We start from the raw sequence: 245,819 nt of genomic DNA on the forward strand, positions 1-245,819 counted from the left end.
AGGGAGGAAACCTCGCTGAAATAAACTCCTAGATTTTTAGCTTCCCTGTGCCATATTAATTCTAATAGGGATGCTTGATCTACATCATTTCCTTATAGTTTAGTTTAAGTTTTCGTGGGTTGATTGATTATGATTGATTATGTATTGATGAATTGATGATTGATGAATAGTGGATCATCTATCGCTATTATAATATTATTATTTCGTTCACATATTACTAATACAGTAATGTCTTGCGTGCTAAACGTGAAAAAAAAGCGGTTATGCCAAAAAAAATAGAAATATCGAAGATACCGTGATAGTCATTGATGAAAACTAGATAAGTTTGGAGCTATCTTACTGAAACTGGAGATAGCATCGGTAGAATATTTTGTACAGAAAGGGTGAGTTCTCGTCATAACATAGCTAATAGGAATATGTATCGAAGCAGACGACCAAAATTAAGGCTGAAGGTAAGTGGATTATTAAAATATCTTTTTTTAGTATTATTCGTTTCGAAAATTTATTTCTTACTTAACGGTAGTCCCAAGTATATAATGTACAGCATGGATGGTTCGACATCACGGACAAAGAAATGAACTAAAAAAATAATAAGGAGAATAAAAAGAAAGAAAAAACTTTAAAAAGCACATTAGGCGATGATTTAGAAACTGACTTTAAATTTCAAGTCTTTAAAACGGAACTATTATAACATTTCGACTGAAGTGTATGAACAGAAATTTAAAATAAGGTCCCAAAATCCTAAGTCTGTTTCTTTAGCTTGAAATCAGTATTTCAAAAACATTTTTTTGTCCTCTTTATTTTCTAAATTTCATTAGTATCTCTTTAGTATGTTTGGAGATTTAACGACTAGAAAACTGCAAATTTTTATAAAGTAATGTCAGGTAGTAAAACGAATCTATTGTTTTATGAGCATTATTTGGACAATCTGTCTCTCTCTCTCTCTCTCTCTCTCTCTCTCTCTCTCTCTCTGTCTCATCCCTTAAGCTATTAAGTAATCTTATCATCGAATGTTGGGTCAAAGTGTAGCTTGTATATGATCTAATGAAATCTGAAAATCTGAAATCAAGAATAAACTTAAATCTGTTTCTAAAGTATAATTCTCGATTTCTGAAAATTTCATTTTTCTCGTCTGCTAACCAAAGATGGCGAAGTTCAGTATTATGTGACAGAGCGCTAAATTTTTCAATTAAAGTAACATAATCATGTGAAGCAGTGCTATTTGTTCTTGATCCCCCAGTAACACAATGTTTGACGTGCCTACTGCTGCATATCTGAATAATTCCCGAATATTTGTTTTATTTGTCTTCCCTTCCACAGTGTTCATGAAAATTAGGTAAACCTCCACAAGTATTTCGAATTGCATTTCCACCAAAACTGTTTTTGACATTATGACCTGTATTTCACACTGATTCCTCATCTCAGTATAGTTAATGGACAGGTTTCAGGAAACTGAAGTCACCTGAAACCATTACATCACCATGTCTGTATCTAACCAAGAAAATTACTGCAGTCATTGTCAGAATGAGCGATAAATTGGAAGTATTTCGTTAACTTAGCCTGGTATGAAATTTTTAAACTGAGTAAATAATTATTACTGAATTATTTCTTGTGCTTAATAATCAACAATAACGAGAATGAGAGGCATTCGTAATGGGAGACAAATTTGTCGCAAGTTAATAAAATGACGACTACTTCACCACTTAAAATATAACTATAGTTCGGTTATCTCTGACAGCATTCCAAATGGGGAAAGAAAATTTTTTTTCATTAAATATCACAACAGAGATTGATATTAACTTGCCTACTCTTTCTCCCCTTTCAAAATAAAACATACCTAAAACTACACCCACTGTACACGTATAAAAACTCCTCTGGGTTATATTGCGTAAAAATGAAGTTTGGAAATGTGCTGAAATTTATTGTGTTATCTAGGTTTTGATTTAAACAGGACCATTTTAGCAGCCAGACTAAGCGAAACTAAGTCTGCGCGGTTAGCCTAGTGGCTATGCGCTTCGCAACCATATGCCTGGGGAAGGAGTGTCCTAGGTTCGATTCCCGTCAGTGACGTGAGGAGCTGAAGGATCTTCCTCAGCCATAGCTAAGTTAGCCAGTCTTGGTCGTGGACAGCAGGGTTTTTTTCCCCAGTTTATTATGGGATTTTTCATCCCGCAATGCAGGCAAACTGACCTTGAGAACTCAACACTACAGGCCATAGGATACACCGGGGCATAAGGCTGACCACCTTATCCTGTAAACGGAGTGAGGTCCGATGATCAATGGACCCTCGACACCGTAAGGTAAAAGAGGGTATAAGGAAGATGATGATGATGATGACTAAGCGAAACAATTTGAAATTCTACAAATCTTTGTTAAAAGTGACAATAAATTGACTATCTACAGTTCAAAAGCCGACATATAAGGAAAAGATCCGAGACGTTCATAAAAAAGTGATTTTGGCAAATTGCATTCTTGATATCTATTTTCAATGTCACTTTATATCTTTGATATAGTCAAATAGGGTTTTTAATCTCTAAACTGAGCTTTTAATCCCGCATCTAAAAACCCGACCATAGAATTCACACTATTACAGAAAATAATACGAATTTTAGTTTAGAACATCAAGATCGCGCAATTTTCGGGCGTATTCTTCCTTTTTAAGAGCCTTAGAGAGGAAGATCTCAGGCAACCAGGTAAACCAGCCGGTAGAAGATACGTAGTTTACAGGCAAAATAATACTTATAGGCATACGGATAAATGAATCAAAGCTTTTTTTCTTCTGAAAAAGCTTTGATTCATTTGACCGGTCAGTAGTGGAATTTAGAAGGATAGCAGCTGGTTGCTTACCGATCTTCAAAAAGTTAGCGCTAAAGAACTTCCGCTTAATCTCTTTAAGGAATTAAGGCGTTATAGCATTTATTTATTTATTTATATTTTAATTTTAATCCTACTTTTAAGAGGAATATTTTATTAACAAACCTATTCGAAATGAGAGCAATAAATCCGCTCTCGTTAGAAAGAGTTCGTGATATTTGGTAATTGTGAACTCAAAAATTGTCAGCTCCCCCTCTTAACGTTTTCACTCGGAACGGGTGGCAAAATTAGATTCACCAATGCAAAAATGTTAAATAAATTATCTACAGGAACAAATTATTGTATGTTCAATGATTGAAAGAATAATTGATGTCACTATGCAAGAATCTACCTTTTTATGATTTTGTGAATTAATTTCCATACTTAATGTGGCTTATATATCATAGACTAACTTTGTGTGTGTGTTTGTGTGTGTGCGTGCTCGCGCGTCAAATTTCGTCATAAAGTTGGTCTTGTATAAACTGAAATGAAGCGAGTGCACAAATTTTGTTTTGTGCACTCGCATACAAATTTTGAACATACAAAAATTATTGTATGTTCAATGATTAAAAGAATAATTGGTGTCACTATGCAGGAATCTACCTTTTTATGATTTTGTGAATTCATTTCCATATTTAATGTGGCTTTAAGCTATGGCTTTAAAAATATAAAAAGTGTTTTTTTTATGTTGGTAACCATTTTTTGTTTCACATACGAGTCACATTCAACGTCCTGTGATGACCAAGGTAACGTGACTTCATAAAAACCTAAGCATTACTGTGATAGGGGAGGGGGGGTATTAATCACGTTTTTGAATTTCATCTGTAGTCTGCTATGTTTGTGAATTTTAAAATAATTCAGGAATCCTGGGAATATAAAAATGATCTGCGCTTAAGTTTTGTAGATCTGCAAAAAAGCATATAAAAAATATGCCAAGTGAAAAGATGTTCAAAAAACTACAATTACGTAGTGTAACCGGACATTATATCGAGTAATACGTAGTCTATATTTCAGTTGTAAGTCAGCAGTTAGAATTGAATCTGGTGCTGGAAGATGGTTTAATATAAAATCAAGTCTAATACAAGAGAAGGTTGAGTCACTATCTCCACATTTATTCATCACCAGTATGGATGGCATTCAACTTGATATCGAAATCGAGATATCAAAATTATCTCTTCACTTTATTCAGACGATACTATATTGCTAAAGAAATCCAGTAAAGTCGTCAGAATTCTTTAATAAACCAAATAATTGCTGCAACAGATTGGCATGAAAATCATTAAAATTCTGCATTGGCTTAAAACAAGAAACATAAAAGAGTAGGAAAAGCTCCTTCCCCCCCCCTTCAACATTTGAAATTTTAGATGATTGGTGGGTATGCAGCCGTTAGCTGTCACAGATGGTGAACTCAAGCCTCTCAAAGATTTCATACGCGTCAGGGAAGACAGAACGGCAGACCACTGATGCCACTCACGGTTCTAACATGCATGAATTATTGTCTGAACTAGTTTGAGTTCTGCGTTCGATTTATCAATTTAAGTGGTTAGAAACCAACATTTCCACAACGACAAAAATTCGTATGTGCCAAAGGTCGACAACTCGGGAACGGACTTTAAAAAAAAAAAAAAAAGTCTAGATACAGTTCTTTTAGTCGGCGATGAGGATGGTGGGGGGGGGGAGAGAAAGAGAGAGAACGTCCTTTGGCGACAAAAAGGTCAAAGTTGACACACATCAAAACATCCTCACGCATCCCATGCCTTCTGATAGTTGTTTAACGAATGGAAAATAGTTTCGTTGACTGTAAATCACACTTCAAGGAATACTTTTTCCAAAGGCATTCATTTGAAACTTCAGGTGTGATGTGCACATTTGTTTCACCACTGATGCTGCTGATTTGGTTGATAAAGCGCACGGGGAAATTTATAAATAATATTACGTGAATCGATCAGTCAATTCTGATGATTATGCATTTGAGGAAAATACTCAGTGATAATGTTAAGTCCATTTTAATGCATGTCAGTTCTCAGATCTAGTTTTGAAGCAGAACGATGCTGTTTATTATGTTTATTGTTACATTCATTGTATTAATTAAAAAGTTAAAAACAAATCTAAATAAAAAATCTGCGTGATTTAGTTTTCATAAATAATTTCTTCCATATTGAATAAACTTTGGATTCAATGCGTTCATAAAATATGTATAAAATTATGTACGTCAGCGATACATTTTGGGTTGAGAATCGCTGGTATTAGCGTTAGCGTGTCTATATACCCAACATAATAACTCAATAAAAATCAAATATTTGCACGATTTTTTACTCTTTGTAGCTATTTGAAATAAACGAATTCTGTTGATCATGTATAAAACAGTTTTAAGCAGCTGCCTTAAAATCGTGTTATTTGCTGAATGCAAGAACCAGAAAAAAATCACGATGTCACGTAATGTATGTAAATATTCTCATATTTCAAGTGTCAAGTATCGCCAACCCTCCTCACGCATAACACGACACTATTATTATTTTCCTCCTACAGACGCAGTATTTTAGAGTCTGGCATGGAATTGATTTCTGGTTGAGAAATGCTCTTCTAGTTTGGTTGGAATTAGGGCCGAAGCACCTGACGCTATGAAGCTTAGTATTAAATTAAATTAATTTAAATTAAATTAAACTAGAGATTAAGCCTTGTTTAATATTTTCCTTCTTTTACTAAGCATGTCTTGAATTGATACAACCATTCAATTTTCATTTGACCTTTGCGCTGAAATATTTTCATGTATCCACGTGTGGGGGGGGGAGCAGTAGACGTCACATCAGGTTGCTCTTGCACAGTCACTTCGCGTATATAATGACGTGCAATTATGGTAAGAATCACTACCAGTACCTGTGTCGACTTTTATTGCAGTCTCTTGTGGAGACACCGAGAACTAACTCAATGCATGCCATTGAATTAGCTTTCACTTACATAATACATGCAATTATACACGTCCCAACCCCAAGAAGCTGTGCATTATTCGATACCAGATCAACGTTATAAGAAGTCAGAAACTTTATATTGTACAAGTGACCCAATCGTGAAAACGTATTTCACATCAACGTTTTGTTTTCTCATGCTTGGATAAAATAAGAATCAAGGTGGAAAAAAAAATAAAAAATAATAATAAAAAAAATAATAAATATATATATATTTTTTTCATCTCGCAGCAACCAGATGAAAAATTGAAATATATATTATTTTTGACTTTTAATTAATTTTTACATAGTCAGGAGACCTCCACATCCCTGCTCTGGAGACCATAGATGATGCTTTTTTCAAGCATCATCAGGTCTGCAATAAGCGGGACAGTGGTCTCAGACCAGATAATGAAATTCCTCCTAAAGACGTTCAAAGTATAGTTTACTTTCTTCCCAGCAAGAAAACCTACTACGTCAGTAAATTATGTTGACTGTGTGTGTTATTTTGGCCAGTATATCTGCGAGATGAAAATTTGAAATTTCTGAAAGCGAAAACCTCTGCAACCCTCTATAAGAGGTCGTCTAATTCATCTTCACTCGAAAAGTCTATAAAGATTCCTTGATTCCTAAACTGGATTCAGACTAGTCTTTCCACTCGGAAGGAAGAGTGAATAGCTGTTCAGTGACATACTTGTGATGGTCACAAATCGCGCGGTGCAATACGAGTGATGCTAATACACCTACTATCCTAATACACCTACTATACGAAGACCGAGACTGTCATCGTTAATAATCTGCATCAAATGCTTGCAAAGTATCACAATACAGTGGGTCTAATTGGGTCTTAATAAAGAATAAATGGCAATTTATGTCCATAAATCCTTAAATAAACTACAAATCAATCTCTAAATTAGGTCAGTTAGGATGCTAGGGAATTTATTCAACTCATAATCTTTTCATCTAAAAACACACTAATTAGTAATCATGATTTTTTAAAAATTTCCTACTGTAATACACTCATGAACTGAACTGATGAAACGTGAAGTGAAATATCTGTAGTGTAATCAGTCTTAATTAAATAATTTTTCAACTGGGTCTACGTTAAGTGTGATCTTAGTATATTGATCAACGTACACTAAGTACTTTTAATTGTGAGTGTTTATCACACGTGTCATTAATTGTTCTTGGAAATTAATCTCAGGGCGTACCGATGTTAGCAAAGCGGAGGGAAAAAAAGCAAATCGAAATATTTTTATCTTTTGACCGAATTATTTGGGTCATTTTTTTCAGATATTTTAATGGTCTTTGTTGCTCAACTCTCTCTCTCTCTCACACACACACACACACACACACACACACACACACACACACACACACACACACACACACACACACACACACACACACACACACACACACACACACACACACACACACACACACACTTTAAATCGAAATGATTGAATAAAGCAAAAAGTACAGTATCGTTTTTAAATGCTGTTTTGATCCTTTACACGTTCTACAAAATTCGTTTTCTAAAGTCATTCCTAAAAGTAAAAGCCTGCTTATTTAGATTGTTATACATGAGGATTATCAAAAAGATGCACTGAGTTTGCTGCTTCCCTTGAACTAGCAAGGGAATGTTTAGAACAGTTTTTTTTTGAGCAAAAACATTGGTCATTGTCACCCATTGTTGCCAACTCTGACAATCCTATGCTACAAGTTCCTTTATCCAATTTGCCTTGCTAGGGTCTGTGCCCTATTTGTCGCAAACGTTTTATAAACAGATGAAGTGGCAGTGACGATGACGGTCGTGATAGTAGCGAAAGCAGTAATCGTTGTTGTTTAACCATGGCCTAAAAGCACAGAATCGCTCCACATGTATAATGACTCTTATTTTGATAACAGAAAAATAATTTTTTGATATAATCTCTAAAGACACTCGTTTCCGTTATGTTAATGCTCTTGAAGACATATTTCTTCTGTTTATCTATAGACATCATTAGCTTACTTTGAGATGTATTTGTAATTAAATAAATAACCGATTGTACTCGTATTTCTCTCAATATCTTTGACCTGGTGGTGCTTATCATCTGATAAATCACTAATGCATGTTGTTAATTAGGTATTCTTTTTCTACAGTATAGTATACTAAACTGTAGTAGAGATATGGGAATGCAAGAAATATAAGTTTTTCTATTCCTTGATACTTAACACATATCTGAATGGATAAATCTGTAGCAAAATGGATACTCCGTCTTTGAGCGAGACTTTGCACAGAACGGGTTTTATGGATACTGAGAATGCAGAATACTGTTTGTTGACAATCGATCCGTTTGTTTTCTTTAATATCATATTTTGCCCCTGTGACGTGCTCTTCCTGTTCGGATTTCACATTATCATTACTGTACTTTCAGCACAAATAATTATATACACAAGTGGTTCAGTGACATCAGGTAAGTTCATGTTGCCTGATTTGCATCTATTGATTTTATGGTAAATATAATAGCATAGTATTTCAGTACGTTTAGATTACACTGACGGATTAATGATTCGAGATGGAGAATTAAGTAATGGAGATGATTGGGTATGGGGAGTGGAGTGGAGTGGAGTGCCCTCCAATGATGAATCCTTGGACTCCTTTGAAGTGTCGAGTAATAATAAAATAATGATGAAGTGTTAGAATTCTCCTTTTAGTCTATATTTTCACACTAGCCTTTTGCAGTTGTTACTAAAGTATAGTTAATATGTTCATTAGTTCATTGAACAACTATGAAGTGATGAACACAGAAATAACATTCTTGCACTGTCGCATATCATTTATCGCAGTAATTGCTTTTCACTTCGTAACATACGATTTCAAAGCTCTTCACTTATTCCATATAGTTCAATCAGTATAACATGTACAATTTAAAACCAAAATGTTAAAGATCCTAAATTCATCAAAAGGCATCTCGACAAATCAGCGATGATATATCCTTTCAGATAGTTTTTTTTTTTTTTTTTAAATCTAACTTTGCCGCTAAGTGCTCCTAAAAATTGTGCGGTTCGTAGTTATGCTGATGAAATACGCAGTGTCCTCATGCTTATCCTCGCACTCTTGGCTCTAAAACTAATTGCTGATGGGTAGTTAATAGACCTGAGCAAAAATATGCAACTGACAGGCGCCCACTAATACCCAGTGGCCGACTAATCGTGATCTACATTTAGACTTTTTTATAGCTTATTAGATTGCTTTCCAGTTCATTAGACAGTAGCGAAATAGCCTTCTTGTAAGTAGCATCATTCATTATCTTAAAGTGTATGTTGAATTTAGATACTAAAAGTTGGCGAAACTTTTAAATAGAATTAAATTGACTCGACTGATTTTAGTAACGATCCCAAAATTCATGATGTCCGTGCAACAGACATGCTGCAATGGGTGCGATGCACACGCTATTATATATGGTTACAAACGGACTGACAATTTGATTCTCTCAAACACGTTTTAACAAGAACCTAAAACCAGCCACGCTGAATATGGAACGTATCTCGTAAAACAAACGTTTATGTCAGTTATGCCTGTTGGACGAGTGGTTAATGTCCCCGCTCTCTGACCACAAGTTGACATCCCACCATGGGCTTCAATGTTTGTGATTGTCCTTAGATTAATTGTTAGAGCAGGTTTCTTTCAGGAAAATATTTAAAAATGGTTTTGTTTCACACTTCAAATGCTTGAGGGAGGTTTTAGTAGCTTGGAAATGATATTTAGTAGGAATTTCTTCTAATTCTCAGGGATGTGAATTAAATTTTTATTTATCTTTTAATTTTTTTCTCTTTTAACAAAAATTAAATTTTTGTTATTGTTTTGAAAATCCTCTATAGGTAGTTATTTTCTTGTGATGTTTTCTGTAGCTCAGAAAACATCACAAGATATGAAGGGCTGCTTTATGATCCTTTTGGAGACAGTTTAGAAGAAAATAATGCAGGATTGCGTTTTGAGAACAAGGACGTTAATAACTGGAAAAAAAGTTTAGAGTTTCCAGATTTAGAAGTAGATATTCTAGATTTTTTGGCAATTTATACCGTGCAAAGTTTGTTAAATGAGAGAGAAAAATGCAGTTTGTTGTCATCCCCAAAACTGTGGATCGAATTGGATTCGTAGTGAACTAGAGAGGGTCGATGATATACCGAACGCTTGAGTCAAGTTTCGTTCTCTTTTATTCAACATATATAACTGAAAAAATTAAATATATAAATACAAACGACTTTTTAATTGCATAATTAAATACGACAAAGACTGTATTCTTCTGTTTCATTACTGGGTTTATATAACCTTGAAAAAAAAGTTTAAAGAAAAAAGTGAAAATCCAACAATTAGGCTTGCAATGTAATGTTTTCCTCAACAAACTACGGTAGTATTATATTGAACATATTGCTTTTTCCTCATCATAATGTTAATCTTACGTTATATTGTCATCCGGATATAACTTAGCCGATATAACATCCAGAGTTATATTGGCTAAGTATCTCCAAATAACACAGAAATGATTTCGGGATATCGATTTTGAACTCTCATAGCAATATGACCTTTTAAATAAATTTTACTACAATAAATACACAAACAGGAGTTAGTCGATAAGAGTCAGCGATTTTAATGTTTGTGAGTGCATATACCTAATGCACACCCTTGCAGGCGCTCTGGATTCGTAATAGGAGTAGATAGTGTTATAACGTCCTCCATGACGTTATTAAAATAGCAAAGTTCTTTTGATAGCTCCCTAGTTTCATATTCGTAGTTAAAAGTCGATATACTTATATTTCCTCTTCCAATATCTTTTCTCATATAGTTATTTTTCGTTCTTGTTTGTGCCTTTTAAAGCCTTTCAACATTGACTGTTACATCATTCATAGTATTATTCCAAAAAAAAAAAAAAATGAGTACTAGAAAATAAAAATGATCTGGTCCTATTAGTAAATTCATGCGAGAATAAGGAGTTAATAGTTATCAGTATATCAAAGATGAACCTGCCTTCTTGATTCTATTTTAAGCATTCGGAACATAAAGATCTTTTTTATGCGTTAAATCATTTACGGATAAAAATCAGTTTCATATGTATATTGCCAATTTTCCTCCTATCTCTGACTAAAGTTTCCTATACTGATTTGGGTTAATTATTTCGAAACTATGTGAAAATTGCTACAAGGATTGCAGGCGATTTCAAAATCCTATCCTTACTATATGAGAGTTTCAAAGAAGATCTATCACCTGCAACATTTGAAAATTTTGGGGGGTGATGATAGGTAGCACCAAGACAATTTTTTTCCCAGATAACAAATCCATTTGCAATTATTTTTAAAGGATAATTTTGGGGACACGGAAGTGTTCAATATTATTTGGAATAGGAAAAGTTAAAAGACTTACATTTCCTTTCAGTTCTGTCTTCTCTGTAAATTTACAGATGAAAAGTTACATCCAGAGTTATATCGGCACAAGGAAGAGATACTTCTAGTAAAACATGGTGTGTCAGTCCAATCCCTTTTCTCATTAATGTAATCGTAGGATCGCGTGGTGAGAGGTAATAATAACTGAAGCAGCTATATATATATATTTGTATGTGTGTTGCTCTTGTGCACCTGGCAGCCATGTACAGCGAAAGATTACACGTCAACAAAGTGCTGAGCTCACAGAGTTAAAAGCTGAAGAGCAGCAAGCCGGACTATAAAGGATGAGTTAGCTGGTCTTACGTACAACTGGTTGGGATGCTGTACATGCGTCTAAGAAAACTTCACTAATAGTGAATTCACGCTTCCTCAGCTCTGCCTTCTTAAATGCATTCACTACTGTTGTGAATCAATTCATTCAGCTTCTTTAAACTCTTTACAGCATCGGTCTCCCCACCGACAGAATTGTTTGTGTACATAACACTACATTTTTTTATTTTAAACAAAATTTTAAACAAAAGTTGCTTGTTTATACACTGCTACTCCAGCTTCTGAGAACGTTTGGTGGTCATTATTGAATATCACTCTTTATAAGTAAATTCACAATGATATGCAAACTTTAGCATATACCACGCCGATATATTAGAAATTCTCCATTCATAACCTTTTTATTCATGCACGTGTATTTCCAAAGGCATCGGCATATATGTGCTACTAATAATATAAAATGACAACCACATATTTGAAATCTACTTAAATCCAGTCTGTAAACTATTCATTTTTACTAATATTTGTCAGTCATCTCGTTAATCTTCATTATATCATCTAGGATCCTTTACTGCTGATGGGTTAATTGCTTTTTGATATTCAGCTTGTGTGTTTGCCTCTCAGCTAAACCTGCATTAGTCATGCTTCTAAAACTCTGGTGTCCAAAAGCTAAAGACTAACTACATTTTTACCTGTATGTGAAAAAATTTTCATGACTACAGCCAAATGTGGACAAAAAGTTTCTGCTAGCATACTAATAAATTATATTACACAAAAAATGTGTTGTAAATTTCTTATAAATTAAGTTGCAATACGTTTTTGGCAAAAGTTACACATTTCCTAAGGACGTAGTTAACGACTTAATATACAGTGCATACAGAAAACTATTCGCAGAGACATTTGAGTATGGAATATGTCTACCCCAAAGTGCGATGCATCTCTCACAACGTCGTACCATGCTTAGCACCAAGAGATTCAGGAGTTCTTGAGGCATACTGGCCCACTCCCTCCTTCAGAACAAGGACAAGGCATTGTTTGTTTTCTGGAGGGGAATTTCGCGATGGTAAGCAGTACCACTTTCACACCAGATCAAGAGTCGTCTAGAATCGGAGGAAAGACTAAAACGACTCTCATTTGTAAAGAGTTTATTAGCCCATTGGTGTCTTGTCCAATTTTTATGGATAAAATACCACTGAAAACTTGCTCTACGATGCGGATAAGGGGCGCGGTCTGTGAGCCTTCGAGAGTATAGGCCTACTTTTCGGAGACGTCTTGTCACAGTTTGTTGAGATATCCGCGTACCTGTGCTTGAATGTAGCCGACTTGCATGCTGACCTGCTGGATGCGTCGATTACGTTTTACGGTTATAACTAAAAATCTCTCTTTGTTCATGCTCTGTGACAGAGCGAGGGCGACCTCTTAGCAAACGTCTGGAACACATTCCATTGCTTTGAAACGCTGCCCAGAGACTGAATACAACGCTATATAAGATTCCAACTCCCAGGCAATATGTAATTTGCTGTCTTCTTCAAACTTTCCAATAATCCCCCCCCCCCCCGTGAAATCATCCAGATGATGTCTTTGAGACATTACAAGACATCCAAGTTTGCAACTTTATTCCTTCGCGAGAAGAGCTTCCTTCAAACCCAATTCGCTTAGCACAGCCTTTTGCTTTTTATCCCGTTGAAGTGCTATCACGTGATCCCTTATCGCGCGATTCGAAAATGTGAATGTGTATCCGTTTTCTACTCAAAATCGTTTATTATACAAATTGCCACAAGCTGACTCGTGTGAATTTGCGGTTGTAATCTTCAGAAATAGTGTTCGCCCTTAAGTTATGGGCACCAGTGTGTTGTGTGTGCGTCATTTTCAGAATCTCCCTCTTGTGTTATATTTTAGAATATGATACTGCATTCTTTTACAGATAATTGATTCTCTTAATAACAAAATTAGAGAACCGATGAATAACACAAATGAAGGCCTGAACTAGCCTTCACAGTACTACTGTATAATAGTACGCAACATTTCATAGATTATCATAAAAATGCACTTTAATGAAGTTATTCGTTAATAAGTTCAAAAGTTCTCTTATTTGCTTGTCAGAGTTTGCAACATAACTGGTATGGGTTTTCATACATTTACGGATCAGCGCAGACGTTTAATTTCGAAATATCCTCCTATAGTGCTCTAATCATGTCCTTGATATCCAACCACTAGTATGTTATCTATCGAAAAACATATTCATAATTTCTTTGTTTGATTAAAGGTCGTTTTAACATGTACTGAAAGGCAGTTGTAGGTGACAAATGATATTGGTTAATCGCGGAATGAATATCAAGTACATGAGGAAGGTTATTATAATGTCAAAACTCCCTCTCTCAAGCAGAATAAAATATTGTGTTTATCAGCCACAGGAAACATAGGTGTGTGTGTGTGTGTGTGTGTGTGTGAGAGAGAGAGAGAGAGAGAGAGAGAGACATCTATTTTCTCCTATATACAGGAGGAAATAGGTGTCATAGTGTGGATAAGATCTCTCTCTCTCACACACATACACACACAAATAAAGAATTGCGTAATTTATTAAAAAGAATCTCAGTCCACACACAAAAGGTTGTATAGTTTATATAGTAAATTTAAATATATATATATATATATATATGACAGAATGATCATTGACTCGGTTAACATACATAACATACATAGTTTTATTAAGAATTAAATGACTAGAACCGAGATTTAAGTAAAAAGGTTTTAATATAAACACACTACTAGTTTCGGTCTGTAACAGCCTTCTTCAGGTAACATTATAAAAGAAAAAACACTAAACATTGAGGGTTAAAAGACTATGAACAACATAGACAGTCTTTATACATAATTAGCATGAAAATGTTGTAGTTGTATTTGAAGCTGTTCTTTCGTTTGTTGCATTGTTGGGAGAGTGCGTGCTTGCTGCATCACGTGAACGCCAGTACATGATTATAGCTGAATGACTATCTGGGAGGTTGTAGCTCAAGTTATTATTCAGATGAACAGGATTGAAGATGATTTCTCTAGATTCCACGATTTTTCTCTCTAGTTCATCATTGCAACGGAAGATGTTAGTAGATTTTCCCCAGCAGACTTTGTGACTTTGGTTTTCATCATTAGGATTAGCCGAGGAAAGGATATGACTTGATAATGCACTGGCTCATTGTCTCTTGTAAGTAATGTCCCTCATGTGTTCTTCCATACGCAATTCGACAGATTTGTCTGTCTGCCCAAAATAAGGAATATCACAATCACACAATATTTTATATACACCAGGGTATTTGAGTTGATGATGACAAGGTTTTGGGTGGCTTATTAAGAAACGGATCTTTTGAAGTGGAGTGAACAAGGTTCTGATATTGTATTTTCTTAGAACTTTTGCTAATTTATGTGAAACAGTACTTATGTAAGGAATAGATATATTTGAATCTATTTGTTTCTTCTGAGTGATGTCTAGGAGGATTAAGAAGGAATTTGTCAAATTTCAGTTTTTCTTTCGAAGTTAACGGATATTCCAAGAAAATCATTGACAAATCCCTTCTTAATCCTCCTAGACATCACTCAGACGAAACAAATAGATTCAAATATATCTATTCCTTACATAAGTACTGTTTCACATAAATTAGCAAAAGTTCTAAGAAAATACAATATCAGAACCTTGTTCACTCCACTTCCAAAGATCCGTTCCTTAATTAGCCACCCAAAACCTTGTCATCGTCAACTCAAATACCCTGGTGTATATAAAATATTATGTGATTGCGATATTCCTTATTTTGGGAAGACAGACAAATCTGTTGAATTGCGTATGGAAGAACACATGAGGGACATTACTTACAAGAGACAGTGAGCCAGTGCATTATCAAGTCATATCCTTTCCTCGGCTAATCCTAATGATGAAAACCAAAGTCACAAAGTCTGCTGGGGAAAATCTACTAACATCTTCCGTTGCAATGATGAACTAGAGAGAAAAATCGTGGAATCTAGAGAAATCATTTTCAATCCTGTTCATCTAAATAATAACTTGAGCTACAACCTCCCAGATAGTCATTCAGCTATAATCATGTACTGGCGTTCATGTCATGCAGCAAGCACGCACTCTCCCAACAATGCAACAAACGAAAGAACAGCTTCAAATACAACTACAACGTTTTCATGCTAATTATGTATAAAGACTGTCTATGTTGTTCATAGTCTTTTAACCCTCAATGTTTAGTGTTTTTTTCTTTTATAATGTCACCTGAAGAAGGCTGTTACAGGCCGAAACTAGTAGTGTGTTTATATTAAAACCTTTTTACTTAAATCTCGGTTCTAGTCATTTAATTCTTCATTAAAAAAAAAATATATATATATATATATATATATATATATATATATATATATATATATACATACATACATATAATACATACATATATATAATATTCATCAAAGCTTGATTTGCTTCCTCAGTCTTAAGAAAAGGCTGGTTATATTCCACTAATTCGAGCCCTACCCAATGGCCTATGAGTTGTGAAAATACTTTCTGAAAATGAAAGCTGTGCCGAACAAAGCGGCCTTTTGCAGCTGCCCAATTTTTAATCCATCTAACTCGAGTGCTTCTAGATGTTTTTTTCAATGTTTTAGGGATGGCACCTAAAGCACCTATTATTATGGGAACAACTTTCGTTTTCTTTTGCCAGATTCGTTCAACTTCGATTTGCAAATCGCGATATTTTGTAATTTTTTTCATTTTCTTTGTTGTCAATCCGACTATCTCCTGGTACTGATATTTCGATAAACGTACCACCCTTGTTTTCACTTTTTTCAACCACTGTAATATCGGGTGTATTACATTCCAAGCTTTTGTCAGTCTGGAGTTTGAAATCCCAGAGTATTTTAGCTTTTTTATTCTCAACCACTTTCAGGTGAACTTTATGCTCCCAATAGTCTTTAGATACTTCAAACCCATACTTTTTACATAAATGCCAGTGGATTATCTTAGCTACGTTATCATGCCTTTTACGGTACTCAATTTGTGAGATTTTGCTGCATCCAGTTATAATGTGGCCTAGCGTTTCTTCCTTTTCTTTGCACAATCTACATTTACTGTCTTCTTGAATTTTTTTTTTATTTTTGCATTCATAACGTTGGTTTTAATGGCCTGTTCTTGTGCTGCAAAAATTACCGATTCTGTTTCTTTCTTTAATGCTCCATTTCTCATATACTGTGAAGGTATTTTCCATGCAATGCCTTATTTTTCCATCTTTCGGTTCTCACTTTTACTTGGTTGGTTTTGTATTCCAATTTTGTCTCCATGGGTTTAAACAAAACCCTCTTTCCTTACCTCAATTAGAAATTTTTCTGTTGTTTGCTGCAGATAATCATTTAAATTTCGTTTATCTTCTTCGATAATTTGCTTCACTTGTAATAATCCTCTACCTCCTTTTTTGCGTGATAGATATAGCCTATCGATGTCACTGCGAGGATTGAGGGCATGGTGCATTGTCATTAATTTTCGAGTTTTTCGATCTAAATCTTCCATCTCTAGCTGGGTCCATTCAACAATTCCTGCTGAATATCTCAGAACAGGTATAGCCGGTATTAATTGCTTTTATCAAATTTCCAGCATTAAGCATTGACTTAAGGAGTTTTCTTAATCGTCTTATGTATTCTGCTCTAGTTCTTTCTTTGATCTTATTGTGCAGAATTCGTGATGCTTCTAAAATTTCCAAATATTTGTAGCTGTCTTCAAATTTTATTGCTTTGATTATTTCACCATTGAGCAGCTCGATTTCGTTCAGATCTTCAAACTTTCCTCTTGTTATTCCAGCAATTGCACATTTGTCTAAGCCAAAATCCATTGATATATCTTGACTGAATATGTGCACAGTGTTTAGCAACGATCCGAGTTCATTTTCTGATTTTGCATACAACTTCAGATCGTCCATGTATAAAAGGTGAGATATCTTTGCATTCTTTTGCGCAGTTTGATAACCATGAGCAGTTTTATTTAAAATTCTAGCTAAGGGGATCAATGACAATATAAACAATAGAGGAGATATTGAAAGATGCTCCTTTTTATGTATACCTCTCCAATTTCTTCTCTATTTATAACCAACGTTGTTTTCCAGTTTTTCATGCTGGATTGCAAACATTTTTGTACGTTTTTGCTAATACCAAATAGTTCTGTGCATTTTAAAATCCAACTATGAGGCACCGAATCAAACGCTTTTTTATAATCTATCCAAGCCATATGAAGGTTGGTTTTTCTACGTTTGAAATTTTTAAGAATCATTTTATCAATCAGCAATTGGTTTTTTGTGCCTCTTGAATTTTTGCTGTTACCTTTTTGTTCAATTGAGAGAAGAGAATTTGCTTTAAGATAGCTGTATATTTTATCAACTAGTATGCCCGTGAGTAGCTTAAAAGTTGTTGGCAGGCACGTTATTGGTCGGAAGTTTTCTGGGTTTGGACCTTTTTCTTTATCCTTTATGATCAAAAACGTTTTCCCTGCTGTGAGCCACTCTTCTTTGCATTTTCCTTATAAAACATCATAAAATTGGTTAGCAAGTCTTTCATGTAAGCCTGTTAGATATTTCAACCAGTAGCAATGTAATTCATCCTTCCTGGGTGTTGACCAATTTTTTATTTTTTTAGCTTGCTTTTGAACCATTTCAGTTGTTATTTTCAGTTGGTCCATTTTTTGTTCTTTAGATTTGTTCGTAATTTGTTCAATCCCATATATATATATATATATATATATATATGTGTGTGTGTGTGTGTGTGTGTGTGTGTGTGTTAAAGATACCAAGCTATTTTAAACCTGGTTTTACTCCATTTCCCAAGTAAGCAAACAGACAAACAAGTCAAGTTGGCGCCTGCACGTATTGCAAGTCTAGCTGACCCGCAAAGTAGTGCAAGTCAAGGCAACTCATGGTAAAGGTAGAATAAGCTCTGATCACTATTCTTAATATTTACCCTTAATGCAAAGCCCATCTCCTTGAGGAGATGTATGATGCTATGTATTAAAGGCAAGGAGCCACTACCCAGACCGGTTTCGACCTTTATTGAGGTCTCATCAGTGGGAGCCAGGCTTAGGAATATCAAGATTTAAGTAATACAGTGCCTACCTTTACCACGAGTTGCCTTGACTTGCACTACTTTGCGGGTCAGCTAGACTTGCAATACGTGCAAGCGCCAACCTGACTTGTTTGTCTGTTTGCTTACTTGAGAAATGGAGTAAAACCAGGTTTAAAATAGCTTGGCATCTTTAACATATATTATACCCAAGGTATATGTACACCTTGGGTCTAATATATGTTAAAGTATATGCTCAGTAGAAGTGGCGTTTGCACTCTATAGCGCTTGACCGCGAAAGGCGTTCGAATCTAGTCGCCGACTAAAAGCTAGATAGAGCTAAAAAACGGCCTCGCCTACTCTTTATACGGGAACAAAAAAGGTTCCCGTATAGGGAGTAGGCAATGTGGCCAGTACAAATAATACTTCTGTACTGTTTTTAAAATTACGACTAGTGTCGTCATTGTTACAGGAGAATTTTAATATCTAAGCAACATAAAAATATATAATGAGGTAGAATCACAAACAATAAATGATTAGCATAGTGTTGACTAATATGGATTTTTTTGGTCATTCACAACAGTTGTGTGCATGTCCCTATTATTGTGAATACTTGAGTGCTTCCATATACCTAGTAGGTGGATCATAGTTTAAAAACATTCAGAGAGATGACCAATGGGATTCATTGAATGGACAAGATGCGTTCATGTTTTTCTCGGTCATGTCTTAACAGCGACATAAGATTTCCTATGCATTCTAAAGAATTTGATGTTCTTTATGTTGGGGGGGGGGGGCTTCATGTGGATTGGCTAAGGCCAAAGCATGTGTTAATAGTACTATGTCCTCGAGTGTCTAGTGTTCCATGCTTCTGATATCTTCTTCAATGCATGGATTAATAAAATTTTCCACCTGCTGTAATGTCATGTCTTGTATTCATACCATACGTGATAAAACCTTAGTGTACCTCATACTAAAGACAAGTAGAAAAATTCTATTGCTCAAAGCATCGAAGAACATGTTAGATGCTACAGAACTATTAACATTTGTCATCCTCAGCCAATATTATCCTCGGGAATGCACCAGAACTCTTACACCCCCCGTCACGACGAGATTAAGAGAAAAATATAAGGACTACGAAATGATGATGAAAAATCATCATCATGTTCATTGAGTACCCAGCGCATCTTAAAAAATGCATTTCTGGTCGCTGGAGAAATGTCAGTTATCCCATTCTTATTCTACTCGCTACTGATGCACTGCAGGTTTGCAACCTTTTGCGGAAAGGGTTCTCATAATATGAAATATGAAACTTTACAAACCCTGACAAATTATTATTTATTTCATTCTTTCTCACGGAATAACAAAAACGTATTTAAAATCCGCCTTCCTTAATTCACAGTATTAAGTACGACCATTGGCCAACATTGTACAAATGTTCTGAATGGGAAGAACCTCCTTAGTGCATAAAGTGATGAAAGGGTTTCTTTACAAAAACTTTGGTTTTTACTCCAAAATACATAAACACAGAAGAATTCACACTAGTATCAGACTAGGTATCAGACTAGGTATACCCTCTTGATAGTCATCTTTCTACTCCAGCGTATCCTTAAGCAACAATAACAACTTAATTGTAGTTTCAACTGCCTTTTCCATGTCCATATTGCCTGCAATATCATAAGGGCGACTACTTTAATTATATGTATTACATTTTTTTTTTGTTTATTGCTTTCATTAAACTCAAATGGGAACCCTATAAATTTAAAGGATCTTTTATACATCATAAACTAATTGTAATATCCCAAACTAAAACTAGAGATAGGGAATGAACTTTCGTTCAATTTATGTAGAATGTTAAATTCCGTAAAACTGTGAATTATTTCAATGTGGAATTTGTTTTTCTAAAAATAGAATTCTTTAGTTACAGGGTCCGGATGCAGATATGAATATTGATGAAAACTCTGAATTGCAGATAAAAGAAACACCGAGTCGTCGTCTTTCTGTAGAGCGTAAATACGAATCTCCAAATCGAACTTCTCCACAATGTTCTCGAGATTCTTCAGAGACACAAACCGAGGAAGACGATAACATAACACTAAGTGCGCAAGATGATAATCACAGTTCTCCCAAAAGTATAGACCACGATAAAAGAAACACTATATTTTACATTGGTGATCCTAATAATTCACTCACTATCGGCCACTCCTCTTGTATTTCTACACCTCCAGAAAGTCCTCGAAGATTAGCGGGTGGATGGAGGCGTCAGCTTAGCAAAATTTCTCTTCCTGGAATTAATCCTTCAGCCGATGACATTTCCAATGCCAATATCTCGGCTATCGGAACTGAAATAAGTACTTATGAAAACCGCATAACTCGGAGGTAAAGTTAAGGTTTTTATTGTTTCTGACTGAAATTTTCATAAAAATAATTATTTATTTTTATGAAAATAAACCCAGTTTTAATTATTTTTATTACATTAGTTTTGTGGTCGAAAATAACATACTTGTCAATTATTCATTTTCTTTCTAAATGCATTTTTCAGAACGATTATTGTTTTCTGAATATTGTTTTCATTAGTGGTGTAGCTAGAGCTTTTGCTGCTCGGGACGGTCCCTGAGTTTGCCGCCCCTCTCAATACATTTATACCAAAAATACTACAAAAAGTCAAAACGACGTATAGGGAAATAAATTAAAACACTATTTTGGAAGTAAAACTTAAATTTCAACATTCTAAAATGTTATTTTTCTTGCTTTTCCGTTAGCAAAATCGTCGATGATATTGTCGAAGTCTATTTCATCACTCAGTTACTGTTCTATAGACAGTATGGCAAGATTTCTTAAACACAAAGTACCCCCCCCCCTCCCTCTGGGAGAACCTCCCCTTCCGCCTTCCCCTAGCTACGCCACTGGTTTTCATTCGCTTGGTTCGCCAAACTTCAGAGTGGCTGGCTCCCACAACCATATCCTCATGTGACAGGAATTACTTCAAAGTGTATTTGATGAAAAAACAGAAGATAGCTGAAAAGCTATCGAGAAAACATTTTATATAGAAATTGAAGAAAAAAATATACATATTTAATGTGAAAATATAAAAATATAAGGTTAATGCATGTTATCTTAGACGGAGTCAAGAATAATTGAAACAAGTTTGCTATTTCATATTCATATTTTATATTCATGGCACTTTAATCTAAAAGCAGAGTAGACAAAGTACTACTTATATGCTGAATCTCTGTCATTTCCAGAACTATAACCGTATATGCACAGAGCTTAAAAAGAAAAATCTGTTCGGCTTCAAGGAAAAGTGATCTTCAATCATGAAGCTATTTATATATATGTACTGTAATTAACAGCATTTTCTTCGGATTCAATAAACCAATGCCAGCCTGGTTGGCAAAGTGGTTAGCGTATCTACTCTCCAGCCAAAATGCTGCAGGTTCGAATCTCGCCGTGGGCATGGATGTTTGTGATTGTCTGTGATTGTCTGTGAAAATACTAGTAGTGGTGTTGGTCGGCGGTAGATGGCGTTTGTGCAGATGATGAAGGTAGTTGCGATTGGTGGAGACGGAGAGTTATAGAGCAGGTGCCAATAAAAAATAATAATAATAAGAGTATATATAACTTTTTATATCACACACACACACACACACACACACACACACACACACACACACACACACACACACACACACACACACACAGTAGCTTTCAATAATCATAGCACCTTAATGCTATGATTATTGAAAGTATGTGACAGCTTGGTGTAAAAAAAAAGGAAATTAAAATATCATCCGACATCTGGTGGTTGTAGCCTTTTCTGGTAGTACTTATAAGGAAGGATGTTCCAGAGAGTAAAGGAGTGGTGAAATGACAAAAATGATTCAGCATATAGGAAGTATGTCCTTGATATAGTCAAAACGAATTTTCAGTATTTTCGATACACCTTCATTTGGTGCATCAGATACATCAGTCCAAGAAAGGATACGCAGGATTCTCTGCCTGTTATCAATGGTAAGAGGTAGTCAATTACGATATTTTTGAGAGAAAAACATAGAACTATGTTTTGGATGCATTGAAGGAGACTGCAGTATTCTTACGTAGTCTCCTTCATTAAAGAATAATATGAAAGCCAATGTTTCAGACATTAATTGTAGAAGCTCTTCAGCCTTAGAATGTCTGAAAACTGAACTATATAGTTTGTCAAATAAACAGGGAAAATGGAGTACCACCATCAACAACACTGATGCTGATATTTTCCCAATAACTGTCTTTTTCACACTTTGTAGAAAACTAAGGCACGATATTGGGCTGGAATATTCATAGAGTGGGGAATGAAAGCCTTCATTTCAATAAGGGCAGTTTCTGTAACCAGTCAGGTGTTTTTAGCCGGTATAAATTGAAGGAATATGATGTCAAGTCAGTGAAACGGTGGTGCGTGAAATGGTTGCAAGAAGGGAACTGACGGAGCTTGAAAGAAGCGTTGTGATAGGATGCCATGCTGCAGGCCTATATGTTCAGCATATTGTTGACAAATTGGGTCACCCCAGGTCAACAATCTGATATGGAAGCGCAGGGAGACAACTGCAAATGTTACCCACAGTGGACGACCTACAACATTCACTGAACGTGACTGTAGGGTGCTAAGAAGGATAACATGTAAAATCTGACATTTATCGGCGGACGTTGAATGTGGAGTTACAGTATCAACTGGAACAAGAATCTTCACGAAACATTCAGAACCGAGACTAACAACATGGATTTCCTTGGTGGGATGGCAAGATGGAAACCCCACATTACTCGAACCAACATGCAGCGTTATCCTCAGTATATGTACAATGGGACATGGGAGATTGGAAAACTGTCTTATGGAGCAACGAATCACGCTATACCGTCTACCGACAAGATAGACGGGCGTGGGTGTAGTGGATACCCGTTGAACGTCTCTTACCAGAGTGCTTAACCCCAACTATGAAATTCGGAGGTTGAGGTGTGGTGGTATGGTCTTATTTTTCATAGTTTGGCCTCGGACCTCTGGTGGTGGTACCACGAACGTTGAACTCCGAGAGGTATGTGAACATTCTAGACAATGCAATGTTTCCTAGTTTGTGACTAAATTTAACACACGTGAACCACAGTAGTAGCATTTTTATTACGTAAATATTTCGTCCTAGGCATCTTAGGGCATCATCAGTACAGTATGACAATACTAGGAATCACAAAAGAAAGGGCGCGTACGTACAAAGGAATCCAAATTGCGTGCAGTGGCACGTTGCGGCCTGAACTTAAATTAAATTAAATTGAATTCTTCTTCTTCTTTCACTATGCCTTATCCCATGTTAAACGGGGTCGGCGCACCGATCTTCAACCTTCCTCTTCCAAGTTCTCCGGTCCAGGGCGTCCTTCGGACTCCATCCTTTCTCCCTAAGATCCTCTGTCACCTTATCCCTCCACCTGAGCTTGTGCCTGCCTCTTTTCCTCCTTCCCTACAACTCCATATACTCCACTCGTTTACCAACATACTCCTCACCCCTCCTCTCTACATGTCCGAACCACCTCAGCCTACTTTCTTGTATCTTCTTGCCAATTGGTCCCACCTTAACCGTCCCTCTGATGTAGTCATTCCTTATCCTGTCCTTCTTAGTCACACCACTCATCCATCTCAACATCCGCATCTCCGCTACCTCCATCTTCCTCTCCTGTGCCTTGGTTATAGGCCACGTCTCTGCACCATGGAGCATCGCCAGCCTCACCACCATCTTATACAGCTTTCCTTTCCTCTTACAACTCACTCTCTTGTCGCATAGGACCCCGCTCATCTTCTTCCAATTCATCCAACCGCATGTTCCGCATGTTATTCGGCGCTGTATTTCCTCATCCAAGTCACCATTCCTCTCGACAACCGACCCAAGGTACTTGAATTTCTTCCCTGAAATTAGCCTTTCACTCTGGAGTCGTATGGCCATATCCTCGTCATGCCCCGTTGACATATATTCAGTCTTCGCCCGGTTAATTCTCATGCCTCTCTCCTCCAATGCCTTTCTCCACTCTTCCAGGGTATTTTCAAGCTTCTCTCGGGATGATTCGCATAGAACAATGTCGTCGGCAAACAGCATGCTCCATGGTGCCTCCTTGACATCCTTCACTAGTACATCCATGACCAGGTCAAAGAAGTAGGGACTCAGAGCTGACCCTCGGTGTAGCCCTACGACAATGGGGAACCCTTCTGTCATGCCGACACTAGACCTGACCTGAGTTTCTGTTTCCTCATACATCTCCTTCACCAACCTCACGTACTTCTCCGACACCTCCCTTCTTCCTCATACACCTCCATACCTTCTGCCTTACCACTCTGTCGTATGCCTTTTCCAGGTCTATAAACACCATGTGCAGATCCACTTGAATCTCTCTATATTTCTCCATCAATCGCCTTAGCGCAAATATCGCATCTGTTGTCCCTCTTCCTGGCATAAATCCAAACTGCTCCTCACCAATTTTCGTTTCCTGCCGTATCCTTCCTCCAATTACTCTTTCCCATATCTTCAATGTGTGTGATATCAGCTTGATCCCTCTATAGTTGCCACAGTCTTGAACATCTCCTCTTCCTTTGTAGATTGGGATGAGAATACTTTTCCTCCATTCCTCTGGTATCTTTTCCGGGCTATTTTCCTCATCAAATCCCATAACATATCCACGTCCTCACTGCCCAAATTTTTCCACACTTCCCCAGGTATCTGGTCTGCCCCCACAGCCTTTCCACTCTTCATTTTTCTTAGTACCCAATCCACTTCCTCTCTACTTATGTCTTGCACCGGTCTCTCGTTTGCCTCTCCATCCTCACACCTCCCTCTCGGATTCTCCTCATTTAGTAGTTTACGGAAATATTCTTTCCATCTTCCTCTGATTTTGTCCTCCTCTTGTAATACTACTCCTGAGGCATCCTTTATCTGCTTGACTGATGTTATGTCTTTCGAGGCCTTATCTCTGGCTTTCGCTATTCTCAACAACTGAGCTTCACCACCGTTTCTCTCCAGTTCTTCATAAACCTCATCAACTGCCCTCGCTTTCGCCCTTACCACAGCTCTCTTTGCATTTTTCTTCGCTAATCTATATGCCTCCTTGTCGGCTCTAGTTCCAGTCATGTCCCATTTTTTCTTTGCCTCTTTCTTTTCCTTGATCTCCAACTGCACCTCCTCATTCCACCACCATGCCTCCTTATCCTCAGGCGGTCCCTTTCCTGATGTTATACCAAGCACCTCTTCTCCAATTTTTCTAATATTCCGACTATTAACGTCCCACCATTCTTCCGCATCCTCTAGTAACTTCATTTCTTTCAATACCTTTTCTTTAAACTAATTCCTTGAGACTTCCTCTTCCAATTTCCACCACTTTATTCTCCTGTGTATCCACCACTTCCATCTATTCTTCTTTTCCCCTTTTATATCACAGTCTACCACAACCAACCTGTGCTGTGCCTCTACACTTTCTCCATTAATCACTTTACAGTTTTTCACCTCCTTCAGATGTTTCCTACGGCACATAATATAGCCAATCTGACTCATTCTATCCCCGCTCTTATAGGTTATCAGATGTCCAACTCTCTACTTGAACCACGTGTTAGCTATAGCCAGATTGAAGGCCACAGCATATTCTATGATTCTTTTACCTTCTTCATTTCTTTCACAACTACTCCAACCCACATATACCCTTTCTTCACCGCTTCGTCGCCTTCCTACATGCCCATTCAGATCTGCTCCGACGACCACTCTCTCACCATCAGGGATTCCCATTACTACTTGGTCAAGTTCTCTCCAGAATGTCTCTTTCTCCTCATCATCACAACCTACCTGTGGGGCGTAGCCACACACTATAGTAGGCACACTTCCTCCCATCTCAAGCTTAACGCTCATAATCCGATCATTCTTCGGCACACCTTGCAGACTCCACTCTTCAGCTCCTTATCGATGATAATTCCAACTCCGTTTCTTCCCTTCTCATTCACACCGCTATAAAACAGTTTATATCCCTCCGCCAGCTCCTTTGCTTTATTGCTTTCCACCTTGTCTCCTGCACACACAAGATCTTCAGCTTCCTTCTTCTCATCATGTCCACTATCTCCCTACTCTTCTCATTCATCGTACCCACATTCAGCGACCCGATTCTTACTTTACACACACTCTCTTTCTGTTGGACTCGATTCTTTAGCCGAGTCCGTCCTTGGTTCAGTAGCCTAGCCCACTTCTCACAGTCCTCGGGCGACAGAACTGCGCGTCGCTTACGGGGAGACGCCCTACCCGTGGTCCTTTCTCTGTTATCCAACATTTCATCATTGGCTTTGGCATGGTTTTTTTATGGCTGGATGCCCTTCCTGACGCCAACCCTCCCCAGTTATCCGGGCTTGAGATCGCACTGAGAAGACTAATTTGCCCTCCCCAGTGGCTGAGTTTAAATTAAATTAAATTAAAATTAGTTACAGGTAAGTTATTATTTTACACAATTTTGTATGACAATTTCCCATACGTTAGCGATGGGAAGAATATCATTGCGGTTTAGATTTGGTCTGTCGAGTAGGGCTTTAGCACTTTCTTTATATAAACGTTCATATTTATATGAAGATCTGTGTAGAAGTTTTACCTTTTTCCAATGGATCTTTTGGTTTGGGTTTTCAACTCCGTGTTGAGCGAGGCCTGATTTATGCGGTTTGAAGAGGCGGATATGGTCTTGATGTTCCGAAAACTGATCTGCATGTCTGTCCAAAATAAGATAGTTTACAGGAGCATGGAACCTCGTATACACCAGGTAGTAGCATAGGTGAAAGTTTGTCTTTAGGTGAGGGTAACAAGTTTTGGATCTGGTTGATGGGTTTGTAGGTGGCAACAAGATTGTATTTCTTCATAATTTTCGAGAGCCGTTCGGAGATGCCTTTGATATAAGGTATGGGAATCCTATGGGGTTGTTCTTGTCTAGGTTGAAGTGCGGAGAAATTGCTGATGATTTTTTGAGTTGTTTTGAGATTGTAACCATTTAGAGTGGCTGTGTTTTTGATTATTTCCAATTCTTGTTTTAGAGAATACTGGGAAGAGCATGATCTGTGTGCTCTGGTTACCAATGATTTAGTGATGCTAAATTTTGGGAAATTTTGGGAACTTAACATAAAGTATGGGAAATTGTCATACAAAATTTTGTAAAATAATAACTTAACTGTAATTAATTTTAATTTAATTTAAGTAATTTAATTCAATTTAATTTAATTTAAGTTCAGGCCGCAACCCGCCACTGCACGCAATTTGGATTCCTTTGTACGTACGCGCCCTTTCTTTTGTGATTCCTAGTATTGTCATACTGTACTGATGATGTCCTAAGATACCTAGGACGAAATATTTACGTAATAAAAAAGCTACTACTGTGGTTCACGTGTGTTAAATTTAGTCATGAATTCTCCACAGATTTCTCTATATAATCATTTCCTAGTTTGTGGCGTTTCTATGGAACTGGCCGTTGTCTCTTTCAAGATGATGCACCCTGTCATATACTGCTGCTGTGGTAACTGTGTGGTTTGTGGACATGAAGGCCAACACACTTGACTGTCCTCCACATAGCCCTGATGATCACAACCCTATTGTACATCTGTGGGATGAACTGGAGCATCGGGTGAAGTCAATGGACGTCCTCCCCACAACAGTTCAGGACCTCATGACATGCCTACAGGAAGAATGGTCTAAAATTCCCATTGATCGCTATCGTACATTTCTGGAAAGTATGCCCAGTAGGAGTCAATGCAGAGAAAGGCAGTCCTACATATTAAGGTGGATGACATGGCCGAGATGGACGACACAATATGGTGTCCATTGACTGCTTTCCAAGCAGTGTATATGGTTGTGCTTAAGGTGTTTTGTAAAGAACTGGCATCATTTTATCCCTCATTTTTTGATAAATTCTTGATCCAGTAGATGGTGCTATACCTTAAGCAGGATCAAAACACTTTGTATTGCGGATAATCACTCACAAGGCTGAATTCGAGTGGGTTCTCTACAGGCCCGATTTAAGCCCAGATTTCGAATTACGGGGTTATTTAAAGAATTATGTATTTGTTAACAAATCTGCAAACATATTATCGCTAAATTAAACGATCGGAAAAGAGATCAGATCAGTTCCAAAGGCTATGTGCTAAGGTGCAATGTAAAACTTTACGGACTCAAAAATTCTTAAAACTAAATGATGGGAGAGGGGGAGATTATCATGGACATTGGAACAGCTCCGGCAGTAGAAAGTAACGGGTGGTATTATTTCTAAAACAAAACTGATTTATCTATATTATATGAAATTTAATTCAATTTGAATATACAAAATTCAATTTGAATTTTTTATGTTTTAGACCTATTTTCTTGGGATGTATAAAAAATTTAATCTGGTATTTCAAATGAAAATAGTTATTAGAAGACTCATAAACTAATATGATGAATGACACTCGGGATAATACAAAATGTTTAGTTTAACAAGTTCATTGTAAGCTCTCTCTCACTCTCTCTGTGTGTGGTGATCTAAGGGTATACTCGATTCCTTGATTCTAATTTTGCGTACCATAAAACATATTATACTTTTGGTTGAACTGGCGCCATCTTGACAACTACTAATCACAATGGATGGGCACCCATTTTGTGCTCAAAACTCTGAGTAGGTCAACTATCTTAAGTTAGGTGTAAAACATTTGCATTTAAAATACTACAATATTTTATTTGTGTATCACATTTGGCATTTTTCGTTTACAAGCCTGTTTTTAAAATCCATTTTATTTGCGGACAAGTATTTCTACATCAGGAAGTAAGTTCATTATCATATTCACATATATAGATTATTTACAAATATACAATTGAAGTATTACTATTACATTTTTGTTCACTATAAATATTCATTACAAAATTTTAAGTGAATATCTTATTTAAATATGTATAAATAATAATAATAATAATAACAATGTATTTATATTTATATTTTCGCATTATATATTTACAATGATTCATTAATTGTATTAAGATAGAAAGGTTTTTCATATTAACGATATTGGATGTGGAATAATTTTATATAAATATCCGCATAATTCTTTTCTGCATTTTGTTATTTACATTCAATCTGCAGTTCATTTTAATTCACAAATTATATTTACAGTTTTTTTTTTCTTATGAGTAGAGAATGCTGAATGGATTCCTTTCACTTTTTAACATTGTTATTTTAATCAATAATATTTTTTTATTGTTCTTTCAAATATTTACATATGTACAATGATAATCTATTCAGCATATTATTTTACAAGGTTCAGCACTTTGTGTTACATATAATGAGATTGCAATAGTTATGATGATAACATAGGTTTTTTTTTTGCTATTTTTTTTAAAATAACAATCACCGTAATAATTTACAATTATATTGTTCAGAGTTACATAAGTTATATAATATTACATGTTGTAGTTTACTATTTTTTTTTTTTCAAAGTTTGAATAGGTGTGATTATACAACAGTATTTACACATATGCAATCAAAATATTATATTTTCTAATTCTCACAAACATACAGTGTAAACTCATTATTTACATTTCTTTAATTACATTACAACATTTGTTACATTTACTACATACATTACATACATTTGATTACATATGATACAAAATTACTTACATTTGTTTACATATGATACTTACATTACATACATTGGTTTATATGTGATATGTACATTACATATGATACATACTTTTTTTTATTTATTTTTATTTATTTTATTTTATTATTATTTTTTTTTTTTTTATCTTGGATGAGAAGTAATTTCTCATGTTAAAAACGTTTAATTTTCTTGACCAAAAAGCTCTGGAAATACTTTTATTGGGATTATATTGATCAAGTGTATATAATAACAACTAAGTTAAACCAACTAGTTTCACCAACTAAGTCTGTTGGCATCTTCAGGGTACATAACTGATGTACAGCACTAAAAAGTAAAAAACTGTTACAAACTATAATCAACCGATTCCAATTATATTAAACAAAGAACAGAGTGCGTACAATACATTCATAGAGCGTGGAGGATATCACTTGTTGTTATTTAGGAACGTTCTATAGTTGGCACTATAATTCAGTTCTGGCGAGTTGAAGGGTCTGATAAGGGTCTTCCAGATCACGGGAAAGATTAGTCCTTGGTTCCTGTTAAGGTTTTGTATACAGCGGGCAACTGTTGTGGTCTCCTTAAAAATTCGTGAGCTGAAGTCTTCCTCCATGTAAGGAATTGTGCTTCTATCCCACTCTATGTTATGGTTCGTTCTTGAGAAATGAAAAGCTAACCCCGATTTTTCTTCTCTGTTATTACCGACGTCACTTACGTGTTCTTTTTGCCTAATTTCAAGGCTCCTTGAAGTTTGGCCGATGTAATTCAAGCCGCACGAGCATGGTATGTTATAAACTCCAGCATATTTGGAGAAAGGATGGCTATCTTTTGGAGATCTTAAGAATTGTCTAATCGTTTCTGTGGGTTTAAAGGCCACTCTTATTTTATGTGGTCAAAGGAGTCTAGCAATCTTATTGGAAACTGTCCCTAAGTATGGAATGACGATGGTAGAAATATAACGTACATCATATTTTTTCTTTGTCGGGGTTCAGAGAAAAGTATCTTGTGGACGAGTCTTCGAGGAAATCCATTCATGGTAAGGTTGGTGGATATCAGGGATAGTTCTTCCTGGAGGTCTTGTTTATCTGTTGTAAGGAGAGAGGCACGGTTCTTCAACATGTGTACAATACTAAGTTTCTGAGAAACGTGGTGTTCTAGAGTGAATTTAATTGTGTGGTGTAGAGAGTTGATTTTGTTAAGAAAGTCGAACAGGTCATTTTTTGTGTGGTTCCAAACGATAAAGATATCATCCACGTATCTCCACCATACTGTGGGTTTAGGGTCTGTTTGAGTTAAGATTTTACTTTCAAAATCCTCCATAAAGAGATCAGCACAAGATGGAGAGAGGAGGCTACCCATTGCAAGGCCAGTCAATTGTTGATATATGGTTTTATTCCATAAGAAAAAGTTTGATGTTAAACAATGACGGAACAGAGAAGTAATGTCTTGTGGGAGCAAACTTCCTAAAATGTTGATGACTTCCTCCACAGGGATGTTAGTGATTAGAGATGTAACATCCAGGCTGGCGAGTAAATCCGTATTGGAGATAGAGATGTTGTTCAGTTTCTCAACGAAATGTTGCGAATTTCGTATATGTGTCTGAATTATGGATGTGAGGTTTGAGGAGGCCTGCCAGTGTTTGGATAACAGATAAGTTGGCGAATTGATTTCATCCACAATCGGACGTAGTAGTATTCCATTTTTGTGAACCTTAGGAGCGCCATATAGTCTTGGTGTTAGTGGATGCATGGATTTCAATCTTCGTTTTAAGTCTACAGACCAGTTCTCCAAATGACGTATTAAATCGTTGGTATCATTGTGGTTCTTTAGTGTTGGGTCTGTGACTAGGACACGGTAGGTTGATGTATCCGACAATAAGCTTTTAATCTTATCTTCGTAATCACTGGTGTTTAAAATCACTGTTGAATTTCCCTTATCTGCCTTCAATATGATAATGTCTTTCTTTTTCTTCAAGCTATGCAATGTTCTTTTTTCCAGAGTAGTGATGTTTTTGTTAGGAGTTCTGGAAGATGAGAGGATGATAATGCTTTTTAATCTAATATCATTAGCTATGGGTTCCGGTAACGACGAGACTGCCTTTTCTATATTACAAATGATATCCACTTTAGGGACATGATCAGGGGTTAATCAACTCTCTACACCACACAATTAAATTCACTCTAGAACTTGAAGAAGATAACCAATTATCATTTCTGGACACTTTAATTAAGAAGCTTCCGAATGGTGGTATCAACCTCTCAGTTTACCGCAAACCTACCAATACAGGACAGTATTTACATTTCACTTCCTCACACCACATTTCTCAGAAACTTAGTATTGTACACATGTTGAAGAACCGTGCCTCTCCTTACAACAGATCAACAAGACCTCCAGGAAGAACTATCCCTGATATCCACCAACCTTACCATGAATGGATTTCCCTCGAAGACTCGTCCACAAGATACTTTTCTCTGAACCCCGACAAAGAAAAAATATGATGTACGTTATATTTCTACCATCGTCATTCCATACTTAGGGACAGTTTCCAATAAGATTGCTAGACTCCTTAGACCACATAAAATAAGAGTGGCCTTTAAACCCACAGAAACGATTAGACAATTCTTAAGATCTCCAAAAGATAGCCATCCTTTCTCCAAATATGCTGGAGTTTATAACATACCATGCTCGTGCGGCTTGAATTACATCGGCCAAACTTCAAGGAGCCTTGAAATTAGGCAAAAAGAACACATAGGTGACGTCAATAATAACAGAGAAGAAAAATCGGGGTTAGCTTTTCATTTCTCAAGAACGAACCATAACATAGAGTGGGATAGAAGCACAATTCCTTACATGGAGGAAGACTTCCGCTCCCGAATTTTAAGGAGGCCACAACAGTTGCCCGCTGTATACAAAACCTTAACAGGAACCAAGGACTAATCTTTCCCGTGATCTGGAAGACCCTTATCAGATCCTTCAACTCGCCAGAACTGAATTATAGTGCCAACTATAGAACGTTCCTAAATAACAACAAGTGATATCCTCCACGCTCTATGAATGTATTGTACGCACTCTGTTCTTTGTTTAATATAATTGGAATCGGTTGATTATAGTTTGTAACAGTTTTTTACTTTTTAGTGCTGTACATCAGTTATGTACCCTGAAGATGCCAACAGACTTAGTTCGTGAAACTAGTTGGTATAACTTAGTTGTTATTATATACACTTGATCAATATAATCCCAATAAAAGTATTTCCAAGTAATTTCTCAGCTTTCATCCTCGAAGCTTATATGTAAGCTTATCTGAGGATGATACCAGTTGGTTGTTATTTATTGGTTTGTTTGCTGTGTTGGGAAGCAACGAAATCTATGATTGAGAAATTCGCGCGTGCGCACACGCACGCTCGCACACACATAATATATATATATATATATATATATATATATATATATATATATATATATATATCTTCATTATTTATACACCGTAGTGACCGTTTTGTTACATAATTTGCAGTCTTTGATTATGAGGATTACGTGTGGATGAGTGAGGCAGCTTAATCCCACCTACTTCGAAGCTATAATAATAATAATAATAATAATAATAATAATAATAATAATAATAATAATAATAATAATAATAATAATAATAATAATAATAATAATAATAATAATAATAAATGACTACAATACGGATACATTAAAAAAGAAACAGAAGGATTTATTCTAGCAGCTCAAGAACAGGCATTACAAACTAATGCAATCAAAGCAAAAATTTTGAACATCGATAATAACAGCAAATGCAGATTATGCGATCAGAAAGATGAGACTATAGAACATTTAATAGCCTCATCTAACATCTGCAGCAAAATAGCTCAAACTGACTATAAATACCGCCATGATCAAGTGGCCAAAATAATTCATTGGCATGTATGCAAAAAATATGGCTTTCCTACTTCTGATAACTGGTGGCAGCATAAAATAGAGACTGTATTGGAAAACGAAACAGTAAAAATTCTCTGGGACTGTCGAATACAAACTGATCGGCATTTGGAACACAATAGACCTGACATCGCAATTATCGAACATCGACAGGATGTTCGATAATTGGATTATCGATATTGCAGTACCCAGTGATAACAACATTAACGACAAAGAACTGGAAAAAAATACTAAATATCGAGATCGGGTAATCGAAGTTTGCCGGCTGTGGCTTAAACACACCGAAGTCATCCCAGTAGTTATCGGTGCGACTTCAAAGAAGCTATCCAACTATTTACAGCAATTAAACATCAATGAAGTGAACCCATATGACCTATAAAAAACAGCATTACTTGGAACAGTCCATATTTTACGACGCTACTTGACGGGCTATTCTTAGATTCTTGGGTAGAATCAGAATTGTTCTGTATCACCAGTCAAATTTTTGTTTATATGATATCTTGTATTGACTGTGTATCAATTATGTTAATAAAATAATAATAATAATAATAATAATAATAATAATAATAATAATAATAATAATAAATAGATCATTTTATTCAGATTTAAGGCAAAGCATACAAAATGAAATGAATTAAATGAATAAAATGAATTAAATATGATAAATTTTTCATAAAATTAATATTTGCTGATTTGATGAGAAAATAAACCAGTTACGTTTTTAATTTTTGTAACTGAATTAATAAAGACTTTAGAAATATCATCATTTTCTGATGTGCTAAACCCTGAGAGGGATGTACTACTACAACTTAAGATTACCTTATTACTAGCTTCCTATCAACAATTTTCTTCCTAACTAATCTGTTATTTGCAAGTTCCTAATATTGTTAGTATTTTCCTGGTCGTTTAAGATACTGCATAAATCCGCCTAAATCTTGGTATATTCACTGTCATTGCATCCTTCACTTGGTTTGCTGACCTTTCCTCTCCTATTCCATGTAAGCAAACACATTCCCTTAGATTAGCTCTTCTCACACATTCTCGAATGCTAATAATTACAAATTCCTTTTTTATATTCGCATTTTTAATGATTCTGCACGGATGATGCCGCGTGTGACTTCATAACCTAATTTTCTTTATAATTCTCAAATCTGTAATTCTCTAGGCTTTGACTAATGTTTTATTCCTGGCACAGATCTCAGAGTGGACCTGTTTTCCAACTATCCATAATTAATTTGTATATAAATTAAAAATGATCTATCTGAATAACTTAAGTATTGATATTCTGTAAGTTCATCATTGATAATCCAGATTTATTCATGTTTCTGTCTGTCTTCATAATTATGATCTTTTATTGTGATTTTCACACTAAATTGCGAGAAATCTTACTTATCCAATTTCATTAAATATGTCTTAAGAGCTGTAGCGGAGCTATTTAGGAGCGTAACATCATTTTCACAAAGTAAAGAACTGATATAATTACAATTAGAAGTTACTAACGTCTTGAGTTCGTGCTTCTCATTTTGTAATTAATTCTAAATTGGCAAAGCTAAAAAGGATGTTGAGAAACTTTTATTAGAGGAGTCACTCAAAGTGGGTTTTAAGCTTTGCTGAATTCAGAATCAGCAAAGAAATAATTTAGTTTCTCCAATTTTAATAACAGATTTAATCTTCATTTCTCCACAGTGCAATCCATACAGATGGCAAATAACAGCGTCAATAGTATTCCAGAGTTTATATCAAACTGTTTCCTAATATTTTCCAATTCTAACTACTGATTCACAACTAATGTATTACTTATATTGTATATCGCTCTGTATAATGTGCTCTACATAAGTGTAACATTTTGAATAGCTTTTCTCTTGGCACTTTATTAGGCCATTTCTAGATATATTTCCATGATTACTGGATTAATTTTTAAATAAAATATGATCCTGTAAACTCTTTATACCTGAACCAAGCTTATTCTTCTGAAAGTTTATCTTTCGCACATTTTGTTAATTTTGTTAAGTCTCTGCTCAAGTATGTCGGCGTAAATCTTACCTGAAACATCAAGTATAGAAATTTTTTCTGCTATTCCATTTTATTTTTATTTATTAATAAATGGATGCTATGAGTATTCTACTCCAAATGAGCAAATGCTGATATGGCAGCCTATTGTACTACCTCACTAAGAAATGGATTATATCTAAACCGATCTCCCAATTTTGTATTGACTAAAGCTGCACTTATTTAGTATTCATAACTCGTCTATACAGCTTGCCCTTCTACTTTTGTCAGTGATTTTCTGTTTAAGATAATGGGAGCCGTGACCTTCTTTTGCTGACTATAAGGTTATTTATAAAAGTGCCTACTCATTTCAGAAACTTAGCGATGTGCAAGCAAACAGGATTTCAAGAATAACTGCCACTTTCTTCAAGTAAAAAGCATCCTTTCTCTACTGATTTTTGATATCATTCAGATAGCAAAAATGGCATTGCATCAGTCAAACGACTTCCATTCTTGGAGAAATAACTTCAATTTTCTACCAGCATAAACATATGGTCAGTTTATCTTGCTCCAAACGTTACTTAGCGCAAGAACTATTTATTTTTTGCACATTATAGAATATTTCACTCACGTTTTTAAGGAGAAAATAATATGTTTAAAACTAATTTTAAAATACAATACTCTATTCAACATAAGATGAATCAGACTGAACTGCAATCCCTTCTGTCTTTCATTTTTTACTGACTGATTCCGCTCACTGAATCAGAAGGCAGTATTTTTCCCCCTCTGGATTGGCTTCTCCATATAAGTTCATGCATCGTTCAACTACATTTGCATGTAGTTGAACGATGTCATTTTAACTCTGTCATTTTCCTCAAATCTTGCGAGAAATCGAGCCATCATTCAGCCAACATCTATTTTCCGTCGACCTTCAAAGTGATCTTATATACCACATCTCTTCATTCATCCTTCCTTCTTCTCTATTATAGAACAAACTGCCACTATTAGTATTTCCCAGAAACATCAAAGTGCAGTTGCTTAAAAGAAATGTCAACATCTTTATCTTCTCAATTTAATTCTTAACTCTTGTTACTGGTGGTATATATTTACAATCATTCGAGCATCGGAGTAACCAGAGAGACTCTCTGCTCGTCATTCGCAACAGTTCATGATATACGGATTTTCTTTTTCATAGATCTTCACTAATGCTAAAATCTCTAGTATTATTCTTTTATTATGCTAATCGCAGTTACGAAAGATGAAACTATAGATGGACTTTCATCGATCGGATATGACCGATGAAACCCCATCCATACTTTCGCAAGTGACTGCTTCTGGAGCAACAATACGCACTAGCGCCATGAACTGATTTTGCTGTCTTTCGGTTAGATTATAGATATTTACCTCATTGTAACTAAATACAGTCCTTTATACTTTTTAGCAAAACAAAAACAAGCAAAAAAAATCCTTTTTCAACTATGTTTGCCTTCGATTATATTGAGATAATAAAATTATATTTTTTCTTAGATTAATATTAACACCCAGTGTTTTCTGGTATAAATACATTGAGGACTTAACTAGTGTAATCATGAGGAGGGACGCCTTTGTAATGCAGTTAGAAGAAAGATTGTGACATTTGACTGGAAAGACTTCAAATTCTATACAATGCAAGATATTTTCAACTGAAGGCTTGTCCATATGATAGGAGTGCATATTGCCATTTATTTCTTTCCTAATGGTTCTCCTTTAGAAAATGTTAGTGATTACTCGCCTGCAGGAAAGAAATTGGCCAGAGAACATAAGAAAATGATATTCTTGCGTCATAGTTGTAGTTGCTTTGGCGACTAAATAACTAACTAAACAACAAATCAGAAAGTTCAGCATAAATTACGTTCTGGACATTACTTTTTAGTTTAACAACTACAGTGAATAAATTCCACCCCCTCTTTCCATGTTTGAAACAGTTTCGTTCAGCATTAAAATCAAATTAACTGAAAAAAAAAGTGACGTCTATTGTGAAAGAAAAAAATCCAGAAGTCTACGAAGGTAATCAGAATCTGGTATAGCCAAGGCCATTTGTCCGGTCTACCACCTGGATTCCTTGACCTCAAAACCCATTTTGTTCTTAGATATTCAACAAGATTTAAATCAGTGATTTCTTCACTTTCCCTAAAACCTTTAAAACACGAAAAACTAGCAACCATCCAGCTTCAAAAATAAATCCATTTCAAACTTGCTAAACAAGTTTTTCATTATTATTCATTCTTTTCATATATACACCTAACCTTGGCAAGATGTAACTACACTTTACACTTCTTTAAATCAAGTGTGAACAACTGTTTTTTCCACATGCTAAATTTTCTTGTTCGTTTGCCTCCTCCTCTCAATAAAATTAATGTGAGGAAAATTTATCAGCACAGGATTATTTTTCTAAGAGTTACATACAAATATAAAGTTTCGAAAAAAGTCTCAAAATTTTCCTTTACACTTTTCATGTGTTCTTTCGTGTGTTCTCAAAATATTGTCGATATATTAAAAATATCGAACGAAAAGCAAATTAAATTAATCACGTGACATAAAAAAATCCATGCTATTCTAAGTTACAATAATCCATGCACGGAAGTTATGTTTCTGAATGTGTAATTTTTTTTAATTTCCTGTATTCAACATTCAGAAGAACTTTTGCTGAAATAGGAAGCTGTATATATGGCATTTTTCTTGTCGTGCTAGGGTTGGTGGTGTACACTGGAAATGAGAGTCAGAGTGAGGAATTTATACGCGAGGTAAGTATTTTTACAACCTATGCTTATAAACGGCATTCTCTATAAAAGTCACATAATGAGGAGATTTTGATTTCTATTACTTATCTAATAATGAATGCTTCTTCAATTAATGAACATTCTGCCAGATTTAGCACAGTAACTACTAGAGTATAGTGTTATATTTTTAATGATGAACGATATAGGTACACATTCTTAAAAAAAATCTGAATATGTACGCGTTTTCTTTACAGACGGAAGAGGTAATGTTTCTAAACATTTTAACACATGCAAAAGTTTATTATATATCAATTTGATTTGATATATAATAAACTAAGTAAAATAAGTAACTAAGGCCTTAGAACCTGTTACATTTTAATCCTATCTTATCTCATCACATAATAACATGATGAGATTAATCTCAAAATAAGGTAAGCTTAGTCATTCTGTTAATAATATTGCTTCTATCACTACAAATTTTAATTTTAATCAAATTTTTTGCTTAAATTATTCTAGATGTTATGTGTCGTGTATACCCTTTCCAAAATTAACTGACCAAATTAATTTTTGTTAGCTTAGTAATTATCACCTCAGCGGTTTAAGAAACATATTAACAGATTTCTTCTGTCGTATATTATTCAATTATCCATAGACCACATGTTTTATATATACAGCAAACTTCGCATAGTCCGGCTTCGATCAGTCCGGATTCACTATAGTCCGGTTTTAAATCCTAAAAAATTAGTACACAAATATTCTTTTTTTATATACATAAATGTTCGGTTTTTTCCCTTTATACGGTCAAGTCTCTTTTTGTGCGGTTTATTTTTATGCGGTTTTAACGTTATGCGATACGATATTTAAATTTTTTCAGGGGTTCCCCCATTGTATATGTATGTACCTAGACTCTGCGAGAATGTAAACGCGGCATTATGTTCAACGTCTTAATGTGTAAGCTATATATAGTACGAGTATGCAGTGGACATTTGTGAACTTTAATGTTGAATTAACTTCTGTGTCTATCAGTTTTCGATGGGCAAATCTATAGTAAAGTTGATTTGTGATAATTAAATTTTAATCCCATTTAAAAAAAAACTACATAATGAATGCAAAAAGAAAACGTGAAAGTGTTTCTGTCACCAAGAAACGTAAATAGCTCACTTTAGAACAAAAGGTCGATATAATCAAGCTTCATGAAGAAGGTGCATCCTTTGTTAAAATAGGCTGTGAAAAAGGAATGGACGAGTCATCAGTTCGAAAACTTATCAAAAAAAAAAAAAAAAAATCAATACAAATCGCAAGATATGGCTACGGCTTCTTATTTATCAAAAATAGTGACTAAAACCAGAAGCACTCGAATGGTAAATATGGATACAGCTATTATCCATATGGATCGAAGATTTAATTCAAAAACGAGTTCAGCTTAGTCAAATGGACATTCAAGCCAAAGCATTAAGTCTTTACAATGACTTGAGGATTATTGATAATACAGAAAACGAAGGTGAGGGAACAGTGAATTTTACGGCAAGTCGTGGGTGGTTTTTTCGTTTTAAGCAACGAACTGGTATTCACAATGTTCGTATTGTTGGCGAATCTACCAGTGCAGATGAAGAGGCTGCTTTAAGATATCTGAAGGAATTGAGTGAAATCATACAAAAAGGTGGCTACAAAGATGAACAAATATTTAACGTTGATGAAACAAGATTATTCTGGAAAAAGTTGCCGTCACGCACTTTTATAGCAGCCAATGAAAAGTCCTGCCCTGGATATAAAATTTCAAAAGACTGTCTCACACTGTTATTAGGTGGAAATGCAGCAGGGGATTTCAAATTAAAACCGATGCTTTTGTACCCTGCAGAAAATCCTAGAACTCTTAAAAATGGATCAAAAAAATAATTTCCCAGTGTTGTGGCGTTCAAATAAGAAAGCATGGGTCACAAGAGTTTTATTTGAAGATTGGTTCAACAACTTTTTTTGCCCTACAACAGAACGTCATTGCAGAGAAAAAGGATTAGATTTTAAGATTTTATTGATCTTAGTTAATGCCCCCGGTCATCCGCTGGTCTTTGTGATTTAAATGAAAATGTACAAATAACTTTTCTTCCACCAAATACGACGTCGGTGATCCAACCAATGGATCACGGTGTCATTGCGGCATTTAAAGCCTATTATTTGCGCCGCACTTTTTCGCAAGCCATAAAAGCTACAACAGGAGAAAAAGCGCGTACTTTAACGGAATTTTGGAAGAGCTACAACATCAGAAACGTTATCGAAAATATAGGCGAAGCATAGCATGAATTAACGGCAAGCAATATGAGAATAGCATGGAAACATATCATACCACATTGCACAAATGATTTCATTGATTTTGAAACTCATTTTGCTGAAGTCACTAATAACATAGTGGAAATTGGACAGCAACTTGCTTTCAAATAGTTATATTCCGTCAACGTAATTGAGTGCATTGAATCGAACACTAATGAACTGGATAATGAAACACTTATTAACATGGATGAACAACGAGCTTACGAAGAGCGGGGGGACAACTTAAGACAACGACGACTGTGTTGAAATGCCTGCACGAGAATTAAACAGCTGAATAACTATCAAAAATTAGTGGAACGGTTGAAACCTTGTCAGATCATATTATGGAAGTTGATCCCAATATTGAACATAGCCTTACAATTCGCCGAACGATAAACAATGCAATTCGTTGCTACAAAGAAATGTATGAAGAGAAAAAACCAAAGAAGAAAAATGTGCAGACATCGATATTACAATTTTTAGAGAATAAAAAATGAATTACGAAAAACATGTATCTTTTTTGTTTATTTATTTTTGATGAAGACATTTGAGTTTATTATTCTCGTTTTATTTATTGAAAAACAGGGAAAATATTTTTTTTTTTGTATGTATTTAGTTCCTCGATTAGTCCGGTTTCAAACAGTCCGAGACATCGGTGGGATCGATTACCCGGACTATGCGAGGTATTCCTGTATATATATATTCTAAGGAGAATCGCTTATATGACTATATAGCAGAATGTTAAATTTAAAAATTAACTAATTTATTTTTTAAGGCACTACTAGTTTCGTCTTTCTAGAAGACTTCATCGGTTGCGTTATACATAGAACACACACACACACACACACGCACACACACACACACACACACACACACACACACACACACACACACACACACACACACACACACACACACACACACACACACACACACACACACACACACAAAAAAAAAAACATTACTCAGATATATCGCTAAAGATTTAAATTATTAACAGATTGCTCAAATTAGAATGGATTCGCGAACCAGCTGCGTTGTTGTTGTTCTCGTGCACAAGGACATCGTCTCGAGACCACCATCGCTGTACAGCAGAGGAGTAACAATCAGAAAGGTTGTGGCTGCAGTTGACATTAATGTAAACAGGATTTAGTGCAATATATGCTGATTCCGAGATTTTTCTTTCAATTTCATAGCATTTATAAACAATTTCCGATCTATCCCAGTTTACTGAGTCTATTGTGGACTGATTATGATTGGGATCAGAAGAATTAAGCACATGACTTTGGAATAAAAAAAAAATTGCACTAAATTTCACATTAATGTCAACCTCAGCCACAACCTTTCGGATTGTTAGTCCTCTACTGTTCAGCTATGGTGGTCTCGAGACCAAGTCCTTGTGCACGAGAACAACAATGCAGCCAATCCATCCGTTAATATTTTAAATCTTTAGTGATGTATACCTAAGTAATGTTTTTTGTGTATCTCTTTTTTCTTCTATGTACTACGCATTCGATGAAGTCTTCTAGAAAAACAAAACTAGTAGTGCCTTTAAAAATAAATTAGTTATATTTTAATAATTCTATATAGTCATATAAGTGATTCTTCTTGAAACATGCACAATAGCCGTGAAATTTCGTTATCGATGATGCCCTTCGGTTGGAATGACCTTGGGTTGAATTCCGTCTAGAAAGTAAAGAACTTTTATGAAAACTGAAGGCGAGTTATCCAGCCACAGGTAGGAGGGTTTTACTTCCCGGAAACTTAAATTTTCATCCCTCAAAAGAGACAGCCCGGCCATAAGAACATAAACAGTTAACACACATAATATTCTGGCCTCATCGACTGAGTTGCTTCGCCTGTAAATCCAAAAAATCGAACAGCACACCAAAAGAATGATCGTAAGCTTTGGTGTGAATCATGTTAGAGTCGAAGACATTTATAAGAGCTCTTCAGCTGGTCACCTGGCAAGTCTGAGAAAGAAATGGATTTTCTACCAGAAACTCAAGATTTTATTCCCATATTTTTGTGGGAATAAAATCTTGTGATAACAACAGACAAACTCCACCTACGAGATATTGCTAACGAGGAGCACATTAATGCGGTGGGAAGACTAAGAACTAGATAATTTGGAAACTGCACTAGAAATAGACAAGGAACTTTTTTCAAGAACCTTCATGCATAAACAGGGCGGTGGTCTTACCCTAGCTGATGAAAATATTTTACCGTCTAAAGACATTCCCAAACATCCCACTAAGTGGGAAATCGAAGACAGTTGGAGAGCGCTAATACTTAAGATCAAACTCAAAAAGAGAAATTTCCTAGTTAATGACATTGTAATCCAGGAAAACCAGACGATACTCTTCAGGAGATTAAACACAAAACACCGCTTACTCTATTAGTTCTCTGCAGCGGCAAAGTATCCGGAAGGAGTTCAATCAAGTAGCCACGAAGTACTTCGAAGCACATAATATGAAACTGCCGCTAAATTACAATGAGTACCATTTTCAAACAAATAAAGCTAGAAATTTTTCAATCAGTTTAAAGATAGTCACATATCTTTCGTATGTGACCTTTAACCCTTCCCAGCGTGTATATTACACTTGTTATTATTCACTCTATACTCTATTACTCTATTAGTTCTGTGCAGTGGCAAAGTGTCTGGAAACAGTTCAGTCAAGTAGCAAGGGGCGACTTCGAAGTTAATTACAGTTGAGAGGTTCACCCATTTTGTGCATATTAAAGTACGATCAAACACTATTGATCTTACTTTATCCAAGTAAGATCAATAGTGTTTAAGTAAATCTGCTTGAAAAAGGTGTGGTTTTTGTAATATTGTGTTACATTTTCTATATATATATTCTCTCTCTCTCTCTCTCTCTCTCTCTCTCTCTCTCTCTCTCTCTCTCTCTCTCTCTCTCTCTCTATATATATATATATATATATATATATATATATATATATATAATTTCTAAAATTTAGAATTTCGATATATAGAAAATTATTCTATATCTTAAAATTAAATTTTAAAATTATCAGAACTGAAAATGAAATGGCATGTTTCAGGTATTCAGCGTTGTTATAGCAGCTGTTGGAATGATGTGGTTATTATTCTTCCATATTGATTTGTACCGTTATAAGCAAGCTGTCATGAAAGAAATTAAAACTCAAGATGATCTTCTTCAGGAAGCTTGCGATCGTTTTAGCAATAACACGGAGATTATTTTCAGCCTTCTTCCGGAAGCATCGGCCTCAGCTCCATACCGTTTCTTGCAAGGAAGGCATAGTGGTAGTTTTTATCTCAAGATAGGCATGGGAGGTAAGATATAATTAAGTAACTTGATAAACCTGAGAATTATTAGTAGTAGTAGTAGTCGTAGTACAGCACCTTCAGGGAGTCCAAGGACTCATCGAGGAGCGGCTTTTTAGTCATTCATACCTAAATACTTATCATATCTCTCTTTGAATACAAAAGATTCATTCGCATCTAACGGTAGCCCATTCCACACAATAGAAGAGCCTGGGTTTCACATATTTCCAGACCATACCGTTAGCTTTCAGGGATGACCCTGCTTTATACTTAACGAGGGGGAGTACTAACTTGTTTGTTTCTATGATGTCTCCTCTTTTCCGTCTATTCCTCAAGGTATTCCCTCAATCTGTCTTGATGTGCCCAATTCCACAAGCTAGTCATTATCTTCGTTACCCGCATCTAAATCTTTTCATCAGCCTCCCCATCTTCTTGGAACCCAGTGGACCAAATATGCGCACTATCACTATTAAAATGGGAATTACTTCCATAAGAAAGAAAGTTAAGTGTTTTCTTCAACACTGCGGCTATCTGAAGAAATGCCTTAACCATCTTAACAATGTGTCCCCTAAAATTTTATCTGTCAACTAAAATTCCCAAGGCTCATTAGAATATCTTTTAAGCCTGTTTGCACTATATAGAATTTTCTTCATTCTCCAAGAGATTAAATTCCTCTTGAACAATGCCCTGAGTTGTACAGATTTGTACTTGCTGTCACGCTTACATTGGACAGACTGGAAGAAGTATTAAAATCTGTAAGAAATAATACCTAGGAGTCGTCGCATATAAAAGAAATGACAAAAGTGGCCAAACTACACACGTTTTCTGAATATATCAGAATATCATGAAATGAATTACTCATCAACTTCGATACCTTACCTAGAAGACAACCTCTTTAAAGAATTATGTGTGTGTGTGTGTGTGTGTGTGTGTGTGTGTGTGTGTGTGTGTGTGTGTGTGTGTGTGTGTGTGTGTGTGTGTGTGTGTGTGTGTGTGTGTGTGTGTGTGTGCGTGTGTGTGTGCGTGCGCGCGCGTGTGCGTGCGTGTGATTATAGATTGATTTACTTGGTTTGAGTACATGTTATTAGTATTTAATGACTCTAGAACAGCGAGAATTAAAAAATAAAAACAGATTTTATTTGCACGACTAGTTTCGTTTTCACAGACTTCTTCAGGTGCAAAAAACATAGAAATAACCAGCAAGATAACCATAAAGGAACTGGTTCTGAACAGTACAAAAAAAAAGCGTTAGCAAAAAACTGTTAAGGTTCAAGCCTTGATGAATTTAAAAAAGAACTCTCTTTAACTGTATTATTGGGCATACGCGTGCGTTTAAAATCTCTGGCATGCCAATATTGGATAGCAGAGCAGTGACAATCTGACAAGTTGCAGCTAAGGTTACTGTTGATATGTACAGGGTTAAGGATTATTTCTTTTGATTCTATTATTTTCCTTTCTATTTCGTCGTAAGAACGATGAATATTATTTGACTTTTCCCAGAGAACTGGATGTGTGAGCCCTTCTTCGTTAGAAGTTGCGGAAAACAAAACATGTCTATTGCAGGCCTAGACTTCTGTGGCTAATTGGTTCAAAAGATATATTCCGGTGATTACACCACATTTTTTATTATTCAGTTATACAAAATACTGAAATAATAGTTCCCGACAAGTTTCGTAAATCGTAGGATTTACATCTTCAGGGGGTAAATAGTAAAACTTAAAGTTTAAACAAGAGAAATTAATAACTACAAATCATAACCGTCTGGCTATTCATAAACTCAAACAACAGAATACAGATATAAAATGTTACTGAAGTTGAACAATACTGGACGACGTCACGTGTTCTTGTTCTCGTTCATACAGTCCGAGCTCAGATTGAGGTAGATTTTTTATTAGAGCTGACCACACTTGATGGAGAATTAAACCTTGATTTTTATTGCATTGCATTGGGTTTTTCAGCATATTAGCAGCTTCATTATCTGTATTCTGTTGTTTGAGTTTATGAATAGCCAGACGGTTATGATTTGTAGTTATTAATTTCTCTTGTTTAAGTTTTACTATTTACCCCCTGAAGATGTAAATCCTACGATTTACGAAACTTGTCGGGAACTATTATTTCAGTATTTTGTATAACTGAATAATAAAAAATGTGGTGTAATCACCGGAATATATCTTTTAAAACATGTCTAGATAAAGCACTGGACGTGTCCTCTTGTAATTTATGTCTGTGTGATGTTCCTCGATGCGAAGTTCAATTGATTCTAAGAAAATATAACATACGGACTTTCTTCGCGACACTACCAAAGCTACGTTCTCTTTTAAGTCGGCCGAAGACTAGACGTAACAATCTCAAATATCCCGTCGTCTACCAGATTTTCTGCAATTGTGGTAAACCATACTTTGACCGGACGGAAAAATCAATTGAATTTCGTATCGAGGAACATCAAGGAGACATAAATTACAAGAAGACACGAGCCAGTGCCTTATTTAGCCATGTTTAGTTTTCTGCAAATTCCAACGAAGAAGGGCTCACACATCCAGTTCTCTGGGAAAAGTCAAATAACACTCATCGTTCTTACGACGAAATAGAATGTAAAATAATATTATTTTCCATATAATAGAATTTTCTATTATATGGAAATCATATATCCATAATAATAGAATTATCAAAAGAAATAATCCTCAACCCTGTACAAATCAATAGTAACCTTAGTTACAACTTGGACTGTCACTGTTCTGCTATTCAATATTGGCGTGCTCGAGATCTTAAACGCACGCGTATACCTAATAATACAGTTAGAGAGAGTTCTTTTTTAAACTCATCAAGACTTGAACCTTAACAGTTTTTTGCTAACGCTTTTTTTTTTTGTACTGTTCAGAACCAGTTCCTTTATGGTTATCTTGCTAGTTATGTCTATGATTTGTGCACCTGAAGAAGTCTGTGAAAGACAAAGCTAGTCGTGCGAATAAAATCTGCTTTTATTTTTTAATTCTCGTACTCTAGTCATTAAATACTAAATAACATATAATATGTGTGTGTGTGTGTGTGTGTGTGTGTGTGTGTGTGTGTGTGTGTGTGTGTGTGTGTGTGTGTGTGTGTGTGTGTGTGTGTGTGTGTGTGTGTGTGTGTGTAAGAAAATACATAATATATAAGAAAATATATAAGTACAATTAAAAAAAAAAAAAAAAAAAAACAGTACTGAACTTCAATACCCCTCCCCCCTTCGGGGAATGCGCTATGATATGCCGTTCGACTGCATGCACATTCATAGAAAAGTACGTGTAGTGTCTACGTCACTACATTTAGTTGTAGCAATGGTGTTGACGTTGGAAGAAAAGACGTTTATTGTTGAGCATTATTTTCGTTCATGCGGAATTGGTTGAGCAAATGGTCCAAGCCCTACGACATGTTTGTGAGAACTTTGTTCCTTATTTCCGTAAGCGTGCCCCAAGCAATACTGTCATCATTGCCTTAATCTAGAAGTTCCGATGTATCGGGAGTATTCTGCTGCAATGTAAAGGGCATTCACCATTCACCAACGTCAACACCATTGCTACAACTAAATGTAGTGACGTAGACACTACACGTACTTTTCTATGAATGTGCATGCAGTCGAACGGCATATCATAGCGCATTCCCCGAAGGGGGGAGGGGTATTGAAGTTCAGTACTGTTTTTTTTTTTTTTTTTTTTAATTGTACTTATATATTTTCTTATATATTATGTATTTTCTTACACACACACACACACACATTCTGCTGCAATGTAAAGTGTGTGTGTGTGTGTGTGTGTGTGTGTGTGTGTGTGTGTGTGTGTGTGTGTGTGTGTGTGTGTGTGTGTGTGTGTGTGTGTGTAAGAAAATACATAATATATAAGAAAATATATAAGTACAATTTTTTCGTACAATTTGCGAAAAGCGTTTGAGAAATACTGAACTTGGTAAATAAAAATACAGTTATCAGAAAACGTAAATACTAAAGACATCTTTTATAGATTCCCGAAAACTCAACTTAAAATGCACATTTTAATTTTCAGCATTTTGCTTCGGCAATGTTATATACGAAGGTCTCCATCTGGGGAAGCATATTCTGAACATCACTGATTCGAATACTGAACAAACTTGTTCCGGTACGCCAGATGTGATTTTGCATTCATTTCTTCCCCTCTACGCCTTCTATGAGCTCTTCATTACCTTCAAGTATTCGAATGTAAGTATGCTTTATTCCTATATCCTATACTCACTTTGAATAACCTATTAATATGGAATGATATCCGAAGATCATTTGATTATAGTCTTCTGAAAGCATTGTAAAAATAATGTACGGTATGGCGCGCAAAAAAAAAAAAAAAAAAAAAAAAACAGTACTGAACTTCAATACCCCTCTCCCCTTCGGGGAATGCGCTATGATATGCCGTTCGACTGCATGCACATTCATAGAAAAGTACGTGTAGTGTCTACGTCACTACATTTAGTTGTAGCAATGGTGTTGACGTTGGAAGAAAAGACGTTTATTGTTGAGCATTATTTTCGTTCATGCGGAATTGGTTGAGCAAATGGTCCAAGCCCTACGACATGTTTGTGAGAACTTTGTTCCTTATTTCCGTAAGCGTGCCCCAAGCAATACTGTCATCATTGCCTTAATCTAGAAGTTCTGATGTATCGGGAGTATTCTGCTGCAATGTAAAGGGCATTCGGGGAGACCACGAACTGTTAACACAAATGAGAATCATGGACATGTGCTGGAGCAAGTGTTACAGTCTCCGAAACGCAGTCAACGCCGAACAGTGGTAAAACTTCGGATACCGAGGCGGTCACTAAAGATAATCCTTAAAGAGCTGTGTGTCTTTTTTGTACGTCATTCAGGTTAAATGAAGTGTTGAGAAGCTCCCTATTGCAACAGTATTATTGTTAATATTGTTGTAGATTACTCTGTCTGTCATCAGACAAAAAAAAGGCAGATTTTTTGTCTGATGACAATGAGTGCTATCCATTTCTAAAATAAAAGCATTAATATTTCTATATTTCTTTTGACGCTTTTGTTCATGGTGGATTTTTTTTTTTCCAAACCTTTTTCTGATGATCCAACATCATAGTACTAACACTAGTAATATGATGTCACTACAGGCTGGAAATAACGGAAATGGCGGTATATTTGATTTTTTTTTTCTTTTATATACTTGTTGCTTGTTGCTACATCTAGGTAAATCAGAAACGAAAAAGTTTCTCTACATACGCACAATCTCCACTTCACTTCATGATGGTCATGAAATTCCAGCAGCCTAGTCTAATCCATAGTATGATACCAACACTTTGATATATATATATATATATATATATATATCCTCTATGATGTGAAAAACTTTTATAAAGGTATTTTCAACTGGAAATGAGTTATCTACTCTCATAGGAGATAGCAGGGTTTCTTCCTAGCAATTTCGGTTTTTCATCATCAAAATAGGCAAACCACCAGCAGAATATATACAGTTAACAAACTTATATGATACATTTTTCCTGAGAGCTTTGGTTGCTTCATCCGTAATCTCAGCAGCCCAGTCTAATCCATAAGGTGAAACGAAACGCATCCATCATGGAAAAATATCGGCAGAAAACATACAGAAGAGCGAAAACACTGAAGGTCTGTAAACGAGGTAATTTTGTAACAATATTTACGTTGGTATTCAGTCTGATTGCTCTCGATGAGAGCAATCAGACTGAATTGTACATAAGATAGCTTCTAGACTTGGATTGTACGACTTGGATTGTACATAAGACAGCTTCTAGACTGCTTTAAAGCATAGAACCAATATTCTGTTGCAGGGCAATAATGACTTATATAGAGTAAGTAATTACTCAAGAGAGGGAGAGAGAAGCACTGTCTGGATCGTAGGTGGAATTAGTGAAGAATTCCTGAAGTAGCTGCAAATGCCATATATATTCTAATTTTCATGTTGAGAAACTCTTATAAAGATTCTTACTGCCCCAGGAGGGAATTGAACCCAGTTTTTTTTCTAAATAAAGGGCATTGTGGTTACTATATATATATATACCCAATGATGTATTCTCATATAACCTAACCTAACCCATAGGATTTATAGCTTATATATGAGAATTGATACTTCATTATCTTATTTTTTGTAGGTTTTTTTCAATTAGATGAACTATTTTGAGCATTTTGATTTCCTTTCTTTAAATATTAGTTCTCTCCAGTCCAACGTTCCTGATATTACAGTCATCTGACTCGGAGAATTTGATGCTCTCAATTTCAGATGGTTTTTCCTTTTGCAACTGTACGAAGAATGCGGCTAAAAATGCCTTGTCATCTGCTATCACCAACGATCCATATGCTTATCAAAATAATTGGATTTATTCTTTACGAATAATTTTTCTGAGTATACCGAATGTCGTTTGTTATCCCGGAAATTCGGATCACACTGTTATTAATTCTTCTCTTATAAGCATTCATTCTTCTCATACAGCGACACTGCCACTTTCATTCACGTGTTGTCTGGCATTATGTGTGCCAAGGATTTGTTCTTCTCAATTACTTAGTTCATTTCCTTGATTGGATTATTGTTTTCTTTCTTCTAATCCAAATATTTGCATCGTTTAAATCATTCTTATAGGATTAGAAACATTCGTTTCCCATTGAATTGTATATTCTCGCCTCCAATCGAATCCCTGATTCTCTAAGAAATATACGAAAGTAATTTACCAGAAGAATCAGTTATATCGTAATTAGCGACATATTTGATTCGAAATCTCTGCCTTCCGTTTCTGTTTATACTAAAGCTCGATATACACTCACAGGACAAAGCATTATCACCACCCAGAGTCTTTCTGGCCAACTAGAGTGCACAGTTGGCCAGAAACTGACCTGTGGTGGTGGTGCCGGTAAGGTAATCCTGGTATGGGGGATTGTTCTCGTGGACGTGACTAGGTCCACTCATCCTCAGTGAACACACCACAACCAGTACTCTTACTGGGGGATGTTTTGAATTAGATATTGTCCTACATAGTAACAATATGACAAGTGGATCTGGACTCTTCTAGCAAGAAAACGCCCCAAATCACAAGGCTCTCATTATTCAAGCACTGTTCGAAGATATATATATCCAAATATTCGGTGTGTTCTCCTAGTTGCTTAATTCTTGTAATTGGATCCCATCGAACATTCGTGAAATTAGGTGGAACGCAGTATCTGCCATCCGACTCCAGTGTCTGACATTGTCACTGACCTCCTGGACGTAATACTGTCTAGTTGGTTAGGAATACCACAGGACAACTTCTTTGGTCTAGTGGAGTCAGTGAAGTCAAAAGTTATCCGGCCTAAGGAGGGCTAACACGCTATTAGTTAGCACGGCCGTTCCTTGGGTTTGCGCCGCCTGGATGCAAAATTTTTGTGCCCCCCTTCCATTAAAAATTAAATGATCCCGAAGTACAATAACACGTTACGAATCATTTTATTATACTGCAAATTAAGAGGAATGTATATTAAAATAAAGAAAAAATGCAAATAGTAAAACAAACTTGTTCGATTATATCGCCCCTAAATTGTGCCACCCGGGTTCATTGCACCCCGGTACGGAACGGGCCTGCTAGTTAGGTTATCGTAATATTTTGGCTCATGATTGGATTTACTATTGCTTTCCCCAAAAGCAATAGTTTTGGGGAAAGACAAACCTTTCCAAAACCTTCCAGATTCACTTCACAAATAGCATGGTGTTCCAACCTCAACGATGTTCCTTTCCATCTTCAATCTACAAAACTAATTACACTCTTGAACTTGTTGAGTCTCGAAGATGGCATTTATGCATATACTTGAACTGATCCACTATGTTTGAGAGCTTTCACCTCGCAATCTCCTCGTTCTGATATTCTTAGAATGAAAGTCTCCCTGCATCTTCTATCAAATTTATCTGCTATTAATGATACCATTTTGAAGTTTCGATTTAATTTCAATAAAAGTTAATTTTCTACAGTCTAGCAATTCTAATAGTAACGCCCTCTCTCTTGGAGATTTTTAATGTTCTTATCTCCGACTGGTTTTCGTTTACCAACAGCACTGATCTAGAGTAGAAATGCTAAAGTATAGTGTCAAACATGCCTTCCAATTAACTCTAACTACTTTCCAACCTCTTGATCTCTTTCTCGGTATACCATGGATGCAGTTTATCGTGTAGGTAATTCAGACCACAATCTAAATTGTAACGATTGTTTAGCGAAGCTATCATAACAAGACAGACCAGTTAATCAATAATAATTATAACAATAAATAAATTTTATAACGACTTTTTTTTTCCCAAAGCGGAACTTTTTTGGTCCTAATACCTTTTGAAAATCGATAGGCAGCCAGTTTCTAACCTTAGCTGTCAATAATAGCTGAGCCGATGGATACCAATATTCTGGAAGGCATCTGGCGAGAAAATAATAGTCAACTGCTTCTTTCTTCTGATAATTTAGAAATATGGCCAAATTATAAATATGTTTATAATTATATTATGTATTCTAAGTCAGCATTTTTTCAATGATTTTATTTATTTATTTTTTGTTGTTGTATTTAGGATGATAAATGATGCTAAATACCACATATAATTTTATTTTGTTTGGGCTATAATTAGTTTTTATTCAACTAGGTAATCATCAATCGATATAAAGGATTAGCACGATTTGGCCTAATGCATATCATAGCTACTTGTCTCTGTTTTTGGTTCAGTACCATTGTAGAGGAAGCTGTAGAAGATTATGAGCATCATTCGAACTCCTCTGACCATTTCTTAGAAATGAGTAAGCAGTAATTTCCATTTTTTAATATATAAGAAAGTCGCGCATATCTATACAGTCCAGTCAAAATATTATGACCACAGTCGTAATAATTCGCAAACCTGATGCCAAAACTGTCTCTAGGCGGCATGGCATGAACTCCTATCTAAAATATTGTCGGCTTCATTGACACTGACATCCTTCACCAGGTACCCAACATTCATGCCTTTTTCAAAGTCAATCACATTTCTTGCCTATGTCGATCAGGAATTTCGAATGGACAGTGTGTCGCACATTTCAAATATCGTGTATCATGCTATTCACCGAGATACAGGTGCAACCTAACGAGAACTACCTCGTTAGGTTGCACTTGTATTCACCATTCTAATGGTGAATTGTGAAGTAACGGGAAGAGACATGATATTTTGAATGGACTGTGTGTAATAGTGGAATTGCTATGGCTTTATTTAGCTAAAATTATCTCTCGGCAAATTCAATTGCTCCGAACCATCTCGTTCAGTATATTAATTTATACAAAGTCGCATGAGTCCATTTCCCTAGGACAGAACTCGTCTATAAGAATACATATAATTCACATGGGAATTTTTGGAGAGAATAATAGTGTCGTTATTTTCATACACTAAAAAGTTCACTTACTCATAGCTCTGAAAGGACAACAAAAATGTAGACAGAAAAGTTGTTTCAAATTGTTTGTTTCCTATCTGAAGTGGCTGGAATTTTTCTAAATTTATAGTGATGAAATCTTTTATCTTTTACCATTGATATATCTAAAAGAGTAGCCCAGCATTACTCATTTAGTTCATAATGCATGAACTAAAATTCCTTTGTTCGTTTCAATGAATTAATTTTTCACTAATTACAAAAAAAAAAAGAAAAAAAAAGGGGATTGCCGTTTTGCCCCTCTGTAATTACCTATTGATACACTCTTACCTGAATGAAATGAAAATCATCCACCACCTACGAACCTAAGGCTTATACGTGGGAGAATGAAGAACTATCCACTTAGGCCAATCATATGCAGTACTGTAAACAAAATTTGTAAAAATAAATAAAAATAAATAAATAAAATAAATAACCCAGGTGCTGTTGAAAACTCCAGGGAAGGGGATAACTAGTCTCCATCCATAGTCGTCACGGATAGCTTGTCCACGGGTATCAATGCTTTCCGCTATGGCAAACAATGGTCAATTCCGAATATGACTGACAATGGTCGATTTCCTTGGGTTGGGGGACTGAAATAACCAGACTTTTCGGGAGGAAAACCTTACTTGTACGTGCGAAAGATCAACTAAACTCGGGAAACTGTTGAAAATAAAGACCCATCAAAAGTTCCTCTAGCTAGTGACTAGAATCGAAATTGTCTTTCTTACTGTCTAGTGCTGTAGAGGCAAGCGACATTTCTATGGGCTTTGCTGGCACCAATTTATTTATTTATTTTTAATCAATCCACACATAAGAGGTATCAAAACTTATACGCACTGATCGACCTATTGTTTGTGCAGGCGGCAGCCAAGCAGTTAAAAGAGGAAAAAATACCTTGTGATACCCCATCATTTGAAAAGACCAGTGGAAGCAACTTCATTGATTTGACAATAGCAAACGACGCTATTTTATCCCAGGTTTCTGAATGGAGATGCAAGGAAAACTGTTTTGATCATTTTGTTTTACGTTTTGATGCAGTGGTTGAGACAGTTGTTGGCATCCTCCCGCGATGAGTCTTCGGACTCCTTGGAGGTGTCAGGAATAATAATAATAATAATAATAATCATCGCATATTAAGTCTCATCATCAGTAACAAAAATTTAAACGGAATAAACAAAGCAAATCCACATTAACATCAAGTACTTCCCCAAAAAACCAATCTAGATATTTGTAAAAGCATTAAAAAGAGAATTTGCATGCCTGATCTCAGAGCATCACTTTAATGGGATCAGTGAACAACAGTTAAGCTTACAGAAGAACCTGGGCATCAGCACAAGCTGATATCGACTTCCTTGCTTCTGCACTTTCATCAGGTCTAAAAAAATCCATCGATCAAATACTCAGAACAACGAAGAAGCTAAAACATCGATGGAAAAAAATCCGTACCTTGATGAACTAACAGTCCTAAGAAAACGTGTAAATGCACCCAGACGGCTATATCAATAAACATACAGTAGCCAAGCGAAATAGTGCTATCAGTCCAAAATTACAAACGCAAAAACTGAATCATGGGAAAAAAATCTGTATTTTCAACCGTATCGAATCCTTGGAACTTTATACATAAATTAGCAGTAAGCAAGAATAAAGCAACACTTACATTATCAACCATTAAGAAAACAGGCAGCTCCTACACTAAAAACTTAGCAGAAACTGCAGCTATTATGATAAACAAGTTTATTCCTGATGAGAACGAATCAACAGATGAAGCCCGCAAAACTTTGACAAAGAATGAAAACAGACATAGACACTCCTAATATCGATTTATTTACACTAATGAAATCTAGTCAATATTAAGATCAATGGATCGAAGAAAAACTCCTGGAGAGGACGGAATAACCAGCGATATACTACTAAGAGCGTTTGTCGAATTCCCCGAATTCATAACAATTTACAACGAATGTCTAAAAAGAGGGCGATTTTCTTTATTATGCACTCTCTAAAATTATACCCATAATCAAACCAGGAAAATAGACATCAGACGAAATTAGCAAATACAGGCCAATCAGTCTCATAAATGTTGCTGGTAAGGTACTAGAAAAACATCTGATAAACCGAATAATGCAAACTAATATTTCTAGTTAACTATTGACTTATTCTATTATTCCTATTAACGATTCTAACTATTAATAGTTAGAACAGTTACTAAAGTGGATAAACTATTTAAGAATAGTTAGGGAGAAAGGGCACAATATTTAAGAATATTTATTCTTTTAACCCTTCACTATTTTCCTGTTCTGCGCACTTAGACATCTACCCAGGTATGCTACATTTTTTTATGTGAACTATTTATTTATTTAGCGTATGGCATAATAAAGACATGACATCAGAATATATAAATACATATTTGTGCAGACAATAAAAATTAAATAAGTAATGCACATATTTAAATATCAGGCAAAAAAAAAAAAGTCTAAAATTTTAAGTCTAGTTCAGATAGCCAATCAAGAGCTGAAGGATCTGCCTCAAAAAAGTCTCTCAGGTCACCAGGGTTCTTATGCTGCAGTTCTACACAATGTGCCGGATGGTTTGATTTATGGTCCCCACAGTCGCATTGGGGTGTTGGTGATCTTCCCCACTTGTATAATCTGTCTGCACAGATACCATGTCCTGTGCGTATCCTATTTAGGCTTTTCCATAGGCGACGTGGAAACTCAATCCCTTTCGGATTTCGGTTGGGAAGGATATACATGTTTAAGTCTGGTGGCGATTTTTCTTTCCAAGTTTCTAGCCATTTTGAATTAACATTGAAATTGCTATTGACTAGTTCTTCATCCAGTATTAGTGGAGACCGTCGGGATTTAAGGCGATTCGTGTTTATATATGGGAGGTCTCCATGTGTCAGCCACAGGGGATTGCTGTTTATTTTTTTGTATTCGTTTACTAGAGCATTTTGTCTGCGTAAGTTCGGTGGTGCAATATTGCTCAAAGTTGGAAGCCAGCAGAGGGAGGTCGATTTGACACAACCTGTTATTGTCCTCCTCGCTGCATTTATTTGTGTGTCGATTTTCTTGATATGAGGACTGTTTAGCCATACTGATGAACAATATTCTGCCGCAGAGTAGACTAAGGCCAACGTGGAGTAACGTAGTGTAATAGCAGAATAACCTCATCTAGAACCACACAGTTTTTGTATGATGTTATTACGGGTTCTGATCTTTAAAGAGAGATTCTCCAGATGTCTTTTGAAAAATAGTGTTCTGTCCAGGGTAACACCCAGATATGTAGGGAAATCTTGGTGCTGCAGCATTGTGTTTTTAAAGCTGACCTGAAGTTTCCTATTTACCAATTTGGTGTGTAGGTGAAAAGGTCTTATTGAGATTTGGTGTTAGTCTCCATTTATGAAAGTATTCCCCAATAGTTCTAAGGTCATTTGTGAGCATATCTTCTGTTACTTCAATGTTCTTGTGTTGGATGGCGAGGGCTATGTCATCAGCATAAGCAATTTTTTTGACCTAGTTGTCGGTAGATCAGATGTATAGAAGCGAATAAAATTGGTGCTAATACTGAGCCCTGTGGGAGCCCATTGTACAACTTTCTCAGTTTGCTCATTTTGTTTCCCAGTACCACATGGAAGAACCTGTCAGAAAGCATGACAGGTTCTTCCATCAATAAGTTCTTATGATGGATTGGCAAGGTATGACTTGTATCAGCTTGTATAGCATCCCCTCTTTCCATACCGTGTCGTATGCAGTAAGGTCAACAAACACACAACAGAAGTTTTCAAACATCTCTGGAAGCCTGCTTCGATATGGGTAGTAAGGCTTAGTACTTCGTCCGTACAACTACGTTGAGTCCTAAAGTCTGCTTGCTCAACAGGGATAACTTCAGATATTTTTGGCCCAATTCTGTTAAGGAGGAGTCTCTCGAAGCTTATAACAGCAACTGAGGAGCGCAATTGGGCGATAGCTCTCTACTTGATTTTGAGGCTTGTTGGGTTTTAATATGGCTATTACTTTGGTTCTCTTAAAGGCTGTTGAAAGGTTTCCTGTCCTTAAAATGTGAGAAAAGAATCTTGATAGCCATTGACGAGCATTTTTTCCACAGTTTACCAAGAATTCAGGGTGAACACCATCAAAGCCTGGTGCTTTGCCAGTTTTCATCTCCTTCAAGGCCTCAGTTATTTCGTCTGTGGTAAATTCTCTTGAAAATTGGAGCCTAACTTCTTTAATAGGCTCCATGCTTTTCTACTTGATTTTTTAAAGTCTAAGTTCTCTGTAGTTTTTATCCATTTTTCTCTGCGCTCATTATCAAGCTTCTGGAGTAATTCGTCAGTTATATCACAGTCACCAGATTCTAAGTAGACTTGGTATAGCTCTTCACAGTCTTTATTCCAGCCAGGTATGTATTCCTTTCGGAAACCCCTTGGAATATACTTCTTCGCTGTTGATATGACTGCTCCAATAAATCTGTTGTAGTTTTCACTCACAGGAGGTATCCATCTTACTATTTTATCCGGTTCTTGTGAAAAATCTTGGTCGTGGAATAGACCGTATTATTGGTATTTGTATTCCTACTTCTACCAATACTGGACGATGTTGGCTGTGTGGAAAATCTTCAAGGACTTGTCTTGTTGTGTTTATCGGTCGATTTTGCAAATTTTGGGTAACAAAGCAGAGGTCTGGGTTGTATTCTCTCTTCCATGCTGCATCCTTAAAGGTTCCTTTGTCCTTTGCATCAAATATTAAGCTAAGATTGTTTTGCTCAACCCAGTTTGTTAATGCTTCACCATTTTCATCATTATTATTGTAATTCCACATGGTGTGATGACCGTTAAAATCTCCTATGTAAATAGTACGATGTGGAAACATGGGAATTACTTCAAGTGGCCATTCTACCAGGGGAGGCTTATAGATGTTAATCACTGTGAGATCTTCAATTTTGGCTATGATAGTGTGTATATTCTGAGTAATATTTTCTGATATTAAGTGGGCATTCTCTATATTATTGCGTACATAATTTTCACAGTCATGAGCTTGGTAATGTGTAGCTCCTAGTATATCGTACCCTGCAATTATTCCTCTAGATTTCAATTGTTGTTCATTATATGTGTGCGTCTCTTGAATGACAGCTATGTCTATATCATTTTCTCGAAGGATTTTTGAGATATTGACTTTTAGCAATGTTGAGTTGGCAAATCAGGAAATTAGCGCCTAGTTTTCTTTTCTTGTAGTCCTGAAAAGGACCGTTTGATGATTGTATAGTTTGTAATTTCATGTGTCTATAGCCAGGAGATCGTTAAGATAGGTCTGGCTGCCAGTAATCGCTCTAGCTCATTTAGCATTACCCAGGGTGCACCACGTAGAGGCGAGCTAGGAATTCACCCCTTTACGTGAACTAATTCAGAAGGCGACGTGTTTCAATTATTGAATACACGTGTATTATGAAAATCCCTGCACTTTTCCTGCATAATAAAGACATCTTGTACACTTCTATCGTTTTCAGAGCTAGTGTTTAAGATCATAAGCGCGCTTTTGAGTAATTACATTAAAGAAAACGGTAATAAAATTACGTATGATCTATCATTATTATGTAAATCAGCATAAGTTAAATTGCCATCTGCGGGTGCAATACTAGTTTTTATCTTTTCCTCCAATACTAGTATTGTATGACACTAAGAAATTTTATATTTTATATTTAAATTATATTAATTAAAATTTAAAATTATATTAATTATATTATATATATGTTACGGTTCAAGTGATTAATCCAATTATTATTAATAATTACCGGTTAAAGTGAATAATTCCTAGAGGAGTCTGGTAAATGTAATAAAAACATGTTTATAGGTTTTATATATAGGTTTTCATTGTCAGTAGAAATTATAACAGCTTAGGTTAGATTAGGTTAGTTTATAATGAAAAATGTAAGGAAAGTACTTCTTTTGCACTCAATGAAATCAGAAATCATTATAAACTAACCTAACCTAAACTAACGTAACCTAACCTTTATCGGTTGAAAATCATTATAACCTAAACTAACCTAACCTTTATTGGTTAGGCTAGTTTATAATGAAAAAAGTAAGGAAAGTACTTCTTTTGCACTCAATGAAATCAGAAACCATTATAAACTAACCTAATATAACTTAACCTAACCTTTCTTGAATCTTCATCAGTGAGTAGCTACTCACTGATGAAGATTCAAAAACGGCTGAAACCGGTCTGGGTAGTGACCTCCCACCATAATGTAATAACAGCATACATTTCCTAGGAAATGTGTTTTTACATTATGGAAAATACCAATAGCGATGCGAACTTTACCCACCTTTGCAACGAGTTGCCCGAGATTGTACTACATACTAGGACTACTTGCATTAGCTCACGCTAGTAATCGCCGATACTTTTATAGTTTACTATATTCGGCATGAAACTCTGATTCCATTCTTTGAGTTTCTTATTCGCATGAAACTCTGATTCCATTCTTTGAGTTTCTTATTCGGTTTTAAAAAAACAATGTGGGTAGGTTAGTTTAAATTAGGTTAGTTTATAATGATTTCTGATTTCATTGAGTGCAAAAGAAGTACTTTCCTTACTTTTTTCATTATAAACTAACCTAACCTAAGCTGTTATAATTCCTATTGAGAATGAAAACCTATATACAAAACCTATAAACATGTTTTTATTATATTCACCATTACATTTTATTACATTAAAGGAATTATTCACTTTAACTGGTTAAAGTGATTAATTCTAATTATTCACTTTAACCGGTAATTATTAATAATAACCGGATTTATCACTTTAACCGTAACATATACATTATATTAATTAAAATTTTATACCTAAATTTAAAATTTAAAATTTTATATTTAGTCTTCTTTACTGAGAAAAAAATATAGATAGATAGATAGATGCATGCTCCCAAAGTGAAATACGTAATTAATTACTTCTCTTGTGAACCGTTCAAAAATAAACTGTAAATAGAAATATGTTGATTACAACCGACTAGATAGCGTACCCTCTCCCACCAATGAGCTGTGGATTCGAAACTCGCAATGGGCATGAATGTTTGTAATTATTTTTAAGTGAAAGATGAATTTCATCGTCTGAAAATATTAATATTGGAAGAAAAGATAAAGACTAGTATTGCAGCCGCAGATGGCAATTTAGTCCGCTCGGTTAGCCTAGTGACTTTGCGCTTCGCAACCATATGCCTAGGGAAGAAGTGTACTAGGTTCGATTCCCGTTGGTGACGTGAGGAGTTGAAGGATCTTCCTCAGCCATAGCCAAGTTAGCCGGTCTTGGGCGTGGACAGCAGGGTTTTTCCGCTAGTTTATCTGGGGTTTTTCATCCAGCAAGCAGGCAGGCAAACCGGCCTCGTGAACACACAGGGATACAGTCAAGAATACTTACAGGCATAAGGGTGACCATCCTATTCTCGTACTTCGGTTACGAAATCCAAGCATGCTTGGAAGATTGTGGACCTTAAAGGCCTGTTAAAGCCTTTGGGATAGATAGATGGCAATTTAGCTTATGCTGATTTACACCATTATGATATCATTTAAGTAATTAAATGATATAATGGTGTAAATTTTATTTTCTTTAATATAATTACTCAAATTAACAAATTGACTTTCAGATTTAATAAGAACAGCAAAAACAATTCATCAAAGACTAAAATGGAAAATTACTCATAGAATCCGAGGATATATTAATGGAATGGAAGAATTATCTTGAAAAGTTCTATAATGACGACGAACAACTTGAAGTCAATATTAGCATAGAAAATCAAAATGAAGATAATCTAGCACCCCCAATAATGCGAGAAGAATTTGATAAAGCACTATCCGAAATGAGTAAGGGAAAAAGTGCAGGTGTAGACAATATTCCTGTAGAACTAGTACAGAACTATCATAGCCCAAATTTATGATAGAGGAAAAATACCAAAGGAGTTTATGAAATCAACTATAATACTAATACCAAAAAAGAATAATGCTAATAAATGCAGCCAGTTTAGAACAATAGCTTTAATCCCACATGTTGGCAAAATTCTACTAAAAAAATATTCAAAATAGGATTTATTCAAAAATAGATTGTCTACTGGATGAAGACCAATTTGGATTCAGAAAGAATAAAGAAACAAAAGAGGCAATACTTTGTTTAAGAACAATAATAGAGAGAAGATTAGACCTTAGTAAAAATACTTACATTTGCTTCCTTTATTTAAAGAAAGCGTTTGATAAAGTAAACCAGCAAATACTTCTAAATTGTCTAACTAATATCGGCATAGACTTGAGGGATAAGAAAATAAATTATCAAATTTACAAAATGGACAGATTAAAATCAATGATAAGGAGAAAAGAATAAATATAAGGAGTGGAGTAAGACAAGGATGTATACTTTCACCACTTTTATTTAATTTATACATTCAAAATGCCATTCAGGAAACTAAAGATAAAATAGTGTCATAAAGGTAAATGGTGAGCAAGTCAGTGTATGAGATTTGCTGATGACATAGTTCTTATAGCAGAAAACAGAAGAACGTTAAAAACAATACTAGAATTACTAAATAATAACCTCGAAAAATATAAAAATGAAAATCAACAAGATAAGACTAAAATTCTTTGTTACAGGCAAAATTCCTATCAATTTAGAGCATATAGATATCAGCGGGAAACAAATAAAACAAGTAAAAAACTTTAAATATTTAGGAAGCCTAATAACAGAAGATAGCAGAACAAGAGAAGACATAAGATTAAGAAAAAGCAATGCAAAAGTTCAATTCTCTAAGATGAAAAGCATTTTAACAGGAAACCTCAACCTACAATTGAAAAAATAATAGTAATAAAGACATTGATATGGAGCATTGTACAGTATGAATGTGAAACTTGGATTCTAGGCAGAGAAGACGTATGAAGAATTGAAGCTTTTGAAATGTGGCACTGGCGCCGCATGAACAAAATAAAATGGACAGGACAAAAAATTAAACGAACAAGTCCTGAGGGAGAGAGAGAAGCGAAACAAGAACTCTAATTAAATCGATCAAAATTAGAAGGGATAGGTGATATGGGCATATACTTCGTCATCAGTACCGTCGACAGAGTGTGGCTCAGAGGCGGTCTGCCTCACGGCGCGGCATAATAAGGGCGCTCGTTCAGCCATATTGCAGTAGGCACCGTCGCTATGCTAACAATTCTTGTTAGCATAGCAAGTACGGAAAGAAGATGTTCCAAGCTTGAAATGATTAAAAATTATTTGCCAGCAGAAATGACCCAAGAAAGATTGGTTGGCTCGCATCTATATCGATAGAGGCCGACATAACTTATAATTTAAATTTAGAAGAGCTTATAAACAGTTTTATTGTGCGATATCCCCGTAGAGCAAACATTTAATTAATATAATTATGTAATCATTTTGCATTAAATTATGTTTCTCTTGTAATAAAAACAAAATAGCATTTGGAGATTTTCTTATATTTTGTCCTATAATCCATCAGGGGCGATATCCACTCGGCCAACCAAGCCAGCCGGCCTGGCTGGCCGAGTGGTTAGCGTATCCGCTCTCCAGCTAAGAGGATGCGGGTTCGAATCCCACCGTGGGCATGGATGTTTGTGATTGTGGAAATACTAGTGACGGTGGGTGGTAGATGGCGTTAGTGTTGTCGTTGTTAGATGTATTTGGTGGAGACGGAGTTGTAGAATATGTACCCTCCCTCGATGAGTCTTTGGACTCCCTGGAGGTGTCAAATAATGATAATGATATTTAATTGTTTGCCTCAAAAGGCGCGATCTAATCTGGCGACAGCCTTATTCGTCATGATGGACTTATGAAAAAAATAACTGAAGGCAAAATAGAGGGGGAAAGAAGAAGAGGCAGACCAAAGAAAACTTTGTTGACGAAGTCAAAGAAAGCACGGGTTTGAGAAGTTACTAAGAGATAAAGAAGAAAGCCAATGACAGAGTGGAATGGAGGAAATTGCTGCTGAGTTTCCAGTCCCAAGACTAATGAAATTGATGATGAATTACTCAAAAGTGCACCTCTGATCTTAAACTAGCTCTGTTAACGATAACAGTGTACAACATATCTTCATATGCAGGAAAAGTGGAGTCATTTTCAAAATACACATGTATTCAATAACTGAAGCACATCATCTTCTGAAAGATAAAATGTATGTGTGCGTGCGTGCGTGCTTGCATCACATCTGGATCGATGTCTAAGTGCGCAGAAAAATAGTGAACAGTTCTCAGAATAAATATTCTTAAATATGCTGCCCTTTCTTCCCAAACCACCTTATTCCCGTTTTGTAAATATTAATATTCTATCAACAGAACCTGTAGTATCTAAATAAGAAAGAATATTTATAACTTTTTAAGACGACACAGAAATTAGGAAACTCGCCGATCAATAAAATATTACTTTCACTGTATAAAAATAAAAATATTATGAAAATTTAATTAAAATCTAAATAAATAATACACAAATACATTAAAAAACTATACTGTATTTTGTGAAATTCATTTTGCACTGCATTTACTTTTCACATATCGGTGTCAATCAATGCAATATAATTTCAATTTTCTAGTGAGTAACGTTTTCAGCGAATTTTTTTCGCGATGAATTTTTCCACGATGAATTGTCCGTGAACCACTCAAGTGACCTATTAAGCAGCAATCAGTATGTATTTAGACCCCAGTCAAGCACAGCAGACACAGTTATGAAGGGTTTCACAGAAAACAGTCTACAGCCAAAAAAAAAAAAAAAAGACGTACTATATACTGATCTCACTCAATGTACAAGGAGCCTTCAATGCTGCATGGTGGCCTGCCATAATTAATCAATTAAGAGATTTCAAATGTACAAAAAACCTACTCTACCGTAGAAAAAATTATTTTACAGACAGAAGAACATTAAAAACCACAGCTGTAACGAAAGTAGCAAAACGAGGTTGTCCGCAAGGTTCCTGCTGTGGACCAAGTTTCCTGAACATTCAGTATGACTCCCTGTTAAGACTTCCTTTCACTACTGAAACAAAAGTCATAGCTTTCGCCGATGATAATGATTCGGGGACGCGACGACGTACAGTTAGAAGTAATAATCAACGAAGACATCTTTAAAATTGCAGAGTGGGCACGAGAGAAGAAAGTTACCTTCAATAGCACCAAGTCTAAAGTACCCCACATCTTACGTAAAAAATCAAAGCAACCTGTAACGGCCTTTCTAAACTGAGAAGTTCTCGAGATAGCCAGTGAGCTAAAATACCTAGGAGTAATAATAGACGAAAGATTTTTCTTCAATAAGAACATCTCATGTTGCCGAAAAAAAGCTTACAAATAGTAAACCTTCTAGTTAAGTTGGCAAGAATAAAGTGGGAATTAGGCCAACAAGCGCTAAAAACAATATATACCGGAACTCTACTGCCATCGATATATTATGCGTCACCTGCCTGGAAACATTCACTAAAATCAAAGAAAAACTGACAAATGCTAAAGCGAGCTAAACGCCTTATAGCCATACGAATAATTAAAGGATACAGGACAATATCTTTCGAGGCAGTTAGCGTTATTGCTGGTCTAACACCGATCTCTCTGAAAATGCAAGAATTCTCTCTTATATATGAAGTCACTGCCGGAAGATTAACTGAAATTCCAATATTGATCCATTTGCTACGAACGTCCGCTTCACTACAGTAGGTGGTGAAGTGGACGTTCACCTCAGCCAGTAAAGAAAACATATATTAAGGAGAAGGAAAGCTCTGAAAGTGATGATTTCCATATATACACTGACGGAAACAAAACCGAAGGGAACGTCGGTTTTCTTTGATTGCATACAACAGACAGTCCATTATACGAGTACAAGAACTTTGCTTTAGACTGCATTCCCTCTGTTTCCAACAACCAAGCAGAACAACTTGCTATAGTTCATTCACTTACGTACCTACTAGAATTAGAAATCAACACAGCTCATCAAAAGACAGCAACAATTTGTAGTGACAGTAGAATCACTATAGATGGCATTAAAAAACCAAAACAATCATATAAAGCGGATTTTTTCCGTTTGGTGTCGCACTGATTAGATCGTCGGCTTGTCGAGAGCTCCTGAAAAGATTAGTAGTATTTTGTGTTAACATTAGATATTTTACTAGAATTTTAAGTAGTGTTGTTTGCTTTTTGTATCTTGGTGTGTCTGGCCAATTTTTGTGTGTTTTCTGTTATTTTAATTATTATTTTTAAGATAAGATAGCGTACATATGGCACCGATAAAGAAAAAAATGGCGGCCAGGTCGCCATGTTTATTTAAGAGTTTTGATGTAAACGAATTTATGCAATGTGCTGTCTGTGAGATGTATGCTTTGCGAAGAGCGGTGGGAGTCTGGTTAGAGGGTGATAGTGGAGTTAATATGTGCAGAAAGTGTAAAGAGAATGAGGATCTCAAGCGTGTTTCGTGTGGCGAGAGTGATATCGTTAACGATAGACAGAATGTAGAAAATGGCGGTGTGCTAGAGAATTGCGTGGTAGTGCCAGATAGGTGTGAGAGCGTCGTTGAAAGTGTAAGTGAAGATAGAAATACAGAACGAATGGATGATCTGATCGATAATGAAAATGATGAGATAAATGCGAGTAGTGAAATTGCCCGTTTGAACGGTGCGATACACAGAGCTAAAAGGCAACTGGAGCGTGTGGAAAAATGTGTGTTGAACGTACCGACAAATAATCGGATAAAGTCTGTGAGGGCAAATAATAGAATGTTCGTAAACGTCAATAAATGAAGGAGCGAGTGCTGTATGGGGATTCGCTATTAAGAGGTGTGATAGTCGAGAGTTTAAAGAAGTCGTACCAGCCGGGTGCTAACATAAAGGACGTCAGCGAATCTATTCGAGTGCAAAAACAGAGGGTGAAAGAGATGATAATCGTGGCAGGAACAAATGATTTGAAAGAGGACAAAATGGAAATGATAGAGGATGTGAGGGAATTACTTGAGGTAGCAAAAGAGAAGAGTGAGAGAGTTAGGATGGTGAGTATCTTACCGCGGTATGATAGCAAAGTGTTTAGAAGGAGGGCCATAATTGCCTATGACTTTATGCGTGGGTTATGCATGGAGAGTGGTGTGGAATTTGTGAATGTGTGGAATGAGTTCGATGGGCGAAAGGACCTATATAAGATGGATGGGTTACATTTGAATGGAGTTGGTGTACGGAGGCTTGAAAAAGTGTTGATGAATGATGTGGAAGTGGATGTACAGACTCAGGGAAACTAGATTTATTAAGGGGGGGAGTAGATATGCAGACTTTAGGGAGGCAGTTGAGTGTATGAATGAGTATATTATGCCCGAGCGAGTACGAAGGACAACAAATCAGAATTGGATAGTTAGTATAAGGTATCAAAGTAGGGATGGGACAAATGGGCTTCTGCAATTCATGTACACTAATGCCAGGAGTATTAGGAACAAGAAGGAAGAATTTTTGGCCTTGGTTGGCACTTCCAGGCCACAGGTTGTTGGTATTAGTGAAACGTGGCTGACAGAAGATGATAAAGCTAGTGGGATTGAATGCGACGGGTATAGCGTGTTCAGGAGTGACAGGGTGAATAAAAAGGGCGGAGGAGTGTTATTGATGATAGCTGATGAGCTGCAGCCAAGGAGTATAGAAGTTGAACTGCAGGATAGAGAAAAGAGCACATTTGAGGCTGTTTGGTGTGAGATAGAATCTAGCAGAACAAAATATACAATTGAGTGCTGCTATAGACCAGGTGATGGAATAGATGGTGGGGATAGTATGCATAGGCAAATAGAAGAAATGAGTGGAAGGAGGGTAATTATTATGGGTGATTTCAATTATGGTAACATTGACTGGAAAGAGGAGAGGGCACATGGGAGGAAGGAATTGGATTTTATATGGTTATTAAGGGACAACTATCTGCGGCAACATGTAGTGGAAAATACCAGAGGGCAGAGAGTGCTGGACCTAGTAATTGCAACTGAGAATGTGGCTGTAACGAACATGACCATGTTGCCAGCAATTAGTGAGAGTAACCATACGGTCATGACTTGGGAGATGACTAAAGGAGTGGAATTTACAATTAAGACAGGGTACATGTGGAATTACCGGGCTGGTAAGTATGACAAGCTTAGGTGTGTGCTTGGCTCAGTGCCATGGCATGTAAAACTGCAAGAGCTGGATGTTGATAGTGCATGGGAGGTGGTTAAGAACTGTTTGCAGGAGGCAATGGTTGACTGTATACCAAGAGTCCGAATAATAAATCAAGTAGGGGTTAAATGGATGAATAACACTACTAAGCTTGAGCTGCAAAAAAAGAAACAATTGTGGAGGGAATTTAAGGAGAAAGGTGACCATCAGGCGCAGGAACAGTATAAAGCTCAGGCCAGGATGGTAACAAGGGTGGTAAGAAAAGCAAAAGCGGATTACGAAAGAAAATTGGTCATGCAGGCTAAAGAGAATCCCAAACAGTTTTTTCAATATGTTGCAAGTAAAAGGAAAAATGCTCATGGTAGAATGATCTTAAAAAATGCTGAGGGTAGGGAGGTAACCGAATCAGTCGATGTTGTGGAATTACTGTGCGAGCACTTTGCAAGAGTATATCATCCAGGTGGTGACATTGGAGGAATGGAAGAACCAACAGCTTATACTGGAATTGTGATGAATGAAGTAGAGGTAACTAGTCTATTACAGAACCTCAATGCCAATACATCTGTGGGATTGGATGGTATACCAGCTCGTGTCGTACGTGAAGCAGCTAAAGAATTGTCAGTGCCCTTGACCATTTTGTTTAATTTGAGCCTCGGGTCTGGGTCAGTCCCAAGGGAAAGGAAAATAGTTCCGCTGCATAAAGGTGGTTCCAAGGCTGCTGTTGAAAATTACCGGCCAATCAGCATAACAGGAATCATTATCAAGGTATTAGAGAAAATAGTCAAGAGGAAAATACAAGATTGGATAGAAGAAAATGGGATACTGTATCGGGGACAGCATGGTTTTGTGAAGGGTAGGTCATGCCTCAGTAACTTGCTCACGTATTATAACACAGTGACGGCTGAACTGGATAAGGATAATGGGTTTATGGTGATTCTACTGGACCTTGCTAAGGCCTTTGACAGGATACCACATGGAATTCTTATCAGTAAATTGCAGCATATGGGGATGGATATAGGGTTGGTGAGATGGATAGGAGGGTAGTTGACGGAGAGATATCAGAGAGTGGTTTATTCAGGAGTAGAGTCCACAAGACGACCTGTGACAAGTGGTGTGCCATAAGGATCTGTTCTAGGACCACTGCTGTTTAATTTGTTCATTAATGATATAGGAAAGGATCTGAGAGGAACAGTTCATTTGTTTGCGGATGATGCGAAGTTGGGTAGGGCAATAGTGAATGCAGTTGACGTCAAAATTTTGCAGGATGATTTGGATAGATTGGAGGTCTGGGCTAAGGAGAATGGATGTCAATTTAATGTGGCAAAATGTAAGGTTATGCATTTTTGGGTGAAAAGATTGGCGGCAGTCTACTGCATTGGTGGAACTGTGCTCCAGAAAATTGATGAGGCACGAGATTTAGGAGTGATGGTGGATAAGGAATTGAAATTTAGGGGACACATTGCAAAAGTGGCCAAATCAGCTCATCAAATCACTTGGTTGCTGAAGAATACGTTGACAAGCAGAGACAAGCAGGTTATTGTTCCTCTGTATCGAGCCTTGATAAGACCCCATCTCGACTACTGTGCCCAGATTTGGTCACCTAGGTTTCTTCTTGATGGGGAGGAGGTGGAGAGGATCCAGAGGCGAGTGACCAAGATGATAGCAGGTCTGTGGAATGAACCTTATGAGAACAGGTTGAGGATTTGTGGGTTGCAAAAATTGGTTGATAGGCGGAGGAGAGGAGATATGATCGAGACATTCAAATTACTGAAGGGTTTCTATAAAATTAATTCAGAAGATATTTTGGATAACAGGGCTGGTTGTGGGAGGACTAGGGGACATCCATGGAAACTGGGCAAAAGTGTGGTTAGTAAAGGTGTTAGAGCTGGGTTCTTTACTTTTAGAGTAGTGAATGAGTGGAATGCGCTCCCTGAGTCTGTGGTGGATGCTGTGACAGTGAATGAGTTTAAGGCGAGGTATGATAGATACTGTATGAATGTCGAATAGTTGTGATGAATATGATTTGGGGCCTCCCTCGATGAGTCTAATGACTCCATGGAGTTGCCCGTAATAATAGTAATAGTAATAGTAATATAATGTTAACAGAACAGACAAGAAAAATCTGATTTGGATTCTTACTCTAGAGGGAAATCTAGAGTAAGAATCCAATTCTGCTGGGTGAGGCGCATACTTGGGTAGCAGGAAACGAGAGAGCGTATCAGTTGGCTAAAGAAGCGGCTAGAAACGAACGGTTAGAAAGAAGTTACCAAAAGTACTCGAAATCTGCTATAAAAACACTTGCAGAAGAGAAAAGCCTAGACTTGTGGGAAGAGGAATGGAAGACATAAAAAAAAACGGATAACAACAAAAGAATTCTTGCCAAAGTCAGAAGCAGGCTCCGGATGAAAAAAATACGCCATGTCTCCAGGTTAAACCTGGAGAGATGGCGTGTCTACTAACTGGACATGGAAAATTAAGACTACATACACAGATTCCATATCCTGGAATTATCATCATGCAGTTGTTGCCTGCACTTTCAACAGACTGTCGATCACATACTCTACGATTATCAGCTACTGGATTCCAACCGGATGCCCCTAATACAACACCTCATCACTTCTGGAGAGGAGTGGCCCGTGTTAAAACAGAAACTTATGCAAAAGTATTACTCAGAATTAATTAATTTTGCCAATAAGACAAACTTCCAGTCGTTGTTTTGTAACATAAATTACTGATATTGTGTGAATTATATAGTGTAAATATATGTAAGTAAATAAATATAAATATGGATGTAAATGTTGGAATATGTACATATAAATGTAAAAATATAAATGTAGATATGAATATTGATAAAAAAATATAAATATGAATATTAATCAGTACTTGGAAGCTATATAATATATGCATTGTATGCAATGGAGCATGTAAGAATAAATTACCTCCTGGTAGGGTTACTATTAGGAGGAAAACGCAAAACACCCACACGAGCGCGAGTAAATCCCCCCCCCCATTTTTGGACTTTATTCTTGGTAACAACATAGAACTGATAATTTAACTGAGGTTATAAGATATCACATGAAGTACATGCACCGAGCAAAGTACACCTGTATCTTTTAAAGTATGTAGCTCGAATAACAATCTGGAACATTTCGCTCAATTTTGATACAGCATTCTTGTATTGCATAACTCAAGTTTAAAAAAAAAGTAATAATAATAAGTTCGCTACAGCTGTTATTATCATGTGATCCCCATGTTACAGATTAATTTAGCAGGAAAAACGAACGAACGAACAAAATATTTCTTCTTCTTTATGCACTCCCTCTGCTGCTATTGTTTGCAACAACCTATTTGCAAGTTAACTAAAATGTACCGTCTACAGATATTTTGAATCCAATGTTAAGAAGTTTCTTCTTCTTACACTTCATCTGATAAACAACCCCTGGTTTGAAATCATCATAAAAATGGAGCTCTTAAGATATCACAAATGTATCATAGAAAGAATATTCCTTAAATATGTTTAACATATAGATTTACAAATAAATTAGCTCAGAATACATAAAAGTCTCTAAGAAAGAAAAGAGCAAAATTACTGAATGACTTCTCTAAGCATAATTAAATACAAGGCCTTCATCCTACTCCTGTAGTTGTCGAATGAGATCACAGATTCAATGAAACTATATTTAATAAGGCTGCAATATTTTCAAATCTCGAAATTCAGGCTCACGGTGAAACCGGGATATAAAAATTGCATTGGCCTTTTTAGTGTAGCAGCAGCAGTCGGATTTTAAGTGCATCGTTATATTTTAAATTTAGAAAACTGATTTTAATTAAAAATAAATCAAACTTGAGCTGAGGATTCGAAATATATTTTATCATATATAAAATAATTCACAAAGCAATTCGCAAATTAATTTCAGGTAACAAAACGTTTTTCTTTGACCATTACTGTAACTGATATTGTACCTGTGGAATGATACGGTGTGTATCAGTCATATTGCACAGCTACATTCATGACAGCGATACTACGTTTATGTGAAGGTAGAGAATGGTTAGTCAAGGGTACTGAATATTCAAAACTTATTAACACTACCACAGAGGATGCAATAATTTTTAAATGAATCATTGAATTACATGAGAGAGGAGGAGGTTCTACCTTACAAACTGGAACGTTCCGTTCACAGCAATAGAGGGTGCCATAAAAGAACCCAGAACCAAAATAAATAAATAAATAAAATAATCAAATTAAATAAACAAATATGACAAAAACCAAGAATGTGAGGGTGATGCATATAACTGAGAAGATATTCTTCGTGTTCATTATGTTTTCCACAAGGTGGAGCACTCAATGTTTAGCACTGCTACTCAGTCCTTTAATCCTTCGCCACAAGCTGCGACTTAAAACTACAAATTAGAGATATTTGCTGAATTTGCTTACTGTGTTGGATGACGATGAAAAAGCCACTTTCTCCTAAAATAAAAGAACTGTGAAACAACGTTTTTTTTTTTTTTTTTTCCCTCGCACAAAGAGAATCGATATCTTGATATCATTAACGAAACTTCTTTGCAGATGTTATTTCGCTGTAAACTACTCTTATGGAAAATGTTAAACGTTGACCTGTAATTAAATTGAAGGTATGTACTAGATAGATTCGCGAATGGTATAAGAGCAAAATAAGGTAGTTATAACAATAATAATAATACCCTTATGTGAAGGATTCTATTCGGACAGAAGCATGGTTGACACATAAATTACACACAAAAACGGTGCAAATCATTTTTGACATGGCCTCCAAGGGTATAGAGTTTATGTGTTTGTCCCTTCGTGGGACTAAAGATTAGAAGCAATCACCGTGAAAACGATAACTTCCTTTCCTTTAACACAACTATTGCTCATGTGAGGAACGACCATTGGTTGCAAATTGCTTGCCAGGTCCAGTGCTTCTATACTGGTTTAAAGAGGTAGTAAATCACTGAGTACAACAGTTGAACTGTGCAGCATGTAATCTAGAGCAGTGCTTCCCAAACTCCAGGATGTCAGGGCGCCCTTTGCAAAAATTAAAATATTTCACGACCCCCTCGGAAAAAATCGTAATAGAGATATATTATTATAATATTTATTGTATTTATATTCAATACAAAACATACACAGCGAATATTGCAAAAATCAAATGCATGTATTATTTTTTGCCTCTTACCGTTTGGTTCTGAAGACGATCCGGGCTGTTCTGGTAAAATATGAAATACTGTCCTTTTTTTTTTTTTTTGAGTCTGTTTCTGCTTCTTCTGATTGTTCGCGGGATTTTTTTTAATTTTTTATCAGCCACTTATCCATCTCAGGGTTAAATTTTTTAATGTAGAATAGATCAAATAATATCACCACTTACCGATACTGGTACACCACAGACTGATAACATGAAATTAGTGAATATTACCTGAATAAGGGAATCCCCGAACCAGGAATATTTTTATTTTTTGTGATTTTTCTCCCTTTAGGGTAATTAAGCCTAACACGAAACAGACAGCAAAGGCAGGTTATTAAAACGTGCATATGATTGGTGCTGTATTAACAAAAGATCGCGCAACCGAAAGATAACAGCATAGCTGACAATTGAGTTGAAATGCTAACTCTCTCAAACCGAATTCCATATGTGAAACTGCCATAACATTCATTATGTATATATATTACTTAGTTTTAACACTTTTACGAATTTTAACACGTTTACAATTTTAACACGTTCCGTTGAATTTTATTGCTGCCTTGGGAAATCGAACTCACACACATTTAATTAATAACGATAGTTTTTAGTTAGATACTGTGTTTGCCGATGCAACATATGGTTTTGTTTCAGTCTATATATACAGCATAGTTTCTGTATGAGGGGGACATGTGATTCATTAATGAGTGTGTTTTTTTATCCCAGTTGTCTCTAATTGCACTATTTGTTGAGAAATATATTACACAGACTGCTCATACCTTATTCACTGGCATAATAAAAGTACTTGTTTTTATTGCCTCTGCAGTATAGTGGCTGTTAGGGAGGGGTGTTGTTTACCACTGCAAGCGAGTTACTATCTCCCCACATGAACTTGTTTAAGCTTTTTTCATTTGTGAAGTATATGCGAAACTTCTATTGGTAACAGAAAACTAGCTCGGATGACAGTGATAATATAAAACGAGTTTTGATATGTATATAAAGTCAATATCAATAGTGCCTGATTACGAACGCGTGATGAAAGGGACAGGAAGATTTGGAGCTTCCTTGTAGAGCATTCGAAGTAAATACAATTAACCACTGCTTTGAAATGAAACATATGAATAAGCAATATTTACTAATATTCATTAAGCGCCGAAATACGCAGAAAGCAAAGTTTGTGAACCAACACCAATGTGTGGATTTTTCCATTAAAATATAAAAAATAACAAAATAGAAATAATAAATAATAAAAGTTAAATACGTTTCTTTTAAAATAAAAAAATCTACTTAGTCTTAAAACATTTTAAATTTCTTTTCATTATTTCACGGGCCCCCTCAACAAAACCTACGGCCCCCAGTTTGGGAAGCGCTGATCTAGAGCCCCGCTCCTTCCCCAAACTTGTAAAAGTGTAACACGTGCGCGCATGTGTCGTAACTAACTAAACAACTAAGGCAATGTCTGGGGGGCGGGGATTTGGAACGCGATAAAAATCTGCAAAAATTGTATCTCAACGATAAAACTTTTTTTTTAAATATTTTCCCTATTTTCTTGAATTTAGGGGACATATACCCTAACAACGGTTCCGTGTGTGTGTGTGTGTGTCTTTGTGCGTACATATTACTTCAATGTACATAGCATAGTATTACAAACGCATTACATAGACTTTCTCCGTACATTTCTATCAATCTGGGATGAGTGTCTTTCAGTGCAGTGTCCTGTCTTGTCAAGTGTTATCTCTACCCAGGAGGTTGATTATTATTATGGATCTCTACCTAAGATCCCTAATGTGCTGTGGAAAGATAAGATGAGATGAGATGAGGCCCTAAACTCTTGGTTATTATCATATGTCTGTAAATAGGTGAGTTCACTGAGCCGGTTTGCCTGTTTTGATAAATGAAAAACCCGATTTTCGGGAAACCCTCCACCCCTGTATGAGACCGGTTAATTCACCATTTGATTAAAAATACCAGATAAAAGTTCCTCTTTTCACAGACTGGATTCGAATCCAGGTATTTTTTCAGCTCTGCCATCGTGCGATGATTGATGCGGCAGTATGACGCCCATATGATGTCTCTCATGGTCATATGGGAAACAGATGGCGCAAATGTTCTCTTGGACTATCGACACTTCTCCAGAACTGTTTTCACTTGGGATGTGCTATTATCTTATCGTTTTCAAAGATTATTGTGCATTAATTTATTTATAAAACAATCACACTGCCTGATGAGACACTTGAAAATGTTCGCAAAAATTAGTGGGTAAAACTTTATTTAAATATAATTTCCAGATACAACGATCTACACATTTTAATTATGTTTAAAGAAAACAAAACAAAACAATCAGCATCATATTTTTTTTCACTCTTTCAGCAAAAAAGTAAGCTGAAATATATTTCCTGAACCAAAAGATAAATCGTTGCTTTTACGAAAAAATCATCGCTCCGCCCCCCCACTAAATCAAAAATATTTCATAATTCAGTTTTACTTGCTCATATAAATGAAATTTTTTTCCTAACAGGTTTTTTCTTATTTGTTTTATTTTCAGAAATAGGGACTATTCAGATTATTCGTGAACGAAATGCTTCTAGTCACCTGAATTGCCTTGGCAACTCCATTTTATCCACCCGCTCAATGACGGCGATTCCTTACCTTTATCCTTTTGCTATCGAATATAACATATTACTAGCTGGAGTATGGTTTATCGTATGGCAAAATATTGGATCAGAGCATACACGGGCTAATCCCCATCATTTCCGGCATCGGCTCATGCAGCAGGATGGAATTGGTGAGATTACGTATCAGAGCAACCTTGTCATTAGTGCAGATTGCCATGCTTCTAACAAGGGTCTGTTTGCAGGGCTCTTTCTTCTGTTATGTACTGTAATTACGGTCATTGTTTTCTTTGTTACTATGACAACCAATGGTTATCAACAAAGAGCGGTCGAGATCCATACGTTTCAAGATGGTCTGCTAATCATCATATCTCTTGTGTCAGTGATTGTAGCTTACCGTCAGATCTCTAAATTAAACTTCAATTTGAATCCCATAACTTTTCTGGATGATGTACTCTTATTCGTCCCTCTTCCCTTCTATTTTGTTAATGGTATCCTTTCTAGTATCGCAGAATTTGAGATAGGCAGTTACAAGAGGCTTGCGGTTCATGTGCTAGGTACCATACAAGTAGTGATTCAGACTCCATTTATAATCGATGGCTTAAGAAGATGCAGCGAATCGCATCGACTTCGCTTCAAAAAACCAGGTAGAGAAATCGTCACGTTTCTAATTATATGTAACCTAGCTCTTTGGATAATCAATACCTTTGAGCTAAAGAGTGTAGAACATTTTCATGCCCAGCGTCATCACTATGGGGAACTGTTTTGGATGTTTCTTGGACACTCGACCTTACCGCTAATGCTTTTCTATAAATTTCACTCATCTGTTTGCTTAGCAGATATGTGGAAGTCTGCATATGAAAAAGGAGAGTGATCAATGTAACAAATCTCATAATAAAAACTAGCGTTGTTCAAAGATTTAATTATTATTATTTTTTTTTTCATTTTTCACGATGCACATCCCGCAGTGACACAATCACGTTAATAATTATTATTTTATATATGACTTTAGTGAACATGGTGATTTCCAATTCCGAAACATTCTTCATTATTCGGACTATGTTATGAAAAATAAGTTACAATTGCTTTGTGTACCCGAGTAATTATTACTTATTTTCATAGCATGTGACAATTTCATAGCGCATGATCAAACTGGAAGAACAGCAAGATGTAATGTAAGGGAAACATTCAGAATGACTAGCGTTTTGTAAAACACTGGAACTTACTTTCGTAAAATAAACAGTATGGATTAATACAAAAACAAAAGGCTTTGGTAACTTTCACAATCTTAGTTTACTGTTTATTAGATCAATATAAATAATTTTATCAATTTTTAAAAATCGGTTTATATTCACTCCACATTCAGAGACCCTTGACATAATATCAATTAAATTTAATAAAGAAATTCAAAGCTATAGGAATTGTGGGCAAGGATCTTAGCATGCACCCTACTTATACCTGATTATAAGAAATAAAAAAAAAAGTTCAGCATCGTTGATGAAATAAATTTAGCTTGGAATGATGGATGCGAACGAGCGTGCGTCCGTATGTGTGTGCGTGTGTGCCTACAGTTTCACATTGAGCGATGAAATTCATCTGCCATCTAAAGTTATTTAAAAAACAAGCATCCGTGTCTATGATGGATTCTAACCCTTATCATAATGATTAAAGAATGAATACGCGAACTCGGCCAACCAGAATGGCGAGATATACACGTAAGAATGTGTGCATGAATACATTGCTAAAATGAGTATTGGGACAGCACAGTATTTCAGAAAAACCTAAATTCTACACACGCTTACCCATATGGTATATAGGCTTTCCACCGATTCTTTATTTTCCATATTTCTGGCATGCTCTGCCAGTTTGTGATAATATGATTCAGTAATGTTCGTAATGCACTGATCCTGGCCAGCATATGATGATGGAATGCTGATCTGAGATCAGGATCTGCATACTCCTCTAAATGCATAAGTATGTCGCCAAACTTTCCTTTCTTAGTAGACAAACAGCACTACACCAACTATCGAACAACAACTCAGGTGGAGCTTATGTAGGAGATTTCATAGTAAACTCTTCCTTGTATATCGCAGTACAAGAACTCTAGTCAAATTAATGAAGAACAGAAGCCAATTGTTGTTTCCCCCTGGATTGAAGAATACAGTGTTATCTTTCTTATACAGCCAACAGCGACTCAAAGCTGAAGTGGGAAAAAAGCAAACCAAAGGATATCAAGAAAGATATCCTTTGATATTTTATTTTTTCTTCTATATATTTTATAGCGTTCAATATTATTTAAAAAATAATAACAGAAAACGTCATTTTATTCTATATCTGAGATAGGCGGGAGAGTTCCTTTACCTCTAACTGATGTCACCAATAGATGAGTTATGGCTACCCTTATTTTGAACTCTGGGCAGAGTACGGTTGACTAACTTAGGAACCAGCTGAAAAAGAAAAAAAGAGGGGGATATGGGGGGCTTAAAATTTATTACTAAAGGAAGTAGATGACGGACGGTATTTCAGACCTAACTTTTCGAAAATACAAGGCTAGTAAATCCCATTTTCAGCGGTCCCTGGTATTAAACGGTCAATGACTACCAATGATTTCACAGGCATCAGCGAAGAGAGTACGATAGACAAAATAACTAGATTTATTTCATCATCTTGGAAAAAAAGTAAAAGTGTGACTGATGTATATTTTTTTTTATTGTTAATTACCGCCATTTCCTATGGCAATGTTTCTGGTTTCCTAACAGAGGAACATTAATAAAAGGACGCCAGAGGATTTATTTATGTATTTTTCGACCTGGGTTAAAAATCTCTTGATTTGAAGAAGCTTTATAAGGGCGTTTCAACTGAAGATGAATTAGTTGGACTTAAATGGAAGTAGCTTGACCTAGAAACTAGGGCTTTCATCCCGTAAAACGCACATATGAAATTTTTTCAGATCTTGAAGAACACAAAATAGCTGCCATGGCGCAATTGGAAGAACAACGGAACATTGCGCCCTTCGATTGGAAAAGAAGACTTGGGTTCGATTCTCGTCGTGACGAGAGGAAGCCTTATATGGGATTTTTCAGTTGAAGGTGGGTTATCTGATCACATACGGTGGTAGCAGGGTTTGTTTTTCCCAGAAACTCGGGTTTTTCATCCCGCGTAGAGACAAATCGGCCTTCAAAACACACGCAATTTACAGACAAAAAATATTGTTGTTGGTGATAATGGGCAATAAATGGCGTCGATGGTAATAGTGTCGTGGTCGGAAAATTAAGTAGTGGTGGAGAGGATGAGATGAATTTAGCGAAGCAGTGTAGTGTGCCCTCCCTAGCTGAGTCCTTGGACTCCCTTGGGGGTGTCAATGTAAAGTAATAATAGTAATAATACACGCAATTTTTAGACATAACAGACAAGCAGATAGAATTAATCGCCTGTCATAAGTAGTAATCAAGTTTCTAGAAGTCAAGTCACTTGGTCGTTAAAGTCCATTAAGCCTAACACGAAAATGAAGATTTGATGGGAATATCTTTAAATGTTTTCTAGTAATTCTAACCAAATCAAATCAAACTAAGAATAAATAAATAAATAACTTATCAAAGTAGCTCGGTAAGTAAATGAGGTAAATGGATGGTTACTATTCGATGCGCTTAACTCCCTAATGCTTTCCTCTCCCCCCCCCCTTTTTTTTATACATTCATCCATAGGAAAAACTTTTTAAATAACTACTTTTGGACTTATCTGAGCTATTGTTGCTTTAAATTCAAATACATTTAGGTCCATCGAAGTTTTTGTTACAACAGTGTTATGAATAATATCAGTCTGTGCGTTGGTTGGAATGCTACAGCGCCAAGCATGTGTTTGCCTTTTCATGGACACTATAGCTCTTTGCTGCTGACTGTTGTTTGCAATGGATTAGCCGCTAAGGCAGTTGAGTATTTCTATAATAAAACTCAAATTATTTACTATAACAATGAACCGACCGATGTCCTTCTTCCTCAAGGCACAGAGCATTTCTGAAATTAGAGTTCAGTTCATAGGAACGCTACTAAACTATTAAATACCAGTCTTAACCGTGCAAGCATAAGTCCTAACAAAGCGCTCTCCTTATCAGAGGTAACTCTGCATTTCTTCGTATATCTCACATCAATATATTATTTATCTACAACTTTCCTTCTATTTCAAATCATCTAAGTCAGTAAATGATTGTTGTAATAATAGTAATAATTTACGATACTTACAGACCCTTAAATTCTCTAACCTATCGAGAATGGCTTTTATAACTGCACTTAGTCTTTTGCCTAAATATAAATAAATAAATATATATATATATGTGTGTGTGTGTGTGTGTGTGTGTGTGTGTGTGTGTGTGTGTGTGTGTGTGTGTGTGTGTGTGTGTGTGTGTGTGTGTGTGTGTGTGTGTGTGTGTGTGTGTTCTTTTGGTCGGTTTAGCTGCTTGTGGGTTAAAAAATCGATTTCCTGGCAGGAAAAACCCAGAGAAAGATCATTATGAGAATAAAGAATATTCCTATTGCTAGACTACTGCATCTTCAAAATTACCCTAAAGCTCCAGAACATCAGATATCAATTCTCTAAGCGTAAACTCACTCAATTTCAGTCGTCTGAAAAAAATAAAAAATAAAAAATAACTTGCTATCATTATTCGCTTATCATTCCCCTCTCTGAACTCATTCATTGACAAACCACTCATGACCACCTCTGACATGGCAACCAATTCTGTTCATTCACCCCCTTTCTAAACAAAAAAATCGAATCCTTTTGTCTGGTTAACCGCACTCCTACACAACTTACAGGGACAACCCTTTGTTCTTACTAGTTCTCTCACTCATTGAAAATTTTTTCACCATCTACATCATAAAACTCTTTTAGCATGTCATATGTATCTTTCTATTTTATCCTCTGGTTTTCGCCTATCAACTAAACTTTCTGAGCCAAAAACCTTGAACTATTCTCATGGAAAGAACTCCACAGACTATTCTCACCATGTTCGTCACGTTCCACTGAATTCTCGATCCAGTAATCTTCAGCCTCTACGAAACTCTCGAAAGTAAATCTATGCATGCATAGCAGCCTAGATACAGCGTATCATAGCATTAGAAAGGAATAATAAGAACAACCTCCTGTCCGTTGCCACCTATTTTTCGCATTCCGCTCCATTAATATATATTACACAAATCGGAATTGTTCTTCCCAGATTACATAATGTATGTTTCCACATTAAACTGTTTATCCTTTGATAAACAGTTAAAAACAGAAACTATCGATTAATTTAAATCATCCTGCAGGATCTCGAAATTATTAACTATCACCCTCTCCCAGTTCTGCATCATCAGCAAACAATTGGATATTCCCGTCAAATTATTTCCAATATTTTAAAGAATAAATTAAATAACAACAGCCTAAGTACAAAGCCCTGATATGTATCCTCATTTATGTTTGTTTTATTCAAAAACCAATCAAAAATATGAGCCTCCTTTAGTTGAAAGATGAGCCACTCATCTTTCAACTAAAGATGAGTTAGCTGGTCTCATACGGGTTTTTCGTCCCATCCCCCCAGAACAGGCAAACCGGCCCGGTGAACACACGCATCTACAGACATAGGACACACCGGGAGGCATAAGGCCAACCACCTTATCCTCGAGGCGGTCGCGGTTTCGAATCGTAATAGACCATGCCCAATACGAATGTAACTGGCCACTAGGGCCCAATATACGTATAAGGAGGAGGAGGCTACAAATATATTTGCATTTGAAACATTAAAGCATTCTCAAAAGCGAGGAAGTATCTCTCTTTGTAGCATATGGAAATCAAGGAAGTTTGCATGACAGTTATTTGTGGTATCCTGTCCAATATCTTTGCAAAGTCCATCATTAACATGGTGTTCCTTTCAAACCGACTGCACTTTATATTATAAAATTGACTATATACTAAGGCAAAATCCAGACTTCACAATGCGCTCCCAAGTTTCCCATAGTGTCTCAATTTTCTGTTCAACCATTCCTGACTTTTATCCATAAATCTTTTGTAACACTTTTGTAACACCTTTTTCTCCAAAAGCAATACTTTCTAAATTTTGATAATTTTAAACGTTTCAAATTTATTTATTTATTTATTTATTCATATCGAGTTTCCTCCCTTTTCTTTCCCGTCCCTATTGAGGCGAGTTTATCCCCCCCCCATAGGAGGTTAAGTATTTATGGCTGTAGATCTGTGTGTTCACGGTGCCGGTTTGCCTGCTTGTGGGATGAAAAACCACAGATAAACTGGGGGAAAAAACCCTGCTATCCACGCCCAAGACTGGCTAACTTGGCTATGGCTGAGGGAGATCCTTAAGCTCCTAATAAAATAAAACAAAGTATATTTATGCACTGTCCAAATTCTTCTCCTTCTTCTTCTTCTTCTTCTTATTATTATTATTATTATTATTAAACCTCCAGGAAGTCAGGGACTCATCGAGGGAGGCCACATACTACACGCACCAACTATCATACTTATTCTTGAACTCATTCACACCGCTTGTCACAGCATCCAATGGCAATCCATTCCAATCACGCACCACCACCCTATGAGAGAAAAAAATCTAGCTCCCTTCCCTTCTTAGCGGCATTTATTCTCAGCTTCCACGGATGCCGTCGTGTCCTTTCTCCACTCTCCATAAATTGAAAAATTCCATCAAATGAAATCCTGTATGACCCTTTGAGAAGTTTGTCAGTCTCGATCATATAACCCCCCCTCTCTCTCTCTCTCTCTCTCTTCTGTTTGCTAGTGTATGCAGTCTACAAATTCTCAATCTGTGTTCATAATCAGTGTTTCCACAATCCTGATATTATTTTAACACTCTCCTTTGCACTGTCTCCAATATATCAGAATCACAACAGAAACCAGGAGACCAGACCTGCGGACAATAGTCCAAATGAGGTCTTATGAAGACCTTGTAAAGAGGCAAAATGACATCCTTATCTTTACATGAACGTCCATTTCAGCATTCCAACTATCTTTTGAGTTGCATTTGCAATCTTTGCTACATGCCTCCTGTACTTCAACTTCCTATCTACTAACACTCCAAGTTCCCTAGCCCCATCAGTTTCTTCTACTATCTCTTCTAGTTTCTTCAACAGCCATTTCCTTTGTATATAAATGATATAGGCAATAAATGAACGGTGATATTCCGTTGTTTGCTGATGATGAAAGTTGTGTAAGATGATTGTGATTGTGATTCTACGTATATCTTCCCCACTGCTGGGTAAAAGATTCACTCATTGCGAGAGGGTTAGGTCTTCCATAGTGATCTACTCAATCTTGGAAGAATGTATATATAGTTGTGAGAAACTATCCTAAGGTGAAAGATAATCACAAGCATCTGTGCCTACGGCTAGATTCGAACCCTTTTGGCTGAGAGCGGATGTATGAAAAATGAAGTAAATATTATTAAGGTACTGCTTAGATCTGTTAAAAGATCGTTTGAGATTTCATTGTGCTCAGTTGCCAGAACAAATCTTTATAGGTTAGATTTTTAATAGTGGCCAATGGCAGACGAGGGAAATTTCTTTGGCTCTCGTATACCATTTGTTAGTTAGGCCATTATGCAAATATCATTTTTCGATACCAAACAGAAGCCAAAGACCAACCATGCATCCCTCCACTCCCCCCCCCCCCCCAGGAAACTTGGATTTAACACAGAGTCTCAAAAACGGAAACTCATACTACTCCAGATATGGAAGTTGTCTGCCGTGCACTCTCATACCTGAAAAAGCCTTGGTTCATATTGATAACTTGAGTACACTGATAATGAAGGCTTGAAGGATGGAAACTGACTTTCACCTGTATTGAAAAATAAATAAATAAATAAAAGAGGTTAGTTAGGTCTTAATGTGCTCTGCCTACTCCCTTTGAAAAATAAAAGGCGTTAGAAGATTTATTTGTTTAATTATTTATTTATTTATTATGGAGCCCTAAATATCATGCCAACTTTCGCCCAGTAACTATTATACTTTGCTTTGAACTCATTCAGAGTCATGGCAGCCACAACAGACTTAGAAATCCTAATTCACTCATTCACCATTCTTCAAGTAAAAAATCTAGTCCTGACTCCCCTGTTCAGTGGCACACCCAGGGGGGGGGGGGACGAGTTGAACGGTTAAAAATATTTTTAATACAATGAATTTGCATTAAAAATATTTTTATCCGTTCAACTAAAATTCGTTAAATTTTATTCATTCAATAAAATTCATTAAATAAAATTCATTAGCTGATTATAAAAATTTATTTAAAGAATAAAATCCAGTTTTCTTTTCTTTTTACAAAACTCTTGAATTATTTCAGTCGTGGTTACATTAATCTCTCTCTGTGTGTATATATAAAGCAAAGCCAGTCCGTTCAATCGTGATTGTGTCTTGGTAGATCTTAAATAGGCTTTTAAAAGGCGTAAATTAGAAAATGACCTTTCACTGACGCATGTTGTTACTGGAAGCGTTGCAAATATTTTTAATAAGTTATAGATGTTAGGATATATCATTTTGTCACACTTTGAAACTGCATCAACGGCATTTTTGGATGGAGCTATTGCAAACGGTTTTTCAAATTTCTTATACCATAACTTGAATTCGGATTTCAAAATTGCTGGATTTGTATAAGGCAAATCACCGGCATAAAATTCACACAATTGACGAAAATCTTCCATTGCACTTGCTGTTGGAGCATCTTTTCCATTTGGTAGAAGAGAAAAAAAATATATTTCAAAATGATGCGCTGCCGAGTGAAACGTTCATGAAGTTGAGTCAATATTTGGTCAATAAACGGAATGAAATAGTTCTACTGAAATACTCTTCTACAGAATCGGCTGGAACATTGGACAATGTTGGTTTTGATGAAGTCCTTGGCTTTTTAATGTCAATATTAAAATTATTGGCTTTTATACATGCTTCATCGTAAATATCTTTAAATGAAGAATCTGGTGTTTCACAACGGTATTTAATTGAGCAACAACATCATCAACAAAATTTAGGGCAATTAAGAGGTCACTGTCAGATTTTTGCTTTATTTTAGACGATGGTAAGGTGCACGCAAATATTTTTTGCAAGCTAAATAAAGATATTATAAATCTTAAAAGATATTAATATTATAATATTATAAACATCAAGGACGTCCTGTCTTTTAGGGGTATTGAAGAAATTGTGTACCTTTTCAATTATGCCAATGCAATTTCTTATTTGTCACAGATATAACATTTCCAAGTTCCAAATTCAAACTATGTCATGCACAATGAACATATAAAGCTTGTCGATATTATTATTACATAACACCTCCATGTAGTCCAAAGACATATCGAGGAAGGGCACCTACTCTACAATTCTCCGTCTTCGCCAACCACAACTACAATCATCATCATCATCATCTACACTAACGCTGTCTACCGCTGACCACTACCACTAGTATTTTTAGAGACAATCAAAAACAGCCATGCACATGGCGGGATTCGAACTCGCAGCCTTTTGGCTGTAGAGTCGGCCAACCAGGCCGGATATATAGATAAAAAATTAAATTTTGTGGATAAAAATTAAAACTTTGTTTTAATTTAACTTAAATATAAAGAGCTAATAAGCTTCATTTCGGCAACAAAAACATTATTTAAATTAAGGGGATATTAAATCCCACATTGTTTTAAAACCGAATAAGAAACTCAAAGATTGGAATCAGAGAGTTTCTTGCCGAATATAGTATAGTAAACTATAAAGTATCTGCGATCACTAAGCGTCCGCTAAATGCAAGTGACCCTAGCACGTAGTGCAATACCGGAAATCTCGCAGCAAAGTCGGTAAAGTTCTGATCACTATTCTTAGGTATTTTCCATAATGTAAAAACACATTTCCTAGGAAATGTATGCTGTTATTACATTATGGTGTGGAGGTCACTACCCAGACCGGTTTCAGCCTTTTTTGAGGCTTCATCAGTGAGTAGCTAGACCAAGTTAACACCAAAGTGTATAGCGAAAAGAACTTATACTCTGCTATACGAGTTTCCAAACAGGTGCAACCATTAAGTTACTTAAATATAAAGAGCTAATAAGCTTCATTTCGGCAACAAAAACATTATTTAAATTAAGGGGATATTAAATCCCACATTGTTTTAAAACCGAATAAGAAACTCAAAGATTGGAATCAGAGAGTTTCTTGCCGAATATAGTATAGTAAACTATAAAGTATCGGCGATCACTAAGCGTCCGCTAAATGCAACTTTGTTTTAATTTTTATTAAACAAATAAATAAAATGATATAATAATGTTACTATTTACTTTTAATGAGATGGATGAGCTTCTCGACCTTGCAGAGTTGCTGGATATCTGGCTCAATATTGGTCAACTTCAGCCGAAGATCGGCACACACGCTAAGACGAATTCTGTATTTTGTTTTTATTTGAAGGAGCGATGAAAATCGTTTCTCGTAAAGACAGGTTGTAGGAAACTGCATGACGATTTTCGACTTTAATAATTTAAGAAATTAATAAGTTTCGCATATACCTCGCAAATGAAAAAAAGCTGAAACACGTTCAGAGCAGGACGATAGTAACTTGCTCCCGCAGTAAACGACACTCCCTCCCCCAATAACCACTATATTACAAAGGCAAGAAAAACAAGTACTTTTATTATGCCAGTGAATAAGGTATAAGCAGTCTGTGTAATATATTTCTCAACAAATAGTGCAATTAGAGACAACTGGGATGAAAACGACACTAATTAATAAATTACATGTCCCCTCATACAGAAACTATGCTGTATATATAGACTCAAGCAAAATCATATGTTGCACCGGCAAACACAGTATCTAACTAAAAACTATTGTCATTAATTAGATCGTGTGAGTTTGCTCGGCAGCAATAAAATTCAACCGAAACTGTTAAAATTCGTAAACGTGTTAAAACTAAGATCAAGTAATTTTATAAGCTTGGTTATTTTACTCCTAATCCCAAGTAAGCAAACAGTTAAGTTTGCGCCTGAATGTAGTTCAAGTCTAAAGGTGGTGCAACACTAGGGCAACTCATTGTAAAGGTGGATAAAGCTCTGATCTCTATTCTTAGTATTTTCCCATAATGTAAAGCACATCTCACTAAAAGATGTATACTGCAATACATTATGGGTGAGGTCGCTACCCAGACCGGTTTCAACCTTTTTTGAGGTCTCCTCAGTGAGCAGCTAGACCTTAAATACCAAGGTTTTAGTAATACAGATATATTTTAGTATTATATTAGATATATTATATATTTTAGTAATACCTAATATACAGTATCCCCAAGTTAAAAAATTAATTACATCTATATCTCCTCCAGAGATTCTTATTAAAAATAAAAACACCTTGCAGCAACTTCTATAGGTAAAGTTGATAAGGCTCTGTATTACTAAAACCTTGGTATTTAGGGTCTAGCTCCTCACTGAGGAGACCTCAAAAAAGGTTGAAACCGGTCTGGGTAGTGACCCCACCCATAATGTATTGCAGTATACATCTTTTAGTGAGATGTGCTTTACATTATGGGAAAATACTAAGAATAGTGATCAGAGCTTTACCCACCTTTACAATGAGTTGCCCTGGTGTTGTACCATCTTTAGTCTTGAACTATGTTTCAGGCGCAAACTTAATTGTTTGCATACTTGGGATTAGGAGTTAAATAACCAAGCTTATAAAATTACTTGGTAACCCTAATATACAGTATCCCCAAGTTAAAAAATTAATTACATATATGTGTGTGTGAATGAATGATCATTAACTCGGTTAACATACATATTTTTTAAAAGAATTGAATGACTAGAACCAAGATTTAAGTAAAATGGTTTTAATATTAAAATACTACTAGTTTCGGCTTGTAACAGCCTTCATCAGGTGACATTATAAAGGAAAGAAAAAAGAAAAAACACTAAAACACTGAAGCTTAAATAAACTAAGAACATCATAGAGAGTCTCTATACATAATTAACATTAAAACGTTGTGGTTGTGTTTAAAGCTGTTCTTTCGTTTGTGGTATTGTTGGGAAAGTACGTGCTAGTAGCATCTTATGAACGCCAGTACATGATTACAGCTGAATGACTATCTGGGAGGTGGTTACTCAAGTTATTATTTAGCTGAACAGGATTGAAGATGATATCCCTAGATTCTACGATTTTTCTCTCTAGTTCATCATTGCAACGGAAGATGTTAGTAGATTTTTCCCAGCAGACTTTGTAACTTTGGCTTTCATCATTAGGATTGGCCGAGAAAAGGATACGACTTGATAATGCATATATATATATATATATATATAATTATTGGAATTCGGTTGAAGAGAGTTAGCATTTCAACTCAATTGTCAGCTTGCTTTTCGCGCGATTTCCGAAAAATATATAAATACTGGAGTTAACTCACAACACATTTTGTCTAAGTATTACTTAGCACTTCTGAAGATATATTGAGCCTTGGTTGAAGGAAGAAAACCTTCAACAATAAAAATCAATAAACAACAAGCAATTGGTTGAAATGTGGTCATGTGGATAACACATGTTCACTTCAAATCTGATAAAACAGCAAAGGAAGGTGGAAGCAATAAAACCATATTGTTTTTCATTTCACTCCTCTTTTATTACTCATCATTCTGCCGCAACAAATTAAAATAGTGGCAGAATGTTCATGGAATGAACATTTTTTCGCTATTTTTTATTTTTAATTTTGTTTTTTAAGTATTCATTTTATTTTAATAATTTTTACTTACTTATTCAATTTTATTTGTTTTGTTTGGATAATTAAAATATATAGATTTATTTGGTTAATTTAAGCCTGTGGACCACCTGTGGTCTGCGGACCGTAGGTTGAGAAACATGCTGTAGGGTCCTCTCACCTCATGTGACCCCTAATTGATAAGCATTTTTGAAATAGAAGACATGACACAACATAAATAAAAAATGAATTTTAAATAGGAAAAGTATTTTGGAAAATTTTCTAGTGTTTTTTAACTTTTTCTTTTTTGGGGGGGGGGGAACATGGCCCCTTGGCCTCCCTCCTTAGGTGTGCCCTGTCCCTGTTATCTACCTCTTGCTCACTTCCCGAGGATAGCTCCTAGTTCTTCCACAAACAAATTTGTTCTGAAAATTTTCCTCTGTATTAATCACGTAAAAACCCTTCAGTAATTTGGATGTCTCAATCATATCACTCATTTTTCGCCTGTGAACCAATTTCTGGAATACATAAAGTTTTAACCTGTCATAAGATTCATTTCATAGACCTGATACCATAATGGTCACTCGCCTCTGTATCCTCTCAGGTGTTTCTCATCCCCAAGAAACCCAGATCTATACACAGTGGTCAAGATAGAGATCTAACCAATGCTCTATAAAGAGGTATAATAAGTGCTTATCACAGGGTATTCTACAGTCACTATGTAATCCGGTGAGTTACTTTTTCACCCAAAAATGCATAACCTTTGCACGACGTCGTATTCGGTGGCCATAATGGTAAGTGAGTTCAGTCATTTTTGTGTTATTGAAAATCGATAACAATTTTTCAGCAGTTTTAACTTTGGAAAGATTCGTTCACCAGTAGCTTCGTGATCATGAGACACCTATAAATTCTCAACGTTGTCATAACATTTGAGAATGTTGATTGCACCATATATTCAACGCAATGCTGACACTGTTTCATCACCTTTGAAATCTTCTAACTGTAATATGAAATACTTGAAATGAACCATTTCATCTGCAAACTCCAACTCAATGTCCTCAAGATAATTCTCTCTAAATCTTTGGTCAACTTCTTTAATTTTGGCATCTGTCTTCGATGGGAACTCAACGAGGAACCCAAAAAGAGAATGGACTTTGTTCATTCTCTATTTTGGTTCCTCGTAAAGTTATCGTTTCTTTGAATTGATTCATTTTTTCTATCTTTTAGAAACAATTCAAGAAAGCTTGATTGTAATTTTCTTTCTAGATAATAAATATTATTTTGATTCGTTGCCGCGGGGCCCCTAAACGACGTGTGGGCCCATAGGCCAGTGTCTACTCTGCATATTTGGTAATACAGCACTGCATAAACTCCTGCCTCTTGTTCGGAATGCTCCTGGCATTAGTATACGTAAAATGCAAAATCCCACTGCCATCCTCATGCTTTATACTAACTATCCATTCTGGTCTGTTACCTGATACTAACTTAGGCATTTTATTCGCATTCTTACACTCAACTGTTTTGGTGATATCTGTGTAGCCTCTCAATAGATTTCTCATAGTTTCCTTGATTCTGCCCATTCACTTTCACTTCATTCAACAATGTTTTTGCCAGACTTAACACCAAATCCATTGTGATGCAAATAATACTTCTTGTATAAGTCTTTTCGTCCATCAAACTCACTCTACACATCCACAAATTACACATCATTCTTCCTATATGACCTACCCATCGACTCCTTTGTTTATGACCCTCCTTCTGAGCTCAACTCTGTCATACCATAGCAGCACACCCACTATCTTAACTCTCTCATTGTTTTCATCTGTTACTTTCAGTAACGGTTTCATGTCCCTCATACCATACTTTTCTCCTTTCAAATCATTCGTTACAATCAAAATAGTCAGTACTTTTACTTTGCCATTTTGTGCTTAAATAGCCTCATTTCTCAAATAGCTAATTTGGTTAAGTTTTGCACCCGGGATGCAAATTTTGTCACTCTCTTGCCAATTACACCTCTTATGAGAGAATAACTGTACAAAATTCTCTCTCTCTCTCTCTGTCTCTCTCTCTAATTTTCCTGCTCTCTAAGACAAGCATTCCTTTCTTTTTTTTCCCTCACATTTCTCTCTTTCTGTTATCAGCTGATCCACTCTCCAGACGTTCCTGCATGCGCACCCGCTTCGTTCTATCACTCCGTAACGTTAATTCTCGTTAACTCTCTCATTACAGCCAACTCTCGATTCTTTACATCCGTCTAACTACCATTCTTTCGATCATTACTTTTGCTCTCTCTCCCCCCCCCCCTCTCTCTCTCTTTCAATCGTGTCACTTTCGATCTAACCTTCAATGCTGTCTTCCGTTACACCATCGCACACATTTTCACGCATATTCTCTGTTCCGTCCACTGCTTCAATCTCGTAACCTGCCCCGCAGTTCTGACCATTGCTTTCATAGCATTTTCGGCACCCCCCCCCTCTCACCACTATCACTTTCAAAGCCAAGTCCACTCGTTCTTGGTAATGCGTACATCTCGCATACATTGCACTGAGGTGAGTCTCTCTGGTTTAATTCTTTAAATTCTGGTATGGTTTTCTCTCCTAGAAACTCGGGTTTTTCATCCCGGGTACAGAGAAATCAGCCTTCAGAACACACGCAATTTACAGACAAAGAAAAAAAAAAACTGTTGTTGGTGATGATGGGGAATAGATAGCGATGATGGTAGTAGTGTCATAGTTGGAGAATTAAGTAATAGTGGAGAGGATAAGATTTATTTAGAGAAGTGGAGTAGTAGCAATCTCACGATGAGTCCTTGGACTCCCTGGAGGTGTCAAGTAATAATAATAATAATAATAATAATAATAATAATAATAATAATAATAATAATAATAATAATAAACAATGATGCCTTGAACTCCATTGTTCTGCTTCGCATTTGTGCCATGTGCTGATTCCCTATACGGGAACAACATAGGCGTTAGCGGATTGATGTCTAAACTAAAGAACTTAGCTTTCAGAGCTCTCCAAAATTTATTTATTTATAAATAGTAATATACATTAGGTTTCGACAGCCTTCTTTCCAAGGAAATAAACCACTTATATTTTTCAGCTTCCAGCTGGCATTTTTTATTTATTCACAAATTATTATTATTATTTTATTTTATTAATTTTTTTTCTTGATTTTGCTTCCCGTACGAATTCCTCTTGAATTCCACCAGATGGCAAAGTTTTGTTTTGGTTACAGCTAGTGACGTTCGGCAATCATGTGCTTGCCGGCTTTTTAGCGGATTTTGTGATGTTCGTTTTTCGTACATTTGCTGAATGTGAGCGGTGGGATCAAAAGGCAAATTTTTTTTTTTATAGTAACATATGTTTTATTTCATGCTTTTTCTAGTTTGAAACTCGTCTACGAAATTTTAAAGACTAGTAAGTGTTAATATTCAAGTGACTTTTGGATATTGTTCAATTATATCACGCTTTTAAGGGAAAGAGGGATTTTCTAAAACTTGACTTTTGATGTCGGAAACATGTCGAAACATTTTGGAAAACTGAGAAATCTGGCATGTTAACTGTCGAATGCTAAGGGAATCCATTTATTGAATTACCTTACGATTTTTTATGTCGTTTTCTCGGTTATGGCTATTGTGACAGAAGTAAGTTAGGAAATTGCTGAATTAGGAAATGGTTAAAAAAAAAAAAAGAAAGAAAGAAAGAAAGAAAAAACTTAAGGACGCTCTTTTAATTGATGTCATTAGTTGAAAAAATGGAATGTTATTGAAGAGCAAAATTTAAGGCTGGATGGTAAATGTTGAAGAGGAGCCGGTTTTTATCGCTCGTGATTGACGTCAGCATGGGAGCGATGGTGGAACTCGTAGTGTTCCGTGAACTTATATATTTATTGAACAGTACCGTGTTTTTTGTTATGCAAATGCTTACTGCAATGCATTCCCGCTTAAACAAACCAGCATCGTTAATGAAATGTTATTTACATTTCATTAAAATGATCAAATTTTACAAATTATGAGCTATAGCAGACATGGAATTTTTATTGAGATTAGAATACTTTTGAGGTTTCCTGCAGGATTCTCTAACCAACATCCGAACTACAAATGGCTTGTGCTCAAAGTTTATTTTCTGTAGTGAATCCTTGGTGACAGTTTGCAAATAGAATGTGTAACCAAGCCTGATTTTTCCTTTCATAAGGAATCAGGAGTAGGCCATGCGTTTTCAGCAATTCTCCTGTTTTATCCACATGAATGAAATGCTCAGGACCGCCGGGTGCATATCAGGCGCCATTGTGCAAACTTGAAAAAAACGCCCCCCCCCCCTGAAAGTCCATGAAAGTAATTAAAAAAGGAAACATTTTTATAATTATAATATATATTTATTACAGTACATTGGTAATCACACATGAAAAAGTAAAGTATACAATTATATGTATAACAAAATAATTTTGGATCATATATACATAAGAAATACATAACTTTATAAATACAGTCGCAGCATGATTGACATCATGTACCTTAAAATCACAAAATTTGTACCCTTCATACTTAAAATTCTTAATTAATTCACCCAAGTTTAAACTATCCATAATATCATTTTCCATAGATATTATAGAAAAATCTGTTAAACGTTCTTGGATTGTGGTTGATCCTAAATAATTTTAATTATTTTGAGTTCGAGAAACTTCTTCCCCCTGAAGCCACAGATACTGACAGTGTTAGATAAATTCTTAAGCCGACTGAAATGGTCAGAAACATATCAGGTAAATTGTTCTCGTATATGAAGTTCAACAAATTATGAAGAGCCTCCTTAGTTCAGTTGGCATAGACGAAGCCCTTTGGTCTGAAAGACCTGGGTTCGATTCCCATCCATGACATGAGGAACTTTTATCTGGTCTCTTTGATGACATGAGGAACTTTTATCTGGTCTCTTTCGACTAAAGGTGATTTAGGCGGCCTCATACGGAGGTAGAGGATTTTTTCACCCAGAAACTCTGGTTTTTTGTCCCTTAGAACAGGCAGACAGATCTACAGTCAAAAATACCTACTTAAAATCTCTCATTGGGAGGGCTCAGCCGGGCTCAGCCTAGGGAAGACGTATGAGGAAAAGTGGGGGAATCCCACATGACAACAACAAATTGTGAGGGAATATATCTTTTTTTATGAAACATTGTAAAGTTTTGAGTTGCTCGAAAAGGACATTGCAATCAATATCACATCCATTTGGATTTAAAGCACAGCTTGATTATTCAGTTTTGTCTGAAGAAGAATCTGAATTTTCTTCACCTTCATCTTCTAATGTCCTAGAGCAGCTATATCAGCTTCTACTTCTTTTAAAGTCACAGCACTACTACCATCTTCCGTTTCTTCCTTATCTTTGGTCCGTTCTGTTTCTTTTGATGTTACCGCAGCACTGACAACAAATTCAATATCAGTAGACAAAATCTTTTGTTACTTTTCTAAATATGTCTGCAAGAATTTATCTAAGGAACCAGCCAGTTCTTGTTCGATTTGCAATTTCTTTACTCTTCTTTTCCTGTATTGGGCTTCGGACAAAGTTTTTTTTTTTTTCTTATATTTTTTTTTGTGATGTCTACAATTCAATATTTAAAATTTAAATATAATAATTAATTTTTAAGAATTTTCATGATGGGTTGGGTTATATATAAATAAATTAATTAACAAACTGATTAACATTATTTGAAATCAATGTTAAACACATTAATTTCTCAAGCATTATGCTACAACCTTTTACAGTATAATAAATATCACTTACCCTTAGGATTATATTTGCAGGCTTCGCTTGAAAAGCAGTCAGTTCAAATATACGTAAGATCACACAAGATACAACAATACAATGAAATACTAGATGTGTGCAATCACAGCTATACTATGTATAATTGAACACAGGCCAGATACATCATACGGACATTGTATATATAATTCTGGGATTCCTTAAATGTTGCCATAAAAATAAATTTTATTATACATATAATCAATCAGAATGCTGCCCTTGTGCTGTGAACATCCTGCACACCCACACACACAGCAGCCCTGGAAGTGCTGGAGGAATAAGGCAAATTATTGTAATAACAACAGTTTTCATTTTAGGGATTCTTGGGAGGTATTGAAAAGGTTAGTTGTATTTGCTTATTATTAAGAATGCAAGACTTGGATACATGTGAATGGGGCATCTCTGTGGAAGGCATCATGCATGCATTAAAGACAGTTTTGTGTCAGTAATCTGGTTATGCTTTATAGTAAAGTAACAGCAGTATTTGACAGAAGAGATGTATATTCAGTTAAATGTACTGAACAAGAAATTGCATTATTGATTTTTTTTTTCTTTATTAAAATACCCAAAGTAACTTCAGCTAGGTTACTAGTATTTAGAAACAGATGACTTCATATCATGCTTCATTGTCCATTTTTTATGGTAATTCTATCCACAAATTTAACTGTACTACATATAGTACTTCAATACCTTGGATGTAAAGACCTATAGAATTATACTGTTTAGGAAATGCATATGAAGGAAGACTTTAAAGCACAACATGAGGATTGAATGAATTTCAAAAATTCATTCATTCCTCATTTTTCAAATTCATTCATTCATTCATTCCTCAATTTCAAATTTGAAAAAATTCAAAAAATTTTTCTTTGTGTTTGAAGTTGAACTATAATGGGGTTTGAATAGCTGCTGCATGCATTTTAATAGATTTTGAAGAGTGGGATTATTAATTTTAATTGTGGTAGACATTGTCTGTGAAAATATTTGTAGAAAATGCAAACAGCAAAACAGTATCCGTGTGAAAGTGAGTGAGGTGAATTAGTGAGAGATGGACCACATTATTCGTGTGTAGAAGCCTAAGTGCTGTGAGGACATCATATTGGAGGCCTAATGGATTGTATACAGCACTCAGAAAGGATTAAAACAGAATTTAATACTTCCTATATATTTTATCTCAGTAAATGAGACATCTTCAGAGATTACAAAAAAAACTAATGTAACATCAAAAACAAATAATTAGTGTCACCCACGTGGTTGGGCTTAGTATTGTGTTTTGATGTTACATTAGTTTTTTTGTAATCCCTGAAGATGTCTCATTTACTGAGATGAATTATATAGGAAGTATTAAATTCTGTTTTAATCCTTTCTGAGTGCTGTATACAATCCATTAAGCCTCCAATGAGGGGTCACATTATTGTTATTAGCTGAGACCTCCAGGAAGTCAAGAACTCATTGAAGGAGGCTATAAATCCCCCAAACTAACTGTCATAGCTTCCCTTAAATTCATTTATACTAGATGCACTCTACCCCTAAAGGCAAACTATTCAACTTATTGCTCTGTGAAAGAAAAACCTAGCTCTTACCCCTTTCTTGGCTGTGAACAAACTTAACTTCCATGGATGTCCCCGTGTTCTCTCCCCACCTTCCATGTAACAAAATATTTCATCAGCTGCTATCATATAATACCCATTAAAAAGTTTTATCATATCGCTCCCTCTTTCTCCTGTTAACCAGAGTCTATAATCCCCATACTCGCAATCTGTCCTCATAATTTAAATTTCATAATCCGGATGTAATCTTTGTAACTCTTCTTTGCACTCTTTCCACAGCTTCTTTATCCCCTTAGAATCCAGGAGAAATCTGCACAAAATAATCCAGGTACACCTGTTTCTTTATAAAGCCTTATAAAGAGACAAAATGACTTCCTTATCCTTACATGTCAAGGTTCGTTTCAACATCACAATTATCCTCTGAGTTGTATTTGCAACTTTTGCTATATGACCTTTGAACTTCAAATTCCTATCCACCAATATGCTAAGATCTCTAGCCTTCTCAGTTTCTTGTAGCATAACCCTGCTGATATAATATGCCGCTGGAAATGCCACTTACCAACATTAAACTGATTAGCCATTTTCGTTTGCCCAAATTTCCAGCCTATTCAAATAATTTTGTAAGTGCTGAATATCAGTAGAATCACTGATTGCCACCAGCAAACAATTGCACATTTGATGTTAGACCCTGCCTGATGTCATTCATGTATAGATTTAACAATAGTGGCCCAAGGACCCTGAGGTACGTCACTGGTCATCTTAAATTTGGCAGATTCACACCCATTGTATACCACTTTCTGATATCTGTCTGTCAACCATCTCCCTGATTCAATTGAAGAGTTTATATTCCAATCCCTCTTCAGTTTCTCCAGTTTATGCAACAGCCTTTCATGCAGTATCCTATTAAATGCCTTAGAAAAATCCAACATTATCATAGTGTATCTATTCCTTTTATCCAACTTGACTGTAACATTGTTATAAAATATGAGCAAATTGCTAAAACATAACCTTCCTTTAGTAAACCTATGCTGCTCCTTGCAGAGTATGGCTTGTTTATCTACCCATTTCTGTATTCGACTTCTTACCAGCTTTTCTAAAATCTTCACTTCCACACCAGAGATACTGATAGGTTAGTAGGTAGATACATCAGTTTTTGCACCACCTTTGTACAATGGAACTTATACATTTCTTCCATTCCTGAGCTGAGACTCAAGTTGTACAAACATGTGAAAGGCCTAGTCAGTTTGGCTGAACATTCCTTTAACAAATGGGTTGATATGGAAATGTTGATGGTAGTGACTATAAAATGTATAATCAAATTAGCCAAGCAAATAAGAAAAGAGTGATCATTATGGGCGATATAATTATGGCAATATAGAGTGAAATGATGAGATAGCAACTGGAAATAAAGAAATTGAGTTTTTGAGGGATAACTACCTCAGGCAGTATGTAACAAAGGGCACATGAGGATTGAGGGTCTTGGATTTGATCATCTCATCAGAGGATGTAATTATAAATGAAGTGTCAAATCGCCTGCCAATTGGTGAGAGTGACCATGAGGTGGTTACCTGGGTGGTTGCCAGCAGTGTGAAGACCTCTGTAAGAAAAGGGTATATGTGGAACTACAAGGGGTGTGATTATGAAAAGTTCAGTAGACAGCTTGCAGATATAGCATGGAATGAGGAGTTAGCTGGAAAAGAGATCAATGCAGCTTGGGGGATTTTCAAAGACTATAGTAGATGCAATGTCTAAATGTATTCTAAGGATGAGAAGGTTAAATAATATGGCTGTCAACAGAAGATGTGGTCACTGGAATTGAATGTGATGGGTACAGTATTTTCAGGGAGGATAGAGAAGATAGAACAGGAGGAGGAGTACTGTTGATGATAGCTGATGTGTTGCAGCCAAAGAAAGTAGTATATCATGATGATAGACATGTGAATGAGAGTTCATTTGAGGCAGTCTGGTGCGAAATAGTGACCAACGCAATCAAATATACAGTTGGATGCTGCTATAGGCCAGGGAGTACAGGGGGAGATATTGAATTCATGCATCAGCAACTTAGTGCAATGAGTGAAGGCTTAGTGATTATTATGGGGGATTTTAATTATGGTGATATCAATTGGAAGGAGGAAATATCACGTAGCAAAAAGGAAATGGAGTTCATACATCTGCTACGAGATAATTACTTGAAACAGCACGTAACTGAAGGGACACGTGGTGTGAGAGTGTTGGACCTGGTTATTGGTTCAGAGGTTATGTGCATAAGTAAGGTGACCTCGTTACCTCCAGTTGGTGAAAGCGATCATGTGGTATTGACTTGGAAGGTTGCAAAATCTGTGGATTTTTCTATTAAGAAGGGGTATGTACGAAACTACAGGTTAGGCAATTATAACAAGCTTCGGAGTGAGCTTGCAGCCATCCCATGGCAGAACATATTGCAAGGGAAAGATGTTAGCAGTGCTTGGGATAAAATCAGTGGGTATCTGAGGAAAGCAATATCAGATTGTGTCCCCATGGTCAGGAGGTCAAACAAGGCAGGCATTAGATGGATGAGCAGTAGTATCAAGCTTGAACTACAAAAAAAGAAAATGTTATGGAGAATTTACAAGGAGAAGGGCGATCAGGATACCCATGAGCAGTACAAGGCTCAAGCTAGGAAGGTTACCAGCATAGTAAGAAAAGCTAAATCAGATTATGAGAAGACCTTAGCCAAAGAGATCAAGGGTAATCCCAAAGAGTTCTTCCGCTATGTGGCAAGTAAGAGGAAGAATGACTTCGGAAGGATAACCTTAGTGGGTGCTGATGGTATTGAGGTGACAAAATCAGATGTAATAGTCGAGTTACTGAGTGATCACTTCTCAAAAGTCTATCACCCAAGTGAGGATATCTCTATACCTATAGCAATACCTAATGTGAGAATTGAAGCTAAAGAATCAGAGGTATTAAATATATTGCGAAACTTAAATGCAAACACTGCGGTAGGCTTAGATGGACTATCAGCTCGGGTGTTGCGTGAATGTGCAAATGAATTGTCAACCCCTCTTACCTGGATATTTAATTTAAGTTTGAACTCTGGTATGGTCCCTAGGGAGTGGAAGTTAGGCAAAGTGGTTCCTTTGCATAAGGGTGGCTCTAAAACTGCAGTATTGAATTACAGACCAATCACCATCTCAGGAGTAGTGGTAAAAGTATTGGAAAAGTTGGTTAAAGACAAAATTCAAGAATGGGTGGATCAGGATATGATACTCTATAGAGGCCAACATGGTTTTGTTAAAGGTAGATCCTGCCTTAGCAATCTATTAACTATCCATAATAGAATAACATCAGAGTTGGACAAAGGAACTGGCTACACAGTGGTACTTCTGGATTTTGCTAAGGCTTTTGACAGGATACCCCATAGAACACTGTTACGCAAATTGGAGCAGATGGGAATGGATATTAAATTGGTGATATGGATAGGAGAATGGCTCAGGGAGAGATACCATAAGGTGGTGTATGGAGGAGCCGAGTCCAGAATGAGGCAGGTGACCAGTGGTGTGCCTCAGGGCTCTGTGCTTGGGCCAATGTTGTTTAATTTGTATATAAATGATATAGGAAACGGCTTAAAGGGAGATATTCAGTTGTTTGCTGATGATGCAAAGTTGTGTAGTGCAATAAAAAATCAAGCTGATGTTGAAAGTTTGCAGGAGGATTTAAATAAGCTGGTAAAATGGGCAAAAGAAAATGGATGTCAGTTCAATGTGGAAAAGTGTAAAGTCTTGCATTTTGGGATTAAAAGATTACCAGCTGTGTACTACATAGATGGAAAGGTACTCCAAGAGATTGATGAGGCTAGGGACTTAGGGGTATTGGTAGATAAGGAGATGAAGTTCAGAGGACACATTGCTAAGGTGTCCAAGATTGCACATAGGATTACTTGGTTGTTGAGGAACACACTGACATCCAGAGATAAAGAGGTTATTATTCCCCTTTATAAAGCATTGATACTTCCACATTTGGATTACTGTGCTCAGGTCTGGTCACCTGGATTCCTTGGAGATGAGGAGGCTGTGGAGAGGGTTCAGAGAAGAGTGACCAAGTTGGTGAGTGATATAAAAAATGCTCCCTACATTGATAGATTGAGAGCTTGTGGATTGCAGAGATTGGCTGATAGGCGAAGAAGAGGGGATATGATAGAAACATTCAAATTACTAAAAGGTTTTTATAGGATTGATGCAGGGGAAATGTTTCAGCTGTGTGATAGTGATGGAAGAACAAGAGGTCATCTCTGGAAATTAAAGAAGAGTGTGGTTAACAAAGGTGTCAGAACAAGGTTTTTTGCCTGGAGGGTGGTGAATGAGTGGAATTCATTGCCTGACTTTGTTGTGAGCTCTTCATCTGTAAATGAATTCAAGAAGAGATATGACAGATATTGTTTTGCTAGTTTGGGTCTCCCGCGATGAGTCTACTGACTCCATGGAGATACCCGTAATAATAATAATAATAATAATTAAATAAGGGAGGTATGAAATGGATGAATAAAGAGATTAAGCATGCAAAAAAAAAAAAAAATAAGGGCATTGTGGAGGCAGCATAATAAAAGTGGAAGTAACCAATTTCATGAGGTCTACAAAGACCAGGCAAGGCAGGTGACTTGGTTGGTGAGGGTAGCTAAAGAGAGGTATGAACAGCAGTTAACTAATGAAACCAAAAAAGAATCCTAAGGAGTTTTTTCGATATGTAGCCAGCAAAAGAAAGAATGATTATGGAAGGATGAAATTGATTGGAGAAAATGGTATAAAGACAGGTGTTGCAGAAAGTGTGGTGGAGATACTTAATGAGCAGTTCGTAAAGATCTTTCAATTTTGTGAATGTGACTTCCTGAAGAGATTGAGAGCAGTTGATGATGGGGAAGAGAGAGACTGACTGTAAGTGAGCAAGAGGTGTATGGAGAGTTGAGCAAACCAGATGTAAATAAGGCTGTGGGACTTGATAATATATCACCACGTATTCTGAAAGAATGTGCCAGGGAGTTGACTCCAGCCTTGACATACGAGTCTTGCACTGGGTCAAGTTCCTAAGGACGGCAAGGTTATGTCACTTCATAAAGGAGGTGATAGAACTCAAGCATCAAACTATAGGCCTATCTGTATGTCAGGTGTTGTAGTTAAGTTGTTAGAGAAGCTTGTGAGAACTAAGATTCAGAATTGGATTGACAACAATAGTATTATCTTTCATGGACATCATGGATTTACTAAAGGGAGGTCATGTTTTAGTAATTTACTTATTACAATAAGGTGACTGCTTCCATGGACAGAGGAGAAGGATACACAGTGATATACTTAGATTTTGCAAAGCCTTTAATAGATTACTGCATGATAAGTTGATAGTCAAACTAGAGTAGATGGGGTTGGATATTAGATTGGTACATTGGATTGGAGACTGGCTATCTGATAGGTATCAACAAGTTGGGAGCGATATCCAGGAAAAGGAAAGTTACTAGTGGTGTACTTCAGGGATTTGTTTTAGTGCCATTGCTGTTTAACTTGTATATTAATGATATTGATGAAGATTTGGATGGAAATATTCAGTTGTTTGCAGATGATGCAAAGTTGGGATGAACCATGAAGAGTAGAGAAGATGTTGCGGCCTTACAAGAAGACTTGAATAAATTGAGTTATTGGACACAGGAATGGGGATGTGAGTTCAATGTTGCAAAATGTAAGGTTTTAAAATTTGTAAACAAATATGGGATGCAGAATTTGTGCTTGGTGAGGATATATTGTCGGAGGTGGAGGAAATGAGAGATCTGGGGTGATAGTGGATAAGGATCTGAAATTTAGGGGGCACATGGCCGAAATTGTGAAGACAACACAAAGGCTTCTGGGAATGATGCAGAGGACACTGACTTGTAGACGTAGGGAGATTCTTGTTCCATTGTATAGGGCTTTGATTAGGCCACACATGCCATATTGTGCCCAGATTTGGTCACCTGGTTTTCAGAAGGATGAAGAGATGTTGGATAGGGTCCAGAGGTGACTGACTAAGGTAGTTTCTAACCTCTGGAATGTTGAGTATGAGGAAAGATATAGAAGATGCAACTTGCAGAGTCTGATGGACAGGAGGAAGAGAGGAGATATGATAGAGACCTACAAGTTATTAAGGGGTTGTTATAGGATCAATGTTGGAGAGGTTCTACAGAAAATAAGTGGGAGATCAGGGGAGAACCAGAGGTCATCTCTGGAAACTGTATAAAGAGGGTGTGAGTAGGGAAGTGAGAAACAGGTTTTTTTCATGCAGAGTTGTGAATGATTGGAATGCCTTGTCTGAGAGTGTGGTATCTGCAGAGAATTTGAGTGTGTTTAAAGCACGGTATGATGAGCTGTGTGTATGGACCTCCTAGATGAGTCTTTGACTCCATGGGGTCTTGGGTAATAATAATATTCTGTCTGTCCCTATACACAAATTATTATTATTATTATTATTATTATTTATTTATTATTATTATTATTCAGGCCTCCAAGGAGTCAAAAGACTCATCGAGGGAGGTCCTTTCTAAGACATAAAGTCTGTCAAGACTCATCGAGGGGAGGTCCCCCCCCTGAGAAACACAAAGTTTATCATACCACTCTTTAAACTCACTGACCGTTCTCGCTCCCACCACTCCATCAGGCAATGCATTCCACGGCTCAACCACCCTCCACACAAAGAAACCACTCCTTACCCTCTTGCTCACAGTTTCCTTTCGTAACTTCCAGGGATGGCCTCTTGTCATCACTCCTTCCCGCTGATCAACCAAGAGAAAGAACTCCCCAGTGTCAACTCTGTAACCACCTCTCAACAGTTTAAAAGTCTCAATCATATCACCTCTCCTTCTTCTATCCACCAAACTCTGCAGTCCACATTCTCTCAGCCGATCCTCATAACTATCCTTGTACAGTCCTGAAACCATCTTTGTCATCCGTCTTTGTATCCTTTCCACAGTTAATTTATCCCCTTCAAATCCTGGGGACCAAATCTGAGAACAATAGTCCAAGTGTGGTCTGATCAGAGACTTATACAACGGAATGATAACCCTCTTATCTCTGCAGGTCAGTCTCCTTCTCATATTAGCAGCAATCCTCTGTGTTACCTTCACCACCTTTGCAATATGTCCCCTAAACTTCAGGTTTCTATCAATCATCAACCCCAGATCTCTTGTCTCCCCTACTTCTTCCAGTATAACTCCTCCCATAGAGTATGCAGCATCCCATCGATGTTTCCCAAACCTCAAGACCTTACATTTTGCTGCATTAAACTGACACCCCCATTCATTTGCCCATCTATCTAGCTTATTTAAATCCTCTTGCAGGGCTACCACATCTGCACTATTACTAATAATCCTTCCCAGCTTCGCATCATCCGCAAACAACTGAATATCCCCCTGCAATCCACTGGCTATGTCATTGATATAAAGGTTAAACAATATAGGTCCTCGTACTGAGCCCTGTGGGACCCCACTTGTAACCCTCTGCCTCCTGGAAACTGCTCCACCATACACAACTCTCTGATACCTATCAGACAGCCAATCCTGAATCCAGTTGACCAATCTGACATCCAGACCCATGTGCTGCAACTTAAATATCAGCTTATCATGTGGCACCCTGTCAAATGCCTTCGCCTAGTCTAAGAAAATTGCAGTATATGCCTTTCCCTCATCTAATGCTCTTGTAACTTTATTATAAAAGGCTAGCATATTGCTAAAACAAGAGCGTCCTTTCACAAATCCATGTTGATTCTCACAGATAACATTACCGTCATCTGCCCAATGCTGTACACAGTCCCTCACTACTTTCTCCAAGATCTTAACAACTACTGATGACACACAGACTGGCCTATAATTAGACACTTCCAGTCTGTTACCACCCTTATGCAATGGCACTATCTTACCTTCCTTCCATTCCCTGGGCACCTTTGCCAAAGCCAGACTTTCATTGAAAAGCCACGTTAAAGGTATTGTCAATTCCCTAGCACATTCTCTCAAAACTCGTGGCGAAATACCATCCAGTCCCACAGCTTTAATGACATCCAGAGTACTCAGTATCTGAAACACACTCTCCTCCTGTACCTCCAGACCTCGTACCAGTCCTATCCCTCTAGCATTAAAACTGACTCCTCTGGGATGAAATACTCCAATAAAGTGTTCATTGAACAATTCCACTATGTCCTCTGCATCAGTCACTCTATTCCCATTTTTATCCCACAATATCATTCTTCCACAGTCATTTCTCCTCCTACTGGCCACATAGCTAAAAAATTCCCTAGGATTTTCTTTGGATCTTAGGGCCAATCTCCTCTCATATTCCAGTTTCGCTTTCCTTACCACACGAGTCACTCTTCTGGCCTGTGTCTTATATTCCTCATGCATCTCTTCACCTGTCTCCTTATATCTCTTCCATAGCCTCTTTTTCGCATGCAAAATTCCTATACGTGTTATGCAACAGCTCTTCAACCTTATTTTCACGAACCTCTAACTCTTGATCCAATGTAGCAGTAGCACTGTGCACCATGTAACATACACCTGTTTGATATATCTTAGCAAAGCGAGCACTCATTAATTGAACAATCTCATTAGCCTATAACACTCAAGTACCATCTGCATTCAATAAAGTTATTCTTTCACATTCTTTTTTTTTTTTTTTTTGCTTGCGGCATAACGATAAAATTCTTTTGGATTACCATTAGCTTGCATGATCAATTTCTTTTCATACTCCAGTTTAGCTTTCCACACAACACACATTACTTTTCTGGCCTGAGCTTTATATATTTCATAACTTCTCTCACTCTTATTCTCACGATATTCTTTTCACATCATCTTCTTGTGGATCTCTTGCTTAATAAGGTTGCACATCCATTTTACTCTCAACCTATTTATTCTTCAAACACTAGATACATTCAGATACCACCTCATTTAAGCACTTTTTCAAACATTCCCATGCATTGCTGACATTTTTTTCATTTAGTATCTGATACCATGGGACCAAAGATAGTATTTTCCTGAGTTGATCATAATTTCCAGCTTTGTAGTTCAGCATGTAACCTTTTCTAATTGGAGCATCACGATGACTGTCACCAACAGGTGGTAAAATAGCCATATTTTTGAGAGAGACCCCCTGCCCCTTCTGATGTTATGAGCAAATTCAACACTCTTTCACTTTGAGTTTCTTCTTCCACATGCTGCTTGAGAAAGTTGTCTTGTAACAATTCAAAAAATTCCTCTTCTTTCTTATCGTGAGATTTCTCTTCTACCCAATCAGTGTTTAGAAAATTAAAGTCACTCGTAATGATCATTCATTTGGTACCCATAAGGCTGAATTGCCGATGCATTTCTTTGTCCCCTAAAACTGAGTCACCAGGTCTGTAGCAACACCCCACCATATATATTTCATTCTGTTAGCCTCCATGTCACACCAGATAGACTCAAACTCACTGCTACATGGGACATTGTTACCATCATTGTTTTCTTGCGTTTCTACCCTAACTGGACTGACTTAAGTTATCTGATATCATTAATATTAGTACTCCTCCTCTCCTATCTCTTCTGTCATTCCTAAAAATATACCCATTACACTCAATCCCAGTTACCATATCTGATTCTGATAGGTTTCACTAATGTCAACAATCTTAGGCAACATCATTTTCAATAAAGCAATGAACTCATCCCCTTTGTTTCTAATGCTCCTGGCATTTGTGTATAGTAATAAATTACCATCTAGCCTATTCTTATAATTAGATATGCAGTCTATTTGCAATCTATTTTAATCATCCTAATTACTGTTTTCTCTACTCAAATATATAATAGTAACCACTTAATCTATACAGGAAGCCCTTAAGGATTCCCAATTGTGAGAACTGTATTTGGTGATTGGACAGATTTGTAATTTGTATAGAATTAATAGTCATTAAGAGAAAGTAATGCCATGAGTAATAGTAATTTTTTGGATGCTGAAGTGATCTTTGCAATGTTTGTGCCAAGAAAGATTTGAAGTTAGATTAGTCCCAAAGAAGATTAATCCTATCTTGTCTTGAGATTTGGGTGTTGTCTGTAGTAAGACTGAAAAAAAAAAAAGAACAATTAGATATTGCACCTTTTGATTAAAGACTTAAGTTCGATTCTTATTTTGATAAAAGGCATCTTTATATAGGCTTTTCAACTGAAGATGAGTTAGCCATTCTCATATGGAGGTAGCAAGATTTTTTTTCTCCTGGAAATTTGAATTTTTATCCTGCATACAAGCAAATTGGCCAACAGTACAAAACAAATTTACAGACCAAAAAATACTATTGGTGGTGGACAATAGATGGTGTTGTGTATTGATGGTGGTATTATCGTAGTGTGTAGTTAGAGGATTAAGTAGAGGAGGAAGCGAGTTGTTGTGGAGTAGTGTGCCCTCCTGCAATGAATCCAAGGACTCCTTGGAGGTATCATGTAATAATAATGATTTATTTTATTTCATTGATTTTTTTTGGCAAGACATAAAACAGAATTGAGTTTAACTAGCATTGAAATTGACAAGATTTTAACAATGCCATTGAAGAATGGTTTTGAGATCTTAATTGAAAATTGTAGAAGCTGATGTTCTGGAAGTTTTAGTATTTGTGTATTCAAGGATTGTCAAATGAGAAAAGGAGTGTGGTATACTATCATCAGCAGATTTATTGGATTTTCAGTCAAAGTTAGTTTCAACGGTTAAAGATCTATCCACCATCGTACAATGTGAGCACAGAGAGAGAGAGAGAGACTAGTAACCCAGTTGCACAAGAAGATAGACCATTTGATGAAAGCTTACTTAATAGGCCTTTGTGCCAAACCAAATCATATTCTTCAAAGATATAAAGAGCAGCTGCCTGAGATTCCCCAAACTTTTCCATAGCACATGTCCAAAGGTGGATGACATAAGCAAGCAGATCCCCTGTTGATTGACAACAGGAGAGAGAGAGAGAGAGAGAGATCCTTGAAAATTTATTTATCACTAGGTTAGACTATAATATTGCTAGAAGTGCCTGGTAGCTTGCTCCACCTTTGCCACGAGTTGCCTTGGTGTTGCACTACTTACTGGATAAGATAGTACAACACTATATTTAGTCCTGAAGATATTTTCAGGCGCAAACTTTGTTTGCTCTCACTGGGATAAAGGATTAAACTAAATCTATTATAGAGAGAGATCCTGTTTATTGGCAATGGTGGAATCCATACTGGCAATCATTTATTAGTCGAGTAGATTCAAAGCAGCTTAAAAGTTGAATGTTGATGGTATTTTCCATCTCTTTAAAAAGAACTAAAGTGGGTCAAATTGGTCAGTAATTAGATGGGAAAGATTTGTTACCCTTATTAGGAATAGGCTAAATATGGACTAATTTCATGGCTGCTGGATAGATACCACTGGAATACAACAAAATAAAAAAGTGACACAGTAGTCCTTTTCATTTCAGATGTGCATTATGGGAAGGGTCACTACCCAGGATGATTTGATCTTTATGGAGCTTTCATCAGGTAGAGCCAGACCCATGGAGATACTGAAAACTAAATCATTGGTAAAAGTCATATTTCCATAAATGAGTAGGAAAAGTGTGAAAGTGTGGTCATTGCAAAGACAGTGAATGCATTTAAGGCAGCGTGGTTTGAGCTGTGTGTGTATGTGACACACAGATCTCTCACGATGAGTCTTGATTATATGGAGGTTTGTTGATGATAATTATAAAGACTGAATATCGGTATAAACGTGGGAAACATAGCTTCATCCCAAATGGAGAACTGTAGAACAAGTAACATATTTCAACTATTTAGCAAACTAGTTGTATCTTGTGGGAGCCTCCACAACTCAGTTGGTATACACAAAACCTTTATCTGGTCCTTTTCGACTAGAGGTGAGTTAGCTGGCTCATATGGAGGTAGAGGATTTTTCCACCAAAAAACTCAGGTTTTTTTTTGTCCCTCAGAACAGGCAAACTGGTTCTGTGAGCACACACAGATTTAGAGTCATGAATACTTATGACTATGCGTAGGGATAGGGTTCTCACATGTCATTACACCCGTAGTTAACCATGAGTTGCATCATTGGTGGTCAACCTCTTAGATAGGGGATGGCACATGAATGGGAATGGAATGTATCTTGTGGATCTGAGAACTGAGTTAGGAAAAAAATAATTGATCAAAAATTAGAGGCCGCAGATACAAGAGTTCTGAGAAAAATTAGAAGAGTGAACAAGTTGAATGAATGAATGAATGGTAAGATTATATGCTAAATTAAGATATCAGCAACTTGTTATTGTTAGCATTAAAGAGTGTGTAAGCAGAGCTAATTTATGGTGATGTGATTACTTAAAGCAGAATAGGAGGGAAGATTATTAAAACAAATGTCTGATACTAAGATGGCAAGAAAAAGATCCAGAGGAAGATGAAGATCTAGATGGATTGATGCAGTCACTATCGAAGTGCTGACAACTGATAGACAATTGAAGAGAAATTGTTAAATGAGATTTGTAATAATGTAAGCTTAATTTCATAGTACTGTCATAGCATCCTGTACACTCCTTAAGGGTACATGTCTAGAATATGATGTGTAACATTTCTTAAAAAGAGTCAGAGTAACTTTTAAGGATGAACTGTAGTCACAGCATATACTTATATTATCGAGGATGGTGTGTGTGTTGGGGTGGGGGGGCTAATGTAGTTTGTAAACAAGAAACAAACTTTAAAGATTGGCTGGATATAAGTCAGTGTTTTTTAATAAGTAAATTTTAAAATACTAATATTGCTAGAATATTATTTTAAATTGTTATATATATTGCATAAAATTTATTCATACATTTTTTACAAATGTGTATCTTTTCAATGAAGTATGGGAGAGGGGTTAGTGTTGTATGAAGGTGAATAAAACTTCATAGTGCTCCAGCACTTTTATTTTACTATATCATTGCCAATTACAAAATCTGAATGAAACATTGATTCAGCCAGAGATTCATACAGTAAAGTTGTTTACATGGAGAAACAAGTCCAATTTTCATGGTAAATTCAAGAAGCTAGAGGTAGCTCTGCAAAAGAAAAAAATCATGCATAAGTTAGCAGGTATCGTTAGAGAATACAGAGAAATGTGTAAGAAAGCTGTGTGTAAACATAGTCAAAAACACAAGTTGTGTAAAACTTTGGTAAACATATAGAAAATATCATAAATGTGGCAAAATTCTCTGAAAGCTATTAAAAAAGCTTAAGAAGGATTCATTAACTAAAGCTAAATACACTCACAAATATAAAATGTTCAAATATAATATGTGAAAGCAGGATGATTTTGTTTTTAGTTTAACAGAAATATCATTTTTAATACAGTTATGATTAAAATAACTATCTAGCTGTTAGCTGTTTTTTTTGTGTGTGCCTGAATTTTTTATGTAAAAACCAAAAAATAATAAATAAATAAAGTAAGATGTTCATTGCAATTAAATATCCCTGTTTTTCAAAGATTATTATTTAAACTTTTTTTTCCCCTCTATTTTAGTTCTGATCATTTAGGAAATATTTTAATATGGCAGAAGAAGTGTCTCTTCTCTATTTATCTGAATCACCAGAAAAAAGAAAAGAATATTCATCTCTAGAAAGACACTTCATCCAAAAATTTGGATATTGTCCATCATTTTATATCTGTGTACCTGGAAGAGTAAATTTAATTGGAGAGCACATTGATTATTGTGGCTATTCTGTATTTCCTATGGCGATTGAGCAAACTATATCAATGGTAGTATCAGTAAATGAGTCTAATAAACTGAACCTAACTAATTTAGATCATGACCAGTATGAAGACTTTTCAACTGCTACAGATGTTCTGAAGATTGACAAGTCTAATCCAAAATGGTACCATTATGTTCTTTGCGGTTTTCGTGGAATAATAGAGCAAAATAAACTAGGTGGTACCTTATCACCAAAAGGTCTCGATATAGCAGTAAAGGGAACAGTCCCATCATCTGCTGGACTTTCTAGTTCTAGTGCATTAGTTTGTGCTGCTGCTTTGTCAGCTGTATGTGCATATGGGTAAGTATTAGGCATCCATTATAATTATTGAAAGATAATTTGTATTAAGTCTTATTCTGGAAAATTCTCCTTTTAATAATTACGATTGGCCGAGAATTCTCAATGTTTTTACTTTACAAGAATCATGTTGTTATGAAATATTGATGCTTCAGTATATGTGTAACTTATTTGTAGGGACTGCAGTTTCTCTCTCTCTCTCTCTCTCTCTCTCATGGAAAGGAAAATTAATTGAAAAGCACAAGGTCAACTTAGATCTGTTATCGTTTATCATCTACTAGGTATGATTAAAATCGGACATCATGGAATCAAGATTCATTGTTGGAGGTCCACATTCTCATGCACAAAGATCATCAAATCATGTTGTGTCTTAAACTCATTCACAGTTTATGCACTCACTACACTTTCATTCAATGCATTCCACTTGCCAACCACTCTCCATGCAAAGAATGTGCTCTTCAGTCTCTTGCTCACATCCTCCTCATACATATGTCTTAATCATATCATCTCTCTTCTGTTCACAAAGCCCTTCAAGTTACATTTTCACAATCTCTCCTCATATCCCACATTCTATAATACATGTCTACAGAATGTCTACAGAATGTAGACATGTCTACAGAATGTCCACATTCTGTAGACACCAACTTGTTAAGTTGGTGTCTACAGAAATATCCATAAACCTTTTCTGGATATTATTATTATTATTATTATTACGGGCAGCTCCAAGGAGTCCTTAGACTCATCGAGGGAGGTCCAACATTATGTCAAGAACAACTATTCAACATTCACACAGTATCAATCATACTTCACCTTGAACTCATTTACAGTCATGGCACCCACAACAGAATCTGGCAGCTTATTCCACTCATTTACCACTCTCCAAGTAAAAAACCTAGCTCTAACACCCTTGTTAACCACACTCTTACCAAGCTTCCATGGATGGTCCCTAGTCCTCCCACTACCAGTCATATTCTCAAAAATATCTTCTGAATTAATCTTATAGAAACCCTTCAATAATTTGAATGTCTCAATCATATCATCCCTTTTCCGCCTATCAACCAATTTCTGCAGCCCACAAATCTTCAACCTGTTCTCATAAGGTTCATTTCATAGTCCTGCTATTATCTTGGTCACTTGTCTCTGGATTCTCTCCGCCTCCTCCCCATCGAGAAGAAACCCTGCCACCCATATCTGGGCACAGTAGTCTAGATGGGATCTTATCAAGGCTTGATACAGAGGAACAATAACCTGTTTGTCTCTGCTCGTTAAAGTGTTTTTTAAGCAACCAAGTGATTTGATGAGCTGATTTTGCCACTTTTGCGATGTGTCCCCTAAACTTCAACTCCCTATCCACCAACACTCTCAAATCCCTGGCCTCATCAATCTCCTGGAGTACAGTTCCACCAATGTGATATACTGCTGCTAATCTTTTCACCCCAAAATGCAAAACCATACATTTTTCCACATTAAATTGACATCCATTTCCTTAGCCCAGTCCTCCAAACTATCCAAATCAATCTGCAAATTTTTGACATCCTGAGCATTCACTATTGCTCTACCGAACTTTGCATCATCTGCAAACAGATGCACAGTTCCTCTCAGATCCTTTCCTATATCGTTAATGAACAAATTAAACAGTAGTGGTCCAAGAACAGAACCCTGCAGCACACCACTAGTCACAGGCCGTCTTTTGGACTCTACTCCTGAATAAACCACTCTCTGATATCTCTCCATCAACCACCCTCCTATCCATCTCACCAACCCTATATCCATTCTCATATGCTGCAGTTTACTGATTAGAATTCCATGTGGTATCCTATGAAAGGCTTTAGCAAGCCCCAGTAGAATCACTGTAAACTCATTACCCTTATCCAGTTCAGCCGTCACTGTGTTATAAAATGTGAGCAAGTTACTGAGGCATGATCTACCCTTCACAAAACCATGCTGTCCCCCATACAGTATCCCATTTTCATCTATCCAATCTTGTATTTTCCTCTTGACTATTTTCTCCAAAACCTTGACAACAATTCCTGATATGCTGATTGGTCGATAACTTTCAACAGCAGTCTTGGTACCCTCCTTTATGCAGTGGAACTATTTTCCCCTCTTTCCACCCCCTTGTGACTAACCCAGACCCGAGACTCGAATTAAACAAAATGGTCAAAGGCACTGACAATTCTTTAGCCTTCTCGTACGACACGAGCTGGTATACCATCCAATCCTAGTGATGAATTGACATTGAGGTTTTGTAATTGACTATTCACCTCCACTTCATTCACCACAATTCCAATATAAGCTGTTGGTTCTTCCATTTCTGCAATGTCACCACCTGGATGATATACTCTTGCAAAGTGCTCACTCAGTAATTCCACAATATTGACTGATTCGGTTACTTCCCTACCATCGGCATTCTTTAAAATCAATCTGCCATATACATTTTTTCTTTTACTTACAACATATCGAAAAAACTGTTTGGGATTCTCTTTAGCCTGCATGGCTAATGTTCTTTCATAATCCGCTTTTGCTTTTCTTACCACACTTGTTACCATCCTGGCCTGAGCTTTATACTGTTCCTGCACCTGATGGTCACCTTTCTCCTTAAATTCCCTCCACAATTGTTTCTTTTGTTCCAGCTCAAGCTTAATGGTGTTGTTCATCCATTTAATCCCTACTTGATTTATTATTCGCACTGTAGGTATACAGTCAGCCATTGCCTCCTGCAAACACATCTTAACCTCCTCCCAATCACTATCAACATCCAGCCCTTGCAGTTTTACATGCCATGGCACTGAACCAACCAAACTCCTAAGCTTGTCATACTTACCACCCTGATAATTCCACATGTACCCTGTCTTAATTGTAAATTCTACATCTTTAGCCATCTCCCAAGTCATGACCTTATGGTCACTCTCACCAATTGGTGGCATTGTGGTCATATTCGTTACAGTCAAATCCTCAGATGCAATTACTAGGTCAAGCACTCTCTGACCCCTAGTATTTTCCATTACATGCTGTCACAGATAGTTATCCCTTAATAACCACATAAAACCCAATTCCTTCCTCCCGTGTGTCCTCTCCTCCCTCCAATCAATGTTGCCATAGTTGAAATCTCCCATAATAATTACCCTCCTTCCACTCATTTCTTCTATTTGCTTATGCATACTATCTCCATCTATTCCATCACCTGGTCTATAGCAGCACCCAATTGTATATTTTGTTCTGCTAGCCTCAATCTCACACCAAATGGCCTCAAATGTGCTATTTTCTCTATCTTGCAATTCAACTTCTATTCTCCTTGGCTGCAGCTCATCAGCTATCATCAATAATACTCTTCACCCCCATTTTATTCTCCCTGTCACTCCTGAACACATTATACCCTTCACATTCAATCCCGCCAGCTACATCATCTTCAGTCAGCCATGTTTCACTAATGCTAATAACCTGTGGTCTGGAAGTGCCAACCAAGGCCAAAAATTCTTCCTTCTTGTTCCTAATACTCCTAGCATTAGTATACATGAATTGCAGATCCCCGTTAAAGGCCCATCCCTACCTTGATGCCTTATACTAACTATCCCATTCTGATTTGTTGTCCTTCGTACTCGCTCGGGCATATTATGCTCATTCATACACTCAACTGCCTCCCTAAGGTCTGCATATCTACTTCCCCCCCCTTAATAAATCTAGTTTCCCTGATTCTGCACATCCACTTCATTCAACAACACTTTTTCAAGTCTCTTTACACCGAATCCAATCAAATGCAAACCATCCATCTTATATAGATCCTTTCGCCCATCGAACTCACTCCACAAATCCACAAAGTCCACACCACTTATCCTGCATAAAGTCATTTGCAATTATGGCCCTCCTTGTAAACTCTTCACTGTCATACCGCGGCAAAAGACTAATCATCCTACCTCTCTCACTCTTCTCTTTTGCTGCCTCAAACAATTCCTTCAATGTCATCTATCATTTCCATTTTATCTCTTTTCAAATCATTCGTACCTGCCACCACTATCATTTCTTTCACCCTTTGCTTTTTCTCCCTAATAGACTCACTTACGTCCTTAATGGTCACACCAGGTTGGTACGATTTTGTCAAATTCTCTACTATCACACCTTGTACTAACGAATCTCCATACAGCACTCGCTCCTTCATTTTGTTTGTTATATTTCCTCTAGGATATCCTCATTCCCTTGAAAACCAGGGAATGAGGATATCCAACCACTCAGGTGACCAAATCTGAGCACAGTATATGCAGTCTCATCAGGGAACCATAACCTCTTTGCTTCTGCATGTCAGGGTTCTGATCATTGTCATAATCCATTGTGATGTTCTTATAGTTTTAGCAACATGACCCATAAACTTCAAGTCTCAGTCCACTATTACTCTCAGATATTTCATCTCTTCCATCTCCTTCAATATTTCTCATTAATTATATACTTTGCATCATTTTGTTTGTTATATTTCCTCTAGGATATCCTCATTCCCTTGAAAACCAGGGAATGAGGATATCCAACCACTCAGGTGACCAAATCTGAGCACAGTATATGCAGTCTCATCAGGGAACCATAACCTCTTTGCTTCTGCATGTCAGGGTTCTGATCATTGTCATAATCCATTGTGATGTTCTTATAGTTTTAGCAACATGACCCATAAACTTCAAGTCTCAGTCCACTATTACTCTCAGATATTTCATCTCTTCCATCTCCTTCAATATTTCTCATTAATTATATACTTTGCATCCCAACCTCACCAATCAAATTTCAAAACCTTACAGTTTGCAACATTAAACTGACAGTGCCATTCCAGTTGCCCTTTCACATTGTCTATTGAGATCCTACTGCAAGACCACATCTGCTCAATTCTTCATAGTTTTTCCCATCTTTGGATCATTGGCATACAGCTAGTATGCCAATATCTCTAGTTAAGCCTGTCCCAATATCATTAACAAGTTTAGGAATTGTGAGACGTGCCTGTGTAGCTCAATTGGAAGAACAGCGGAGCATTGCACCATTCGATCGGAAAAGTTCTGACTTTGATTCTCTTCATGAGGAGAGGATTCTCTATATTGGCTTTTTCAATTGAAAGTGAATTGGCCAATTTCATATGGAAGTAGCAGAATGTTTTTCTCACAGAGTTTCTCTGGGAAGAAAAAAACTGTTTTTTTTCCCTCCCAGAAATCTGGTTTTTAATCCCCCATACAAGCAGATAGGCCATGAGAACACACAATTTACAGACAAGAAATATTGGTGTTTGTGGTCGATTGAGGACAGTAGTAATATTGTCGTGCGTATTTGGAGAATTAAGTGGTAGTGGAGATGGTGAGATATGTGTGTTGCTGTTGAGAGTAGTGCCCTCCTGCAATGAATCTGACTCCCTGGAGGTGTCATGTAATATTAATAATAATTTCATACATGAGATAAGATGTATTTCGTTGCTCAGTGAAGACCACTGTCCCACTTATTGGAGGCCTTTCATGAAAAATTTCCATGTTTGGTCTCCAGAACAGTTTCTGGACCATGTAAAAAATAAATAAATAAAAAATACAAAAACTACTTATGACTACCTCAGGTAGTATGTAACAAAAGGCACGCAGGATCAGGGATCTTTGATTTGATCATCTCATCAGAGGATATTATAAGTGGGATGTTAGTTATCACCTATAGTGGCCAGCAGTATGAAGACTTCTGTAAGAAAAACAGATCTATGTGGAACTAAGGTGATGATGACAAAATTAGGAGATAGCTGATAGCTTTGTCATAGAATGAGGAATTGGATGAAAAGGTGATCATTGTTGCTTGGCCCTACTTAAGAACTATCTGGCAGAAGCAATTGTTGTGTCGTACTTTCTACTCCGATGTATATTCTAGCTGTTGACTGACTCCACATTCGAAGACAGAGAAAATTTATTTGTAACTGTGCCACTCTATATTCTAAGTCGCATAAGCAACATTGAGAAATCAATCATCAGTTAGCACCATATAGTTATCAACTTAATTCAGGCTGAAATTCTCTTTATTATATATAGGGCTCCTGCTAAGATTCGAACTATTTTAATGAGCGGTGCAATGAAAGAAATCAGGCAAACACAAGATTCAACTCAAATAAAAACATTAATGCTTTAACACATAAATTTACATTAAAACAAGGATTTCTAGTAAGGATAATACAATTAAGAATAAATAAGTTCTCATTAAGACATTAGTAATTTACTCAGCTGAGTATATCAATTATGATTAGAATTTATGCATACATATTCCACTCTTCTTATATCAAAGATTCCAAACGCTATTTCACTCTGAACAAAGTTGTCATTCAATGTACTTAAATATTGACTCAGTTGAACTATTTAGAACAATCACAAAGCACAAGTCATCAGACATTCATTTAGCACGTCAAAGTTTTATCAATTTAACACAACAGTTCTCAGAAAGTTCAGTCTCAATTTTACGTTGCTTTTTTATGTAACAGGCTTCACAATATCACACATTCAAATATGAACTATTAATCCAGAGATACTTCATATATTATGTTTATGGGGAAATGCTTCACTATATCACACATTCAACCCTGACTGTTAATTTCAATCAACAATCAGGGTTGAATCAAGCTTCGCTACTTCACACGAGGCATAGAAAAGATATCCTTACCGGTATAAACAGTATAGCTTCCTCATCATCGAGAATCCTAGAAACACTCCTTGGTTCTTGAATACTTTCACTTTGAGAGCACACAAATATTATAGAATCCTGGGTTTCAGTAACTGATTAGTTAACTCGGGAGAATTTATCTTCTTGCTCGTAATTGCCTAACTTTCAATATTTCTTACTTATTCTTGTTATCCTTTTGCACAATGCTATCCTTCTGCGAGGCGATAGAAATTTATAAAAGAATAAGAGCTCAAAGAAAGTTAAGTCAAAATACAGAGCGGTTTGCAGTCCTTCCTACTCCGTTCAACCTCAGGTTATTTCTCTCCCCTCTCTTTCCACTGTGTTCTTCCTTTTTTATTTACTGCTCATGACATCCTACTCTCCTTTCCTATCAATTTCAGTTGATACTGAAACAAAACCTCATTTTGTTTCGGTATCAACAAAACGAGGTTCTAATTCGTTTTGTTGATACCGAACTGGCTTCTTGCATAAGTACAGTAACTCACGTTAAGGCACACGCTGGCTAAAAATAACATAATTTCTCACAACAGTCAATCAAGTCTTATTTTGAAGAATTACTTGGATACATTACATTTTACTAACAACATAAAAAGATTGCATATTTTACAAATTTTATCTCTGTATCAGTAACATTAATCTCATAATAATAAGTGACATTTAATACATAGTTCTTACAACTGTACTTCATATAAAAATAATAAATGAACAAATAAATATGAATAAACATAACTTGAAAGAAATGATATGAATAGCTTACTATTAATAAGAGATTATTAGTCTGATGAGCAAATTTGGCTTAGGGAATGGCAGATTATGTTGGACTCTGAATGAAGTATTAATAATTTCCAATTCTCCTTATTCAGAATCCAACACAATGTCTGCATGTGTTCCAAAGATCAGGAGAAGTAAGGTGGATGGTTTCATATGGAAGTAGCAGGATGTTTTTCTCAGAGTTTCTCTGGGAAGAAAAAAACTTTTTTTTTTTCCTCCCAGAAATCTGGTTTTTAATCCCCCATGTGAAATGGACAAATGAAGAGGTGAAGCAAGCATTCTGGAAAATGTTTTATGGCGGTAACAGAATATGAGTGGTAGTAATCATTTGGATGAGGAGTACAAGTAGCAGGTTGACAAATGTGACTTGCTTTGTAAGGGTAGCAAAAGTACAGTATGAGCAGCAGTTATCTAATGATGATTGGAAAAACAAAATTCTAGGAAGTTCTTTTGATACATAGCCTTTAGAATAAAGAATGATTATGAAGGATGATATTGGTTAGTGAAAGTGGCAGAGTGATAACTACTGCAGAGGAAATAGGTTGTTTTTAATGAGCAGACTATAAAGGTAAATCATCTTCATGTATATATTATGCAGAACTTGAGTGCAGTGGGAAGGGAGGAAGAAGAGGCAATTGTGGTTGAGCAGGAGGGATGTGAGAAATTGGAAACAGTTAATCAAACAACAGTTTCTGGAATGGCAATTCACCAAAAAAAAATTAACCAGTACTTTTCAATGAATTACTTTAATAATTCATCGAAAGTAATTTTTGGTGAAATAGTGTTTTAAACTTTTCAGTAACAATACCTAACATTACCTAAGACAAACATTGTAAGTAGATGGTTGTCATCATCAAATTCCTGACATGTACCCTCAAGGGGTGTACAGGATATGATAGTACTACATGAAAAATTTACATCATTACTAACTTCCTATCTACAATTTTCCTCCAAATCAGTCTGTTACTTATCAAGACTCCAACATTATCAGATCTTATATTTCTATTATCTAAGGCACTTTGTACTGTATCAATCCACCTATATCTTGGTCTTCCTCTGGGTCTTTTTCCTGCCAACCTGGCAGAGAACACTTGTTTTGCTAATCTTCCCTCGCCCATTCTGTTTAAGTGACCATACCACCTGAGATTACCTCTGCTAACACATTCCTGGATGCTGGCAATGTCAAGTTCTTTCCTAATATCCTCGTTTTTAATATGATATTACCATTGATGCCATCTCTTCACGCCTCTAATCTTTCTCAGGACTCATATCTGCGGTCTCTAGTCTTTGGTCAAGTGTTTTACTTCTGACCCAGCTCTCAGATCCATAAGTTAAAACTGGTTTGAACACTGTCCTGTATACAGCTAATTTAGTGTTCCGACTAATTTCTCTCTTATTCCATATGAATTTATTCAGTTGATTGCCTACCATACCAGCTTTGTTGATTCTGTTGTCTATTTCCATATTTAATTTAACATCTTCAGCCACAGTAAGAACAGGTGTTGGATTGACTGACTGGCTTCAAGTTGGAAAAGGAGTTAGACAAGGATGTTTACTTTTTCCTCACTTGTTTAGTATATATGCAGAGGACATCATGTGTGAAACATTGGATGAGCTAAGGACAGGAATTAGGATAGGAGGTAGATTGATCAGTAATCTGAGGTACGCTGATGATACGGTACTCCTTTGTAATGACATGGAAGAACTAATTCTTAACAAAGTTAACAAGATCAGTAATAACAGAGGACTTCAACTCAATTCTAGCAAGACAAAGATCATGGTTCTCAAAGGAAAAACAAACAGAGAAGCTCTTGAAAAACAAGTGTATCTTAATGGAGAAAGAAGTTTGAGTACCTGGGATCCATTATTAATGTGAAGAATTGCTGTTCAGAAGATGTCAGAAAAAGTTTAGGAATGGCTAAAACAACAGTCAGAGACCTGTCTAAAATCTGGAAGGATGGATCTATCTCCATGGAAACAAAGTTGAGGATTTTGGATGCAGTTGTTTTTCCAACAGCGACTTATGGATGTAAGACTTGGAACCTAAAGAAGTCAGATAAGAAACGGATATCTGCTTTTGAGATGTGGTGTTACAGAAGGCTGTTGAGGATATCATATACTGAAAGGTGTACAAATGAATGGGTAATTAGAAGAAACACACATATAAACCACAGTGAAAATTATTTAATTGTAAATATTTCATCCTAAGTATCTTAGGACATCATCAGTACAGTATTTAAACAAAAATTAGGAATAACATACAGTTAGGGCGCATGATTACAATAGAATCTCATGAAAACATGCATAACGTGCTAAAGTAGTACAAAATAAAAAAAAAAAAAAAAAAAAAAAAAACGTTAATTATTTAACACAGTTTTGTATGATAATTTCCCATACTTTAGGAATAGTAAGAACGTTGTTGCAGTTTAGGTTTGGTCTGTAGTAGGGCTTCAGAACTTTCTTTGTATAAACATTCATGTTTAAATAAAGATCTATGTAAAAGTTTAGCCTTTTCCTAATGGATCCTATGGTTTGGATTTTCAATTCCGTGTTGAGAGAGACCAGATTTCTGCGGTTTAAGAAGACGAATGTGGTCTTGATGATATGAAGAAATACAATTTTGCCACTACTTACAAACCTATCAACCAAATTTACAACTTATTACCTTCTCCTAAGGACAAATTCTCATCCTTGATGTTACCTGGTGTTTATAAGATTCCATGCTCATGCAAATTATCTTACTTTGGACAGACAGGTAGGTCTGTTCAGAAATGCATCTCGGAACATCAAGACCACATTTGTCTTCTTAAACCGCAGAAATCTGGCCTCTCTCAACACGGAATTGAAAATCCAAACCATAGGATCCATTGGGAAAAGGCTAAACTTTTACATAGATCTTTATTTAAACATGAACGTTTATACAAAGAAAGTTCTGAAGCCCTACTACACAGACCAAACCTAAACTGCAACGACGTTCTTACTATTCCTGAAGTATGGGAAATTATCATAAAAAACTGTGTTAAATAATTAACGTTTTTTTTTTTGTACTACTTTAGCATGTTATGCACGTTTTCATGAGATTCTATTGTAATCATGCGCCCTAACTGTATGTTATTCCTAATTTTTGTTTAAATACTATACTGATGATGTCCTAAGATACTTAGGATGAAATATTTACAATTAAATAATTTTCACTGTGGTTTATACGTGTGTTTCTTCTAATTATGAACGCACCACAGGTTTCGTTATTTAAAAAAAAATAAAAAAATAAATGGGTGTTAGAAAAGATTAGTAGAACTTTAAGGCTCCTTAAGGATATTGACAGAAGAAAGTTAAAATATTTTGGACACATAGAAAAGATGGAGGAGGACTTCTCAGAACAGTAATAGAAGGTAAAGTTCCGGTAAAGTGACTGATCTTCAGAGAGTTGAGGCTGCCAGAAAAGCAAACAACAGGACTACATAGCAAGGCCTGGTGTGGAACATCACTGAGCATCGGAATGACCATACGGCATCTGTAAATGCCCAGTGAATATAGAGAGAACATGTAGTGAGAATGTCTTTTCACAGAGATATATTGTTGTTGGGAAATGTATCAAAAACTTCAAAACTTGAACAGCAATTTCTGAGTATTTCTCATATGTTAATCCAAAATGTTTCACGGAGCCTTTGAATTTCAGTTGTGGAGCCGTAGGGCTCTGCAGAGCCTGCCTTGGGAAACCCTGAAAATAACCAAAGAAGTCGCGCAATAAATATAAAATTAACTTATTTTGTTTCAGCCTATATGACATTCTTTATACACTTGCCACCTGATCTTTGTTATTTAACTGTGCATTTTACAAACTCACTCGCTTATAAATTTTGATTGCCATGAAATCATGCTCCTCTCATTTGTTCTCCTCTTTATGTAAATTTTATTATTTTAAAGTCAAGCATTGAAAGTAGTGCAGAAATAATTTCCTCGTTCTTTTCATTAAAAACAAAGGATTTGAATAAAATAAAGATTTAATTATGAAATATTTAATTGAACAAGAGCTCTGTTGATGAAAAATAAGTCTCAAATTATTTTGAGTAATAAATTTATTTCTACGATTGATCTGATATCATGTTTTTGAAGTAGATATAATTTACATTTTTTCACTCCGTGCTTCCAGAATAAAATTGATATTCATATAACTTGTTAAGAAATAAAATAAAGATATATTTATTAAAGATAAAAATAATAATAAAAACACTGGAAGATTGTAGACTTTGATCAGTTTGCTTATGGATTATTGAACTCAGATTTGGTCACATGATTTTCAAAAGGATGAATGTATATTGGAAGAGGTCTAAAGACAACTGATTTCTTCTATGGAATGTTGAGCATAAAGACCAATCAAGGGAATGTAATTTGCAGTGTCTGGCAGATATAGGGGTGGATGGGTATGATTAAACCTATAAATTGGCAAGGGATTATTACCAGATTAATTGATAAGATTTTTCTTAGAGTAGGGGAAGACTGTGTCTGCACAAATCATCTTTCGCAATTCTTCACAAGGAAAATTCATCTCAGAGAATATTCTTTGCAGGGAAATTCATGTGAAAAACTAATGCAAAACAACACATATTTTACAAAACAGTTTCTGTATTATTTATTTAATTAGATTTTATGTAGTTTTTTTTATAATACTTTTATGCTTTATAAAATGAAATTAATCTTTTGATCACTGATCGGCAAGTTCCCTAATCTTCCTACATAGATACTACAGACTCTGTGTAGATGGGATATTAATATTTTACGAAAGTGTGATAGGGTGACTAGGGAGTAAGAGCACCAAAATTAAGAATATTTATTTTTGTAACCTTTCACTATTTTTCTTTTCACTTAAGACACTCATCTAGATGCGTTTTTTTTTTCACTGAATTAATTCAGAAGATGAGGTGCAATTTTAATTATTATTATTATTATTATTCGTGACACCTCCAAAGAGTCCAAAGACTCATCGTGGAAGGACACCCACTATACAACTCGCCACCACTACTACCAGTCATCTTCATCAATGCCATCTACTGCCCACCACCGCAACTAGTATTTTTTGTCTGTAAATTGCCTGTGTTCTGAACAGTTGATTTGTCTGTATGCCGGATGAAAAACCAGAGTTTCCGGGAGAAAAAACCCTGCTACCTCCATATGAGATCGGCTAACTCACTTTCGATTGAAAAAGTCTGCATAAAGATTCCTCCAGTCACGTCGAGAATTGAACTTAGGCCTATTCCAATCGAAGGGCACAATGTACCGTCGTTCTTCCAGTTGCGCTACAGAGACGCTAATTATTGGACATCCATGTATTTTGGAACTAACTTCAAATTTCCTGCATAGTGAAGAGATTTTGAAAACACTCATCTTTTTTTACATACTAAGACTGTGCACCTCTGAGTAATCATATTGAAAAAAGTGATAGTGAAATTACATAAATCCTTTCATAGTGTAAATCAGCTGTGTCTAATCGCTTAGTCAACAAAGTTTCGAGAACAACTAATGTGTTGTTCTCGAAAAACTTAATTCAAGATAATTGTATTTGTCAAAAAGTTATTTTATAAATTAGTGGAAATCCAAATCATTGGAGGGGGGGTGGGGAATGGGGTCCATGTGTTCTGAATTAAGTTTAGTTTTTTTTTTATTCATAATCATAGTTCAAAGAATGATTCACAGACTGCATGAACATCTGCACTTTTATGATTTTGCTTTATGGAAAACAATACAAAAATCTTTAATCATATCATTTTATTGTATAATCTTTATAGCATATTGTTTTTTTTTTTTTCTTTGTGTTTCAACTTTCTTGGTTTCTCAGAATCGCTCATTACAAATTGAAATAAACAGTTATGAAGCAAATTGTTATGTATATTGTATAGTGTTTAATATACGTTCCAGTGGATTAGAAGGAAGGAAAGATTGTACCACTTCATAAGGGAGGTGGCAGAACTCAAGCATCAAATTATAGGCCAATTGGTGTGTCAAGTGTCATGGTTAAGGTGTTTGAGAGGCTGGTGAGAACCAGATCCAGAATTAGGTTGACAACAGTGGTATTATCTTTGATAGACAGCACAGATTTGTTAAAGAGAGATCATGTTTTAGCAATCTACTTTTAACAATAAGGTGACAGCTTCATTGGACAAGGAAGATGGATACACAGTAGTATACTTAGATTTTCCAAAGGCTTTTGATAGATTACCACATGATAAGTTGATAGTCAAATTAGAGAGGATGGGGTTGAATATGAGACGTGCATTAGATTGGAGATTGGCTATCTGGTAGGTATCAGCAAGTTGTGTATGGGGGAGCAGTATCCCCCATACACAACTTCCCATTGCTGTTTAACCTGTATGCCAATGATATTTGGGATGATTTGGATGGGAATATTCAGTTGTTTGCAGATGATATAAAGTTGGAATGAACTATGAGGAGTAGAGCAGATATTGTGGCCTTACAGTAGACTTGAATAGGCTGAGTGAATGGGTATGGGAGTGAGGATATCAGTTCAATGTTGTGAAATGTAAGGTTTTAAAATTTGAGAAACAAAGATGGGGTATAGAATTTACACTTGATGGTGATATATTATTGGAGGTGAAGGAAATAAGAGATCTTGGGATGATGGTGGATAAGGATCTAAAATTTAGAGGATACATTGCCCTAATTGTGAGGGCAATGTAACACTTGCAGAGGACACTGACTGATAGAAGTAAGGCAATTCTGGTTCCATTATATAGGGTCTTGATTAGATCATATAGGGACTACTGTGCAGAAATTTGGTTACCTGGTTTTCAAAAGGATCAAGAGATGTTGGAAAGGGTCCAAAAATGATTGGCTAAGATAGTTTCCAATCTCAGGAATGTTGATGAAGAAAGGTTGAGAAGATACAAATTGCAGAGTCTAGTGGATAGGAGGAAGAGTGGTGATATGATAGATATGTACAAGTTGGTAAAGGATTGTTATAGGATTAACATTGAGGTTTTTCATAAAATGATGGGTGATCAGAGAGAACAAGAGGTCATCCTCCATGGAAGCTGTATAAGGAGAGGGTGAGCAAGAGAGTGAGAAGCAGGTTGTGTGCATGGAGAGTTGTGAATGTGAATATGTTTGAGGCACAGTATGATGAGCTGTGTATATGACAAAAGGACCTCCTAGATGAGTGTTTGTGGAGGGGGAGTTGTTTTTTTAACACACAGAAAATATATTTCTCCTTTGAAGTGGCTAATAATATATTTTGGAAGGAATAAAATAAAAATAGGGAGAACCATCAGGACACTTATGTCTTCTAGGTGCAAACACTTTTATTTCACATCCACAGTTGCACAAAAGTTTGGAAATCTATAATACATTATTACTATTTGTGGAGTAATTAACCTTAGGGATAAGAATATACTTGTTTTTTCAAGCCTCTAATAAACTACATGGCCTTGCACTATGCTATTTACAGAACCATGTTCATCTACTGCCTAAATATTTTCATAAGCATTCATGTCAGTATGGGAATTCTAATCTGCAGCCACTTAGTAAAATAACGGTGAAGCTCTCCAGTTTGCTTAGTTCTCTCAATCAGAAAAATTATTGAAACCTGAAATACCAGTTTTCATCAGGTGAACACCAAGACCGTAATTTTGTTTTCCTTGGAATTAGAGCAGAAGCAACTGAGGCAAGTGCATCATGTGTCTGATATTTTCCAGCTGCTCTGTATGTTTTGCATAGTGAAACATGTGACTTTGTGGTGGAATATCCATCGTCTCAGTATGAGACTAACTTCAGTTGAAAAGCCCTAATGAAGGTTCTCATAATACTAGACAGGTTTCGAGCCCAGTTTTTCTAACCAAAGAAAAATGTTGCACTCTTTCCACGGCTGCGTTAGAGGTGTACATTATTCACCAGATATCATGTGTCTGTGAAGTACATTGTTTGTTGGCTGATATGTTTGTTTTGCATGGGGATGAGCCCAAATTTCTAAAAAGGAATGAAATTGGAATAATGCTTCTTTTCAAAAACATTTTTTTTAAAATCTCATGGTCACAGTTGCTTACACAGCAAAGTTTTTAGGAAGAGCTGTGAAGTCTAGTTTTCCACAACTAAGAAATATAAAAACAACTTGGAAGAGATTTGTTTTGTCTTTTTGTCCTAGAAGAATACACATTTTAAGCTTTTACATTACTTGAAAGGAAAAACAAGAAATATTATTATTTGAGACCTACAGGGAGTAAAGAACTCATCGAGGGAGGTTATACATCACCCAAACCAGCTTTCATACCATCCTTTAAACTCATTCACACTAGATGTACTCACTGTCTTTAAAGGCAAACTATTCCACTCACTGCTCTGTGAGAGGAAAAACCTAGCTCTTATCCCTTTCTTAACTCTGATCAAACTTCTAGTAGTAAGACTTATACGTTGGTTAGACATAACTGGTAATTAGTTTACGGAATTAACAATGCATATAAAGTATATTAATTAAAGGTAACTTTAATGAATAACTTCTATATTTCGGCAATGTCACATTGCCATCTTCGGGAACATAAAGATATGGTATGTGCACTCAGGAACTAACACAAAGCAAATGAGGAAGAAAGCAAGAAACTAATATTGTTCCTAAAGTCCTAATGGTGCCCTCTTGCGGGCTAATTTGGTAGTCTTGGCAGTTGGGCTGAAGTTCTCATAATGAAAGTCTCCCAAATTTGGGGCAGTTTCATGCACCCAAATTTGTTGAGGTTAGGAACGTTTTTTAGAGCTGCTGAAGATTCTTTGAATAATCTTTCGTATTTAAACTTGCTGCGATGGATTATTTTTGTTTTCTTCTAACGAATTTTATGGTGGGTATCTAAGGCATGGTCTGCCAGCCCAGAGCGGCTGTACTGGTGAAACCGGATGTAGTCTTGGTGTTCTGAAATCCTGATATTTGTTGTTCTGCCTGTTTGGCCAAAATAGGACAATTTGCAGCTGCAAGGGACCTGGTATACACCAGGTAGGTCTAGAGGAAGTGGTTGGTCTTTGGTAGAGCGGATAAGGGATGCCAACTTTTTATATGGTCTGTAACAGGAAGTAAGGTCATATTTTTTGAGGATATTGGTTATTTTTTCAGAGGTGCCCTGGATGTAGGGGATGGTGATAGACGGTGTAATCTTTATTGTGGAGGGGGGGGGGGGGATTGTGGTTTACAGGTTTTAGTATTTTTTGGATTTTTTTGGGGTTATAGCCATTGGCTAAGAAAGTGTTGAGGATGTGGTTTAGTTCAATAGTCAGGGCCTTGTGATCTGAGCAGATTAATTTTGCCCTGTTATATAGTGTTTTTATCACCCCATATTGTTGTGAGGGGGGGGGGGGATTGCTGGTGAATGTATCTGCCAGTGTGGGTGGGCTTTCTGTAAACAGAGAAAACCAAAGATCCATCAAGCTGGCGGGTGATTAAAGTGTCTAGGAAGGGGAGGGTGTTGTTTTCCTCTTTTTCTAAGGTGAACTGGACTCTGGGATGTTGGTTGTTAAAGTGTGTTAGGAAGGAGTGGAGTGTGTCTGAGCCATGTGGCCAAATAGCAAACACATCATCCACATAACGAAGCCAAATAGTGGGTTTTTGTGGGGCGGAGTTTAAGGCTTTCTCTTCAAATGTCTCCATAAAGAAATTGGCCAAGTGTGGGGAAAGTGGTGAACCCATGGCTGTCCCCTCTATCTGTTTGTAGAACTTTCCTTGCCAAACGAAATAGCCTGAGTTCATTGTGAACTGAAATAGGGCTGAGATATCGGGAGGAAACTTGGCTTGGATGAGCTCAAGGGTTTCTTTGAGTGGGACATTAGTGAATAGGGAGGAGACGTCAAAACTGACCATTATGTCAGTGTGTTGGAGTGTGAGGTTTTCTATACTGGCTTTAAAGTGGGCCGAGTTTTTTATGTGTGATGGTGTGTTGCCAGTGTAGTGTGTGAGCGTTTTGGCCAAATGTTTGGCTAATTTATATGTGGGGGAATCAATGCCATCCACTATGGGACGCAATGGCACATTTTGTTTATGTATTTTTGGGAGTCCATATAATCGGGGGGATCTAGAGTTATAAGGTTTAAGTTTGTTGGTGACTTCCACAGGCCAAGAAGTGACTTTCTTAAGGAGTCTGTGGATAGTTCTAATCTGAGAGCTGGTCGGATTATATTCAATGGGGAGGTAAGTAGTACGGTCTCGTAATAAAGAATTTAGCTTACCTTTGTAGTCTTTTTGATTGAGTACCACAGTGGCACTTCCCTTATCAGCTTTGGTGATTACTATTTTTTTGTTGTTTTTCAATTCTTGTAGGGCTGTATATTCGTTTTTGGATAAGTTGGATTTTGGAGGTTTGGCTTTAGTGAGAACCCACTCAAAGAAACCCTTGAGCTCATCCAAGCCAAGTTTCCTCCTGATATCTCAGCCCTATTTCAGTTCACAATGAACTCAGGCTATTTCGTTTGGCAAGGAAAGTTCTACAAACAGAGGGGACAGCCATGGGTTCACTACTTTCCCCACCCTTGGCCAATTTCTTTATGGAGACATTTGAAGAGAAAGCCTTAAACTCCGTCCCACAAAAACCCACTATTTGGCTTCGTTATGTGGATGATGTGTTTGCTATTTGGCCACATGGCTCAGACACACTCCACTCCTTCCTAACACACTTAAACAACCAACATCCCAGAGTCCAGTTCACCTTAGAAAAAGAGGAAAACAACACCCTCCCCTTCCTAGACACTTTAATCACCCGCCAGCTTGATGGATCTTTGGTTTTCTCTGTTTACAGAAAACCCACCCACACTGGCAGATACATTCACCAGCAATCCCCCCCCCCCTCACAACAATATGGGGTGATAAAAACACTATATAACAGGGCAAAATTAATCTGCTCAGATGACAAGGCCCTGACTATTGAACTAAACCACATCCTCAACACTTTCTTAGCCAATGGCTATAACCCCAAAAAAATCCAAAAAATACTAAAACCTGTAAACCACAACCCCCCTCCACAATAAAGATTACACCAAGTCTATCACCATCCCCTACATCCAGGGCACCTCTGAAAAAATAACCAATATCCTCAAAAAATATGACCTTACTTCCTGTTACAGACCATATAAAAAGTTGGCATCCCTTATCCGCTCTACCAAAGACCAACCACCTCCCCTAGACCTACCTGGTGTATACCAGGTCCCTTGCAGCTGCAAATTGTCCTATTTTGGCCAAACAGGCAGAACAACAAATATCAGGATTTCAGAACACCAAGACTACATCCGGTTTCACCAGTACAGCCGCTCTGGGCTGGCAGACCATGCCTTAGATACCCACCATAAAATTCGTTGGAAGAAAACAAAAATAATCCATTGCAGCAAGTTTAAATACGAAAGATTATTCAAAGAATCTTCAGCAGCTCTAAAGAACGTTCCTAACCTCAACAAATTTGGGTGCATGAAACTGCCCCAAATTTGGGAGACTTTCATTATGAGAACTTCAGCCCAACTGCCAAGACTACCAAATTAGCCCGCAAGAGGGCACCATTAGGACTTTAGGAACAATATTAGTTTCTTGCTTTCTTCCTCATTTGCTTTGTGTTAGTTCCTGAGTGCACATACCATATCTTTATGTTCCCGAAGATGGCAATGTGACATTGCCGAAATATAGAAGTTATTCATTAAAGTTACCTTTAATTAATATACTTTATATGCGTTGTTAATTCCGTAAACTAATTACCAGTTCTGATCAAACTTAACTTCCATAGATACCCGCCCCAACGTTCTCTCCCAACCTTCTTTATAATGAAAAATTTCATCAGATGCTATCCTATAATACTCATTCAGAAGTTTATAGATCTCTATCATATCATCCCTCTTTCTCCTTCTAACCAGAACTTGTAATCCACATACTTGCACAATGTCCTTATAATCTAGATCCCATACTTGTGATATAATCTTCGTAACTCTTCTTTGCACCCTTTCCACAACTTTATCCCCTAAACCTGGGAGACCAAATCTGCACACAATAGCCCAGGTGCAGTCTTTTTTTGAGACAAAATGACTTTCTTATTCTTATGTCAAGGTTCACTTCAACATCACAATTATCCTATCAGTTGTATTTTTTGCAGTTTTTGCTCTGTGACCTTTGAACTTTAAATTCCTATCTACCATTATGCCAAGATCCCTAGCCTCATCAGTTTCATGTAGCATAACCCCACTAATATAATATGCCACTGGAAATCTCAATTCCAAAGTAAATAACTTTACACTTATAACCATTAAACTGACAACCATTTTCATTTCCCAAATTTCCAGCCTATTCAAATCATTTTGTAACTGCTTAATATCAGTAGCATTCCTGATTGCCCTGCCCATTTTCACATCAGCAAACAATTGTATATCCCCTGTTAGACTCTCCCTAATCATTAGTGTATAGATTCAACAACAATGGTCCAAGGACTGGACCCTGAATTACACCACTAGTTACCTTAAATCTGGCAGATTCACACCTACCACATACCAGTTTTTGATATTTGTCTGTCAACCATCCACTTAACCAAGTCAAGAGTTTATGTTCCAGTCTTATAGTCTTCAGTTTATGCATTAGCCTTTCATGTGGTATGCCTTAGCAGAATCCAATATTATCATGTTGTATCCATTCCCTTTATCCAGCATGGCTGTAACATTGTTATAAATAAATAGTGTAACTGATAGCAGAGGAGAGGGGATATGATTGAAACTTAAGTTACTAAAGGGATTCTATAAAATTGACACAGAAGAAATTTTTCAGTAGATGGAGAGTAGGGAGAAAACAAGGTGTCACACTTGGAAGTTGTCTAAGAGTGTGTGGACTAGGTTCTTTACTTGAGAGTGGTGAATGAGTGCAATGGTTTACTTGCTAGAGGTGGTTGTGAGTGCCCTAACAGGGTGAATAGCTTTATGGAGATGTATGATAGGTATTGAGTGAATGGATAGAGTGGGTCTCCTTTGATGAGTCTTGACTTGAGTGTCCATATAAATAATAATAAAAACTATAAGCAAATTGCTAAAACATGACCTTCCTGTAGTAAACTCATACTGTTCCTTGCAGAGTATGTTTGTCTGTCTACCCATTTCGGTATGCCAGTTCTTACTAGCATCTCTAAAATCTTCACCCAATTTCACACAGCCATTTAGTTTTTCAACCTGCATGCACTTGCAGAACAATTTCTCTTCCTCTTCTTTCATTGCTTTTTAGTTGTCCTCTGGAACATTCTCCCCTCTTATGTTTATTCCAAGGAATACAATACACAGATCTTCAAATTAAGTGTGAAGAAAAATCTTCTTTCTTCACTCTCTCCATCCACAGAACTAACATACTGTACGTTGACCAACCAACCTGTCATGTGTCATGTCATCAACATGTATATAGTTTATTCAAACAAAGACATGTACACATACTGGCCACTGAATTTTGAAACGTATGCAGATAGGAGGGTGGTCTGCAAAGTTCTTGGCCTAACAATGAAAAAAATGAATTTATAATTTCAAAATTATTTTTATTTTTTGACATAATCTTCCTTAAGACTAATACAATTATTCCAGCGATGCTCCAGCATCATTATTCTGTCCCTGTAGTGGTGCTCAGTAAGATCTGCAAAATATCCCTCTACAGCTGCAATCACTTCTTGATTCGAAGAAAAAAGCGAGGATGAGTTTTAGTTTTGGGAAGAGATAGAAGTCAGAGAAAGCCTAATCTGGGGAATAGGGTGGATGTCCCAACAATTTGTAGTGCAGATCCCTTAATTTTCCCATTGCCAAAACACTTTTGTGGGCAGGTGCATTGTACTGATGCAAGATGAATTTTTCTTCTGCAAACCAGGTCTTTTCTAATGAATTTTTTCATGTAGTCTGGTTAAAAATTGGAATAATATTCCCTGGTTATTGTTTTGCCTTTTCAAGATAATTAACAAACAATATGCCTTTAGTATCCCAAAACACCGATGCCAATGACCTATCCTGCTGATGGAACCAACTATGTCTTCTTTGGCGCTGAACAACTGGCTTCTGTCCACTGTTTTGATTGCTGTTTGGATTCTGGTGGGTAATGGTGAATCCAAGTCTCATCCATAGTAATAAATCGACACACAAATGTATCAGTTTTATTCTTGTAAAACGCTCCAAGCACTGTTCAGAGATTTTCATGTAAGTGCGTTTTTGATCTGCTGTGAGCAAGCATGGCACCCATCTTGCGCAAAGCTTTCTCATATGCAATTCTTCATGCAAAGTATATCCTACACATTCTTTTGAAATGCCTATAGTCTCAGCAACTTCACACACTTTGACTCGCCAGTCATTCAATACCATATCGTGCACTTGATCAATGATTTCTGGTGGTGTTACACTTTTTGGACGTCCTTCATGTGGATCATCTTCAAGGTTGGTATGGCCACGTTTAAATTTGGCAGCCCATTTCTTAATTGTCACAAATGAAGGAGAAGAGTGCCCATAAACTTTTATGAACTTCGAATGAATTTCTTTTTGGCGTTAAACCTTCTTTTACAAAGAATTTTATAACCGCACGGTACTTATTTCAAGGGATACAGACAACGCTTTTGCTTCAGACAGCTGTATAAAACAAACTACTTGATAGAATGACCTTGCAATTTCACATGGAGAAATTGCTTATGACAGATGTATTAACTTAGAAAAAAAAAAAATCTCTTGCCGATAGTGTTACTATCTATAGTTGAGGCTGAGAACTTTTTCAGACCACCCTCGTATATGTAAACATCACTTACATGGCATATATGCAAAATACTTGGTCACGTGTTCAAGGCAACCAGTTAAGAATGCTGTTTGTCAGTAATTGTCAATGTTGATCACAATGAGAAAAGAAAGGATCTTTTGGAGTTTGATAAAGGGTATATTGTGGGTGCCCATCTGGCTGGAGCCATGATTTTGAAAACAGCAGAACTGACTGGTTTCTCAAAAGGTGAGATATCCTGAGTGTTGGGATATCTCACCTTTATGTTTAACCAGTGGAAAAATAACCCACATTGCTTGTCTAAGAGGCATAACTGTGGTCCTAAGACACTGTCAGGAAAGAGATTGCCGTCGTCTTGTATTGACAAATGGAACTCTGAGTGCAGCAGTTGACCAAAGCATTTCATTAAAGCCTGATCCATATCTTGCCGAACCATGTGCAGCCAATTGAAGATCATCATTGCCAGTTACCAATGGCTAATCTATTATCTACCTGACAATCTGTATTCTAATATTACCATCTATCCCATTTTAAATGCCAACTTGTCTTGTGGCAAGTGATCAAAGGCCTTTGTAAAATCTAAATATAATATTACATATATATGCATTTCTCTTGGCCAATACATTTATTACCCTCTTGTAATAGCAAGATTGTTAAAATGCAGTCTTCCTATTGAGAAATCTATGGTTGAGGTTTGAATATAGAAAATAAAGAATAAACCTATACTAACTTAAGGTGATGGAGAAGTTGGCAAGGCCTACTGGCCTTGCCAACTTCTCCATCCCTTTAATATACAGGACTCAACTGTAATTTGAAACCTGTTATCATTCTTCTCCTTTGCAAAGTGGAACAGTTTTATCCTTCCACCACTTTTTGGCCCTTTTCCATTGCAACTCTTGTTAAACAAGTATATCAGAACTGCCATAAACTTCTCAGAACATTCCCTAAAACATGTAGCAATATGTTATTATCCAATTGCTTTAACATAATTTTGTTTTTCATATACTGCCTGTTCATGAACTCACTGCTAGTTCTTCCACTCCCGTTTTCTTCTCATTCAAGCACTGCCTGATATCACATCTATGAAGATATAGTCATACATTTGGAATGTTAAATATCTTCCTCATGCAACATTAATCTGTTGTTTCCAAGATGTTTTCTGAGAACAATCGTTTGTCTTGTTTCATGTACATCCTTTCTTCACAGAACCCCCCCACCCTCATGACTAACTATCACCATAATGCTACTCTACAAGAATGGCATTGTAAAATACCATTGTGATTGTCTGCAGTTACTTTCTTATTATACAGGGTGTTCGGGATAAATTTGACAGTTTCGTAAGGAAAAAGAAAATCTTCTTTGTATCTATTAAATTTAATGAATTGACAAAAAAACATTACAGGCAGAGTTAATTACAATACTATCAACAAGATTTACTCAAAATAACCACCATTAGCATCGATCACAGCTTCAATTCTGCTTCGGAACCTCGAACAAGCTGATGCTACAGTCTCCCTGGGAAGGGCCGCAAAAACTGTTTTAATTTTATCCATTAACTGGGCTTTTGTATTACTGGAAGTGCGATTGGTGTCTTTTTCAACTGCGCCCCATACAAAATAATCCATGGGGTTAAGGTCTGGGGAGTTTGGAGGCCAAACATTTGGACTGGTGAAGTCGTAGAAATTTTCAGACAACCATTTTTGACTTTTCCCAGAGGTGTGGCAAGGGGCCGAATCCTGCTGCCATACATACGGCCTACCATTGGCTACCCTTGTTATCCAGGGCTTGACTACAGTTAGCAACTCCACGAACAAAGCCCGAATTCCAATGCCAGGGTTCTTCAACACCTGTTCCTGCAGATTTGCGAGGAATTCTGCTGTACGAACGCAATCAGATCGTCTGCTAGGGATCTTTCTTCTTGCTACATCCTCGTAGTCACCATTGCAAGTCTCTAGTTCATGCCTGATTGTTTTTACTGTATTCAGGGAGCATTGGGCAGCAGTCGTAATATCCTTATTTTGATGGCGGGCACGAATCATCATGATACAAGTTATTCTCTTCCATGATTCAGGTGGGTTCCAGCTATCCATCCTTTCTGACATCTTGTATATGAATGAAGAAGGGTCCAAACTTTTAAATGAAGAGAAGTGTGTGTTAATACATGTAACTTACGGAAAAATATAATTAATTATAAATATGTCAAATTTATCCCGAACACCCTGTAGTTACTAGAAATATTTAGACTGAATGCAATCATCCTATCTTACTATATACTATGTAACATTTAAAAAAATATTACTTAAATTACAATCTGCTTTTCCTTTAATTATAGATTAGAAATATCAAAAATGGATTTAGCCTGTTTGTGTGCCAAATCGGAACGCTATATTGGTACTCAAGGTGGTGGTATGGACCAGGCAATAGCTTTCTTGGCCGAATCAGGTAGTTACAATAAGTTTAGAGTGACTGATAGATATATTTTAAAACAATTGTACAATTTAAACATAGTAATTTCATAAAATATTAGTAAGCTGTATTTTGTCAATTTTCAGTTTTGTTATTTTCATCGCACATTTAAATGAAATGAGAGAAAGAGCAATGGATAAAATGAAGGAAGATGCAAAAGAAATATCTGTACATGGGATGAGAATTAACAATCTGAGATTTGCAGATGACATTATTGTTGAAGAAGATGAAAGAGAACTATAAAAAACATTGAAACTGTTAAATGAGGAAGGGAAGAGATTTGGGCTTGTTATGAACTTGGAAAAAACAAAGACAATGGTATTTGGTGAGAAGAACATGAAACAAAAGATACAAGTGGATGGAATTGATATAGAAAATGTGGAGCAATTCACATATTTGGGAAGTAAAATGACATGATTTGGACTGTACAAAAGAAATAAAGATCAGGATTGCAAAGGGAAGAACAAATCTGATGGCCATGAATAACGTCTGAAAAGTAAAGTGATCAGCCTGCGAACAAAACTAAGAGTATTGGAAACATGCATCTTTAGCAGTGTACTGTATGGATCTGAAACATTGGTAATAAATAAGGAATCAAGAAAAAGAATTTTGGCATTTGAAAGAACTTGTTACAGGAACTTGTTTGGTCGTATCTTATTCTAAGAATAAGATACAGCCAAAGAAGAATCTAATGCAGAAGATTATACAATGGAAGCTTCAATTATTTGGACATATCTGCAGAATGGGTGAGGACCAGAAGATGGACATTCATGTTTGGTATTATGGATGGTGTGAACAGAAGAGATAAACCACTCAGAGAATGGATAGATGACAGTATGGAATGGGTTTATAAAAAGATGGAAGAGGATAGTGAAGGAGGCATTGGACACCAACAGGCAGTGAGCCTGTGGTTCATGATGATGTTGATGATTTTGTCAATGATTGATTTAATTATGGTGTTTATTTTTAAAATGCAGGCCATGAGAAAAAAAGATTTGTTAGCCTAGTGCATAAAAAATGTTTAATGTTCTTTTAATGTGTTTCATTTTTGTATAATGTCATCTGATTTACAAAAAAAAAAAAAAAAGTTTTTAAAATGAAATTTTTGAAATTCCTGATCCATATAATGGCATAAATCTATTTTTGCAAAACACACCTTTTAATTATAAGTTTATTTTGCTATGCTAATTCTCATTAAAAATTTTAATTCAGAAATAGAACACATAAAAATGATTTCACTGAATTAAGATTGAGAGACTTCACGATAAGTCTGCCATTGAAGGTACAAAAATATTTGCTATCATTTTTTGAGGCCTAAATTTTAAAATTTGTGTGCGATAGACACAGACATACCTTAAACTCAGTGAGTCAGAAAAAAGGAAATTACAATGGATGTAATTTCCTTTTTCTAAAATTTTAGAAAAAAAAAAAATTTTATGGGCTTCAACTAATTATTATTATTTTTTTTTAATTAATTTTTTTTTATAGTTTATTTTTATTGGAAATTGAACCAAGGGCTAATGCTAGGACTAGATTTTTTGCTTGGAGAGGAGTGAATGAGAATAGGTTGCCATAGCCTGTTGTGGATGGTCAAAGCAAAGTATGATAGATATGGTACATGACAATGATGTTTAGGAGCTCCCTTGTTGAAGCTATGGACATCATGGAGATACCCATGTAATAATAATAAAATAATTTATCAAAATGTCTCTTAATAAAATTAAAAGGCAAGCTGATTGGCAAAATTATTTTATTATTACATGGCTAATTCCATGGAGTCTGTAGATTCATCAAGAGAAGCTCTAAATGTTATTGCCAAGCACTAACATATGATAACCAATCTATCATATTATGCTTTGAACTCATCCACTATCAATTGTTGTTGTAAGCATATCACCACCCTTCTTTCTTTCTGTAGTTTATGATATTTTTTTGATAAACAAGCATTATTTATTGCTCATAGGGTTGCCAGTCTCCTATATCTATAGATAGATTACTATCAGAACTTATTTTAGTCTCTTGTATTTGTCTCAGTGGCATTAGGATGAGTGATTTTCTCATTTTTACAAAAAAAAAAAAAAAAAAAAAAAAAAAAAACCTACTACTATTCTCACTCACAAATTTAAATGGACCACTGTGCTTTTATGGGTCAGGAAGATAATGTTTCAGTCCCAAACTCATAACTATGCATGTATTAGATCATAGGTTCCCAAAGTGAGCGGTACCCCCCCCCCCCCAGTGGGCGCTGAAGCTTTCTAGGGGTGCTATAGTGGGATCAGAAGCATTTGGGGGCGTTCAGGCGGTCTAGAGGTCGGTGGCTCTTTATAGAAGAAATTAATAATATATATTTAAAAATTAATTATTTTCATGATTTTGCGATTAGATAATCATTTAAAATTAAAATATTGCATTTTAATTCATCTTATGCCCGTCTTATGCGATCAAGTTTTTTATCAATTTTCTATTTCAATTATTTAATCATTTGAAAATTTACCATGTCAGATAGAAATAGATGTCAATTTTCTATGTCAATGAGAAAATAGAGCATGTATATATGTGTGTATAATAGGTTGTTTGTAGCAGCAAATATATATTCGTTATATTTCATTTCAAAATATATATAAGATATATAAAACCACTTTTCTAATTGATTTGTACAAAAATAAACCCAATTTTATATAATTTAATATTATGGAGGGCGTTACAAAATTTATGTCTTGCAAAGTGGGCGGGCGGTGGCCCAAAAAAGTTTGGGAACCTATGTATTAGAACAAGCTGACGCCACAAACAAGAACTTTCTTGATTTCATGATTTATATTGTATCTGCAACAGCATCAACTTTTTTTGTTGTTTGTAGTCTCTCTGCAAAAGAAATTCATAGAACAATAGTGTGCCTTCAGTGATGATTATTCCAAGGTAGTGAAATTAGATTGGAATACAGGATCTGCAGAAGGATGATCAAATATCTTGCAACTGATAAAAAGTGGTACTTTTCTTTCCAACTTTCATAATGAAAATGAAGCCAGAGCGATTGCAGTGAAAGCAGTAGTGGAATTTCATGATATAAAATGCTCTTATGCCAGTTGCTGGCTTAAAAGCATCTTCTGGCAGCTACTTGGTTGTATTTCTGACTTCTTTGGTTGGTGATAAGTTTTAAATCATATCGTATCATATCAGTGGTTTTAACAGGCACTTAAGCGCCCACAGCCTTCCAACTATTCTTGAACTTCTTAACCGTAATTCGAGAATAAGGTGATTAGCCCCATGCCTTCCCGAAGTGTCCTCTGTCTGTAGATGCATGTGTTCACGGACCTGGTTTGCCTGTTCTGGGGGACAAAAAAAAAAAAAACCTACCTCCACATGAGACCGGCTAACTCACCTTTAGTTGTAAGAGCAGATAAAAGGTTCCTCATGTCTTTGATGGAATTGAACCCAAGTCTTTCCAACCAAAAGCTTCATTTATACTGACTGAGCTACAAAGGCTGATAGGTTTTAAATGCCAAAACTAAATTAGCAGCAATTATGAAGAATGCGATAGCACAATATACCATTACAGAAATTACTGATCAGTGCTGCACATTAATGCCGAATAAATCTTTCCCATTAGCAAGGCAATATTTTACAATATTTTCTTACTATTAAAATGTTTAGTAATTCGTTTCATTACAAAGAGTGATATAATCAGATTTTTGCAAAAAAAAAAAAAAAAAAAAAGTCTGCAGAATGCAAGGTATAGATTTTTTAAAAAATGTATTATTTATCATGGGAATAATGAAATATTTGGATGACAACTTCACATGGGACAAACTTTTTTTAATTCTCAGAGAAATAGATGTTCTACATGTGTTAATATGTTGTTATACAATCCTGGCTAATATACTCTGAAGCAGTTGTAAAACTGAACCTTTTTATTATTTACATAGTTCGAGCTTGAATGTCTTAAGAATTTTCGTGAATGTGACACAGAATAAACTCTTTCACAGTGCAATTGAAAGAACAATAGTGCCATTTGATTGGAAAAGACCAGACTCTTTGTGACAAGAGGAATCTATATGTGCTCTTTCAATTGATGGTGAGCTAGCCAATCTCAAATGAGGTAGCAGGGTTTTTTTCTCCTAGAAACATGAGTCCTTCATCCTGCATACTGGCAAATCAGCAAGAGAACAAACACAGGTTACAGACAAAATATACTATTGGTGGTGGGTGGTAGATGTTGTGTTGATGGTAGTAATGTCACGTGTTTGGAGGACTGAGTGAGTGAGGGAGACAGCAAATTGTAGTGGAGTAGTGTGCCCTTCCACAATAAGTCCTTTGGTGTCACTTAATATCAATCTGTACTAACCCCCCCCCAAAAAAATGCAATAGCTTGCTGGAAAATGCATTGGAAAGAATTCTCAAATCTTATTTTTATTCTAAAGAAAGCTGCCAAAATTTCAAGTGCATGCTGGCAGAGCTGTATGAGAAGGGAGTACAGTATTCATTTTAATGAATCTGCTAAATGAAGCTTATACTTAGCATATTTAGCAGAATGATCGTTACAAATTGTAGGAGAAGAAAGTTATTAAGTCTTTTGAAACTGAAATCTACAACAGACTAAAGTGGAATATCACTTCTTAATAGAGATAATTGGACATGATGAGAACATAAGGATGGATGTTGAGAACAGTGAAAGATAACAGTATAGTGGGATATAATTAGATTATAATTAGGAAGGTTGTCATTGTATTGCCAAGGTATGACAGTGGTGAGTTGAGACAGCGTGAGAATCGTGAATGGTATGCTGGTAGAGCTGTGTGAGGAGAAGGGAGTACAGTTTCTAGATTTGTGATGTGTATTTGAGGGAAGAATAGAACTGAATGATTGGTTACATTCGAATGGCTTGGATGAGTGAACTGGAGAAACTGTTGCTAGTAGGAAGTACAGTGCATGATTCAAACAAGAAAGAAGAGGTAAGAGGTGGAGTGAAAGATTAGGACGATGGAATGGAAGAGACTGAAATGCTTAGCAATGAAATAGTAATAATGTGAGAGATGAAGAGAGGACAGTAATGCAGAGAGAGATTGGGGGGGGGGTCAGTGGACAGCAAGCAGAGCAGTGAATGTGTGTATGGGAATGATCAGCAGTGATAAAAGTAATTGGGAAAGGGCAAATGTGATGAGAAAATCACAACCAGTAGGTGACTTGGTAGGACTGGTTATAGACGTAAAAGTGAACTGCTGATTTTATTTACAAATAATGAGAGTATCAGAAATAAGAGAGATGAAAATGTTTCACTGATTGAGTTTATTTGTCAAAAAATTGTTGGAATAAGTGAAACATGGTTGAAAGGAAAAAAAATATCCCCACAGAAATGGAAGAGTACAGTGTTTTTCACAATAGTAGAAAGAACAGGAAGAGAGTGATAGCAGTGGAATTATGTCCATGAAAGAGGGAAGTAGTGGCAATGGTCTTGAGGTGTTGTGGTGTGAGGTAGAAGTTGACAGGAAGAGATATTTAGTTGGATGCTGCTGTAAGCCAGGGAATGTGGAGAATGGCAATAAAAAAAATGCATTAGCAAATTAGTGAAGAAGAGAAGGATAATTTTAATTTATTTAAGTTAAGGGATATTATATCCCATATTGTTTCTTAGCCGAATAAGAAACTCAAAGAGTTTCATGCCGAATATAGAAACTATATAAAGTTCGGCGATTCCAAGCGTAAGCAAATACCTGGATAGTGCAGCAACTGACCCTTGAAGGTAGTGCAAGCTGAGGCAACTCATAGAAAGGGTGGAGCAAGCTCCAATCACTATTCTTGATATTTACCCATAATGTGAACTTAACTCCTAGGAGCTGTATTACTGTTCAACATTATGAGAGAAGGTCACTGCCCAGACCGGTTTCGACCTTTTTTGAGGTCTCATCAGTGAGTAGGTAGACCTCAAAAATTTGAGGTCTCATGATGAGACCTCAAAAAAGGTCGAAACCGGTCTTGGTAGTGACCTCTCATAATGTTGAACAGTAATACAGCTCCTAGGAGTTAAGTTCACATTATGAGTAAATATCAAGAATAGTGATCAGAGCTTGCTCCACCCTTTCTATGAGTTGCCTCAGCTTGCACTACCTTCAAGGGTCAGTTGCTGCACTATCCAGGTATTTGCTTACGCTTGGAATCGCCGAACTTTATATAGTTTCTATATTCGGCTAAGAAACAATACGGGATATAATATCCCTTAACTTAAATAAGTTAAAGTCGCCGAATTGAAGCCTTTGGCTCTTCATTATAATTAGTAATTTTAATTGATTTTAATTATGGCAGTATAGATTAGAATGAAGAGATAGAAAATGCATTTTTTATTTTCTTGAGATAGTCTTCTGCAAGGATCGAGAGTTTTAGATCTGATCATTTCATCAGAGGATGCAATTGTGAGTGGGATTTCACACTTTCCTTCAGTTGGTAAGAGTGATCATGAAGTAGTCACCTGGGTTGTGACTAGCCATATGAGGAAAAGATATCTGTAGAACTACAAGGCTTGTGATTATGACAAGCTTAGAAGACAGCTTGGAGCTATAGCATGGAATGGGGAGTTGATTGGGAAAAAAAATAAATGCTGCTTGGGAACTGACAAAGAAATACTTAACAGCATGACTTTGTGAATATGTTCCGAAAGTCAAAAAACTGAATAAGTTAGGTGCCAAATGTAATAATTAGGGAATTAAGAATAAAATTTAGAAAGTACTTTAGAGGCAGCACAAGATGAATAATGGTAATTTTTTGCAAAGGCTTTTTGATAGATTACCACATGATAGTTATAGTTGAGCTAGAGCAGAAGGGATTGGGTATTAGACTAGTGCATTGGATTGAAGATTTGTTATCTGATAGGTATCAGCAAGTTGTGTATGGGGGAGTAAAAAAGGGGACCTCCTAGATGAGTCTTTGAATCCATGGGGTCTTAGGGTAATAATAATAATTATTATTTATTATTACGTAACACCTCCAGGGAGTCCAATGACTCATCAAGGGAAGGCACTCTACAACTCTGTCTCCACTGCTCAATCCACCAACTACCATCATCATCTACACCAGCACCATCCACCGCCCATCACCATGACTAGTATTTTCACAGACAATCACAATCATCCATGCCCACGGCAGGATTCGAACCCATAGCCTTTTGGCTGGAGAGCAGATACGCTGACTACTCGGCCAACCAGGCCGGCTTATAATAATAATAATGGTAATAATCTTGCCCAGAGAGTATAAAGAGCAGGCCAGGAGAGTGACTCGGTTGGTAAGGACAGCAAAAGTGCAGTACGAACATAATCAGGCTAAAAACAACCTTTAGGAGTTTTATCAATATGTGGCAAGTAGATAAAATAATGATTATGGCAAGATGATGTTAATGGACAAAAGTAAGAGATGTTGAAAGATTATTTCTAACTTGGTTAGACTATAATAAATTTAGTTTAATCCCATATTGTTTCTTAGCTGAATAAGAAACTCAGAGTTTCATGCCGAATATAGAAACTCTATAAAGTTCGGCGATTCCAAGTGTATAACAGAGCTGTATTACTGTTCAGAACAGTAATACAGCTTCTAGGAGCTAAGTTCACATTATGGGTAAATACCAAGAATAGTGATTGGAGCTTGCTCCACCCTTACTATGAGTTGCCTCAGTTTGCACAACCAAATGGGTCAGGTGCTGCACTATCCAGGTATTTGCTTATGCTTGGAATCGCCAAACTTTATATAGTTTCTATATTCGGCATGAAACTCTTTTGAGTTTCTTATTCGGCTAAGAAACAATATGGGATGTAATATCCCTTAACTTAAATAAGTTCATGTCACCGAATTGAAGCCTTTGGCTCTTCATATAATTAGTTAGTTTAATCCTTATTGTGAAGATATTTTCAGGTGCAAACTTTGTTTGCTCACACTTGGATAAAGGATTAAACTAAATTTATTATGAAGATATTTTCAGGGGTAAACTTTGTTTGCTCACACTTGGATAAAGGATTAAACTAAATTTATTAAAAGTAAGAGATTCGTAATTTCCTGCAGAGGACATAGTTGAGGTATTCAGTGAGCAGTTCATCAGAGTGTTTCGTCCTCAGTATAAAATCAGAAGCTCAAGTGTAGAGAACAAAATGAGAGAAGAACTTAATGTTCAGCAAGCAAGAGATATATGAGGAGTTGAGTAAGCTAGATGTTAATAAGGTAATAAGACTTGATTACATGTCACCACATATCTTAAGGAAATGTTCCAGGGAGGGTTAACATCAGCCTTAGCCTACCTGTTTAACAAGGGTCTCGCAACAGAACAAATCGGAGGAAGATAAAATTTTTCCACTTCATAAAGGTGGTGATAAGGCTACAAATTATAGGCTGATCTGTATATCTGGAGTTGTATGTAGTTTAGGTATTGGAGGGAGAAGTTGGTGAAAGCTAGGATACATGTTGGCTGAGTGGTTAATGTATCCTCTGTCCAACCAACAGGCTGCATGCATGTTCAGATCCTGCCATGGGTATGAATGCTTGTGATTGTCATTAGGTGGGAGACAGATTTCATTGCCAGGTGTGAGACCAATGCCTCGCTTATTGGAGGCCTGAATTGGCTTGATATATATAAAATCTGTAACACACCCACAGTACAAATGTACTGTAGGTTCACAAATTAACCTCTTGTGCATGGGAGCCACATAAAAAGGTGTATGTGGATGCAGTATTCCAGAAAAGTAAAGTCACTAGTGGTGTGCCATGGGAGGGGGGGGGGGTTGGGAGCATTGTTATTTAATTTGTCTATTAATGATATTGAGATGGGTTTAATTGGTGATATACAACTGTTTACAGATGATGTAAAACTGGAGAAAGTGATGAGGAATCAAGCAAATGTTGTTGCCTTATAGGAAGATTAAACAGAATGTATATGAGTGGGCAACAATACGGAGCTATCAGTGTTGCAAAGTGTAAGGTTCTAAAATTTGGTAGGAAACAGTGGAATGCAAAGTATACACTTAGTGGGGAAATTTTGGTGGAACTTGAAGAGATAAGAGACTTTGGAGTGTTGGACAAGATCTAAGTTCAGAGGTCACATTGCACAAGTTGTGAAGTCATCACGTGAGATAACGGCAATGACGTAGATGACATTAATGTGCAGAAATAAAGAGGTTCTCGTTCCACTGTGTTGTTATTATCTGACTTCCATGGTGTCAAAGGAGTGATTGCAGGAGGTCTGTATTTTCTCATGCAAAAAGATCATCAAACTGTGTCTTAAATCCATTCACAGTTTATGCACTTGCCACACTTTCAGTCAGTGCATTCTACTCACCAATCACTCCTGCTTACACTCTCCTTATACAGCTTCTAGGGATGGCCTCTAATTCTACCCTTGTTTTCCTCTACTCAATGAAGAATCACCTCCACATTAATCTGGTAACAACCCCCTTATCAACTTATGTCTCAATCATATCCCCCTCTCCTATTCACAAGGCTTTGCAACTTGCATTCCTTCCATCTCTCCCCACATTTGACATTCCATAGACCCAACACTGATCTAGTAAACCTTCTCTGGAACCTCTCTCTAATACATCCTCATTTCCTTGAAAACTAGGCAACCAAATCTGCACACAGTCCATATGTAGCCTGATCAAAGCCTTATACAAGAGAATTATAACCTGTTTGCTGCTTCATGTCGGTGTCCTCATTATTGCCATAACCCTTTGTGATGCTCTTACGGTTTTAGCCATGCATCTCTAAACTTCAAGTCTCTGTCCATCATTGCTCCCAAATATCTCAGACCACATCCTTCAGAATTTCTTCATTAATTAGATACAGAGTATATAATTTAGCCTTGATCAGGTGTCATGTGAATTATTGTGCACAGATTTGTTCCCCCCCCCCTCCCGATTTTCATGGTGATGAGGATATGTTTGAAAGGGTCAAGAGAGTACTAACTAAGATGGTAACTGGTCTTTGGGATGTGTGATATGAAAACTGATTGAGGGAATGCAGTTTGTAAACCTTGTGAATAGGAGGAAGAGAGTGGATATGATTGAGACATTTAAGTTGGTAAAGAGTTGTTTCTAGGTTAATGTGGAATAAATTTTTCATAGAAAGAGAGAAGAGGATAGAACAAGGGAACATCCCAGGAAGCTGTATATGGAAGGTGTGAGCAGGGGACATAAGAGCAGGTCCTTTGTATGGACAGAATGGTTGGTAGGTGAATGCAAATACATTGAATGTATTTGCATTCACCTACAAAAGCAGTTTGATGGGCTTTTCTTGTAACAGTGTACTTCCTGTGATGATCTTTTGACTCGAAGATCTGATGTTAATAATAAACAAGCAAACAAAATTCATACTAGAAGTAGGAAATTTCTGTTCCATTTGGCATTTTGTTACTTGGTTATTACTTACCTTAGTTCAAAGTTAAGTAGTTGAACCGAAGGTAATGACTTGTTTTAATCAACAGTGTTTCAAAAACAAATGATTGAATTTGACTACAATGCAGTTTAGTGGGACCCCCTACATTCCACAGACCTGCTATCATCTTGGTCACTCACCTTTGGATCCTCTCAACCTCCTCCCCATCAAGAAGAAACCTAGGTGACCAAATCTGGGCACAGTAGTCGAGATGGGGCCTTATCAAGGCTCGATACAGAGGAACAATAACCCGCTTGTCTCTGCTTGTCAACGTATTCTTCAGCAACCAAGTGATTTGATGAGCTGATTTGGCTTTTGCAATGTACCCCCCTAAACTTCAACTCCCTATCCACCAATACTCCCAAATCCCTGTCCTCATCAATCTCCTGGAGTACAGTTCCACCAGTGTAGTAAACTGCTGCTAATCTTTTCACCCCAAAATGCATAACCTTACATTTTGCCACATTTAATTGACATCCATTCTCCTTAGCCCAGACCTCCAATCCAATCTATCCAAATCATCTTGCAAAATTTTGACATCATCTGCATTTACTATTGCCCTACCCAACTTTGCATCATCATCAAACAAATGAACTGTTCCTCTCAGATCCTTTTAATGAACAAATTAAACAGCAGTGGTCCAAGAACAGATCCTTATGGCACACCACTTGTCACAGGTCGTCTTGTGGACTCTACTCCTGAATAAACCACTCTCTGATATCTCTCCGTCAACTACCCTTCCTATCCATCTCACCAACCCTATATCCATCCCCATATGCTGCAATTTACTGATTAGAATTCCATGTGGTATCCTGTCAAAGGCCTTAGCAAGGTCCAGTAGAATCACTGTAAACCCATTACACTTATCCTGTTCAGCCGTCACTGTGTTATAATACGTGAGCAAGTTACTAAGGCATGACCTACCTTTCACAAAACCATGCTGTCCCCGATACATTATCCCATTTTCATCTATCCAATCTTGTATTTTCCTCTCGACTATTTTCTCCAAGACCTTGATAATGATTCCTGTTATGCTGATTGGCTGGTAATTTTCAACAGCAGCCTTGGAACCACCTTTATGCAGCGGAACTATTTTCCCCCTTTTCCACTCCCTTGGGACTGACCCAGACCCGAGGCTCAAATTAAACAAAATGGTCAAGGGCACTGACAATTCTTTAGCCGCTTCACGTACGACACGAGCTGGTAAACCATCCAATCCCACAGATGTATTGACATTGAGGTTCTGCAATAGACTAGTTACCTCTACTTCATTCATCACAATTCCAGTATAAGCTGTTGGTTCTTCCATTCCTGCAATGTTACCACCTGGATGATATACTCTTGCAAAGTGCTAGCTCAGTAATTTCACTATATCAACTGATTCGGTTACCTCCCTACCCTCAGCATTAGTTGTTGTCCCTTAATAACTGCATAAAATCCAATTCCTTCCTCTCATGTGCCCTCTCCTCTTTCCAGTCAATGTTACCAATGAGGTTCTGCAATAGACTAGTTACCTCTACTTCATTCATCACAATTCCAGTATAAGCTGTTGGTTCTTCCATTCCTGCAATGTTACCACCTGGATGATATACTCTTGCAAAGTGCTAGCTCAGTAATTTCACTATATCAACTGATTCGGTTACCTCCCTACCCTCAGCATTAGTTGTTGTCCCTTAATAACTGCATAAAATCCAATTCCTTCCTCTCATGTGCCCTCTCCTCTTTCCAGTCAATGTTACCATAATTGAAATTACCCATAATAATTACTCTCCTTCCACTCATTTCTTCTATTTGCCTATGCATACTATCCCCACCATCTATTCCATCACCTGGTCTATAGCAGCACCCAATTGTATATTTTGTTCTGCTAGATTCTATCTCACATTAAAACAGCCTCAAATGTGCTCTTTTCTCTATCCTGCAGTTCAACTTCTATACTCCTTGGCTGCGACTCATCAGCTATCATCAGTAACACTCCTCCCCCCTTTTTATTCTCCTTGTCACTCCTGAAAACGCTATACCCGTCGCATTCAATCCCACTAGCTTTATCATCTTCTGTCAGCCATGTTTCACTAATACCAACAACCTGTGGCCTGGAAGTGCCAACCAAGGCCAAAAACTCTTCCCTCTTGTTCCTAATACTCCTGGCATTAGTGTACATGAATTGCCGAAGCCCATTAGTCCCATCCCTACTTTTGATGCTTTATACTAACTATCCCATTCTGATTTGTTGTCCTTCGTACTCGCTCGGGCATATTATACTCATTCTTACACTCAAATGCCTCCCTAAAGTCTGCATATCTACTCTCTCCCCCCCCCTTAATAAATCTAGTTTCCCTGAGTGTGTACATCCACTTCCACATCATTCATCAACACTTTTTCAAGCCTCCGTACACCAACTCCATTCAAATGTAACTCATCCATCTTATATAAATCCTTTCGCCCATCGAACTCGCTCCACATCCACAAATTCCACGCCACTCTCCATGCATAACCCACGCATAAAGTCATTGGCAATTATGGCCCTCCTTCTAAACACTTCACTGTCATACCGCGGTAAAATACTCGCCATCCTAACTCTCTCACTCTTCTCTTTTGCTACCTCAAGTAATTCCCTCACATCCTCTATCATTTCCATTTTGTTTTCTTTCAAATCATTTGTTCCTGCCACAATTATCATCTCTTTCGCCCTCTGTTTTTGCACTCGAATAGATTCGCTGACATCCTTTATGTTCGCACCCGGCTGGTACAATTTCGTCAAACTCTCAACTATCACACCTCTTAATAGCGAATCCCCATACAGCACTCGCTCCTTCATTTTATTGACATTTACGAACATTCTATTATTTTTCATAATAGACTTTCGCTGTTTATTAGTCGTAATTCTTGTGGAAAGGCTTAGACATTGGTTATGCATTTTCACTATATAATTTAAGGAAATTACAACGTATTAGGATATACATTAAGATAAATTTTAATATATTTCAATATTTCGGCAACGTCACATTGCCATTTTCAAGAACTTAAGAACAAGACACGTGCATGCAGGCACAACAAAACAGTAAATGAGGAAGAGGTCTGAAGCTATTATTTCTCCTAAAGTCCTGATGGTGCCTTCTAGCGGGCAATGTTGGTATTCTTGGGCAATTGAGCTGAAGGTCTTCTGATGTAGGTTTCCCAAATTTGAGGAAGTCTCATGCAGCCAAATTTGTTGAGGTTTGGATCGTTTCTTAGGGCTGAAGTTGATTCCATGAAAAGCCTTTCATATCTGTATTTGTTACGGTGTATTACGGTGGAAGAAAGCCAGGATAATACACCGTAGCAAATACAGATATGAAAGGCTTTTCATGGAATCAACTTCAGCCCTAAGAAATGATCCAAACCTCAACATATTTGGCTGCATGAGACTTCCTCAAATTTGGGAAACCTACATCAGAAGACCTTCAGCCCAATCGCGCAAGAATACCAACATTGCCCGCTAGAGGACACCATCAGGACTTTAGGAGAAATAATAGCTTCAGACCTCTTCCTCATTTACTGTTTTGTTGTGCCTGCATGCACGTGTTGAAAATGGCAATGTGACGTTGCCGAAATATTGAAATATATTAAAATTTATTTTAATGTATATCCTAATACGTTGTAATTTCCTTAAATTATATAGTGAAAATCTTTATTAGTCGGTACATTCAGCACACATTTTTCCATATGCTCCAGTTGCCTTTTTGCTCTGTGTATCGCTCCGCTCAACCTTGCGATTTCACTACTCGCATTTATCTCACCATTTTCATTATCAATCAAATCATCCATTCGTTCTGTATTTCTACCTTCATTTACAGTTTCAACGACACTCTCACACCTATCTGGCACTACCTCGCAATTCCCTATCACACTGCCATTTTTTTCATTCTGACTATCGTTGATGATATCACTCTCGCTACCCAAAACACGCTTGAGATCCTCATTGCACATATTAACTCCACTATCACCATCTAACCAGACTCCCACCACTTTTCGCAAAGCATACATCTCACAGACAGCACATTGCATAAACCATGGAAAAATATGGAAAAAGGTACTTTGGAGACAGTACAAGATGAATAATGGTAATAATCAGTTTCATGAAGAGTATAAAGAACAAGCCAGGAGAGTGACTTGGTAAGGAAAACAAAAGTATAGTATGAGCAGAAATTGGCAAATCAGGCAAACAAAAACTCTAGTTTTTTAGATATGTGATAAGAAGAAGGAAGAATGATCATGGTAAGATGATGATGATAATGGATGAAAATGGTAGAATGGTAACTGCTGCAGAAGATATTGTTCAGGTATTCAGTGATCAGTTTATAAGGGTGTTTCATCCTCATCAGGGTAGAATCATGAGGAATTTAAGTGCAGAGGACATAGGGGAGGATGGCTTAATTGTGAGTGAGTAGAAGGTATTTGAGGAAATATAACCTTGATATCAATAAAACAATAGGATTTGGTGACATATCACCATGTGTTCTTAAGGGAATCTTCCAGGGAATTGGCAGTAGCATTGGCATGCTTGTTTAATAAGTCTTATAACAACCCAGGTTCCAAGAAGTGGAAAGAAGGTAAAATTGTTCCACTGCATAAAGTGTTGATAAGGCTGTGGCTTCAAATATATGGGCTAGTCTGTATATCTGGAGTTGTGATGAAGGTACGAGAGAGAGAGAGATTGGTGAGAAATAGGATACAGGATTTGTTTGAAAACAGCAGTATTCTTTGTGTTTATCAGCATGGGTTTGTTAAGGGAAGATCATGTTTTACTAACTTATGTACATGGATTTTGCAAAAGCTTTTGATAGGCTCCCACATGACAAACTATTAAATAAATTGAAACAGATGGGATTGGATAAAAGACTTCTGAATTGAATCAGTGATTGGCTGTCAGATAGGTATTAGAAAGATGTATATGGGGGGATGCAGTTATCCTGTAAGAGGAAGGTCACTAGTAGTGTACCACAGGGATCAGTTTTGGGACCATTGTTGTTTAGTTTATATATTAATGACATTAGGATGGGTTTAACTAGTGATATGTAGCTGTTTGCAGATGATGCAAAATTAGGGAGAGCAATGTAGAGTCAAGCAGATGTTATGGCCATGCAGGACTTGAATAGATTGCATGAATGGACAGCAAGGTTGAACTGTCAGTTTAATCTTGCAAAGTGTAAGGTATTGAAATTTGGTAAGCAAAGGTGGAATGCAAATTATACACTTGGTGGAGAAACTTTAAAGGAAGTAGTGAAATTAGAGATCTTGGAGTGGTAGTGGACAAGAACCTGAAATTCAGGAGCCACATTGCACAAGTTGTGAAGCTATCACATTGGGCAATGATGTAGAGGACCCTGGCATGCAAAAATAAAGAGGTTATGATCTCATTGTATAAGGCCTTGATCAGATATCATGTGGATTATTATTATGGATTATGTGCATAGATCTGGTCGCCTGGTTTTCATGGTGATGAGGATATGTTGGAAAGGGTCCAGAGAAGATTCATAAAGATTGTTAGTAGCCTTTTGAATGTGGAGTATGAGGACAGATTGAGAGAATGTAAATTGCAAAGCCTCGTAAATAGGAAGAAGGGTGGGGGATATGATTGAGACATATAAGTTAGTTAGGGGTTGTTATCAGATTGATTGACATAGAAGATATTTTTCATAAAATGGGAGAAGAGAACAAGAGGCCATCTCTGGAAACTTTATAAAGAGGGTGTAAGCAGAAGGTTCTTTGCATGGAGAGTGGTTGGTGAGTGGAATGTGTTGTGAATGTAGACACATTGAATCACTTTAAGTCATGGTTGGATGAGCATCGTGTGCAATAGTATGTACCTTCCATGATGAGTCTCTGATTCCTTGGAGGTTGGATGTTAATAATAATAATAATAATCATAACTTTAATTTTAATGGTACTGCAACACCAAACAAAACTAAAGTATAAAAGGATATTTATTAGATGGTTAATATTTCGCTGGATTTCAAATTATCTTCAGAGCAAAACAACATGTTACAGTTTACAACGAGTAAGTGAAACAGTTCAAATTGTAATAATAATAAAAAAAATACTACCGTTAGTAGGAGTTGATCCTAAAATTCTAAAAAGTAGTCTTTCTGACCTGTAATGACATCTATGTAATACATTGGCTTTCTTCCACCTAATCCTGTGTGAAAAGGTGTCGAAAGCATGGTCTGCCAGTCCTAACTTTCCATAATAATGGTAGCAAATGTATTTTTTATGTTTCCCAATGTGGATGTTAATAGATAAACAGCAATCACTTCACAGAACATAGGAGATAGGCATACAGTCTGTCCGATTAAGATTTGGAGAGTGGTGTATGGCTTCCCATGATTCAAAAAATAAACGATCAAATTTGAACCTACTGTAGTGTAGCATCTTGGTACTGTTCAAGTGAACTCTGTGTCTAGCATCAATGGCATGAGAAGCAAGACCTGAATAACCTTTAGAATCCAAAAATCTTATATGATCTTGATGTTCTTGGATTCTAATAGCAGCAGAATGACCATTCTGTCCAAGGTAGCAAAAATAACAATAACAGGGTATTTGATAAACACCAGGCAAGTATAAAGGTGATGACATATCCATCTTTGATAGGTAGTAAGAAGGATGACAGATGACAAGTTCCAGGCTGGTTTGAAGGTGGTGTACAAATTATATCTGCAAAGGCTGTTGTTATTTGTTCAGGTGTTTCTATAAGGTAAGGCATACATACTGAGCCTTCTAACATCATTACAATCTGGAAAAGAGATAATTATCAAATAATTTTTATATCAAGGTCTTGCTGTATCCATTAAATAATATCGTAAGTTTTATTTTATTTAATTCTTATAATAGAAGAGACTCAGAAGAACAAATTGTGCATGCTATTTAGTAGGGCTAGTCCTCAGGTGTCAGTGTTGACAATGCCCTCTGATAAGAAAGAACCAGGTTCAAATCCCATCTAGGAGGTGAAGAACTTTTATCTTGAACCAATCCTTCATAAGGGCTTTTCAACTGAATGGAAGTTAGCCAGTCTCATATGAAAGTGGTATTTTCATCTCACAAACCAATCGAATCAGCTGACAAAACACAGTCTACAGACATATTACACATAAATTCAAGAAATAAATAAATTCAATCAGAGATCTGATCTTCCAGAATCTTAAGTCATGTTGTAAGCATTGGCAATTGACAAGTCCACAGACGTGCTGAATTTTCCCAAAATACCAAAAAAGATATATATTGAATCCTTAATCTTTCAAGTGCTTGCTACATCTGCATATGCTACTTTATTTTCCTTCATACTTGAGGGAATTGTTATCCTTTGCACAACATATGAATTGTCAACTTCCTACAAACAAACAAACAAAAAGTTTCAGAACCAATGCAAAAAGCAAAGGACTAAGAGAGACTTGTTTGATTTCTTCATGAATTTTGAAGGGTCTGATAGAAACCTCATTGACTAGAATAGCAAGGTAGTTGTATTAGCATAGTCTCCTTTAATGATTGATTTTGCCTACCTTAATGCTGCTGGTGTATGTGGAACAGAAAGGAATGCCTGACATTTTCAAATGCCTGAGTAAGATCCACTGATAGTACTGTCACTGGATGTGTTTTCATTAACTAGGCAGAGTAAATCACATAACAGGAACAGATTAAATTCTACTACTTGGCCTGGAATTCCATACACCCGTGTTGCTTTTGATTAAGTTCATTCCTGCCTGTTGTTGATAATGTGAGAAAGGATCTTGTAGTCGGTATTAGGTAGAGAAATAGGCCTTGTGGTTAAAATTCTATCCCTAGACTGAGGATTTCCATGTCTGGCATTCTTTATTGGCTGATGTAAGTTCAGCCATTAATCCTGTCTTGGATGTGAACAAGAAAGGCATTACTTTCTTTTAAGGTTACACGGTGGTCAGCATTTATGGATATGGAGACACAACACGTGTTAAAATGATTACTTTACTTAATATTAGGAAAGTAACATTTGACGTTTCGACCTGTGTATTAAGGTCATCATCAAAAAAATACATATAAGAAACAAGCTACATGCTACTTCACTTTATAAAGGTAAAATGAATCTAAGCTGCTTATTAATCTTATCTAGCCTGGCCTCTAGTGAGAAAAGAAAAAAATAATAATAATATTAAAAAAATAAAATAAAGTTTAAAAAAAGTAAATATAAAAATAAATTAAAAACAGAACTACATTAAACATTTCTAAAGTCCTCTCTTATTGAGATTTCCTTCTGGGCTTGCTCCGGTTGCTATAAGGGTCAGGGGCGGCTCGTGCATAGGCACTGCGAAACTGCAACACCCCCAATTTTTATCGATATATAAATATATTTATTAATTTATTTATATTTGCTTGTAATATTTAATTTTATCATCAACAATCCTATACAATTCTCTTATTTTGTATAAAAAATAATAAAAATACATCTTGTAGCACTTAGGAGGGCGAAGGATGCTAGCAGCACTGTGTTTACTACAGTATCATATTGCTATGCACGCAAGCATATACACATCATAGTGAGATGTGAGCTATTAGCGTAATGCGGCACTGTCAATCGAGCATTTCCGCTGTTGTTTATATGCAGTTTGCACCAGTAGTAGAGTGTTCGTAGTGCTTATCATGTTTACATCATCTCTTTAAATATTTGGACATTACAATTAGACATAATATTTGTTATAGTTTTTATTTCAGAACATCATTGGGGTTATGATAATGGATTTTATTTTTAAGTAATTTTGAATGATACTAAACTATAATTTTATCAATAATAAACAATATTGTTTCATGTTTAATTTTTTTTTTTTTAATTTTAACATAATTTTGATATTTTACCCAAATATGTATACACTGTACTTACAACGTGTATGTATATTTCGAAAGTGCAGCACCCCTATGATTTTAAGCCACAAGCCGCCACTGATAAGGGTTGCAGATGGATCCCTCGCATTCTCGGAATGATTAGTCTGTCATTTTTGTTCAGGATTGGATTGTGTTTTAGCATTTTGCAGGCTTCTTTAAATTTTCTTTCAAACCAGGTTTTGGTGCAGTTTAGGAACTTGGTGCCTTTCCAGTCAATTCTATGGTATGTTTGGAGTGCATGGTCTGATAGGTCTGTTTTTCCATAATGGACGTATTTGATGTGTCGTTTGTGTTCGTCTTTTCTGATTAGGATAGTTTATCCTGTTTCTTCTATGTAGGGTAGGTTACATGTACATTGCATTTTGTAAACCCCTGGGTGGGCCAGGTGTGGAAGAGGATCTTTGGTAGAACTGAGTAAATTTTTTAATTTTGTCAGGGTTTTGAAGGTAGTCTTGATGTTGTATTTATGTAGCATTCTATCTATTTTTTATGAAATGCCTCTTAACACATGATATGGCTATGACATTCTTATAATCTTTTTTTTGTTTTTAATGGTATTTTTATGGAGGATCTTATGAACTTTTTTTTTATTATGGCCAGCCTGGCTGGCCGAGTGGTTAGCCTGTTCGCTCTCCAGTCAAGAGGCTGCGGGTTCGAATCCCGCCGTAGGCATGGATGTTTGTGATTGTCTAGTGGTGGTATTCGGCAGTAGAAATACTAGTGGTAGTAGTCGGCGGTAGGTGACGTTGGTGTGGTTGCGATCAGTTGGTGGATTGTGAGTGGTGGAAGCAGAGTTGTAGAGTAGATGCCCTCCCTCGATGAGTCTTTGGACTTCATGGAGGTGACAAATAATAATAATAAAAAAAAAAACAATAATATTATAGCAATTTTTTACAAATGTATGGTTAATGATTTAGATTTCTTGGTTTAGAGCTTGTTCATTAGAGCAAATAGTTAGTGCTCTGTGTTTGAGGGTGCTTATGACTCCTAGTTTTTGTGCTGGGTGGTGGTGGTTGGTGGTATGAATATTTGTGTATGTACTGGCCTCTGTGTGTGTGTGTAGGTTTGCGGTAGACCGAGAAGGAGAGCCTGAGGGAAGACGTGTGACTAGTGTGTCTAGAAGAGGAAGAGAGTTGTTGTTTTCAATTTCAATGATGAATTGGATACATTTGTGTTGTTTGTTCAGATGGCTAAGAAGTGTATTTAATGTTTTATGGCTGTGGGGCCAAATGGTGAAAATATTATCAACATATGGCAGGAACGAATGATTTGAAAGAGGACAAAATGGAAATGATAGAGGATGTGAGGGAGTTGTTTGAGGTAGCAAAAGAGAAGAGTGAGAGAGTTAGGATGGTGAGTATCTTACCGCGGTATGACAGCGAAGTGCTTAGAAGGAGGGCCAAAATTGCCAATGACTTTATGTGTGGGTTATGCATGGAGAGTGGTGTGGAATTTGTGGATGTGTGGAATGAGTTCGATGGGCGAAAGGACTTATATAAGATGGATGGGTTACATTTGAATGGAGTTGGTGTACGGAGACTTGAAAGAGTGTTGATAAATGATGTGGAAGTGGATGTACAGACTCAGGGAAACTAGATTTATTAAGAGGGGGGGGAGTAGATATGCAGACTTTAGGGGGGGCAGTTAAGTGTATGAATGAGTATATTATGCCCGGGCGAGTACAACGGACAACAAATCAGAATGGGATAGTTAGTATAAGGCATCAAAGTAGGGATGGGACAAATGGGCTTCTGCGATTCATGTACACTAATGCCAGGAGTATTAGGAACAAGAAGGAAGAGTTTTTGGCCATGGTTGGCACTTCCAGGCCACAGGTTGTCGGTATTAGTGAAACATGGCTGACAGAAGATGATAAAGCTATTGGGATTGAATGCGATGGGTATAGCGTGTTCAGGAGTGACAGGGTGCATAAAAAGGGGGGAGGAGGAACTATCTACGGCAACATGTATTGGAAAATACCAGGGGGCAAAGAGTGCTAGATCTAGTAATTGCAACTGAGAATGTAGCTGTAACGAACATGACCATGTTGCCACCAATTGGTGAGAGTGACCATAAGGTCATGACTTGGGAGGTGGCTAAAGGAGTCGAATTTACAATTAAGACAGGGTACATGTGGAATTACCGGGCTGCTAAGTATGACAAGCTTAGGTGTGTGCTTGGCTCAATGCCATGGCATGTAAAACTGCAAGAGCTGGATGTTGATAGTGCATGGGAGGTGGTTAAGAACTGTTTGCAGGAGGCAATGGTTGACTGTATACCAAGAGTCCGAATAATAAATCAGGTAGGGGTTAAATGGATGAATAACACTATTAAGCTTGAGCTGCAAAAAAAGAAACAATTGTGGAGGGAATTTAAGGAGAAGGGTGATCATCAGGTGCATGAACAGTATAAAGCTCAAGCCAGGATGGTAACAAGGGTGGTAAGAAAAGCAAAAGCAGATTACGAAAGGAAATTGGCCATGCAGGCTAAAGAGAATCCCAAACAGTTTTTTCAATATGTTGCAAGTAAAAGGAAAAATGCTCATGGTAGAATGATCTTAAAAAATGCTGAGGGTAGGGAGGTAACCGAATCAGTCGATGTTGTGGAATTACTGAGCGAGCACTTTGCAAGAGTATATCATCCAGGTGGTGAATTTGCGGAAATGGAAGAACCAACAGCTTATACTGGAATTGTGATGAATGAAGTAGAGGTAACTAGTCTATTACAGAACCTCAATGTCAATACATCTGTGGGATTGGATGGTATACCAGCTCGTGTCGTACGTGAAGCGGCCAAAGAATTGTCAGTGCCCTTGACCATTTTGTTTAATTTGAGCCTCAGGACTGGGTCAGTCCGAAGGGGGTGGAAAGAGGGGAAAATAGTTCCACTGCACAAAGGTGGTTCCAAGGCTGCTGTTGAAAATTACCAGCCAATCAGCATAACAGGAATCATTATCAAGGTCTTAGAGAAAATAGTCAAGAGGAAAATACAAGATTGGATAGAAGAAAATGGGATACTGTATCGGGGACAGCATGGTTTTGTGAAGGGTAGGTCATGCCTCAGTAACTTGCTCACGTATTATAACACAGTGACGGCTGAACTGGAAAAGGGTAATGGGTTTACAGTGATTCTACTGGACCTTGCTAAGGCCTTTGACAGGATACCACATGGAATTCTAATCAGTAAATTGCAGCATATGGGAATGGACATAGGGTTGGTGAGATGGATAGGAGGGTGGTTGACGGAGAGATATCAGAGAGTGGTTTATTCAGGAGTAGAGTCCACAAGACAGCCTGTGACTAGTGGTGTACCACAAGGATCTGTTCTTGGACCACTGCTGTTTAATTTGTTCATAAATGATATAGGAAAGGATCTGAGAGGAACAGTTCAATTGTTTGCAGATGATGCGAAGTTGGTAGGGAAATAGTGAATGCTGATGACGTCAAAATTTTGCAGGATGATTTGGATAGATTGGAGGTCTGGGCTAGGGATAATGGATGTCAATTTAATGTGGCAAAATGTAAGGTTATGCATTTTGGTGTGAAAAGATTGGAGGCAGTTTACTGCATTGGTGGAACCGTGCTCCAGGAAATTGATGAGGCACGAGATTTAGGAGTGTTGGTGGATAAGGAATTGAAATTTAGGGGACACATTGCAAAAGTGGCCAAATCAGCTCATCAAATCACTTGGTTGCTGAAGAATACGTTGACAAGCAGAGACAAGCAGGTTATTGTTCCTCTGTATCGAGCCTTGATGAGACCTCATCTCGACTACTGTGCCCAGATTTGGTCACCTAGGTTTCTTCTTGATGTGGAGGAGGTGGAGAGGATCCAGAGGCGAGTGACCAAGATGATAGCAGGTCTGTGGAATGAACCGTATGAGAACAGGTTGAGGATTTGTGGGTTGCAAAAATTGGTTGATAGGCGGAGGAGGGGAGATATGATTGAGACATTCAAATTACTGAAGGGTTTCTATAAAATTAATTCAGAAGATATTTTTGAGAACAGGGCTGGTTGTGGGAGGACTAATGGACATCCATGGAAACTGGGCAAAAGTGTGGTTAGTAAAGGTGTTAGAGCTGGGTTCTTTACTTTTAGAGTAGTGAATGAGTGGAATGCGCTCCCTGAGTCTGTGGTGGATGCTGTGACAGTGAATGAGTTTAAGGCGAGGTATGATAGATACTGTATGAATGTTGAATAGTTGTGATGAAAATGATTTGGGGCCTCCCTCGATGAGTCTAATGACTCCCCGGAGTTGCCCGTAATATTAATAATAATAATATCTGAGCCAGACTTTGGGCTTTAGGCTGGCTGAGTCTAGAGCTCATTGCTCAGAATCTTCCGTGTAAAAGTTAGCTATTTGGTGGTGGTGGGGGGGGGAGGGGGAGCAGTGAGCCCATCGCCATACCTTCTTTTTGGGTAAAAATTGTTTTGCCACACAAAATACCTAGAGCAGGAGTACGTGGGCAAAGAGGACTGTGATGTCAAGTGGAAATATGTTCTATAGGAGAATAATAGTATCATTGATTGGGACATTGCTGAAAAGGGCAGTTATATCAAAGCTGACTAATAAATCTTGTTGAATGTGATGTTTTAATTTTGTTTATAAAAAGTTCTGTATTTTTTATGTAGAAGGGGGAATAACTTACCCACTCCTTGAGTGTGGCCGCTAATTTTTTGGCTAAGTGGTAATTCAGGCTGTCGATTCCTTCAACTATCGGATGTATGTTTGTTTTGTGTATTTTTGGCAGGCCATAAATTCTGGGAGCACTGGCATAATGAGGTATTTTGGTCGTTTCTTTTGGCCAAGTGATCACAGATTTAATTAATTGTGCTGTTTCCTTTTTGATATGTTTAGTGGGGTTGTAGTTCACCATTTGGTAAGTTCAAATCATACATTTATAAATTCAAATAAAAAACCAAATTGCAACCTAAACAAAACACAAAAACTGGTCCTCAAATCCTGCTGCTCATACCTCGCTTTTACTACTCTTACCAACCAAATCACCTGCCTTGCCTGGTCTTTGTAATCCTCATGGAATTGGTTATTACCACTTCTCTTATGCTGCCTCCATAATGCCCTTTTTCTATGTATTGCATGCTTAATCTCTTCATCCATTTCATACCTACCTTATTTGACCTTCTGACCCTTGGAATACATTTAGACATTGCTTCTACTAGATAGTTCTTGAATATTCCCCAAGCTGCATTGATCTCTTTTACAGCTATTCCATGCCACACCTGCAAGCTTAGCTCTTCATAATCCACCCTTGTAGTTCCACATATACCCTTTTCTCATAGAGTCCTCATACTGCTGGCAACCACCCAGGTAATCACTTCATGGTCACTCTCACCAATTGGAAGATGATTGGACACCTCATTTATAATTACATCCTCTGATGAGATGATCGAATCCAAGAGCCGCAATCCTCATTTGCCTTCTGTTACATACTGTCTGAGGTAGTTGTCCCTCAGAAACTCAAGAAACTCATTTTCTTTGCTTCCAGTTGCTATCTCATCATTCCAGTCTATATTGCCATAAATAAAATCGTCCATAATGATTACCTTTTTCTTATTTGCTTGGCTAATTTGATTATACATTTCACAGTCACTACTATTCACATTACCAAGTCTATAACAACATCCAACCAAGTATTTCATTCTATTCACCTCTATCTCACACCATACTGCCTCAAAACCACTGGCACTATTTCCCTTTTGCATCTCTACTTTGTATGGACATAACTCTTTCTCTATCATCAATAGCAGTCCCCCCCCTCCCTTTTTACGCTTTCTATCCTCACTAAACACATCATACCCTTCCATCTCTATTCTTGTCAGGATGTTGTCGTTTAGACACTTGTTTGGCAAGTGCAGAAAAAGTGATCATAATGGAAGATTTTAACTATGGCAGCATAAATTGGTAAAAGGAAACAGCATGTAATAGTAAGGGAATGGAATTTCTGGTATTCTTGAGGAATGCCTCGGGCAACATATAGAGGGAATGTGAGTCTCAAGAGTTGAATTTGGTCCTAATATCAGAGGACCCAATTGTAACTGAAATTAAATCTCCCCCCCCCAGTAAGAGAGAATGACCGTGTTGTTCTGACTTGGAAGATGAATCAGCATAGAGAGCAAGGAGAAAGTAATTTATATGGAATCACAAGTTAGATGATTCTGGTTATCTTAGAAATCCGCCTTGACAGTTCCATATGTGGAATTGCAAGATATCAACAGTGCATGGCAACTAGTGAAGAAATATTTATTAGCAGCAATGGCAAGTTGTATACCTCGAGTGAAATAGAGAATGCTATTTGATGTAAAGTGAATTATTAATGATATCAGACAAAGACCGCAGATATAAAGGAGGTTATGGAAAAGGGGCAGAGAGATGATTGTGGAAGAATGACATTGTTGGACAAAATGGAAGTAGAGTGACTGGTGTGGAAGACATTGGAGTTGTTTAATGATCACTTTATTACTAGAGGTTTTATTACTAGAGGGGATGGGGGAATTCGAAGTTTGGGAGTACAAGAGGAGAGTGTGTTACTCTAGATGTCAATTAAGCAGTGATACTGGATGGGATTTCACCATGTGTTTTAAGAGAATGTGTAAAGGAACTGACAGCTTCATTGACTTAGCTTTTCAGTGCAAGTCTAGCTATGGAAAAGGTGCTGAAGGAGTGAAAGGTAAGATAGTGCCATTGCACAAGAGTGGTGGTAGAATTATTATTGTTGTTATTATTATTATACAAGTACCTCCATGGAGTCCAATGACTCATCACAGGGACCCAATCTATCATACCTCTCCTTGAGCCCATTAACAGAAAAAGCACTCACATCTGATTCTGGCACCCGATTCCACTCATTCACCACTCTCCAAGCAAAAAATCTAGTCCTCACACCCATGCTGACCACACCTTTATTCAACTTCCAGGGATGACCCCTCATTCTGGTCCATCTAGCCAAGTGCCAAAACATTTCCCCTGCATATATCCTATAAAACCCTTTAAGCAACTTAAATGTTTCTATCATATCCCCTCTTTTTCTCCTATCAACCAACTTCTGCAATCCACACACCTTTAATCCATCTTCATAGGACACATTCCACAGGCCATTCAACATCTTGGTCCCTCATCTCTTAATCCTCTCCACCACTTCCTCATCCCCCAAGAAACCCAGGGAAATAGAGCTGGAAAAATTGGTTAGGAATAGAATACAAGATTGGACTGATGGACATGGTATTTATTCTCTATGGTGGTCAGCATGAATTAAGGGTAGATCTTGTTTTAGCAATTTACTTGCATTTTATGATATGGTAACAAGTGTGTTATATAAGGGAGAGTCATATACAGTGACATTCTCAGACTTTGCAAATGTATTTGATAATTACCACATGCTGAATAAGTATAATAGCTAGTGTGTGTGTGTAGTATGTGGCCTCCCTCGATGAGTCTCTCCGACTCCCTGGAGGTCTCTCTTAATAATAATAATAATAAATTGGTGTACAAGTGTAAAATCTTTATCCTTTTGGTTGTTTCTAAAATGTATGTCTGGGTACATTTGTAATTATTGTTCTTAATTCAAATATTTTAATTAACTTCTCTTACTTTGCCTTACTTTATTTGTCAGTTTTACTCTATATTTTAATCAATCTCAATATTCTCTCAGGGCCGTTATTCACTCTTAAGAACGATGCTAGTGGATATAAGATAAAGGAATTGCTAATGGTCAACACCAATTCCTTTGTTTCAATACTGGATCTGATTCCTTTTTCGGATTCAAGGAAAATTTCTATTATCTTCCGCCATCCTGAATCCTAGATTAACAAACAGTGCAGAATCGAGGAACTAGAACACAGTTTAATAAATTTAGTTTAATCCTTTATCTAAGTGTGAGCAAACAAAGTTTACGCCTGAAAGTATCTTCAGGACTGGGGTAAGGTGGTACAACACCAGGGCACTCCTTGCAAAGGTGGAGCAAGCTACCAACACTCCTATCTCAGTATCTCCCATAATGCAAAACACATCTCCTTGCGGATATGTCTAATGTTATGCATTAAGGGAAGATCTTTGAGATCTTTAGTTGTTTGCTGATGTTGCAAAGTTGGGAAGAATTATAAGTAGCATTAGGAAGTTTTTCTACTTGGTTATACTATAAATTAAAGATGCCAAGAAATTATATTCTTGGTTTAATCCTTTATCCAAGTCTAAGCAGACGAAGTCTGCACCTGAAATGACTTCTGGACTGGTTGCCTCATACACAGAGGCTAATGACCTCACATCACTTACCTTGGTATCCCATAATGCAAAGCACATATTCATTGTGACCCTTCCATTGTGACACCTTTTGGCTACTTGTATATGAAAATATGGCTTCTGCATTCTTCAACCTTGGTATCACTTCTTGGTCTGGCTCCCACTGATGAGACCACAATAAATGTTGAAGTCGGTCTGGATATGTGCTTCGCATTATGGGATACCAAAGCAAGTGATGTGAGGTCATTAGCCTCTGTGTATGAGTTGCCCAGTTCTGAAGTTATTTCAAGCACAGACTTTGTGTGCTTACACTTGGATAAAGGATTAAACCAAGAATATGATTTCTTGGCATCTCTAATTTATAAGTAGCACTGCTAATGTTAATTCCCTTCAGAAAGATTTGAATAGATTTTTGACTTGGACACAGGAGTGGGCTTGTAGTTTTAATATTAACAAGTGCAAAGTGTTGCATTTTGGAATGCAGAAATGTTATGCTATGTACTATATTGATGCTGCATACTGCAGGAAGTGAATGAGATTCGAGATTTGGATGTGATAGTTGACAGTAGACTAAAGTTTAGAGGACATGTTGCAAGTGTTCCAAAGACTGCATGTTGTAGTGCTGCTATGATAAGTACTCGCTAATATGTAGATGGTTATGCCACTGTATAACTTGTTGTCAAACTACACTTAGATTATTGTGCTCAGATTTGGTAACCTGGTTTTTAATATGATGTGGAAACATTTGAGACGGTCCTCAGATGAGTGATTAAGACAATATCAGGACACTGGAATGCTGGCTATGGAGAGAGGTTGAAGAAATGTGGGTTGCAGATTTGGTGGATAGGAGGAAAGAGGTGATATGATAGAGCTGTTTAAGTTAGTGAGGGTTTTTATCAGATTAATCTAGAGGGGATTATAAAAAGAGTTGAAGGCGAGAGAGGAAGAACCAGAGGCCATTCCTCGAAGTTATGTAAGAGTGTGATGAAGAGTAGATATTTTACATGGAGAATTGTCATTGAATGGAATGCATTCCCAGAATATGTTGTTAATGCAGGGAAAGGATTTTAAGATTCAGTATGATAAATATGTTGTAAGTTGAATGAATCTCCCACGATGAGTCTGCTGTGTCATCCATGGAGCGCATAATAATAGTATGCTTGAATAAGATAAGGGAGAAAAAAGTTATATTTGTTCTTTCTTTTCTGACTAACTAGGAACAAAAACAAATCTAATACATAAATACACAAGTTGGTTAAAATTTGGTGGACATGAAAAAAAAAAAGAACATTAGTTACTTTCTTTTAAGGTTACACAGTGATCAGCCTTCTTATTTACGAATTTAGGGACACAACATACATGTTGAAATAATTATTTTACTTATTATTAATAAAATAACAGTTGACGTTTCGACCCCTGTATTGAGGTCATCATCAGAAAGATACATGTGTATATGAAAACAAGCTACATGCTCTTTCACTCTACAGGTAAATTGAATCTACGCTATTAATTGCTACTACTGCTAAAGTTCTCCTGTACTAAGATTTTCTTCTGGATTTGTGCAGTTCAGGTTGCTATACTAAGCTTTTATTCTGGACTTGTACAGTTCAGGTTGCTATTGAATGTTAAAAAAAAATTTTAAAAAATAAAAAAACACTTCACCAAGTCTTCTCGTGTTGAGATTTTTCTTGGGCTTGTTCTGGTTGTTATAATGGTTGCAAATGGGTCCTCCACATTCTTGGAATGGTTAGACTGTCATTTCTGTTCAGGTTAGGATTGTGTTTGAAAATCTTAGTACGGGAGGACTTTAGCAGGGTTTATTGTAGGTTTTTTTTTTTATTTTTTTTTTTATACCACTAGAGGTCAGAAATAGGTGATTATATCTTTATGTTTAGACAACCAGATCCCTCTAATTGTCTAAACATAAGTAAAAGACCAATTAACAGCATAGATTCAATTTACCTTTGTAGAGTGCAAGAACATGTAGCTTGTTTTCATATACACATGCATCTTTCTGATGATGACCTCAATACAGGGGTCGAAAGTCAATTATTATTTTATTAATAATAAGTAAAATAATCATTTCAACACATATGATTTGTGTTCCTAAATTTGAAAATATGAATACATTGGTTACATTTCTGTTTAATATCTGTCTTACGGCATGATATCCTCTGAGTTCAGTGCTTTACAAGATCTTATGTGTGTGTCACTAATAGGTGGAATCAATATTCATATCCCCCAATCCAGCTGATTTGATCAGTCTTATTTTTTCCAAAGAAATATAACTATAACACAGATCTCATGGTAAGCAGACACACACTGTTCACTTTTAGACACATCTGGCAAATGTCTTTAAGTGATAGATGACATTCATAAGATGTGCAGCCACCACCCTTTGAATGGCAGAAGTGGCTGCAAGTTCCTTATTTCTTAATGACCTGAGGATTTGCATACTTGATTATAAAAAAAAATTACCAAAGTAAATGACATAATTAATTAAACATTAATTAAGATTTTGGTTTGCATTTCACAAAACATCTTGTTGCTATAGGTATAATGTAGGTATGTAAGTTGGCATACTTAAAAGCATTAAAAATTGAAACTTGAACTTATTGTGAAATTTATTAGCTGTAAAAGGCATCCTTAGTATATTAATAATGGAACACAAAATAAAATTACAATAAAAATAATTTTCAAAAAGTACCACTATAGTGTTAATAAGACAACATAGTTATTCAAATTTCCAATTTTTTTTATACAATAATATAATAAAGAAACGTGCAGAAAATTATATATTTCCCATAAAAGGGATGGATGAAGACCATCAGATCTATTTATGTTTGCTGGATGTAGAAAGGTCTTTTTATGTTAATGCTCTTTAAGGAATCTACTTCTATGTAAAAGCTTATTTTTCTTGCAATGAACTGTGTTTAGTAAAGATGACATGTTCTTCATTATGGATGGCTGTAGATCTGCCAGACTGTGCAAAGTAAGACAAACCACAGGAGCATGTGATCTGTTAGACACCTAGAAAGTTGAGTAGAGAAAGCTTGTCTGCAGGTAAAGTAAAATAGGAGACTTCCTGATAAGATGAAAAGATACTACAATATTAAGAGGTTTTAGAATTTTATCTATATGTTCAGAAATCCCTTTAATATAAGGGATTGGAATTTGAGTGATATTTTCAGAAGATCCCTTTGGTTGTCTTAACTTGGTAAATGCTTTCTTGATAAAAGATTCATTCAAGCTATTTTTCATAAAAGATTTGGTACAATTCAATTCTTGTTGTAAAAGGTCTTCAGTGGAACAAATATTATGAGCACAATGTAACAAGGTTTTAATGGTTCCAATCTTTTGACTAGGATGATCACGAGAATTAGCATGGATATAATGATCAGTTTGAGATTCTTTTCTAAAAGCAGAAAAGTGTAAATTGCCATCTGGTTGACAAAGAATTAAAATCTAAAAAAAAAACCTAGTTTTTTTTTTTTTCTCTTCTAAAGTAAACTGAATTCTTGGATGAATCATATTTTTGAAACAAATAGTTTTAAATCTGATGAACCTTTCCATATTGCAAATATATCATCTGCATATCTGTACCATACTGTAGGTTTAGAAGAAATGTCTTTAAGGAGATCTTCAAAATGCTACATGTAGTAATTGGCATGGATAGGAGGGATATGACTGTTCCTTTAACTTGGTATAATTTGTCTTGTACAGAATAGATTACAAAGTCAAAACATTTGATGATATTGGGAGAAAAATCTTGTTTAAATAATTTTTTTTTTTTAATAAATAATTGGGAATTTTACCGACCATCTGGTGTTCTATTAACGCTCTAGTAGCACTTTTTGAGAGTGGTTCTTTAGTTGTAATTTTATTTTGTATTCCATTATTAGTGGAACACAAATGATGCTTATGATAATTAGCTGAAAATTTTATGGCTAATAAATTTATTTCACCTCAGTTAAAGTTTCCATGCTTAATTTTTCTAAAAAAACTTGTGTATATAGAAAGAGCAATCAGGAATTTAAATGTAACATATTATGACTGTAATAACTGTAAGATTGTAACAGATTGTAAATTTGTAGATGATGTGAAGTTGGGAAAGGTTATTAGTAATAATGCAGATGTAGTCCTTCAGGAGGATTGGAATAAGCTGGAGAGATGAGCAAATGAATAGTATATGTGTGTCAGTTTAATTCAGCTAAATATAAACGTCTTAAAGTGTGGGATACATTGATAGGTGGGTGCATACTCTGTTGGAGTATGCACCCTCCTAGCTAGCCCAGAGGATTGCAGCAATACTGAGAACACTGACTAGCAGAGCTGGAAGAGTTGTAATTCCATTGTTTAAAACTCTGATCAGACCAGACCTGGATTATTGTGCTCAGATTTGGTCCCCAGATTTGAAGAGGATAATTTAACCTTGGAAAGAGCGCAGAGGCAGATAACAAAAGTTATATCATGACTGTACAGTGTGAGTTATGAGGATAGACTGAGGAAATGTGGGCTGCAAAGTTTGGTAAATAGAAGGAGAGGTGATATGATTGAGGCATTTAAACTGTTGAGAGGTAGTTATAGGGTTGATGCTGGGGAGCTCTTTCATATGGTAGAACAAGGATACAGGAGCAAATATTAGGGACCATCCCTGAAAGTTGTGAGCAAGAGGGTGAGAAGTGGCTTCTTTGCATGGAGGATGGTCAAACTGTGGAATGCATTTCCTGATAGGATTATGTGAGCATGAACAGTGAATGAGCTCAAGGAGTGGTATGATAGACTCTGTGTCTTTTAGGATGGACTTCCCATAATGAGTTATGGCACCATGGAGATCCTGGATGATAATAAAAATAACTGTGTGAAATCAAAAGCATAATCTGTATGCATATAACAATGGTTATACTGTACACAGATTGTTTTAAATGCAGTCGCATATGTAGCAGATTTAAACTTCTCACATTGTTGGGGACAAAAAAAAACATATATATATGAAACTCATCAAAAGGAGAGAGAGGCAAGAGGTTTGATTTTAGCAATATGAAATGAATAGAAATAGGGAATATTTAAGATTCATCCTTATTTCATATCTGAATAAATATAGAAACTTTTTTTGAATATTGACCAGACAGCATATGAAAATACAATCCTCAGCATCAGAGTTGCCTCAGCTTGCACTATTAGATATGAACACTGTCCATGCATCCATATATTCGTCTTTTATTAGTGCTTTTGATTAAGATTTCACTGGCCTGACAGTGTTTTGACTGTTGGTTCTCATCAGGGACTGAGAGTACACTTATGAAAAATACAACTCTCTGACATAGGATTGCTTTGTTACTTAATGAGGGTTTTGCCCTCTGAGTTTCTGCCTGATTACTAATGAAAATCAGCAGTCAGGCCAGTAAAACCTTAATCAGAAATACAAATAAAATGTAAATACACAGACTTGTGGATAGTGCTAATGTCTTTTAAGTAGTGAAGCTAAAGCAACTCCAATGCTGAGGATTGCATTCTTGTATGCTCTCTGGTCAATTTTTGAAACTTTCAAAGTTTCTACATTATTCCTTATTTCTTCTCATTTCACTTTGCAAAAATGAAGCCTCCTGGATCTTCTTTAGATAATTACAACTACACACCGACCAAGAAGTCACTTATGAAAAATACAACTCTCTGACATAGATTAAATTGGTACTGAATGTGGAATTTTGCCTTCTTAAGGTTTCTGCCTGGTGTCTGATGCGAAGCAGTACTTCAAAACAGCTGTCAGTGCAGTGAAACCTTAAAACCACTAATAAAAGATGAATATATGGATGCATGGGCAGCTCTTCTGTCTTAATTGGCACAAGTTAGGGGAGTTTCGATCCAAAGGATTGTATTCTCATATGCTCTCTGGTCAATTTTTGAAACTTTCAAAGTTTCTGTATTTGTCTGTGAAATAAGGATTGATCTTTAATATCTGCTATTTACACCCTCTGTCCAAAAAGAAACCAAACTATTGATAGAAAATAAAACATAGGCCAATTATAATTATTCAAATCATTTATTTCAATCAATATACAGTACTCTCCCTCAGCTTCGATATAGCGTTTGGCATGGTCAATTAATTTGTTAAATGAGTTTTTTATATCGGTTTTTGGGATAGAGGGTCGTGGTTACTGCTGCTTGAACGTTTTTAATGGTGTCATATCGCTTTCCTTTCATCGGCAAATGAAGTCGGGGGAAGAGAAAGAAGTCACAGGGTGCTAAATCAGGTGAATACAGCAAGTGATCCAACACACAAACTTGGTTTTTTCTCAAAAACTGTCTCACAATGTTCGAATGATGAGGGGGTACATTATCGTGCAAAAGTGACCAGCTGCCTGCATCACGATATTCATGCCATACGCAACAAATTCTCGCTATCAATTGCTTCAAAACTTCAAGATAAAATTCACCATTGACTGTTGGCCAGGCGGAATGAATCCTTTGTGGATAATGCCCTTGGAATCATAGAAACAAATCAGCATTCTTTACTTTTGACTTCTCCAAGCAACTTTTTTTGGCTGCCCCTCTTCTGGTGGTCTCCACTCAGCACTCTGTTTCGGGCTCATACTCAAAACACCTCTTTCATCACCAGTAATGATCATTTCAAGGAAGTTTGAGTCCTTATGAGTGGTTTTAATGAGGTCCTTTCAGTTCAATTCGATACATTTTTTGATCATTGGTCAACTTGTGGGGAACAAATCGCGAATTCAATTTACGAAGGCCCAAACTCTCGGTCAAAATGTTGTGTGCAGTTGATTTTGAATTTTGAGATTGATTTCATCTTCAATCAATCTCACGGACGATTTTGGGTTTTCTTTGATGAAATCACACACGTTTTGGATGTTAACTTCACTCAGTCCAGTTTTTGGATGGCCCGGCTTTTCGTCATCCTCAAGCGTCTCACGACCACTTTGAAATCGCTTAAACCACTCGTAAACTTGGGTGTGGGATAAGTATTCATCACCGTATGCTTTTAAAGCATTTGATGCATTTTGGTAAAACTTTTACCAAGTTTAACACAAAAGTAAATCACAGCTCTGTCTGAAACTCATTTTCCGACCGTTTGTCAAAACACACTATCACTCTTGGCACTATAACTTGGCTTCTAATGAAACAAATGTAAATAGTTGACACAACACTAATGAAGGTTGCCGCTTTCGACAACAAAAAGATACAACAGGTGGCACTACTAGTTTCTTCTATTTTTGAAAAGTTTGGCTTCTTTTTGGACAGAGGGTGTAGTACAATTACAAATAAGTTTCCCAAATTTTGGGAATGGATAAACCATTATTTTAATGAAGGCATGATATATAATGTGGCCTCAGGATTTTCTTTGAACATTTGTTCATACTTGAAAATGCTTCTAGGCAGCGATATATTTTTCTGATGATCCTGCAGTCTTGAAATTATATTATATTGTTACGTGTAGATACCAAAACAACTTCCTTTTCACTTTAATTAATATTATAGCCTCCATAACTCAGTCGGTATAGACGAAGCCCTTTGGTCGGAAAGACCTGGATTTGATTCCTGTCCTTTTCTGGTATTTTCTGGTCTCTTTTGACTAAAGGTGAGTTAGCCAGTCTCATACAGGGGTAGGGGTTTTTTCACCCAGAAACTTGGATTTTTCATCCCCAGAACAGACAAACCGGTCCCATGAACATGTGCATCTACAGGCATAGGATACACCAGGAGGCTTAGGGCTAACCTACCTTATCCTGAAGTTGCAGTTGTGAAGTTTACAGCTGAGAACCTTAAAGGTTCGCGCTTTTAGGAGAAGCTAAAGAAAGGTGAATGGTTTGTTTTTCTAATTAGTTTTGCTGATAGCATGATTGATGAGATAGTTCACTTAGGACAGTAATTAAACAAGCTATTATTATTATTATTATTATTATTATTATTATTAAACAAGACCTCATGGAGTCAAAGACTCATCTAGGAGGTCCTTTTATCTCACACACATCTCATCATACCGGGTCTTAAACACATTCAAACTCCCTGCAGACACCACACTCTCAGGCAAGGCATTCCAATCATTCACAACTCTGCACGAAAAAAACCTGCCTCTCACTCCCCTACTCACACCCTCTTTATACAGTTTCCAGGGGTGACCTCTGGTTCTCCCCTGATCTCCCACTATTCGCTGTAGAACTTCTCCACCATTGATCCTATAGCAACCCCTTACCAACTTGTAGGTCTCTATCATATCTCCCCTCTTCCTTCTCTCCACTAGTCTCTGCAAATTACATCTTTTCAATCTTTCCTCATACTCGACATTCCAGAGGTCAGAAACTACCTTAGTCAGTCGCCTTTGGACCCTTTCCAACATCTCTTCATCCTTCTGAAAACCAGGTGACCAAATCTGGGCACAATAGTCCATGTGTGGCCTAATCAAAGCCTTATACAATGGAACAAGAATCTCCCTACTTCTACATGTCAGTGTCCTCCTCATCATTCCTAGAAGTCTTTGTGTTGTCTTCACAATTTTGGCGATGTGACCCCTAAATTTTAGATCCTTATCCACTATCACTCCCAGATCTCTTATTTCCTCTACTTCCAACAATATATTTTCACCAAGCATAAATTCTGCATCCCATCTTTGTTTTCCAAATTTTAAAACCTTACATTTTGCAACATTGAACTCACATCCCCATTTGCTTGCCCAATCACTCAATTTATTCAAGTCTTCTTGCAAGGCCACAACATCTTCACTACTCTTTATGGTTCGTCCCAACTTTGCATCATCCGCAAACAACTGAATATCTCCATCCAAATCTTCGCCAATATCATTAATATACAAGTTAAATAGTAATGGCCCTAAAACAGATCCCTGAGGCACTCCACTAGTGACTTTCCTTTTCCTGGATATTGCACCCCCATACACAACTTGTTGATACCTATCAGATAGCCAGTCTCCAATCCAATGCACTAATCTAATATCCAACCCCATCTGCTCTAGTTTGACTGTCAACTTATCATGAGGCACTCTATCAAAAGCTTTTGCGAAATCCAAGTATATTACTGTGTATCCTTCTCCTCTGTCCAAGGAAGCAGTCACTTTATTGTAATAAGTAAGTAGATTACTAAAACACGACCTCCCTTTAGCAAATCCATGCTGTCCATCAAAGATTATACCATTGTTGTCAACCCAACTCTGGATCCTAGTTCTCACAAGCTTCTCCAACAACTTAACCACAACACCTGACACACAGATAGGCCTATAGTTTGATGCTTGAGTTCGATCACCTCCTTTATGAAGTGGCACAATCTTGCCCTCCTTCCACTCTTTAGGGACTTGACCAAGTGCAAGACTCGTATTAAAAAAATATGTCAAGGCAGGTGTCAACTCTCTGGCACATTCCTTCAGAATACGCGGTGATATATTATCAAGTCCCACAGCCTTATTTACATCTAGTTTACTCAACTCCCCAAACACCTCTTGCTCACTTACAGTCAGTCTCTCCTCCCCATCATCAACTGCTCTTAATCTCTCCATGAAGTCACATTCACAAGATTGAAAGATCTTTATGAACTGCTCATTAAGTATCTCCACCACACATTCTGCAACAGCTGTCTTTATACCATTTCCTCCAATCAATGTCATCCTTCCATAATCATTCTTTCTTTTGCTGGCTACATATCGAAAGAACTCCCTAGGATTCTTTTTAGCTTCATTAGCTAACTGCTGTTCATACCTCTCTTTAGCTACTCTCACCAACCAAGTCACTCTCCTTGCCTGGTCTTTGTAGAACTCATGAAATTGGTTACTTCCACTTCTCTTATGCTGCCTCCACAATGCCCTTTTTCTCTGTATTGCATGCTTAATCTCTTTATTCATCCATCTCACACCTAACTTATTTAACCTTCTCACCCGTGGTATACATTTAGACATTGCATCCACTAAATATTTTTTGAAAATCCCCCAAGCTGCATTGATCTCTTTTCCAGCTAACTCCTCATTCCATGCTACACCTGCAAGCTGTCTCCTGAGCTCTTCATAATCACCCCCCTTGTAGTTCCACATATACCCTTTTTTCACAGGGGTCCTTGCACTGCTGGCAACCACCCAAGTAATCACCTCATGGTCACTTTCGCCAATTGGTGGATGATTTGATACCTCATTGATAATTACATCCTCCGATGAGATGACCAAATCCAAGACCCTTAATCCTCTTGTGCCCTCTGTTACATACTGTCTGAGGTAGTTATCCCTCAAAAACTCAAGAAACTCATTTTCTTTACTTCCAGTTGCTATCTCTTCATTCCAATCTATATTGCCATAATTAAAATCACCCATAATGATCATCCTTTTCTTATTTGCTTGGCTTATTTGACTATACATTTCACTATCACCACCATCCACATTACCAGGTCTATAACAACATCCCACCAAGTATTTGAATCTATTCACCTCTATCTCACACCATACTGCCTCAAAACCACTGGCCCCATTTCCCCCTTGCATCTCTACCTTGTATGGACATAACTCTTTCTCTATCATCAATAGCACTCCCCCTCCCTTTTTACCCCTTCTATCCTCATGAAACACATCATACCTTTCCATCTCTATTCCTGTCAGGATGTCATCCTCATCTAACCATGTCTCACTTATTCCGACAATCTCTGGGTGCACAGACGCAATTAGTGCAACCATTTCATCCGCCTTGTTTCTTATACTTCTAGCATTGGTATGTTTCTGTAGTTGATGAGGAAATGAAACTTAAAGTAAGGAAAGTCTTGTAGCATAAAATTTGTTGTTCTGACAGCTGTTGGAAGAAGAAAATATTCCAAAGATGAAAACCTTCTTGTGATTGTGAGTACAATCACAAACTTGTTTGCTTTTTCTCTTTGAGGAACTTTTTTACTCTTTGGATCCTGGGTGACAGCAAAGACTTTAAAAAAAAAAAAAAAAAAAAAAGAGATTTTAATGGCACTGTTACTAAGAATTTATGGACTTAAATTATGTTAAGTCCATAAGTAGGTTCAGGATACAGCAGTCGGCTGCATTTCTTGAACACAGTGTTCAAGAGGGCTATGGCATAAAGGAATTAGCACATTAGAAATGCTATCACACTACCACAACCAGCTTGCAGTTTTGCCACCTGGTTCTGCTATTATTGTGAAATAACTGGAGCTGGATTTAACCTCCCTACCGGCCGAGGTGGATGAAATAGTGAGACCAAATTGCACTTCTTATCCATGCTATTCAATAGGTGTTACAGAATCGCATCCAGATTTAGCTGGACGTCTATAAATGTCATGGCCGGTTGGGGGAGTTAATCATACCAGGCTTTTCCACTCCTCGAGTATCATCTACCTACCATGTCGATAACTAGCATTTTAGATGACAGGATTAGAACCTAAGAGGTCATCTGCTGCTATTCTCCATTGTTAATAAGATCTGTCAACTGCATATTCTGATATACACCTTTACATGCCACTGGTACTATGTTATTTGATCACTTGCAACCTATTATACTGCACGATTCTTTTAACCTTCCATCATCCTTTCACATGAACAAGCTATGCTCACTCAATGAAAGATGTTGTCTATGTGTTCTGGTTGACATCCATTCTCGGTACATTCTAGACACTGTTGTGTATGAATGCTCTAGCAGGTAAGTTGCCATGACACCTGCATAAACAAATTTGGTCATGATTATCATACTGTGCTTAGCTATTTAGGTAATATTACTAGTGGGTCTGTCATTGCAAAGAATTCTTCATACACATTCCCTTTCTGTACCTCATGTGATAACAATTTGGTTGGAATGGCATGTGGATTTGAAACCTGCTAGGATTCAAAACTAGGTCAATCCAAGAATCTTGGAAGTTTTTGAAGGTGAGTTAGCCTGTCTCACACATAGGTGGCATGGTTTTTCATCCTGCATAACAAGCAAACTGGCCAGAAGAACACAAAATATATAAATGTAATATGTTGTTCTCATAGCCTTACTGTTTCAACTATAATTCCTATCAAACTACTAATACCTTTGGTATCTGTCAGCATATTTTATATTGCCTAGAATGAACACATGATGCAAGCTGGATTCCTCCATCATAAGATATATCTGATAAACTGGCCATTCAGTTTATTATGACTCAACCATGAATGGTTGTAAACCTATAATATATTAGTAAAATGAGTGGGCTAAGGATTATATTCCTACTTTTATTAATTTTTATATTTTTTGTATTTTTATTTTTTTTTTGACATAATCCAGAAATCCTGCTCTAGTGACTAAACACAGAACTCTTTCACACCACTTAATGCTTCCAAATAAACAGGATGGTTATCTCACACTAGGTGATGAAATTCATCTCCCACCTAATGACAATCACAGACATTCGTGTCCACAATGGATTTGAACTGGCAGCCTATTAGTTAGATGCTTGCTGATCATTCAGCCAACTACCTGGCAGAAAATGAATGTTATATCATCATTATCATCATCATCAATTTCCTGATATGTATCTCCAAGGGATGTTCGGTTACTATGACAGCACTACATGATGAAGTTTATATAGCGTCGCCGTAGCACGTGGCGGTGAATTTAAGCTGTGCAGAAGAAAGTGATTTTAATTCGGTGAATAGTCCGCTTTTTTCCCCGTTTTTCTACGTTTTTGAGTGCTAAATTGTTTCTCCGAATACGAGTGTACTTCAGTGGTTGTTTTTTGGAAGTTAGTTGCTGTCGCGATATAATATATTTTGGTACTGTTGGAATCGAACGCATAACGGTGGAAGACAAAACGAAGCTAAGTTACTGTATTTAGTTATATTTCATTTTATTTAATTATATTTAGTACTTAAATGTTCTGATGTTTGTACTTTTTTTCCCTCTTATTTATTAATTGAATAATTATTAAAGATTACGCTACTCGGCAGTAAGGAATGATGGTGGATTCAGCAGCAGTCGCAAGTGGCGTAACGCCAAGTCCTCCGCCATTTAAGAACTTAATTATTAGCAATATCATAAGGGACTTTGTGGCATGCAGTACTTGCGGCATGTATGCGTCTCGGAAATTACATATGTGGCTTGTTAAAGAGAGTGGAGAGCGTATGTGCGCAAAATGTAGGCAGTTGGAGGAAATAAGTACATTAGATATATCGATATCCGACTTTGTTGCTCCAGGAACGGGGAATGAATGTAGGAAGACAAGTAGTGTGATAGGAGAGAATGAGAAAATAATAGTTGATAGTGTGGAAGGTGTGAGTGACTGTGAAAGTTTAGGAGATGGTTTTGTTTGGGAGAGCGAATTTAGATTAAGAGTGACTGACCTGCAGAGAGAGATAGATGAGTTGAAAGAGGAGGTGGAATGTCTTGTGAATGAGAGCAGAAGTATGAAAGATAAGATTAGGAGAATGGAAGAGATAAATGCAAGGCGAATCAGAGTAGGAGAGAGAGAGAGAATTTAGGGAGTATGAGTGAGAGGTATGGGGGTGCTAGAAGAGGAGAGAATGGAAACAGTAGAAGAGAGGGAATGAGAGAGAGGTATGGGAATGCTAGAAGACGAGAGGATGGAAACGGTAGGAGAGATGGAATGAGAGAGAGAGGTATGGGAATGCTAGAAGACGAGAGGATGGAAACAGTAGTAGGAGAGACAGAATGAGAGAGGGATATGGAAGTGCTAGAAGTGGAGAAAATGGAAACAGTAGGAGAGAGGGAATGAGAGAGATGTATGGGAGTGCTAGAAGAGGAGAGAATGGAAACAGTAGAAGAGAGAGGTATGGGAGTGCTAGAAGAGGAGAGAATGGAAACAGTAGAAGAGAGAGGTATGGGAGTGCTAGAAGAGGAGAGAATGGAAACAATAGGAGCGAGGGAATGGTAAGAGGTATAATGTATGGCGACTCAATGATCCGTGGTGTACAAGGTAGGATGCGTGAGGAGTGTTTGCCAGGAGGAACAATAGAAAGGGTGGCTATGGCAATTAAGAGAGGTGAAAGGGTGGATGAGATGATTGTGATGGTAGGAACGAATGACTTGAGTGGCAATGTAAGTCGGGCAGCGAGAGATATGAGATTTTTGCTTGAGACTGTACGGAAGAAGACAGATAGAGGAAAAATAGTGTGCGTGTTGCCTAGGTATGATAATGATGAGCTGAGCAGAAGAGCGGTGATATTGAATGGCATAATAGCGAGAATGTGTGACAAGAGAGGACTGGTATATGTGGATGCTTGGAGTGCGTTTGAGGAAAGAGAGGAATTGTATGCGAGAGACCGTTTACATTTGAATGAGGAAGGACGTAGGCATCTGGAGAGATTGCCGTTCTGAACGAGTCAGTGTGTCCCAGGGAGGATGATAGCAGGGGTGGCCTCTTGTGGGAATGGATACTTGGGAGAAGGGAGACAATGTCAGGTAACACTGAGCCCAGTGGAGTCTAGAAGGGATAATGCTGGGTATAGAAACAATGGCATTTATATGCTTTATACTAATGCCAGGAGTATCCGGAATAAGGGAGAGGAATTGGTGGCGCAGATAGCATCAGCCTGGCCAAAAATTATTGCGATCACTGAGACGTGGTTGACAGAAGGGGATATAACAACAGGAATAGAAGTCGCTGGGTATAGCATTTTTCATCAGGATAGGAGGGGAAAGCGTGGTGGTGGGGTACTGCTTATGATAAGTGATGACCTATGTCCTCTAAGAGTGGAGAATTTGGAAGGAAGTGAGACAAATGATTTTGAGAGCGTATGGTGTGAGGTAGAGGTAGGCAAGACAGGATATTTAGTGGGGTGTTGCTACAGACCCAGGAGCACAGAGGATGGGGACCAGGAGATGTTTAGACAGCTAAGTTTGGCAAGTGCAAGAAGAATGATTGTTATGGGAGATTTTAAGTAGTATAAATTGGAGAGAGGAAGATGCATGTAGCAATAGGGGAATGGAATTTCTAGAATTCTTGAGGGACAAATGTCTTAGGCAACATGTAACAGAGGGAACAAGAGGTTCAAAAGTTTTGGATTTGGTTATAGCATCAGAAGAGTTGATAATAACTGAGTTGATGTCTCTCCCACCAGTTGGAGAGAGTGACCATATGGTGTTGACTTGGAAAATGAATAGACATGCAGGAGTATCAAAGAGACGGGAACTTATGTGGAATTATAAGGCAGGTGATTATAATAGTCTTAGACGTCAACTTCGGGAAGTTTCATGGAGGCAGGAATTGGATATCACTAGTGCGTGGGAAATTGTGAAAGAATATTTGTTATCAGCAATGGTAAGTTGTATACCACGAGTGAAGAAGAGGACGCAATTTGGAGTAAAGTGGATGACAAACAATATTAAACAGGAATTGCATGCGAAAAAGAGGCTATGGAAGAGATATAAGGAGATAGGTGAAGAGATGCATGAGGAATATAAGATACAGGCCAGAAGAGTGACTAGTGTGGTAAGGAAAGCGAAACTCGAATATGAGAGGAGATTGGCCCTAAGATCCAAAGAAAATCCTAGGGAATTTTTTAGCTATGTGGCCAGTAGGAGGAGAAATGACTGTGGAAGAATGATATTGTGGGATAAAAATGGGAATAGAGTGACTGATGCAGAGGACATAGTGGAATTGTTCAATGAACACTTTATTGGAGTATTTCATCCTAGAGGAGTCAGTTTTAATGCTAGAGGGATAGGACTGGTTCGAGGTCTGGAGGTACAGGAGGAGAGTGTGTTTCAGATACTGAGTACTCTGGATGTCAGTAAAGCTGTGGGACTGGATGGTATTTCACCACGAGTTTTGAGAGAATGTGCTAGGGAATTGACAGTGCCTTTAACGTGGCTTTTCAATGAAAGTCTGGCTTTGGCAAAGGTGCCCAGGGAATGGAAGGTAAGATAGTGCCATTGCATAAGGGTGGTAACAGACAGGAAGTGTCTAATTATAGGCCAGTCTGTGTCATCAGTAGTTGTTAAGATCTTGGAGAAAGTAGTGAGGGACCGTATACAGCATTGGGCAGATGAGGGTAATGTTATCTGTGAGAATCAACATGGATTTGTGAAAGGACACTCTTGTTTTAGCAATATGCTAGCCTTTTATAATAAAGTTTCAAGAACATTAGATGAGGGAAAGGCATATACTGCAATTTTCTTAGACTTGGCGAAGGCATTTGACAGGGTGGCACATGATAAGCTGATATTTAAGTTGCAGCACATGGGTCTGGATGTCAGATTGGTCAACTGGATTCAGGATTGGCTGTCTGATAGGTATCAGAGAGTTGTGTATGGTGGAGCAGTTTCCAGGAGGCAGAGGGTTACAAGTGGGGTCCCACAGGGCTCAGTACTAGGACCTATATTGTTTAACCTTTATATCAATGACATAGCCAGTGGATTGCAGGGGGATATTCAGTTGTTTGCAGATGATGCGAAGCTGGGAAGGATTATTAGTAATAGTGCAGATGTGGTAGCCCTGCAAGAGGATTTAAATAAGCTAGATAGATGGGCAAATGAATGGGGGTGTCAGTTTAATGCAGCAAATTGTAAGGTCTTGAGGTTTGGGAAACATCGATGGGATGCTGCATACTCTATGGGAGGAGTTATACTGGAGGAAGTAGGGGAGACAAGAGATCTGGGGTTGATGATTGATAGAAACCTGAATTTGAGGGGACATATTGCAAAGGTAACACAGAGGATTGCTGCTATTATGAGAAGGACACTGACCTGCAGAGATAAGAGGGTTATCATTCCGTTGTATAAGTCTCTGATCAGACCACACTTGGACTATTGTTCTCAGATTTGGTCCCCAGGATTTGAAGGGGATAAATTAACTGTGGAAAGGATACAAAGACGGATGACAAAGATGGTTTCAGGACTGTACAAGGATAGTTATGAGGATCGGCTGAGAGAATGTGGACTGCAGAGTTTGGTGGATAGAAGAAGGAGAGGTGATATGATTGAGACTTTTAAACTGTTGAGAGGTGGTTACAGGGTTGACACTGGGGTGTTCTTTCGCTTGGTTGAACATCGGGAGGGAGTGATGACAAGAGGCCATCTCTGGAAGTTACGAAAGGAAACTGTGAGCAAGAGGGTAAGGAGTGGTTTCTTTGTGTGGAGGGTGGTTGAGCTGTGGAATGCATTGCCTGATGGAGTGGTGGGAGCGAGAACGGTCATTGAGTTTAAAGAGTGGTATGATAGACTTTGTGTTTCTCGGGGGGGGGACCTCCCCTCGATGAGTCTTTTGACTCCTTGGAGGCCTGAATAATAATAATAATAATTATTAATCTCCTCTCAACAATTTTCCTCCCAATCTATTACTTGTGAGCACTCCAATATTGTCATATCTAACATTTCATTCTTCTATGGCACTTCTGACAGAATCAAACCACCTAGACCTAGGTTTCTCTCTGGGTCTCTTTCTTGCCATTTTGGCATCGAACACCTGTTTGTTAACCTTTCTTCACCTATTCTATTTGAGTGGCCATACCACCTTAGATTAGCTCTGGTAACACATTCTTGAATGCTAATGATGTCAAGTTCCTTTCTAATAGCTTCATTTTAATATGATTCTGCGATTGATTCCATCAGTTCACTTCTCTAATTTTTCTCAGAACCCTCATATCTGTGGTCTCTAGTCTTTGATAAAGTGCTTTATTTCTAACCCAACTATCAGATCCATAACTTAAAACCGGTCAAGTTCCTTTCTAATAGCTTCATTTTAATATGATTCTGCCATCGATTCCATCAGTTCACTTCCCTAATTTTTCTCAGAACTCTCATATCTGTGGTCTCTAGTCTTTGATAAAATGCTTTATTTCTAACCCAACTCTCAGATCCATAACTTAAAACTAGTTTGAACACTGTCTTGTATACTGTTAGTTTGGTGTTTTGACTAATTTCTCTCTTATTCCATATAAATTTATGTAGCTGGCTACCCATCATACCAGCTTTGCTTATTCTGTTGTCTATTTCCAGATTTAACCTGCCATCATCACTAAAAATTGTGCCTAAATAGCTGAAATATTTTACTTATTCTGAAGGATCTCCATTCAGAATGCAGCTGAAGTTTTCTATACTCTTGCCTATTTCCATAGTTTTTTTTTGTTTGATTATTTTGTTTTTTATTGCTGATTTTCATGCCAAATTTGTTACAGCTGTTATTCGATTTAGTTAATGAATCCTGGAGACATGCACTAGATGTGTTTAGGAGTATAACATCATTGGCATAAAGCAAAGAGCTAAGTTCAACATTTCCATTTCTAATACCAGGCTTGATGCCACTTTCTTTCATAATATGATCCATATAAATGATGAATAAGAGTGGAGAGGCAAATTTATACAGCCATATTTGTTGAGATTTGGGTATGTTTCAGGGCTTCTGTTGCTTCTAAGAACAATCTCTCTCTGACTTGTAAGAGCTTCTGTGCAGTACTTTTGTTTTCTTCCAGTTGATCCTGTGTACAGGGGTATGCAAAGCATGGTCTGCTAGGCCCGACTTTCCATAGTGATAGTGCCGGGTGTATCTTTTATGTTCACTGATTTGGATGTTCACAGTTCTTCCTGTTTGACCATAGTAAGCTTGATCACATGAACAGGGTACTTCGTAGACTCCTGGATGCGATAATTTTGTTTAACTAGTCCGTTGATTACACCATGTTGTAGTCTCGCATATTGTGACGAACTGTGTTTTTGTGCTCTGAAGATGCTGGTAATAACACCAGTGAAATATCAGCAATAAGTCGATAAATAATTATTTACTTATAATTCTGTGTTCTGATATATACTGTCAAAAATAGAACAACATATATCTTAAAGTGAAAATCTGATCTAGACAAACTCTATTTCACCTAAACCCAGCTTGTTCTTTTGCAAGTTTTGCTTTCACAATCTTTCTCAACCTCTTTTCAAGTATGCTTGCATTAATCTAACCTGGAACACTTAGAAGAGAAATTCCTCTGTAATTCTCACATTCAGTTTTTTTTTTTTTTTTTTAAATAGATGGTACTATGAGAACTCTAACTCTGAGAACTCGATCATTAGGAATTCAACCTTCTGACCAGGTCCTTTGAATTATGCAGTTTAGCCACTGCAAAACTTTTATACCTCTATATTTAAGCATTTCTGGTAGAATATCATCTACTCCAGCTGCCATTCCATATTTCAAATTTTTGAAAGCTTTTTCTACCTCAAGTATTTATATGTACTCTTCTTTAGATTCCTCTTGAAAATTTTCTAGTATGGTTCTGTCACTAATTGGTTTGTTTCACAGTCTTTCAAAATAATTACTCCAGACATGTAGGATATTCTTATCTTCAGTTTTAATGTTACCTTTATCATATTTGATTCCTTTTACAGTACAGTACCCCCCCCCCCCCCCGAGTTACGTAATAATGTGTTCCATAAACCTTTACGTAACTCGAATTTTATGCAAGTGTAATTTGTAAATTGCTTAAGTGTAACTTCGTAAGAAACTGCAATATTTATTATTATATGTATGTATATATACAGATATGTACAGTATATTATTTACACAGTATTATTTTATAAACGAAACATCATGCAGCAGTATTTACTCGGATATAAACTATAAATGTATGAAAAATATATAAAAGAATATAAAAACAAACTGAAATAACACTTTTCAAATAAAAAAATGTCTTGTGACAGCTAAAATTTAGCTCTATAGTGGGAGAGTCGGCGCTGGTGGTAGATGGTTGTGAAGAGAAATGCTGTTCTCTGGCAACTACTACCCCTCTGGCTGTTGTGAGTGGCATCTCATAAACATGTCTAGAGTATATCATGTGGTCACACGCTTTTTGTCATCGTAGATGGCCTTGTAGCTAGACATATCAAAATGGATACGGCGGCTAACATTCTCGAACCTCTCGGTGTTTAGATCCATCGATTCTAATTTTGCTAGCGCCGTGTCTATCAGGTTAATAGCCTCGGTTAGTCCCTTTGTTGTAAATTTCTTAACGTCTGGAGTTGACAGTTCAATCGGCATAGTATTTTCTTTGGAATGCCTCCAACTGAATAAGGTCATCATTAGTAAGCTCTTCATCATGACTCAAAAGAAGCTTGTCAACGTCAACGTTATCCACTTCCAGCTCTAATTACTCTGCTAGTTGCACACGCATCTCCGTTGCTTGCTGTAATTCTTCTGTCAATTCAACAACCATTTCAGTCATTATCTGCTCTCCTTCCTTTAAACGATTTTGAACCATTTCTGGGCAGAGTTTCTTCCACACAGCATTCATTATTGTCCTCTTGACTTAATCCCATGCCACCCTGATGTTTTTGATAGCTTCAAGGATATTATTATTCTTCCAGAAATCACGTAGAGTAATGCCCTCACCACTCTCAATGGCCTTGATTGCTTGGGAAAACATATGCTGCAGATAGAGGCTTTGAAAGTCGCAATAGCGCCCTGATCTATAGGTTGCAACAGTGCGGTGGTTCTAGGAGGCAGGTAAACAACTTTTACGTCAGAATGAAAGTCATCCAACTCTTTTGGGTGGCTGGGGGAATTGTTCAGGAGAAGAAGCACTTTAAACGGGATTCCTTTCTTGGCACAATATTCCTTCACCTGGGGAATGAAGTGATTATTGAACCAGTCTGCGAACAGCACACGTGTAACCCAAGCCTTGGTATTGGATTTCCAGATTACGGGCAGCCTACTCGGGTCATTGTTCTTAAAGGCCCAGGGTCTCTGGGAATAGTACACTGTAAGCGATTTAAGTTTCAAGTCCCCTGAAGTGTTGCCACCAATGATAACAATGATCTGATCTTTTGCGACCTTGAATCAATCCAGGCATAGATTTTTCCTCTTTTGCAATAAATGTCCGTGTTGGCATCCTCTTCCAAAACAGAGCCATTTCATCAACATTAAATATTTGCTCAGGCAAATATTCCCCCTCCTCAATTATTTCTGCCAGAAGTTCGGGAAATTTACTTGCCGCGTCTGTATCTGCATTTGCTGCCTCATCCATGACTTTGATGCTGTGTAGATTTGTATGCTTCTTGAATCGTACGAACCATCCAGCACTAGCTTTAAATGCACTCTCTGTGCCCATGATGTAAACCTTCTAAATCTTTATGTAAAGACCTAGCCTTCTCCTGGATAATCAGAAAACTCAATGTTATCCACTTCTATGTCAGATCCTCGATCCAGTGAGACAACAATTTCTCCATCTCTGAAATCAGGCCCAGCCTCTTCTTGGTAATGATTGTGCCCTTCAACGTTACCGCACCTTTCATGCTTTCAACAATGCAAACTTTATTCTTCACTATCGTATTCACTGTCGAAATAGGTCGATTTATATCCCGAGCTATTGTTGATATAATTTTTCCGTCTTCATACATACGAATTATTTTCAACTTTTCTTCTAAAGTAATTGCCGACCTTTGTTTTTTAGATTTATTACCAGCGCATTCGGTTTTTGCGTTTTGAATCCATTTTAAGGGTAAATAAACAACGAATGCTAACGCCGATAAACAAGTGACTAAACTAACCATGCGAGGCATGGACTACTGATGGGTCGGGGAAAAGAGGAATTGTTTATGGAGTCCTTATTTCTAATTGGTAGATTTCAGTTTGAATGTTACAGCTTTTGTGCACTTGCTCTCGGTGTTTACCTGTCACTGCCTGTTACTTCGTTACATTTGCTGTGAATGCCGAGTCTAGTTAACATTATGTCGTTGCATACTGCAATGGATGTCAAAGATGCAAAAGCTGCAAACATGTTCATATGTAGTAGCTGTAATTTTCGAGATTTATTATGTAACTGCGAATTTACATAAGTCGGGGGGTTACTGTACTCCATTTCTACACCTCTTCAATAGCCTCCAGAACATTCTGCCACCTTCCTGATAATTATTTTCTATATTCTTATCAAAGTCTTCCCATGACTTTTGTTTAGTTACTTTTACATATAACTTAGCTCTCTTACAATTTTTCTGTATTCTTTTAGGGCATATGCTGACTTATTTGCTAGGAATTTTTGGTATGCTTTCTTCTTTTCCTTGACTACTGCTTTAACTCCTTGTGTCCACCATGCTGTTCTTATTTTTCTATCCTTGCAGACAACTTCACCACATACCTCCCTAGTTGAATCAATGTCTTCTTCAGATTTTGCCACTAAGACTTCAAGGTTTGGTTCTTGTTTTCAATTTGTTTAATTTTTTCTTTAATGTTTGCATGGTCAAGTCTACAATTTACTTGTAAAAGCTACTCAACTTTAATTCTTTTTAAAACTTTCTAACATGCTGTTCTTTTCAATGTGATATCCATTTTTATCCTGCTTAGTACTAATTAAAGTCACTTCTAATTTCAAATTCTCTCTCTCTTGTATCCTGAATGAGCATGTTGATATCACTATCAACAATGACATAGTCAATGAGGCTTTTCTTATTTCTTGTGTCAGCTCTCCATGTGAACTTGTGCACATCTTTATATGTTGAAACATGGTGTTAGTAATGACTAGTCCATGTCCTGAGCAGAAGTCCAATAAATACTTACCATTGTTATTAGTTTTGTCCTTTTCTCCAAATTATCCCAAAATGTTGGGTTGGAGCTTGTTCCAGTAGTTGACTTTTCACTGTTCGACCTGGTTCCCTGATGAAAACAGTGGGAGCCTTGTTGAAACAGGCAATGCCCCAGCCGGCACGAAATCTCATGATATTGTACCATCATGTACATTTGTGGTTTTAAGCAAATAAATAATACAATTTGTTCATCTTAGTCCCAAATTGCCAGCCTATCCTCTTTTGTTCAATACCCAATAAATACCTATTAACAGGATACACAACATAAAGGTGAGGATTGGACATTAGGTCAGACCCCCCCCCCCCCAGTCAGTTCTCTAATTCCTGAAAGGTGATGCGGAGGTCTCTTTCAGGTTATATGGCTTTGACCCTTAAGTGACCATATACAGGGGGTCCTCGACATGCGTCGTTTCGACTCTACGGTGATAATCCCATAAATAATTAAAAAAATAAATTTCAATTTGAAGCAGCATGACGTAAAATTCAAACGTCGCGGGCGAACTTGTTTGTGAGTGCAGCAGAAGAATACGCTGTTACGCAGCGTTTGTTTAGGAGAGGTGGCGTTGCTTGGGTCCCAGTATACACTCTTTAGGTACTGCATGCTTTGTTTACATCTGCTCTCTCACTTTTGTGTTTGTGTTTTTTTGTGACTTTTTACTCTTCAATATGGCTCCCAAATGTAAGGCAGACTTCTCCGATGGCAGTGTGTTGAAGAAAAGGAAAGCCATTACATTAGAAGTAAAATTAGACATTATTAAAAGGGCAAAAAAGGGAGAAACTCCAATGAACATCGGCTGTGCATTGAAGTTCTGTTTCTTGATATATACGATGACTTTAGGGTGTTTTAGGTTAGGTAAGTAACTTAGGCTATGGTAATTCTGACTTGCATCGAAAATCGCCTTATGTCGGTCCGTAGGAATGGATCTCCGACGTAACTCGAGGATCCCCTGTATGTATGTGTGTGTGTATATATATATATATATATATATATATAAGGGTGTGCTAGGGTGCAGTGCTCATCCACTGAATAGCAATTTCACCAATATTATATTTTTGCATTTATTCCCATTAAAGACTCCCCTAATTGTTCCAGACTGACTTCACGTGATTCCTAAAAGTAAACACAATATGCTAATTCTTCATGAAGAGGACATTTCTTGATGCATAAACATTGCGTCATATTCACATCAATAGGACAGGTGTGCATTCAAAATACATACACCTTTGAGCCCTTTGAAAAGATGTACAGATGGAGCAGCGGGTCAAATTTTTAGCACTCTGGTAATTTTAAACTGCTCAGAAGGTGAAGCAGGGTGAACTCTGAGACAATATCACCTAGAGGCTGTGATTGGTTATTGCGTCAACCAATCCAATTGAACATTGTCATTTGTCATGAGTTGCTATTTTTATATTAAAAACTTGTCTATATTATATACAAGTTTTTAATATATAATTACATATTAAAAACTTGTATATAATATAGACAAGTTTTTAATATGTAATTTTCAATAAATTTATAAATTTTTTTGCCCATATTTACAATGTGGAAACAGTATTGTAGACGAAGAAGGTAAACATCATCCTCCTCTTCTGAATTTTACACCTTTGAGTAATTCAAATATAACATTTTCCTTTGTTTTCTAATATACCATATCTTAAAACAAACACACTGTCCTCCACTCTGCGCAGATTTGGTTACAATTAATTGGTAATTTAAAGTATTCAAAGTTATCCTACAATTAATTGCATTATACTAATTATGTAATATTATTATGTAATAAAAATGTAATCATACGTTCAAAGTGATGTGAATTTTGTAGCACGAGTTGCGCAAGCCATAACAGCACCTCCAATCAAATTGGGCATGCGGCGCCACTGATATATTATATATATTTGACGAAAGTTTATAAGGCAGAACACCGGAATAAGTTGATAACATTTATTTACATAGTAACATGATGTTTCATCCCACTTGCACTGGATTTCTTCGGGTGTAAATAAACTAGTGGACAAAACAGTAAGGACTAACAAAGGTGACAACTGTTATGCAGTTATATAAAAGACACTGATATTATTTTTAAAAAATTATTTCTAATTGTTCCGAATGTTCTCAATGTTTACCGAGAACATTGATTACTCATTCACGTGAACGTTCTTGATTAATGAAGACTTGGATGTATTCAGACAAGTTAATACTTTGGTTAATATTTAAATGTTTAGGATCTAATGCTATTTCCAAAGATTCCCAAATTTTTCTTTCTGTTGTATCATAGCAGTGGTGTAATAGTTCGGATTTATTCCATAAAACTTGATGTCTCATTTGTGAAGCATCTTGTAGGTCAGCTTAAGAGCACGTGTGATGACAAAGCTGAGGCTTCATTTCTATGGTATTCAATATCTCGAATGTGTTCTTCAGTTGATTTTTCTATCTGTCCATAGTAAGATTACTGGTAATCGCACCCTAGCCAATAAACATCCGGATATTGAAGTGGGCTATGTCAAGATTTTTGTAATCTTAGTAGTGTCTCATCTTGATAATGGGGGTAAATACTACTTTGATTTTATATTCCTTAAGTATTTTTGCTAGGTTTATGGACACAGTTGATATATGGGAGCATGATGAATCCTCTGTTTTCTTCTTCATTAGAAATTTCTCACATCGGTTAAATAGTCTGGAGATGGTATGTTGATTATAGCCATTTTGAAGAAAAGTGTTTCTTAAATGTTGAAGTACTTTGGCTAGTTCATCCTTGTCAGTGATGAGTCAGCAGGCTCTGGCTCCTAGTGTGGATAGGATCCCAATTTTTGAGGTCTATAATGATGGGATGAGGTATGTAGATATGTCAGTATGTGTAGGCTTTCAAAATATGGACTTTTAATTTATCCGATTCCTTAGTAGAAAGTCCAGAAATGGGAGTGAACTATTAGATTCTGATTCATAGGTGAATTTTATGTTAGGGTGTTGATGATTCAGGTACTCATGAAAATGCAGAAATGAAGGTAGTCTATGGTTCCAGACTAAGAATATATCATTGACATACCTTTCCCATAATTTTGGTTTATGATGGTATTCTTCTAGCTTTGATAGATGGCCTTGTTTTCAAAGGTTTCCATATAAAGATTTGCTAAAACTGGCAAAAGAGGACTGCCCATGGCTAGACCAGCGTTCTGTTTGTATATTCAATACTAGGGGGCTCTGCTCCCCTGATGCCTATGCCCCCCCCCCCCCCCAAGTTCCGGACTGGTAGGCCGGTTCTCCTTGAATTCTGATGACTCAAAAATTTTGAAGACTCGAAAGGGGGTTTCCACCCTGGCACCTTCCCCCGAGTTCCGGGCTGGTAAGCCAGTTCTCCTTGAATTCTGATGATTTGAATTTTGAAGACTCGACACTCAGGGAAGCCCCTGAGTTTCAAAACGTTTCAAATAACTTGACAAAAAACGTGAGACACAAAAACGTTATTACAAAAAAAAAGGCTTATCATTTTATATTTTAGGGTAGATATATATATATATATATATTAAAAATTTTAGATTAAAAAAAATGAAAAATAAAGGACAATTTACAAAATTGGTAACTTAAATTCAATTTTCATTAGGAACTGCAAAGTTGATAGAATTCAATCCCTTAAAGGCTACAAATGTTAAATTACCTGATGGTGCAACATTTGTAATAGCTAACAGTTGTGTGAAGATGAACAAAGCATCCACTTCTCATTACAATATACGTGTACTTGAATGTTATCTTGCAGCGCAGGTAAGGAAATAAAAAAAAAAAAATTCTGTTTGTGCAAAATTCGTATATATGCATATATGCTTTTGAAAGCTTAGAATTTTAATGTACCATTGTTAAACTGTTATAAGTTTTATTTCCAACTCCTAAACTACCTTGAAGGCACCCACCTAATAAACAACTGCCAGTATGGATTCCGTTGCTGCCGATCAACAGTAGATCTGCTCTCGTGTCACCTATCTCTGGACAAATGCCATGGAGAAGTTTGGCAAATCTCAAGTGGTTTCACTAGATATCCCCAAAGCATTTGGCAAGGTCTGTCACAAAGACTTACTAAGCAAATTACCATCATTTGGTCTGTCTCAGGACTTCTGTAGTTGGATTGCCAGCTTTCTGTTTGGATGTACAATATGTGTGGTGATGGATAGTTCCTTATCCTCTCATCATTCAACTAATGCTGGGGTTCAAAAAGGTTCTGTCCTCTCACCAACTCTCTTCCTGCTATATATATATATATATATATATATATATATATATATATATATTTATTTCTCACCTGAAGAAGTCGGATCACCGATGAAACTAGTTGTGATGTATTAAAGGTTTTTGTTATACTTTCTCGGGTTCTAGTCAGTTAAATTTATTTTTATAAATATATATATATATATATATATATATATAAATGACCTACTTCAGCTGACCTCCAACCAAATACACAGTTTTGCAGATGACAGCACATTGCATTCCTTCCTTTTATTTGATAAACCTTACTCTACACAACTTACTTCAACCTACAGAACATCAACCACCACTGCCCTCAATTCTGATATCCAAGCCATCCTCCAATGGGGTTCAGATAACTTCGTCAGTTTCAATGCCGATAAAACCCAGTACTGTCTTATTTCTCATATAAAAAAAAAAAAAAAAAAAAAAAAAAAAAACATTTTCTCCCAGTATTACATTTGACAACACTCGCATTTCCAGACAAGATGAGATTTCTCTTCTTGGAATCACCCTAACATCAAGCCTCTTCTGGCATAAACACATCACACCCATTGCATCCTCAGTTTCTAAAAAACTAGAATTTCTCTTTCGCTCAAGATGTTACTTCACCCCTGGACAGCTGTTAACCTTAAACAAATCACAAATCTGCCCAGCTATTGAACACTGCTCTCATAGGTGAGGTGGGCCCCCAAAATCTCCCTCAAAATGCTTGACTCAATTTAGAAGAGAGCAGTCAGACTTATTAATGACCCACCTCTTACCAACTCAACCCCCACTTTCGCACAGACGTTTGATTTCCACAATATGTGTATTCTACAAATATATCCATAGGAAATGTTCATCTGAAATAGCATCAATACACCACTTAGTATTAAGTGGTGTATTGATCCTCCTCATCCCTGCAACTGCTGTACTGTGGAACAGTCTTCCCCTTGTTGTGTTTCCCAAGGAATACAATATACATTCATTTAAATCAAATGCAAAGAAGTTCCTCCTTTCCCAACCCACTATCCATACATGCTACTAATGTACTATAGGTTGATCAACCTCTCATGTATGGGCTGAACATAAAACACATTAAGGAACCCCAACATCACTGTTAATACTTTAGTGTATTGACTTGTGGATCAAAGTATATTTTTAAAAAAAAATAATAAATATGAACCATATGAAAGTGAACATATAAATGAATTTGGTATCATTACTGTTTAAGAATGTGTAAGAAGATCTAAGTTGTCTTGGTTACTTAGAATGAGAGATGTGAAATATTAGAAAATCAGGTGTTTGAAAACAAAAATAGCAAGATTCCATGAATTATTTGCATCAAATTAATAGTGGTTTAGAAGATGGAAAAGTAAGAGTGGATCAAATCAGAGAAATAATAGGCCACTTTTGAATAAAATTTCTGATCTTGCAGCTACTTCTGATGTGCTGTAATTAATTTTTATTTAATAAGTACAGAAATACTAATTCATTAAATTGGTTACTCTCCCATAGATTTTGGCCAAAGGCTGTAAACTGGATTGGCAGAAAATCAAACGACTAAGTGATGTGCAAGATGAACTGGGTGTTTCACTGCATGAAATGTCACAGTTAGTTACAGATTCTTTTCATTCCAGTCCTTATACAAGAGCTGAGATCTGTAAAATTCTTGACATTAACATGGATGAGTTTGTAGATAAATATTTAACTATCAGTACTAGTCATGTTACCGAATTCAAAGTGAGTAAAATGAATATTTCTTTTGTGATCATTGTTTTTAAATCACATTGTTTAAAACTGATAATTTAAAATATTTTCCCAAAGTTGCTTTGAAGTTATTTGATTATACACCATAACATTTATTCTTAATTTCTGTTCACATTCAATTTTTATAATGATTTTATTAAAATCTAGTTTTCAGTGTATATTGTATCTTTTAGGAAATTAATCTTGGGGGATTTAAAATTTGATTGACTAATAGGCAAGATGGATCTTCTATCTATCTTGTCTGTTTGGGTGGGGAACCCTGGTGCTGAACAAAAAATTCATACCTTTAGCATGAATCTTTAATTTACAGTTTTCTTTTTTTTTTTTTTCTGAGGGGGTTCTTCAGAGGGCTCAACTGTAGGTACGTCATTTGAAAGCAGAAATAAGAAACAAAAGAGATCTGATCTGAAACTTCCTAGTATAGCTACTGCCTATGGCCGATGTGGCATCAGAGAACATGAGAATAAATCTTGCTCTGTCAAGAAAGCTAAATGTGTCAACTGTCGGGGGGGGGGGGGGGTCATCCAGCCTACATCCATACATACCAGTAGTAGAAGGATGAAAAAGAAATACATTAGCATTCCATGATGACATAAAACATCTTCCATCATCTTATCTTTTATTTTTTTTTTACCCAGACTGAAACTGCTAGTCTGGGTAGCGGCCCTTCCCTTATTGCATAGCATTATACATGTCTGCAAGGAGATGTGCTTTGCATTATGGGAGATACTAAGACAATTAGTGATGGGAGCTTGGTCCACCTTTACCACGAGTTGCCTCAGTCCTGAAGATACTTCAGGCACAAACTTTGTTTGCTTACACTTGGATAAAGGGTTAAACTAAATTTATGATAGTCTAACCAAGTTGAAAAAAACTTCCAACATCTTTCTCTAAATCCAGAGTGATTTAATAATAAGGTGAGACACCTTTTGGCAACTTGTATAGGTAAATATTACTTCTCCATTACACCCACCTTAGTATCACCACCTCTGGGTCTTGCTCCCACTGATGAGACCTCAATAAAGGTTGAAACTGGTCTGGGTAGTGGCCCTTCTCTTAATGCATAGCATTATACATGTCTGCAAGGAGATGTGCTTTGCATTACGGGAAATACTAAGAGAAGTAGTGATGAGAGCTTGTCCACCTTTACCACGAGTTGCCTCAGTCCTGAAGATATTTCAGGTGCAAACTTTGTTTACTTACACTACACTTGGATAAAGAATTAAACTAAATTTATTATCATCTTATCTGGATCTCCTTCTCTTACTATACAGCAGTAAATTTACAGAGTAAGAACCAGGAATGGAACCCACACAAGCAAGCAATTATCAACATATTGCTCTGAACAACTGTTTGTGTAAGATATTGGAAAAGTGGTAAATGCCAGGCTTCTCTGGTACTAAGAAAGCAATGTGGCTTTTGTAGACACCATGAACATTGGACCATTTTGGTTTGTTCCATTTAGAGACGTTTATAAGAAGTGCTTTCCTGAAATGAGAACATTGCTTAAGTGTGACACTGTTTGCTATCAAAGTTAATTCAGCAGCTCCTCCTACAATAAGCAATGCTCTTTATGTTGATGACTTCACAATTTACTATCACTCTTGGAATATGAGTATAATTGAAAGACAATTTTAACAAGCTTAATAAGTCTCTTCATGGACTCTTAGTAATGGGTTCAGATTTTCAGAAAAAAAAATGTGTGCACACTTCTGTTGAAAACATTTTTCATCCAGAGGCCAAGTTCTTGGGACTCATCTTTAACAGAAAGCTTGTATTCCTTGCACATGTTTGCCATCTTGGAGGAAAGTGCAAAAGAGAATTGAAATTTGCAATTTTTCTCTCTCTCTCTTCTACAAAGTAGGGTGCAGATCAATGTTCCTTGCTCTGCCTTTATTGTGCACTTATACACTCAAAGCTGGATTATGGATCCCAAGTTTATAATTCTTTGAGAGAGAGAGCACAGTCTTTATGTTGACGCAAAGGAACCTGCTCTGTCGCTTTGATGAAAAGAGGTTTCTTAATTATGCCCTAAAAAGTCTCTTCCAGAACATCTAACATGGACTAGTATTTTTTCTCTAGGTTGGAAAGCTCAGTATTACATGTCAGACTGATATTTACCCCTACGGTATGCATATAAAAGAGATTATGCAAGCTATTGGCATAAATATCAACAATGTTACTAGCATCGCACATTCTAGCTTTCTTCCATGGCAGGTTTACACTCCATACTGCAACCTGTCACTCTGCCAACTACAACCCTTATATTCCATCTGTCTACATGCATTCGTTTAATATGCACAGAGCAGGCTACTCTGGAATCTTGCCTTTCTACACTGACAGTTCAAGATCTGAGATCTCTGTTGTGCTTCTGTTTTTTCCTGACCTTATCCCCAGTCAGATCCCACTTGATTGCAGTAATGATACAGCATTGGTGCATGCCATTCAGCTTGCTCTTATGCATATAAAAGAATGCTACCAAAAATACATAATTTATACAGATTCATTGAGAGAGAAGATATATGCTCACTTGGCTTTTTTTTCCTTACCAGGTTAGATGTTTGTGTTGAGTTGCCACTCAGTTGGAAATGCCATCAATTTTGATAAATCCACCATGACAATTTAGATAGTGATTATATCTGATGTAATCATGTTTATTACTTATTTAAACAAAACACATGCCACAGTAAAATAAATATTTTTTAATTACATATTTTGTTTTATGTATCATAAAACATTAGTATGAGTTAAAGAACAATAATAGAAATTTGAATATAATAGAACAGTAAAATGTTTACATTACAATAGAATCCTTCAAAACATGCAGTCATAGTAGCCAGAATAAACTAACATTGGGATGTGTATGTATACAGTGCATCATCATCAAATTCATGATATATACCCTCAAAGGGTGTACAGGATATGATAGTATTACATGAAAAATTTACATCATTACTAACTTCCTATCTACAGTTTTTCTCCAAATCAGTCTGTTACCTGTCAAGACTCCAATATTATCAGATCTTGTATTTCTGTCTTCTGAGGCACTTTTTACTGTATCACTCCACCTATATCTTGGTTTTCTTCTGGGTCTTTTTCCTGCCAACCTGATAGAGAACACTTGTTTTGCTAATCTTTCCTCTCCCATTCTGTTTAAGTGACCATACCACCTGAGATTAGTTCTGCTCACACATGGATGCTAACAATGTCAAATTCTTTCCTAATATCCTCATTTTTAATATGATATTGCCATTGATGCCATTGTTAAAATATGTCGTTATTTTAAATGTTACCAAATGTCTTCAATTATATTTTGTCCTCTGCACCTTTGTTAAAAGCTATAGTTATTTCGTTTAAACCTTTCTTCTTAACCTTTATTATACATCTGACTTATGGTCGCAAATAATAAAGCTCACGTGTGCAAAACTTACAGAACAAAGAAATCGCCTCTGGCTGGAGCCAATCTCTTTGTCTGACCTACTGGTGTTTATTCTCAACTGAATTTGGAAAATTTATTTAGTTTCTAGCTGCGCCACCAAATTCGTGGGTGGGAGGTGAATCTCCCTCCAAAGAATAATATAGTAAACTGCACGGAACTTTTCTCTCTTAATTCTAAGTAAATCTATCAACTTAAATTTCCTGTTATGCAGTCCTGACAATATCTATTTTTAAGGCTCGCACAGATTCGAGTTTAATGAGTAGTGCATTGGATTAGAAATCAGGCAAGTTATTTAAACAAGAAAACAATTTAACATCAATGAAATGTACAATGGGTCAATTTTAAGTACTAAATAAATTAGCTTCTATGCTTCAAATCACAACTAATGACTTTGTCTACAATTTAGTGCTTTGTCATAATCAAATCTAGTAAGACCACGTGTCTATAATTTTCTCTCGTTAAACTTGGTTATACTCAGATCAATTTTACATAACATTCTTTAGCCAGATTTTCTCTCACATATAACAAAATATTTTAACTATCAGCATAAGGCCTAAAGTCCTCAAGTATCACTATAAAACAAGTTCCTTAATTAAATCACCGTCACAATCTTTTTCTCTAGTTAAGCAGTCGAAAGATCTTGCTTGAACAGGTCTGTACTTCTCTGAATGATCCTTGATATCATCTCCTTCTGTTCACGTTTGACTTTAGTATTGAACTGGGGTACCTTTTTTCTGGAGCTTGTGAGATCCTTCTTAATTATCAGCGGACATCAGGAACTCGACGGGATGGAAAATCGGCATCTAATTTCTTCTAAAACAGCTTATCTTAGTCACATCGATCCCTCGGCAATTTTTTATCTGGAACACAGGTCTCCGATGGCAATTACAAATTATCTCCGACGATGTTAGCTAAATTCTGCTGCCGTAGCGTACATCGAAACTTCAGGTCGGAACCCCACGTGACCTCAAAACTTCTCGCTGACCTGAGAATGCGAACGCACATCGGATCGACTCGAACTCGTACTCCAAGAAAAAGACAAGACCTCTTTTCGACGTAGCGAACTGCTATTTATACAGTCCCGATGACCTTCATTTTTGCTTACGTCATCATCCACTGGGTACCGTAATTTTCTGCACCCAACACCCACATCTATCGGTGCAATTAGATGGGAGACCCCCCGTGTAATATCGCGCTGCACGTGTACAATAGCCTCAGGTCATGACTTAATCTTCTTAATCCTGTCTGGAATTTTTTTGTTCACTATGGCATACTTAGACACAATACAATCTCCTTTGTTCTTACGCAAAACTATTGATAATACATTATTCATAATTAAAAAAAAAAAAAAACATTATTTCTATTACAATTACACCAAGTTTATTCATTGATATACAAGTATTTTAGCAGGATTTAGTATACTTGTAAAATCTGAATAAAAGATATTATATTACTAAAATCCCTTTTATTCAAGATTTAACACCATCTATTCGTGCCCCTAATCTTTCTCAGGACTCATATCTGCAATCTCTAGTCTTTAGTCAAGTGTTTTACTTCTGGCCCAGCTCTCAGATCCATAAATTAAAATTGGTTTGACCACTGTCTTGTATACAGCTAATTTAGTGTTTTGGCTAATTTCTCTCTTATTCCATATGAATTTATTCAGCTGACTTCCTACCATACCAGCTTTGTTGATTCTGTTGTCTATTTCCATATCTCATTTACCATCTTCACTAAAAATCGTGCGTAAGTAGCTGAACTGGTTTACGTGTTCTATGGGCTCTCCATTCACAATGCAGTTAATATTTTCAGCGTTTCTTGCTATTTTCATTATCTTTGCCTTTTTAATGCTGACCTTCATACCATATCTATTACAATCAGTTATTTAGTTTAGTTGGTTCACAATACAGGAACATTGATGTCTACTTCCATTGTGCAGAAGGCTTCACGAAGGTGGTCTATAGGCTAGGTAACCAGTAGTCTGCATGCCCCCTATCTTCACACCGCAGGAGAGAACATTTGAAATGGGGCAGGATCCATGTCAACTGGATCCAAGATCAATGGGGAATCATTATTATTTACGGGTGAGTCCCAATTTGTTCTACAAAGCGATACCAGGCATGCTTTAATCTGAAGAGAACCAGGGAGACACATTATCATCTCTCTAATATCTGCAACGAGGGATACTTATGGTGAAGGTAGTGTTGATGGTTTGGGGAAGCATCGCATTGGGTGAATGCACTGACCTGTATTTGCTTCCTAGTAAAATGATATATGAAAGAATGATCATTAACTCGGTTAACATACATATTTTTATGAAGAATTGAATGACTAGAACCGAGATTGAAGTAAAAAGGTTTTAATATAAAAACACTACTAGTTTCGGCCTGTAACAGCCTTCATCAGGTGACATGTATAGAGACTCTATGTTGTTCATAGTCTTTTAACCTTCAGTGTTTACTCTTTTTTCTTTCTTTTATAATGTCACCTGATGAAGGCTGTTACAAGCCAAAACTAGTAGTGTTCTTATATTAAAACCTTTTTTACTTAAATCTCGGTTGTAGTCATTCAATTCTTCATATATATATATATATATTTCCTCCTATGTGGGTTTAAATTTGGAAGAAGGCTAGTTCAGAAGCCTTAAGGTAGCAGCCCTACCACTGAACTATTCAATCGTCAGGCTAGTCCCCTGACATGGAGAACATAATTCTACTAGTAAGTTGGCAGAAAAAGATAATCGTATTGAATCTATAGGAAATGACCCTGGAATGGAAAAGGTAAAACAAAAATGGAAACGACAAAATATAATACACATAGCAAACTGGAATGTAAGAGGAATAGCATATAAAGAAATAGAATTAGACCGATTATTAAATGAAAGAAATTTTAAAATAGCAGTAATCACTGAAACAAAAAAAAATTAAAAGGAACCATGAGAACTGAAATTTTAATGTGATATACAGTGGAATTGACAGAGCCTAAAGAGCACAAGCAAGAGTCATGATTTGGATTCATAACTCCCTTTCAAAACAGTTAAAACATTATAAATTATGGAATGAAAGAATAATAGAAGCTAGAATAAAAATAGATGGAGGCTATTTAACAATAATTGGTTTATATGCCCCAGAAGAAGGAAGAGAACAGAATAATATTGATTTTTATAATCAGCTACAAAACATATATAATAAAATAAATAAAAATTATTACATAATTTTAGCAGGAGACTTAAATGCAAGAATTGGAAACACGAAAATTAATAATAATATAGGAATACATGGAGAACATACTCTAAACTTGGTCTTGGTCACTTGGTCAAATCCCTAAAGAGTGGAAGGAGGGCAAGATTGTGCCACTTCATAAAGGAGGTGATCGAACTCAAGCATCAAACTATAGGCCTATCTGTGTGTCAGGTGTTGTGGTTAAGTTGTTGAAGAAGCTTGTGAGAACTAGGATCCAGAGTTGGGTTGACAACAATGGTATAATCTTTGATGGACAGCATGGATTTGCTAAAGGGAGGTCGTGTTTTAGTAATCTACTTACTTATTACAATAAAGTGACTGCTTCCTTGGACAGAGGAGAAGGATACACAGTAATATATTTGTATTTTGCAAAAGCTTTTGATAGAGTACCTCATGATAAGTTGACAGTCAAACTAGAGCAGATGGGGTTGGATATTAGATTAGTGCATTGGATTGGAGACTGGCTATCTGATAGGTATCAACAAGTTGTGTATGGGGGTGCAATATCCAGGAAAAGGAAAGTCACTAGTGGAGTGCCTCAGGGATCTGTTTTAGGGCCATTACTATTTAACTTGTATATTAATGATATTGGCGAAGATTTGAATGGAGATATTCAGTTGTTTGCAGATGATGCAAAGTTGGGACGAACCATAAAGAGTAGTGAAGATGTTGTGGTCTTGCAAGAAGACTTGAATAAATTGAGTGATTGGGCAAGCAAATGGGGATGTGAGTTCAATGTTGCAAAATGTAAGGTTTTAAAATTTGGAAAACAAAGATGGGATGCAGAATTTATGCTTGGTAAGAATATATTGTTGGAAGTAGAGGAAATAAGAGATCTGGGAGTGATAGTGGATAAGGATCTAAAATTTAGGGGACACATCGCCAAAATTGTGAAGACAACACAAAGACTTCTGGGAATGATGAGGAGGACACTGACGTGTAGAAGTAGGGAGATTCTTGTTCCATTGTATAAGGCTTTGATTAGGCCACACATGGACTATTGTGCCCAGATTTGGTCACCTGGTTTTCAGAAGGATGAAGAGATGTTGGAAAGGGTCCAAAGGCGACTGACTAAGGTAGTTTCTGACCTCTGGAATGTCGAGTATGAGGAAAGATTGAAAAGATGTAATTTGCAGAGTCTAGTGGAGAGAAGGAAGAGGGGAGATATGATAGAGACCTACAAGTTGGTAAGGGGTTGTTATAGGATCAATGGTGGAGAAGTTCTACAGAGAATAGTGGGAGATCAGGGGAGAACCAGAGGTCATGCCTGGAAACTGTATAAAGAGGGTGTGAGTAGGGGAGTGAGAGGCAGGTTTTTTTCGTGCAGAGTTGTGAATGATTGGAATGCCTTGCCTGAGAGTGTGGTGTCTGCAAGGAGTTTGAATGTGTTTAAGACCCGGTATGATGAGATGTGTGTGAGATAAAAGGACCTCCTAGATGAGTCTTTGACTCCATGAGGTCTTGTTTAATAATAATAATAATAATAATAAACAGGAATGGTAAAAAATTGATTGACTTTGTAGTTTATAATAACCTAAAAATAATGAATTCCTTTTATAAACATAAAGACATACATAAATATACTTGAGCAGCAAGAGGATGGAAATCAATATTAGATTACTTTATACTAAATGAAAAGACATCAAAATTTTCACTAGATGTTAGTTCACAGAGGATGTGAAATAAGCAGTGACCACTTCCTTGTTAAAATAAGATTACCACCTAAATGGCTACAAGTAACAAGAACAGAAAGAAAAATTGAAACATTTGTTTATAAAACTAGCCTATTGAATAACACAAATGTACAATGGCTATATGAACAAAGAATTAACCAATATCTAGATAAAATAAAACAAAATGAAGAAATAGAAATAGAATGGCTTAATATAAAAACGATACTAAATGCTGCAGCAAAATGAAAGCGTAGGAAAGACCAAAAAATTCAATAAAAGGAAAAAACTGAAGATCTGGGATGATACAATGAAAGAAATAATCAAAAAGGAAAAAAAGCCTATCACAAATGGTTAAGCAATAAAAGATTAGAAGATGAAATAGAATATAAAAGAATAAGAGCCATAGCTAAAAGAGAAGTCAGAAAAAGACATAGAGAATCATGGAACAAATTTGTTTCTAATTTAGAACATGATTTATATAAAATAAGACCCAATGTATATAAAATTTTGAAACACTTAAATGCAGATACCAAAGAAAACATAAAATTAAACACTGAATTGAAATTAGAAGAATTTCTAAATTACTATACAGAATTGTGGACAGACAAATATCTTAAAAAAGACAATTGCAAACAATTAATGAAAAGGAAATAACTAAAGAAGAATTAGAAATCAGCCTGAAAGAAACAAAAAACGGAAAATCACCTGGAGGAGATAAACTAGGTTCAGAACTATATGCAGGAACTAGATTCAAAGAAAGACTCATTAATTTTAAATAAGATTTATTCAACTGGTATCTCCCCAATAGAATGGAAAAAAGCAATTGTGATTCCTATCTTTAAAAAAGATAATAGAGATGACCCTAAAAACTATAGAGGTATCAGTATACTAAATTCTTGTTACAAAATATATAGCAGGATCTTAAATAGCAAACTAATGAAATATTCCGAAAACTTTATTTTAGAGGTACAGAATGGATTTAGAAAAGGACGATCATGTATAGACCCGGCCTTTTGCCTAAAATTAATAATAGATAAAAGAAGAGAATACAATTTAGAAACACATATTGCATTTATTGACTTTGAAAAAGCATTTGACAAAGTTAAAAGAAACATATTATTTAACATATTAAAAGAAAGACAAATCCCAAATTATATCCTAAAAGCTATCACAAGTATATATGAAAATAATCAAATATAAATAAGATTAAATCACGAGCTATTATATACGAGAGAGATAAACCAAGGGGTCTGACAGGGATATCCCTTCTCAGCAACTCTTTTTAATATCTACTTAAATGAAATAATAATAAAATGGAATAAAAATTTACATCAAGGAATTAAACTTTCTTCTACAGTAAACTTAAACACTCTCCTCTTTGCCGACGACCAAATAATAATTACAAATTCTGAAGATAAACTACAGAAAGCTATTTTAGATCTAAATGAGATATCCAAAGATTATGGTATGATAATATCAACAAAAAAAAATCAAAAACTATGGCCTTTAAAGGACAAGATCCAGCAAGAACTAAAATAGTAATAGATAACAAGATCTTAGAACAGGTGAATTCATTGAACTATCTAGGATGTACGATCACATATGAAAATGAAAAAGATATAAACGTAAAAATTGCAAAATATTTAAAAATAACTGGTGTAATTAACTCTATATTTAAACCAAACCTAGTTCAAAAACAAACCAGACTAAAAGTATACAATACATTAGCCCTATGTATGGAAGCGAAATCTGGACAATAAAACAAAAAGACAAACAAAGATTAACAACAGGAAAAATGAAGTTGATGAGAAAAACTGCAAAGTATACCCTATTTGATCACAAAAGAAACGAAGAAATTATGAAAGAATTAAACCAAGAACCAGTAATAGAAAAAATTAAAAAATATAAACATAAATGGATGGAACACGTTCAAAGATTGAAAACAGAAAGATTACCAAAACAAGCCTTAAAGTACAAGCCATTAGGAAAAAGAAAACCAGGATGTCCTCTTAAACGATTCAACGATGACTTCTAAGGCCTGAACAGGCCATGCTAGGCCTAAATCCTTGATATGCATGATGATGATGATGATGATACATATATATATATATATATATATATATATATATATATATATATATGTGTTTTTTTACCTTGGGTAATGTATATTAGGATTACCAAGTAATTTTATAAACTTGGTTATTTTACTCCTAATCCCAAGTAAGCAAACAGTTAAGTTTGCGCCTGAATGCAGTTCAAGTCTAAAGGTGGTGCAACACCAGGGCAACTCATTGTAAAGGTGGGTAAAGCTCTGATCACTATTCTTAGTATTTTCCATAATGTAAAGCACATCTCACTAAGAGATGCATACTGCAATACATTATGGATAGGGTCACTACCCGGATCAGTTTCAACCTTTTTTGAGGTCTCCTCAGTGAGTAGCTTGACCCTAAATACCAAGGTTTTAGTAGCACAGAGCCTTATCAACTTTACCTATACAAGTTACTACAAGGTGTTTTTATTTTGAATAAGAATCTCTGGAGGAGATATAGATGTAAATAAGTTTTTTTACCTTGGGTAATGTGTATTAGGCTTGAACTACATTCAGGCACAAACTTAACTGTTTGCTTACTTGGGATTAGGAATAAAATAACCAACTTTATAAAAATTACTTTGTAACCCTAATATATATTACCCAAGGTAAAAAAACTTATTTACATCTACATCTCCTCCAGAGATTCTTATTCAAAATAAAAACACCTTGTAGCAACTTGTATAGGTAAAGTTGATAAGGCTCTGTGTTACTAAAACCTTGGTATTTAGGGTCTAGCTACTCACTGAGGAGACCTCAAAAAAGGTTGAAACCGGTCTGGGTAGTGACCCCCATCCATGATGTATTACAGTATACATCTCTTAGTGAGATGTGCTTTACATTATGGAAAATACTAAGAATAGTGATCAGAGCTTTACCCACCTTTAAAATGAGTTGCCCTGGTGTTGCACCACCTTTAGACTTGAACTATGTTCAGGCGCAAACTTAACTGTTTGCTTACTTGGGATTAGGAGTAAAATAACCAAGTTTATAAAATTACTTGGTAATCCTAATATATATATATATATATGGACTAGCCAGCCAGGTCTCCTAACCTTAATACTATCGAGCATCTGTGGGATGCTCTAGGTAGATATCTCGCTGGTCTCAACCCCCCCCCCATCAAACCTTGAGAGACTTTGGATGACTTTGCAGGGGCAGTGGTAGTTATCAACTGAGCACCTGGACACTATTATAAACGGTATGGAACATCATTGTGAGCACTGTATTGCTGTGAGGGGTGACCACATTCCTTATTGAAGCACTTTGATAGTCTCATTTTCGGCTCTTGTTTTTGATCATTGTCATGTACCAATTTTTACTGAATTAAATTATTTACAATTTTTGTGGGTGTTTCTTTCACATCTAATATCGTACAGCTTTTCACCGAATTGCATAAAAATTCATCATACAGTTTTGAGTTGTTTTTTACAATTGTTCCTTAATTTATGAAAACCAGTGTATTTGTCTTAAAGAAAAAATATGATCACGAGGTAAGGCTTCGTGAAACTTTTCTCTGTTTTTGAGACTTGATAAGTCAGAGTCTGAGTTTAGCTTATACGATGGCTGTTCGATAAGTCCGTGCAAAGTTTAAGAGATGGCACCACCAGTACATATCGAGGTTATTTTTAGTTTCTTGCAACTATTGGAGGATCACACACTAAGTTTCAGTCAGATCTATTACTCTGTGTTTGCCATTCATTTGAATCGATCAAGTACCGTGATTTGTGAAAAATGGATGAGAAGGAATTACGTGTAGTGATTAAACATTACTTTTTGAAAAGCAAAATGGCTCAGGAAACCAAAGCTAAGCTTGATAAACATTACGGTGAGTCTGCACCTTCAATTAGAACGGTTTATAAGTGGTTTAGTAACTTTCGAAGTGGCCATATGAGCACAAGTGACACTTTCTGAACGTTCTGGACACCCTGTTGAGGTCACTACTCCAGAAATTATTGAAAAAATACATGATATGGTGATGGATGATAGAAGAGTGAAGGTGCGTGAAATTGCTAAGGCTGTGGGCATCTCAAATGATCGTGTACATAATATTTTACATGAATATTTACATATGAGAAAACCATCCGCAAGATGGGTGCTGCGTTTGCTCACACTGGATCAAAAGCATCAATGTGTGAACTGTTGCAAGGACAGTTTGAAGCTGTTTCAAATGGAATCCAGAGGAGTTTTTTGCATTGTTTCATAACAGTAGACCAAACGTGAATTGATCACTACCAGCCTGAGACCAAGGAACAGTCAAAACAATGGGTTGCAAGCGGGGAATCTGCAGCAAAGAAAGCGAAAACCATTCCTTCAGCAGGAAAGGTTATGGCCATCATCTTCTGGGATGCTCGTGGCATAATCTTCATAGACTTCTTGGAAAGGGGCAAAACAATTACCGGAGTGTATTATGCATCTTTGCTGGATCATTTAAATAAAGAAATAGAAAAAGGAAAAACGATCATACTTGGCAAAAAAGAAGATTCTTTTTAACCACGACAATGCACCCTCTCACTCTTCTGCAATTGTGACTGCAAAATTGTTCGATTTACGCTACAAAGTCCCCCTTCTCCCCGTCCTACTCTCCAGACTTGGCTCCCTCAGACTACTATCATGTTTCCAAACATGAAAAAATGGCTGGCAGGAAAGAGATTTTCATCAAACAATGAGGTGATTGCCGAAACAACTGCCTATTTTGAAAAGTTGGACAAATCATACTTATGAACGGGATCAAAAAACTTGAGCATTGTTGGACTAAGTGTATAGACCTCAAAGGAGACTATGATGAAAAATAAAAAATGTTTGTCCCAAAAAAATTGTTTTCTTCATTTTTGCACGGACTTATCGAACAACCTTTGTATGTCCATTGGAACATACAGCTGCCACCCAACATCCTTTCACAGTACACCTCGAAACCCACAGAACAAGTTTCTTTTCCTCCTCATTCATCCCTGCTACTGCAGTACTGTGGAACAGTCTTCCCCCAGATGTATTTCCCAAGGAATACGACATACAGGCGTTCAAATCAAATGTAAACAAGTTATTTCTTTCGCAACCCACCACCCATATATGGTACTAAACTAACGTACTATAGGTTGACCAACCAACCTCGTATATTGGCCCAACATTTAAAAAAAAAAAAAAAAAAATGTTATTTCAGAGACAGTCTAAAAAAATTTATAACATTTGTTTTATTTTATAAAATATAAAAATTCTTTTCTTGAAAATAATTTGATCATAAATTTAATTTATACTTAAATTTTTAATTGGTAAAAATGTGCACATTTTTATACACGTCACTTAATCACACTCTTCTCCTGATTGCATTCATTATTAAAAAAAAAAAAAATTTAATTGAACCTCTACTACTTAAAAAATGCTATGCAAGAATTTAGTACAGTGACCTAGTATCCTGTCAAAGAAACAATTGAAAATGAGCATAATAATACCAAACGGCTTATCAGTCTGATCACCAAAACTAGGAAGTAAATGCACCTCTATTGTTTATAGTTGTTACAATAAGCTTATCTTGAATGGTTTATCATTGCTTAGGAAAGATATATCTGAAAAAACAGTACTTAATTATAAAGCATTTGACCCTATTTGAAGCATATTTACAAACCATTAAGATTTACTTTGCATGAAAGATATTCTCAAACATATGAAAAATTTTATTTTGTTGCTATTTCACAGTAGTATTATTCTTTAGTAATTATTGTATTTTTTTTATAACATTTGATTCATCAAAAATTTAGAAAAAATGAAGTTAAGATGTATGCAACATATAGACTGGAAGAATAAAAACTGTAGCCACAAATTAAGTGGATAAGTAACAATTTAAAACAGGAGCTGCAAAAAAAAAAAAAAAAAAAAAAGAAAGCATTATGAAGGAATATAAACAAAAAAAGTGAGCAGCATGTTCATGGGGAAATATAAAGCACAAGCAAGAAGGGTAAGACATATATTAAGGAAGGCTAAATCATATTTTTAGCTAAGCAGACTAAAGTAAATCCAAAAGGGTTTTTGCTATGCAGCAAGCAGGGCTGGCCCTAGTAATTTTTTCACCCCTTTTCCCTAAAAAAACTTTTAAGGACGTTTTAAAAGCCATGATGTTAAGCTAGGCTTTAGCATGTGATCATAACTTCTAAAAATAGTAGCATTAACTAATGAAAATTCATAAGTTAATGAAAAATGATCATAAGCTATATTTTTTACAGAAAGAGAGAGACAATTAACCCTTTAATGGTGGAATTTTGTTCTGAAAATGTGCATCTTCATGGGTAATTAAAATCAATTACTACTAATATCTACATTACTGGTATCACAATTAGAAGTACTTGCCATGAGCTCAGAATTTTGAGTTTTGATCCTTGCACTTATTTTTTCTTGTACTACATCAACTGTTTCAGTTTTTAGATATTTGGCTCTCAACAATTATAGTGGTATCTCGCTAATCCAAACAAATAAAAACCGTGCTCATTCAGATTATTGAAAAGTATAATAAATTTAGTTTAATCCTTTATCCAAGTGTGAGCAAACAAAGTTTGCGCCTGAAAGTATCTTCAGGACTGGGTTAAGGTGGTATACACCAGGGCAACTCGTTGCAAAGGTGGAGCAAGCTACCAACACTCCTATCCTAGTATCTCCTATAATGCAAAACACATCTCCTTGCGGATATGTCTATTGTTATGCATTAAGGGAAGGGCCACTACCCAGACCGGTTTCGACCTTTATTGAGGTCTCTTCAGTGGGAGCCAGGCCCAAGTCGAGATATCAGGCAGAAGCATTTGCAGGTCATCTCCACCTATAGGAATTGCCAATTGGTGTGCCACCCTTTTTTAATAAATTACTCTGGATTTAGAGAAAGATGTTGAAAGTTTATTTTCCACTTGGTTAGAGTATAATAAATTTAGTTTAATCCTTTATCCAAGTGTGAGCAAACAAAGTTTGCGCCTGAAAGTATCTTCAGGACTGGGTTAAGGTGGTACACACCAGGGCAACTCGTTGCAAAGGTGGAGCAAGATACCAACACTCCTATCCTAGTATCTCCTATAATGCAAAACACATCTCCTTGCGGATATGTCTATTGTTATGCATTAAGGGAAGGGCCACTACCCAGACCGGTTTCGACCTTTATTGAGGTCTCTTCAGTGGGAGCCAGGCCCAAGTCGAGATATCAGGCAGAAGCATTTGCAGGTCATCTCCACCTATAGGAATTGCCAATTGGTGTGCCACCCTTTTTTAATAAATTACTCTGGATTTAGAGAAAGATGTTGAAAGTTTATTTTCCACTTGGTTAGAGTATAATAAATTTAGTTTAATCCTTTATCCAAGTGTGAGCAAACAAAGTTTGCGCCTGAAAGTATCTTCAGGACTGGGTTAAGGTGGTACACACCAGGGCAACTCGTTGCAAAGGTGGAGCAAGCTACCAACACTCCTATCCTAGTATCTCCTATAATGCAAAACACATCTCCTTGCGGATATGTCTATTGTTATACATTAAGGGAAGGGCCACTACCCAGACCGGTTTCGACCTTTATTGAGGTCTCTTCAGTGGGAGCCAGGCCCAAGTCGAGATATCAGGCAGAAGCATTTGCAGGTCATCTCCACCTATAGGAATTGCCAATTGGTGTGCCACCCTTTTTTAATAAATTACTCTGGATTTAGAGAAAGATGTTGAAAGTTTATTTTCCACTTGGTTAGAGTATAATAAATTTAGTTTAATCCTTTATCCAAGTGTGAGCAAACAAAGTTTGCGCCTGAAAGTATCTTCAGGACTGGGTTAAGGTGGTACACACCAGGGCAACTCGTTGCAAAGGTGGAGCAAGCTACCAACACTCCTATCCTAGTATCTCCTATAATGCAAAACACATCTCCTTGCGGATATGTCTATTGTTATGCATTAAGGGAAGGGCCACTACCCAGACCGGTTTCGACCTTTATTGAGGTCTCTTCAGTGGGAGCCAGGCCCAAGTCGAGATATCAGGCAGAAGCATTTGCAGGTCATCTCCACCTATAGGAATTGCCAATTGGTGTGCCACCCTTTTTTAATAAATTACTCTGGATTTAGAGAAAGATGTTGAAAGTTTATTTTCCACTTGGTTAGAGTATAATACATTTAGTTTAATCCTTTATCCAAGTGTGAGCAAACAAAGTTTGCGCCTGAAAGTATCTTCAGGACTGGGTTAAGGTGGTACACACCAGGGCAACTCGTTGCAATAGGTGGAGATGATATAGGTGGATCCTATAGGTGGAGATGACCTGCAAATGCTTCTGCCTGATATCTCGACTTGGGCCTGGCTCCCACTGAAGAGACCTCAATAAAGGTCGAAACCGGTCTGGGTAGTGGCCCTTCCCTTAATGCATAACAATAGACATATCCGCAAGGAGATGTGTTTTGCATTATAGGAGATACTAGGATAGGAGTGTTGGTAGCTTGCTCCACCTTTGCAACGAGTTGCCCTGGTGTGTACCACCTTAACCCAGTCCTGAAGATACTTTCAGGCGCAAACTTTGTTTGCTCACACTTGGATAAAGGATTAAACTAAATTTATTATACTCTAACCAAGTGGAAAATAAACTTTCAACATCTTTCTCTAAATCCAGAGTAATTTATTAAAAAAGGGTGGCACACCAATTGGCAATTCCTATAGGTGGAGATGACCTGCAAATGCTTCTGCCTGATATCTCGACTTGGGCCTGGCTCCCACTGAAGAGACCTCAATAAAGGTCGAAACCGGTCTGGGTAGTGGCCCTTCCCTTAATGCATAACAATAGACATATCCGCAAGGAGATGTGTTTTGCATTATAGGAGATACTAGGATAGGAGTGTTGGTAGCTTGCTCCACCTTTGCAACGAGTTGCCCTGGTGTGTACCACCTTAACCCAGTCCTGAAGATACTTTCAGGCGCAAACTTTGTTTGCTCACACTTGGATAAAGGATTAAACTAAATTTATTATACTCTAACCAAGTGGAAAATAAACTTTCAATTATTGAAAAGTACGGACGTTTAAGACAAAAATAATCAGATTCTAATAGTACATCAGTTTAATTCTGTAAATAAATGAAGTAACTGATAGAAAAAAGCTACTGTACTGTAATGTAAAACTTAAAAAATAATGCAAGTTTATTTTAGTAAAAAATTTAGTTTGTATGTACCTGTATTGTTGAGGATTCTGATTTAATAAATGTGCATAGTTCTGTACATAACTTAATTTGCGTAAAAAAAATATCTGTCTTGTACAAAACACAAAAAAACATTTTTTTATTTCTTTGTAAAAAAAGTCACTGATTTTCTTTTCCTTCTTGGAAGCTAAACTTTTTTCGAATGCTTCTCGGTGCTGCATTAGCAATAAAATTTTATAGAATAGAATATCATTCGGCTTAGCCCATTCACATGTTAAAACTGTCAACTGCCTCTTCATGTTTTACTTTTTTTCCTTCGAGTTCTTTATCGTCATCATCGTCTTCTAATTCATTCTGCATCGTCATATTTATAATTTCAGCATCTGATTTGATTTCAAATTCACTTTCGGTTCTACCTGTAATCCATTCAACATCTGTTTATGGAATTTCAACATCTGGATTTATATTTTTAACCAAATTGTGCACGTTTTGAATTTCCTCTTTTTTTTGGTGTCTCACCGTAGTTATCTTGGTAAATTCTAGAAGGCCACAGTTTTTTCCATGATGCTCGAATTGCTTCAGGTTCGACGGCTTCCCAAGCAAACGTGAACACACATCAAAATAGGCCTACAGTATAACCGTACAATCGACAATACAAAAAAAATACTACTGTAATAATAATAAAATAAATAGTTAAAATAATAATTATTAAATTAAAATAATAGTACACAAAATAATAACATAATTTAAATATCAAATCGCAGTTCGGATTACTGGAGGGTTCGGACAAAAGAGGTTCGGATTAGCGAGATACCACTATTAACAATCACTGCACAGCTGTATTTATGAATTTTGATTTTATTTCTTTAATTGGTTTACTCTTAACCAATTATCTCGTTATGATTGTTTGGTCTCATTGGTTAAATGAGATTCACCCTCAGGTTAAGGTCAACTCACGGCCAACAGTGGAATCGGAAATAAATGCAAGATAGAAGGTGTTCTGCTATTGTCACATCATCTGATATTAACACTGAAAGTGCAATATTAAATGCAATATAATATGTTATTTTAAATTATTATGATTTTTAAAAAAAACATACAGTACAATGAAGTTTTATTATATAAAAATTTATTTAACGATTTCCTGAAGTCTGGTTTCAACAGAAAAGGAATAAATTACTTTTTTATGATTTATATTTCGTATAATTTAGGCCAATTTTGCCGCCCTAAAAAATCTGTCGCCATGCAAATGCATGTGTTGCAACATCGGTAGAGCCGGCCCTGGTAGTAAGTAAGAAAAAGAATGATTATAGAAAGATAACTTGACTCAGTGCTTATGTTAGGATAGTGACTGAAGCAGATGAAATAGTTCATTTACTAAGTGATCACTTTGTAGGAGTATATCATCCAGATGGTGACTTTGCAGTTACTGATTTGACAGAGATTGATGTGAGAATTGAGGTAGATGAACCGGAGGTACTCAGTATATTGAAAAATATCAATGTGAATACAGCAGTGGGCCTGGATGGTATGTCAGCTTTTATGGTACGAGAATGTGCAAGTACCTGGTGCTCTGCCAAAGTTGTTTAATCTAAGTCTCGGCTCTGGTAAAGCTCCGAGGGAGTTCAAAGAGGATAAGATAGTTCCATTACATAAAGGTGACCTCAAGATAGAAGTAGCAAATTACAGACTAATTAGTGTATTTGTAGTGGTGGTTCAAGTATTGGAAAAGTTGGTTAAATGTAAAATTCAGCAATAGGGATAGGAATATGATACTGTATGGAGGGGGTTGCATGAGTTTGTAGAAGGGAGGTCCTGCCTCAGTAATTTATTCACATTTTATAATAAGGCAACAGCGAAACTGGATAAAGTATGATACTGCCTGGACTTTGCAAAGGCATTTCACAGAATACCACTTGGAAAATTATTACATAAGTTGGAACCAACAGGAATGGATATGAGGTTGGTGGCATAGATAGGGATGGCTGATAGACAGACACTGAAGGGTGGTATATGGTGGAGTGAAATCCATGTGAATGAGGGTGACTACTGAAGTGCCCCAAGGCTTTGTAATAGACCACCACTCTTTAATTTGTACATTAATGATATATAGTGGAAGATTTGAGGGGGGAGGGGGGTGTATTCAGTTGTTTGCTGATGATGCAAAATTGGGGAAGCTAACAGTTGATTAAGGTGATATCTTGCAGAATGACTTAAATAAATTAGCAGTGCGGATAAAGGACAGTGGTTGTTAATTTAATGTTGAAAATGTAAGGTAATTGGGATGAAAGGGTTACATACTTCGTATCATATTGATGGTATTAGGTTACAGGAAATTGATGAGGCAAGGGATCAGAGGGTAAAGATTTGAAATGCAGAGGACGTATTGCAAGAGTTGACAAAATAGCTCAGAGGGTTACTTAGATGTTGAAGAACACATTGAGAAGTAAAGATAGGGATGTTATTCTTCCTCTTTATAAGGCTATGATTTGGCTACATGTTGACTGCTGTGCACAGATTTGGTCACCTGCATATTGAGAAGTGGTGCAGAGGATTCAGAGACAAGTGACCAAGCTTGTGACAGATCCATGGAATGTTCCTTATGAGGATAGATCGAAGGTGTGTGGATTGCAGAGTTTAGCTGACAGGCAGTGGAAAGGAGACATGATAGAAACTTGATTGCAAAATATACTAAGCTACTACAGGTATTCTATAAGTTGACACAGAAGAAATTTTTCAATACATTGGGAGTAGAGGAAAAACAAGTAATCACACTTGGAAGTTGTCTAAGAGTGTTTAGTAAGGGTGTGCAGACTAGGTTCTTTACTTGAAGGATTGGGATAAATTGCCAGAGGTAATGAGTGCCCAAACACTGAATAAATTTAAGGCAGTGATTCTCAACCTGTGGGGCGTGCCAACTTTGGGGGGCGTGAAATACCTAAAGGGAGAGTACGAAGAAAGTGGAAATCAAAGGAAAAACTACTTTTGAAACAAAAGCATTTAGATAAATTTTAGATAAATGATAAACGGGGATTTATTAGTAAAGGTAAACAAGTATAAGCAGTAAAAATCGAAATTCAGTTTTTTGTGATTGTTAACATATACACAACTTGGATTCATGGTCATCGAGTTTTAAAGATTAAGTATCAAGTCTGAGGTAAAAAGTAAGACACAAACTAGCACCTGAAAGCCTTAATCGTGACAACTCGTATTTGGCCTGAGCTCAGCTTTTTCTTCCCAGAGTTTCTCTTATTCTTTTCTAAGTACAGTTGCATAACTCTTACCTGACCATGCAGTAGGGAGATTCCTCAAATTTTGGCATTGTTTCATTTCCCCTTTTTATAGATAGTAGTATGAAAGCTTTTTCCAGTCATCTGGAATTCATCCTTCTGACCAGTCCTAAATTATGCAGTGCATTTGTTGAAAGTGTTTATCTCCATATTTGAGCATTCCTGGTCCACATTTCAGGTTTCTAATGGCTTTTTCTCTTTCTAGTATTTGTATATACTCCTTATTACACTTCCCTCAAATATTTTCTGCTGTTCTTTGTTTAATTTTATCAATCTTTTAAGGTAATTATTCCAGACATCTGGAATATCTTCAATTTTTATGTCATCTCTTTGATATCTGATTCCATTTACAGCATTATCTCTTGCATTTCTAAGCTTTTTCAATTGCTTTCAGAACATTTTGACACCCTGACACCCTGTGTTTTATATTTTTCCCCAAGATTTTACTTTTGTTTAGCTATTTTTCATATAGCATAGCTTTCTTATATTTTTTCTCTATTCTCTCAGGGCACATAACTTATTTGCTAAGAACTTTCGATATGTTTTATCTTCCAAGATTAACTTGAATCCATCATAAAATTTGGATTTTTCTATCCTTCCTTCTAGACAACTTCACCAGATATCTACTAAATCAATTAATATTTTCTTCAGTCTACCACTGAGTCTCCAAGGTTTGTATCCTTGGAGACTAATTTTCTCTTGCCTAATATTTCTATATTTAAGTCTACAGTTCACCCCCTGAATGCTGCTTAGCTTTGGCTATTTATGAAACTTTTGTATATATTTTATATTTCAGTGTAATATTCATTTTTATCCTGCTTAAAACAAAATCACCATTTAGTTTTAAGCAGGATAATTCCATAAATGATTCCATTGCACAAGAACCTTATAATAAGAAATTGTGGCATCACTGAACTAAAGGTTTGATTGTAACCAGTGCCCTAGTATATTTCTTGTGTGTGCAATTAATGTTCGGCGCCTTTCCAAAAAATTTTTTTTTGAAAAAAACGAACAGTGAATGAAAAACAAATGAAAACCGCTTTACAGTATAATGTTATCTACGGATTAGTCCTGCTTATACAAATTTTTTTTACATGGAACTCAACAATTAATCATAAGTTGATTTATGATACATCAAAAAATAAAGAACTATTTTAGATATATTTTCATAAATTTTAATCAAAAATTACAGTGATATAATCGGGTCCAGGATACAATTTCAGAATTTATTTGTTCATTTACAGGAAGATCTGAAGGGGGCCCCAAATGGAAGATGACGTACATAATTATATGTACCATTCGTTGTTCGTTTAAACTCTTATCTCATATCTTTTGACATCTTTTAGGCGCTTTTTCTTCTGTGGCGCCTGTGTATATTGCACGCTTTGCACACGCTACCAGGCAGGCCTGATTGTAACAGTGCTGAAGTTTTTTTGTTTTTTTTTCTCTCTCTCTCTCCAAGTGTGTTCTCTAGAGATACTGTCTGAAGAGACAGTGCATTATCATCCAGTTTATTTTTTTCGTTATGTAAAATAACCAGCATAAAAAGTGAATATGAATAATTCAAAAATGTTGAGGCAAAGTAGGACTTGGTGATATTAAGGTTCTGCTTTAGTAATATAATAAATAGATGCAATGTTAAATTTCTACATATTTGATATGTTAACATTGATCTAAAAAAATACTATCAAACCTGAAAATGAGCTGTGTGTTATAATAATAGTTTGTGATAACACTTAACTTTTTATAGTTCGTAGCTGATTTTTTTTTTTTTTTTTTTCCCTTTTTCAGCTGTTTCAAAGGGCATTACATGTATATCAAGAAGCCAATAGAGTATGGCAGTTTAAAAATATTGCTGATGAAATGGCACCTGATTCCCTCAAGAAACTCGGCAGTTTAATGAATGACAGTCACAGCAGTTGTCGAGATTTATATGAATGTAGTCATTGTGAATTGGATAAGTTGGTGGAAATTGCTCTGAAAGCTGGAGCTCTAGGATCTCGTCTTACAGGTGCTGGGTAAGAACAGTTGTATTTATGTCTTTGAACATTAGAAAATGTTCTACTTAATCTAAAGAAATACAATAACAAATGTATACTTCCCTGCTTTTGATGCATGTTTTTTCAATTGGCAATTGCAGAACTACAGCAAATGCTCATATTGCAAATTTATAAGGTCTTTTTTGGTAAATGCAGGATTCCCTGTAATGAATTTAGAAGCATTCTCTCCCATCCAAACTAAGTCTAGAAGATAAATACCTGAGAAACTATTAGTATTCATTGAGACATATGACTTTTTTATCATTTTCCCTCATTAAGCTTTTAATGAGCCTGTTTGAATTATAATCTCTTGCCCTTCAACACTAACTGGTGCACCTCTCCCCAACCTCACATATCAGAGGTTTGTGTATTGGTAGTTATGGTATAGAATTTTAAGTGATGTATGAGCTGAGTGGAATGGAGATGGGAAAGCTTTTAACACTCGCACTAGTTCAAAGAATTTTTACAAATCCACATTTTCAAGTCTGTAATTCATAATTATAGAGTATTATTATTATTATTATTATTATTATTATTATTATCTGACCTCCATGGAGTCAGAGACTTGTCATGGAAGGTAAACACTATTACACACAATGCATCCAACCATGCTTTAAACTGGTTTAATGTGTCTACATTCAGAACACACTCAGGCAATGCATTCCACTCAATAACCATTCTCCATGCTTATCACTCCTCTGCTCATACCCTCCTTATGCAGTTTCCAGTGATGGCCTCTTGTTCTACACCCCTCTTCCATTCTATGAAAAATCTCTTCCATGTCAACCCATGACTAGTTTATATGTCTCAATCATATTCCTCCTATTCACAAGGCTTTAAACCTTACATTCTCTCAATCTGTCCTCGTACTCCAAAGACCACTAACCACCTTTGTGAATCTTCTCTGGACCCTTTTTAACATATCTTCATCACCACGAAAACCCAACAACCAAATCTGTGCACAATAATCCATATGAGGCCTGATCAAAGCCTTATACAATGGCATCATAACCTCTCTATTTTTGCATGTCAGGGTCCTCTGCATTATTGCCATTATCTGATGTGACATCTTCACAACTTGTGCAATGTGGCCCTGAATTTCAGGACCTTGTCCACCATCACTCTTAGATCTCTCATCTCCTTCACTTCCTTTAAAGTTTTCCCAACATGTGTATACTCTGCATCCCAACATTGCTTACCAAATCTCAAAGCCTTACATTTTGCAACATTGAACTGTTAGTTCCACTTACCTGCCCATTCATGCAATCTATTCAAGTGCTTTGTAAGGTCGTAACATCTGCTTGATTCTGCATTGCTCTCCCCAGTTTTGCATCGTCTGCAAACAGCTGCATATCACTAGTTAAATCCATCCCAATATCATTAACATATAAATTGAACAACTATAGTCTCAAAATTGACCCCGTAGTACACTATTAGTGACCTCTCCGTTTCAGGACACGCACACACCCATATACAACTTTCTGATACCTATATGACAGCCAGTCACTGATCCAACTCAGAAGTCTGTTATCCAGTCCCATCTGTTTCAATTCATTTACCATCTTGTAATGTGGCAGTCTATCAAAAGCTTTTGCTTTTAAATTTTAATTTAGAAAAGTAAGATATGCAAACTTGACTTCATATATAAAAAAAAGCATCACATATATTGTATTACTGCACAAGAATTGATGGTTGAGTTTCAAAATGTTATGATAGTTTAAATTGTCACTTACCTGAAGTCTTGTGATTTTTCTCATGAAAGGAAAACTTTTAAAAGAAATTAGACTGGACTTTTAAAAAAGAAGTACACTTATATTGAGGAGAATCCTGTTCAGTATACATACTGCTAACAGGAGTGGTGAGTTGGTTTCCTAACTGGTGATCTTAGCACACAGGGAAAGAACACAAGTGAAGAACAGCTAGTGTGTAAGTTGGTGGCCGTGATTGTGTGAGATAACAGGTGGACTGCTGCATTCATATGTTGATATAACTGTAAAAATGTTTCCATAAAAATAAAGAATAAACTAAGGAGCATTGCATATAAATTAAGTAAGGGTTTGGTTTCAAAAAAATAGAAAATTGCAGAGTTTTCATTTAACCTTGGAAAATGAAAATAATTGCCTTTGTATGAAAAATTAAATTAGCCATAAAGAGAGAAGGTTAGTACTGAGATGGAGAGCTAAATTGTTAGATGAGACTACATTCTCATTTCTTTACCTTATGAAATCAAAAAAATGCTTTAGTTTCCTAATTGCAATATCTAAGAGAGGTTTCAAACAAAGAAATCATCTTAACAAAATTATCTGAGTGATTAGGTTCCGGTTTTGTGTATTGTAAAACAAAAGTAATAATTTTATTCAAAAACATATATTAAAAAAAATAAATAAATTCTACTGGCCTACTGAGGAAATCTAGAGACAAGTTGGAGGTAGGGATTCTCGAACTTTTTAATTAATCAGCAAGTGGTTTTGTAACATAATAATTACTAAGTTTTAAAAGAGGTAAACCGTGAGTAGACATATCGATACAAAATACAGGGTGTTCGGGATAAATTTGACAGTTTCGTAAGGAAAAAGAAAATCTTCTTTGTATCTATTAAATTTAATGAATTGACAAAAAAACATTACAGGCAGAGTTAATTACAATACTATCAACAAGATTTACTCAAAATAACCACCATTAGCATCGATCACAGCTTCAATTCTGCTTCGGAACCTCGAACAAGCTGATGCTACAGTCTCCCTGGGAAGGGCCGCAAAAACTGTTTTAATTTTATCCATTAACTGGGCTTTTGTATTACTGGAAGTGCGATTGGTGTCTTTTTCAACTGCGCCCCATACAAAATAATCCATGGGGTTAAGGTCTGGGGAGTTTGGAGGCCAAACATTTGGACTGGTGAAGTCGTAGAAATTTTCAGACAACCATTTTTGACTTTTCCCAGAGGTGTGGCAAGGGGCCGAATCCTGCTGCCATACATACGGCCTACCATTGGCTACCCTTGTTATCCAGGGCTTGACTACAGTTAGCAACTCCACGAACAAAGCCCGAATTCCAATGCCAGGGTTCTTCAACACCTGTTCCTGCAGATTTGCGAGGAATTCTGCTGTACGAACGCAATCAGATCGTCTGCTAGGGATCTTTCTTCTTGCTACATCCTCGTAGTCACCATTGCAAGTCTCTAGTTCATGCCTGATTGTTTTTACTGTATTCAGGGAGCATTGGGCAGCAGTCGTAATATCCTTATTTTGATGGCGGGCACGAATCATCATGATACAAGTTATTCTCTTCCATGATTCAGGTGGGTTCCAGCTATCCATCCTTTCTGACATCTTGTATATGAATGAAGAAGGGTCCAAACTTTTAAATGAAGAGAAGTGTGTGTTAATACATGTAACTTACGGAAAAATATAATTAATTATAAATATGTCAAATTTATCCCGAACACCCTGTAAATAACGGAAAAAACTCACGTAGAAAGATTATTTAAAAGTATAATTTTCGCCTGTGTGTTAAAATTATACTTTTAAATAATCTTTCTACGTGAGTTTTTTTCGTTATTTATTTTGTATCGATAATAATTACTGTAAGTGCTGTATGCCCACAGATGACCCTTCGACACTTCTGTGCATGTCAGAAGAAGGACAATCCATTCCGATAATAGGGTAATCAGTCCATCTTGTAGAATGAATTGTTTATTATTACATGTCGGAAAATTAACTTTTCTTTTATGAACATTGAAGTTTTTAAAGTGGCAGCTATTCTGTAACAGTTGGAAAATTTTACGTTTATGCATGTGAATTCGGGTTTTGGTAACGAATTCACACATCGCCTTATTCATTTCTCCCTTTCAACATGAATTGACTCTTCTTGGCATCGAGCCAACTGAGGGTCTCAGATCTGTTGTTGGACAGTACTGTGGTATCACCCTATTGCAGCTGCTCACTTTTATTTTCTTAAAACGTTTTTTAAGACTGCTATTCTAACAAGCCATTCAAAATGCTCAGTCCATTTTGAGTGTCATGTGTTAGCATTACGCACAAGATTTGTGGGTAATGCCAATGAGGTCATGATCATACCTGGTTATGCTTGCTTCACTTAAAATGCTTTAAATGGCTATAATTGATTAGCAAGCATTATTTAAAATAACATGCTTCGAAAAACTAAAATATGAATAAAACAATGAAATGTTTAAAATAAACACTTTATACTATTACTCTTTCAAAAACTCGATAAGAAATAAGAAAGTAAATAAGTAATATGAAGAACGAGAATAACATAAAAATTGCAAATTCCAATATACAAAATACTGTACATGTACTAAAACATATGTTCAGAAAAGCTAAAAATTGAAAGCATTCTTATCATTAAATGGTATACATAACACAACTTAGTGAAGAACATTAATTTCTTATGACTTGGAGAAGATGCCATGTTCATGTTTGTTGGCTTAGTGAAAAATGAAGCTGTTGCTCCTGGACAGCTCATCCAGGACTAATTGGTTAGTGAACTTACCTGCAAGAGTCAGTAATGTTGCAGTAAGTCTGGGGTTAGTAGCTCTAGCATTCCACTTCAAAGTGCAGTCATTACTTGCCAAATAGTAAGTATCCATGCGTGGTTCCATGGTAGGTAGGGCGCACTGACACAATACTTCCTTTATTGAGTATGCATCTTTCATTCTCAAGTTCATCAGGGACCTGCAAAATCTTGAGCCAAGTCGAGAAAAAAAAACATTTCCACAGCAAGAACAAAAGAGTAGAAACATCTGAGACACCCTAATATCCCCCCAGTCCTACCAAGAAAATGTCATCCTTTACTCAGAACGGGTTGGTGGAGGGTTTTGCAAAATCTAGTAAGAAACTACAAATATTTTAATTGAAACTGCATACCAGAAACATGCAAAACATTTATTTGCAACATCAGTCATGGGATTACCATTTATGTTACCCCCCCCTCACACACACAAAACGTTCAACTTTTCCCAAGGAATAATATGAGAATTTTGTGCTTTTCTGCTGTAGCCTGAAAAGCACAAAATTACAAATGCAAAACATCCCAGTGAACTAATTGTGAAGGAGAACACCCAGCATACTACTCCTGAGCATGCAAATGATGAAGGCTGAAAGACTCTAAAGAGCAAAACGTGCTGGGTTAAAGCTATAATACTGAGAGGAGACCTCCACATAGCCTTTAAAGGAATGCAAAGCATGACCAGGGCTTCTGACCTAATGTCCAATCCTCACCTTCTCGTGGTGCACCATGCTAGGTATCTACCGGATACCTAGCATGGTGCACCGGATATCTTCAAATGATGCTCTGGCTGGAGCGTCGCCTGAAAACACAATAAAACTGGTTAAAAAAGGCCTCTGTTGTATTTGCCAGGGGGATAGGTTAAACAGCAAAAAAGTTAACTACTGGAACAAATCCTAAAACACACCCCCAACTGAACATCAACAGAGTTCAAGATCAGTACTCAACATAAGAAACCTGAATGGCAAAAATTGGAGCTGGCTGAGGAATTGGATAAGTACCAGATCCGATATCACCCCTGTTATATCACCCTGTTATATCCGATATCACCCCTGTTGAAACAAAAAAGACAAAAACTGGTAAGATCTTTCTAAACAGTAAATACAAAATGCTATATTCAGACAATAACAGTCGGAGAAAAGGAGTAGCTATAGTATTCAACACGATATATGAGGCTAATCTTCTTGAATGGCAGGCAATATCATGTAGCATGATGTGGGCAAATATTAGAATGGGGGAACTTGGACAATGAGACTTGTTTGTTCCTATGGTCCCACAGAAGGTTCTACAAAGTTAGAAATGGAGGAATTTTTTCAGGCTTTAGAGAAAGCAACTGACACAATGAAAAAGGAAATGTTGGTCCTTGTTGGGGATCTCAATAGGAGAGTAGGAAATGATTGTCAGACATACAAATATATTTTGGGAAAACTTGGAGAAAAGAGCAAAGCTAATAAAAATGGCAAATACCTGTTGGATTTCTGCTCAAGACATGGACTGATTATTACTAACACAATGTTCCAACATAAAAATGTGCACAAATTCACATGGAGAAAAGAGGCAAGGAATAAGAAAAGTCTCATTGAGTATGTTATTGTTGATAGTGATGTTTTCCCACTGGTGAAGGACACCAGAGTGTACAGAGGATTTGAAATTGGAAGAAGTGATCACCATTTAGTCTGGAGCAGGATAAATTTGAATTTCATATTGAAAAGAAGAACATGTAAGAAAGTTTTAAAGTGAATAAGTTGAGCAGCTCTCAGATGTGAACTGTAGACTGAAATATACAAACATTATTGAAGAAAAAATGAAAGAGTTTGAGAACAGGAACCAAACCTTGGAAATTTAGTGGCCAGCCCTGAAGAAAACATTGATTCAGTCAGGATAGAAATTTTGATTCTGGAAGTATGGAAAAATGAATTCGATGGTGGGATCTTGAAGTTAAAGAGGCAGTGAAGGAAAAGAAGAAAGCATATGGAAAGTTTCCGGAGCATAAGTCAAAGTCAGCTGTGTTCTTAGCGATTACAGAAAAAAATGTAAGAAAGTGAAGCACTGTGTTAAACTATCTAAACAAATGTCATTGGACGACTTTAGTAAAAACATAGAAAATAAATATCAGGAAGATGGCAAAATATTCTGGAGGCTGTTGGAAAAGCTCAGAAATTGAGGAAGGAATGCTGTAAAAAAGAATTAGAGATGATAAAGGTGACATGAAAACTGGAGAAAAAGATATCCTTTATGTATGGAGCAATTACTATTGAAAAATTGCAAAACATTACAAGCAGTAACAGCACAGTGGTAAAAAACACTTAACAAGCATGCAATCAGGAATACACTTGACGTAGAAAAAGTCATCAAAAGCCTAAAACATAGAAAGGCAGCAGAAGTAGATGATATTTGACCAGAAATGCTCAAGTATGGTAGTCTTGCAGTGGCTGCACTGCATACTTCAGAATGCCTGGACAGAGAGAGAAATTCCAGATGATTGGAGTAGAGCTCTCATGGTACCCATATACAAAAAGAGAAATAAAACTGAATGTGAGAATAATAGAGGTATTTCCCTACTGAGTGTGCCTGGTAAGATTTATGCAAGTATACTTGAGAAACGGTTGAGAAGAATTGTGGAAGAAAAGCTTGGTGAAGAACAATCTGGATTCAGGCCAAATAGAGGCTGTCAGGATCAGATCTTCACTTTACGACAGACAGTTGAAAAATCATGGAAATATAACAAAGATCTGTATTTAAATTTTGTCAATCTAGAAAAGGCATATGACAAGGTGCCGAGAGAGAAGCCCTTCAATACGCTACAGTTATATGGTGTCGATGGGGCATTATATCAAGCAATACTTTATTTGAGTTGGAAGTCTGCAGTTAGAATTGAAGGAAGTACAGGAAGATAGTTTTATGTTAAATCTGGTGTAAATACAAAATGTTATATTCAGGCAATGACAATCAAGGAAAAGAAGGAGTAGCCATAGTATTCAACACAAAATACGAGGCTAATCTTCTTGAATGGCAGTCAGTCTCAAGTAGAGTAATGTGGGCAAATATGAGAATGGGGAACTGGACAATGAGACTTATTTGTGCCTATGGTCCCACAGAAGGTTCTACTAAGGTAGAAGTGGAGGAATTTTTTGAGGCTTTAGAAAAAGCAACTGATACAATGAAAAATGAAAAGTTGGTCCTTGTTGGGGATCTAAATAGCAGAGTAGGAAATGATTGTGAGACATACAAAAATATTTTGGGAAAATTTGGAGAAAAGAGCAAAGCTAATAATAATGGCAAATATCTGTTAGATTTCTGCTCAGGACATGGACTGGTTATTACTAACACCATGTTCCAACATAAAAATGTGCACAAATTCACATGGAGAGAAGAGGCTAGGAATAAGAAAAGTCTCATTGACTATGTTATTGTTGATAGTGATGTTTTCTCCCTGGTGCAGGACACCAGAGTGTACAGAGGATTTGAAATTGGAAGTGATCACTATTTAGTCTTGAGCAGGATAAAATTGAATTTCATATTGAAAAGAATAACATGTAAGAAAGTTTTAAAGCGAATAAAAGTTGAGCAGCTCTCAGATGTGAACTGTAGACTAAAATACACAAAGATTGTTGAAGAAAAAATGAAAGAGTTTGAGAACAGGAATCAAACCTTGGATATTCATTGGCAAACTCTGAAGAAAACATTGATTGATTCTGCCAGAGAGGCATGTGGTGAGGTTGTCTGTAAGGATAAAAAAATCAGAACTCCCTGGTGGACACAGGAAGTTAAAGAGGCAGTGAAGGAAAAGAAGAAATCATACCAAAAGTTCCTGTCAAATAAGTCAGCTTGTGCTCTTAGAGAATATAGAGACAAATGCAAGAATGCTAAACAATGTGTAAAACTAGCTAAACAAAAGTCATTGGAGGACTTTGGCAAGAATATAGAAAATAAATATCAAGAAGGTGGCAAAATATTCTGGAGGTTGTTGAAGAAGCTTAAGAATGGGGGGAAAGAGTGCCGTAAAAGGAATTAGAGATGATACAGGTGACATGAAAACAGGAGAAAAAGATATCCTTGAAGTATGGAGTAATTACTTAGAGAAATTGCTAAATGAAACAAGCAGTGATGATAGCACAGTGGTAAAAAACACTCAACAGGCATGCAGTCAGGAATACATATCCATACTTGAAGTAGAAAAAGCCATCAAAGGCTTGAAATATGGAAAGGCAGCAGGAGTAGATGATATTCGACCAGAAATGCTGAAGTATGGTGGTATAAGAGTCTTACAGTGGCAGCACTGCATAGTTCAGAAAGCCTGGACAGAGGGACGAATTCCTGATTATTGGAGTAGAGCTCTCATAATACCCATATATAAAAAGGGAAATAAAACTGAATGTGAGAATTACAGAGGTATTTCCCTACTGAGTGTTCCTGGCAAGATCTATGCAAGTATACTTGAGAAACGGTTGAGAAGAATTGTGGAAGAAAAGCTTGGTGAAGAACAAGCTGGATTCAGGCCAAATAGAGGCTGTCAGGATCAGATCTTCACTTTACAACAAATAGTCGAGAAAGCATGGGAATATAACAAAGATCTGTATTTGAGTTTTGTCGATTTGGAAAAGGCATATGACAAGGTGCCAAGAGAGAACCTATTCAGTACGCTGCAGTTATATGGTGTCAATGGGGCATTATATCAAGCAATACTTAGTCTTTATTTGAGTTGTAAGTCAGCAGTTAGAATTGAAGGAAGTACAGGAAGATGGTTTAATGTTAAAACTGGTGTGAGACAAGGATGTACGTTATCCCCTCTGTTATTCATTATCTATATGGATCACATTATGAAGGAAAGTCGTATTAAACATGATATCAAAATTGGAGATGTTAATGTCAGCTCTTTGCTTTATGTGGATGATGTTATAGTTCTAAATAAATCCGCTACAAGTCTGCAACATTCTCTGACTAAATTAAATAGCTGTTGTAATAGATATGGTATGAAGGTCAGCAATAAAAAGACAAAGACAATGAAAATAGGCAGAATCATTGAAAATGTCAACTGTATTGTGAATGGAGAACCTGTGGAACAAGTAAAACATTTCAGCTATTTAGGCACGATTTTTACTGAAGATGGTAAATTAAATATAGAAATAGACAACAGAATCAGCAAAGCTGGTATGGTGGGAAGTCAATTGAATAAATTCATATGGAATAAGAGAGAAATTAGTCGGAACACTAAATTAGCTGTATACAAGACAGTGTTCAAACCAGTTTTAACTTATGGATCTGAGAGCTGGTTCAGAAGTAAATCACTTGACCAAAGACTAGAGACCACAGATATGAGAGTCCTGAGAAAGATTATAGGCATGAACAGATGGCATCAATGGCAATATCATATTAAAAACGAGGATATTAGGAAAGATCTTGACATTGTCAGCATCCAGGAATGCGTTAGCAGAGCTAATCTCAGGTGGTATGGTCACTTAAACAGAATGGGCGAGGAAAGATTAGCAAAACAAGTGTGCTCTGCCTGGTTGGTAGCAAAACGACCCAGAGGAAGACCAAGATATAGGTGGATTGATACGGTACAAAGTGCTTTAGACGATAGAAATATAAGATCTGATAATGTTGGAGTCTTGACAAGTAACAGACTGATTTGGAGGAAAACTGTAGATAGGAAATTAATAATCGTGTAATTTTTTTCATGTAGTACTATCATATCCTGTACACCCCTTGAGGGTACATGGCAGGAATTTGATGATGATGATGATGATGATGGTGTCAGACAAGGATGTACATTATCCCCACTGTTATTCATTATCTATTAAACTTGATATTGAAATTGGAGATGTTAATCTCACTATTTACTTTATGCAGATGATGTTATACTTTTAAATAAATCCACTACAAGTCTGCAAGATTCACTGACTAAAGTGAATACTGTTGTAATAGATATGGTATGGAGGTCAGCATTAAAAAGACAAAGACAATGAAAATAGGCAGAAACATTGAAAATATCAACCGCATTGTGAATGGAGAACCTATAGAACAAGTAAAACGTTTAGCTACTTAGGCACGATTTTTAGTGAAAATGGTAAATTAAATATGTAAATAGACAAAATCAATAAAGCTGGTATGGTTGGAAATCAACCAAAAAAATTTATATGAAATTAGTCAAAACACTAAATTAGCTGTATACAAGACAGTCGAATCAATTTTAACTTATGGATTTGAGAGCTGGGTTAGAAATAAAACACTTGACCAAAGACTAGAGACCACAGATATGAGAGTCCTCAGAAAGATTAGAGGTGTGAACAGATGGCATCAGTAGCAATATCATATTAAAAATGAGGATATTAGGAAAGAACTTAACATTGTTAGCATCCAGAAATGTGTTAGCAGAGCTAATCTCAGGTAGTATGGTCACATAAAAAGAATGGGAAAGGAAAGATTAGGAAAACAAGTGTTATCTTCCAGGTTGGCAAGTAAAACATCCAAAGTAAGACCATGATGCAGGTGGATTGATACTGTAAAAAGTGCCTTAGAATATAAGACCTGATAATGTTGGAGTCTTGACAGGTAACAAATTGATTTGGAGAAAAATTGTAGATAGGAAGTTAGCAATGTTGTAAGTTTTTCATGTAGTACCATCATATCCTGTAGATCCCCTGAGGGTACATGGCAGGAATTTGATGATATGCCGTATCAGCAGGCAAGCAGGAAATATATGTAATAAAATTGAATATATAACCCACTTATGCTTGGAAGATAACAATAAAAAAGCGGACATTAGCATCACTGTTTTACCTTCTCACAGTTTCATCATTGCTGAATGATATGATTCACTCAGATTTTCAGTGTAGCAAATCAGAGAGAGAGAGAAAAAATGAATATAGCCTCATTCATACACCAAAAATTATCCTATTACATGAGAACTTTATAATAAGAAAAATAGTGAACTAGCCTCAAAAAATGAAGACCCATTAATAGATAAATAAATACTGGTCTGTCCATAGATGAATCCAAAACTATTAAAATGCCTGGTATCCTAGATGGAGTTAAATTTGTGGATGTCTTGACTATTTTTCCTGAGGAGGAAGAGATGGACTATGGCCATCCACAGTTCCACCCAGAAAAAAGGGAAAAAATCCAAAACTGATAAAATAGACCTAATAATGCCAGTGTTGTGTCGTTATTTATGCAAATTCACTTAAATCATATCTATCAAACTTACTATGCAGTTGCTCAAGTACTGGCCTGGATTTTTCGTTCTATCTCCTTTTTAGGCATAAACACATTTGTATTTTTTTTAATGACTACGCCAGTCTGTGCCCTATAATAATAAAATGCACTATTCAGGGAGACAATTCCAATAACCCAAATATATAACTACCTGCTAACTCCTTCAGACAGTCGTGGCAAAATCTCTCAACTTAACCTTATCCTCCCGCGACAAGTTCGTAATTTTAGAGTGGTGAATTGACACTCTTAGTCAGGCAAGACGCAATTTGAGGTAAAAAATAAATGCTTATTTTACAACTTTAAGTATACTATACAATTATATAAGTTCACTCTTGCTAATATTACAGTCATACATAAAAGCTAAGTTAGGAAACTTGATTCTTTCAAGGGCTGCCTAATGCATGCAAAATTTAATATCTAGTAAACTGCTCAACTTAATCTTCATTAACACTATTCACTCATCTAACAATTCCCTCTATAAATCAGGGAACACTAAGTTAAATTATTATTAATTTATGGCTCATAATTCCTCTCTCTACAATTCTGTTAAATTCATTTAAACAATCTCGATATCTGGCTATAGCCTACTGGAACAATCACTTAAGAGTTCACTAGTTAATATTGTCCTGACATTTCATACTTCTTGCATCTAAATTTCTTCATACAAACAGGCTCCCAAAACATAAGTAACAAACATTTACATTACCTTCACTCGATTGCGGAATGGGTCTGCTGGTTAATACTGTTGTGAAAGTACCCGAGGTTCGATTCCTTGTTTGGATCATGCGCGGCGTTAAATTCCTGCTAAGTGTCTATCCTCTATCCACTCCATGGCTACCTTTGTCATCTGAGGACTTTACGGGAACATCTACGACATAGCACCCGCTTGTGATGAAAGCGTTAGCTGCGTCGCGCTGGAATTCCGTCTGTAGTTTCATGGACTGTCTGATTCAAACTTCCCGCTGCCACGCATCCTCGCCCACTGTTCTGCCTGGAAAACGCTACCTCGATTGGACTTCCTCACGACCTCGAATCCCTGGAAAAAAAAGCCTTCTTCCTCCTCCTGCAATCACTTATATTATTCATCACATAGCGCCCCCTATCTCCTCCTGAAACTCCTGTGCAGCGCTATGCTAGTCTCGATCTCCGATGATGTCAGCACTTTTTCTGTGATAGGAATCACGGAACTGTTATTACGTACACCTGTTCCTATTTTTACACTGCCTCAGCCTCTTACACTAACATTTACCAAACCTTTGGACACACTCTTACACTTTGTTCAGTGGAATATTCAAGTTAATTTCAGCTGCACTGTGTAATACTAAATTTTGATTTATAATTCATTTAAAAAAATCTAAATAACACAATATAATTCCAATCTGTTATACTTCTTTACAGTTTTATAAACTGATACATTCTTAGTGTTATATTTCATTATCTTATAATTTCACACCCTTGACACAATATTATTTGATTTTGACTAAATGCAAGTACTTTCTATTATTAAATATTCAGTTTGCTGAGTTGTGCTTGTTGAAATCCGAATGATTTGCTGAAACGAAGTAACAAGACCATTCAGAGTTCAACACCAGTAACCATTCCGATAATGAAATTGCCTAGGATTCTGCCAAAACATTGATGACACCAAGCCTCTCCTGTTACTGTAACACCAGTGAGCTTTTATCAACAAGAGACATACTTTGTGAAGATCCTACATTATGGAATATTAACATGTGTAAGACAGGATAGATGACGGACTTGCCTGCAGAGCAGCCACTATCCTTGTGACATGGACCCAAGAAAGACACATCCATCATCAGATTCAAAAGGACTCCTGGATTCATTACACATCTTTTACAACCTGATCAATCAGCTTCAAAGGAGACTTCGAAAAAATCCAGAAATTGAATGGCAGATAATACTAGCTACCAACCACTTTCAATCCTGGCACACGACAGAGCAGATCCACCTCTAGAGAATTTTGCCAAAATATCAGCAATATCTTAGCAAAATTCCTGGAATTTTACAAGCCATTCAAAAAATGAACTGAAATCTGCTCTACTATAAGGATGGTCTGAAAAGTTCCTTGGCTAACAATGAAAAAGCAAATTTATAATTTCAAATTATTTTTATTTTTCAACATAATCTCCATATTTATGTTGTTCTGATATTTATTCCAGTACGATTATCCCATCTCTGTAGTGGTTCTAAGTAAGATCTGCAAAATACCCCTCTTAATCTGCAATCACCTCTTGATTCGAAGAAAAACACTGACCAGCGAGGAAGAGTTTTAGTTTTGGGAAGAGATAGAAGTCAGAGGGAGCCAAATCTGATGAATAGGATGGATGTTCCAACAATTCATAGTGCATATCCATTAATTTTCCCATTGCCAAAACACCTTTATGGGCAAGTGGATTGTCCTGATGAAAGAGCGATTTTTTTCTTCTGCAAACGGATCTTTTCTCACGGATTTTTTCGTCTAGTCTGGTTAAAAAATTGGAATAATATTCCCCTGTTATTGTTTTACCCTTTTTAAGATAATTAATAAACAAAATGCCATTAGCATCCCAAAACACTGATGCCAATGACCTTTTCTGCTGATGGAACCAACTTTGTCTTCTTGGCGCTAAACAACTGGCTTCTGTCCACTGTTTCGACTGCTGTTTGGATTCTGGTGTGTAATGGTGAATCCAAGTCTCATCTTATGCAAAGCTTTTTCATTTGCAGTTCTTCATGCAAAATATATCCTACACGTCCTTTTGAAATGCCGATAGTCTCAGCAATTTCACGCACTTTGACTCGCCAGTCATCCAATACCATATTGTGCACTCGATCAATGATTTCTGGTGTTGCTATACTTTTTGAACATCCTTCACGTGGATTACGGCCATGTTTAAACTCGGCAGCTCATTTCTTAATTGTTGAAAACAGTGGAGAAGAATGCCCATAAACTTTTATGAATTTCTTTTGGTGTTAAACCTTCTTTTACAAAGAATTTTTTAACTGCACGATACTTAATTTTATCCATTTCGAGGGATACAGACAACACTTTTGCTTCAGACAGCTGTATAAAACAAACTACTTGATAGAATGACTTGCAATTTCACATGGATGTTTACGACAGATGTACCAACTTAGAAAAAAAAATCTTGTCGATAGTCTTGCCATCTATGGTGGAGAACTTTTTAGAGTCCTCGTACAGTGGTAGCTGCTGTAGAATGAGGTAGCATCCATTATTAGCTGGTCAAACCATCTTTCGTGGATCAATAGCATGATCTTTAATAGAATTTACTACAAGCACGAATTTTCAGATTTTAAAGGGCAGTTATTATTGCATTTCCAAACCCAGGCAAGGATCCTAAAACTCAAGAAAATACCATCCAGTAACTCTGATTAGTACTCTGTGCAGGAGATCTTGAAAGGAAAAAAAAAATAGCTCATCTTTTATTGTTGATAGCAAAAAGATTATTGCTATCTGTTTTTTTCGAGTCCCAATCTGGCCTCCAAAAATATCATTTAAATTATCTCATTAGACTAGAAGCATGCTGCTCAAAAATCAGCACTTAGTGCTACTATTTTACTTTTAAAATGATGCATTTTGGAGGTTTAGTATGTTTAAAGACCTATATAACTTTGGCCTTAAAAGTAATATTCCTCTTTTCATAAAAAATTTCCTGTCCATTTGAACCTTCAAAGCCCGAAAGGAATCCACTCTCATATTTGTCACCAAGAGAAGGGAGTCCCACAAGGGTCAGTTTTAAGTGTCATACTGTTCTATTACTGAATTTACATTGACTGTCATACAGTCAATATAAATTCAGTAATAGAACAACTTCCTCCTGCTCTAAGCAGTGATCACTATGTTGAGAACTTTGCCATCTTTTGTTTTTCCTGCAATATGATACTCATAGAAAGACAGTTGCCAGCCATTGACCACTTTCCCCCCTGGGCACTTTCAAATGGTTTATGCTTTCACCTCAGAAGACTTGATGTGCATGTTTGACACAAGTGCAGTCTCAATCTTGACCCAAACCTAAGACAAATGATAATCCTAGTTGAAACAAAGGTCTTGGGACTTGTATTCATTAAACAAATTCCTACTTTATGTGTGACAGTTACAGGATAAGGGTTGCCAGAGAGCAACAAATGTTCTTGTACCCTGCCCATCTCATGTGCTATAGACCAATGTTGTTTGCTTTGTCTCTATAGAGCACTTATCCAATCAATCCATCTCTCCTTGATTATGGGTCCCAAGTCTGTTCTTCTGTTCAAGGCATTACACATCAGTAGTTTGAAAACTTATATAATGTACATCAGACTACACTATCTTTGGATTTACTTATATAAAAGAATTGATACAAACTCTAGACATTCTTCTATACCATATTACACAAATATCACTAAGTACACTATCACCTTGGCACAGCTGCATTTCACTATGCCATATTACACAAATAATCAATGGTAAAAATTACAATTCGTTCATGATCAATTACTATATTAATAATTCGTTTTATATGGTACTCTTTTAGGAAAGATAAAAAATGAATGCAAAGTAAATGTTTATAAAATACTTGTACCTACATTACTTACTGCAATTTTTTTATCAAAAGAAGTTACCAAGAGTCGTTTGAACAGTTTTAGTTTTTTTCTTATTGGCATAAATTCTACGATAACAAGCAAAATTACTCTCCAGACCTCAGCAAACAAGCAATAAAACATAAAGAAAAAACACTGCAAATATAATACATGATGGTACACATTAAGTGGATATTGAATCCAACATTATTTCATAGCCGAATATACAGAAACTAAAAGTTTCGGCAGATGCAAGCATAAGCAACCTTATGGGCAACTCGTAGTAAAGGTGAAGTAAGGTCCAGATCACTTTCCTTAGAATTTTCCATAAATGTAAAGCACATCTCCTAGAGGACATGTATGATAAATAAGCCTTTGGCTCTCTATTTCAGTAATACATGATGATTTATTTATTTTCAGTTACAATCTAGAAATTATTGAACAAAGAATATAAAAAAAAACAAAAAAAAAAACTAAACCATACTATACTGACATAGGAGGTCGCGGTATCTCTCAGATACAATTTACTGTCAAATATCACAAATCTTTATATAACACGTTAACCTAACTGACAGATAAAACAGTGCGGAATATCACTCGTAACATATGAACACAGCTACTCATGACCTCCAAGTGATGCACTGAAATGTGTAAGAATATTTATATTAAACATTTTGCATGTATCTATCAGATCAGCTGCGAGCTCCACAGGGTTAAAGGCACGTTAATCAAAACTCTTGCTGCGTATATATCAAGGGATTCCCGCAATTAATTTCGCCGCATTAATCAAATCCCGTGTTAAGCAAAGGATACCTGTGTGTGTGTGTGTGTAAAAACCAAGTTTATAAAATTACTTGGTATCCTTAATATATATATATATTTTTTTTTTTAGTTAGGAAATTTATTGACCTTTTTAGTTATCTTACATTAACTACTTAGGTGGCGCCCTTTGGAATTGTCAGTTATTGTTCAATTAGTTTTATAAATGTACTAAAGATGCCTGTGATACACAGCTGAAAATTATACTATTAAATATTTTACATGAGTTATTCCATTATTATATTTCTGAATTCATGCATCTGCTCATGGTATTTCCTTATTAAAACATGCTACTTCATTCTCTTTACATTTGTATATAAATAATGTTTTAACATTATTTAATACATCTTTTTTTATTCTGATTTAATAATTTAAGTAACAGTGAAATTTGCCCTTGGACAACTTATATAAAGATGTTTGAACAGATTATGTATTTACAATATATCAAATATTGATCAGATATATTGTAGGTTGTTGTGTCGACTTTCTGCTCATATAACTATCCTTTAGTCTTTGGGTCAGTTCCCCGTTAAACTCTCATACAGGTATCACGTGGTACCTCTGGGGGACAATGGAATTTCTTCGAGATCAAGGCAACACCAGAGTACCAGAGTGTCTGAGATCAACCTCTCGTAAAACTCCAAGAAAATTTATATTTTGCTGCGCCACTTAGCACTATTAGATTAAACAATATTATCAATCAAGAGGTGATCTCAAGACAGTACTTAAGTGATACCTAGCAACTTTGCAGACGTGGCCAAAATCTACCTTTTTCTAGTCTCCCGCCTAGGTTCGTATTACGTTTATAAGCAGTGCATCAGATTCCAAAAATCACAGACAGTCTTAGTTAGATACAAAAGCAAGATTTATTAGATATCATAAATATGTACATACAATACAGTAAGCTTAATTCCCACCTTAAGGGAATTCCTGATAGTCAGGATAGAGTTAAAACAATACAATAGTATAAGTATAGTTAAACTGATAAAACTGTAATTCTCTGAAGTAAGATTCTTATTTATACTCTTCAATACCTTAATCATGCATGATTATCACAATAACTCTTTACATAACACATATTATTGTATTTTAGTCCTCAAGAGAAAAGCAGAAAAAATCCAATTTTTGTTCTTTTAGAATGGTTTGGAGATGCACATCATGTCATTCAAGAACTGAAATTTGTCAGTGTTAAGAAATTGTTATAGTTTTTTATATCTTTTACAATCCCTTCATTAAATAGCAATTCTTTACTCTAACCATATTCATAACCTCCTTTAACATATTATGTAACTCTATCATACTAAGAGACAATAAGATTTAAGGTAACCGTCTCTAAATCATAGTAGCACAGTCCTAATTAATATCAGTAATGTTCTTTCTTCTGTTTTACAACGTGGCACAAATCTTTCATTCACAATCTGGTAAAATACAAATAAAGTCTACTTATCTTCCCCATTTTTGTTCTGTACCGCGCCAATGGTATACCGGAATCTGCCTTTCCATAAACGAAATGCCCACGTGCTCCAATCTGGCTTTCTATGGACTGCCGGGCTTATTCCTTCTGCAGAGATACGACTGCCAAGTTCTGCTGCTGCCTTTATCGAAACCCTTCGAAATGGAGGCACTGCCACCCTTCACCTGCTCACAGCACCGCGAGGACGAACACTCTAGGAGATCCAGGAACAAAAAGCCTCTTCTGAGGGGTGCATGACCCTTATATTTCCACTCTTCTTTCTCGCGTTTCTCGCATTCCGCAATATCCAGCCAACACGCTCACATGGTCTTACGTCACAGCGTCCAGCCTTCTCCGCTATATCACACATGCGCTGACGTCATGCTATTGCTTGGGGTGAGCTACTCCCTCACGTTACTGTTCCGTGACCTTTGGACTTCACTCCCCTCCCCATCTTGAATTTGTGCTAACATTCTATATCTTTTAATACATATTACTTTATAAACTCTGCTAAAGGTTTACACTTCCATTATTGATTTTAACTCATTTGTGAGTGGTACTAAATGCACATTTATTTGTTTTCTCATAGTAAAAAAATATTGCTTGATATATTTATATAGCATTAATTTAATACTCAGAGGCAATCACATGTACTTATATTTCTTTTTTGTTTGGAAACGCATGTTAGATTGTGATAAGGTAGGAGTTTCAAAATTCCCAATCTATCACAATCCAACAAGGTGATATCACATAGATATACAGTGGGTGATATCTGATATCACCCACTATATATCTATCATATTAATTTCTGAAACGATGGATGCATAACTCTTGCAGTGTCCAAAACAACTTCTTACCACATTTTTAGTCCTCAAGAGAAAAGCAGAAAAAATCCAATTTTTGTTCTCTTAGAATTGTTATCTCTTAGGTTTGGAGATGCACATCATGTCATTCAAGAACTGAAATTTGTCAGTGTTAAGAAATTGTTATAGTACTTCCATTATGAGATGGTCAAACATCTACTGGTCTTCCATGGATTAGTATTGTACAGGATAATGATATAAACTTCCTATCAATAATTTTCCTCCAGAAATAATTTATTTGTCATTTCTTATATTTTAGTCTTCCTGTGGATCTTTTTATCTGCCACAATTGCAGCAAACACCTGTTTTGCTAATTTATTCTCCCGTTCTAAGTGATCATAACAATCTTAGATAAACTCTGCAAATTCTTAAATGCCATCAATGTCAAGTTCTTTCCTATATCTTCAGTTTTAACATAATGCCATCACTGGTGCCATCTGTTCACTCCCCTAAATTTTCTGGAAACTTTTTTTCTAGTCTTCTTTAATCATCTGCTTTATTTCTAATCCAACTCTTGGAACCATAAATTAAAATTGGTAATTTCTTCTTTATTCCATATATTCAGCTGGCAATCCACCACAACAGCTATGATTATTCTGCCATTTATTTCTTTATTTAATATACCATTTTCACTGAAAATTTTATTGAAAATAGTTAATTTTTTTTCCTTATTCTATTATTATTTGCTTATTAGTTTCTCCACTGTAAATGCAGGTATTTTCCATAATTGCCTATTTTCCTTGGTTTTTGTCTTCTTATTGCTGATTTTCATACCATAATTTTTACAGAGGTTATTTTGTGTAGTTAAAAAAATCCAGAAGACTGAACTATTTAGGAGTATAACATGACCCACATAAAGACTGACCCCGAGATTAACATCTCCAATTTTGATATCAGGTTTTGATGCCACTTTCCTTCATAATGTAATTCATATACAATGAATAAGAGACGAAATATTGGAAGTATTAAAATTAGTTTTAATCCTTTCTCAGTGCTGTTAATATTCCATTAAACCTCTAACATGAATTCAACACATGTATAATGAATAAGAGTGGAGATAGTGTGCATTGCTGTTATCGTGGGCGTCTGCAGAGGGGGGGAAACAGGGGGGGGGTTTCCCCCGGATCGAGTAAAAAATTCCACAAATTCTAATCGTAAAAGTGATTGAGATATGTAACCTTACACCCTCGACCATGGGATGCTTTGTCTGTCTTAAAATTTTATTATGGGTTAGCCAGTTTTGGCCCTCAGTGAGGTAACCATAGAACACATGTTTCATCTATTGCAGTAATAAAACATGTGGTCCTGTTTTTGGTTCATCTTTTTCTGATTTGTGAAAAAAAATTTTCATTACTGTTGTGAACAGCGACCAGTTCGTTTGCCCACTGTGTCTAATGAGTCACTGAGTGAAGTGTGCAATTGTAAATTTATAGTGAAACAAATTTAAAAAGAAAAATACATCAAAAGAAACTAGAAGAGGAAGCAGTAAAGAAGAAATTTATTGCAAATGTCATCAATAGGTTTGCAAACAATAGATGGAGAATTCGATTCTTATATGATTTGAAATTATCTATCTATATATAATATAAATTCTTGTTTCCTTTATATTGTAAATTTATATACATTATGCATGAACGTTTGTGTTGATGCAATGCTGTATTCTATAATTTACTTGTGTAAAAAAAATTAAATAAATAAAATTTATTGATATAGATATTTCTCCAAGCTTTGTCCCCCTCCCAGAAAATTTTCTGCAGACACCCATGGCTGTTATATATCTAATCTAACATCAAATATGTATCTGCTTCAATTCAACTGCTGATTTACAACTATGTATTGCTCTGTTTAATGTTCCATTTATTCCATATAATTTTCTAGTTTAAAAAACTTTTAAAATAAAAGACTAAAATAACTCATCTGTAAAGAGTATATTATCCCATTGGTGTCTTGGTGAATTTTTATGGATACAACACCACGGAAAACATGTTCTGTAATGAGCTGTGGATAAAGGGATGCAGACTACTGCCTTCAGGAATATAGGCCCACTTGTTGCAGATGTCTTGCCACAGTTTGTCGAGATATCTGTGTACTGTGCTCGAATGGAGTGGATATGCAAGTTGACCTACCATTGTGCATTGATTGTTTTGCTGTTATAACCAAAAATCTATCTTCATGCTCCGTGGCAAAGTGAGGCGACCTCTTAGCAAATGTCTGGAACACATTCATTAGTTTGAAACACTGCCCAGAGCCTGGATACGATGCTATGTGAGATTTCAAACTCTCTTGCAATATCAATGATTCTGCAGCCTTCAAGTTTCCCAATAATTCTTCTCCATGTGAAATCATTTAGAGCAGGGATTCGCAACCTATGGTACACGTACCACTAGTGGTACGAAAGCAGATTTGCTTACTGTACATGTAATATCTTGAATTAAATATAGTGGTATGCCACTGGAAAAGGTTGAAAACCCCTGATCTTGATGATGTCTTTGAAACACTACAAGACATTGAAGTTTGCAACTTTATTTCTTCACAAAAAGAGCTGCCTTCAAACATGATTTGCTTAGCATAGCCTTTTGCCTTTTATCTTGTTGAATGCTACCACATGATCCCTTTGCACTTGATTTGAAAATTTGAATGTATTTTCTTTCTACTTGAAATTGTCAGTTATACAAATTGCGACAGACTTATTCATCTGAATTTGCGATTGTAATCCTCAGAAATAGTTTGTCCTTAAGTTTTGGATACCACTGTATTTCCTTTTTTTTTTTTTTAAATAGTTAGGCTCTATTAGGGCCTTTTAACCATGTAACAGATTCCTAATGATTATTATCTTTTGACTCCCATTAATGAAAAGTTGTACAGTCAACCCTCCTTTCCACGGTTTCCATATAACGCGGAGCCAAAATTGCAACAGCCCTCCTATAACGCGGTTTCCATTCAACAACATTCCATCGACTTAATTGGTTTAAGAAGATTCTCTATAGCATGAATTTATCTATGTGTTAAATTTTTACAGTTGAAATTAACGGGGAATTCCCTTCTTTTTGGTGAAGGTACATCACCATTTTCCTTCAGTTATCAGGGAATTCCCCTATAAGCGAAGAAACGATACGAGATTGTTCACAGTGCTCTGTTTTAATGCTTAAAATAGACCGTATGATTGGCTGTTGCGTATTTGCGTGAATTTTTTTATCCAATAGCGCTGCCGAACTTTCGCTGTTGCAACCACCCACTTTGTCATCAATTTTAAGTGCAACTTAGTAGGAAAGTGTCTGTAAATCCGTGCAGACGTACATATCACGATTAGTGTTCAATAAAGTGCCTTTTGCTTGCTTAATTTGTGTTATCGTAATTGGACAACATTGCACAATACTGTAGGTAATATTTTTTATTTGTTGTAATATAATAATAATAAAATAATTGTTAACCCCAAGTCTGCATAATGTCAGACACAAAAGAAACAAGAAAACAGTTAAAAAGAAACTGGTTTATATCTCTTGAGGACAAAATCCAAATTTTAAATCGTTTAAAGGGTGGTTCCTATATAACGCGGTACGAATCAATCTGATTCGTACTAATTCTGAGTTTCTTATAGCGCGGCACGAATTAACCTGGTTTGCACGTTAAATCTGAGTTTCTTATAACACGGTTTCCATATAACGCGGTACGAATTAATTGCGTTATAGGAGGGTCGACTGTAAACCTATAATGCATTTGTACTATGGGTGGGCTAAGGGTTAAATGATCTGGAAGCACTAGTCTAGAGACCAAACATAACTTTTTTTTCAAGTTATTTCAGCTCTCCAATAATTGGTGGTCTTGCACTGTGATATGAAATTCATCTACAAACATTTCCAGTTAGCAGGATTCAAACATCATCCACAGTCATCCAGGCGAGTTAAATTAATTCATTATCTACATTAGGTTAAATGTATATGCATTCAGCACACACTTTCAAGCTACGACTTTTGTCATTTGCTAGAAAATGAATTTTGAAATTTCCATTGTTTGTAGTCTATCTATCCCAATGGCTTTAACAGGCCTTTAAGGCCCACAACCTTCCAAGCATGCTTGGATTTCGTAACCGAAATACGAGGATAGAATGGTCACTCCTATGCTTCAAGGTATTCTTGGCTGTATCCCTGTGTGTTCAAGGGGCCGGTTTGCCTGCTTGCGGGATGAAAAACACCAGATAAACTGGCGGAAAAAACCCTACTGCCCGCGCCCAAGACCGGCTAACTTGGCTATGGCTGAGGAAGATCCTTCAGCTCCTCACGTCTCCGACGGGAATCGAACCTAGGACACTCCTTCCCCAGGCATATGGTTGCGAAGCGCAAAGCCACTAGGCTAACCGCGCGGATTGTTTGTAGTAGTTAGCTTATAAAGCATTGCGCTATGTAGAGAGACCTTGGGTGGGATTTTTTGGCATTTCATAAGTGTGTAAATTTGTTAAAAGTGTTCTCTATGTTTTGAGCTGACCTTGTCAGCTTAACAGATAATTCAGAATCACAGTAATTAGTAGTAATGCATTTATTTAATGTTTGCTATTTTCTTATCAGGTGGGGAGGATGTTGTGTATCACTTGTGCCTTCCTCCAAGGTGGATGACTTTTTAGTTCAAGTTAAAAAACAGTTCTATATTCCAAGAAGATTGGCAGGAACAGAATACATCTTTCCCTCCCAACCAGGAGGTGGGGCTTGCATGTATATGGTATAAAAATCTGCAAATATTTTTTTCTTTTCTCCCCCTCCCCTTGATATGTATATAATGTCCAGGTGCCCAATTGTTGATTAAGCAAATATTTTGATCACTCATAGAAAACTTCAGAAGTTTTAAATCAGGTTGTTGTCATTCTGTTTTAAATAATGACTACAAACATTATTGTAATAAATAAAGGATTTTAATGTAAAAAAAAAATCAGCATTCATTCTTCTTACAGCTGCTTCAGAAAGTCATCATCAAATTCCTACCATATACCCTCAAGGGGTGTACAGGATATGATAGTACTACATGAAAAATTTACATCATTACTAACTTCCTATCTACAATTTTCCACCAGATCAGTCTGTTACTTATCAAGACTCCAATATTATCAGAGCTTATATTTCTGATGCCTAAGCCACATTGTACCGTATCAATCCACCTATATCTTGGTCTTGCTCTGGGTCGTTTTCCTGCCAACCTGGCAAAGAACACCTTGTTTTGCCAATCTTTCCTCGCCCATTCTGTTTAAATGGCCATACCACCTAAGATTAGCTCTGTTAACATATTCCTGGATGCTGACAATGTCAAGTTCTTTCCTAATACCCTCATTTTTAATATGATATTGCCATTGATACCATCTGTTCATGCCTCTAATGTTTCTCAGGGTTCTCATATCTGTGGTCTCTAGTCTTTGATCAAATGTTTTACTTCTGACCCAGCTCTCAGATCCATAAGTTAAAACTGGTTTGAGCACTGTCTTGTATACACTAATTTAGTATTCCAACTAATTTCTCTCTTATTCCATATGAATTTATTCAATTGACTTCCTACTATACCAGCTTTATTCATTCTTTTGTCTGTTTTCATATTTCATTTATCATCTTCACTAAAAATTGTGCCTAAGTAGCTGAAATGTTTTACTTGTTCCACAGGTTCTCTGTTCACAATGCAGTTGACATTTTCAACGATTCTGCCTATTTTCATTGTCTTTGTCTTGTTATGGCTGACCTTCATACCATATCTATTACAACAGTTATTCAATTTAGTCGAGGAATCTTGCAGACTCATAGCGGATTTATTGATAAGTATAACGTCGTCTGCATAAAGCAAAGAGCTGACATTAACATCTCCAATTTTGATATCAGGTTTAATACCACATTCCTTCATAATGTGATCCACATAGATAATGAATAACAGAGGGGATAATGTACACCCTTGTCTCACACCAGATTTAACATTAAACCATCTTCCTGTACTTCCTTCAATTCTAACTACTGACTTACAACTCAAATAAAGACTAAGTATTGCTTGATGTAATGCCCCATTGAAAACCATAACTGTAGCGTATTGAATAGCTTCTCTCTTGGCACCTTATCATATGCCTTTTCCAGATCTACAAAACTTAAATACAGATCTTTGTTATATTCCCATGATTTCTCCACTATTTCTCCTAAAGTGAAGATCTGATCCTGACAGCCTCTATGTGGCCTGAATCCAGCTTGTTCTTCACCAAGCTTTTCTTCCACAATTCTTCTCAACCGTTTCTCAAGTATACTTGCATAGATCTTTCCAGGAACACTCAGTAGAGAAATACCTCTGTAATTCTCGCATTCAGTTTTATTTCCCTTTTTATATACTGGTACTATGAGAGCTCTACTCCAATCATCGGGAATTCGTCCCCCTCTCCAAGCCTTCTGAACTATGCAGTGCAGCCACTGTAAGACTTTTATACCACCATACTTCAGCATTTCTGGTTGGATATCATCTACTCATGCTGCCTTTCCACATTTTAAGCCTTTGATGGCTTTTCTTACTTCAAGTATGGATACGTATTCCTGACTGTATACCTGTTGAGTGTTTTTTACCACTGTGCTATTACTGCTTGTTTCATTTAGCAATTTCTCTAATTACTCCATACTTCAAGGATATCTTTTTCTCCAGTTTTCATGTCACCTTTATCATCTCTAACTCTTTTTCAGTACTCTTTCCTCCATTTCTAAGCTTCTTCAACAACTTCCAAAATATTTTGCCGCCTCCTTGATATTTATTTTCTATGTTCTTGCCAAAGTCCTCCCGTTACTTTTGTTTAGCTAGTTTTACACAGTGTTTAGCTTTCTTAAATTTGTCTCTGTATTCTCGAAGAGCACAAACTGACTTATTTGCCAGGAACTTTTGATATGCTTTCTTCTTTTCTTCACTGCCTCTAACTTCCTGTGTCCCCCATGGAGTTCTGATTTTCCTATCCTTGCAGACAACCTCACCACATGCCTCTCTGGCTGAATCAGTCAAGGTTTTCTTCAAGGCTTGCCACTGAATCTCTAAAGTTTGGTTCCTGTTCTCAAACTCTTTCATTTTTTCTTCAATAATCTTTGTGTATTTTAGTCTACAGTTCACATTTGAGAGCTGCTCAACTTTTATTCGCTTAAAAACTTTCTTACATGTTATTCTTTTCAATATGAAATTCAATTTTATCCTGCTCGAGACTAAATAGTGATCACTTCCAATTTCAAATCCTCTATACACCCTGGTGTCCTGCACCAGGGAGAAAACATCACTATCAACAATAACATAGTCAATGAGACTTTTCTTATTCCTTGCCTCTTCTCTCCATGTGAATTTGTGCACATTTTTATGTTGGAACATGGTGTTAGTAATAACCAGTCCATGTCCTGAGCAGAAATCCAACAAATGTTTGCCATTATTATTAGCTTTGCTCTTTTCTCCAAATTTTCCCAAGATATTTTTGTATGTCTGACAATCATTTCCTACTCTGCTATTTAGATCCCCAACAAGGACCAACTTTTCCTTTTTCATTGTGTCAGATGCTTTCTCTAAATTCTCAAAAAATTCCTCCACTTCTACTTTAGTAGAGCCTTCTGTGGGACCATAGGCACAAATAAGTCTCATTGTCCAGTTCCCCATTCTGATATTTGCCCACATCACTCTACTTGAGATTGCCTGCCATTCAAGATTAGCTTCGTATTTAGTGTTGAATACAATAGCTACTCCTTCTTTTCCTTGATTGTCATGGCCTAAATATAACATTTTGCATTTATTGCTCAGAAAGATCTCACCAGTTTTTGTCTTGTGATTGTTGGAAGTTTTTCCACTTGGTTATAGTACAAATTAAAGATACCAAGAAATTTAACAAATACATTATTCCTTCATCTATTAGTTCTTTTCATTCAATATTCAAATAACTCTGCATGTATTAGAAGGATACCATTGTATATATACCTAAACTATCTTTCAATCTTCTCAATAACCTCCTGATATTCATCCTTACGTACTCCTTATGTCCACTTAAATCATTTGTCTCCCATGACCACCACTAATTCTCTTGCTCGTTTCCTCATGTCCAGTGCCTTCAGTCATCCCTATTATGTCGATCTGGTACTTATCTAATTCCTCAGCTAGCGCCATTTCTTTGCAATTCAGGCTTCTTATGTTGATAGTACCGATCTTTAACTCTGGTGATGTTGAGTTGGGGTGTTTTTCAGATTTGTTCCAGTAGCTGACTTTTCGCTGTTGGCCCTGGTTCCCTGGTGAAAACAACGGGGGCCTTGTTTAACCGGGCGACACCCCAGCTGGCATAAAATTTTTTCATGTTGTACCATCATTTTGTAATTTGGTTTAAGCCAATAAGAATTATAATTTAGTCGGCTAAATCCCAAATTGCCAGCCCATCCTCGTTCATTCAGTATCCAGGTAGATATCCTGGTCGGTTGTCCGCATTCCTTTAAAGGCTATGTGGAGGTCTCCTCTCAGTTATACAGCTTTGACCCTTACTAAAAGCAGCACAGAAGCTGCAGTATATAAGTAGTGCTTTTTTTTTTTTTTTGCTTGGGTAGAAAGTAAAATTATACTTCATCATCAAATTCCTGCCATGTACCCTCAAGGGGTGTACAGGATATGACAGTACTACATGAAAAAATTACATCATTACTAACTTCCTATCTACAATTTTCCTCCAAATCAGTCTGTTACTTGTCAAGACTCCAACATTATCAGATCTTATATTTCTATCGTCTAAGGCACTTTGTACCGTATCAATCCACCTATATCTTGGTCTTCCTCTGGGTCGTTTTCCTGCCAACCTGGCAGAGAACACTTGTTTTGCTAATCTTTCCTCTCCCATTCTATTTAAGTGACCATACCATCTGAGATTAGCTCTGCTAACGCATTCCTGGATGCTGACAATGTCAAGTTCTTTCCTAATATCCTCATTTTTAATATGATATTGCCATTGATGCCATCTGTTCACGCCTCTAATCTTTCTCAGGACTCTCATATCTGCGGTCTCTAGTCTTTGGTCAAGTGTTTTACTTCTGACCCAGCTCTCAGATCCATAAGTTAAAATTGGTTTGAACACAGTCTTGTATACAGCTAATTTAGTGTTCCGACTAATTTCTTTCTTATTCCATATGAATTTATTCAATTGACTTCCCACGATACCAGCTTTGCTGATTCTGTTGTCTATTTCTATATTTAGTTTACCATCTTCAGCAAAAATTGTGCCCAAGTAGCTGAAATGTTTTACTTGTTCCACAGGTTCTCCATTCACAACACAGTTGACATTTTCAATGATTCTGCCTATTTTCATTGTCTTTGTCTTTTTATTGCTGACCTTCATACCATATCTATTACAACAGCTATTCAATTTAGTCAGAGAATCTTGCAGACTTGTAGCGGATTTATTTAGAAGTATAACATCATCCGCATAAAGCAAAGAGATGACATTAACATCTCCAATTTTGATATCAGGTTTAATACCACATTCCTTCATAATGTGATCCATATAGATAATGAATAACAGAGGGGATAATGTACATCCTTGTCTCACACCAGATTTAACATTAAACCATCTTCCTGTACTTCCTTCAATTCTAACTGCTGACTCACAACTCAAATAAAGACTAAGTATTGCTTGATATAATGCCCCATTGACACCATATAACTGCAGCGTACTGAATAGCTTCTCTCTTGGCACCTTGTCATATGCCTTTTCCAAATCGACAAAACTTAAATACAGATCTTTGTTATATTCCCATGCTTTCTCGACTATTTGTCGTAAAGTGAAGATCTGATCCTGACAGCCTCTATTTGGCCTGAATCCAGCTTGTTCTTCACCAAGCTTTTCTTCCACAATTCTTCTCAACCGTTTCTCAAGTATACTTGCATAGATCTTGCCAGGAACACTCAGTAGGGAAATACCTCTGTAATTCTCACATTCGGTTTTATTTCCCTTTTTATATATGGGTACTATGAGAGCTCTACTCCAATCATCGGGAATTCGTCCCTCTGTCCAGGCTTTCTGAACTATGCAGTGCAGCCACTGTAAGACTTTTATACCACCATACTTCAGCATTTCTGGTCGAATATCATCTACTCCTGCTGCCTTTCCACATTTCAAGCCTTTGATGGCTTTTTCTACTTCAAGTATGGATATGTATTCCTGACTGCATGCCTGGTCAGTGTTTTTTATCACTGTGCTGTCATCACTGCTTGTTTCATTTAGCAGTTTTTCAAAGTAATTACTCCATACTTCAAGGATATCTTTTTCTCCTGTTTTCATTTCACCTTTATCATCTCTAATTCCTTTTACAGCACTCTTTCCTCCATTCCTAAGCTTCTTCAACAACCTCCAGAATATTTTGCCACCTTCTTGATATTTATTTTCTATATTCTTGCCAAAGTCCTCCCATGACTTTTGTTTAGCTAGTTTTACACACTGTTTAGCTTTCTTACATTTGTCTCTGTATTCTGTAAGAGTAAAAGCTGACTTATTTGCCAGGAACTTTTGATATGCTTTCTTCTTTTCCTTCACTGCCTCTTTAACTTCCTGTGTCCACCAGAGAGTTCTGATTTTTTTTTATCTTTGCACACAACCTCACCACATGCCTCTCTGGCAGAATCAATCAATGTTTCCTTCAGAGTTTACCACTGAATCTCCAAGGTTTGATTCCTGTTCTCAAACTCTTTCATTTTCTTTTCAATAATATTTCTGTATTTTAGTCTACAGTTTACATCTGAGAGCTGCTCAACTTTTATTCGCTTTAAAACTTTCTTACATGTTATTCTTTTCAATATGAAATTCAATTTTATCCTGCTCAAGACTAAATAGTGATCACTTCCAATTTCAAATCCTCTGTACACTCTGGTGTCCTGCACCAGGGAGAAAACATCACTATCAACAATAACATAGTCAATGAGACTTTTCTTATTCCTAGCCTCTTCTCTCCATGTGAATTTGTGCACATTTTTATGTTGGAACATGGTGTTAGTAATAACCAGTCCATGTCCTGAGCAGAAATCCAACAGATATTTGCCATTATTATTAGCTTTGCTCTTTTCTCCAAATTTTCCCAAAATATTTTTGTATGTCTCACAATCATTTCCTACTCTGCTATTTAGATCCCCAACAAGGACCAACTTTTCCTTTTTCATTGTGTCAGTTGCTTTTTCTAAAGCCTCAAAAAATTCCTCCACTTCTACCTTAGTAGAACCTTCTGTGGGACCATAGGCACAAATAAGTCTCATTGTCCAGTTCCCCATTCTCATATTTGCCCACATTACTCTACTTGAGACTGACTGCCATTCAAGAAGATTAGCCTCGTATTTTGTGTTGAATACTATGGCTACTCCTTCTTTTCCTTGATTGTTATTGCCTGAATATAACATTTTGTATTTATTGCTCAGAAAGATCTCACCAGTTTTGGTCTTTTTTGTTTCAGTCACCCCTATTATGTCGATCTGGTACTTATCTAATTCCTCAGCTAGCTCCATTTCTTTGCCATTCAGGCTTCTTACGTTGTTAGTACCGATCTTTAACTCTGGTGATGTTGAGTTGGGGTTTGTTTTCAGATTTGTTCCAGTAGCTGACTTTTCGCTGTTCGCCCTGGTTCCCTGGCGGAAACAACGGGGGCCTTGTTTAACCGGGCGACGCCCCAGTTGGTCGGCTAAATCCCAAATTGCCAGCCCATCCTCGTTCGTTCAGTATCAAAGTAGATACCCAACAGGGTGCACCACGAGAAGGTGAGGATTGGACATTAGGTCAGAAGCCCTGGTCGGTTCTCCGCATTCCTTTAAAGGCTATGTGGAGGTCTCCTCTCAGTTATACAGCTTTGACCCTTAAGCACCCCAATTATACTTCATGAAATTATATTCTTTTTTGATTCAGTTATGATTAAATTTAACACATGAAACATTTGAACTAGGCTACTTTTACAAGTAATTTGATTGAAATCATCTGCTTCTATGTACAAGACAGATGACTTCATATCAAATTACCTTGGTATCTCAATGCACAGCACATTCTTTATGGGAAGAGAAATCTTTATTGAGGTTAATCAGTAGGAATTAGATCCACAGAGATAATGAGAGCTAAATCAATGTAGAAGTCATTTTCCACATACAAGTAACAAAATTGTATATGTGATCATAGTATTAAAATAATCTGGATGAGAAAGAGTTATATCAAGTTTTTATGCTCTTTGTTATAAAATAAAAGGTAAATTACACTTGACAAGAAATTATATTCTTATTTTTATCCTTCAACCAAGCATCAGCAAACAAAACATTATTTCTACATTGATTTAGCCTTTTCAGTACCTCTATGTTCCCACCAATGGGGCTTCAAAGGTTGAAATTGGTCTCGTCGTCGTCTAGTAGCATCCTCTAGCAAGAGGGGTGCAGCAGATGAGCAGCTCTTCTCCATTTCTCTCTGTCGCCTCCATCATTCTTAAACCAGTCCATTTGAGGTTGAAATTGGTCTTCCTATCTGATATGTTGGTCATAGACCTACATGTCAGATGATGCTGATAGAAAGCGTGATGTGCATTACAAGATACTACAGCGATTTGATATGAAGTCATTTGCTTCTCTATACAGATAGCCTTATACCTCCATAGCTCAGTCAATATAGACAAAGCCCTTTGGTAAGAAAGACCTAGGTTCAATTCCTGTCAGTGATGTGAGGAACCTTTATCGTCTCTGTCAACAAAGGTGAGTTAGCAGTCTCATACGGAAAAAAAAAAAATGTGCTACCTTACTTTTCGGATACCCCTTGTAGAATGTAGTTCTTTTAATATACGGCAAGATGATGCCTGAGACAAGA

General features: G+C 36.5%; 2 protein-coding genes across 2 annotated transcripts; both read left to right on the plus strand.

Moving 5' to 3' along the window:
- Window positions 1–416: 416 nt before the first annotated feature.
- Window positions 417–76,766, plus strand: LOC150097979 (proton channel OtopLc-like). Its single transcript, XM_090406651.1, has 7 exons — window positions 417–452; window positions 20,500–20,951; window positions 38,825–38,933; window positions 44,280–44,532; window positions 48,558–48,730; window positions 53,157–53,307; window positions 75,826–76,766. The coding sequence occupies exons 1-7, from the start codon at window positions 417–419 to the stop codon at window positions 76,764–76,766; spliced, it is 2,115 nt and encodes a 704-aa protein (XP_090262777.1).
- A 15,108-nt stretch (window positions 76,767–91,874) lies between these two features.
- On the plus strand, window positions 91,875–237,910 carry Galk (N-acetylgalactosamine kinase). Its single transcript, XM_090406143.1, has 7 exons — window positions 91,875–92,011; window positions 109,449–109,978; window positions 134,485–134,594; window positions 188,251–188,408; window positions 190,386–190,610; window positions 213,291–213,517; window positions 237,559–237,910. Exons 2-7 carry the CDS (start codon window positions 109,476–109,478, stop codon window positions 237,713–237,715), a joined length of 1,380 nt encoding a protein of 459 aa, XP_090262269.1. The 5' UTR covers window positions 91,875–92,011; window positions 109,449–109,475; the 3' UTR covers window positions 237,716–237,910.
- Window positions 237,911–245,819: the final 7,909 nt, after the last annotated feature.

The sequence above is a fragment of the Typopeltis vanoorti genome, chromosome 16, assembly GCF_054136105.1.
Source record: "Typopeltis vanoorti isolate ZY-2024b chromosome 16, IOZ_Tvanoo_1.0, whole genome shotgun sequence".
Lineage (NCBI taxonomy): Eukaryota > Metazoa > Arthropoda > Arachnida > Uropygi > Thelyphonidae > Typopeltis > Typopeltis vanoorti.

Bases quoted from the DNA above. Each gene is read 5' to 3' on its own strand.
- LOC150097979 (XM_090406651.1), top strand. From the start codon at position 417: ATGTATCGAAGCAGACGACCAAAATTAAGGCTGAAG. The intron at 44,533-48,557 runs GTAAGATATAAT...TTTAATTTTCAG, and splicing joins TCTCAAGATAGGCATGGGAG to CATTTTGCTTCGGCAATGTT. The intron at 53,308-75,825 runs GTAAGCAGTAAT...TTTTATTTTCAG, and splicing joins TGACCATTTCTTAGAAATGA to AAATAGGGACTATTCAGATT.
- Galk (XM_090406143.1), top strand. From the start codon at position 109,476: ATGGCAGAAGAAGTGTCTCTTCTCTATTTATCTGAATCACCAGAAAAA. The intron at 109,979-134,484 runs GTAAGTATTAGG...CTTTAATTATAG, and splicing joins TCAGCTGTATGTGCATATGG to ATTAGAAATATCAAAAATGG. The intron at 134,595-188,250 runs GTAGTTACAATA...AATTTTCATTAG, and splicing joins AGCTTTCTTGGCCGAATCAG to GAACTGCAAAGTTGATAGAA.